We start from the raw sequence: 288,358 nt of genomic DNA, 5'->3' as shown, positions 1-288,358 counted from the left end.
TCACTCTGGCTCCCTGGTTCCTCAGTGTTTCTGTGTTGAGTCTAAAGACTCTCCTCCTGTCAGAGAAACTCTCTCTCTGTTGAACAGATGCATTACACTCAGCCACTTTATTAGGTACACCTTGATAGTACCGGGTTGGATCTGAGTGAAGTTGGCTCTTCTGCCTTGTGCTACGTTTTTGCGGCGAAAACGTTCAATTCTACCGCTATAATTTTAAAAATATTAAGAAGTGTTTCCAGAGGTCATGAAAGGTCACCGTCTTCAAATCAGACAAAATCGGTGCCAATCAACTCGACTACGTTTGTGCAGCAAGAATTTGTTTGTGCTGCTTTGGCTTTGAAGATTTTAATGGTTGGACCTTCTTTTGCCTATAGAAGTGCCTTAATCGTTTGTGGCTTAGATTCAGCAAGGTACTGTAAACGTTCCTCACCGAATCTGGTCCATATCGACATGATAGCATCACTCAGTTGTTGCAGATTTGTCGGCTGCACATCCATGATGCAAATTTCCCGTTCCACCACATCTCAAGCTTCACAAGCTAAAACCAAATGCCGTGTCGTCAGTTTTTATCCACAAACCCCACTGCTGCCGGATAGTGAGGGGAAAAATGCTGGGCTAAACATGAGAGACTAGCATCGCTGGAAGCTTTTTTTATATGCTAGTGAAGCTATTGTTACTGCCACCAGTACTCAATGTGAAACCACGGACCGACACCGGACCTTACACAGATCTATAGAAGTACTTATCAGTTTCATTTATGAAGCTGTAGGCAGCAGCAGCAAAACACCAGCAGCTCCTACGGCCAACTCTGTCCTCTTCCTCTGTTTGGTTCTCCTCATCTTCATCACCTCTTGTGAGTTCTACATTCCCATTGATTTCAACACACTCCGGTTCAATTTAAAAAGGCTAAAAAACGTTACTCATCACGGTTTTGGCTGGGGCCGAGCTTTTGGAGTCAGGCTAAGTAGCTTCATTTACCCAGAATGTGTTGCAGCGTGAACAACATACCAACGTTCGTGTGACAGTATTTTATTAAAATGTATAGAAACTAAACAGTCTATAGAATTATTACTGTATTGTTTTTTTATATCTAAAATAAATGTCTCAAATAAAGTCTATTGTTAGAACTGATCATGGATCCCTTTAACTACCAGATCTGAATGGCGAATTTAGAGCAGAACACTTGAAATCCAATCTTTTAATATTTTTTGTTTTTGATTAGAAAAACCTGTAAAACCTGTAACGTCATAGTAGTGGATCATATCGGTCAGGTCCCTCTGAAGGTACCATGCACAGCCAGCCACTAGTTTCTAGATAAATGTAGTTTCATCACATTAAAGGCTCTGAGGATTTGATTACGGAGAAAATTAATTTAAAAAAAAAGTAATTAAGAACATCCAACTTAAGTCTTTTGGTACAATATGCAGGGCTACGTTTACGGATAAAATTATGTAAGTGCTAAAAAGGAAAAATGGTGGAAATTCCACACAGTGGAATGTACACCAAAAAAACAAGAATAAGTGGGAAACGAGAAAAAAAAAAAAACACTTTAACATTATTCCATTTTCTAGAACTACTAACAGACATAAGGTTTTAGACTTAAAGTTGGGCTTTTGTTTTTAGCATATTTAATAAAATAGAGGGTGGTGGTCAAGTTGTTGCTGGTGGATTTTTGCTTTTTTAGAAGATCTTTGGAATTCTATGTTTTGTTCCTACTCGGTTTCTTTTGGTTGTGTCCACAAGATGGCGCCCTCATCCTGCCATGTAAAGTGGTCTGACGCACCTTTCCATTATCTCCAGCGTTAAATCAAACATGTTTATTTTTCAAGATGTTAAGACATTTCTGCAAAATACAATTTGCTATCCTGTCAAATGACACTTAGTGATTTGCCAAGACTCTTTAATTCGAGCTGGTAAAATGTTTGACCACTTTACAGTGTTTGACCAAGCTAAAGGAAACCAGCTTCTTATTTATCAGTGTTAAGAAAATCACCTTTTAATCCTTCTGGTTTATTGTAAGACCAGAGTCCATCATGAAACAATTAAAAGGTCATTCACACATGGAAAACAGCTAATAATATTTGATGTCTTACATATTTTATCATTTTATTATCATCCTTAAATGCTTCACAACACCAACCTACTTTTAACATCAGATAAGGATGACCTCCATAAATACAGGAAGCTGTTTTCAAACAATGATCTCATTTCATAAGGGAAAAAGGCAATAAAGACCATGAAATCTTTTAGACAGCTGGGTGCAGATTCAGCAGGCAAACCGAGGCTTGTTTACCTCCGAGTCTTTCAAAATAGAACTGAAAACATTCTTGTTCTTCAGATCTTATGACTGATTAAAAAAACAAAAAAGTTTTTATTACTTTTACATTTGTTAATGTTTTGTAGCACATTGAGATTTACATGTGAAATGTGTTGTAAATAAAATGTAATTGTTATTTTATTAAAGCTCTAAAACAAATTAAACAAGAAAACCTTTTACTGGGGTTTTCTTGTTTTTTAGTTTGGGTTCTTGCAGAGCAGGCCAACCATCTAAATGAACCTTCTGCTGCGTTTCCATTGACAACATGACATTCCGAAAATACATCAGCTTAATGAACGTGCGGCAATTTTGAAAAACCCTGTCATTTTTCTATAACCAGACGTTGCCACTGGAGCAAACCCCCAAAGAAGAAGACAGGAAGTAGTTGGAGGATGGTCGCGCGGTATGTTTCTTTTTTTTTTTAACGACTTATTGCGTGAACAAGCTTATTCGTGTTTTGCTATTCAATGGAAACACGGCATTTCCGAATTTGTGGTTTTCTGACATTTGCGGAACATTAAGGTTTTGCTCGCGTTTGAAATGGAAACGCGGGTTATGAAGGCCAATGTTTGGAGAATACTGCAGCAACACGCTTGTTCGGGCTCAATGCTAACTTCTCCAAAACAGGTCTTGTGCGCAATTCTGTTCCCCTGTGAAAATCTGCCCCCCTGTGTCGGGAGCGCGCATTACAGCCGGAGAGGCGGATCTGACCATTTATTAAACAAGATTTATTGTTGATGATAAGAGGAATAAACACAGTTAAAGACGTGTTGCTGAATTAATTTGTTCCCATGTTATTGAGGGGGAACAAATTATTTCAGGCAGCTGAAATATTCATTCTCTACTCTCCTCCCCCCATAACGTTTGGGAATAAAGAGCAACTGTTGCCAAATTCTCAAAAATTGTTATGTGTGATAGCCTGTAGTATACTAGAAATTTCCTTAATACATTGATCTGTCATATTTTACATTAGAACGGGATTTACCAGAAAGTCTACGCTCTCGTCTCTTCAGGAAGTCTTAATTTTTGTGCCATGCTTTCAGCCATCCTCTTATATCAGCAATGAAAAATTATAAATACACACAACGTGTTGGAAAACTGTGTTTTGGTGACTGACTTTTATTTCTGTCAGGCGGTAAGTGACAAAAGTTGGAAAAAGACCGATTCTCTTGGCGTTTAAAATAACACAAAACAGCGTAAAAAGACCAATTTTGTAAACAACAGCTGCCGATTAAACTAAATGTTACAAGCTTGACATGATTAACTGAGTTGTTTTTACCGAGTAAACAATCAGAAGCGCCGTGAAAATGGTCAGATCCGCCTCTCCGGCTGTAATGCGCGCTCCCGACACAGGGGGGCAGATTTTCGCAGGGGAACAGAATTGCGCACAAGACCTGTTTTTACGCAGTAAATTCTTGAGCTTATTGCAAACAGTGACGGGTTTCTGTCCTCAAATTAATAGACTGTGTTGTGTGATGTCAGTAGCTCCACCCTAAACGTTTGGTACCGTTGCCCTATGGACCTACAACTGAACGGGAAAAACAAAATATTTTTTTGTTTCAATTGTTAAAGCAGTGGTTAGGTGTTGATGCTACAGCTTCCCAAACCGGACCTACCAGAGGAAACGAGGCATTAGTGGCAGTTTTTGAAGAAGCAGGTCTTAGATTTAGGGTGATGCAAAGCTTCTGTTTAGGTCGCTCTGTTTCCCTTCAGTAAACGCCCCTCATTTGAAAACTACTGCGTATGTAGTCTGGTTATATTTGCTTTAACATAAGAATTGGTTAACAATGTGAAATATTTAGAGGTAAAAAAAGAAAAAAAACAAGAATCAAAAACTGCAAAGGGGCAAATGCTGATCTTTAGTTTTCCATTAAACTCCTTAATAACCTTGTTATGCTTTTTTTAAGTGACATGAAATAATAAACAGCAGCATATTTTCTCTCATGCACAGCTTGATATGAAGATCAAGTGGTAGAAGGAGCTCATGTCGCTGACAGATGTCTGACCCTTGGCGCTGACCCAGCAGCTTCCTATGTTCTCCTTTGGTAGTAATCACTCAGACAGCTGGACATCGTCCAGCAGAAATAGCTTCGCTGCCATCGCTCAGGCACACAGGACAGGAAGCCAGACCAATTTGGGAGAATATGACAATATCTGTTTGCTTCGTTATTTAATTTGATTTTTTTTCCCCATAGTCCTTAGGATTGTGCAGCAGTCAATGAAACAAATCAGACATAGCAACAATTTAAGATTCGAAAATGGCCAAAGGAATGTAAAGCTAACCAGAAATGGGGGGGAAATGAGAATCTCACCTCCTTCTATATTGTTCCTGTTTTTATCAGAGAGGTCAAAGGTTGCTCTGTTCACATGATGCTAAAGAGAAAATATGGATTTCAAGTGGATTCTAGTGAGGAGGATTCATATTTAAAGGCCTGCTGGTTTTGCTCTTTGTCTAACTGTCCCTGTTGATGACATAGAACAGAATACTGTTGTTACATTGGATACATAGATGATCAAACCCTTATTATCCTGTATCACTTTCTGTGGCACTTTAGTGGATGATTCTTCATCTACTAAAGTGGCTTATTTTGGCTTTCTGGCAAAGGTGAATTTAAAGTTTAAAATTAAATTTTCTGCTAAGTACTTGCTGAAAGAATCATGGAAAATGGGATTCAGGGTCTCTGTCAAAAAGATCCCCCGGTTATCTAAGGCCAGAAGAGAGATCCAGTCCCTCCAGCAAGTTGTGGGCCTGTCCCAGAGTCGTCCTGTACTTTGTCCTGAGATTACAAGTTCAGTGGACCCCTGGATAGTCATGGTTCTGTAGACGACAGTTCACCTATTCGTGGAAAGTGCAGCTTTGGAGGCTGAAATACCTCGACATGATGCTACCTCCTGTGCTATTGGCAGGTGTTTGGAAAGCAGCCAATCCAGTAACAACATTTTCCTTCACCCTGATTGGCTGTACACACAAGAGTGGAACTAAGGAAGACCGTGGATATTAGGTTCTGTGGTAGTGGAAACACCATAGCACTACTGTGCATATTACTGAACTTTAATATATGTTTGGTGTTTGATCTCTTAAAACAGGCAGCTCAGTGTTGGTCTCCCACACCAACCCATTCTCACTCCCAACTCGTCATATATTGACGCATGGGACTGTCCGTCCTCGTCACATGTTGACGCGCAGGGTACCCCTTTCGCGTCAATATGTGACGCATGGTCAGAAATTGTCCTAACTCGTCAATATATGACGAGTTGGGAGTGAGAATGTGTTGCCCACACACACAAACGTCATGGTAGGAGTATGCACTTAGCACGGCTAGCGCTTGTAAAGCAGGGATAGATTCATTCAGATTCTGTAAACATATTTGTTTTTATAAGCATTTACATAGTTGAATATAAACAGAAAGGGAATAATTACTACAAATGTTTCACAAACTTCTAAAAACTGCTAACAAAGTAACATTTATGGGGCCAATTTTACGGCCATGTTGAGGCAATGTACTTTCTCGGTATTTTGTTCTGCAAACAACTATTGATTATGGAAAAATTTGGACATAAGTCAAAGGGAGATTCTTCACATCTGTAAAGACATGTGGTGCCCAGGGGTGTGTATCCATGGCGATTCCTTGTGTGATCACTTTTTTAGCTGGAACAATCTCCGGTTAACCTTTGTCTGACACGCTAAAGGTGTTCTGTTAGGGTCAGCCATGACAGCCAATATCATTTTAGATCCATTGTCATACAGAAAGACAAATTAATGTTGCAAGCAATAAAGATGGAAAAATATGTAAAAAGGTTTTGGAAAGCTAAATGAGAAGACCTTCTCAGATGTGGATGGAAACCAGGTCTCCTGTGTTCATGGTATTGGAACAAACTAATGCGGTCCATTTTAGTCTATTCAATTTGTTCAAACTGTTTTCACATTTATGCCAATTAAATGTAATCTATTTATTCTACTCCAGAGAGAAATGAGGAGCAACCGTCAGCTTAGCATGAGAGGTCTTCATTAGCACTAGCTAGCTTGCCAGCTTGCTGTGCTCAATGTGATTTAACCAGGAGTTTGCGAAAGACCTCAGACTCCGAGTGCTGAAGACAGAGAGCTCTGTCCATGAAACGCTCAGATGTAAACAGAAGCATGTGACTGACTATGTATTGTAGAATCTTCCAAGTACTAAAATATGCTATTGATTTAAAAGTGGACGCCTGCTAGGGGTCAAGTTACAACCAACTGAAGTCAATCTTGCGTCGGCAGCATTTTAACCTACGATACTTCTTGGTGTTGCATGAGGATGTCTGTGTTGCTTTTCAGCATGGGAGAAGTGAGTCATTTATACAGAAAACTGCAAAGAAAACATTGAAATGACAATGCCAGGCGTAAGCATTCATAACTTTTTTCACATTACTACCGCAAAACCTGAGTGTTGAGTGTACCCTGTTGGGTCTTCAGGCGACAGATCAACACAAAGTAGCCCATGGTTGTGAAGTGGAAGCAACAATCAGTCGTACCTTTGGTCAAAGTTGATTGGAAGCTGTATGGAGGCTAAAAAAATAAGCCAATCCTTGAAGCTAACCTGTTTGAGGTTGTAAAATGCCGAACAGACTATGGCTGAGTTTAGCCTCCCACCTTTTCACAACCTTAAACATACAGATAGAGCTATCATAGAATGTTTCAGGGCCAGTATCCTACAACTTCTAGATGTGTCTCTACTTCAACCAACCTGAGTTGAACGTTGAGATCATTGGCAGGACTGGAGAGCTTGACCGCCTACTGAGGAGGTAACTGAGTCTTCTGTTGGACCGGGGACACGTGTAAACATCACAGGACACCGAGGCCCGGATATGAGAACCCACTGCTTCACAGTAAAACAAATCAAATTGATCATTTCATTTGTTTCTTAGAGTAACAGTAAAGTGCGCTGGATGTATGAAGTTGTAACACGACAAGTGGAAAAAGTTCAAGAAGGGACAGAGTTCTGCTGTGTTTCATTAAAGGTATCATTGTAATATTCTATGATACTGTCTCATATTTTTATCAATTAGTCAAAAAATTGATTATGGTATCCAGGAAATCCCCGCAGAACAAAGGGGTCTTTCTCTACTCTTCAAGTTTTCTTGCCTCTCAAAGGATCCTGCTGTAATATTTACTACACCTAGAGCATCTAGAGGCTCCTTTCATAGATAAAAGACTTATCTGTCAGCCGCTTCAACCACTATGCCTTCGTCTGTATTCCAGAGGACCTTTGAAATAAACAGGAGAAGCAGCATATTGTTGTCCAAAGCCACAACCTTGGTTATGTGACTCACTTCATCCGTTTCACAATTGTCTTAATGACTTGCCCGAAAGTCAAAGCACAAAGTTCTCCTAACCAGTTTGATCTGCCATTGTATTCCCAGTTGGCCCTGCGTCTTGTCCTCCAGCAGGTTCTTCCCAAGCAGATGATGAGCTGAGTTATGTAACGGATATATCTTCCAGCTCAAAGCTCGGCTGTAGTCTTTCTGTGAGTTTCCACAGTCCCTTTGTGATCTGTCATGATTCCTGCTGCTCCTCTGCCAGCTCCTACCTTAACCTGCTGGTTAGTTTGTTTCTCTCGCCTTGTCCCTCTGCTCCCAGTAACTTCACCCTCTTTTGGTTTCCGGCGTATAGAGCTCCCTCCTCCGTTTGGTCCTGTGGGTGAACTGAACTTAGAAACCTGATATGACTTTGAAAGACCGTCAGCGAAATGTGTTTACGTTTCTGCACTTTCATATTCTGGGACATTTGCCACAGTGTGATGAACCTCAGCTCATGAAGACCCTTAACTCAAAAAATATAGAATTTTGATGTCATTATCTTCTAGCTCTCGGTACGGTATGGGCAATATTTGTATTTCCAGACCTAATTCCTTATACATTATCTACATTTTTTATCCATCTATAACTCCTTAAATTTGCTTCTGGAAAACAGGGAGTCTTTCATTTCCCAAAAATGCTCTACTTGAAACGCCAGATTCCTTCAACATACATCAAGTTTGGTGGTTGCAGTTTGACAAAAGGTGAAAAACGCCAAGCGGTGTGAACGGGTTTACACCATGTCGGGAGAGACAGAGTCACATTTTCAGACATTTTGCAGGATGCTCATATTTTCTTTTCAAAACCTTACCAGGTTAACTTAACACCTTTCAATGCATGTGGGTAACTGAGTATAATCTATGCACGTTGACAGAGGAGCACTGGTAAATTCTCATCTCTGCTTCCAGATGGATTATTGTGAAATATCATGTTTATTGTTCCAACAACAGTCATATATTTCCTCCTTATTGCTGCCTGCTGTAGTTTTGCCCGAGTTTAAGCTCACTGAAAGCGTTGGTGTAGATTCGATTTGCTTTGCTGCTGCAAACGCTCAAAACCAGTCGACTTCTCTTCAGGTGACATTTTTATTTAATTGGCGCTCGGGGAATTCAATGAAAGATATTTCTTCTCTTATTTTTGTGTTGTTTTTTTTTTTGTTGCCAAGGTGATTTTATCCCACAAAAACATTCTTCAGCAGACAGCTGATGGAAAAAAAAAAAACACGCGCCACAAATGTTTCGGAGCACATGCTGTGGAAGCTGCTTTATGTCTGAACACACTGTGACCTTCAGGCGTCTCAGGACGCAAAAAATTACAAAGTTCAGATCAAAAAAAAAAAAAAAATCAAGACGTTTCTCTGAAATGTTCTTTGTAATATTGTTAGTTTATTCTAACATCTGCGATATAAACTGGCCGAATCAACGTCCATAACAGCCTGGACTGGGTTGACCCTGTTCTACAGACGGATCACATTGTCTGACCTGACTCAACAAAAGCACGAAACTCTTCTTGTCACAAATAATGTACTTGCCGCCAAACAGATTTCTGCTGGGGTTTTTTTTTTTGTATATATTTTTCTCAGTCTGGCACGTTTCACCTCAGCAATGAAAACTTAATATCAGTAAAGAAACAATCTAGTAAAAATAAAAAGCCGTTTTCAAATGACTCCATTTACTGAGGGGAAAAATCTACCCAAAGCAACCCGGCATTATGCGAAGGCGTTAGCTTCCCCTCAGCAGCTGGTTCTGTGACGTAGATGGAATAATGAGTCGTTTACGTTTGGGGCGACGTTTCAAACCCGGTTTTTATTTATTCTTATTTCACCAGAGTTTTAAGTTGTTTTTTCTTTTTTTAGTTTTTAGCCATATGTGTGTGGACTTGCTCGTGTTCTATGGATCAACTTTCTGCTAGAGATTACAACTGCAGCCTTGAGAGTTAAAGTTAAAGGTTACACAGTGATGGTGGCATATTGTTGATCGCAGTTTCGTTGGTAGAGAGCAGATGCTGTAGATGCTTCGATCATCTACAGCAAGCAGAAGAAGGAAAGTTCCCTTTGACGATCAAACCACTGATCCTTTGACCTACTTCATGTTGTCAAACAGGTGCTAGGTGAATGTTTTTAGCATTAAGGTGGAGAAGTTCTTAACCATACACTCGTGAATAATTATGACACACTGACTAACTAACTAGTGGATCACAGTCAAGTTACTTACAGAAATGGAAAGTTGTACGTCATCAGCGTAGACGTTTTGAAGAACTTCAACGAAGCGGATGATGAGTTACAACAACGTTTAAGTTCCCTTTGGGATTAAGAAAGTGTTTTTGAACTCCTGTTGTCAGGTTGGTTCTATTCAATGTATTTCTTGGTTCTGCGGGTTTAGGAGTTTTATGTATGCAACTGTATCTCCAACTTGGGCCTTATGGGTACAGATTGTTTTTCTTCCTCAATAAATATAAGAGATTTATCTCTTATATTTATATCTGAATAAATACAAGAGAGATTACTAACTGATATAAAAAATTATTGAAGGGAAACTTGTGAGACAAAAGAAGCAAAAATCTTTATACTTCTGTCCAGTTTTGTTGAAAAACACCTTGAACCTTTGACTTGGTTTTAGCAGGACTTGGTTACTGTTCTTGCTGTCTCTCTCTTAGCACGACAACATACTGACACACTTAGGCAATTATTTAAGCTCCGACTTTTAAATTGTAATTCTTTACGGGCAACATTAATAATGGAGGTGATAAATCGAGGGATCATAAAACTGTATCCCAATTTAATGTTCAACAAGCCGTTCCGTCTCAGTTTGATTATAGGTTGATTGGTTTGGTAAAATCATAAGACCCGTTTTAAGCGCGTACAATGAGTCTTAACAAGGCTGAACCTCCTCAGGGGATAATTAAGTTCACTTAAATCAGCCGTTTATATTTGTCTTCATGTAAATAAGTGGAGTCAGTCGACTATCTGATGACTGAAGGAGCAGTTTCTTTGAGGATGTAACATAAATGGGCTCGTAGTGTGACACAGCCTAAGGTCACGGCTTGCGGGCCGCGTGTTTATTGAAAAGCGGTCGTTATGCAACACCTCATTCTGTTGAGCTCAACCAACAGCCCTCCACAGGCGCCGGGATGATTTCACTAGTTCCGGCAGATGAAAACCCCCCCGCTGTGTTTTGAGAGCTGCGTGACGTTTTTATGAGCGGTGCTGACTGCTTTGCCACCTGCGGTCAAACCGGAGCGATCCTCACGAGGTCATGGTCGACAACAACCTGTTTGTGTGCCAGCAGCGCACTCATCAGCAGCTTCTATTTATCTCCGACCACTGATCGTTTTTTATTGTAGATTGACTTTTACGAGATAAGCAGAGCCTTGGCAAGGAATCCAGACACATTTTGTCGTGTTGCAGGAACCATGAGCCTCTACGTGTTTTAATGGGACAAGGTGGTGCGCGGTTGAGCAAGACGTCGCACCTGAATATGCTTTACCTTTACGTCGTGGCTGGAGGACGGCGTCGGGGAAGTCTTTTCTTCAGTAAGGAGTTGAGATGGGTCAGAGGAAATGGGAAGATGGACTATTGGGGCAAATGTTTCCATTTCATTAGGACACAAGGAAGTATGTAAAACTTTATTTATGCAGCACCTTTAAAGATAAAGATCGCAAGAACAAAAATAAATACACAAAAATTTAAAGCTGCAGTATGTAACTGTTATCCAAAAAATATTTCTTTACATATTTGATGAAACTGTCACCATGTCATGACAATACGGCATGAGACAGATAATCTGTGGAGATATTAGCTCCTCCTCCTTCTCTCAGTGCTAACTAGAAACAACCAATCAGAGCCAGGAGGCGGGTCTTAGCGCAGTCAATCATGCCCCGGTTCTCTCCCTATCAGCATAGCCTGTTGTGAAGCTAGGTAGCATGGCCACCGATGACTGCAGATAAACTGTATTCTGTAACAGTGAGTTGCTTGTCCTCCATTAGCAGATTTAGCGCTGCATTCACGAGACTGACTGACACCGCTAAGTCCCTCCTCCTGTTTCTGATTGGCTGGTTGTTTTTGGTCGGGAGCGGTGCGTTTCTTCACGAAGGAGGTCGATCTTTTCACAGATTTTCACAATATGGTGACAGCTTTAAAAAAAAAAAAGTAAAACACTTTTTAAAATTTTTATCAAAGTTACATACTGCAGCTTTAAGAGAGATAAGAATTCCACTCAATTCTTATTTATTTGTTTATTTTATGTCCGAAATAAAAAAAAGAAAAAAGAATTGAGTGGAATTGCATAGGACGGGCTGCAAAGTGGCGCAGTTGGTAGCTGCAAGAATTGTCCTGGGTTCGATTCCAGGCCCGGCGTCTTTCTGAACGAAGTTTGCATGTTCTCCCTGTGCATGCGTGGGTTTTCTCCGGGTTCTCCGGGTTCCTCCCACAGTCCAAAAACATGACTGCTAGGTTAATTGGTCTCTCTAAATGCTCCCTACGCGTGAGTGTGTGTGTGTGTGTGGTTGTGTGTCCTGTCTGTCTCTGTGATGCCCTGCGATAGACTGGTGACCTGTCCAGGGTGAGCCCCGCCTCTCACCCGGAACGTTAGCTGGAGATAGACACCAGCACCTCCTGACCCACTAGGGGCAAAGGTGTTAGAACATGGATGAATGGATGGATGGATGGATGGATATTGTATAGGAAGTCAGCGATAAGAATCGTATCATGATGACCGCTAGTGTAAATTCAGAGCTACAATTGAATGGTTTGGATCATCGCTTAGCCACGGTTTTAAAGGTCCAATCAAAGTCTAGAACTAAATCCAATGGACAATCTGTAGTAAGACTTAAAAATTGACTTCAACAGGCGCTCTCCATCCACTCTGACTGGGCTTCAGCAATTTTGGAAAGAAAGGTGGAGAGAGAGGGTTGAGTCTGCAGAAGAGACAAGCTGTTAGAGACGTAGGCTGGAAGAGTTGAAGATGAAACTGCACCGATCAACAAGATTTTTTTCTTTTACATTTTCAATTTGTACACTACCATGTGCAGGTCTAGCCCATAAAATCTCAGTGGGCCACATTGAAGGTTTATCTGCAACTTGTCCAAGTCACTACTGCCTAAAGCAGGGCACCAAAAGTTCAACTTTAAACAAGTTGTTTTGCTAGGATTTGCATAAATCCAGTTTGAATTATTCAGTCGTTTTGTCGAAGCCCTTATATCTGTTTGAACACACTCCAGCTGTTTTCTCTCTAAAGGTCAGTCTCCTTTAGCAAAGTGAAGCTCAGGCGGCAGGACGGCCAAACCACGGAATGAAGCCCTCTGAAACCATTTGAGAAATAAACGAGTCAAAGTTGATCTTAATTAGATTTAACGTGCCGAGGAATGTCGTAAAAACTTTCATTGGGTTTCACACTGCGCTTTTGCGTCAGAGCGTCGGCTTCCCTTAATGCACTAAATACATTATGATTGCAAAAATGTGTTTAAAATTTGACAGATTTTAAACAGTCAACCTGGAGCGTCTGCAGTGTGAATAACTAGGAACCTCTTCACTGGGATGGTGCACAGTTTGAAACTGGAGTGGGTGACATGTTGGCAGGAATCCACCTCTGTTCCTAACGCTGCGACTCTTTGTGTGATTACAGTTTCTTTTTGTTTAGCATCGTGTTTCACAGCTGCAGCTTTGACTGAGCCTCACATCCGCTCCGTTTCATCCTGATTGGGTGAATCGCAGCGCTGTGCTTTAAACGTGTCTATGAAAGAGATTCTCTATTAAAACTCCCGATTACATAACGGGCCAGAGGCTTTACAAATAAACTCTTTGGCTTCCTTTATGGCTCATATGTCACCACAATGAGACGTCTGCTATCAGAAACCTTAAGCAAATCCGATTCTAACACATAAGAACTCCTATGAAGTGATGCCGGTCGTTGTGCAGTTGGTCGAAGGATTTTTTTTCAGCCAGACAAGCTGGTTCTGTTTGGCGATTCTGAGGACTCAGTAAGTTGTTTGTTTGGTTCTGTCGCCTTGCTTTATATAGAACAGGAAGCAGAAAGGCCCTGTGAGGATGTGATAGAAAAGCCAGACTGTGAGTTTGAATCTGAACGAAGGTGGAGACCTTTACTCCTCACCGGAGAAGACCAGCTCACTCACTTTGATCATGACTGACAGATTTATTCTGTAGCTGTCATAAGTTCATTTAGTTCATGTTTATTTCTTAGGGTTTTAAACTAATAGATTATCATTCCTTTTAGCTATACAGTGATAGCTAATTAGCTAACTTTAGCTTATAAGCTAACTTGACAAGGGACTGCAGATGTGATTCACCATCAAATGGTGACATTTATGTTTGAGTTGTACTTTGCCCCTTTTAAATTAAATCTATTATTATTATTATTATTATTATTATTAAGGATGATTAAGAGCAGAATATACACCACCTTGCAATAATTCCCTCTATTCCTCCACATCCTACCTCTGGAGGAGGAGCGGTCAGGAGGAGCTGTTCAGCCAATCAGAGGTGGACTTGGAGTAACACCAGAGCCATGTCACATTATCTCCAGCCATTAATAAAATAGATCCTATTGTTTAAAAAAGATTTTATATTGAACCGGAGAATGAAAAGGAGCATCAGCAGTCGTTCATTTTCAATCAAATATTATCAAATGAATGTGCTTATTTTTTTTGCATGTCAGACATATTACCATTACACTGAATGACAAGAAAAAAAACCCTTTATTTAAGATTTAGATGCCAGGATCTTGGGTTGTTTTGTTTTTTCTGGGTTTGTAGAATATCTTAGTTATTCTTGTTTTGATTAGATCAGACTTATTTCTGTTTTTTACTTTATATCCCTGTTCTTAGTTATTTTAGTTCATGTTTATTCCTTATGTTTACTCTTTGTTCCAGTAGAATTTTGTTTTGCCTGTTTATTTGCTCCTCTTGTGCCGTCTCTCTGTCTCTCTCTCCCTCTCCCTCAGCCTGCCTTCTGCTCTGCCCTCACAGCTGCTCCCTGTCTCTCCATCAGTAGAGTCCATTGTTCCGGCAGTCCACCTCTACAACCTAACGTCTCCCAGACTCCAGTTTCTCCTCCTCGTCGTCGTAAGTCGCTTTGCGTTCTTTAAGCAACAGAAACTTTGACATGTTCTGACAGAAACTCAGAGAAATCTTGGATTTCTTTGAAAAATCAATTCATCAAATTTATTTGTAAAACACATTTCAGCAAGAAGGCAGCCCCAAGTGCTTTACCTCAAAAAAATACAAAGTCATAAAAGACGCCACACAGTCAACAGTTGAGAAAACTAGTAAACGTTTTACACTTTGTCAACTGCCGTCGTTACACCTCAGATATGCTGGTCAATGTTTCATTTATTGTGGCTCAAAAGCAATTCTGAAGACAGGGTTTTAGTCTGGATCTAAACGAATTTAGTGTTTTGCAGTTTTCTGGAAGTTGGCTCCAGATTTGTGGTGCACAGAAGCTGAGTGCTGCTTTCAGGTGACAAAATTTAAAAGCACTTATTAGAAGATATAAAAGGCTTGATGTAAAAAGTCCAGCAGAGACGTTTTTTCAGCAATCTGAAGAGTCTGCAGTCGGAGCCGGCAAAAAGTCAAATGGAGTGGATCACGCAGTGGATCTGGCTCGATTCTTTTCCCACAGAGAGACCAACGTTCTCACACTGACCGGGGACAGAGTCCCACGTGTCGTCCGTCAGCTGCTACTTCACCAGTCGTTTCTTTCCCACTAAGTAAAGGGAGACGAGCCTCACAGGGGACAAGATTTACTGTCTGATGACCATCTCATGCACATGGCTGACACGTACTGCATGTAACAGTGGAAGCAGCTTCCAAATGTTGATGATTACATGAAGTTGTTGGATGAATCATCAGGAAGCGTGAACGCCTCTGTCTCATTTATGATGGGTTTTTTTCTACAACATCAAAATATCCAATTTCCAAAATAAAACTCTTCGTAGACGTTTCTTTAGGTGCAAGGCAAAGTGTTTTTCTCTTCTTGGCGACGTTCCTGTTTTCATACATAATGTTTTAGTAAAACCAGCGAGCGCTGCCCAACCGTTGCTGCCAAACGTAAAAAAAATTAAAATACAATAAAATAAAATTCCAGAACACATCAGGACAACGTTCCTCACAAGCGTTTTGGAAAGTATTGACCTGTCATTTAATACAGCAGCTGCACAAGACCCTGTTTATATTTTGGATCAACAATGATGTACAGATTCCTTTTCTACAAGTTTTAGACTCTTTTACTTTATTAAAAATTTATTTTTAGTTTATTATCGAGGAGATTAAATATAACTAACTTACTGCCTGTCAGTTTAAAGTCTATAACCAGTTTATATATAAAAAAAAATGAACAAAACAACATTGCATCCTCACATAATGTTTCCTTCTAATTGTCATATTTTCAATTTCTTTGCTATTTTTGCATATGTTGTTAATATAATGTTTTATTATTTTTCCATTGTTATCACTACTTCACTTCCTAATAGTTTTTAGTTTTAGAGAAGCCCATCTCTGGGTAAGTGCTGCAGATTAGCTCGCGCTATCAGCACCGTGATGCAGCCTGGGACTGTTTGTCTGTAACCATCAAACCAACCTAATGAAAACACGTCTTAAGAAATCAATCTTTCAGGTTTTAAAAAAATAAAGTGTCCCTGAAGCTCTTTCAACAATTTTGTGTTAAAATGTTTGGACGGCATTGACTAAAATGTTCGACAACATTCCTATATATTGTACAGGTTGTTTGTAGTGATGCTATCTGAGTAATAAAGAGTTTCCAATAAGATGAATGTTATAAATATGTCTATATTTTTTTTACATGTTCAGTTTAGTTTAACAGCAGGTCTCTGTAGGACAGATCATGCTGAGTTTCCTCCTTATCATCTGTTTCTCATGTGTGTCCTTGGGAGAAATAATCCCTTCGGGTTTTACTTTGATTGCTGAAGGATTTTCAGCCATTATGTGTCGATGGCTTGATGTAAATATCCAGAAGGGATGCAGTATCTTTCCCACTCGCTCCCATTGTTCATGTGACATACGTGTCTGAATCAGAGGACACGATCCCCTGGCATCGGCGGAGCTACTTCACGTAGCCTCTCCATGTGGGAAAATATTTGGAAGCTATTTCCAGGCTTCTTCTTCCTCTTCCCAAATGTCAAGTTTTTTTTTGTTGTTTTTTTGATTGATCCACAACGTTCAACAGGTTAACCAGGGGGGCCGTGTCTAAATAAAAACGGAGAAAGGAGATTAATTCTAGGAAAAGCGATTGCTTTTTCATGTCACTTTAACTTTTTTGTGGATTCCAAGATGACTTTGTCAACAGCGAGAAGACAAAGTCCCAGGACTTATTTTTAAAGTCCCATATTTCTCTCCTGGGAAATAGCAGTTTGTCATTTTCCCCTGTAAACCAGTGGGCTGCTGTGTGGCACAAGTGATAGAAGGCTATCTGTGGTTATGAAAGTTTAGTCATGTGAAAAGATGCTCCCTTCTAAGGTTTTATGAATCATTACCTAGTAAAAAAAACAAACCCTGATTTTCCATAGTTTTTCTTTTTTCAGGGTTTGCCAATTTTCTCCCACAGTCCAAAAAATTGACTCTTAACCTTAATCTCTCAATTAGTCTTTATTTTGGGACGGCATTGTCTGTCATGTCTGTCCCTGTTTTTCTCTGGGATAGAATTCCAAACAGGAATTATTTGAAACCCAATGAATAAGGTCACTGTTGGTTTCCTTCCACAAGCTTCTCACAATAGTTTGCTAGAACTCTGGCCCATTCCTCCATTTTGTAGCTTTGCTCTCACACACGTTTTTTGACCGTTTTTCATACTTAGATCCAGATTTGTGATGGCTGCTCCGAAAGGCGTTCTTTAGATCCATGTTGTCTTGTCCGGCTCGCCCGTTTGCGAGGAAGAAGACAAAAACATTTATCTAAGTTTCACCTTTAGCGAAATAAAAAACAAATAAAACATCTCACCTGCTGCGGGAACTTCCTGCAGAGAGCTTTCAGGACCAGAAAGCCCCTCATTCAGGAAGCCTTGCTGACGTCTGATCACTGCTATTTGAGAAATGTTCCCTGATTTCAAAACTTTGACTGAAGTGGTGCTTGTGATTCCAGTGTAAAATGTGGCAGAAGAGCAAAAACTGCGTAAATTTTTGATTACACACAAATAATGTTTGATATTAATTAATTATCGCTGTGCGAGTTTTTAAATGCTTGACAATAAAATCTAGAATATCGGATTTATTCAAGGACTCGACTCGACGTCTGTGGTGCTGCTACAAGTTTAGCATTGAGATGCTATTTTAGGTTTATATAGGTTTGCTCACAGGCTAACTCTTAGTTAGCACAACCTGGACATAACAACAGTGGTTTCCAGCAGGCAGTTTGATCGAGTAGCTGAAGTGAATCTCCAGTGGTTAGAGAGAAGTGGCCTGGTTGTTCGTTGTTGTTGCGGATGTCGCCTGTGCGTCGGTTTTACTGGCGTACCAGAAACGTGAAAACAAAGGTTCCGGCTCAGAACTTTAGCACGTTTTTACGTGCGTGAAAATGTTTAACACGTTAAAGTCCAAATCTTAGTATTTACACATACATGTAGGACTACAAGCACAATTCATTGCAACTTTTGATTTTTGTCTTCTTTTTTTTTTTTTTTATGAAAATGAAACAAGAAGGCTGGTGACTGTGAAGGAGGTTTCTGTCTTTGTTGCCACATTAATGCTGAGGTTTTTCTCTTTTTTATTCATTTTATTGTTCTGATGGGGAGTAATAAATCCAACCAGGCGGTACGCCGTTCACTTCTGCAGCACACGGTGCTGATGTCATCGCTGGTAACTGTAACCACATCCACAGTAATGAACGGATTCAGTGAAAATGGCCAGAGTTTGAGCTGAGCGCCGCCTCTGCGTACTGCTGTTCCCTCCGTCTCCATTTATATAACACAATGTGCTATTATGACTCGATGCGAGTTAGGAGGAGATTGTGTTTTGGCTTAAAGTGCGCCCTTTCAAAAATCCTGCATGTTGAACAAATAAGCGAAAGAATTTGAGGCCAAGGGGTCGTGACAAAATCTCAGTGTCTGATGGATTGGGAAAGATGGAGATTGATGTTTAGTTTAAAAAGCTGTAGTGATTAAACTGCGGTCCGCAGAAACACAATGCCAACATTTTTTTTTTCTGGCATTCACCCAATAAAATACCCATAAAAGGCTACGTCTGCAGTCTGGTGGGCTTTACGTGGCAGAGTAAGAAAAACTACTGAAAGAACGACTGTAGGTTTAAAATGGCAATGTGTTTCTACATCACAGAAAACGTGTGGAGAGCCGTCCACCTCTAACACACTCCCGTCTGCACCACATTTCATGCCGTATCATGTTGCCCCGGATTTGAAATAAATGAGTTTGATATGTTTGAAAGTTTGATTTACTGGAGAAAAATTCCACTTTACAAAACAGGAGGCAACGGCCAGTTAATGATGCATGTATATGGAGTCGCTGACATTATAGTGTGAAGCACTCTGACTCTTTCCAGTGAGCTCAGCTTCTGAAAGCACTTACAGGTGGGCTGGTTGTCCTGCAGTGGCCCCTACCAGCTGGCTTCTGGATCCACAACTCGTTCTGATTCCTTAAAGGGACGGTTTTATTAAAAATCTGCTTATTTCTTTTGCTTTACATCATGTTATAATGTTCTTCTCTAATCAAAAACATACCTGGAGTGTTGCTTTGACTCATCCAGGCATGCTTCAGGAATCCTTGAATCTACCATGGCAACCATTTGGGAGGTGCCTCGTCGCCTGCTCAAACAATTTCCTCCAGTCTCGAGGCTTTTCGCTCCACATATGGGCGGGGGCGTGGTTACCGTAATGTTTTGGCTGACTTTTCTTTTCACCTGCTTTATTTATGGAAATAAGCAGGTAAAATGGTCCGACTCAATTAGCAGCTGCTAACGGCTATAATATGGAAGCATTTCAATATCATTCAGCAACAGAGTGAGACAGAAGTTTCCTGTTCAGAGGCAGAGGATGCTGCCCTGCGTCTGCTGCCTCGCCTCTCCACACAGAGCAGGATGGTGAAAATAATTCATGTTTTTTGTCGGTCCTTCTTGAGGGAGAAGAAGAGCCTGTCAAGATGTGGCCAACGCCTTTTACAGTCCTGCTCTCTCTCACTGAGGGCATGGTGTGTGTGTGTGTGTGTGGGGGGGTGTGTTGGTGTGTGTGAGTGCAGAATTCCCACTATCTTAGATCAGCGATGATTTCTGGAAAAGTCATTGCAGAAGTTTACGATAAGCGAAATGACGTCTTTTCTAAAGAACAGAAGAAGAACGCGTCCAACTCTGCCTGAAGAGTCGGAGGTTTTTCTGTGATTCTTCTGGAGTTGAGATGATTTTGCATCAAGTCGCTTTCATTTGATGCGATTTGATGGACAGATCCCGTCCGCTTACGGATGGCTGGACATTCACATGCTGTTGGTACTTAAATGTGGTTGTTCAAAACTAACGGCACTTTCCTGCGACGGCGTATTAGAGCCATCGTAGATGGTAACAAAAGGCGAGTACATTTTCACCAAAAAGCTCCAAACATTTTCTAGAAAAACAAACATGGAAACTTGAGTTTGAAACGTCACAAGTTTTCAACTTGTCAAACTCAGAAATGTGAAATAAATTTGAGTTTGAAAACGCTGACATTTTTTGAAATTTAAAACTTTTTTTCTTTTAGTTTTGAAATTCAGAAATGTTCTAGACAATTCATCATTTTAATTTTAAAATTTGAATTTTTTCTAGCAAATTTTCGACTTTTGAGATTCAGAAATTTACCAAGTTTTCTAGAAAACTTCTGAGATTAAGTTTTTATTAATTAATTTATTTTTCCCTCTACAACGGCCCAATGCACCGTCGTATAAAAAACAATGTTCATCAGAGCGATTGTGAACAACGTCTACATGGGCGTCGCCATGTTCAAATCCCAGCTTCCCCAACTACGTTAACTGGAACGCTGTGACCTCGGATGAGGCGTCAAACTCAGCTCCACGTTCCGGCTACCTGGAACGTTCATCCATCAGGAACTTGCATCACTTGTGATTTTTGTATTAAAGTTAAGGAATAAAAATCATCATTTTAACTGACCTAAGACAGAAAAAGTTGACTTTTAATAAAATCTACATACTAATTGAGCGTACATGCTTAAGATGTGATCTTTGCATGTGACAAATCGCTGCTGTCAGTTAAAACATGATGGAGAGGAAAGAAATGGGTCAAAATAACTGATTGGGAAATTAAAAAAGAACCACAGCAAAATAAATCATGTGTGTTCTCCTCCCTGACTCGGCTCCTGTCTGAAATGCTAATTCGGTAACCGATCCTGAAAGGTTGCGCCAGGGTTACCTTTTGCACTTGTGTCTGTGAGAGTGTGTGTGAGTGTGAGGTTACCGTCCCTCTTGTTCTGAATCAGGGATGTGAAAAAGGAGGAATGTTCTCCTCCTGGGAACAGACGGAAGAAGAGGAGGACAAGATTACGCACAGAGTAGAAAACAGTCATGTGATCAGCAGGACTTACTTTGAAGGTTGTATCAGTATTTATGTCGACAGTGAAGGGTTCATGTTTTCTTATCATTTAGCCCAATACGTTCTGAAGAAGGTTTTTGAAAGCTGTTTGAAACTTTTCACACCTGATAGTCCAGTAGATTCGGTTCAATTTGAGACCAGAATTGCAACAATTGTTTAGTTTTCACACGACTGTGTTAACTGGTTCCAACCCTTTGAAAAAAAAAAAAAACCTGTTCCCCTCCTCGCCTGTGGTGGCGCTGCACCAAGAGCCACTGAAGGAAACGGAATGAAAACCTCTGAAAAAGACGTCTCTGCAACTTCCCTCTTCACGAAATGTGACCAGAAATGGCGTGCTGTCAGATTTTAGAGGTTGAAGGATTTAACGAGACATTTTTAGCACTCGCACTAGACTTGCGTGTTTGTTTTGGTTGTATTTACCCAGAATTCCCTGGAAGTCCGCTTCCTGCTTATGGAGCGGTCTCCGGTCCACTTGCCGTTCACATATGCATTCAAACAGCACCAGAGTTCACTTCAAACCAAACGGAGGCCGAGGTTTTTAGACGGACCAGAGTTCGCTTCTTTGGATCCATTGCGCGTTCACACCTCCCCAACCTGAACCGGACTTTGTAGACAAACGAACTGGAGTTAAAGTGAACCAAACAGAGCTGGTGTGAACGCAACCTTAGTTTCCTTCTGGTTGTACTGTAAACAGCAGAAATGGATCAGTCTGCCACCATGCAGACGTTTCTTGTTGGAGAACTGTCTCGCTGCAGCTGTCAGACGTCTGTCCTACTTGATTTGAGCTCAATATTTTTCAGGTTTTGGGTAAATATGGAATCAGAAACAGTACTGAGTATTTCCAGACTTTAGTAATCATCGCACTGTCTGAACCTTGTGTCCTTCCTTTCCCTACACATTTCCTTCCTTTTCTCATTCATCCCTTGTTATTCCTTCCGTAGATTTTTCTTCTTTAATCCCTTTCTTCTTCACTCATGTCCTTATTTCATTTCATCCTTGAGTCTTTTCTTGTTTCTGTCCATCTATTCTTGTGACGTACCCTCGGTCGTTTTTGCTCAATAATCTCTTGGACTTGGTTTGTGTTTTTGGAGAAATTGCCTCAGCAACAGCTTGTCAACTGCAGGCATGTGACTCCATCGCTTTAGATCATCTATGGAGACAACATGTCTAGCTTATGGGGTTACTTCAGTTCTGCATGAAATGTAACGGAAGTCTCTAAAGAACATGTGCGCCAGGATTAATGTGGAAAACACATATGATGGACAAGAAGTGCAGATAAGATCTGACAGATAAGATCTATATTTTATTTTCTAGGTTCTTGGGTGCCACGCCCCTTTCTGATGCCACCCTGGGTAACTGCCCATACATACCATATCAAAAACTGACTCAGTATGGACATTTTCAAAAAATCTTTTAACATTTAAAATATTGATATTTTGAAATATCAGTATTTGTATGTTTTACAGTCTCAAACCAAGCATGCCTGAAGATTCCCAGTTTTCCTGTTTTTTATATTCAGGAACATTTGAACTTTAAAGGAAGCCACTTTGTTTTAAACGTTAAATTCGAAATGTCCGTCGCCATTCGTTGAGGCTGCAGAATGCTCGGACTGAGGCCACGTGTTTGGCTGTTGCGCTCGCTTTGTTATGTGCAGCGTTGGGGAATGCCTGGACATTCCAAACGGGAACACGAACCGAGGGTTTTACCGTCAACAGCCAGAGGCTCGGGAGGGGTCAGAGGTCAGGGTCGTAGTCGGGCTTTTGACAGAGCAAGAGAGGATTTATGGGCACCTGCAGGGCGGAAGCATCTGTCTTCCATCCACACCAGCATGGCGTTCTAACAGAATCCTCCCTGCTCCTGCCTCACACACGGCAGCCGGGCGTCGCGGTAACCGAGACAGCCGTCGCTCCCCATCAGCACAACCTAAATTAGACGAGTTTGTAATTCGGCTTTTGAAGAAGTGACCCTGAAAAATTGGTTTCTGTTGCCGCCCGACATCTGTGTGTGTGTGTGGGTGTGTGTGTGTGTGCGTGTGTGTGTGTGTGTTTGATCCAGAGACGGAGAGGAAAACAAACTCCTGACAGAAGTAATTGTGGAGGTCAGAGCTGAAAGTGAAAGCTAGAGTTTCATTTTCACACACATGCTGTAGGTCTGGCGACACACACGTGGATATTTCAAAAAATTCAGGGCCTCAATTTCATCCTAATTCCCTTATTAGAGAAAAGCCTTTAACAGACCTGAGCTTCCCATATCCTGCTTCTCTAAATTCAAGGCTTTGGGGGGAAAAAGCTCACACTGTAACTTGTATTTGTGATCTTAGTGATGTGATGTGAAAGAATGTTTATGCTCTTTATAGATTTCTTTTCTTTTTTTGTCTAATCTGAGATGAAAAAAAACCCCAAACTTTGTTTTTTTTGTCTGTCAGTCCCACTGCCTTCCTAAAATACAATTTAACTGTAGCTGCGTTTCTGTTGGTCGCATAAATATGCAAATTGTAATTATGTAAACAAATTTGTTTAATGGAAACACAGCAATTTTGAAACACATTTTTCCAAAAACAAACTATTGGATAAAACAGTTTTGCGCTAGGACGAGGGGATTTTTCAGCTGTATTGAAATTAATGTATTTTGCAAAACTTCAATGGAAACTTGATTTTTTTTTTTTCCATCACAAGTCACATGATCAACCAGCAGATCTGACTACGGGCAAAAACAAAGATGACAGGAGGATGATGGGTTTTTTTACCCCTCCAGGGGTCTTTTGTGGGCTCTAGTGTCCCTTATATGAAAGTGGGCTGACAGGGAAGGGGGAAGACATGCGGCAAATATCGCCGGGTCCGGGAGTCAAACACACGACGGCTGCGTCGAGGACTCAAGGTCTCCAAACATGGGTCGCGCTAACCGCTACGCCACCACGACACGCCCTAGGATGATGTTTTTAATGACTTATCACGTGAACAAACTGATTTGTGTGTGATTTTAATTATTTAACAAAGTACTTGCACATGCAAAATTGTGTTTTTTCGACGCTAGCGCAATATGGAGAAAGTTTTGTACATATTTGTAATGGAAACAGCTTGTGATAAAAATCCATTTTTAGCTGTCTGATTTTCAGACCTGTGAAGACACAGCCGCAGAAATCAATGCGACTAATAAACATGGATGAGTTTCTCTAGATCTTGCTGGGACATTAGTCCTCTAATTCTGGGAATGTTCTTCAGGTGATAGAAGGCCGACTTTGTCTCTATGTGGCTCTGAAGGTTCAGGTCTGAGTCCATCACTCCAAACCAGTCATATTTTTCTATTCATTTTCGGTGGTTTAAGACAAAGGCGGTTTCGGGACATTGCAAAATGGGGAAGGAGGGAGAAAATGGGAGAAGTAAATTCCTGCCAAAAAAAAAACCCCTCAAGAATGTTTTAGGAAAAAAAAAAACCCCATTTCTGAACAATTTTCTAGAAACAAAAAATCAGACATTTTGAGATCAATCTCAGAAAATTTTGTTGAGAAAATAAAAAAAAAATTCATGGAGTTTGAAAACTTGTTGGACAAAACCCGGCCTTGGAAACTCAGAAATGTACTTGCTGTTTCTAGAAAGAAGAAAAAAAACTTTCAGAGAATAATCTCACTTTCTATTGATAACCAATTAAAAAGTGGCAGTTGAATGACTCCACATCATTGATAACACTGAGTTGGTATCAGCATTGGGTTGATCCTGGCATGGTAGGTTTTAGATTCCTAGTTGAAGATTTGTTTTAGTTCTTCTTTTTGTTTTCAGCTCTACCTCAGTGATTTATGGGCCCTGTATTTACTTGGTATCGGCTTGATATCAAAATATGTGATATTACACGCCTCTTTTTGTTTCTAAAAACTTTCGACGGAAATTTCCTTTTTATTTCAATCTACATGGACTCTAATCCGCCGTCATAGTTTAGTCTTTGCAGCTTTCATTGGTCGTCTTTAATTCATGTTTCTGCCAATAAAACTTCTTCTGTTGTGTTCAAAATGTACTTCCACGCTTTTCCTAACTTGTCTGCAAGTTCTGAACACTTCGCAGCTCCTGTTCTAGTCTCCTCCGCTGTCTGGCCATTTATTCCACTTTAATTCCACTCTGCCACAGCTGGCATGGATTTAACCGACTATTATAAACCCAACTTTTCTTTAATAAGACTATAAAAAGAAAAAAAAAAACAATGATCAAATCAGTCATTCTAGCGTCTGAATGCTAAACTAAACACAAAGCCAGCTGCTTTTCAAGAGAGCAAACTGCTGAAAAGTAACACACAGTTGCCAACAGACACAAAGAACCATAAAATTGGACTTTAGACGCGGCAGCTTAAGGATTTTACTGCTTAGCTGCGGCTTTTGTTTGCAGTTAAACGCAGGAAAGGAACAAGTCTCCGACTGGCAACGTCGTGGCTACGCGGCTAACCGGTCAGGGTGCATTCCTGCGACGACGTTTAGAACTCAACCGATAGGATGAAGCCTGATGACAGATGACGGGCCTTCAGAGCAAATCCAGCTTCGGATAAGCTCGTTGAGTGTCAGCCGGCTTTACCTGGAACATTAACAGACTTCCTGCGGGCGTAGCTAATAATTATGAGCAGACCTTCTGTCAGTATTTCACAGATGTCGCCCGGCACAAGGACAAGAAAAGAAGCATTATGGGTAAATACAACCCAAACAAACATGCCTGCCCAGCAGTAGTAGGAGAAATAAGTCGTTGTCTTTTACCAAAGTCAAAAGCGAAATCCCACAACCACTAAATTTACATTTCATGAGGAAGGAAGTTGCGCTCAGTGTCTTCTTCAGAAGATTTTCTGTTGTTTCCTTCAGTGATGCTAGGTTCAGCGCCACCACAGGCAAGGGGTAGAACAGGTTTTTCAAAGGGTTTTATTCGTTTTGATGTAGTGCAGTGTGCAAACGAACAGCACCAGCTGAAATAATGGCCTCGTGCCATTTTTTGCCAAAAGTGACTGTTTTGCCTAAACCATCTTTTGGAAAAAGGAAGGTGGAGATTTTTTTTTTTTTTACAAAGAATCACTTGTGGCAAAAAATTAAATAAAAATAATTAAGTCATTATTTTAGGAAGGTGACTAAATGTTGTAATTTTGGTCCCAATCGAACCGAGTCTACCGGACTGTGTGAAAACAGCTGACATCATGTGTCCTACCTGAGTTACCGATGCTGACCACATCCATCCCTCTACCATCAGCGCTCATCTTCTGACGGCTGCTGCATCCTGCTCTGTTATCCATCGAGTTCAAGACTAAAACATATTTTCGATGGGAGACCCAGATTATGTGTAGCTGACAAATGTTTGACACCTTATTGAGTCTGTCACGCAAAAAAAAAAATAATTAAGGCAACCCTGAAGGTAAAATGGCTTCCAACTTAGTACCTAACAATTAAACGAGCCTTTTTGCTAAGCTAACTATTGCTGAAGTGAGAAAGTGGGAAACGACACATCATCAAAAACATACCTGGAAGCGTCCACAAGCGAGGAGGACTCTGACTTTCCGCCTCCTCAGCAGAGCAAACAAACCAGGAAGCTGCAGCAAAGGAATGAACTCCTGCTGCTGTCGGCTGGAGAAGGTTTAACTGAAACATATTGTACAGGAGTGTGTAGTGTGGCATGTCAACACCTATGGGAATTGATTTGTGGCTGTGTGTGTACTCCATAGTTTCTAGCAGCCACAGAGAAACTCCCTTGTCACTACCAGGGTGGTAAAAAAAAAAATAAAAATCCTGCACTAGACAGAATAGTTAGCGTGTTGACGAATTGGGAAGTATCCAACTGACTTGAGGCCTCAGCAGCAGCCTTGATTGCTCCCTGACATGTGCAAGCTAACCACACGTTTAAAACCAGAACAGCCAATTACCTCGTTTCCCAGATTTCTTTTACTGCCTACAGTCATTGGAAAACTGTGGTGGCCATAGTGTTGTGTCAGCTCTAGATTTATCTGGAAGTCATGTATAAACTGATAAGAAGGCAAATAAAATAGTAAAACAGTAGAAAATCTTATTTGAAAGCTAAATGCATGATAGCATTAGGAATGTTAATGCTTTGCTGATTACTAGTATTTTATATTTAACATCTTGTCTAACTCTATCAAATGCCGATTCCTAAAGTGTCATAGGGAATATTAAAACTTTTTAACAATGTGTTTCTAAAAGGTGGTGAACATGGTGCATTTAAAGCCCTACTTGTTCTCAGATTGACCCACATCAAGAGCAGTGCTTTATAAAACACTTTGCAAGACAACGATTAAAAAAGGTTTTTTTTTGGTTTTTTTTCTTTAATGTGGGCAAAACTTTGTCAATATTCCACTAATGGCGATAAACACAATTTTGCAATTGCTGCATTTCCATTAAATAAGAAACGCAATTAAAGTCACGTGTGGACATGTTTGTCTTCTTCTTCGCGGTTTCCGCCAGTGGCAACATCCGGTCATTGGTTGTTGTTGAAACCAGGGTTTCCATTACGGTTTTGGGAAATAAACCAATTTTGATATGGCCTAGAGGCAAAAAAACCCCAAAAAACTTTCTTCAAAAAAAATGTTTCTTTTAAATTGGCCTGTTTCCATTAAGCAGATTTATTTTTTTTAAATGTCAAATTGTGCAATTGTAACATTGTGAACATCTAGAGACATTTCTGGGAGTTGGAGGCTAAAAATGATGCATATGCACAGGTGTTGCTCTGCACCACCTGTGTGAAGCTGAAACCAAGGATAGACTTTAGGAAACACCCTGTGTGAGAAATAGGGTGTTGGTGGAAAACATTTACCTGAGCAAATAACTCTTGAAAAGATCTCTGTCAGTAAGACAAAGTGGTTTCTGCAGAAGTAAAGACTTACATGCACAATGTGAAGGCATTGCTGAGTCTTTTCAGTCGCACTGGCAGGAAAAAAACAAAAACTGTCAGTAAAATAGAGTGGGAGAGCCCTGCGCCGTTGAGAGTCGGCCCGAGGCGTCGAAAGCTGCAGGAACGGCGTAAGAAAAATAAACTGGGAAAATGCCCTAGAGATTATCGCTTGCAAAAACATGGCAGAAAATACAAAGTGTCAGATAAGAAGCTGCAAGAAAAACAACAAAAAAAAATACATTTTGTTTTGATGAAAGGTAATATTTGTTAGCTTAGTCACCAGGTGTAATTATGCGCCCGCATTCCTCACGCACAGTCGCAAGTCATGATTCGTCATCGGTATGGTAATGGCTGCCTCACACAGAGAGCAGAAAGCAGGTCACAGGCAGAGAGCTGGTATTAATGTACCACCCAAAACGAATCGATCCCTCTTCTCTGCTGGTTACTGACTCTTACTGGATGACGTTTTGCGATATTTGGTGTACAAGTCCTCAGTTTGAAGATCAAAACGTCGACTTTGTATGCAGAATTCATTCATGCAGGAGGACTGAGAATGCTCTGCAAAGACTTGTCCAGCTTATGCAGGTGTGTCGTTCGTTTGCCAACACGTTGAAAGTTTGCCTTTGTCCTTTAACTAAAGGAACATCTGATTAGTGGTTGTAGGTAACAATAAAAAGGAATAGAAAAAAATAGAAATGTAGGCATCTGTTTGCCGGGTGAAGTAACTGATGCTGCAGTCAGTGGGAACACTTCGTAACATCCATTCGTCAAGTAATTTGTAGGAATGTATTTACTAAGGTTTAAGCAAACCTTTATTTCTTGTTAACAGAAAAAGAGGAAATGCTTTGAAGATCTCAAATGGTGTCCCAGATAATCTGTAATAAAGGCAGACTACACCGGTCCAGGTTCAGTCCAGACTGAAAACCACTGACTAGTTTTTGATTAGAACCCTTTAGTGTATGTTATTGGTAGACTTAGGCAAATTCTGAAGAAATGACTTCAAGCAAATTTACCAAGTGCCTATTTGTGATGACTGGACGGTTTGGTCAAAGCACCTCCAAAACTGAAGGTCTTGAGGGATGTCTGCTCTGTCGCTGCTCCACAGGACTAGAGGCGAACATGCAAAATGGAAATGGACACATTGTAGCTGAAGGAAAGTGGCTCAGGTCGTGTACATCCAGAATCAAACCTATAGAGTCAAGCTACGATTGACTGTAGCTTAAGTTGGTCAAGAAGTTATATGATATGTGTAAATGTAAAATGTGTATTATTATTCCATCCATCCAGAAATCCCTAGAAGGGTCAGGAGGTGCTGGTGTCTCTGGCCAGCTAACGTTTCGGGCAAGAGGCGGGGTCGCCTGGACAGGTCACCAGTCTGTCGCCGGGCAACACAGAGACAGACAGGACAAACAACCATGCACACACACACACACAAACTCACACCTAGGGAGAATTTAGAGAGACCAATTAACGTGACAATCATGTTTTTGGACTGTGGGAGGAAGCCGGAGTACCCAGAGAGACCTTCCTGCTGCAAGGCAACAGTGCCACCAACTGTGCCACTGTGCAGCCCGTACAGTGGCACATAGGTGTTAATATTAACGCCTGATATAAACACCCAACATTTATGTAATCCCTCTATGAGGGCTCATTTTCGGAGAATACTGTTTTAAGGTAGGTGTCGAGTATAAATGCCACACGCTTACTCGGCTCACCCACGCTGGCCATGAACTTTCAAAAGCATCGCTAAAGTTGTTTTCCCAGTAGACTTCTTTCCATTGGGAACCAAAATTACAACATTTGTTCCATTTTCAGCTGCTGCGGTTCTCTTTCACACCGCCATGTGATAAACAAATCAAAACTCTTGGACAAACCTGTTCCCCTCCTCGCCTGTGGTGGCGCCGCACCAAGAGCTAATGAAGGAAACGACACAAAAACCTCTGAAGAAGACCCTGAGCGCAACTTCCTCTTTCACAAAATGTAAATGAAAATGGGGTGGATCTCTAGGATTTCTCTTTTGTCTTTAGAAAAAGACGGCGAGTCATTTTTCCCGCTGGTGCTAGACTTGCGCCTTTGTTCTGGTCCTATTGACCCAGAATGCCCTGTGATGTAATCACAGCATCCAGAGTTCACTTTAATCCAACTGAGACCGAGGTTCATAGGTGGCCCAGAGTTTGCTGTTTTGGTCCGCCGTTAGAGTTGGTTCTCACCTCACCATACGAACTGGACGCTCTTGGCAAACCAACTAGTTTGATTAAAGCGGACTGAAGAGGACTGGTGCAAGATAATAATCAGCAGGTGATCTCTTTAGTTTCACTTTCAGTTTCAACCATCCAGCCTTCTAATCCATCTGCACAGCTTAGCATTGAAATGAAGCTGGTATTGGGTCAGCCCTGCAGTATTTGACTCAAAGCTGCCTTGTTTCTTTAGCAGTGGTGTGTATGTAAAGCACGCTGGGCTCTCATGGGGCAACGTTGTTTTGCCATGTCCAAATAAATCCATGGCAGCCTGACTTGTATGGTGAAAACATCAATTTGAGAACTACTTAACTGTTTAAAAGGAAGTAGTTCTAAAATTAGAGTCTCAAACACAGATGTAAGGCGTGTAAAACGTGTGTTTATCTAATTGTATCTTAGAGTTGTGTCTCAAACAGCCTGGAACAGGATTCAGATTTCAACTGGACCAGAAATCTGGTGGCATTTTAATATCGTGATCATCGGTATTATTACACCCCCAGTAATTAGAGAATAAACTCTAAGACCCACTGACACGGTAACTCATTTAATAGCTCTATCAGAAAACCTCTGTAGCCTTTAGAGTAACTACCTTCAGCTGATTCTGGTTTTGGCCGTTCGCATGTCTGTCACTAATGCGTCACTCTCTGATTAAAGCTCCGGATCACATGTGGTAAATAGCGCAGAGTCTTTCTGCAGATCAAAGGTGTGACCACAAGGAGTGCATGAATCACACGTTGTGCAAAGCCAAATAAAACACTAACCCACTACTGAATCCTGTCAGTGCCAACTTCAATAAAGACAGCTGAGTAAAGCACCAGAAGCAGACTGAAGAGTTAAGCCCCGACACAAACTTTGCCATGCTTTGCTGAGAACTGTGAAGGCTACGGATCCATCCTGTCTCATCTGTCCATTAACATTTCTTCACAAACCCATCTGCAACTTCTGACACGTTGGTGAGGCCCAGTGCTTTGCGTACTGCAGAGTCTGTTTGGTGAACGGCCAGGCGTGGCGTTTCTGTCACCAGACGTGCATTTATGCTGACACCGGCCAGTTTCCCTCCTTCCCCCGCCGGGCCTCTTTTCTTACAGGTGCTCTTGATTTTTGCGTGCTAAAATCTCTAAACAGGTGCTGCTTTCCTTCAGCTGGCTTGTGCTTTGGTGGTTTTTTGGCAATGAGGGAAACGAGACTCGCAAAGTACTTTTCCCCGAGGCCGAGCAAAAACGGAACAAACCAAAGACAAAGAAGCAAATACTAAGATTTAATTAGACTATTTACAGTTTTCTAAGACAGGAAATAAAATGTTTGCATTTCTTTTATCGACGTTTGTCTGTATGTTTTAAAATTTGAAAGTTTTGCACACATAACCCACATGACAGTCACCAAGAACTGGCCAAATGCTGCCCGTTTGTTAATAATGAATAGCTGTATGCACTGTGCACACCTTGAGATTTTCCTTTAAGTAATTTTTATTATCTAACCCAGTGGTTCTCAAATTGGGGTACGCGTACCCCTGGGGGTACGTGGAGGTACTGCAGGGGGTACGTGAAGCTTTTCAAAATATCTTTAAAAAATCAGTAGGCTCCTCATAATAAGTCTTGGGAAAAATTATTTTGTAAAAAGTTCAATAAAATATAAATGTGTGTTCATGCACTGAATTTTATATTCAGTATTTACAGGGTATTTACAGCATTGTACCTCTTTTTTATTCCAAAAATGTTTTGCCCGTGTCAGGGGGTACTTGACTAAAAATATATTTTTAAGGGGGTACATCACTGAAAAAAGTATGAGAACCACTGATCTAACCCTCTGTATTATTAACAAAATTGTGGAGAAAAAAAGATCTTTCATGTCAAAACTTCTTGCACCTGTGTGTGTGAGTTTCTGTGGGGGTTGGAACACCAAAGCCTAAATATTATTGGCCACTTTACTTTTGTTTATTTGGTGGCTAGGCGCTTTTCCTGTCAGCTAAAAACAAATAAGCGGAGTTTAAGACAGTTCTATGAGCGGTCGTTTGGACCCTGCCCGAGCCTTTTACTGTGTGCGCAGTTCTGGTGGGGTCGCCAGTTTAACAGCTATTTTTGTGTTTTCACAAACTGAAGAGCTGACGAGTCGCCTGGTTGGCCGACCGTCTGCTGTGCTCTTCCTGGGCGTCTAAAACTGCGGGAGAGTTAAACGGTTAAATCCAGTCGACACGTTCGCCAAAAGAGTGGAGATGAAGCAAACGTTGATTTAGTTTTGACATGTTTCCAAGTTGAGTCGTTCACTTTTTAGAAAGTTTTACCATGGCACTTTGGATTAACTTCACAGGGGACTGAACTCAGTAACTCCAGGGGGAATTTTCTTTTAAGGCATGAGGTATCTCTAATTTATACATGTGATTTTCATAAAATAAATAAATAAATAACAGAGTCATGCCCAGAGACGCAAATCAGAAGATGTACAGGCAGATTTACTGATGTGGGTCAACTTGGTTCCATTCTCATGACTTTCAACTAATTTTATCCCAGTTCACTTTTTCTAAACCAAGACAGACGGCACACATACACAAGGAACAGTTGTTACAGCTGCACATGGAAAACACTGACAATGATCATTTATCAGTTTTTCTTTTCATTACAAAAGTTTATTTTGTCCAAAACTCTTTGATTTGCATAAAAAGCTAAAACGTTAAAGGCCATATTACCTCTTAACAAAATGACATTTGTTCTCCTAAAAGACCATGACTTTGCTTTAGGTTTTAAATTGCAAAACATAATCGCAATTTAATTGCCAAGGAGCTAAGAGGCACAACATTTACTGGAAACAAAAATTAATCAGTTCAAAAATTATTCTTTCCAGTTTTTTACACTGTAAAATTTTTCCTTAAATTATATATACATATATATATATATATATATACACATATATATATATATAAATTTTCTTTAGAATTTTCAAAATGCAAATGACTAAATTAAAAACATATTTAATGTGTTTTAAATATGTTATTAAAACATAATTGCAATTTAATTGCATTTATGCAATGTACTCGCATAAATGCAATTTAATTGCCGAACTATTGAATTGCCAATAGTTTGGCAATTTAATAAAGAAATCTTATGTGATGTTATGACCTACACAATCATGAGGTAGACCGTTGACTTGGCAGCCAATCACATGGAGAGTAAGAGTGCTGAGCATATTAAAGGAAAGTTACGTGGAAGGAAGAATGGTTGTAGAAAATAGTACTCCAGGATCAGGTATTCACAACCTGAAAACTAATTGTTGAAAAGAACAGGAATAAATGTTTGACATACAGTACAGACCAAAAGTTTGGACACACCTTTTAATTCAATGAGTTTCCTTTATTTTCATGACTATTGACATTGTAGATTCACACTGAAGGCATCAAAACTATGAATAACACATGTGGAAATATGCACTAAACAAAAAAAGTGTAAAACAACAGAAAATACCCCTTATATTCTAGTTTCTTCAAAGTAGCAACCTTTTGCTGTGATTACTGCTTTGCACACACTCTGCATTTTCTTGATGAGCTTCAAGAGGTCGTCACCTGAAATGGTTTTCACTTCATAGGTCAACCTGCCCTGTCAGGTTAATAAGTGGGATTTCTTGCCTTATAAATAGTCATGAAAACAAAAAATAAAAACATTTTAATTAGAAGGTGTGTCCAAACTTTTGGTCTGTACTGTACATCACTGCGTTTATAGTGAATTAAACTGCAATGACTGATGAGCTCACGTTTTGAAATCATTTTCTTAAATAAATTATTTTTGCCATGATTTATTGAGAACCACCCACACATTTACGACAGAACCTGGAGCACAAATCTCTACCTTCGTACTTCTCTGCTATTTATTAACTATAAATAGTTAATAAACCATTAACATTTATAGAATGTGAACTTCTATAAATCTCACATTCCCTCAAAAACTAACTAAAGCAGCAGAATTTTGTTCTACCAAACGTTCTCTCAAACATTTTTTGCGCTATACAGTGTTTATCTCACTAGCGTGTCTAATTAGTTTATGGTAGAAGTGAGGTTGTGATGATGGTTTTCTAAAAGGAAACCCCCTTTTTTTTCTCCTGTTATGAGCCTGAGCAAAGAAGCAGTAAAAACCAGTGAATGACTGAAGCCTCATGTAGAAATAAAGCGGCTGGTTGAATAGGTGATAAATCCCTCCCTGTGAGTCCCAGAGGACTCAGCATTTGTCCTCGTTTATTACACCCTTCCTGCCTGCATTTACCTCCACTGTTGATTACCAACTGTTTTGTCACTCTAAATTCCCATTTAATTCTCTGCAGGCAACACCCTTTTCCTCTCTATTGTATGCTTCCCCCGTTCTCACCAAGCCCTCCATGCCCTGCCTCTTAATTAGAACAGTTAGTGTTTATATGGAAGCAAACTCATCTCCCCCTCCTGACATGATGTAGTTCATGTCTGCATTGAACAGAAGGACCAATTTATGGTTTAGTGCTCAGCTTTCTTAGATGTATGACACATGTTGAACTCTATGCTTCTAATTTTGGCTCAACCACATTAAAACTTTCCTTTTTAAGCAATAATATTAGGGACTGAGCTACACAATGGACCAGTTTAAAGGAAACTGAAAGCTTGAAGGTGTAAATCAGTATCGTTACTTTTAGAGTCTCCCACAGTGCTGAATTTTTAAAATCGGGTTTTGTGGGGTTAGCATTAGCTTACAAAACACTTTAACCTATCTTACAGCTAGCCTGGAGATAGCGAGGCAACCTTACAGCTAGCTTAAAGTTAGCGTGCTCTTCTCCTTCCTACGCAATTTAGATTTTCATCGTGTGCTCCGTCTGGGATTTCTTCTGTTAAAGTGAACAGAAGGATAGTTGTTAACGATGACGTCAATTGTTTTATAACTGTAGTCCACCTATACAGCCCTGTAGTTTGGCAATGAAGTGAACGAAGCTATTCTGCTCGTGCTAGCCACGCTTCAAAAATATTGAGAGATTCGGAACAAGAGGAATGATTCAAACATTTTATTTCTGGCAAAGACGTCGCTCGGCTCTGGACTTCTCTCTTCACAGTGGAGGACCTGATTTCCGCTGAGGTTCATAGGAAAGCTTCCTTCGTGATGGAGCTGGCGTACTACACACGTCACGGCCAAACGTCAGCTATTGGGAAAAATCAGATTCAATCGTTTCAAACTTCAGAAGGGGCCGCGCCTCCAGCAGGCCGAGGGCCCAGACCCTCTGAACGAAGCAAAGCGTATACTGGTTTTTACCAAGCTAGTGTTAGGACAACTTCAGGTGTAAAGGTTGAAGAAGTCATGGTTGAGTAGCCTACTCTACGTTTTCAAACGGGTTCCTTTTAAGTGATTTCTTGATTATATTATGTTTTATTACGGAGGTTGTTAGTTTTTACAAAGTAGACAGTTTTTTATGGATTTTTTCTGGAAAATTTAAAGCTGCAATATGAAACTTTTACAGAAGAAGCTATTTACATATTTGTTAAATGTTTGTCAGCGTGTTGCGACAGTCTAATATGAGACAATCTGTGAGGAGGACAGTCTCCTCCACCTCCTTCTTCTGCTGCTATAGCGAAGAAATGCACCGATCCAGACCAAACACAACCAGTCAGAACCAGAACATTGTGAATGCGCTGCTAAATATGCTAATAACAGAGAGAAAACTTACCGTTACAGGAGAAAGCATTTATCCGCCATCATCAGTGGCTATGTAACTAGCCTTAGCGTTCAACTTACATACTGCAGCTTTAAGTGTGATAGAAAACGTGTTCAGTCGTGTGATTTTAAACAGGATGCATCTGTACAGTGTGTTTAGTCGTCTCTCTATCTTAGCTGAATGGACTCAGGAAATCCTAAAAATGTGCTTTATAGCAGCTTCCTAATACATATGTAGTTATATCCATGCCATTAAAAAGTGGATTTTATTGTTTCAACTGGGAGGAAAATATTTACTCATGAATTCACCAGTGAAGCTATGAAACAGAGATTTCCAGGGACTTCCTGGAAGTGAGGATTGTGGGAATCTGTAACGATTCTCTTGGAAAGAGTCCGACTCTCCAGCTGAACTTGGTCTCGGCAAGTTCAGAAGAAACGAAACCAAATTTCTTTGATAACTTGTGACATCCCAAACCGCAAATTTCTCACTTCAATGCATGTTGCCTCTTTGATGACCGACTCCCTGAAACCAGAAGGCCTTTCCCAGCTTTATAAACGTTTCAATTGTCTTCCCAGTCCCACTACCCCTTTCTAGAAGAGAGGCCTTTATTTACTCCACCAGGACCACTTATTCTAATGTTACCTGTTACCGTCCTGCTCCCATATGGGAACTGCCAGGTTATCTCTCTGGGCAATCTAACCCAACAACTCTCCAGCGCTCTTGAACGCTCACACAAATGCGGATTACATATAAAAAAAACCACATCTCCTTTCCTCCTATCTGGCTGAGTGATCTAATGCAGCGGCTCTCCTGCCGTCTGGCTGCCACGGCTGGTAAACTAAAGCTGAGGCTTTGAATTACTCACCGTCCTTTTTACGTCCCTCTGCGTCTCCCTGCCTTCCCCTGCTTCTCCTGCCCCTTTCTGTTCTCCTACACAATCTCACGCTTCAGGGAAGTGATCCATGCTATTGCTCTTGCCCTTACAACAGAAGCTATATGGTGTGTAGTTTCCCCCGTGTATATGTAAATATGTTAGAGCTGACAGGTAAAGAGTGCACCGCAAGGCCAAAAAGGTACGTCTTGTGGAGGTCTACTGTTGGTAGCTGGTTGGTCGATGTTCTGCGTCCTACTGGAGGCAGAGGAGCAGCAGGAGGCTGCGCTGGCTTTAGCTGCAATCAGGAATCCATTCAATAAGCTTTGTTTATTATGTTCCAAAAGCACAGTTGTGATCGGTGTAATAATTTGGGCAGCAATCGAAAACGAGCTCACACCCGAACATCCTTTCCTTGCCGTTGTTCGAGAAAATAAAATAAAAGTCAAACTCAACTTATCGGACCACCTCTCTGCTCCGCCGCTGATAAAGAAGTCTCTGATGATGTTTTGTTGTGTGTTCATATATTTCTGCATAATTCACCATGTCAATGTTTGCATGAATATGTAAAGCCTGCTGCTGTTAAGCATTGTCGCTGACGTGCCTATCACGTCCCCGTGGCAACTTTATATTGACTGTTATCATGTTGATGTCAACTTTGAAACAACATGAACTCATATAACCCCTATTCTCAACCTTATCAGCCTGGTGTCACATCAAAACCAGTTCGATGTGAACACTGTTTCCACCAGGTAGTTTAATGTGAGACACCAAGTACGCGGTCAAAAAAATCTATCCTTGCGCGGACAATGTCCGGCGGACGTCCACTTTGAGTCCACGTGGACTGAAGTGAGCCCGAGTATGTTGGTGACCTACATAATGTGTGGGAGAGAAAGAACCACAACCATAAATGCCCCAAATTCTGGACGTAGTGTCTGATAAACTATGCTGTGTGAGTGATGTCCAAGAGCATGGACATCTTGGACATTGGAGTTAAGTTATGGGATTGTCGCTGTTTGCAGGATCTGACGTTGGTAACTCACAGCGCTGAGATTGTCTCCAGTAATGACAGCAGAGTCCTGCATATGCAGAGATAATTAAAAGCAGAAGCCATCGTCACGTTATCCCTTTGCACGAAACCACAAGAAGAATGAAGCCGTTTTTTTATGTGTGTTTTTCCACATCTCACTCACTTCATCCTGTCTCTGTTTTACTGTAAATGGCTAAATTAAGCTGACAACATTAATTATTGAGAAGACGAGCTAAACCTCGTCAGGGAAAACACAAAACGTTTGTGGTTCTGGAAGAATCTTTAGCCTCCCCAACCTTAATGTTGAAACTATGTCGTTTTTTTTTAATGCAGATTTTATTCTTTTATATTCTCTAGCCTAAAACATGTGTCTAATTGAAACAATATTTTAATACAAAGCAAATTAGAAAAGTTATTTATTTATATTTGCATTGCACATTACTCTGTAAATCATAAAACCTGGAACGTGTGAGGGGATCCTCAGTGATGTGTTCTCGGTACATTTTAACTACGTGAATTAAATTTAGCTTTTCTTTATTGATTTGTGATTGTCTACCCCAAATCCTTTATGGACATGAAAACAAAAGCTTATGAAGTTATTGTCAGATCTCTGAAGTAGTTGATTGAATGTGATTGTACAGCTAATGAAGTAGCTTAGATAAAAGCGTGGTGGGCGTTAGACGTGCGTTGGAGAAATGTAGAGGTGAGGAATTGCAAGGCCACAAGGGAAGTACTGTTCCCACAGCTGCTTGTTTTTCAAATTTGGTTTTAATTACCAGTTTTTGTTCCTTTAATTGTTCATTGTGTGTGCGTGTCTTTTTTTCTTCTTTTTTTTTTACAACCACCAAACTATTTTCAAGTCTTCATCATTGGTTTCCTTTCTACAAATTCATGTTCACAGCCAGCACTCCCATGTTTCTAGTCATTCTTAGGGAGGAAATTTTCTTTTTTTTTTTGGTTGTATTTTTATGGATGTGAGGGAGAGAGCGACATAAAACAAAGAACTTTTAAAAAGTGGGTGGAAATCTGATCCAGATAACCGTAAAATCTGTCCTGCTGCTCCTTCCTCTGTCTTTGCCTCACCCGTTTCTCCGTTCCTCTGCTTGTTCTCGGCAATCCATCATCGCGTATTTTTCCCTTCCCTCTGTCCCTTTTGTCCGTGTATTGTATGTAACCCCTCATCAAACAAACTCACTAGCGTCTTCGTGCCTTTCTCTGTTTTCTTCTGCTTTACATTACTCCCCTCCCCGCCCCTTCCCCTCTGCTCTCCGTTCTCACTCAGCTTCGGGCCAAGGATCCCAGCCACACACATTTACTCAATAACCTGTTACAAGCGATGAGGTAAGAAGAGAAGACGCCTCGTGGTAATTCATTCAAAAGTAGTAAAAGATATGACACAGTAATGTGGAAACCGTAAATTTAATTATGCTTTTTTATTACAAAGTGATATCTATACTCTAGAAAATGTCATTCGAAGCAAATCACTTCACTTTGGACGATGGATGCTTGCATTGTTTTATTAGATAGATCTAGTGGCTACCGTCCTGTTTGTACCTTGGCATATGCTTGCTAAGGTGGAGCACTCCACTGGGTTTGGGCTCAAGTTTTTGCCTCAAGAGATTGAGAGTCTTGATCACAGGTTTTGTTTGGCGTGTCCATCTATCAAACCGAACCATCTTAGTTTATCCACAGTAACGACTGGTCTAGTTTGGTGAAGGAGGTCGAGACCTGTTGTGGTCCTCTCATCTTCCAAACAATCAGTGATCTGATCATGAACAAAAGAACAAGATTGAGTTACAAGTATCTGGGATTATCTTCCCCCATTAGGTGGATGGGCTCGGCACTAGAGACAGGGTGAGGAGCTTCGTTATCCATCGGGAGCTTAAGGTATAATCAGCTGAAGTGGTTCGGGTGTCTGATTACGATTCTTTCCTGGAGTTTGAACTTGATACAAGTATTGTTTTTCTTTTCGGATGCCCCTTGAAGAACCACGCAGCCTCTCCGGGGGGGATAATTGTGGGAAAATGTCATCCTTTGATATTTACAAACCCAACCTGGGCTGAACATCAAACTGAATAAACTGCTCTTCAGTTAGGACAGTGGTTCCCAAAGATCTTCTGGCCCCCCTATGGATTACAAAAAATAATAAATAAATCAACTGGGCACACACATCGTTCAACCAGACATAAACCTATACACATATTTTGTTTTCAAACTCCACTGAAGTGTATTTCACACTTCAGGTTGCAACAAAACAGACTACAAACCATTTCAATCTGGAGAGACTCAGACGGAAAAAAACAGCGATTAAAAAGGTTTATTGACATGCATGAATTTAAAGTTCTTTGGCGCTCGGGCCCCGGCTGAGGACATTGAGCTGTGAATTGCGATCAGCTCGGATGAGCATTCCCGATGTAGGTTAGGAATGTAATCCCCCGGGACCCGACACGGTGGTGGAGGTCGGTGAAGGATGGGAGCCTGAAGAGTGGAGGTGGAGAAGGGGTGGAGGAGGGTTGAGCGCAGCTGGAAAGCGGAAGATGCCATGAATGGAGGTCCTTATCAACTGGGCCTTGGTCGGTGATTGGACGTGACGTGGCTTGGTCCAGCGTTGATAGGTCGGCGGTGATGAGCGGGACGCGCCGATTGGATGATGCGGGTGGGGCTAAAGAGTCTTCCAGTTTGTATTTGCGCCTAGGCTTCATCCATAAAGCCCCCCAGGGAGCGTGCCCCACCCTTGGGGTACCACTGAGTTAGGAGAAAGAACTACACAAAGATAACGGTCTGTTCCAACTTTAGGTTATGGGGGTTTACCATCTGCTACCAGACTCATCTTGATAACAGCAGTCAGGGATTCTAGTAGCTGTTATTAATATTCACATTAATAACACTTTGCCTTGCCATCATTTAAGATTCTCAACTTTCTAAACGTTCTCTGCATCCTAAAACTATTTTCTGGTTTGAACCGTCCCAGAGTAGCCAGATAAAAACCAGCGCCTTGTTCCCATGGTTGTTTTCTCATGTCAGTGTTGTATTCTCCTGTAAGCCTAGTTCCTTCAGTTGTTCTGTACTTGCTGTTTTATCAATAAAGTTTCTCGGGGAAGGGAAGGCATAATGAGAGGAAACAGGACTGCTGGGTAAGCAGTCTCCACCCATTTCAAAATAAGAGCATGAACAACAGTGAAGTAAACTGACACTTTAGAACGTATCTGGAAAAATGAACTCAAGTTGTGCTAATGTTCTCAAAGTTAGCAAAAACGCTAACTTTTCGCTAAACAAAATATTAGCTCCTTTATTAGCACGTTAGCAGGAGGTGTTCCCACCACTGCTTACCGCCCCTGTCAAATATGGTGGCAGTAGCATTCTGCTAGCCTGTTGCTAATACTAAAGATGTTGTCTGGGTGAATAAAATCTTGAAGTCAGTTTTGACATAAAAACCTTCAGTTTTCTTTAAGATTTTTCTAAGGTTAGGGTTTTTTTTTTGTTTTTTTTTTTCAGCTTAAGCCCAAGTAGCAGATTAAGAGAAGCGTGTCTTCTCCAGAAGAAAAATCCAGTTTTGGAAAGTTGAATACAGGGTTTAGTACCAAAATAGAATAAACATGCGTGCTCACATAAACAAGGTAAGAGGAGTTGTTACAATCTGATTTTTAAAGAAGATTTCTGAATCAGATAGTAAGGGGCATGTTACGTAACAAGACTCCTTACAGGAAGATGCCGACATTAAATCAGAAGCTGACTGAATGGTGGGAAAAGAAGCTATGAATTAAAAAAGGGTTCGTGTGTCAGTAATATCCTGCAGCTCTTTTTCTTCTTAGAAAACAACCTGATCGCCTCATGTTTAATATCAATAAACATTAGTAAATACCACTGCCAGCTGAACATTCTTTCATATTCGAATGCTGGGAGTAAATAAGCGGCAGGTTCTGCTGCCAGAAAAACTGTGTGGGAATGAAAAACATGATGAACTCGGATCAACCGCAGAAAAAAAAAACCCAACAACTTTGTGCTGGTAGATTTTTCATCCTAATTAATTCCTCTGATAACAATTTTATGGCTTTCCAAAAAAAAAAAAGCCAGTGTGTTTGCTTTAGATGTACACAACTGGCTCTTTTTTTTGTTTTGTTTGCAGTTTAAATGCCATCATTATGTTGAGTGTGTTTGTTCTCTGGCCCGTCTGGGTCTCGCTGTCGCGTAGGTGCTGTGGAAAATATTAGTGTTTACTGAGATATGGTAGATGTTGCAGGCGGATCGGCATCTGCGGCCTATTAGCCGAGTTAAAGCAAACCCATTTTGATGGATAGATAGGATGGCCGATGGACAAGAGCCACAACAAGAGGAAGACGGGATGAAGAGCTTAGGAAAGGAAAGCTGCTGCGCGGCGCTCTGCTCGCCAATAACACACACTCCTCCCCCCAAACCTTTTCACTGAGGCTTGATTACATTTCGCAACTAAATGTACTTGGCTAAAGTCAGGAAAGAACTGTTGCTGTGATTGAGAGAAAGCAGGAGATTGGATATAAGGAGTAGCTGCCATGGAAACCTGGAGGCTTGGCTAGCCCTTAAACTACGTCATACTAAATACTAACTGGCAAACTACACAAATACATGTTTGTAATCTGTATAAGACATATAACTTTTTTTTTTATAAAGGCGATATGTTCTCTGTACTAAATTCATTTAAAGGGCCAGTATTATGTAAAATTGACTTTGAGGTTTCCGTCGTATTCTAATTTTGTTCCCTCATCAAAAACAGACGTGGAGTGTTGCTTTGATTCTTTCATGCATGTTTCAGAAATCCTTTAATCTCCATGGCAACCAGTCAGCTGTGCAACGTTCCTGCCTTCGAGACGCAGCTCCTCCTCTGAGCTCTGAGTTTCCAAGCTTCTGCCTCACAGAGCAGCTCCTCCCCCACTCGGCTCCTTCAGACTAGCCAGCAGCAGTTAGCAGACACCTGGTGGAAACAGAGCATCTGCTGAGTTTACCACAAGAGCTTCTTCTCAGTGAAATGCTGGTTAAAGCGTTTTTAAGGGGTCAATAGAAGAGTGATGTTGTGATGACTTCCTGAAGGCGGAGCTTCAGAAAGAGCAGGCGTTTTTTTAAAGAGACAGAGGCCCAATATCAAGACGTTAAATTACTACGTAAAATTTCTTTTAAGTCATGTTTAATATTTATATTTCATTTTTATAGCAAACTTATGAAACATTACAGAAGTCTTGAAACTGTCCAATTAGCAAAACAGGTTCACACAAGGTCTTAAAAGCAGGAGCGTCAACAAGTGTGTTCTACATGTATTTGTGTGTTTTTACTTTTGTGGAAACATAAATTGTAAGCTCATTAGCAAGGACCTTATGGCTGACTGTTATTCTTCACTCCTTCATACAAACACCACGAAAGGAAAAATAATTGCACCCACCCACTGTCAGAGGAAGCCCGACGGTCCTCATGCCACTTCCTGAAGACCAGTGGTCCATTATGAGCTCGTGTCAACACAAACACATCCCCTCAATGGGAGATCTGTGTTTGCTCTGAACTGTTAAACACGTTCCTCTCTGTCAGAGCCATAGGTAGTGTGTTCACCCCTACACACACACACACACACACACACACAGACCACACTGCTCCCTACTTCCGCTGTATATTTGTCTACATGTCTGGGAGGCAGCCGAGCTGAGAGAAAAGCTCCTCTTCGACCTGGTTTCAGCCACCGGCAGCAAATCCAAACTTCACCTCATTAATTATGTAACGTATATAAATCATATTTGGGGACGGGGAGATTTAACATGGATTAAATCTCCATGTTAAGAAAATATGAATCTAAAACAAAGAGTGGGCAAGGTAAAGGGAAAATCAGTAGGGGTGAAAGGTCATACTTTATAAAAAAAAAAAAGTCCCCCCATTTACCACTAGTACCTCAGACTTCAATGTAAGAGTTTGGGTCCAGCTATTGATTACATGTTACTTTTAATTACAGTAATCTTGATAGTACTTTACTCCTTATGTCACTACCTGTAAATGTGTGAAAAACCTTGTCACTATTCCTTTAATATAAAAACTGGATGTTACTACTGGTTTCCGCCAGTAGTAACATCCAGTTGTTGGTCATATGACTCGTGTGATATAGAGATAAATCTTTATTGTCATTGTCACAAGGACAACGAAACTCAAAGGGTGCCATCAGTCGGTGCACATGCCCAAAAACAAAAAATAACTGTCTCACAATTCACACACAACGCAAGAATCAACAAACAACTGGCAAAAAATAAATAAATAAGAACAGCCACATTTATGATCATCATTTATGATGATTAATGGTTGTTTTTGATTGCATTTAGTTTTGTTATTGCTATCGGGTAGAAACTGTCTCTGAGACGGTTGGTTCTGGTTCTGGTTGCTCTGTATCTTCTGCCTGAAGGCAGCAGTGTGAACAGAGAATGATGGGGGAAATGAATCCGTTTTGATATCCCTCACCTGCCAAAAAAAAACAAAATTCATCCAAGCTTCAAAAGATTTATTCTAAAAATTTGTTCTTTTCAAAATTGGTAATGTTTCTATTAAGCGAATGCGTTTTCAAAACGTCAAATTGTGCAGTTATGTGGTGAATGGAAACAGCCACAGATTATTATAGGTGCAGCCTGAACCCTAACACCGTCTCAAACTCCAACCACGGCTAATTACAACACTCACTCGGCATATTGACAACAACCATCGGAATTATTGGATCGTAACTTCATTAGTTGTAAATCAACAGAAAAGATTTGCTTTACATCAGCCAGAGCAGCACATATAAAGAGTTCAAAATGTTGAAACACTACTGATGGCCAGCTGTCTTAACCAGGTAAAGACCTTAAAGCGACATCAACCATCAACGTGGAAATGTGAAACCGTCATAAAGCCATTGAGTCCCCATCAGATGCTCACTGCGTTGTTGGCATTGATTGGTTTAGACCTGGTTTCTCCACAGACTCTGGTACGTTGATGGTACCAGAGTTTGATGCAGGTCTGTCTCCTGAACTCTCTTTGCTTTTGATGGATGAACATCACATTGTATGCATTCGATGTATCCCAAACTCTTGTCTCCTGAAGTTAGCAGTTTAATTTCTAACAGAATTATGAGCGCTATTAATATATTAATCTTCCCTTTTCAGCATGTTCTTTCATCTCCTGTTCATTTTTTAGATATTCATCTCCTTTCCAAGCTCCGTCCCACTAAAACTTCCCCTCCTCTTCCATATTTAATGACTTCCCATTCGGTTCGGGGCAGTAACGCGGTTCTCATGTCTTCAGGTCCTCCAGGACCTGCTAGCTAAAAATGTTAGCATTGTAATGATAAAACATTTACAGTGCTACATTAAGGGACGCCTTGTGATGTATGACTAATGCTTAGTCATACGCAGGGAAAAGAAATAGAGTGGCAATAATTCTTGGGGAAAAAAAAGTGTGTCAAGTAAAAGTGTCTGAGTGTAAGCAGATGTACAGCTTATAGTTAAAGTTTAAAACCCTCATTTAAAGGGGCAGTATTATATATAATAGAGTCTTTTTTGTTTTTTTTACATTATATTATTCCCTCATTGTGTAAAACGCCTGGTTGAACCTAGCCCCGCCTTCGAGACGCAGCTCCTCTTCGGAGCTGCAGTTTTCAACCTTCCGCCTCACAACCCACTCCTCCGTCACTCGGCTCCTTCAGACTAGCCAGCAGCAATTAGCAAACACCTGGTGGCGCTGCTCATCTGCTGAGATCATTGTGTGAGCTACTTCTCAGAGCAAAGCTGGTAAAAACGTTGGCAAAGGGTTGACAGAGGAGCCATGTTGTGACGACTTCCTCAAGGCGGAGTTTCGGCAAGAGTGGGAGCTTCTTAAAGAGACAGCGGCCCAAGGCATTAAATTACAAAATTACAAAGTCAAATTTCATTAGTCATATTTGTTACTTGTAGCATTTTTACAGTAACTGAGGTCAACAAAATTACTTGATTGTTCCATAAAATTGCACTATTTGCCTGGAAAACATAATACTGTCCCTTTAAAAGCTTGATGTATTTGACACAGTGACATCTGGTGGCAGAAGCAGAAATCTGCAACTAACTGAATATTTTCTACTGATTCCAAAGTTACCAGAGGAGTTAAAGATCTATTTGTGTCGTTCTGCTTTTGTTATTTTTCTGAAAGGGTTTAAAAAGAGAAAACGTTATCAGGTATCCCCATCACAAGCAACACATCCTAACATCCTGCATCGTGAATTAGGAATACCGTACGCATTGTGCATCTACAGAGGACTTTCAAAGGCATTACAGTATATTTACAAAAAAGAAACCCTTTGTTAACCAGGTAGGAGGCTGGAAATGTATTTCTCAGATGAGACGGAAAAAGGAACACTAGATGTTCTCTACGTTCAGAAACAATACAATACAATACAATCTGTGTGACAATAAATAAACAAACACGTCCATCATGAATCCATAAAGCAGCAAGAAAAGCAAAGAGTCCTGCAGATACATGTGGTAGATCGGTTCTGATCAGGAAGAGCCCAACTTTGTGTTATGAGCCAACACAAAGTGGTGCAAAATGTTATTTTGCATGTGTGTGTGTGTACTGCACTACTTTTTTGTAAGTCTCTGTTGGTGGCCTCCCATAAGTCACAGCTCGGGGCCTCCAACGATCTCTGATCGCCCCTGCAGCCAGTCGCTCTGGAAAAGCTCGTCAGCCGTAAGGTGTGTGTTGTGTTTTTGTTGTTGTTTCTCGAAACTTTGAACTTTTCACCTTTTGCGATACAAAAATAATAAATAAATAAAAGGTCACGTGCGTGCGTGACTTTTGGTTTCATCCCATACGCACGCCCTCACTCCAAACACACGTTTCTAATTCGGTGTCCTAATTCATGTCAGCAGGCTCTCCAGTGACACAACGGCCAGAGCTGCATGCAAGCAAGACTCTCCTGCGCCAACAGCCATCTGTCCTTTAAGAGAGAGAGAGAGAGAGAGAGAGAGAGAGAGAGTTGCGCACACCCAGAGCCTCTCCTCTCCCGCACAGATCCAGTGTGGCGCACTGATAGGCGGCAGTCCTCGGAAAGTGGGAAGTTTTCGCCAAAAGCTTCTGTGTGAGAATTAATCAGCTTCATGTCGACTCTGTTGGATACTAACCCGCCGATGCTATGGTTACCTTTATTACGGTAGGAGCACTTTTTCTCTCCATCCCCTCCGACCCTCAATTGTGGTGCTTTTTACTGTGCACAAAGTTCTTCTTCTTCTTTTTTTCCTACTTTCAAGACAGAAATTTGATCCAGTAGAAACAGAGAAAATGAACCGAATCCTTCCATCAGCTCCGTTTCCAAAGTTTCCAAAGACGCGCTCTTTGCGTTTTAGGCAGATTTGGAGCTTCTGTTTTTTTCCTTTTAGGCTGAAAAAGTTTCAGAGACTGTATATTTCGCTCTAAAGTCACATTTTACATTTTAGTCCTTTCAGAAACGGGCAGAGCCGCCCATTTCTGCAGGTCACAGTTGAGTTCCAGTAGGAAAACGGAGCAGAACGTGAGACGCGCGCCGTGCGCTTCCCTGAAGGCAGCGCAGCGTGGACGCACTCATTGTACTCGCCTCTCTGACTGTGCGCAGGTAGACAAAAGGGATGGGTATTTCCAAACACACACGCACACACACCGACACATGCACATGAATGTCAGCAACAGTTCTTAAAAGTCTTAAGCAGTCGGAAGGCAGGTGCTGCAGGGAGCGCGCACCAAAGCGGTTCAACTTGCGCCTTTCGGGCTCCCCACGCGCTAATTGCGGGGGGCCCCCGTGCGCCTGTTTGTAGGTGTGAAAGCTGAGCTGTAACAGATGAGACCCAAAACAAAGGCGGGCTATGTCTTCAATTGGGGGGGCTATTTGTCCCCCTCCTCAGCCGCGCCGCCTCCTACAGCATGTGTGCATAATTGTTTGGCGAATGCAGAAGAGTCCCGCTCAGAAATGATCCGACTGAACGTTCTCTGGGGGAGTTCAGCGATGTGGAGCAAGTGGGACATGACCGGAACAATAAAAACGGTCTAAAATAAGTGAAAGTTGGAACAGTTTTTGTTTTTTTTTTGTCCCCCCCTCAGTTTCATCCCCAATCTGCAGTATGTGCGGCTGAGTGGGCGCTGTGGGGCCCTTTGTCGGGAGCCTTCCTGCTGCTGCAGATGCCTCGAATGGAGTTGACTTGGAAGAAAAACAATAATGTAACTTTATGAACACTTGAATCCGGTAATGGCTTCGGTCTGGCGCAGAGAGAGAGAGAGAGAGAGAGGGAGGCACTGTGTACCTGAAGCACCGTGAGAGTCACTTAGATAAACAGATTGAAGGAAAACAAAATGGGGAGTCAATACGACGAGGGTGGAGCTAATGGGAGGTGTTTGAAGCGCAACGCGGACATTAGTGTTGTATTGTTGACATTTTATGTAATAGAGGAACATGGAGCTGCGTTTCTGTTACAAATGGTGGCTAAACTTCGTCAGTATTCCGCAATGTAACAACAACAACAACAAAAAAAGTTTCGCATAAGTAATGTGTTTACATAAGTGGCGTTTACATTAATAAGTTTGTTCAGGCTACAAGTAATAAAAAAGATAAACGCCCCTGTGATGACGTCCGGTTGTTGGTCATGTGACTCAAGCGTTTCCGTTGCAGTTTTAAATCAATTTCCATACAGCAAAAAGAAAAAGAAAGAAAAAAAAACCCACCTCACCCCAGAACCCAAACTTTTTCTTGAATAAAGTTTTTTTTTTTAATTGCCTTGTTTTTTATTAAGCAAATTTATTTTCAAAATGTCAAATTACTAAACAGCCAGTGGGAACATGCTCACATTTTTAACAAATGGGAACCTGAAAAACTGCAGCATGTGCTGGCATTCAGCCTCCTCTGGATAAGAACCTGTGTTTGATGATGGGTGATAGAAACACACGCGGCGGTGGCTGCATCATCCTGTGGGCTTGTGCTTCTTCAGCAGGAAAAGTCAAGTCAGGCTTGTATGCATGTCACCTTTCAGCAACAAAGCAGCTCAAAGTGCTTCACATCATCAAAACGTCACCAATTATGAAACAAGTAATGAACACCAGAGTTTGTCAGATATAATTAAAAACATCCAGCGAACATACATGAAATATTGATTAATGGCTCACTTACTATTAATACCAATCTAATTCGAGGAAATGATTCCCGCAGCATGATGCAGCCACTCCTGAGTGTCATCAAGAAGATTGACTATTTCACCAATCAATCCTCTTCTGTCTGATTTAAACATCAGAGTTAAGGGGGCTGAATACAAAAGCATGCCGCACTTTTAAAGTTTTCTTTAAATAACAACAATAATAAAAAAATAAAAACTATCATTTTCTTTCCGCTTCACAATTACTCAGTCTGAATCAAATGTGCCGGCGTTTGTGGCTTTAGGGTGTGAATACTTTAGCAAGGCACTATGAGGCTGTAAATCCTTCAGTCTGAAAAAAGAGAGAGAGAAAAAAAGAAGGTGTAACTTTTCAAACTGATTGTGCCAGGAAGTCAAAGGTCAAAGATCAAGAGCAGTGCAAACTCGTTCTCAGAAGAGCCGATGTCAGACTCTGAACTTTACAGTAATGGACGTATTTGTTATCGTGTGGTTGGGCTTTGAAGCTTTGTCTTTGTCTAAGGTGCTGTGGAAATGTTTGCGTGTGACGGAAGCCCGCTCCACGTCCGGCCGGGTCAGCGTGCGGCGCGTTTACTTGCACGAGGTCACGACCCCCGCGTCCAGACATTTGCGAGGAAAACGTCTGAAGACGAGGCGAAGCGGTTTGAGCTGATCGCTGATCATGACAGGAAAATCGGATCTCTTTCAAAGATTTTTGACCTCATTCGGTGGGGAAGTCCCCTTTAAGTAGCGGTTTAAGGAGCCAATTGGGGCGAGCGCTCTGAAGTCCCAGATTCAAACAGGGTTAGCCTGATGGACATGATACAAGGGAGTAATGGTCAGTGAGGTCTGGGATATAGCTGGAGGTCAGGTCCGGTTCACTCTGGTCAGAACAGACAGACAGACGAAGGAAGGAGTTTAGAACGACTGAATGAAATGAGAATTCATCAGTCCATCTATTTTTTTCTAATACACCACGACTTCAATACAGGGTTATAAATGTACAGGTATGAAAATGAAGGAACGTGTTGGAAGAAGATGGATGCATGAACTGTTGAGGTGAAGCCAAGTGTGGGCTGTGAAATCGGAAAAGTCACTAATTTTGTGCCGCTACTCTTTGCTATATTTCTTCCTTCATTAAACCCCTTCCAAATATCTACACAAAGAAAAAAGATGAGGAGAAACGTTACAATCAGACAGACTGGACAAACATTTTTATTTTTATATTTTAAAGAGCTTAAATGTCTCTCTTCATATTGATTGATCAGATTAGATATTTGGAAAATGGGAATGTTGTAAATGGGAGTGGTAAATATTTCCACTGCAACAGATAACTCTCTTCCTTAGTTGATTAGCATTCATGCTAACACCTAGTCAAATAAGTCGGAAACCAAAGATGTTTATTAGAAAATGTCAGTTTAACTTTCATAGTGGCTCACATGTAAGCCGTATTTATAAACCCTTACACAGCTGCCGCTTTTAGATGAAATTATTATCACTTCCACAGAAGTATATGAGTGTTACTATGACAATCGCTGTCAGTTGTATGACCTTCTCATTTAAAACAATGCAAAAAATGTTAATATTTTTTTGCCAAAATCACATTTGGCAGAAAAATGACAAAGTCTAAGTCTAACCTTCCTGCTGCTCTGCAGGGCTTCAGCCATCTCTCCTCTGAAAGCACTCAGCCCTGTTTCTTGTCAGCTGCCTTTGCTTTTCAGAACGCCAGCGGCTCTTAATAATAAAGTCAAGTGGGACTCGAGTATTTTAAAACAATACAAAGATTTGTGTTGATGCGACGTAAGGTCAAGAGCCTAAATTATGACGGAGCTTCAAGGCTTTCTGACCCGATCTTTTGCGCTTTCCTAAGTGTTGCGGAAGTCGGAGGTGAAATTCCCGGCATGTTCTCGACACTTCCCCTACTGCTCGCTCTTTCCTCCTATACTGTATGCTTTGCAGTCTGACGGTCCCGGCTGCTGTGGGATGGTTTACACATTTAGCGGAGTGTTTATGCGCTGCACATTCTTATGACTAGTTAGAACAAAACATAGTGCGAGGATGTGGATGAGTGGAAGTGTGATCAGACGCAGCTCTGTGCAGCCAGTCTGGGATCATCAGCACTGCAACGACCAAAAGTCTCTCTGTTTGTCTTTTTCTCACACTTTCCCAGTGACACAACAGACAGGGAACATGTGATCCCTTAAACCCGCCATCCGGACCTTTACCTTCCCTGGTTTTCCGACTCCGTTTACATCCAACCTCTCTCTGTTGTACTCTTGACCTCTGCATAAAGTAATTGACCCTGAAACAGCCAATTCCTGGCCTGAATTCCAACATAACCCAATTTATCACGCCATGCAAATGCAGGTTACGAGGATATATAGAGTCTTGTTGAGAATTAGACTTGTTATGGGATGAATCCCTACTGAAAAAACTCAATTGCTCATGTTTAGGCAGTTGGAGAATGTGGCTTTGTTGTCCTCTTGCAATCGGAAGGTTGTAGGTTCATTTCCAGATTTCTCCTGTTGGTGTGCCCTTGGGCAAGGCAGTTGACCCCATATTACGTATGTGGTGTGTGAAGCACGGCACTGTAAAGCGCTTTGAGTGGTCAGTCTGTATGACTGGAAAGGAACTGTAGAAATTCAGTCTATTGACCATAAAGCAATCACAACTACGACTTTTAATCTGCAGATGGTACAAAAAACAAAAAAAAATCTAAACCAACTGACATGTACGGTGGCCCTGATGTTCAAACTACATCAACAAGTCACTGCACACAGCTATAAAATTGAAAAACACAACCATATGTTCAAAAACACAACAGCAGTAGCAAAATGTACATTTTCCCAGTGGGAAATCAAAGAGATTGCTGATTGGACAACATCATTTTTGACGATGCGCCAACAGACTGTGATTTTTTTAATTCGTAGTTGTTCATAAACATCAACTACAATTTAACTTAATTTGTAGATGAGCAACGGCTACAAATTAAGGATGTTGTGTTTCCCTAATTTGTAGTAGTTTCCACCTAATTTTGTTGTGTTTTCTTAACTTGTTTTTGATCTTAGCCAATGTTGTGTTTTTCAATTTTTACTTGTGTTGAGTGATTTGTTGATGTGGTTTGCACTTCAGGGCCGCCGTAGATATGCTATGTTTTTTTAGCCCATCTAATACCAACCCAATAAGAAAGGTGCCATTTGTGGCCAGAAGTTTCCTGTTTTGCCCTTTCGCTCCTCCAACCTGCTGGCTTCCTGCTGATGTTTCACCCAGCTGACCCCTCACCGCGGCAACACCTGACATTCTATATCTAAGGTATTTCAGTTTCCTTTGAGTTAAAGCACCGTGCTAACAGACTGCAGACGGACTCACATGCGGCCCAGGAAGTCCCACCTCATTATCTCCTCAGAAGGAGACACCTCGGCGTGACACATGCGTTAGACTGATGGACCCACCTTTGATAATTGAGCCGGCAGATGTTCAGATGACCCGGAGGCGAAACCTGCTGCTTTTAGACGCGTTCTGAAGCTCACCCCACACAAATCCAACCCGCCACACTTGTCCGCACATTTGGTTTGACCTTAACGCTAACATAATACTAATCCTGGCTTGAATCTGCACCTGGAGGGAAACAGAACAGAAAACTGGTGTGGTGGGTTGCCCGGCTGATTTTAGTTTTTGTAGTGAGACGTCTTGGTCTTTACAACGGCATGTTTAGGTTGTTGTAAATAGAAAAAGAGGAGCAAATTTCTGCCAAGAAACACTGACATTTTTTAGGTTAATCTCACAAATTTCCTAGAAAACACTTAGAAATGTCATCGTTTGGGTATGCCGAGGTAGCATAGCGGTTAGCGCGACACATGTTTGGAGGTCTTGAGTCCTCGATGCGGCCGTTGCGGGTTCGACTCCCGGACCCGGCGACATTTGCAGCATGTCTTCCCCTCTCTCCTTCCCCCTTTCCTGTCAGCCTACTTTCAAAAAATAAGGGACACTAGAGTCCACAAAAAAGACCCCTGGCGGGGTACAAAAAATAAAGAAAAAAGAAATGTCATTGTTTGAAAAGTCACAAATTTGTGCAAAATAACTCTGAAATTTTGAGATTCATTTCAGAAATTCTTTAGAAAAAACTTTGAATTTGGAAAATGTTTGCGGTAATACACCGTTGTAGGTTTTGATCACCATGACGATGTCACTCGCCATTTAACATTAAATTAGATAAAGTTATGTCAATAAGTATTTACCTCTGTTTTCTTTTTTTTGTTGTTTGTTTGTTTGCTTGTCTCACTTAAATGTTTCTGCGAGACAAATGTTAATGTCAAGGATGGACTGTAATTTCCAAGCTGTGATTTTATTAATTAAGTGAAAAATGTCATCCAAACTAACGGATCTCTATGTAAAATAAAAAGTAATCACTCCCTTAACCCGATGCTGATGTGTTACAGCTTCTTTATGGGTCAGTCAAGATACTGAAGTAACTGACTGAAGTGGTTTTAAAATTAGTTTGATAATCAAAAAAGCAAAACAAAACAAAAACAGGAAGAATCTTTAAGGGTTAGGGCTCATTTAATTTCTTTACCATAATCGGTTTAGGTTTTGGTGAATTGGGACAAAACTCAACTGTTTCTCTACACTATCAACAGTTCAGTACAGTGGGATTCAAGTGAATGTCTTAACATTTGTTTTACAAAAACATCCGAGACAAAAAGAACCCCGGGCGCTTAGAGTCACGGAGAGCGACTCTGAAATGGGTTTCGTGTCAAGATTTAACATCATTCTGACGATGGAGCAAGAAAAGGGAGTGAGATTTATGGGATGCAGTCCATCCCACAGGAAGCCTTTTATCTAATGTATGTAACAGTGTGACTAGTTAAATCCGTAACACTGAAGGAATGTATATACCCGCAGGTCCATCGTTGGTTTCAACCAATATTTTACAAATTTTCCAGCAATAACTCTTTTTTTGTTTTTTTTACTCCAAACAAAAGTTTGGGGAAGCCATTACAGCTACATGTTGTGTTTGTTGCCGCCAAAAGAAAAACATAACAGCATCATTTTGAGAAGATTACGACAACAAGTCAAGTTAAAAATGTCTTCACTCTCTGAATTTTACTTCGTTTCCTCTGAAAAGCAGAAATTTGACGGCATTAATCAATGTGACTCGGTCGAACGTTGGAAACGATGGGACTTCCTGCAGTGGAAGTAAACTAAATTGAATTGGAAGTGTAGCACGTAGCTCTCATTTAATTTACGCATTCTACGCCGTTTTAATGTCGAGATCAATCATAAATCTCACCTATCTGTGAAAATCTCTGGCTAATATGAAACATTTAGCCTCGGAAAACATGTAGGACTTTTAAATGTGTTAGTTGTGTCATTTTTAGCTTTCCTTTTTGAAATGCTGGCGCTGCTGATTGACTTAATGTCCTTCAGATCTGTTGATTGATCACTATAGACCAATAAACCACAAACCAAATCAATGCTGACATATTCAGGGAATTACAACAGAGTGACTTAAATTTGAAAATTAGGTTTTGATTTGATGTGGAAATGCTATAGAGGCGTATTAAAATATGAAGAAGAAAAAAACACCCAGCTGAAGCCACATTTCGATTTCTTTCTGCTTATGTACAAACTAGCACCGCAGCGCAGATAGCTCGTGAAAGAAGTTAGAAAAGTTTAATGACAAATTAAACAAATTGGTTTTTCAAGAAGTTGTTTATGATCTGTAAACGTGGCATATTCAGCAGTTTTTAATGAATCTATGACACAGTGACGACGCTTGAATTCAACTAATGATGTTTCAACGCAATAAAGGTTTTTTTTCTTTGCCTAATACTTATTAAGACAACTTAAAATGTTTTTTAATCACAAGTCAGTTGTGGCCGTAGCCATTGTCTAGCAGTAACTTGAACTGAAAATTTAGAATTTTTTTTGGTCCCCCAAAGAAAACCAACTAATTTATTCTCACTGTTTAACTGCACAGATGAATAACCAGCTAAAAGTCAAGTTCAAAACACAAACCTTAATATTGCTTTTACCATAAATGGTCCTTCTCAGGATTTTTTTAACATTTCTTTAACCCGAGGCGTTTTCCTTCCAGGTGCCTTGTTTTCTTTGCAGTCTAAACGTTTTGCTGAGGTTTCAGTAAGAGCAACACTGGAAATCCAGGCAAAGCATCAACTATTAACGAACTGACAAAGCATTTAGTCATTTGTGTTTATTTTGTAAGAAATGCACAGGAAAGGCAATTAAACATCCTTTCTTCACCAGTTTATTCTCTATATGGCTCAAACAAATCCTTTCCCATCTTCTTCCTGTACGTGTGTAAGCTTAAACTCAGGCATGAAAATCTTGCAACTTAGTTGGTAAGAAGAGCTTACAGCAGCTGAGGTTCCATTACAAATGTGCGCAAAACTTTGCCGATAATTCCCTAATGTCAGAAAAAAGCACAATTATGAAATGGCAGTGTTTCCAGTAAATAAGAAACGCAGTTAAAATCACATGTGAATAAGTGTGACATGCGATACGTCATTAAAAAACACGCAGCAGCACCATCATCCTCCAACTACTTCCTGTTGTCTTCTTCGACGTTTCCGCCAGTAGTAACATCTGGTTGTTGATCGCCTGACTCATGTAATGTGATAGAAGTGTTTCCACTGCAGTTTTTCAAGATGCACCAATTAGAGAACGACCTCATTCTAAACTTTTTCATTTTTTACTGTATTGAGTTTTTTCAAAATTGACGTGTCTCCATTAAGAAAACATTTTATTTTTGGAATTCCAATTTGCACATCTTTTATGATCAACGGAAAGGCAGCTTGTGTCCCGAAACTCGCTGGTTTTTACACCTTCGATGACCTGAGATAATAACTGCGTTGCAGCTCAAACATTTTCATGCAGCTCAATCTAATCATAAATCCTCAAATCAGACTCTTGTCAGACGAGTAGAGTCTTGTTTTTGGGAGTTCTTTACACTTCATAGCTTAGCGGGGAATACTTGCTGTCTAATTGCTTCATCCTGTATAAAAACGCACTAATGGAAGAAGCTTGCACACCAATTTTTTTTTAAATTCCTGAATCTCTTAGTTCAGTTATTGGATTTAGTTTCTCTGCTTTGAGTTATTCGGGGAACTAGAAAGCAAAGCCGGTCATTTTTTCGACTTTCTTGTTTGTACTTCGTTTGACAAAGACCAAATGAGGAGCTACGTCTCCGGCCATGTGATGTGGATTAGTGTTGGTAATGTGTTTGTTTCACTGGAACCTTTTAGGGTGGAGCAACGCACAGTCGCATGTAGTCTTCTTGTCCTTCAACGCCGTCTTGGATTATATTTCACTGTAACGTTTGAACTTATTGTGCAGACTGGTGCGGCGAGCCCTGTTCTCCAGGGATTCAGTAATTGCTAAAAGCTGAAAGGAATGCCCATTGGGGGGTTTTCTACTACTGTACAATACAAGCTCTGCTGTTGTAATTTTCCACAGTGGTGCTAATTATTTTTTTTTCTCCCGATTTGCCTCTCCAGCTCCACCAAGTACACTCGGCTTAGGTGGGCCTCCTTGTTGAATGTCACACAAGTGACAGCAGAACGGTGTGAGTGAGGAGTGATGAAGATCCACAACTGAATCATGTTCAACTTTGGCATTTTGTCGTATGGACAGGGAGAGGCTAATAAGAAAAAAGATTAGAACGTTTGGGTTTGTTGTAAATTGAATAAGGGATCATGTGGATGCAGCATGATCTCAATGTCAGCTTTCATACATGCAAGCAAATCGCAGCAATTAAGAGAGGAGATTACTGTGTTTGTGCAAATTCAAACATGGATGTTTTAATGTTGACTGTAAAAAACCTGGGATTTGATCATCAGTATTGTTTTCGTTCTGATACTCAGCTTGTGTTTAACATGAAATTAAATCTGACTCGGCACATGCGACAATGTGTTCACAAGGAGTAGTATTTTTAAGTGCTAGGCTAATGCTGGTATGGCTTCTTTGCATTTTGATAGGACTTGTTGATAATTCAGTTAACATGAGATGAACTCTGGAAGCAGCTCTGTCTGACGCCGCCAGCTGTTCCAGCGCAGCGTGCAAATCAGGTCCCATGAGATCATGTGATTTTGATTTTGATTTTATTTTTTGTGTATTGTTTGTATCGTGGTAAACTTTTGTGCTCTATGCCTTTTTAGTCTTTTTAAATTTGTAACTTGATATGTTCTTTTTACATAAAAAATGCTTTTTATTTATCATTATTTCTATTTTCTTATTTTGTAAGAATGTAAATTTATCTTTAAATTGATTGTACCTTGAGGGACGGCAGATGAAAGCCTTCATGGCTAACTCTGGCATATTATGTCTCATTTATTGCCCCTTACTGAAAGGGCAAAGCCAATTTTATTCAGGAAAACAAAGATTTGATAGATAAACAAATTCATATGAATTACCTAGACTAGTTTTACAAGCACAGAATGCAAAGCTAGACCATAATTTTATTATATTTTGCACATTCTTTATAGCTCCATGAATTACGGACAAATTCACAGACAGGCTTCAATAATGTCTTGTATAAAAATGTCAGTGTATTGTCAATCTAGGTTGTTGTCTTGTGTGAGGAAATGTGGTGCATCCTTTGCTTGAGGGAGGATTGTAAACAGTGTGCCGTCTATACTGCATTGACACGTCATGCGATTGACTCATTTGCTCTTGAACAAAATTTAACAGTAATATTCCAAACAGGTGCATCTTCGGATTTGCATTTAGTGTCTACGTAACGTTCTGTTTGATTTTATGGCTCTTGCCCAACTTGCTTGTTTGCCCCGGGGGCGGTGGAGGAGGTGGGTGCAGTAACCCGCTCTGCCTCCATTAACCCCTATTGCAAGTTGGCACGAGAGACAGCAGGATTTTCTAGAGATTAGCAAGATCACAATCACAAGAGAATACAGATTGAGTTGTGCGTAAGACCACAATCCTCCTTAGTCGGTGGTGGAGTGTGGCCTCGTCCCAGATCTGCTATGTGAATTAGTCAGGACCATCAGCGGCCACAGACCCTGCTGGGTCTCCCAACGTCAGACCACCTACCAAACACCAGAGCAGATGCTGGTGGACTCTTTGTTTCTCTCTGCAGAAATCGATCTGGCAACGCGGCGAACCAGAAGATGTCACTCCGTCAGATCGTGTTGTTGGGGAAAGTGTTGCTTAGTTCAGAAAGATAAACAGGAAGAAACTCTGCGTAACATGCAAATTTAGGGCGTGTTGCTGGCATTGCCTTGATTCTTGAGCAGTTATTCACTGAACAGGCAGCCACAGAGCTCCTTCGTGACTGAACCAGTCATGGACATGGACATGTGTTCAACAAACCAAATGACATGAGATGGATGACAGACGAAGTTCCACACATTCCACATTTCTGATTGTCATCTTGGTGTAGAAAAACTTTCAATATCAATGATTAAAGTAGACCTATTGTTCTGACAGACGAGACGTTTCCTGTTTATGACAATGAGCCATAGAGAAACTTCTTTAGTTAAGAGTCAATATCCACGGCTTGTAACAATGCAAAATAATCCTAATGAAATCTTAGTTTTCTCAAGAAGTAGCAATATATATCAATCAATAACTCCAGCTTACCATCATTCAAGTAAAACATAATGGTGTTTTTTGGTTTTACAGCCATTTGTGAGTTTTGTGAGTGGTGTGTGTGCGTCCTGGATGGTGGGACGCTCCACACACACATACAAGCCAAAGCCTCTGCTGAGCCCTGCAGTCTATTCCTGCTTCAGTGATTGTATTAGGCTTGATGCTGGATTAGCTCCCCTGATCTCTTTGTCTGATTTTGTTTGGTAAACTATTACTGCTCTGTCCCTCTTCTACCTCGCACAACCTTTGCTGGCAATCCATTTACCCCATCTTACCGAGTTTGCAGATAGGACATTCCCCGATCGTCAAACTTGCTCCTGAGCTCCGTGTTTGTTTGCGCTCCCACCAGGAGGCTCGGCTGGAAAGGGGCGCAATGGGTGGGGATGGAGTTGGGAGGGGGGATTGTGGGGCGTAATCTAAGATTTGTCTAGATGCGACTGCAAATCAAAGGGGTTGAGAAACATCAAAAGAAGCAGAAGATCCATTTCAAAAAGAGGCCAGCCAGAAGGGGAGACCCTTACCACTGATCAGCGTAGGTGTGTGGGGTGTCAGTCATGCTGCTCTCTGTCAGATGTAGAGTACAAAGAGAACCACATCAAGGTAACACAGGCCTCCTCTCCTTTGTACCTAAAGAAATCCAGGCGGAAACGTTACCCCAACCAGCCATACTGCGTCTGTCCGGCCTGTTTGGAGAAGAAAAACGTGGATTAAGGGCCTTCGCTTTTCTGTTACTTCCTCTCTTTCACCCAAGGACTAAACCAATAACCACTGTGTTTGCTTATCCAATAGACCAAACTGTGGCAATCACTCTCAGCTTGAGTGCGAACAGACTCCCAGCTCGCATCGCCACACAAACAATCCCGCAGCTGCTTTCACTTCTGAGATCGCCATCTCTGTTTGAAGTGCGACAGCAGAAATATGTTTTCTCCCGCGCTGTGCTATGTTATGATGATCTCTTTCACGCTGTCGAGGGGTAGTAACCTATTCCTGATTCTCTCTGTAGCACATGTAAACTGTGTGCTTGGGGAAAAAAAAAAAACTCCTTAAGAAACAAGGATCTGTGTCCAACTTGGCAGCGCTGACAAAGTGGGAATTCGAGATCCAGAGCTGCAGAAGAGGCATTTGGAAAGTGACAGTCGAGGATCCGGATGCTGCACAGAAAGTAATTGCAAAACTATTCAAACCCCTGAAGTTTTTTTTTTTGGGGGGGGGGGGGGGGGGCTCGCATTTTGCCCAGGAACTTTTTATCTACGTCAAGTAATCCTCTGAGCTTTTACTGAAATTTCAGCAGCAGTTCTGTTTGTGTTGCTACCAGCTTTGCAAATCTAGATCCTGATTTTTCCCCCCCAGCTCTCTGTGCAGAATAGCTCAAGTTCAGACAACATCACCAGGAATGTTTGAGGTTGTTTTGCGGCTGGAAGGTGAATATCTGCCCCAGGCTCAGTTCTTCTTCGACCTCTAACAGGTTTTCTGTCTGTCTTCCCTGTTTTTAGTTCCATCCATCCTCCGATCATCTCTGACCGGCTCTGAATTTTCCTGACATATCTAACAAAAAAAAAAAAGTGACTAAACTCTCTTGGGCTATTAGCTAACCAGCATGTCTGGTTCTGTGACAGATGGATTTTGTATTCACAGTTTTGCTTCACTTGGCCACTTAAAAGCAACTGTCACTGCTAATGAACACAAACCTGAAGCTGGGAGTGTTTCTTCCCAGAATGACAGTCTTAATCCATGGAGAATAAAGGACCAGAAAATGATTTAACTTGTACGGAGGATGATGCGGCGTTCTGTTCAATGACGACATTATCTAACCTGAATGACTGACTGAGGTTCGAGGTTTCGGACCGACTCAATTTGTAGATGGGAACACACGACACCTGCGTTTCTACACAGATGTGGTACCAAAATTTTCCCAAAACTGATTGACTGATTGAGAATTGACTTTTACAAGAAAGAGCGTTTCTGTGTTTTAATATGAATAGAGACGACCTTAACCACGTATCATTACATCACAATATTGCTTTTCAGATTATAGCTTTGCTATTTGCTGATCACCTGTTGCATAAAAAAACAGTGCAGTGTTAACGTCATTTAATACTGAAGTTTTCAGGTGATTTTCAAAGCATGTAGGATACATCACAGATTGACAACATGATGTGACTCCTACTGGCCAGTTTGGGTACTACAGTGACTACAACACCCATTCCTCTACAATTGGCATTACTGTAAAGCAGCAGATTGCAGGCCAGCTACCCTAACAGATAATCTGACAAATTAACCAGTGTAATATAATCTGAGTGTTGGTAAAATACAACGTTGTGCACAATAGTTGACATCCAGTGTCTTACTCAAAATCCAAATGACAGAACAGGTTATAAATAGTTATTATTTCTGTTATCAATGGTAATTGAGTCATTTCATCAGCAGCAATTTCAGATTTTTGTTCAAAGTAAAGATAGTAAAGGTTCACAAAGCTATGGATGAACCGATATGAACATTTGGGTCAATGTCGATATCCGATATTTTCCTATCCTCGCAACACAGTGGGGAAAAAAACCAACCTTTTTTTTTTTCACTGTCCAACACTAAATCAGAATAAACGTTTCCTGGTTTGGATTCTTATTACTTGTTAATTACCAGAATAATGAAAGAGTAATACAGAAACTTTTGAGAATTTTCTTTAAGTTTCCTTAAACTCAGAAGTTTACACACGTCTGTATATTTGTCAGAATTGCCTTTAAAACGTATCATCCAGCTCAGGCGTTTTGCGTTTCCTTTCCTTGCGGGTTTTTTCTTCTTCTTTGGTTTCTGTAGTTTGCTGGAATTTTGTCTCATTCCTCCAGACAGAGCTGCTTTAACTGAGTCAGTTTCTCGCCCTGACATCAGGGACTCCCAGAAACATTGACTTTGTTGTCCTAAAACCTTTTTGTCGCTCATTAATCTGTATGTTTTAGGGGTAGAAGACCCATTTGCACCAAAGCTTTACATTCTAGATGTTTTTTGAGATGCTACTTCATTATTTCGATATGTCTTAGTTTTCTTTTTTTTATTTGTCATGACTCCTACTACTTTGTGAAATGTAGTAGGAGTCATGATAGACTAGGAGTCATGATAGACTCCTACTACATTGTGAAATTCCTACAGAAAAACACCCACACAGCATGATACCCCCCCCCCCCCCCTCCCACACACACACACACACACCCGTTCGCCACAGAACTGTTTTATAATAACCCAGTCTAATTCTTATTGTTGAATCAGGAACACAAACTTTTACCTCCTGTCTGAGTCGTTGATGCAATCTTGGAATAATTCTGGTAGGCTGAAAACTTCTTTTTCTTTATGGCTGTCAGACTTTAAAGAAAGAATTATCTTTTTAAAATTTCTATTATTATTATTATTATTATTGTGGTATTTACCAAATAGAAGGACTTTTTGTAAAACTAAGACAGACATAAGACATAAAATGTTCAATGTCAGAGAAATAAAAAAAAAAGTTTCTTATACTGCATTAAAAATGACTTCAACTGAATATGGTGGACTTTTGTAAACGTTATGCGTAAAGCAGTGTGGTTTTTTTTTAATGGTGTCACTTTATGTTTCTTATTAGGAAATTGTTCTTGAGTTTTCTTTTAATCCTGAAAGGTGAAATCGTTCAACTCCACTGGCAGTTTCAGACTTTCCCAAAGTAAAAATGTGATTTATAAGGTCAAATTATGAATCACTAGTAGAGAAAAAAGCAGTCTGACATCCATTAGTCTTGTCTGAAATATTTACAGTATGAATATGTGCTTATTTATGCTAACTTAGCATTGGTTTCTGCTAATGGGTGAACCTGCTGACGGACAGAAAGCAGCTATAAAGTCCAAACTCTGTCCAAGACACAGACGTTCCCATAAACTCACTGTTACACAATCTAATGTTTGAAAGCGACGGAATATGAGTTGATGCAATTCTCCATTAAATTGTCACTTTTTGTATCTTCGGTGCCATGTTTGTCATCATCTCTGGTTAAAAATGACACTGTAACTGAATCCGTATGAGTCTCATTACGGTTTGCAGCGTTTAGAGTCAACAGGAAATTGGTCTTCTGCCGCCTTTTTAAAGTCAGACCACTCTTACTCCAAGGTGTGAGTTTTGACATAGGTGAAGGAAATGTACCTGTAGGTGTGTGTGTGGACGGATGAACATTCCGTCCTCACGCGTTACACTTTGACCTGAACCTTCTCAGAAACGTCCCTTTGCATAAGCTGTGGATTCACTTTCTCCCCTCCGTCTCTGAGGCGCACAAAAACCGAAACGAAGCCACTTTCTTTCTGCGTCAACACATGCACAAACCCGTTTTTTTAATTTTATTTTATTTTTTTTCTGAGGAGATAATCAGCCATGAATGCCAATGAGTCACCTGGCTCAGGGCTGCGAAACATTCACAGGGTAATTCACTGTTATGACTGGAATTCTGCCCTTCCCTGCACTCACCCTGACACCCTGTGGGGTTCAAAGACGGGCTGGTGAGAGGTGGAGGTGGCAGGGTGAGCTACGCGCCTTAGCAGGCTCATCCATGTACACTTAGGGGTGTCGGATTCGCTCGGATGAAATGTATTGTCAATTACAGATCAAGTTTTGCCAACAAAATACTGCAATTTTTATTGAGGCTTTGATGGGAAAACGTACATTTCAAATCTCATTATGGTCTCATGTGTATGAAAAATCGATTCATACAGATGGCTGATGTTTTGGACACCCTGTGAAATCATTTCTCTCATCTGAAACAAAAATATCCACTTACCTTTAGTTGAGCCTTTACTTAGAAAATGGATTTTGAATAGTAAAATAAATCCATTGAATGAATTTCTAATATTCTAACCAAGATCACCACTGTGGCAACTCTGGCAGTGCTTATATATATATATATACAATACAGACCAAATGTTTGGACACACCTGTCTAATTCAATGGGTTTTCTTTATTTTCATGACTATTTATAAGGCAATAAATCCCACTTATTAACCTGACAGGGCAGGTTGACCTATGAAGTGAAAACCATTTCAGGTGACGACCTCTTGAAGCTCATCAAGAAAATGCAGAGTGTGTGCAAAGCAGTAATCACAGCAAAAGGTTGCTACTTTGAAGAAACTAGAATATAAGGGGTATTTTCAGTTGTTTTACACTTTTTTGTTTAGTGCATATTTCCACATGTGTTATTCATAGTTTTGATGCCTTCAGTGTGAATCTACAATGTCAATAGTCATGAAAATAAAGGAAACTCATTGAATTAAAAGGTGTGTCCAAACTTTTGGTCTGTACTGTATATATATATATATATATAAATTCAAAAACACACGAACTGTGATCAGAATAGAACTGAATAGAATAGAATAAAGTGGGAGGCACATGCCTGCTAATGTGCTAATAAGCAGAACTCATTTTTTGTTTAGTTCTAACACTTTTGCTATCTTTGAAAATATTTACTGCCCTTAGTTTCCTCTGGTTACATTTTTCTGAAGTGCTTATTTACTTGGCTGTTTTGTAAACTATCAGTTGAATAAAGTTTGACATCGACTTCTCAAAATCCTTCAAGTAGCAAGCGCATATTCAAGCTGTTATTTGGAAGTAAAAGAAGGCCGTTTACGCAGCAGTTCTGTTTCCTCTCACGTTCTCTCTTCTTTTTTTTTTTACCCTCCATTACTTGAAGAAATAACATTCAATAATTTAATAATATGAATACAATATCTAGGGGCATGATAGAACATGTACATTATCTCAAAATTCATTTTTACTTGAGATTTGTAGTTTTTCAAAGGCAAATATAACTTTTATTCACGTTAGCCCTCCAGCATTAGCTTCTGCTTCATGCTGTGTTGGTGTAGCGCATTAGCAGTCGCAGAGTCAATGTTTATGATTGGTGCTTTAGGGTTAGCACAACTAGCATTTTAGTTACGGTAAATGTGCCCTGACAGATTTATAGAAACATTCAGATTCTTATAAAAGTAAAAAAATAAAATAAAATAATAAAAATAGGAAGCAATAGACTGTACAGCAAGGGGAAATTTACAGCATAGGACAAAAATAATGTAGAGTTACAACATAGAATGTCTTTACTGGTAGACCCTCTGTGGGTCTTATATACATAGACGTACTGTATACTCCTAACTACGCTGACCATATGGACAAAAGAAGGCATGTGCCAGTTACGGGTATCAAGACGCATCAATGTTTAAAAAAGTTGACATTTCAAAAATGTATCTCAGTCTTTTTTTTAAGACATACTGGGGAATGTAACAGAATTTTGGGGGTTTTCGTTAAGCTCTATGTAGCACAGTGGAGAGCTATGCTTCCCCTCCATAGCTCAGATGACAGATGATTAGGGTTATCACTTCTGACTCATACAGTGTTTCACAGGGTTTTTATTCTTTTTTTAATATTCTGTCTTTGTTGGAAGAATTAGTATTTGTGGGGGCATATGCTTGGCTGGAGATCACGCTGCAGACTGACCTGGATGTGGCTTATATGTGCAGAAACATCTGGAGTCAATCGGACAGCAGGGATCGGGCTCAGACATGGCAGGGTGAAAATCCCTCTGGAGGATTTGCCGGGTTTGGCACGCTGCTTCACAGCGCTAAGCCTGCAAACGACCACGACTGGGGGTGGGCGGGTGGACGGGCAGGTGGGAGTTGTAACCGGGTTCTCCGTGGCAACGCCATCATCCCTCTCACGGCCTCGGAATGGTACAGCTGTGGTTCTCCTGATGCAACAACTTCCAGTGGAGACCCCCCAAGGAAAGTTAAACTCCAACAAGAGGGTCAAAGCTGTGTGTCTGTATAATGTTATTGTTTGATGATAATTAATATTGACTAGGGCCGTACAGAACACACATGGGTTTCATTACTGGTCTAATATCTATTTTGGGTTCAAAAGTTTGAAATGTGACACTTTTACAATATTGCCTCAGTTGGATAAGACCAGCCATTCCTACCATCGGCTCTTTATGTGTGCTATGATGGCTACTAACTTATTTCTCGTCAGCAATGCTTTGTAACATATAATTGACTAAAAATCGAAGTGTATGTGACTTTGACCACCAATCCAGCCTCATCAAGAGAGATTTATCCCCAACAGAAGTAACCGTAGGGATTCTGGTTGACAAACCTTCAGCTTCCTACCAAGGTTTTCTAATAGGCAGCCAAACTCGTGTATAAAAGTTGCCATCAGTCATTCACCTTTTATTTTTAAGTTTATAAGTCTGTCGTTTCTATTGAAATCACAGATCAACTATATTTAGCATTTAGAAATACGTAAATAAAGATAAAACAGATTTGAGTAACTGTTGTAACTAAAATATGTAGATTCGTAGATTCAAAAATATTTAACTGAATTACTCATTTAAATAATTCAAATCACATTTTGAAACTCAATCTGATTTACCTTAGTAACATTTATTTCAGTTCAGTACAGTTAGACTCGGTTCAGGTTTGCTCAGTCTATTACATAAATCTAATCCGTTGTAATACAGAAAGATTTCCAACAGCTGCAGATTAGGAATGTCTGGAAATAATTATTTTTTTGTTCCTAATACTGATCTAAGTCACTTAATACTCTTGTGAGTTTAGTCCTTCCTATAAAGCTTAACTAAGGAAGTTAAGCTAAACTTAAGCCTAAGAAAGCTGAACAATGTGTTATCTTAACTTATCTACCTTAGATGTTCTAAGAATACTTCATCGAAAACATGCATAGCTTTAAAATTTGTCCTCAAAGATGCATCAGACTTGATTCGTACAGGTTACAGTATTCTTTAAATAAACGTCTCACTCCTGGTGATTTTGTTGGTTGTTGTTGGAATGTCAAGCCTCTGTTTTGATAGAACTCCTTGACGACGCTGAAAATCTGGGTCCTCGCAACAATTAAGATGTTATTGAAATCTATTTAGTTTTTGTTTATTTTATTTTGTCTAAAGCTTTATCCTCCTAATGCAGCTAGGACTCTCAGTAGATACAACTTTTGCTTACTTACAATGATGTTTCACAGTAGTTTCCTGAAGTTGAAGACTAGCATTAGCATGTTCACGTTCTGATTTCGATAGGAATCGTTAATAATTCAGAACTTATCCTATTTCTATTACTTTCAAACAAAACTTCTTCCAAAGGTTGATCTGCTTCATCTTAATGGTTGTGAGAATCCAGACTTTCAGATCTGTACAATAATCTGCCTCAATACTGTTGAGACCATGAATTTAAGTGAATTTTGGGGTTTCTAAATAAAATAAAAGAAGGGTATTACATATTGACTCCATAGGCATCAAGAGTAAACTTGTGACATCAGTAGCATTTGGAAATGTGGCTACCATGTTTCCTGTAAGAAGTGACATGCAGTTGGAGATGTAACATTTTGAATTTAAATTCCATTGATTTGCCTTTTTCTTTTTTAGCACTGAGTGGTGATGAATCAATCTTAATAAAATATAGTTCCTTGGTAGGATCGCTGGTTTAGACTTGCTTCTGCTCTGAACGCAGTCATCCATCGCTAATTTGTTTGGGGCGACTGCCTTCACATGCTTAGGATGAACAACCAAAAGCTAAGATTCATAGTTAAGTCAAGCTTGAACATGACAAAAGTAAGTCAAATAATGGATGGTAAAATCCAACAGAAACATAGATTTGTTCCGGAAAAAACCCCAACTGCAAGTCAATCAATCTATGACTAGAGGAAAAGGTAAAGTTTTGTCTTAATATTCACCACTGCTGAATATTTACTGAGTTTAATAAACAGCTGGTTCTTAATTTAAAGCTGCATCTGGAGAAGTTAAGCAAGCTGGCCGCCTTTAGTTCAGAGGTTAAACAGTGATGTGTTGGTCACAAACCCAACATCTCTAAATCCTTTGAGATTTTGGGTTAGTAAGAACCGTCCTCCACACTTCCTTCAGGAAACATTCAAATTATTCTTTAATGCCATTATCAGGGGATTGCCAATTATTCCTCTATTTATCTTAACACATTGAAGCTTGTTTTATTGTGATAAGTGCATCTACTTCAGGTGAGGTTAGGTGTAATCAAAGGAACCAGGAACTAATCTTTGAGTTTCAAATATACAACCTGTAAAAACACTGAAACACACTTGGCCTAATTGTTGTCTTTAACTAGGACCTTAGGATTCCTGGTTGATTGGTTATCTGATGGTTGGTTGACTAGTTGCTCAGTTATTGGTTCTTTGACTTCTTGGCTGGGTGGTGGGCTGATTAGTTGGTTAAGCGTTTTATTGGTTGTCCAGTTTGTTCGGTTAGTTTTGTGACTCGTTGGTTAGCTTGCTGGACCTTTGACTAGTTGGATGGTTTAATTGATGGATGATACGGTTTTGAACTGAACATTTCAGCAAATAACCCAGAAAAATCACCTGGATGCTGAAAATTCTGTTATTCTTTTTGCTCCAAGTTGGAAACTTTATATGAACGTTGTAATTAAACCGTCCTGTCAGCACTTCACTGCCAAAAGACATATAACCTAACAGTCTAGACCACAACTTTCTGAGGGCTGTTAGGGCCTACATGTTCATACTTCACACAGAGAAGGTAACCTACAAGCAAACCTTCTTCAAGCATTATGATTCAACAGTAAGAACAAGCAAGCATTGTTTTTTGAAGACTGATTCTTTGTGTTGCCAAAGAAAATCCTTTGATTAGGAATGTCCCGAGGCGTGGTTTACAGTATCTTTACAGCGATTCTGGTATATTCCTCCAGCAGCCTGTGGTGAAGTAACTACTCCAATTAGCACTGATAGTGTTGCCTCTTTGCCAGATTTATGCCTGTCTGCTGTGATCCACCACCGTGTTAACTAGACCGATGTGTGCCAACTTGCTCCCGTTACTGCCAATAAACTGATTTCTTTTATGATAATATCCACATTTTACCGGGGCAATCAAAAGTAAGAAGGATTTTTTTTTTTTTTGAATCGGCTATAGTTTGTGACTTTATTTGAATGTCAGAAAATCCGATATTTTTACGAGTGTTTGGTTATGCTTCCACAGTAGCTGTTCTAACATGGTGCGCAATGTTCTTGATAGACGGTTGTCTGTGTTTCGTGAACCAATAATAATGGTAATGATCTATTTGGTAATGACATCTTCTTCACGGGACGAGACGATGCATGTTTTATTGGGTTCAAGAGATTGAGAAACGATTTTACCCAAATTTATGAGAACATTTTATTTTAACGAATAGAAGGTTTTATATTACAAACTGCTTGGAAGACAATATGAGTGTTTCAGGTTTTCAGGATTGATTCACCCAGAGACTGAGGTTGTTCTGCGTATTTCATATGAAATTCATGCAGAGAACTTAGTGCTGCTTCCAAAAGCTAATTATAAAGCTTTATAAATCTCCAACTGTGTTTAAAAGAATAAGCATTAATTTGTCACAGTAAATATTTTAGATTAACTAGAGAAAACAGAAAAAGCTCTTCTGTTTTCTTAGAAGCTAATGTTAGCTGCTACCAATGCAAATTCTTGGCTAATTCTAATTAGCCAAGAATTAGCATTTTTAGCTGAAGCTTAGCTAATTCTAAGCTGAGAATGCTAAGACTTTGTATTCTTAACTAAGAAGGAGCTATTTTTGCTTGTAGGAATTTTTAGTAGCTAACGGTTAGCCAATCAGGTTCTATCTTGTCCATTTCTCTGACTTTTCCTTCTTTGCCTTTACAGAACTCAAATAGATTCTACATACAGTAATAAGTAATAAAGTAAAAATTTCAATGAAAACTTCTTCAGATTGCTTTTAACCAGATTTTAGATTAGCGGTCAATCCTTTTGAGCCATCACCAACATCATCATGGCATCAGAAGAACTTATTCTTAGAACATGTGATACGTTGGCATGTTTTTTACAGAGCAGATACAGATTACACACATTTGAAGATATCAACTTTTGCCTCTTTTACAGGATAATGTCATACCAGTCCCTTCAACTCTTAATAATTGGGCAGATGACCAGATGGAAGTGACTGATTGTGTTTACTGGCTTATTTATCTGGCTTGTCAACGAGTCCAACTACAAAACTTGTTTCTCAGAACCAGGTGATTCTTCTGGTCAGTCGCAGCCTAACGTATGGGTCAAGGATTTCCATCCTCCCAGAGCTTTAGCGGATCACACCTTCTGGGCTTTCAGTGGTTGCTTCACGTTTACATTCTTCAGCTGTATTTCGCTTCATTCCAATTCCAACGTAAATCAGCAGAAGCGAATTCTGAGAACAGAAGTAATCCATCTTTAGCCAGGAACAGCTGAAGCGTCGGGTTGGGCTTCGTCTGATTAAAGGCGTAGAGCCGCAGAAAGTAGGCATGTTCAGACATGTTCAAACTTTGAAAGGACGTTCAACTTTTTAAGTGAGTTTTTATTTTATTTTATTGGCACTAGTGGCCTTTATTTGATAGTTAATTGACAGGAAAGTGGGTAATGAGAGAAGGGGGAAGACATGCTGCAAAGGTCGCCAGGCCGGGAATTGAACCTGTGACAGTCGCGTCGAGGACTAAGGCCTCCTTATGTGGGTTGTGCTTAATCCCTGCACCACCACAGCACATCCTAGGACGTTCAACTTTAGCTAAATTGTAGCACAAACATAAATTTTGAAGAAAAAAAAAGAAGCACCTGTTCAACAGTCACAATAAGCTTTAACTTTTCCAAAAAGAAAATGTTGTAATGATGGGGTCAATTTTGGTGAACCGTTATGTATCCCAGCACATATTGTGTTGAGATATCATTTTGTTTGGTCAGTTTGGACATTGTCATCGGTGTTTGTCATGTTAGACTCTCATAGGGTTGATAACCGTCTGCCATGGATCTCCTGGGCGAATCAGTGAAAACAGGGAGGAACACCTGTTACAGGAAACGGTGAACTAACCAGGAGAGGTTTCATTTTTTATTTCCTCCATTCAGGAGGTTAATGCTCTGATCCGGCTTTGACTAGATGTTTTTTGTTAATAAATGCAGCACATTGGCTCACTTGTAGAGCCTGCATGCGTTACAGGCCTTGGTGTGCTCAGTTCTTGCATTGCAGCTGATGCTCCATAGATCACGCCGTGAAACATCATGTTGAACGTATGTGTTTCCATTAACACTAAAATTGCACATGTAGAAATTACGAAAATAAATTTGCGTAGTGAAACTTTTAAAAAAAAATCCTCACGTTTTCCGATAAAAAAGTGTTGCACTAGACTAGGAGGACGTTTTTCAACCGTGTCAAAATGGAACATACTTGGTCACACGCCTGCTTTTTTAACCTTGTACTAAACTGTTTTGCTAATTGGACAGTATCAATTGGAACATACAGAGGCTAGCTGCGTTTCCATTCAATATAGAAGTGTGCAAATTGAAGTTCTAAAAATACATTTGCTTAATGGAAACACAGCAGTTTGGGAAAAAATTTAAATTGAAAAAAAAATGTGGTAAAACTGCAGTGGAAACCCTTTTGTCGCATCAGAGGAGTCACGTGATCAACAGGCGGATGTCACTACTGGCAGAAACAGCGAAGAAAATGGCAGGAAGTGGCATTAGGATGATGGTTTGTTTTTGTTTTTGTCAGGTCGTGTGCAGCTGGCTCCACCAGAGACCTCACAGCGTCACAGTTCAGAAAAAGCTGTGTGTCATTCCAACATGTTGAATCTATAACTGTAAAATGTCCGACTAAAATTTGCCCAAAACACCAAATATGAAGCCGCTCCAAAGGAGGCGGGGCTTGTTCTTCCAAGACATCAACGTTTCCTCTGATTGGTTGATAGACAATGAGACGTCATGACTGAATTATTAATATATTTCAACCAACTGTTTTCATTCATGATTTTTAATGACTTATCGCACGAGCAAACTTATTCACTTGTGATTTAAATTTGATTTCTTATTGGAAATAAGGTGGAAACGCTGCAGTTGCAAAATTGAGTTTTTCTGACATTAGGAGAACATAGGCAAAGATTTGAGCACTTTTATAATGGAAACACATCTATTGCGTAGACAGACAGAGACAATCACAGGAGAGGATCCTTCCCTTTGCTCACTTTTACTTGTGCTGGCCTTGAAGTGAGGAAAAAAACAAAAGTAGATTATGTTGCAAGAAAAAAAGACATGAATTTTTTGCTGCACTAGTGCAAACAAGAAAAAAAAATGTTGCGCTCACCAGACTGGCACCTGCATTCTGCTGCAAGGAGGAAGCATGCGAAAGGTACACTGGCTTCACTGGAGGAGTGGTGATTCATTCTGTAGGATTCAGCAAACATTTAAGAGCTACACACAAGCATCCCGGAATCACACACGCGGATTGATGACATGATGCGACTTGTGTTGCTACCGGCGCTGCAGAATTCGGTAAATTTCGTATCTACGACGGCAACCGTAGGGATTTGCTAATTATTTCTCAGTGTGTTAATAATTTACTTGGAAAGAAAAACCTCAACGTTTGCTGAATGAAACCGCAAGGCTGGACATTTAGAGTTTAACTGGTGTAAGTGAACTGGCTGCAGAAGTAAAAGTTGTGTGACCTGCTTCAGGTTGCTCAGTTGATGGATTCTTCCACCTGAATTGTTAGTCTCTGCAGCTCCTCCAGAGTTACCCTGGAGATCTTGGTTGTTACCCTGATTAATGCTCTGCCAGCCTATGTTGGTAAGGTTGTAGTTTACTCTCGTCCCATTTTGAGCAAACGGACTGAACAGTGTTATGTGAGAAGTTTAAAACTTTGCAAATATACATTAACAACATTTTACCAAGTAACCGAAAATGCCAAACAACAGTAAAGGTATGCTGTGAAGGAGCACTATTATGTAAAATCGACCTTTTCTTAGCTATTTGTCATGTTACTATGTTATTCCCTCATCAAAAGGGTTAATAGAGGAGCCATGTTGTAATAACTTCCTGAAGGCGTAGTTTCAAAAAGAGCAGGAGCTTCTTAAAGAGACAAAGGCCCGATTTCAAGGCAAAGTAAAATTTCTTTTAAGTCGTATTTGATACATGCAGCACTTTTATAACAACTGAAGTTGGCATAGTTACTTTGATTGATTATGCTATAAAATGGCAGTATGTGCCTGGAAAACACTTAATGCTGCCCCTTTAAAGCGCAACAGGACAGTGAATACATGTGACCAGCATGCTTTGAAGATACAGAAGAGATTTGAACCAGTAGTGTAAATTTAATCTACACTATTTTATGCTTGAACTGAAACACTGAAAACAGCTCAAGCATAAAATAACGTCACTCTCATGATGCGTTGCACGCGAACACGCCGCTAGCTAAGAATGTGCTGTAAGAATGTGTTTACCTACACATCTTAAAACGAGATGAATAATAACTAAAACAAGCTTTCTTTGGTTTTGCAAAGTGCTTCAGTATGTTTCTTCAATTCCCTTCCACACTTACAAAAGTGACTCTTCCTAACAACGAACCAATACAACTCGGAGAGCTTGACTTGCCAATTTTCAACGACTTTTGTAGCTTGGAAACGAAAAATTGAGCCACAAATTGTACAGCCTTTTTTTAAACAACTAGATTTTAGAGAAACCGCTAAGAAGATTCAGATCAAGACGAGCAAAACTGTAATGTAATGTAACTTGTGATCCACATCGACCCAACAATGCTTCAAGGTAATTGCGTGTTTATTTTATGGCACGTTCCACTGGCGTTCTCCACAGAACGTGTTGGCACATGCTAAACACCACACCATGTTTGATTTACATAAACCCAGGAGCCCAAGTTATGTCACCTCTCATTAGCCAAGGCAGCGCGGCGACGAGGCCGGTGCAACAACTCAGGAAACCTGAGTGTTCCTGCTAACACGTTGCCACCTTAAGGGTGATTATCTGCTTCAATCCCATCAATTAGGTGTTAAAAGCTCACATGGTGTGAAGCTACAACATTAGCCTCTAACCTATTACATGCCTGAGACAATGTTGCTACAGCACTACATGCTCTTCTCTCTTAGAAACCTGCCCCTCCTCTCACAGGTGTGTGTGTGTGGGCGTGCAGCCTCGGTGTGTGTAGGGGTTAGTCGAGGCCTTACCGTTAAATGACCATAGCAAAGCTTTGAATGCAGTTAGAAATCCTGGCGTCAGCGTTAAGTCTCACCTCTATTTAGAGAACTAACTACAAGTGGAACAGTTCTGAGAGTTGCTAGGGGAAACCAGTGAGGCATGTTGGAAGTGTGAGGGGAGGGAAATCTAATTTGTTCAGATTAAAGACTAAAGATCTGCTAATCAATGGCCTTCTGCTTTAAGTTTGTGTTTCCCATCCTGTGAGTGCCACAAAATTGACGTCAAAGTTATTATAACTAAAACTAATGAAAACTGAAATCTTCGTTAATAAGCTGTAATTAGTTTGGAGGAACCATACTAACTTTAACTATATTGTGCGTTGATTAAAAAAAAAATTAAAACATACTGAAGGTATAGATATAATATTCTTTGTTTTGGTGTTTATGGTATTTATTAGCCTTTCGAACTGATGCGAAATTGATAAGCGGTCTACGTCAGCTCCTGCAGTACGCCTCCTGGCAGTAATTATGCTAATCTGTAAAAGCTGGGAGAAAACTCCAGAGTCAGTTGATTGCTCAACAATAATTGAATACATTTTTTGAAAATGTATACTTCTGAGTATTCATTACTATTATCACAATGCAATACTTTGACATTTTTGGAATTCTGCACCTAAAAATGAACCAAAGTATGCTAAAAACCAATTAAAACTAGCTGAATTTGACAAAAAGTCACTATAATGAAAACCCCAAAACTATTATAACCCTGGTTAACATTTTACCGTTTTATAATACCAGCCCTCTTAGAGGTGACAACAAAAGTCCTCTAACAGAGGAACTGATCCGAAACGGTTCAGTGTTGACCTTAGATGTGTGTTTTTGTTGTCGGTCTTGTGATGGAGGGTTGGGTGTGTTTTCTGCGTCGTCTTCCAGGGTCAGTGGTAATTCCTCTACATGCTGACATGATTACACAAATCGAATAATGACCAGTTGCAGTATCAGCCCTGAGTGACATTTAAAACATTTAAATCACTCCAGCTGTCAGAGAAAAAAATATATATATTGGCATTTTTCATGTTTGGAAACTACAGACGGAGTTTTTGTAATCCCAAATAAATAAAGTATAATTTCATTTTTTTCCCAACGGGACTTTTTTTTTTATATAAAGAAAAATAAAGAACTTTGAAGTTCTCCAATAATATGTCATTTTCATTTACTAATTCATTATGTCGCCATCTTTGTTGCCAAAATGAGATTAGTTAGAGATAATAAATAAATCATCAAATAGTGCACATATAATTCAGTCCTTTGTAATTTCAGTGCAGCTTTACTTAAACTCATGTTACTGACGTTGATTAACTCGCCTCAGCATTTTTATTCTATGCAAGGAACCATTTTCTTCTTAATTCAGTTAGTAGCTCTCTAAACAGTTAAGTTTAGAGAGTTTTTTTAAGAAAACTGAACTTTATGTCCAGATATAGAGTGGAATAGAAAAGAAAAAATTATGACTGTGTGTATCCCTCAGAATACTAGACTTAATGGCTAGCTGGTTCCTGGTGAAGTGAAGTGTTCTTCTTCTTCTTCTTTAAATCTGTGTACATACAGATACACCGACATATGTATCAATCAATCAAAATTTTCCAGTCAACTAAATTGATGCGTTTTCTATGGTAGGTACTTCCATACGGTCAGTATCGTACTACAGCAAACGGCGGTCAAATGTTTGGTACTTTCTCATTGCAGTTTTGCTCGTCTTGATCTGAATCTTCTTAGCGGTTTCTCTAAAATCTAGTTGTTTAAAAAAAGGCTGTACAATTTGTGGCTCAATTTTTCGTTTCCAAGCTACAAAAGTCGTTGAAAATTGGCAAGTCAAGCTCTCCGAGTTGTATTGGTTCGTTGTTAGGAAGAGTCACTTTTGTAAGTGTGGAAGGGAATTGAAGAAACATACTGAAGCACTTTGCAAAACCAAAGAAAGCTTGTTTTAGTTATTATTCATCTCGTTTTAAGATGTGTAGGTAAACTGTCCTGACCTGTTCATTTTCACATATTTTCCTGTAAGTCAGATAACGTTGTATGATTAGCAGCACATCCCAGAATGCTAATCTGGAGGTGGATCCTTATCTCCTCTTAAAATCCAGTTTGTGTGCTGTACATGTACCGGATCTGCTACGATACATTAGCAAACGTTGGAGAACTTTCATTGCAAATGAAGGTTTCTCGTCTGTAACATCGCTGACAGTAAGAGATGGTAAGTCTATTCAGATTTGCTAAGTGTCATGCTCTGCGATGAGGCGAACTGTTATTACCAAAACAAGCCAGTAATGATGTGGTTTCTATGCAATTACAAAATTAACAACACGGTAAAAAAAAAACAAAAAAAAAACACACACACGGTGTTTCCAGATACACACTGTGTTGGTCTGTGGGAGCCACTGAACACCTCTTATATTAACCGGTAGAGTGTGTTTCAGCGATGTTGCTGTTGTAAGTGATATGTTGTTTTTCTCTGGGGATTTTTTTTTTCTCTCTTTCTGCAGGTGTAGAAGCAGACTGGTAGAATGTTTTCTTGTGTTCTCCATTATTCTCTCCTCTAGTCCTTCTTTCCCTTTAAAACTTCCCCCCCCTATTCCGTTCCATCTCCATGTTGATCATTTGAAATAAACCCAAATCAATTTCTAGTTTTTTCTATATTTATACATATACATGCATTTATACATGTCAAGTGGAGTCAAGCTGTAACACTGCAGTTATGAAAGTCAGTCTGTCAGACCAGAACCAAAAGAGCAAATAAGCACTTTATTAATGTGACTTCCGTTATCTTTTATATGTCCAGTCGCCATATTGGATTTTGATATTGGAGTTGATTCTAAACCTCTACCTTCTTATGTTAGAATGCCAAATTCAAAGGCGAATTCTAGTTGAGTTTTCAGACTTATTGCATTTGTCCTATACATTGTTCTCACTGTGCATGTTGCTTTTAGCAGAGAAATATGTAACAAAAATCCAGCGTTTGAATTTTCAGACATGAATTTTTCACCACATTTCCTTTAGACGCGAACATCCAGCCATTTATCCGAACGCAGCGTAATGTCAAACAAATAAGTGAAAGATTTCAGAGTCATAATTAAACTTAAAGTTCTTTGCAGATGCTTGAATCTTTTTATATTTCAGCACTATATAACTACAAACGTTATCATGTTTCATGAGACGTTTATGACTGACTTAACACTAGGTGGCGCTTCACTTTGAGGTGTGAGGGGAAAAAAATGCATTCAAAGGTTTCTACATGTTGACATCAATCTAAACAGACTTTCTTCCAGGTTTTTTTCCTGTATTTTCTCAGCCTCGCTGCTGTTTCCGTCATTAATGTTCTTTTTCCTGGTCTGTCAATCCACCTGTTGGGCTGGATTGCATTTAGGGGTCTCAGACTAAGGAGGGAGTACAGTTTTTCTCAGTTATGTGCTACTTTGTGAGGATCTCGCATAAATTAAAAGAAAGCTGTAAATTCTGTCCTCAATTTTTTTGTCGCGGTAACCAGTGTGGTGGCGAAGAGAGTTGACGTCAGACAAGGTGTTTCGTGTCTCCTTGTTTTATTGTTGGATTCCTTTATCTGCTACTTTTAAAAAAAAGGCAAAGGTCAAAGGTCCTACTCAGACAATCTTATGTAGAAAAGAGCTTTGAGTCATTTCCACCTGAGCAGCTGGTCCTGTGCCTCTCATTGTCGTGAACAAGCCGGGTCCTTCCTGCTTTGTCTCTGCTGCCAGGACCTTTCTAAGCTGCTTCTGTCAGAAGACAAATGGTGTTTAAACAGGCTGCTAAGCAGATGGCTGAATGCTTTTGGTTGCTGCATGTCCTCCTTCCTTGTGGATCAAGCTAACGGCACTGATGATTTATTCCAGTTGGATTCTATTTTATGTATTGTTTTGTTAAGCATTGTGTCAAAGGAATGATTGGCGAGAGGAAAGTAAACCTGAAAATCCAGCATTCAGTGACGGAGCTGCAGCCTCTGCTCACCCTGCAGAAAACTGTCCACACTGTGAAACGATTTAACAAGATTAAATATATTTCATAGGGATTTTGATGCGATAGGCCAACATTTAGTTCTGTTTAGGTGTATTTAGTTATTTCTCCCCAAAGGGGGATTCGTAGAGTTGTTTCTTATTTGTTTTTGAATTGTCTTTGCTAATGAAAAGTGTGATGTGGGTTTGAGCTCTACGGTGGCCTAGGAAGGTCACCGTAGAGCCTCAGCGCAACAACAAAAGCTACGACAGCACTGCTGAAACAGAATTGATACTTTATCATCATTTTTTCTTTAGGAGCTCTTCCATTTTAAATTCTATTTAATATGACATATTTTCGCAAATATCTTTAACATAAAATCTGTTTTAGCAGAACCTGAGATCCTTCTTAGCATGAAATCCATTTTAGCACACCTTCTGTTTTAGCATAGCTTTCATTTTAGTACAGGCTCCCCTTTGGTATAACTTTAGTTTTTGTATAAATTCTAATTTGACCAAAAATCTGTCTCGGCATACCATAAATTTAATTTTAGCATAACTTCATTGTGGCTTTTTACCATGGTGGTGTGGCTTTTGAATTTTGCTGACCCTTCTGGGCCACCATAATGTTTCATTACCCTTTGCCAAGAGTCAACTTAAGAAACTCAAGTGCCTTCAGAATGCTCAGATTCTAAACTGTGTCATGTGGTAACTCTGATGGAGCTGCAGAGATCCGTAACTCAGGCAGGTTAAGCTGTCAAACTGGAAAACTATTGATTAGTGGAAAAAAGTATGCTATTTTTCACGGTGACAAACTTCTGACCTTTTTGGGGCGTTCTATGGCTTGACTAGAAAGAGAATTCAGATAAAAACGTTTCTTTTTCAGCTGTGGCACATTGAACGCAGGATGTAGCTTTTGCTCTATGTACTTTTCATCAAGGCGGCGCTTTAGCTAGAGAGCCGCCATGGAATAATCTTGAATAAGGTCTGTGCTTCCTTACAAATCAAATTAGCATCACGGTTCACAGTAAATTAATCCAAGTCATTTGTAGTTAGGCCGGTTGATGGGATTTATTTCAAAGGCCTGTTTTCCGGTTTCACCCAGTTCTGGGACTATTTTCAGGTCTTGGCACCATCTGAATATCACATGAAAAATACATTTTCCCCAGAACAATTATCCAGTTAAGTGTGGCGTACACGGCTGTTATCTTGTAAACAAGGCTTTCTGAAATCACTTGACGGTGAAATGTGAGGGACCTCCTGACAGCTGGGCCTTTAAGTGATTCGTCTTGTTCCTGTTTGCCTCTTATGATTATATAAATCATGTCTTTGCCACATTTTCTCATGAAGAAACACTGGAACAAGGCAACATTTTGGCTATCTCTGCAATTACCATGCCTTTTTCTATTGCAACCCATTGAAAGAAAGAATTTGATTTCAATACTTTTAGACACCAGTTAGTGTTAAGTCTATGTGCACGTTGAAATTGTTGAGTAACATCCCATCCGTGGCTACAGAAGCTTCAACTCTTCTAGGAACAATTTCTGGGGGAAAGACTGACGTTTGACAAGAAGGACTGGCCTGCAGTGTCCGCTCTGATCCATTCCAAACATGATTTTTTTGGTTTGACGTCAGAATTCTTTGAAGGCCAGTCGGTTCTTCAACAGCATACATGCTCATCCGTGTCTTCGGGGGTCATGCTTTGTGCTCTGGCGCAGAGACACGTTGGAGCAGGAAGGAGCTTTTCCCTAAATCCGTCCCCAAAGAGTTCAAAGTACAAAACTGTCTAATCTACCAATGTTTTGCTACAATGCCGCATTAAGAGTTTCAGACCAAAATTAGATTGAAAAATGTTTAAATTCCATGGTGGATGTCTGTTGACCGTTTTGGAAACCAGGGTTCCTGAAGACCTGGTGTATTGCAGGTGTTAGTCTTTCCAACACACCTAAATCAAATGAATGGTTCAATATTAAGGAATTAATTTAGTCAATACATAAGCTGTGTTTATGGGACACATCTAAAACAAGTGAATATTCATGTTTTAGTCCTGAGGAACATCAGCGTTTGAGGACTAGAAGTGGACACCTACACAAATGTTCCCAGAGTTCTTGGTGGAGCTATGCCAAGTCAAATGCTACTTTGATTTTAGACTGCATCCATATCTTCAGATCAGGACTATATATTGGGAAGGATAATTGACCAAATATTAATTCTTAACTTGTTTCTGTTCTCATCAGACTTTGATAAAATATTACTAGATGGTCACAAGTTGCAAATGAATCAATTCCATTTGCAGCCACTGGACTCAAATAAACAGGAAAAACCACCATTTTATAATGCTTAAAGAAAATTAAAAGCTTTGGGTCTCTGCAGGGTCCTACTAAGCAATTTATGGCTCAAAATCCATTTAAAGCATCTAGCATCTATTTTAATGTAATTGGCAATTATTTAACATCCAAATTTGGTTTAAAGTAATTTATTGGAAGTCTAAATGTAGTGATTGATGAGCAGGAGAAAATATTCTATGACATTATTTTTGTTACACAGGCGATGCTGTTTTGAGTTTCAGTTAATCATTCCTATCATTTATGCTTGATTTATAGTTTATATTTTAGATAATGAATTATTAGTTTTAAATTAAGTTTAGACCACTTAATGATCAGAATCACTTATAAGCTTAACATTGACTCATTCCTAACTCACCTAAACACAAATTAGATCTACTGCTTAGTGGACATTAAGCATCAATATTGATAGCATGGAGATGGTAGTTATTAAGATGGCAGGAGGGAATTTATGTATCGTTTATATTTTAAGATGTACATTTTGCAAGTTAAATTGACATTTAAATATTTTACCTACCTTGGTTTTGAAGCCGTGGATGAGTATTGTCACTTTGTGTTTCACTTTGATTGCTTTTTGAAAGCAAATATGGTCATATTTGAAAACCTACATTACAATGCATGGACGCTAAAATCACGCAATTGTTTTCAAAAGCATCACTGCTCAAAATGAGAACTGACGAATAACTTTTGAAAAAGAATATTTCCTTTGTGGCGTCCTACAAGCCCCAAGTATTAACTGTTAGCTTTGTTTCTGCACTTTTTGAAAGTTCTAAATACTGAGCACCTAAAATATTTACTTCCTTTCTTTTTGTGATGCTTTTGAAGTGAATGCAGTGATTCTACAGTGGTTCCCTCATTGTACGAGGATTCAGAGTTTAAATCTAAGCTGGGCCTTTCTGTGAAGAAGTTTCCCCTACCTGCTCCGGTGTTCTCGCGTACTCCCCTAACTCTTCCCACAGGTTAAAAAGATTTGGTTTGGCATAAATTTGGTTTGTATACTTGGTGGAATAAAGGTTGACGTGGAATAAAAACATTACAGCGCAAGATACAGACTAATTACAATTCTTTTAAATTGTCTACAGAACATAGTGTTAATCTTTCGTTAAATAGGTTTTTAATTAGCGGATGTTTTTCTAAAAACCCGGGCAGAACCATTTCTTAACCGCGGCCAAATAAAACAGTGAGGAATGTCTTTTCTTTCTTTTTTTCTAGAGATGAAAGACTCTTCGTGTTTTTAATCTTACAATATTTACAGATGCCTGTTTTTTAAAAAGTGGTTTACTTAGCTTGTTTTTTTTTTTTGTTTTATGTGTTTACATTTCTGGCCCTCGAGGCAGAAAGCTTGGACGCCACTCGTTTTAGCTTTTTGCCAGTCTTAATGGAGATGAATGACTTCAAAGCTCATGATTCCAGATGCTAATACAGTTCTGTTTCGTTAAATTGTTTTTAATTTTTTGAACAAGGGTCAATAGTGGTTGTGAAATTTTATTTATTTATTATGTCAGATATGTTTTTTCCAACACCTTTCCTAGAATTCAGAAATGTAAAATTCATTTTTTTCTCAGAACCAGAACGCATGTAAACAACCTTTCAGCTGGTGAGATTAAGTAAAAAAAAAAAAAAAACAATTACCTGACGACATCGCTTAAGATAATTGAGATTTAACTGACTACAAAAAGCAGGTCAAACTTTAACTTATAGGAGTTAAAATACCAAACAAACATAAACTCGAGTTGAAGTTGTATTCTGATCATATTGTTCTGGTTCTGCTCGTTGTGAACAATGTGCTGAATTGAAAGCATTGTTTTGTGGGAAACAACAGCGACAGACGAGGTTACTTAAACCGGTTAAGATGCTGGAACAGACAATGTCAACAACCTCGTTTAGAGAGCTAGCGGGCAAAAGGTTTTTCAGTTGAGGATGTTTCATGGAAGTGAGGTATGTCGCACAAGTTGCCACATGTCAATTCCCAAGCATGTATGCTTAAGTCGAAGGCACGTCCTCGTGCCGCGAGTCTTTTGGATTTGTGTTAAAAATCAGCCGTTTTAAATGCTCTTGAAGCTGAAATCACCTCTGATCTTGAGAGTTATAAAGCCATGCGAATCTTTCGTTTCATGCGATTCTCTTGCTTTGAAAATGAAAATGCACAAAGTCGGTTTGATGACGTAGAAGGTGTTCTGAGCCCCATTTTTCACGACCTAGATTTAATACGACTTATTGGAAAACAGTCAAATAAGGAAATCAGACCCATTGCTAAATAAATGGTGTTTTCTTCAAAAGGTCCGTCTTACAAAAGTAACTATACCCTCCATGTTTTTTCATAGTATTTAAAAGATGAACACAAAATAGTGTGAATTTCTGAACTGGAAAGAAAGGTTCTCACTTTTATTACACACAATGATGTGATAATTCAACCAACAAGGGAAAAATGTTTTGTTTTAAGTGAAATAATTTGCCTGTGGAACTAGTTCTTTTTCATGAATATGAAGTAATTATTGACTGAAAACAAGCTCCTAGTTCTTGGTGAAAAGTTACTTGTAAATTAGTTTTGTGTTGTTTAAAGTGTACTAAGACATTTGCACTAGAAACTAGACCAATAACTAGATTCTGTTCAACAATTGGCTAGGTAGAAATTCTACCAGGTGAATCCAAGTGAATGGGAGAAAGCCCATTGACTTGGGCTTTCTCCCAAGTGTGATTTTAATCAAGTGCAATAGCACAGGAAGGCAATAGCCAGGCTAGTTGTAAAGCTATAAAATGATACAAACACTCCTGCAAGGCACTGTACTTCTGTAAATGAAAGAAAATCCCAGTTGGACATATTAAGGGTACAAACCTTATATCTCTTCCCTTTTTATGTCTTCACAGATTTTGCAGGTGAATCTAGTGATGTCCATCCTGCTGTATGTGATGGCCCTTGTGTACCTGTATGGTATTCAAGCATCTAGCATGAACAGCAGCCACAAGGGACAGCAGCAGCACCCGCCGAGCCCCGACCCGTTGAACTCCCTCATAATCCAGCTGCTGCAGGCCGACCTGACGAGGGAGCGGACCCCGGGGAGCCACCGGCAGCAGGGGAGAGGCAGGGACGCCAAGCACCACGATCCCATCCTCCCTGTTTCGGGGCCAAGCTCACCGTTCAAGGACCAGGAGGACGGCGAGCCGTGGGGCGCGGGCGGCCGCAGCGGCGGGAGCAGCGAAGGCGCCGTGGAGCAGCAGGTGACGCTGGTGAACTCTGACCTTCTGCGGAACCACAAGAGATACATTTCTCCGCGGGTGGTGCTGAGCGACCGGCCGCCGCTCCAGCCGCCTCCCCTGTACCTGGCCGACGACTTCGTGAGCGGCGGGCCGGAGGGAGCGGCGGCGGGAAACAAAACGCGGAAGAAGCGGCAGGCCGAACACCGGAGTTACCGCGGGGAGTATTCCGTCTGCGACAGCGAGAGCAAGTGGGTGATGGACAAAACCAGCGCCATGGACCTACGGGGAATCAACGTGACGGTCATGGCCAAAGTTAAAACCTTCGACAAGCGGGAGGTCAAGCAGTTTTTCTACGAGACGAACTGTCGAGGCGAAGAGGAGCCGTCCAGAGCCAAAGAAAGGCAGTGCCGGGGAATCGACGAAAAAAACTGGAGCTCTCAGTGCAAGACGACGCAGACGTTTGTTCGCGCGCTGACGCAGGACCACAGCGGCATGGTGGGCTGGAGGTGGATACGCATAAACACTTCCTGCGTCTGCGCGTTGTCGAGGAGGAAACGCAAGACGTAAAATTCAAGTCTCTCTGAACCAGAACCAGTGGAGGTCCACTTTTCTTTTTCTGGGATTTTATTTCCACAGCGAACCGCACCACAGGATTAGGTGCGGCGGTAAAGGACCACGACGTTCTGCTCCAAACTATCCATCTGAAGAAGTCTCGGGTCCTTTTGAATACGATTTCAAACTAATGTGCTGCAAGCTGTAACGAAAGAACTCTCGCGAGAGGGCGAGGACTGCACAACGGAGAACTGTACATATAAATTATTTAAATTATATGAAATTGCATGTAGTGAATACATGGTTATCTATCTTTATATGATGTATGAATATATTTGTTATTTATTGACAGAAGATTCCTTAAAATGAAAATGAGAAAAAAGAAGCGAGGTGTAAACCTGACTTTTAAGACGATAATGCGAAGCTAGGGGCTGCAAAGGTGCTTCACAGCGAGACTTCGTAAGTGCCTTCACTGAAGTGTGAGTAGCAGGACATGGCAGCAATGGTTGCCGTAAACGTTTTGGCAACGGGTCCGTAGTAAGGCGACCCATCAGCAGGGACCTGTCCCGTCCCGCCGACCCGACACGAAGCCCGCACGAGACCGGCGACACAATCAGAGGTCGCGAGACAACCAAGATGTGTAACAAGAAACTTTTTCAGTGTCTTCGCCGTGATGTCGACCAGCGGTCAAGTTTTGCTTCTTGTGGTCTCATTTGTTTCATCCTTTGAATAAAAAGCCCATATATCCCAAAGTTGGAAATTTAATATTTAAAAAATATATATATATTAAGACCCATTTCAAATTGTTACAGTGCCAAAGATTAGATAACACATGTAAGAGGATAATAAATGTCTTTATTCTTCTTTTCACGGCTTACCTTCCGAATCTGTTTTGATTTCACAGTTTTCATGGTTGGTCGAAGTGACTCGTGTTTGGTTTGGTTTTACCCAAATGCGACTTCGGCATGTTTGTCCATTTTGAACAACGTTCAAAAGTGAGCCCGTTTAACACCTGATAATTTTATATGAGTAACTTTTTTTTTTTAAAGTTAGGGTTAAGGATAAATAAATGTAGCTACTTGAACATAAAACAGAAACTGAATGGAAAATTTACCTGTGTTAGCTAACAGGCTAACAGTTACCCAACAGGGAGAAATAGTTGATTTTGGTCATTTAAAGCAACTCAGACTGAAAACACGGTATCAGCAGGTAGCAATGAGCTAAACATTTACCCTGTTACTATGCCTGAAGATGATTCTGCCATTTTGGATGCCAGTGTAAATTCTGAAGAAAACATGGCCGTTGTTTGGTTGAGAAAAACTGAAAAATTTAATAGTTTTCTATCTCCTGGATATAAAAATTTTTTTTTAGTTAATATTAATTTGTCAAAAATTAGCTAATTGTGCCGTCTGACTAGCTGTCTCATCGTGACACCATTTAACAGTTGAAAATTTTTAGTGGGATTGAGATTTTTTTTTTAAAGTAAAGGTTAGGTACTATCCTGAAATATACTTAGTCTAATGAACATAAAACGAAAACTGAAAGGAGTCTGCATAACGACTAGAAAGATCACTGGGATTTTTTATCTTTTGCATGTTGTAAGTGCTTCTCTAACCTCTCAAATATATTCTAAAAAAAGTCACATTTGCCAAAAAAAAAAAGAAAAAGTTTTTCGTGCTGAAATGCTGTGTTGATGTCAGCTTCTGGATTTCACATAATGGCACACAGGACCTTTAGCACCTGCCTGCGTAAAAGTTCATTTCAAACGTTACTTTTAATCTGACAAATGAGACTCATCAGGACGGATACTTATTATTTTATCCAACATAACTGCATTTGGAGTTATGATTTTCAACGTTAAAATATTTATTTCTTTGTTTGGAAGGTTTGATTCAAGCCCGCCTGGAAGTAACACGTGAGGGTTTATTTAAAGAACTTGTGAGAATAAAAATAGTATGAATCATCCATTGTGATGTTCTCAGCCACCAGCTCAATCCACAGTGAATTCAAACCCACAAAGTTACACAGAGTTCTGCAGCACAGAAGACACGCGCTGAGGGGATTCCCTTTGGAAGCACGCTGAAAGATTCATTTCTCACCTTGTTTACATTGTTAGGATTAAATCCCACATCTTAAGAGTTCACAGACCAAAAGAGTTTATGTGGTTACTTACCTCCAGGTAATTTCATACCAAACACAGGCATGTGTACAATCCTGAGTGTTAAATTGTAACACAGAAGCACAATCGGGTCATTTAAGAACAAATTAAAGACTACCATGACCAACAGCTCAGCCAGTGAGACTCTTCGTTTTGCTGTCAAAGATTATGGCGTATGAAAGCCATTGTAGATAGAAAAAAAAAAAGGAAAAGTACATTTTTACCAAAAAACTGAGATTGATCTAAGAGATTTTCTAGCGTAAGGACATTTATGAGCTTTAAAAGTCAAAAATGTTTGGTATTACTGGTAGACTTGGTCTCAATGTCATCGATATTTTTGTATTGATCCGCCCACCTCTGTTAGTGGAAGCTGGCGTTACTCATACGAAACCATGCATTATTTTCCCTTCCAGTTCACAATTATGTGTTAATGTGTTCTATTAAATCTCAACAAAATACGTTAATGCTGATTAATAAGGCCCTATTAAATGTAACATCATTTTTCAAGCAGGGGCAAAGTTGATTTGTCAAACTGGGTAATACTACAATTAATCATGTTGACAACTATGTGATGATGCTTTTACTTCAAAAAATCTTACCAAGTGTTTTTGGTTTAGTTTCTAGTACAAACATTGATGGTGACCACCTTATGCCAAATGCTACAAGTGCAGATGAGCAGTTGATGGATTTTTAGTACTTTTAAATTAATCCATAACAAAAGTTTGTTTAAAATTTATCTGTACTGCCATTGATGCAATAAGATACAAAAGGTTGCAACGCAACAGAAAGTACTCGTTCCATTGGCAGATTTTGCACTATTATTTCTTACACTTATTCTGAAAAAGTGTAAAAAAAATCTGCTAGTGGAACTTGAACTTCCTTTTTTATCAATATTAAGCGTTTTTTTTCCACTTAAAACAAGCTCTGAAATCTTGGTAAAAGTTACTTATTAGTTAGTTTTGTCTTATTTGAAGTGTATGAAGATATTTGCACTAGAAACTAGACCAAAATTACTTCATACATTTTGTATTTTTGCAGTGCAGGGTTTACGACTACCTCAGCTTCTTTGATTCACATTGGAGAGTATGGCTCTAATTAGATGCAATGTTTGCAGAAATTACTGGAAGTTGGTCCCTGAGCGTGCAACCCGAGCGCAGCATTGATTTAACAACTCAATGATAGTTATCGCTGAATTTTCTCTTACGGACAGTCATTAACACAATAAGGAACATTGGAATGTTGGAATTTGGGTCAATTCAAAGGTACAATAAATGAGCCACAATGTTTTTAGTAAGGGTTTGTAGCTAGAAACAAGACAAAGTATTGAAAATACATTGTTTCCGTAAGTTCAATAATGACCAGACCAAATATGGCAGGAAAAACATAATCAAAACGTCTCATGTCTGCAGTGAAAATGGCTCAAGAGCAGGGAGAAAAGCACAAGGTCTCAGTTTCAGTTATGCAGCCGAAGCAACAAGATTGACAACGATATGAATCAGTCATTATCAAATTCCACGGAGATCTGCGTAATGAAGCATGTTTGTTTCTTCACCCTGTGGTTTCTAAGAGGCAAAGCAATATTTCACAGTTCTGACAACTGACTTTCACTGCGTTTCTTTGAAACCAGCCTGGTATGTCTGAAAGGATTTAGGACTTTTTAGACATTGTTTGAACGAAGGTTTCTGTTATTGAGGAGTTTGACATTGACAGATAAAAACTGTCTTCTAAGGAAAAGCTTTTCTTTTTCTTTAATCCATCCAGTACTGGTTAAGGAGCGTGTCCAGAGAAACCCATTTGTTCAGTGTGAGTACGATTAAGCACAATGTTTTTACTGGTCCTGTATTTAGACGAACATTTTTTAACGCTTTCTAAACATGTTGTTATCTTATTATTGTGAGCTTTTATTTTTCTCCTCACAAAACTGGCCAAATATATAATGTTTCCAAGACCTTGTCGGCAATTGTGTCGTTAATGGTGGTTGGTTCAGACGTTTAAAATCTGAGCACTGGCGAGAATTTAACGCGTTGCCTAGTGAGACAATGGCAGAAACAACGCAACCTTCTACATCTTATTGTAACAATGCCAGTACAAATAAGCTTGAAATAAATCATTGTTATGGATATTAAAAGTGCTATAAATCCATCAACACCTCATCTCCGCTTGTGACATTTGCAATAAGGTTGTCACTAAACACCCGAGTCAGTAATGTTCACTTTAACAACTTCCTTGGCAACAAGTTAGCACATGACACAAACTCTATCCACGTTTCCATGGTAAACATAAGGACAGTTACAGAATAATATGTACTGTGAGAATGTGGACAATTACAAAATGGCGCACGCACATTTTAAGGGTAGTGAACTGTAGACGCCTCGTTTGATTCACACACTGCATGTGGTGTTGAACTGTGTTAGTTCGAAGGGGTGGTTTCCTCGGTGACGGGGTCAGAATCAGCCAAATTCAGGGCCCTAAGCAGCCGGTTTCCTCTCACAGTTCAAAGAAAATTAGCCTCACTCGTCCATTCCTGCTCCAAGTAATCTTTATATATATTCGTGTACTTTGAGGGTCATGATTCCCAGTCAACATTTTTTTGACATTTTGTGGTTTTACACATTCAAACTCACTCTGAGCAACAGTTGAACCTCGTCGTCTGCCCATAGACATACTTTACTCACTGCCATTTTGACCTTTGGTTTTCAGGTAGAAAGTTTTGAGTTTCAAAAAATATAGCACCAGCTAGTGGCGTGGCGAGGGAATTACACCATTTCCACGTTTACCGTTGCTGTGTTGTTTACATAGTAACGATTGTACTTGGAACATTGTCGTGTAAACGAGTTAATATAAATTTTCATTGGATTGTTGCGCAAACAGGGCTTTACGCCTTACGCTAACCAATGTAGACTTGTGGTTTTCATTTTGGTCTTACTTTTCAATTCAGTACAGAATCTATGGCATTTGAACTTTTACCTAGTGTTTTTATGGCTAAAATAGATTTTTTTTCTTAAGTAATAGCAATGTAAAAGCTGAACTTAATTTAAAAACAAATGGTTATATCAAAATAGAAGAAAAACATATAATCTTTAAGGAAAGCCATTGATGCTGCTTAATTATAGCTTGGTGACACAGTGCTTATTCATCTCTGAGGCTGTGTTACGTTTTTATATTTAATCCAAAAACATCAGGTGTCTTTCATGAGGTGTTAAATTTGTCATTGTGCCTTTTGTTTGGTGTTTCTGGGAACCCCGTTTGGCAGAAAAGGTGCCAATGGGGCAAAGGTTCAACTTTCAGCCAATCAGCAACCTTAAACAATGCTTTTACATCATGATTCAAGTCTTACAAAATTCTTGAAACCCAAGTCGTATTGAAAATGTGTAGCAAGACATAAAAGCTGATGTTCAGACGCCCTGTAGTAAATCTGACTGAGCTTGAATCGTTTTACACGGGAGCGCGAGCAAGAACACAACATGGTGTAAAGACTAGCAACTACAGTTTGCTAGTCTCCAAAATATTCAATCAGAGGACCTGAATATAAACGCGTGCCACGCAAGATTTGTATTTCTATCAAAAGCTGAAAACCATGCATAATTTTCCTTCCATATCACATTTATGCACCAATTTTATGTTGGTCTGTCACATAAAATCCCAACAGCATGCTGCAGCTGAACACTTTACTTCTTACTTTTGTCATTAAGAGTTTTATGTGGGAGGGGAAAACGAGTTTTCATTCCTCCACCAAATGTTCAAAGCTTGACTAACTCAACCTAATTTCTTAAATAGATTATCGCTCAAATAAATCAAATCATGCGAAATAACCAAAACAATGAATGTGAGGACGATTTTACAGCAGACTGTGAATAGCGAATGCTAAAATGTTTTGCCACATGTCCAGGATCTGTAAAAGTCTGTGCCTTAACATAAAGTGTTTGCACAAGCTCTTACTGAAGTTTTATTAGTGCATAAGGGGGTGAGTGGGTGTAAGCGTTTCATCAGGGCCTTCTGCTATTATGACACTGAACTGTGTGAACTAGAAACACGTGTTTCCTGCAGGCAGTTTTGATCTAAACTCAAGCACCGGATTAGTCACTCTTCAGCACTGGTGATCTCTGTTTACCAGAAGACAAAATATGCTTGGAGCTTTGAACGGAAATGTGACTGTCTTCGTTTGGTTTCACCGGGTCCCTCAATAGGCTAGATATGATCTGCTCTCCATCAGTCCAATGCTGAATCCATACTGATCCTGCTTGTATCACGAGACTAAGGTCACACCATGAGTACATGTAAAGGATAGTAGGTATTTCTCCAAAGAATCGTAAAGTGTATTTCAAGAAAACGTATTTCAAGAAAACGTACTTTTGAAATGTTCAGTTTCGTGCCTTGCTAGAGGCACAAAACTCTACCAGTGGACAGGGGCGTCCATCTCCCTTTTTGGGCATCAATTCTTTATTAAGAAAGGAGGAAATAAAAAAAAAACCCACCTCAATTGAGAGTAAAAAACCTTTTAGCAAAGTTGAAGAAGTAATTTTGAATTTTGCCATTTCCATCAACAGCTTCTAATGCGATACTTCAAACTGCACATAAAAATACGTTAATGGAAACATGGATAGTGCAATTGCAGTCAGAACTGTACATCAAGGTAGGGCTAGCGTAATTAATAATGTTGGCTTCTCGGTGATGCATTTACACAATTCTATATTTGAGTGTGATTCCTGTACATCAAAGAACTTCAGTGAACTGAAAAATCAAGAACTGGGTGCAGAAGCTTTTCAGGAGCAAATATATTTGGATAAATGCTTCAGTCCAATCACACGGTTTTTGTAGTCATCACGTCTTCTGATCAAAAATGTTGGAGCTCATTTCTTTGGAAAGAACTTTGGAAAACTTTAATGCAGTTAGGTGTGCCGAACAATGGCCATAAGAATCCTTTACTGTCAAGCAGCGTAAAGGAAGGGTTTACTGCTTTACTGCGGAAGATTGTAACATATTGATGAAGTAAGGACAAAGGAGGACAAGGTCCAAATCCTTCAGCTTTACCTTGAATCACTTCAATCTTGGGGAAAACCTGCTGCTCTGTCCGAGCAGGGATTCCCAACACTCATCAAAACTGGCTTTTGAAATTGATCATGTAGGCTAACCTTAATCTTCTGGAATGGCTCCAAACTTGACCCTATTAAAATCTGATGGAAGTTCAGTAACAAGCCAGGCCCAAGGCAGGAAACAAACCATTTAAATGAGTTTTATTATTACTTCCCAGACAAAAGGTCAAGCTTTCAATGGGAATTTTGCCTGGACCTCGTCATCCACTACAAGAAGAGTGTGGTTTGTCCCGTAAACGGTTAAGAAACATCAAAGCAAATATAAATCCTGTAAGATTCAAACTGAGGGACTGTTTGCGAGTGTTGTGCTACAAACAAGCAGCGGTCTATTTGTGGAGGTGTCTGACCTGGTAATAACGTGAAACGGCGGAGTGAATCGGTTGGGACGGAGCAGCAGAGTGCGTTACTCCTAATGACCCAGGAATTTTGCAGAAGGGTAAAGCTGTCTTAAGGAGAGGCGCACACAGGCAGAGCTGGGATTTGTGGCTGTAATCTCCACTCTAAGAGGATCTTAACACTTTGTCAGGCTACAGAGGAGAACATATCAGCAACACCTCCACCGGGTTGGCTTCCTGTGCGCTCAACCGCAAAGGCAGCTCTCTCCACAAACACGTACAGAATGGTACGAAAAAGTACCAACGCTTTTCTTGATGATTTCCTACAAGCGTCGTAATTCGGTGTCACAGTGGCAACTAAATTTGCCAACAACGCCAACTTGTCTAATCTCCGTGACAACTTGGAGATCCAATCAGCATTATCTGGGAATCCCAGTAAAAGGTCATTGCGGAAGTAGCCAAGAATGTTTTTTTTATTTATATATATATATTTGCAAGAGTTTATAGAAAAGATGAGCAATGTTTTTCTTGTTACTCCTCTCTACCTTCACAAATCCTTAGTTTTTATTAGCCTGCTGGTTGTGAACTCCCTGCTGACATAAAACATAAACGCTCCAAGCAAATTTTATGGCTTTTTTTTTAACTTACTCCGCTGGATGTGGTAGTAAAGCTGCTTGACCTGGGTCTTAGGCTCTTAACTCGCATCCCTGTTGCATGTTTGACAAATAAGAAAGGACAATGGATTAAAGCGGGAAATAGGATTCTTTCCAGCATTTGGCAACACGGCTTGGCAGACGTGGGTGTAAAGAGGACTAGCTGGACTTCAAGCGGTTATTCCTCTCATTCCTTCATTAACACCTGTTTAGGTGCTTGTTTTTTTAATACACATGGGCAAATCAACTTATATAGTGGCAATTACGCAAGTTTAGTAAAGAAAAATTAAGCTTTAGGGTTAAAAAAAGGAGGTAACGCCGTCCGTGTGAGTGGTTTTAGGGTTAGGGCAATGTGTTTTTTTGATAACTCTCTATTTGAAGGGGCATATGTAAGACTGACATAATACATTCATGAACATGACATAATACCTGTTATGAACATGAAGGAGTCTTTGTGAATGTCTATGACTGTTGTCATGATGTGCCATTCTGTAAATAATGACACTTTTAATGCAAAGTTGACACTTTTAATGCAACTTTTGGTACAATTTTGCATTAAAAGTGTCATTATTTACCAAATGGCACTTAATGACACGTGTTATATCGTGTTTATGACAGTGTCATGTCAGTCTTATGAACATCCCTCTAAATAAATTGTTACTGTTTTTTTATTTTATTTTATTTTTTTAGCATTAGGGAGCGGTGAAAAAAAAAAAGAACTTCCACAATGCCAGAAAAACGAGGCTTTGTGGTTCCAGACCATTTCTGCTGAATGCTCCCAGAGATTCTCAGCTTTCACTAAGACACTAAAATCTATCTAAGGATTTTCAGATAATTCTGCAGTCTGTTGATCAGCTTCAGGTTGCGGGTCAGAGGTCAAAGGTGTTTGGATTGCAACAAGGACACGCCTTTAAGAGATTTATCGACGTTTGATGAATTAGACGTCGGTCTAGCTAGAGTAGAGCTCGACTGTTAGATTCGAAATGCCTGACAAAAGCAAAGTTCTGTTCCTCTTATAATGATCTGTTTGTACTGAAGATATCTCCAACTGTTCAAAGATAATTTGGTAGGAATTTATGGCCTGTGGCTCGGAGATCAGACGATTAAATATGATGGGTGATTTCCAAAATCCTTTTCCTTTCCCTTTTAGCTGTAATTGTTGTGCTTGTCTTGCTGTTTCAAATGCATCGACTGTTTGGTCGTTCTTATCATTCAGTCTGAAACTTACCAACATGACCGATGTTTTCCTAGGACTGTTGTGTAATCCTGCGTCCTGTTGTACTGTATTGGTCCCCATCTCTTGGCTTTCCTCTGTTTGTGATGACTAGAACTGTGAATGCATTCGGACCCACTCATCTTGTAGGTAGTTTTTGTGTTGAATTTTCTGTGTTGCTTTTTCAATGTCAACCAAGGCAGTGGAAGTAACCCAGAATTGAGCATTTATGTTTTTTTATTTTTAAATAGTGAAATTGATCTTGGTATAATTTGAAAGATCTTTCAAACAATGTGTTGTGATGTACAACAGTTCCAATAATAGCAGCTAATATCTTAACTGCAGCAGCTAACACCCATTGGTAATGGAGGCTCAGGCCAAAACAAGTTTGAACAATCTTAAAACAACTTGAGTCTAAAAAGGTTGAATAATTTAAAGAGAAACATTGTTTTCTGAACTTTCTATGAAATGTCGCATTTGCATTGGATTGATATTTACTCAATCCCATGCATTTCATGATCGTTTATTGTAATTTATGTCAAATTATTATATAATTGCATAATTTGACATTTCAAAAATACATTTGTTTAACAGAAATGCGCCAATTTGGGAGAAAACTCTTGCTTTTGCACTAGAACGAGGTGGGTTTTTTTTTTTTTTTTTTGGCCGTACCGAAATTGGTTGAAGTTGCAAAACTGTGATGGAAACACTTTTTTTTCCACGTCACACGAGTCACATGATTAACAACCGGATGCGACTGCTGGCACCAACCACGAAGAAGACGACGACAGGAAGCAGTAGGAGGACGGCGGCGCGGCGCAGCGCTCATCCGCCTGTGGTGTTTAATTGCGTTTCTTATTGAATGAAAAACACCGCAAATGCTAAACTGTTTTATTAACAAGGTTGTTTTTTTTACGTTTGTAATGGAAACGCAGCGAGTGAGTGAGCTCCACATTAAAGTCAGTGACAGCAGAAAGACTTGGGTCACAGAAAAGAGGAAACGAAATGTTCCTGTGTGCTGAGCTGTTCAGTCGCTGCCCTGCAGTCTGAACATGTGACATTGAACGCAGCGCTGCCCTCCCCCCCAACTCGGTCCCTGCAGCGACAGCGACATGCCAGTTCATCCTTAACAAGCAGCGAATTCATTCTAATATATCTGAGCAAAGTTCACAGCTTCATCTTGAATTCGTTTTGTCTCATCTGTCATAATATGTCTGAGATGAAGTTCAGTTCCAGGTCCTTCAGAGTGTGACATCATTAACGCTGGGTGGGGCCCACAACCATGGAAACAAAAATCACTAATACAAGTTCAGTTTTACTTTATTTAGACATTATGCAAACTCTTATCTCACGTTGTAACCAATGTAACGGAAAACTCTAGATTGTTTTCATTTCAATTTTTCGTAAGAGTACAAATCCGAAAACTGGGCCACAGACTGAAATGATCGGCCATTCTTCTTTACGAAAAAGCTCAAAATGAACTACATTTTGAACATATATATTTTTTTATGTTGCCACAGTTTCTTAAGTGGATTTTGGTGTGGACTTTAGCTGGGCCATTCCAAACAAAAGTCCTCCTAACAAACCCATACATGTTGATATTTTTTTTTAATCTATCTATCTATCTACAGTATCTATCTATAGTGTGTAAGGAGTTTACTTTAAAAGGTCTGCACAGGCCAAGCTAGGCTTCATGATGATTCATTGAGACATTTTTTAAAAAGACAAGCTGAAGACTTCTCAACCTGGCCAAATATGGATGTAGTTCTCTCCTGCTGGAAGCCATTGCTTTTAAAGACAATCCTCAAATCCTGTTCAATCCTAATACCCAGATGATGTCTGGATTTGTGGCTCTGCCGAACGAAATGAACAGGATGGATGTTGGCACTAAGACTCTTGTTGTTATGGCGGCTGACTTATAGGAATTCCAGCGGATGCTAAAGCGGACTTAGTTTTTTTGCTCTGCTGCAGCCGCGCGTGTGTGTGTGTGTGTGTGTGTGTGTGTGTGTGTGTCCGCAGGTCTTTCCCACTGAATGTTTCTGACTTGTTTTCACTTTCACAACACTGAAAGTGCTCCGAAGTTCCCCGGAGGCTAAAACAGCATCAGCTTTCGTTTTCCACGCCGGCATGTCAACCTTTAGCTTACCAGGTTACACACAAGCGACAAGCAAAAGGACAATAATCTAAAACAAAAAAAGGTCAAAGCTTGATATGGCCCTAAAAGAACAATACAGGACAAACTCTGTAAAAAAATTTAATGTAAGTGATTAGAGGGTTTTCAGGCGTGTTGCGTGATACTGTTTACTTACGGACATTTTGTGCGTGAGCAGAACGCTGGGGGGCAAAAAGCCGCGGTAGAACAACTACGTAAAGAATGCAGAGCGCCACAGCAATAACGCAGAAAAAAAACGTATTCTTATTTTTCTTAGCTTTCTGTGCCGTCTACGCTACACTCAGACTCATTGCCATAGCGACTGACTTACAACAGCTACCCTAATATATCAGGAGGACTCAGCACCAAAAAACATTTCTCAAACAAAGAGCAGATCGTCTGAACAAGCTGTGATTGATTAGCTCACTTAAACACCTGCTCTACTGATGATGTCAGAGACTGATGCGTTCAACATGGTAAGCACACAGAGATGTTTCAATGTTACAAAAAGTGAGAAAAGGCCTACAAATGTAATTATTAAATAAGAAACAATGACAAAAACCTGCATCGTGCAGCACAAACGCAGGCACTCCAATAAATCCGATTCCACAACAGCTGCTACTTTACAGTGTGCTGGGAATTCCTTCATGCATTTAGACTGACTAGCTCCCAGAGCGCTGATTTATGTAGCATCTCCAATGCCCCTGAAAACCTACTTTTCATGCTGCAAATTGTTTCTACAGGGATATTTCCCTCCATTCTCTTGAACTGTGTTGTATGATTTAACCTCTGGACGCTGGGACTTTCTGTGTTTGTTTTCAAAGAAAATTTGCAGAGAACTCATTGAAATCTAAGAATCGTTTGGATTATTTTTCTACGTGCCAACTCCGACAGGACTGGTCACGCCGCCGCTGCGCAGTCACGGTCGCGGCGCAGGACAGCGGGACATGTCAGAGCCCTCGGCCTCGGCGAGGAGAGATCTTCTCAACTGAACCCGCGCTCCCACAAGTATTTGACTAAATGTTATTTTAGTCGCTGCTCAAGCAGAACCTTGACCTGGGAGCCAGAAATAGTCCATCGTTGGCTCTCGCTGCTCGGACGCCCCAGTTTGGTCATAAAACTCGATGTTTATCTTTTCTTCCCTATTGTCAACTTTATCTTTCCCTCAAAAAGACAACACTGGCCTCACGCTCGTCTCACCAAAAGAGATGTCGTTAACTATGTTTTACTTCATGCAAAGGCACATTGTTATTTTTCCTCCAGGTTTGGTTTCCAGTTCTACTTTTAAAGTTTAAATATTATATTCGGCTCTTTACTAAACATTTGATATTTGTAGATGGATCTACAGTTGAAACCAGATCTTCACATCCAAGACGAACATCTTTCTCACTGTTTCACATTAAATTACACTAAACCTTTTTCTACATCATACCTACAGCAAATTTCACCTTTTTTTCCAGCCACAAAGTGGCATTTTAGAGCACAATCAAGAAACATGTTAACTTCAGTTATTATAAAAATGCTACACATATCAAGTATGGCGTGAAAGAAATTTGACTGTAACTTAACGCCTTGTCTCTTTAAAACTCCAACCGTTTCTTAAACTCCGCCTTCAGGAAGTCATCACAACATGGCTCCTCCTTTAGCAACGTTTTCAACCAGCGTTGAACTGAGAAGTGTCTCCGGAGAGGGGGAGCTGTGGGACGGAAGCTTGGAAACTGAGGAGGAGCTCCGTCTCGAAGGCGGGGCTACGTCCACCCGGGCGTTTACCACAGCTGAATGGTTGCCATGGGAGATTAAAGGCTTTCTCAAACATCCAGGTATATTTTAGATGAAGAGGGAGTAACACATGATGGTCACATGATGTAAAGCGAAATAAAAATCGATTTTACATACTACTGCCCCTTTAAAAAAATCTGGTTTATCAACAATCACAGAGCGCCCCAAACAGTCACATCATTACATCATTTTATTGGTTCTATTCTCATTTGTAATTTTATATTTTGTATTTTTTTTTTACTGTTTCACTTTTGGTAGTTTATTAATTTCCATTATTTTATTTTTTTTGCTTTAGCTAGTAGATTTGTTGAGAGTTACTAGTTCAGTGACTTTGTAGATCAAAGTATTTTACCTGGAAGGTTGAATTCTTTTTTTGTCAATAAAATTCTTTTATTTTGGGGAGAACATTTTTGTGTTTATTTCATACATTTGTTGTGTCTTGCTGTCTCAAAACGCCTAATCTATTGTTATTTCAGTACCGAAGATACGTTTTTAGAAGCAAAACCTGAAACTGAACTGTCTGGTTATTATTCTCTTGAGGAAATGGGCCAAAATTACAGCAAGCTATTGTGAGAAGCTTGTCGAAAGAAATTCAACAAGCTGGTTTTACGACCCTTTTTTAGATTCAAAAGACTAAACCAAACAGTAAAACGTTGTGTTTTTTTTTTTTTTTTGCATAGTCACATCTCATCTGGAGATAAATGCAGGAATTTTTGCAGGCATGTACATGAATCTATGTGTTTCTCATGAAAGGTTCATCAGATAAACTTTGCAGGTTCTCTATATTCCTCCATAGCTGTACAGAGTGAGATTTCAGATGATTTTTTTTTTTTTTTACTATAATAAGTCTATAAATTTGCACTGTTGAGTACAAGTGTATCATAATAACAAGATGGTTGAGGTATTTGTAAGAGTGTTAAAAGTGACTACAAAGTGAAATTTATGGTTGTATAAAAGGTATTGCTGATCAATTTCTATGAATAATCGTAGTGGTTCTAACATTTTTTATCCTTTTTCTCAACTAAATGTTTGCAAGATTTTTAATTTGTTCCCAATCTGTTACATGGCAGGTCCTGGACACCTGCTATGTAACATGTTAGTTACAGATTTCAGCACAAAGACATGATACAAAATGCATAAAAAAATAGTTTTTACTGAATAAGGGTATTTTCAGTTCTGTCTGCATAACTTAAACTGGCTTTTTTATGTAAGTTTTTGATTTTAAAAACTTTCTCAAACGGTAACTCCTGCCATAGAGCCTCTTTAGTTTTTTTTTTGTTTCTGTTGTCGGCTGATTTCATTTCATTAAAGAAACGAATCATTTAGCATTTCTTAGTCTTTCTGTTGGGCCAAACTTCAAGGTAAGAGGCTTTATAAAAGTCTCCTTAGTAAAACCTTAACCAATCACCTCAATCCAAAGAACACAAGGCTAACAGCTAGCTAATGTTGCATTAGCTGGAATGTAGCGAATTATTCCCTTTTTTAGATCACTCATTCTAACAACTTCCTCTCTTTTTCATAGAGTTAAACTCTTGTGTAATTTTAAAACAATGAAAAGAAACAAAATTATTGTAATTATTAGAACATTTACAGGACAGCTTTGGGTCTTATATTTCCCAAAAGAAAACATACTGAGATTGTTAGCATACTGTTAGCCTCTACACACAATGAAAATATTTTCTGGTCTGCTTCTTTGCTGGTTGTACTGCTTACATTAATTATATCATGCTTCAGGTATTTGACTACATTTAATTTAGTTTGCTACTTTAAGGTTTTCACAGTGAGGCATGTTCATCGGTAAAACTACCCAACATGCTAAACATGCCTGAAGCTAATCTTAACTCAGTTTGAGGAGTACATTACAGCATTGGATATCTGAATGTTGTTAGTTTTACAAAAACTAAGCAACAGATTAACTCCAAATCCTAATGTAAAAATGTAACGTCACCTTGAGGATCGTGGAACAATCAACCCAGACGTACGCAGGCTAACAACAGCTAGGTTGAAAACAATGTCTAGCCACGGCTCCTGCACTTTGCTAACAAATCACACACACACACACGCCCACACACCCCGCCAGGCCAAGGAGAGATTGAGGTCAGAGAACTGTCCATGCAGTCATGCCAACAAAGTATTAAAGTTATGACCCTGCTCCGTCTTTAACTTTAACCGGATCAGATTCAGCTACCACGGCTGGATGTGACCTACCAAATGAACAGGGCCCAAACACCAGTAAGCCTCTTTCGCACTCCTTAGCTAAAAGCAATAAGGGAGTAATATCCAGCATGTTTTGAGTTCTCATGACATAAGCTAACTCCACTCATCTAATCATCTACTCATGCTATCCTGTGTTAGCTGGGCAGACTCCTCTGATTGACCCAACTGCAGTGTTATCTGAATATAGACCATCTACAAAAATGTAACTCTTTTTTTATTGTTGCTCATCTTAAGATGTGCAGCTTTTTCGCCCTTTATGATTTTATCCCCTCCAGATTTGTTCTTGAAGAACTTCTTTGAGTGTACTGAATGTAGCAGAAACTTTTCATCTGAACTGACGCCCAGAATAGTAGAAGGGAAGAGCTTCAGGTAAGTAGACTGAGCATCTCCTCTAAGTAGGGAGGACACTTCCTTGGTAACCAGAATGTTACAGAGGACAATTCAAAACGTTCTCAAGACAGCCACAAAACCATTTCATCGTTATTTTAAAGAAATTCTACACATAAACAATTCTCAAGCTGTCACCATTGTAACAGTTCTTTATCACTTTGAGTCTGTTTGGCCGGATGCTCCCCGTTAGCAACCTGCTGTAAATCCTGTTACCTCCGTTAAGGCGTGATGAGTGAAGAGATACCTGTGATTTCATTTACCAAGACATGTGAATCTGATCAATACCTGATCATTATTTTCCCCAATTCGCTGCAACTTTTATTATTCGTATCCACTTTTATAAAAAACAATCTAAAAAAATTACTAAAAAGACCACATCAAACTAAATCTTAGATTTTTTTTAGTAATATAGGTCACAAAAAAAAGGAGTGCCTTCTTATTAGCCTTCAGGCATAGCTAGCATATTGCTACATGCCACCATAATGACCCCATACTCTCTTATAGCCGCTTGAGTTTTTATTAGTGAACAAGTGTCACTTTTGCCACTGTGCTGAGGAAATGACTGGAGTGGCAGCAGTGTGCTGTCATTGGTCAGAAACCTTCATAAGGTCGATGAGATGCATCCACAACAGCCCAACATCAGAGAGGAAGCCCTGAGGTCGTCACTTTGTCTGGCCAAACAGGTGAGCGGATGATTTTTTTTTTCTTGGGCTCAGGATTTGCTCGAATTAATTCTACAACTTAAAATAGATTAAAAATCACAACTGTCTGTGTAACAGGGAGCTGTATGGCCATCTGCTGCAACGATGACTCACGTGAAACGATTCCAAAGTATCCCCATGTCTAAGGTGTGTAAAGTTCAACTTTAACTCATATGAATTTTGCTTTAATCCTGTAATGACTGTGCAGCAGTGTGTTTGCCTCTTACTATGGAGGATGCACAATAATCAGAGAGGTTGCTCTCCTATTATTTTTAATTGAAGGTGTTGCTTATTTTGTTCGTATGTAGCTTTATAAATAAAATGTGAAAAATTGCGATTAACTACTGATGCTGCAATTAACTTGATTAAAAACTCTAATCAAGTTCCAAATAAAAATCCATTATTAAATAAACAACAAGTTATGATGTGAAGGCTGGCCTACTTCTGGGTTTTTAACTTTGTGCGGCATTTCAATTTTTTTATTTATTTATTTTATAATCTTAAAAATTATAACCGCACAGACAAATTTTGCTGCAGTACAAACGCAGCACAGTTGACTGGCTCCGCATTTTGTTTGATTTTTTTTGTAAATGAGGACTGGCTGGTTGACCTTTGATGACCTCTGGACACATTTACTAATTTCTTTTGGGGTTTTTTATGATAGGAGCTCAAACAACTATTTGTGTTGCACAAACGCAACACAAATGTTTGTCACCAAATACCTTTCATTTGAGCAAGGTCAGGGGTCCAACATATAGAAGACATTTTACTTTACTTATTTTGGCTGATGCCAGGTCTGGCATTGGCATCATTGAAGTTACACTTTGAGATATTTGGTTGGTTCTGAAGCAAGTTGTCCGCCTGGTTCTAGTCAATGAGGTTTTTGTGTAAAGAGGAGGACTACGCATTTCTGGGAGCATCAGGAAGTTCGACCAAAGGTTCCCCAGAGGACTGGGGAGCTTTGGAGGAAAACTGGAAAGGCACAAAGGAGGTGAGGGTAAGAGAAACGACAGCCACCAATCAGGACATGAAATGTCACCATGTCGACATTTCTGATCATCCATGTTTGCGTGCATCAGGCCTGCCGGCGCTTGGGATGGGAGCAGCAGGAAAAAGAACGACTCAGAGCAATAGAAGACAGCAAGAAGGTTATCAAACACACACACACACACACACACGCACGCACACACACACACACACACAAAACAAGTCTGTACATCTGTAAAAGCAAACAGTATTTATTTCCAAACTTCGGCTCAACCTGGCGGCTTCAGTTATGAAGTGGAATGAGCTAAATCTTGACTGCTTGTTTGTCATCACCGGCAGGATAAGAGACCACATACTGTGCCAAGACTCGCAGACAGGTTGCATGCAGCAGCCAAGCAGTAGTAAATGAAGCTGATGGGTGTAATGACAGATCACTCTGGCCGTCGGCGCAGTTAGCAGTTTGCCGGGTTCTCAGGCAGAGCACTCAGGAGTTTGGATCGAAGCCCTTAACAGTTTCATCAGAAGCTTCCTGTTAATAACTGGTTTGTAAGGAGCTCATTGTCGCCGTCAGGACCAAGAGTGGAAGCAATTTAAATTTTAGCCAAGTGGCTTGAATGAACTGGATCAGTTCGTGACTCTAACTAACCCAAATTCACAACAGGAAATGGGTTTATTAACACAAGGTTAGTGAGGATTGATCCAGTTACTGCCTCACCAGGCATCATTTAATAGTTAGGACTACAGATTGTAAAATAGTCCAGATGCTCATTTGGGGTGTTTTCGCCAACTGGGGACCAATTGGGCACCAAAACTCCCAACATTTGCTGCATTTCCAGCTGGTACAGTTCCCTTTCACACTGCACTGGGTTAAACAAACCAAGCCATTTGAAAAACCTGTACCCTCCTCGCCTGTGGGGGCGCTGCACCAAGACCTAATGAAGGAAACAACACGAAAACCTCTGAAAAAGACATTGAGCACAACTTCCTTTTTCGCGAAATGTGAATGAAAATGAAGTGGCATCAGATTTTAGTGGTCGTCTTCTGTCGTTGGCTAAAGACTGCAAGCCTTTTCTCCCGCTAGCGTGAAAACTTGATCGTTTGTTTTGGTTGTATTTACTCAGAATGCCTTGTGCTATGGTCCACTTCCTGCCTTTGGAGGAAGTCACTTGGCATTCATGCCAGAGTTCACGTCAACTGAAACAAGACTTAGGTTTTTAGGTGGACCAGAGTTTTTATTTTTGACCCTCATCAGAGTTTACACCTCATCAACAAACCAAATGTACTAGACACATTAGGTAAAGTTTGGATAAGCACCACCAAAGCACTAACGATGATTTCTAGGTATTTACACTGTAAAAAACATTGGACGCTCACATTCTATTGATTGATGTAAGGAAGAAGGAGAAAGCACCATCACCCCTAACAGAGTGGTTATGCTTTCTGGGCAAAAGCCTTACATTTAAGCTGCTGAAACTTGCAGAAGTCTGCACTGTTTTAAAACTTCAACTAGAAAACTGCCAGGAGGTTGTCAGGCTTTTTAAAGTGATTTATTGTCAGACGTTTCTGAGGATGTGAGGCCAGCCCAGGCGATACCTGGGTGATTTAACCAGGCAGCAAGAAGGAGCAGGCTGAACAATCCTGCAGCGGAGTGAACTCGCATCGAAGAGTGTTAGTTTCCCATCCAGGTTCACTTCATAGCTGCCGGTTAAATCAGATTCACTCCCATGGAAAGATAACTCTGGCCCACAGTCTGGTCTTATCAGTCTTATCAGTAGTTCATGCCTGCATAGACGAACACACACGAAGCAGCGGCAGGAACACAGTTGGCACGTTAGTGGAAAAAAAAGAATTTGGCGTGTGGATTCAAACAAAATAACATACACAGTTGCCAAAACAGATGGTCACCCTCACGGATGTGGAATGTACACATACAAAAACCAGCTGTGAAGGCCTCGTTTCTGACAGGAGTGTGTTAAACCGGCGAGGGACCTGGCCTGCTGTTGCCATCAATGTTTCTGCTAGGGCCTCAAATGAAATAAAAAGACATTTACCCTCATAACGAGGTCAGTGTACTTTCTGTTAAACCCCCACCTAAACCTTTAGACTTTACACTCTTTCTAATTGCAACAAATCTAAGCCAGATTTGAACAGCCGCAAACTATTGGAACTTCAGGGTTTTGGCAAACCCTCAAACTCCCAAATGTAGACCTAATGTAGCTAGAAATGCACTTTTAAGGTTAGTTAGAGGAATAGTCTGTTTCAGAAATGAGAGAAGAAAATTCTACCAGCCCTCCGGGGACAGACAAAATGAGTAAATTGAGCATATTCCTAAAACCTTTTATTATGCCACAAAGCAAAGTAGGTAGTTAAGTAAATAGGTAGGTAGGTTGGGTGGTAGGCAGGTGGAAGGTAGGCTGATAGATAGGTAGGTAGGATAGGTTGGTTGAGCATTCATAAGACAATTCAGAGTACTTCTTTTGCTCCACAACACAGTTTTAATTGCCTTTGCTATTATAGATAATTGCTATAATTACGACACTGGATAACTAATCCAGTGTCTTAATCCTGACACTGGATTAAGACATTATAACACTGACATTATAAATCAGTCAGCAAGCTCAGTTAGGGTGAGCTACTTCAGTTTACATCAAGATTTTGCATAATGCAAAGGAATCTGTGATGCTGCAGTATGAGAGGGTCCTGGCTGTGGTTGTGAGGGTCGGGTTTCATTGAGCAACGCACAATAAACAGGATTAGTCACCAACTGACCTAATGTCAAATCTACTACCTTACCAAGTTTGGTTGACAGCGACACAGGCAACCAATTGGAATGCTCCTATTCCCATTCTCCATGGGCGTGGCTTTAGCTGGTTCTACTGCAGTTCGTCTTGGCCGATATCAGATCCTGTCATGCCAAGTGGTTTGACTGACTGTGTTCCTTGATTGGCCCAGGATTTATGTCGTTGCATGAGCAAAGGTCGGGCCTTGCAAACTCCAAACAAGAACATTTCAGTAACTGCAGTGAAGTGGCGGACATGGCTCCAGGACCACATGCGTCAACCTTTGGTTTTCGTAACCCGTCTTTAGGAGGAAGAGAGAACAGCTGTGGGCAGCGTTCTGTCGGAGTTACAGTTTTACGCTGGCCGGTGTAAGTTTTTCTTTTCAATAAGGCTCATATGTGGATATTGGTGTACATCTATTGATTGCATGACCTAAATCCTAAAAGTTAGATTTGTTTGAGAAATCCTCTAATCTCCCATGGCAACCATTCAGCTGTGCAAAACTCCTGGGTGGACCGATTGACGCCTTCAAGTAAATTCAATGAATGCCCCAGTTGGAACCCAGCAAAAAGGTTTAATGTGTTATGCAGATGATACTTTGAATTTATTTATTAATCCGCAGCCGTTGTAAGTTTTCCCTTTTCAGTTCTGAAGCTAAATCAACGTCACACACATGAACAGATTAGACAAGTTTGCATTATTACACATGGAGAACAAGTTCTACTGGCAAATGTAGCTCTCAAGTAAGTGCTTGAGGATGTGGAGGTTGGCCTGATTTCACCTCCTCCACATGTATGTCAGCTAGCCTTCCGCCTTAAAGTGACAGACATTGAACTAAATGTCTCCCTTGCTCACATCAACTTCCTCCACCCTCTGCAGCTGTTGAAATACCCGCGCACATACACACAAGTACGCAGCATGACAGAAATGTTAATCGATGGCAGGCCAAGGTCATTTGGAGCAATCGCAACTGGCCATTTCACATGTATCCATGTCAAGTCCTTCTATACAGAAGGAGAACATATTTCCAGTCCTCTCCGTCTTTTACTAATTTTCCTGAAAAGCACACAAACAGAAGGGAACCGGATCCATGAGAGACCAATGTGAGGTCAGGGGTAAACCGCCAGCAGCCCCGGTCACTTCTCACTACACATCAGTTTGGGAGCCTGGGGCGAAGCAGAACGTGTTTGCTGATTGTTGGACCGAGGAGACTGGCATCTTCTACAAGCATCACTCAGAGTTTTAAAGTGTTGAAGGATTGAGTTTGGTTGCTGTACATCAGCAACCAAACTGTACGATAAAAGAAAACTGATTTGGATGAATGGGTGAATGTTGGGTACAACCAGGTGATAGAGCAGGACAATGTAACCAAACTCTTCTGCAGTTTGGTTCTTTTGCCAAGAACCAAACTGCAAGGTGTAAAGCACCTTGGTGTAAATAAAACCTCAGGTTTTATTTAGGTGTAAATAAGACCTCAGCCTTTTTCAAAGTGTGTGAAATACCATATGCACCAATAAATTGACCCAGATTTCCTTAATTTTGGGAGATCGCTGATCAGCCAATACATGCAAAGCTAACCGATCTTATCTAGCTTGTCAAAGATCTAAAGATGAACCTCTGTCCACTTTTGGTCTGACTGTCCGGCCCAACAGGTCATGTCTGCATGTTTACCATAGTCACTGCACTGTTGCCAAGTCAACAATTTTTTGCTATATTTAGCGACATTCCAAAATGTCGGCCAAAATGGCCAATCGGTGGGTCAGACTTTTTACAGAAAGCTACAATCGGTCCAACTTAAACGCCAAGAAAGTGCCAGGAAACCAATGAATATAAAGTCATTATATATGCACTATAGTGCCAACTTAAAACACATTTTGTACAAAGAAAAGTCATTTTGTTTCGTCACACAAACATTCCAACTGATCCTAGATATCAAACGGTTCATTAAGTTGAGTTTATTATTCAAAGTGGTTTAAAACGTTTAAGGAAACCAGCGTTCTGACAAAGTGGTCACATGTTCACAAAGAATCACACAAGTGCAGCAGTGAAAGGTCATCGATGGTCCAGGTCAAATATGGAATCGTTTTGATTTTTCGCATTCATTTTGTAATCCTCGGGGCAGTGAGGCGCACAAAGTCTTTCCTTCTGTCTTTTTAACAGTATATTTAGTAATTCATCACTGTTGACTGGTTGAACTGGTGCCTGCGTGAAACTCTGGCGTTTCAGGAAAGAGAGCAGCAGTGGAGGAGGCACGTAGCAGAAGTGACGTCCAGCCAGGAGACGACTCTGCAGGACAGACGGACGAGACTCCACAGCTTCAGGGTGAGAGACGAGTGGAAGAAACAAAATAAAACAAACAGAAAAGTCTGATTTATTTAGTGAGATGAGATGACAGGCTGGCTGGCAAGAAGGAAATGATGAAGTTTAGTTCTGGACAAGAAACAAGCATATTGAAAATTGTAACCGTTTCTTTGATGGTGGATAAAACAAGAATAAAATCAGATCAATGAGCCGTTGGATAATAGAAGGAAGAGTTTTTTTTTTTGTTTCTTCACATTTTAATCTGCCTCTTGTCCCTGCTTTTTTCTCATTTTCTTGTTTCCCTTTTATTAAAAGAGTTTTCCACCCAAAAAATTGAAAAACGCAAAAAAAAAAAAAAAATCAGAATTTCTGAGGTTTGTCTCAGAAATGTTTGAGAATATCATTTCTGACAGGAACATTTCTGAGTGTGAAAAGTCAAAACTTTGCTAGAGAAAAACAATTCAGAAAACTTTAGATTTAATCTTTTCCATTTTTTTTGAGAAAGTATTTTTGGAAATTTCTGAGAGTAATCTCAAAAAAAAAAAAAATTGTCTAACAATTATTTTCCTTTTTGTTTTTTCTAGAATTGTTTGGGTGGATATTCACTCCTCCTCAGACTCTTTTGCTCAGCCAGGTCCAAACAATAATAAACAGTAATTAAAATCTGTGACAAAACCTGAAAATTGATGCTACTAGAATAAGTTTGATCTATTTTAGCAAAGAGAATTGGAGAATTTCTTGTCCATCCGTTTTGGAATTGTTTTCTACCTTGTGTTGGTTTGTTACATAAAATGTCCATAACAAAAACTGAAGTTTGTGATCTGTGTTCTCTGGTTATCTTTGCTATTCTGCTTAGAGCTAAACATCCTTTAAAATAAAATCCCTTAACTTCTCAGCTCTCCCGTTTCGTCCTTTAGGAATTCCAGAGGAAGGTGTTGGCGGAGGAGGAGGGGATGGAGGGCGCCGCCGTCCACCAGCTTGTTACCAGGATGTAGACGCATCCCAGGTCACCGGGGCGAAGGCGTGAAGAGTTTCTTTAAGAGTCATAGCTATAACTGTATGATGTAAGCATAAGGTTAGAAATTACAAGTTTCCGTACAGCGTTCCATTGGAGCCATTTTATTCACATTATACTGAAAAATAAAGATGTGGCAACAGATTGAGTTCACGAGGTTGTTGAGCTTTCAAAATACAGCAAACGAAACGCTTTATATCTTTATGTGTTTTCCAGGCACATAATTCCATTTTATAGCATAATAAACTAACTATGTTACCTTCAGCTGTTACAAAAATACAGTGTATATCAAACACAACTTAAAAGAAATTTGACTTCATAATTTAACTTCTTGAAATTGGGCCTCTGTCTCTTTAAGAAGCTCCTGCTCTTTCAGAAACTCCGCCTTCAGGAAGTCATCACATTATGGCTCCTCTATTATCCCCTTAGCAACGTTTTTCACTTCTCAGCGTTGCACTGAGAAGTAGCTCCTATAATGAGCTCAGCGGATGACTTTGCTAATTGCTGCTGGCTAGTCTGAAGGAGCTGAGTGGAGGAGTCGCTGGGAGGGCAGAAGCTTGGAAACTGCAGATCAGAGGAGGAGCTTCGTACTCGAAGGCGGAGCTAGGTCCAACCAGGCGTTTTGCACAGCCGAATGGTTGCCATGGAGATTAAAAGGATTTCTTAAACATGCGTGAAAGAGTCAAAGCGACACTCCAGATATGTTTTTGATGAGGGAATAACAATATAACATGATGGAAAGCGTAAAAAATGTCATTCTTTACAACTGGATTGACCCAGTCCATACAACAGCTGTTCAACAGCCACTTCCTTTCTCACTTCAGAATAAAAGTCTCAGAAATAGATAGAGGACGTCTATTGCTTTTTTGTGTCCATCTTGTCTTCCATGTGTCTGTACGTCCTTTCCTTTCTTCCTTAAATACTTCCTTCCATCCTTACTTGTGTCCTCTGTCCCTGATAAAACAGATAGTCTTTCTTTCCTTCCTTGTATCCTTCCTCCCTTCATTACTTGAGCCCTTCCTCCTTGCCTGTGTTAGTTCCAGTTCTCACATAAAAAAACCAAAACAATAATGGCAGCAATATCTACCCTATATGTTTATCTATATTTTGTGTGTCATTGTTTATTTCAAAAGGAGAGTAAAGAAGTCAGGATGAGTTTGGAAAAGAGGAACGTTTAAATGAATCGTGGGTCCAAACCCTCGGCTTGTCCCACAGCGTGATTAAAGTGTCAGCAGTTCATGTTTCTTAACCTCAATTTAATGTCAAAATCAAAGATGAGATAAAAAGTGTCAGTGAATTAGAAGAGGAGTTCTGATCAGGCTGGTTTATCAGATTGAAAGTGGCTTTTGAAAATAAAATACTACCATTTATAGGGCCACACTAAGAACACTAACCACACTAAAAGAAAATTCAAGAACAAACTCATAGCCGGGAATAAAGTCATAATGGTCCTTTACTCATGTATCAATTTGTCTTTATCCACGTAATTTCATGGCTTTATGCTCCTTATTTTGACTTTATTCTTCTACAATGATGCTAGTTTTTTTTTTTAGCATTGATCACCACAAACAAATTCCTTGTAGTTTACGGAGATGCCATAAACTCTAACGAGGTTTTCAGGGCCTTTTACGGCGTAACACAGCCTGACGTGTTCTTCACCGTGATCAACTGTGGAAACATGCAGTAATTCCCAACATATTCATGCTTCGTCTCACAACAAAGCAACCAAAATATTCATTTTATCAGTAGAAAACTCAACCCCAGTCTGAACGACCACGAAATCTAAAAATAATAATAATAAAAAAAACCATTTCAGGGTTATCTGTCTTTGTTTTATTTCAGTTTCTAGTGTTCAAAGATGAGCCTAAACCTAAGTTTAGAAAGAAAATCATTTTTGGAAGAGTTCTAGAAAGACTGAGTAACCCACGCGCCCTGGTTTCATACTTCAAAAGTTAATGTATTTGCACAGATGGATGGACAGCCGGGTGTGTCCCAGCTGGGCTCCCTATACTGCGGAGCGTGGGTGTTGAAGTTCCTGCTTTGTCCTCACTTCCTTTTATTTGTAGAAAACGTGCAAACACACATCTAGAGCACTTTTCACCTGTACATCTGTGTGAATGTTTTATGCGCGGAGCGTAGCTGTGTGCGTTTAAGGTGTGACCTGGTCATGAATCCGACTGACATGTGAAAGAACTCGTATCGGTGCGGCAGAAAACGTTAAGTGGTGTACAGCAAGGTCAAGTGTGCCGAGAGAAGTTACAGGAATATTGGACCAAATACATAAAAGTGCAAAACTATAAAGTGACTTGGAGAAGACTTGTACACATTTTGTAGAGATTAAAAATCCGGTTTTTAAGTGATTGGTCAGCTCCAGAGTAAACCCACTTATGAACACAAGTAAATCATGGGGAGCCGTTTGTAAAGTTACACACACAGGCTAAAAACATTTAGCTAGCACAGAGCTAAATATTTAGGCTAGAATTAAATCTTTATCTTGTTTGCTTAATATTTAACTTCAAACTAAATTTTTAGTTAAGCTAAATATTTAGCTATCTCAGGGCTAAATAATACTTTAGGTTAAAGCTACATATGCTGTTTGTATGCTTGATATTTTGTCAACCAAACAATTAGCTTGCTAGCTAAATATTTAGCTTCATATTAAATGCCCAGTTAGCAAGATAAATAATCAAATAGATTATGCAAAATATTAATGTCACAGCTTGGAACTAGCCAAATATTTAGCAAGCTCACAGTTAAATATTTAGGTTAGAATTAAATAGACTGTAAACTAGATACTGAGCTTTTTTATTAAATATTTAGCTAGTAAGTTGAATCTTTAGTTAAGCTAAATACTTAGCTAGCTCAGAGCTAAATATTTAAGTGAGAGTTAAATGTGCTGTTTACATAGATATTTTTGTCAAACAATTAGCTTCCTAGCTAAATATTTAGCTTCAAATTAACTGCCTGGTTAGCAAAATATTTTTTCACTAAATATTTAGCTAGTAAGCAAAATTTTTAGTTAAGCTTAAAAATTCTGCTAAATATTTAGGATAGATCTAAATATTTTGATTGTAAACTAGATATGAAGCCTTTTCATTAAATATTGAGCTATCAAGCTAAATGTATTCATTCTGCTAACTATATATTTCATTTGGAGCTAAATAAACCTCTGCTGGGCCGTTTTAGGACCCGGTTGGATTTGATTGTAAAGAATGTAGGTTGGAGTTTAGGTTTTCCGGCTCCATCACATGGTTATAGTAGCTCTATGTTTTTGCCACTCATTCTCTGAAATATCAGCTTCACTTACTGGATCCCATTCATGTTGTGTTTCTCTGTTGTACTAAGTAGGGATGCCGGATGGAACGCTGCAATTAAAAAAAGAGCTTAACCTGCGTTCTCTTGTTTCTACACGTCTGAGTGCCTGCTGTGTAAAAGGGGGAAAGAATGCAAAGGGCTAATAAAACACACGTGTTGGTGAACATGTACAAGCTCTTCTTGAGTCGTTGTGACGTGAATATTAACGTGAATATTAACGTGAATATTAATGCGTGATCTATGCTGAGCTGAAAGCTGCGCTACGCCGCCAGTCACAGAGTTAAAGGACGATTAAAAAAATATCTAAACCAGTCATTGTAGATGTGGGGTTTCATATAGGATTCTGTTTTTCATGTTCAGGTTGATTCTTTTATTTCAGCAGGAAGCAGTCTGGGTGAACCTGTTTGGTTTTCCAGAGTTAAAGAGGAGTTTGGATGAAACGGATCTGGGCAGGCCAGGAATTAGCCGGAGGCAGGAAACAATGCAACACCAACACAAAGGCAGGGAAACAGTACAGATGGATGACGTTTCACTTTCTGACGCTCATCTTTCTAATTAGGCTCATTTAGGAGCAGGCTTCTGTTCCCAAACAGATACAAAATACAATCATTTCAATTTAAAAAGCCATGTAGAGTTTAATAAACCTATTCTACAGAATGCTTTAAATATTCTGCAAGGGTCTGGAATTGTGTGTTTTTTTTTTAATTAACAAATAAACACTAACAGCCACTTTTCTACAGTCCAACAGAAGCCAATGTGAACACTGTGCTGTGTTAACATATACAGTAAGTCGACCAGCAGCAGCAGGTCCTTCCACCACGTCAGCTTGTAATGAAAAGCTGTTAGCTTTACCCTTTAGCCTCGTCTGTCTGCAGAATATTTTTCCCAAAATGTTTGCAGGTCAGGATGTTTGTTTGGAATTGGGCTTTGTTTTGCTTGGCGGTGGTTTTGGTGCTGGATGCGGTTATCGTCCACTGTGTTAAATCATGAACACTGACCATAACGGAGGCGAGCTTCAGATGTTGCTCTGGATTCTTCCGTTCTTGGGTGATTCACTCAATGTTCCCTTTGAGTAATTTTGATTGGCTGACCACTCCTGGGAAAAGTTCCCCACTGTTCCACTATTTCTCCCTTAGTGGATATTTGTGGTGGAAACAGCTTTGCATTTCCTTCCAGACTGACGGCTGTCAGGGACTTTAGTTTCTCATGTATTTTAGAATTTCCTCCTATTGAGACACAATAACTGCGTTTCCACTGAGCATATATTTGCACAAATTGGAATTACGAAAATATATTCACTTAGTGGGAACATGTTAATTAAAAAAAATATCTTTTTATTTTTGATACGTTTCTGTGCTAGGATGCGGTGGCTTTTCGGCCATATTGAATTTTGTGGATTTTGCAAAACTGCAATGGAAACACTTTGTCTTTTGAGAGGAAAAGAGGAAGTGGCTGGAGGACGATGCTGCTGCATGCTTTTCAACGACGCATCACTTGAACAAAGTTATTCACATGCGACTTTAATTGCTTCTTCTTTTAAACACGTCAGTTGCTAAATTGTGTTTATTTTCTTTGATTTTAGCGACAGAGTTTTACGCACATCGGTAAATGGAAACACAGCCACTGACTCACCGGTGAACACAAATCGGGGAACTTAAGTTTTGTTCTTTTAAAAGATAAAAACCAATTGGTTGGAAACGTGAATTTGGAAAGCAGGGAAAATATTTTCTCGTGTTTTGCTGTTTATTAAAGATTACCTCTCGCTCCTGCTTCCACTTCCCGTATCTCTACTCCCAAGTAATCCCGTTTTCTCCGAATTGTGTTTTCAAACAGGACAGATCAGGATCACTTATCAGCTTAAAGTCTGTCGGTGTCTCATGTAACACGATAAATATTAACATGCCCTCAGTCACTGACTGGGTGGACTAAACGTTCGTCAGCCCAGGTGACTCTTTCAAATCTTCGAATAGCTGATGGATATCAGAACGGAAAAGAAAACTGCTGTACATCCAGATGTAGTTTACAAGGACATACCAGCAGTTCCTGGGACATGACATCTCCTTCATTAGTGCATGGCAGTGTTCCTCCTACAGAGCAGTAAATGTCAGGAATGTGAGTCCCAGAATGCCACTTTCAGGATGTCGGTTTGCTCAACCGCCGCGGCAGCTGGTGGCGGTTAAAAGCGTCCCGCTGTAAAAGCAAGTAGCTCGCGATGCTGTAGCTGCGGAGTTCCGCATGTCGCGTTCACATCTGGAACCGAATCGCACACGGAGGCCGCGGCGTGAATTTATGATGGTTTCACTCTCGTTTTCAGACGAGGAAGCAGAAACCTCGAAGACTCAGAGAGAAATGAAACGTTGTCCTTTTATCAGGGGGGGAAAAAAAACATCATGTTCAGAAGTTTATTTGACGGTTGAAAAAAAAAAATGCAACAAATCTTTCCATATTGTTGGAAAGATTGATCAAATTGTGGTTTTGAGTTTACCCGATAATTTGAGCTATTAAGAGGTAACATTATAAATATTAAATTATCCAATAAATGTTTGTATTTTTCAACATCTCCATAAAAAAAGGAACATAAAAGAAGGGGAAAAAATGCACTTGAATCCATTTAACAAATCTGTATTTAGAAATTTGTACACCAGCTTAGGTAAGGATCAACAACAGAAACTTATATAACAAATACACCTTTTATCACAATTTCCTAAAGTAAGATTTCAATACATGGAAAGATAACAGTCTGTGACTGAGTCCTGTCTGGACAGACGCATGTTGTCTTCAGTTGGAAATAAGGAACAGTTACCAGGGCGCGAGGGACAGAATTGAAGGTTTTACAGCATTTCGGCAGTTTGTGGAGTTAAGGACGACCCGCAATCACTTCCTCATCCACACTCCAACTACGTTTCCATTCTTTCATTTGCCCGTACCTCCCTTTTAAACTCCAGTGAGGACATTTTGAGCTGGTACACTGTGGTGGTAAAAACGTCTCTCTTCTTTGTTTGTCTGTCTTCAGCTTCACTTTGAACCCCGATGAAACAAGCTGTCGCTCGGTGTTTGAGATGTCCCCATGTTGGTTTGAGTCATTGTGAAAGCTGACATGAAGTCTAATTTACAAGTATATGTATGTTGGAGTAATCTTTAAGACTCAACAACCATAAACTAAATGGAATGAATGGAAGCCGGTCCTTGTTTGGAAAAAGTCAACATTATCACAGCACCAGCAGTTCTAGCATAAAATCATCCAATGAACTAAAGAGTTTGACCCCCCCCCAAAAAAATCACTTTTATGGAGAAATGACCTAGACCATTGTTTTAGGAAGGTGATAATATTTGAGACTTTTATTTTTTTTTAGAAACCCCATCTGTTTTTTTCTCTAATAGACTAAAAACATGCAGCTTAGGTTTATAGGTGATCTTAGTTACAGTCTTACCTTGTGCTTTGAACAACAACGAATGCCCTTAAACTTACATTCTGCTGTGTCTCATTGATCGGGGACGTCTCAACACTCACTGACAAAAGTCTTGAGCACTTGGAAGGACTGGTCTGAGTCGGACACAATTTTCAAGAGAGATTAAAGTCTCCCACAAACTCGGGGATACAGTGCGTACGCTGTGAGCCGTGCAGACTATGCTTTTGCTATTCTTCTCACCTGAAATGAATTGCATGACTTGTGTCACACCAAATATATGGGCTGTCTCAAGGCCAAAAGGGGTGCTGAACCCAGACATAATGGGCTTGATGCATCAGAGGGGATGTCGTTTCCTCTCTATTCATTTCCTAAGGAACCTGCGCGATAAGGCGTCAACCACTTGCTCTCCTTCAGCCAAGTGACAAACGAAGTCCGTGCATGTTAAATTTCACGCTCATACACGTAGAAGAGCAAATGCGGGCTAGCATCGCGACACGAGGAAGTTGGGAAAATGTTGGCGCCGCTTATGTTGCTATCTCATCCATTTGGTCCAAGATCCTAGGTATTGTAATACTCCTCTACAGGATCCAATTCAATGTATTTCCGGACCTTCATCTGGGCGTTCACGCTTGGTTGTTGATGAGCATGTTCTCCATAATAATGATCCTTTTAGATAGCAGTAGTAGTGGAAAGTTCAGCTTTGTTTAAATATTGGTTATAGAGCTAATCACCTGGTCGTAAAACGAGCCTACTTCAACATAACATCGGACAATTAGCTTTAACATTACTCCATGGACAAAGAGTACGGTAGGTTTCTCACGAATACTGAATACAGCAGAACGTTTCACAGACTTTACAAAACTTAATAGAAATTGTTCAGAAAACGTCTGCTCTGTCGCAGCTTGTAGAATACCTAATCATAAAGCTTAGCAATAAAAACACTCTTGCAACGGCTCCAAAAGGCCTCGTGGACTGAACGCTGACGAGCGTCGCTGCTGTTCCGAAAAGCTTTCCCTTCACAATAGCTGCGGTATCTCTAGAGCTTACAGCTAAACTACGGCTTAGATTTCAGTTCCACTTTAACATACAACAACTATATTGTGTCATGTTATTCTTCTCAAAACCACTGCTGTAAAAATGTTAGTTTATGGTTTGCTAGAGAACTCTTACTAAAAGCAACAGATGTACAGTGCCTTGCTAGTCTTTAAATGCCTTATGCTGTTCTACACTTGACATGTTAGAACCACCACCTTCAGAGTGCTTTAATGTGGTTTTATATGATAGACCAACACAGCGTAAGGTCATTTATGAAGTGAAAGAAATATAATATTTAAGTATAAAAAGAAAAATCACTCTCTAGATGTTGAGACACACCTTACAAGCCTTGCAGATAGATGGCTCTTTGGATAGTTTGTTGGAGACAAACTATCTATTGTTTGAGGGGGTCATCTTCAGCGGTCATTGGGGCAGAAGATGGAGTACCCCCCAAATCAGTCTGGTCATTGCTTTCCAAAGCAATTCCACTCAATTCTCATCTCCCTTCAGTGTTTCTCCGATTGAGCTCGAATTATACAGATGAATTTCACTCGGGCCAATCAGCGAACAGAAGGACTTGTGGACAAAGTTGATTTTAGAACTACAGTCTGCTTCTATAGGGCTTGAAGCTTGGCAAATGAGGAAGTGGCAGCGGAGGAAGTGAACGACGCATCGAGCAATTAAAGTCGGAGCGAGACGAATGTTTAAGACATTTTATTGCTGGCAAAGATGTCTTGGCATTACTCCCCACGGAGTTGTTTACAGCGCACACAATTTCCGGTAAGCTTGATCAAGCTAGAGCATTACATATATGTCACAGCCAAATGATAGCGACTGGGTAAAATGAGATCCAGTTGCTTAAAAGTCCACTCCTCCAGCAAAGCGATTGTTTCCCAACAGTCGAGAGCCCAGACTCTCTGGACAAAGCGAAGTCCAGAACTAGGGGCTGGCATTTACCAGGCGAGTTCCCAGTACATCTCAGCGCAACACAAATGCACAGAACAAGGGAACCATGGACGCCCACACTCATACCTAAGGACAATTTAGATAAACCGATAAATTGAAGAGTTATGTTTCTGGACTGTGTGAGGAAGTAGGAGTACCCGGAGAGAATCTATGCTTGAACTGCGAGAGCATGCAAACTCAATGCAGAAAAACATCTTCTTGCTCCAAGGAAACACAACAATGTGTCCTTTTCTTTCTTCCACTTCACGATCATGAACTGCTTTGTGTTGTTCTATCACATAAGATCCTAATAGACATTCAAATTTGTGGATGCAATGTAACAAAATATGAAAAAAGACTCGAGGGGTGCGAATTCTCGGAAGAACCTGTGAAGCGTCTCTGATTCTGAAGAATCGAAGACTTTGAAGTTCACCAACGCAACATAAAGGTCATCGGTCAGAACCCTGATCCCAGGAGAACTCCACTGCTTCATTATAAAGGAATGTGGATGTAGTTTTTCTTTAATTTAGCATAAACACAGTGAGTATAGTTCAGCTCTGTCTCATTCACAGGTGGCCATCCCCGTGCATTATTGTCATGGTGAGTACAGCAAAGGTTCCTTATGGCTCAGAAGAGATTTTCAGCCTCACAGATCATGGAGTTCTGATACTACAGCTTGGAAGGAGGTGAACGGCACCACAGTGTGCCGTATTGGCATTTTCCCATTCCATCGGTACCTAGAGCGGGGCGGAAAGAACCAACCAGCAGCCGTCATCACTGGTCACGATCGGTTGGGTAAACCGCTTTTAAAGTTATTTCTAATTTATAAAGAGAATTAAAAACAGTCCAGAAAAGGTGGAATGTCGTGAGAGCTACAAAATCTGTAAACAAAAATACACAAAGTAGGAAAATCACAGATCAGACAGCCCTAAAGTTTAAGCCACGATGTTCGTCAGTCTGTTGGTGGGTTAGTGTTTCCTATCGAAGCAGTCCGTCAGTTTGCAGTTCTTCCAGGGTCCTGATCACTTATTCGACCTAATATAGTAATTATTGCTTCTCTACGCTATGAAGCTCATGTGCCTCACTAAATAGTTTGTACGGAAAAAAATGACAACACTTTGTCAGGTGAACAGTCGTGCGAGTCGAAACAGCACACTCACACAGCCGTTCGTTCAGGGCTGACCGTTAAAGATCCACACAATGAGGCCAGCAAGGACCAGTTTATACTTCTGCAGGAGACCTGTGATGACTTCACCACCGCACTACGGTGTCACACACACCAGGACACAAACGATACAAGTAACACACAGGAAAAGGGCCGAGTTCGTTGGCTTACAGGCCCCGTTTAAGCTTAATCCACCCCACCCTGATCGGGACGGAACGCGTCACACCGCCGTGTGCTTTGAGTTTGCGTTTTCTTTCCTGGGCAACGAAGACATCTTGTCGCTGAACTGACTGAAGCTGGCGGCCCTGCACCTCGCCCTCGGCCCCCCTCCGTCTCCGGCCGTGGGGCCCGAGGGCAGGGTGCTGTATTTGCCCAGAACGGGGAAGGCCTGGCCAGCCGTGGGCGACTGGCTGTTGGGCTTGACGAAGAGGCTCTGGATGAGCTGGAATTTCTCCTTCTCCTCCTGCAGAAACAGATCCACCAGGAGCTTCTTTTCCCGTTTGAGCTGCTCCACGATGGTCTTGGGGACGTCTGGGATCACCCAGGCAACCATGAGGCTGAGGAACATCACCAAGTTCTGGGAGGGAGAGGGAAGCATGGGTTAACGTACAGTTGAAATGAGGTATTTACATAAACTGAACCTTTTTTCCTCAATAGCTGCATTTCCATTGCAAATGTGCGCAAGACTTTGTCAATATTCCGCTAGTGTCGAAAGACCACAATTTGCAATTGTTGTGTCACTGTTACATAAGAAACACAATTAAAATCAAAGCTGAATAAGTTTGTTCGCATGACAAGAAATGAAAAGCTGGCCGCGGCCTCATTCTCCAACCACTTCCTGTCGTTGTCTTCTTCGTGGTTTCTGCCAGCAGTAGCGTCCGGTTGTTGATTATGTGACTCGTTTGATGCAAAAACAGTGTTTCCATTTCAGTTTTGCAAAGTAATCCAATTTCTATAGAGAACCCACCTTATCCTTGTGTCGAAACCTTTTAGTGAAAAATGTGAGTTCTCTTTAAAGGAAACATTGGCATGCTGGGTAAGGTCGCTCTGTTTTATTCTTAGAAGTTTTCTCTTATGGAAATTGTGTGATTTGGAATCAACAGCGGCCTTTTTATAAAACCCAGAATTGATGAAAGGATCTACAATTTCCATAGAAATTTCGCACACAGACGGTTGTTTACAGTAGGTAAGCTAATGGTGCACATCATGCTAACCGCTAACATAAGACACTAAAGACAGTTTTATTCAACTCAATTCAATTAAAAAATACTTCATTGATCCTGAGGGAAAATTAAATGTTGTTGCATCTCAAATTAATTCAAAATTCTTCAGAGTTATTATAGATCCGTAGACATATTTACACCCTGGTGACTTGGCTCTCATACACACAGTGTGACGTCGCCTCTGCAGATGGAAAGCCAGAAAAACAATGAGTCTTAAAGTGAAATTGGGACTGTATCTCCATCTTAAAGTCCTGTAATAGTTTGGCAGAAAAAAACTAAGCAGCCAAATACAGTATGTGCGAAAAGCATTCTAGAGTAATAATTCCACAACATTTAGCCTAACATTTGGTCGCCACATGTTTGCATACCAAACAACAAAAGTTGTTTACTGTCTGTCTGAGATCATTTAGTGCATAAGAGCACATTGTGAGCACATTAGCTATGCGTGTTCTCTGAATTATTGCTGCGTGAATGGCAGGCATTAGGGGAACACAACAAACCCATACCTGGAACAAAATGACAAAGGCCAGTCTTGCAGACAGGACGGACCAGTACTGCTTGGAGAACTGGTACGCATCAGAAGACCAGGGGGGCTCCCTGTAGTCCTTGTACCTAAAACAAGAAACACAAACAAGTAGTACTAGTACCTTTGTGTTTTTAAAACCCAGAGGGAAAGTAAAGTATTAAATAAAATGAATAGAGCAGGAAACCCCAAACAGGCCACCGTCCCGTAAGACGTCTGGGCTCTAAACGCAGCCAACTTTATTTGCATTCTTCTCTTTCGTTTTCCTTGTTGTAAAATCATCTTCACGGTGCAGGCGAAAATAAACAGTAGACGACCTGAAACGCATGCCGAGAAAGAGTCAACGCGCTCACAGTGAAGAGGGGGGGGGGGGGAGAAAGGGTGGAAAGGAAAAGAAGACGTCTGAGGCCGACAGAGAGAGAGAAGAAAGAAATTCAAAGTAAAATGCTGCTTATCCACTTTAAGAAGATAAGAATAGTCAAAACTTTAAATCTAGAGATTACTATCTCTATCTCTAGATTTAAAGAGATAGTAATCTCTTTAAATCTCTAGTAATCTCTAGATTACTAATATAGAGATACTACCTCTAGATTTCTCAATGGAATGCTTTCACTTTGAACACAAACATTTATGAGTTTTATGTCACTTATCCAAACACTTATCATGAAGTATTTACATTTCATGCAATGAAAAATGATTAAACAGGAACAAAAGACAAAACAGAGTAGTCAAGTGAAAACTGTATTTATAGCTCCAACAGGCTGTTCATCAGCTGACCAAAAGTTTAAGCTCCAGTCGGTTCATCTCTGCTGAGGACACAGCAGTTCAATGAAGAGAACCTTATCAATGGCAAAGTGAAATTTAACGTTGTAACTTCAACTAGGTGAACTTATTCAAGCTATACGATAACTGGAGTGTAGTCGGCTGGTGGGTTAGACTCATGAGAGGAAATCTGAGGGACAAATACAGACTGGGCGGAAACAGAAAACCTGTTAGTTAGGTAAGCTAACAGAGGACTGCTAAAACCACATGCTGCAAGCTAGCACGTTACATCTGAAAACAGACATATTTGTGGAAAAAAATAAGCCTGTTATTGGATCAGATTGGACTAGGACAGCTATAAACTAAAGGTAACGTCCTGAACACCTTCAGGACATTTGGAGCTAACGCCAAAGCTAGAGGTTTTTGAAATCTGAAATGCCGACTCATCTACTGCAAAAACACTAAATCTTACCAAGTATTTTTTTAGTCTAGTTTCTAGTGCAAATATCTTTGGGAACTTCTTTTTCTTTTTTATTAATATTCAGGAATTATTTACTTAAAACAAGCTCCTATATCTTGCTAAAAACTTACTTCTAAGTTAGTGTTGTTGCATTTCAAGTGCACTAAGATATTTGTAGTAGAAACTCGACACGAATGGTTGGTAAGATTTTGTGTTTTTGCAATGTACCAATATTTTAATAGGAGCAGCACCAAATCAGTCCCTCAGCATGATGCTACCACCACCATGTTAGATAGTTGGTACAGCATTCTTGGTTTTTACCTCAAACTGCTTGAACTAGTGACCTTGGAATTAACAGCGTTTTAGAAACAGGCACCAATAATGTTCACTAACTGATGCAAACATATAATTCTATGTGTTGACTTGATTTTCTCATTGTTTTGAGAGTCGCTTATTAAAATATTTAGGTAAATGTATGTATGTGGTTAAGCCTGTTAGCTTAATTTTGAGCCTATGTGATTGTCAAAAAAACAAACAAACAATAAATTCAAACTTGTGCAGCCAGTTCTTGTTTGTTTTTTTTAAATCGCCGCACTGTTATGTTTACACATTAAAATATAAAACTGTCCAAATAAGTTGAACCAGTAATAAATCAATGTGCATAACTGACCTGAAATATGTACAAGAGCTTTCGTTAGTGAAGACGAGGGTAAAAACAATCGCAATCATAAAAACATTAAGAAAGTAAGTTTATGTATGTATGAATGATGGCTGGAGAAGTAGAAACAAAACGTCTAGATTGTGTTTGAACAAATATGTCTAAAGGTATCTGTCCTTCCCCGTGACATGTGGAATAAAAGATGCATTTTTCCTTCCAAGGCCAACCTTGGCACGGCTCGGCTCATTGTGAACCATAAGAGAATCTTTGAGCAACGAATCGTCTTGGAGTAATCAATACACAGAGGTTTCAGTGGTTATGAAACAAAGGCTGGCATTGTAAACCCATTGCTTTCTACACAGCAAACCGTTCAGCCAGCATTAAGTTAAATTACTGCATTTGGGATACAAAGAGAGGCAACAAAGGAAGCAGTTAAGACCAAGAAAATCAATCACAGAGAACAAATCCAAACTGTCTCAAAATCAGCCAAAAATCACTTGGAAGGATAAAAATGAAAAGCATGAAAATGCAACAGTTGATATATTGTTTGTTTACAGACAGTCAGCCAAGAGAATCAGTGAAAAATAGAATTAGAGTATTACGTGTGATTAATCCTTTTTAGGCATTTTTTCTCTGAATAGACATGGATTTAAGTGTAGCAGGTGGTGTGTGTCTGTGTAATGATGGAGGGGTGTGGCCTAAAGGCCCCAACATACTCGGGCTCACTTCAGTTCCCGTGGACTCAAAGTGGACGTCCGCCGGACATTGTCCGCACAAGGATAGATTTTTATGTACTTGGTGTCTCACATTAAACTACCTGGTGGAAACAGTGTTCACATCGAACTGGTTTTCATGTGACACCAGGCTTATAAGGTTGAGAATAGGGGTTATATGAGTTCATGTTGTTTCAAAGTTGACATCAACATGATAACAGTCAATGTAAAGTTGCCACGGGGACGTGATAGGCACGTCAGCGAAAAATGCTTAACAGCAACAGGCTTTATATATTCACACAAATATTGACATGGTGAATTATGCAGAATTATAAGAACACTTGAGTGAAATAAAGGAATTTGCACGAGAGAATTTTAGGTAATCAGTACGCTCGAGTATGAAGACCTAACCGTCCGCGGACAGTAGGCCTGAGTATGTGGGGGCCTTAAGGAGGTCAACACTCTATATTAAGGTGTGTGTAATTATTAGGCAGCTTCTTTTCTTCAGGCAAAACAAGCCAAAAGAAAGATTTAGTTGAGACTTAAGAGTCAAAAACAATCAAAAGTTTCTCTGAGGGATGTAGAACTCTTTAAATCGCTGAGTTAATTTTGGAAACTTATCGAGAGAAAAAAAAAAAGACACAAACAAACTGCCAAGGATTTGAGAAGAATCAAGTGTGAAGCTACCAGAAGCCATTAAGATTCTAGTTCTGTCAAATTCCAGAGCTGCCAACTACCTGGAATACAAGATGTTCAGAGCTCAGAGACATGACCAAGGTAAGAAGGGCTGAAACCCAACCACCACCGAACAAGACAAAAAGTATCTATAGACAGATTTGATGTCTTTTTTTTATGATTTATTGGATGATACAATGAAAGTGACTCCTGACGGACCAGAAGAAGCAACTAAAGCCCCTTCTCTATTGTCAAGGGCCACAGTAGGTGGTTAACATCCGATTCAGTCCTAACCAAGTTGGGTGTGTCTCCATTGGCAATGTGTCCGTTACCATGAGGACGTGAATATGGGCGGGGATGTGGGCTGGACCATGAGAGAGCAGGAGCATTGGTTGGTGGCATTTTACGTGTACCATTGGTCGACCAATTTGACGCTGGATGCGTTCTTCCACCATAATTGTTAACAAGGTCTGGATCTCCAGGAGTTATCGATTTTCAGCGCATCATCTTGTCAACTACTGCAGGCTCGTTGTGGAATCCACACGCCAATCAGTGAACGCAGTCTGCACCAATCACGCAAAAGTCTTGCGCATGTCTCCAAGACTTTTATCACGTCTTGGAGAGGTTCCTAAAAACGTAGAAGAGCCACTCAATGTTCGGAAATGTAGATGAATCTGACTGGGACTGACAGAGGAAGAGACAGTTAGAGCCACATCTGTGGAGAAGGGCTTTAGATGTACACACACTCGTTTACTACGAGACTGATTCATCACCGGTCTGTTGCGACATGGCCGCAACGGACTGTTTCATACTCTCACGCTGTTCTTCTCAATAAACTTGTATAATCTATTTTTGTAACTCACTGTTTTACACTGGCATTCGCACAGGATTTGAATTAAATGTTAAAATATAAAATTATGTTTCCAATCATTTTTATTGCTACTCAACTTTCCTGTCAAGCCAAGTCAGGAAAAAAAAAAGGACTACTTTCCCTTTTAAGGATTAATGACTGTCAAACATTTCAGCTTACATCACAGAGCTCCTGCATTTCTTCTGTCATCCATCAGTCACGTTTCTCAAATGTATTAAATCAAGAGCATATTCTCTCCAAAACAAACCCCCCATAAAAGGTTGTGCGGCCCGACATGAAGCGCCATCAGGTTTAGACAAAGTCGCTCACGACGCAAACAATTAAAAGACTCTTTAGGCGAGAGTCGGCTGTGGTGACAGGAACACAGGAAGCGGCTGACCTCCCCAGTTAACCACGTCACATTAATGTGAGCGCTCGGATCACGGTGCAGCGTAGAGCGTCGCTCACATGTACACACCCTGCCATGCAAAAATTCCTCTGAAGATGAAACACTCTGAGTGAGGCGTCTCACTGAGGCCGACATGAAGGGGACGCAGCTAACAGAGAGGAGGATGAACAATAAGCGTGTGTGTGAGAGGGTGTGTGTGTGTGTGTGTGTGTGTGTCGTAGCAGGGTCTTATGATGGCTGACTCCTTCTCCTTATACAGTCATAAATGAGGAATGTTTCTTGAGAGACTGAGCTCCTCTCCCCTCTTTTTCTCCTTTAATCTATTCATCTTTCACTGGACAATATTTTACAGTGTTTTACTCGAAGGTCGGCTTCTAATGTGACCTGGACTTCACTTCCTGTCGTTCTCCTAGCATTTCAAGCTAAACTATCTCAACTGAATTAAAGAGGAAATGCATATGTTTCTGTTATTAAAAAAATGATAGGACTATCTGTGTGTTTTTCGCAATCACAGAGGTTTTCCACAGCAACTGGGGCATCTCACTGTGTATTGTTTCATAAGACGAATCAGTGAGACGTTGGGTTTTGTAGTTATCTCTTTTGAACATGCTTGTTTAAAAGTTGTTTATTTTAAACAAGCATTTTAGTTTCTGTGGACTAAAAAGCTAGTTATGCTAATCCTGACGCACTAATCATAAATATTAGCTCCGCTAACAGTAAAGAAATACACCAACACGGCATTTGGTGTGTGCTAAAGCTAAAGCGCAAACTTCAATTTAAATTCCATCTGCCCTAAAAGACTACAATCAATTTAAGTTTGACGTAATTTACAAGTTCTAAAATGTCCTTAGATGTTGTATTTATGTCTATACTTTGTTCTCTGGCGCCCGTGTTTCATTTTGGACCTGCATCTTTTTTTTCGTTTGAAATTCAATTGGGGGAACGAATGTGAATGTGAACGAATTGCCTAACTGAGGAATTCTTGAGGAGTCAAAAAGTATCTGATGTCTTATTTTTATGATTTATTGGCTGATACAATGAAAGTGACCAGAAAAAGCAACTAAAGCCCCTCCTCAACACGCCTCAACACAGACGTTGACCTTTATTCAACTAAAAGTTCACAAAAAAACGCCAGATGCTAAACAAAATTATTAGCTGTGCTATTAGCGTTTTAGCCTATTAGCGGAAGTGTCCCCGCTACCTGTGGAATGTAATGTCATTTCATAAACTACAGTGATGTGAAGAATTAGGACGCCCCACAACAGCTTAAATTATGCATCATCTGTTATATTATTTCAATCTTTCTATCTGAGATTTGTGATTTGAACATTGCATAGCTAAGATCTGCAGCTCGGTTGTTGGAGTTCATCTCTTAGCTAAGTATTCAATCTGTTTCCATTGTAATGAATATTGTAAAAAAAGAACAAAATGTGTGTCTGCTTTATGTTATTTTACAGTTCTCTCTTAGTATATGAGTTGACATACAAATTATAGAAACATTTCTTAGAATGTAAAGAATTCTTCATAAGATAAAGAAAATTACAGACAATCCTGACCATCCCTTTGTATGAAATTATCATATAATAATAAGTGTCTTCAGTCAGAGGCCTCTTCAGAACTGCTGTAGTACAGACTTCAATAGCAGATCCTTCCTGCCCACAGCCATCAGCGTCTGCAACAACTCTTTCAAGATAATTGTATAATAAGAGTAACAACATTTACTTTCCCTCTGGGATTAATAAAGTACTTTTTTGATTTGAACTGAATTGAAATGTGATTATGGTTTTTTATAATTCATGGATTAAAGGTCAAATGTGTGAATCTCATGTGTGTGTGCGGGTGTGTGTGTTCATGAGTTACTGCTTCCAACATCGTGCCTCCTGGGATCCCAGAATGTATTTACAGACAAACAAGGGTCAAAGCATTCCCATCCCAGAAGCGCACGCACGCACACACACACACACACACACACCCTATCAGATTGCCTGGCTTCTGTCAGGGTTGATTCCGTCTCCTGATGGATGAGCATGGAGTTTTCATTTGGTATGACAGATCTGCCGTCCGCTCTCATGTCTTATTTAGAGATTTTCCAAGCAAAAAAAGAAAAGAGCAGAATTAGGACAGGAGGAAAAAAAAACACAGGTAATGCTCCATACTGCTTTATGGTCCCATAGTTTTTAAGATCATTTTTTTTATGGATCTATTGCCATAGTTACGTAGATGGAGGAAAGAAAGATAATCCCGAGCTACTTAGTAATGCTGGGAACGGTCTACATTAATAGACCAGTTTTATTTTATTCAAGTTGGTTTCTGTGACCAGTGGTGGATTTTAATGTGGGCCATAAGGGCAGTCGCCCAGGATAGCAGAAAGGGGAGGGACAACCAACAACTAGAAAATAAAATATTTGCTAAGACCTGTATGGATTATTGTCGCCTTCCTAAAATAACAGACTAAGTCATTTTTGCCAAAAGTGATTTTGGAGGGGAAAAAAAATCACCACCTATTTACTTTCAAAAGATATTTTAGGCAAAACAAACAAAAAAAAAAAGTTGGTTACTTGCTTCCCACAAATTATTATTATTATTATTATTATTATTATTATTATTATTATTTGATAATTGCATTTTAATCAGTTTGGGGGCCTCATGAAAACTTGGTTGTTGTTTTTTCTGTTTATTTAGCAAATTTTCAAACTCAGACATTTACAAATTTCTTTCTTGAAAAAAAACAACATTTTTTTGAGATGAACCTAAAAGCTTATGAGTTTTGTTCTAGCAATTTTCCACTTTTCAAACTCAGACGTTTCTAAGTTTTTCTTAGAAAATTTGAGAGATTCTTTTGACAGAAATGCACTCCTCTTGTTTTTCTAACTACAATACGCTGTCGTAGTTTCTGGTGCTTCTTCTGCTTCGTTTGTGTCACCTTACTTGATGCCCCATGGCGCCTATACTGAGATCCAGGTTTTGAGCCCTTGTTAATGTAACCCTAGTTCTCTAGTGATGATCTTCAACAATATCGTGCTTCCTCTCTCATCTCAGCAGTGATTTGTACAACATAAATGTAACTCTAAGTGAACACAAGGTTCAAATTGAAGGAAGTTGCATGCGAGTTTGCAGATTAATTCCAAAAGCCTTCTTACAAGTGTTTTTGTGGATAATGAAAAAGGCAGACATCCATTTTCTGCCAGTCTCAGATAAAGCAAATCAGCAACAACAACAACAACAAAGCATGTGGTTTTAAAAAGAGGAAAACAGGTTAACATCTGACTGCTTGGGTTTTTGAACGTGAAAAAGGGTAAATAACTCACGTCAAAATGTCACATACATTTAGCAAGTCGAGCAAAATCCAAAATCTGCGGTATGATGCCTACTGGATTCCCTCTTATTAGTTCTGCGGTAATAATTTTCTGAGCAGAGCTTATCTCTGCAGCTCATGAGATGAAGAGTAAATATTTTCGCCTGATGCACAAAGAACAGATGTCCAATAATAAACCTCCCAATAATCCTTCACAGAGCTGCTTGGCCCTCGGTTGACTTCAGGGCGATAAGAACATAAACACAGGCAGCCTGATGTCAGAGCAGCGAACTTTACACAATGATTTATAAACGTCGACGAAGCCAGAAGAAGAAACTTCATGAAGGACTTTGTATTGTGTCTGTCACCCTGTATCTTCTGGAGAAGCTTTTGTTGAAAACAGGAAGCAGTTCATAAGTTGCTATACAGCTCTATCTCAGTTGCTTGCCAAAAACACGCAGTCATTTGCAAACATTTTCTAATAGGACCCACCATGCTTTAAACCAGTGGTCCCCAACCCGTGGGCCGCGGACCAGTACCGGTCCATGGACCAATTGGTACCGGGCCGCGCAAGAAGTAATTAAATATTTCCGTTTTATGTATTATTTGAGTCTGGAGAATCTTTTATTTTGAAAATCCTTTAGCCGGATTCTCTCGGTTACGTCTTGCGCCAACATTGAGCCACAAGCAGCAACATGAGTAAGAAACAGATCAGATGTATTTGGAAAGTTTCTTTGTGAAGAAAAAGGCCCGCCCAGAGAAGAGACAGGAGGATGGATTCATCCCGGCAGGTGATTCCCACATTCCAAGCTCTGCATGATATGGTGACCGGCTCGTTAATGAAGCTGCTTCTCCACTAGAGACCAGGCGTCCTGTGCATAAGCATCACTTTGGGTGTCATTGTCTCATCACTCCCAGATGGAACCGTCTCGTTGCAGAGAAACAAGCTCAGGGCTCCATTAGTCTTTATCATGAGTTAAAATTTTCATGAAAGTAAAATGTTCATTTTTGTGGAGCATCTGTATCTTATTTTGAGGGGATGTGTAAATGTTACAATAGCGACCAGAGTCAGAGAGCGTTAGGGCACTGGTCGAGACGAGATGAGAGGAGTAGAGCTTGTGAGTTTTAGGTCTGGTTCACACGGCAGGATTTAAGGATTGTCGGCCAATTTTCCAAACCTCTGTGACCACAGAGCCGATAAAAGTCCAACAGGTTCGATCGGTTCGTGTGTCCAGCCACACGGCTGGAGCAACACACCACAGAACCGATTCCACTCACGAACATCCTGGTTCCTGAAGACAATCCAGTAAAAACCCCAACATACCATAGGCAAATTTAGAGTAAACAAACACGGATGACGATGTAGAAGCAGCAGTGATAGTTTGTGGATTCATTTTAAGCAAAAAAAAGACGTAACAAAAAGAAAAGGCTTTTGGTAAAAGACGGCGGGAGCAGCCGCTCTATTTGCTTCACTATGATTTGGAGGAGAGTTATGTTGTTTCGTAGTTAACATTTTAACTGACTAAACATAACCACTTGAATATGTCTGACTTTGAATCGGGCAAATTCAACACACCACCAAAAAACACACCACACACTGCAGGACGCTGTAAGATTGTCGTAAAGGGAAAATCGGGGCAGCAAAAAAAAAAAAAAAAGGCTTTAGCGGGAACACCAACATGCAGAAGCATTATCTGACGGTATCCTCCCCCTCCACCCTGGGCCGCAGAGAAATTGTGAAGTCTTGACCGGTCCGCGGTAATAAGATGGTTGGGGACCACTGCTTTAAACTATTTGTGTAGCAGTATTTTTGATACTTGACAAAACAAAACAAAAAAAGGGCAAAAATGCCTGTTCGTAATCCACCAAACAGAGAAATGTATTCTTTCGTTAGAGGCGGTGGGAAGCAGAACAACGTTCTTTCTGGTCAGGACGTTTCACACTTTATGAGAACTCCAGTATAAAACTCTTGGGAAGCCTTCAAACGTCCTACTTCCTAAATCCCAGAAGATCTGTCAGACACGATGCGCGAGAAAAAACAGAAATGTATGTCTCAAGTAACAAGCTGAAAGAACTCCTAAACACAGCTACAAGACCAAAACGATGTTTTTCTGTTTTGTGTTGGTTTTTACAGCATCTGAATGCTGTAAAATCATCGCAAAAATACTGAGGCTTGCTAACTGTTAGCCACTAGTGACATTAACTCTTAAGAGATGTCTTTTTCTAGACATTTTGCGCACTTTGGGTCTTTATTTTCTTGGTTGGGTCTACTGTTTTCAGTGTTTCTGAGATGTAGTTTTTAAGCTTAGCCTCTAATACTAGCAAAGTTTCCAGATAATATTAGAACAGAAGGTGGAGGAATATTAAAATCCTTAGCTTCTTGTAAATGGAGAAGATGGGCGATGCTATCTCGGTATGCTATTGCTAAGCTAGCTCACTTGAAGATACTTGAGTACAAACTGAGCACAAAACCTTCTAAAACACAAACCACAGGGCAAATGTTTGTTACGATTGTAAATTGGCTCAAAGACAGTGTTGATAGATGAGCTTAACTAAGTCTGTACCATACACAGACGCACTAACAGTTTGTCAGTAATTTAGAAAGTAGCTCTAAGCTAATCAGGATGAACGTCACCTACAGATTCATTACCACCAACTAAAACTTGTAGTGAAGAATTACAAGCACAGAGTTCTCTTTAAGCTGAGCCCACACAAACACACACGGAGCGGTTAATTGGGTCTAAAATGTACACGTGCACATTTGTAATCTATTTTAACTAACTCAAATTAAGTAACTGGCTGTTTGAGTGACGCCCACGGCTTATGGAGCACACCATGCTTAGCTCCGTGATTCAGATGACGACTTTAAGTATTCTTTTTCCAAGAAGACCTACTTCTAGTTAGGCTTCTCGTATTCACCATAATTCACATTTCTACTCCTTTATTCTTACAACATTTTTCCCCATCTTTTGTGGGAGTGCTGCAAAGGACAGTATAATTGTGAAGTTAAAGGAAAAATGATAAACAGTCTCAACGTTCTTAACGTTATTTAGAAAAACCTTCGGCACTGAATTCAAGCCACGAGAAGCTTCTTTCTACTTTGTGCCAACCGTCACGTAAAATCACGTAAAATGTCACGTAAAATCCCAGAATAATACAAAACGTTGGAGCTCTGACGACAACATTACTGAAGAGATGTGCGGTCCACTGATGCGGAAATGATTATTTAGTCTGTCATACTGCTGCTTTTAAATCTGATTAAAAATTGAAACGGTTCTGTCACACCGGCTATCTTTTTAAAACCACCCTCCTCTGCTCTCTGCCACGCCGGTATCTTTCCATCGTACTTAATCTCTCCCTCGTTATAACAGAAGCCTAGTTTCTTTGCCTTCTTATCTGATCATTTCATCAATGCTGTCAGCCCCCTCGCCCTTCCTTTCTACTCAGCTTGACACTACCATGCATCCATTCATTCGCCTGTCCTGTGACATATATTCATCCATACAACCACAATCACAACATCAACGTGGGACGACAAAAGGGGTATAAAAAGACATTAACTCCATGGAGTTTTTGACATCAAGAGCTGGATGACTGGCTCTTGAACCAAGAAACAGCTGCTGTACACAGAGATGAACATGTTGGACACAAAAAAAACCCTTCTTGGGACATTTGCTACCAATTTCACGCCTAATAACCGTTACAGGCGTAAAGCATCTCGTCATACTTTTGGCGTGACGCATCACGGCGCTCCAGCACAAAGATGGTATTCTTGCTTCGCCGACTTATGTAACTGCAGGTCGGCCTTGGCTGTCTGTGGCCGCTATCATCCGTGACCTTTCCCACTACAGTGCTTAATTTTAACATTCTAAAGGAGATTCTTGCCATTGGCACCAGCAAAAATGTGTGGAATATACAATGGTGGTCTGTATTTGGCAGTTATTGACATTATTGAATTCAAAAAGCTGTACTGTTGGCAGTAAGGTGTTTTCAACCTTAAACCTTTTCTGTTTCATATGTAGAAGGTTCTTGTTACATCTGCAGTTGATGTAAAGTTGTCGGTAGCTGAAAAGAAAACCGAGGAATCAGTGGAAAGTTGCTAGAAGTCACTTTTTAAGTCGAAGAAGCAACTATGGCGAAACCCCCCCGATAAACCCGGTGTGTATTTTCCGTAAAAGGGTCTAGACCATATTTAGATGCCAAGGCTAAACTCCATGTTTTTTGGAACTACCTGTGGTGCTGGCCAGGAATTGTGCGCAAGAGATTCGATTGGCAGCAGACTGCGTCCCTTGATTGGCTCATGGATTTACATGATTGGATGATCTAAGGCGGCACTTATAGCTCGTTGCAACTGGACGGAGCAACTCGCAACGAAATATTATAGCGAGAGATTTTTCAGAAACTGGCCGCCCAAAGTTACAGACGCAAAATGACATCTTCAAGAGTCTCGACCACAGATCCTGTGTGCTCACTGTATTCACACCCACATAGTGAGGGACACGCTGCCAGTGGAGAGGCACCCAACGTGGCTGGAACTGAACCATAAATGAGACTTAACAATGGAGAGGGGGCTTCAGCAAATTAAATTAGTAGACATTCCGGTTGAGTTTTAGAAGTTTAGGTTCCAACACTTACAGGATTATAACTGTAACTGCAGCTTTAGAAATAGTGAAGTACAGTTTCTATATAAAACACAATACACATCACATTCCAAAAATATGCCGTTGTTATTTTCTCCCAAGCAGCTCACACAGGCAGCATCGGGTCTGTGGCCAACACTAAGACTATTGAGAAAAGTTATGGTGGTTAAAAAAACAAAACAAAAGTGTCATAATCTTGTTTTTATGGAATCGTACATTCTAATTTCCTGGAGTTCTGTTACCACAGACATTTTTAAGTCGTTTTGATAACATTTCCATCCCCCACCTGTTGCTGCGCACTGCTTGTCGGCTGCCTGAATGAAGGGTTGATGTTGTTCCCTCACTTTTCAGAAACCTCAATAAAACTCAAACTGATATGAGCTAAAGGAGGACAAACCACTTTCATTAAAGTGACACCGATTTAAAACTCCAGTAAACAAACTACAAAGGCTACAAAGTCATGTAAGCAGTGGTTTGCATCTAGCTGGCAGAGAAGCTAACAATGCTAATTACCAAGCTAATAGCTTGTTGTACTTATTTTACATTCCAAAGAGCAGAATTGCAAATAAATAAATAAAAAGTATATTTAATGCAATAAACATTTGAAAACTAAATAAATGCATGTTTATTTTATTGATTGCATCTGTAACTCAAAATTAAAGTACAATGAATAGGTGCTTTAGATAATATTTGAATTCCAGTTAAACCAACTAGACAACTCAGCATCTGTACAAAGCTGTTCTGGACTGCAGATTATGACGATTGCCCTTTAAATACACCAGAATACACATAAATTTGCAAGATTTCCCTTGCTTTTAGTATGACTTTTAGGTTTTCTTCACAGAATGACTTGGAGGTTCCTTGTGACACATAACTGTCTCTCTGAATAAAGTCGCTTCCAAATACTAAGAAAAGGTTCCTCCCTCGACCGAAACAAGATAATTACATTTTCAACATGTCATCACATTCATTCATCCATCCATTATCTACTCCTCATTATTTGAGAATGGCTAATAATCATGTTATGAACTGACCTATTTCTAATATTTATTTTTGTTGAAGGTACAATACAAGTAAAGATCTTTGTCATACATGTAAAGAGTGTTTTGTTCCTGAACGGCAAACATTGTAACGACTGGGAGTATTTGATAAGACACAAGAGGCCTGAGTGTTATTTGTGTGGTGGGATTCGTACCGGCAGACAGTGATGTCTCCTTGGTCCGAGCTGTGTGGCGCGGTGCCAGGCTTGAAATTGGAAACGTTGAAGAAGGAGAGCGTGTGGTCGATGAATCCGTGCATGGTGCCCGTCTGGCTGTACATGTACTGGTAGACGAGCCGAGGGACGAAGTCTGACGTGAAGGAGATCACAAAGGCCTAACCAGAGAAAAAAATTGAGTCAGACTATTTCATTTTTTATGGGATTATTCCTTTAAAATCTTAAATCAATCTTGAAGTTGGCACCGGCACCCTACTGGACCCAAACATACCAAACTACCTGTAGTGATTCCTTTGCTAGTAGCTCCATTTTAACAAAATTTGTATGAAAAAAAATATAATGGAGGATGGAGGTTCTTCGTTTTGTCTGGATTGAATTTGATCTGTGGCTGGTTTTGTGCGTCAGTCATGGAAAAGGTCGAGAACTTTTAAAGTTACGATACGGACAAAGCTATCCACAACAGAGCCAATGTGAAAGTATGATAGAGACTAAAACATGTTGGTGTCCAGAAGATGTCCAAAAAGTCTTCCAGTTGAAAACATTGACTAGACATCATCTTATCTAGACCAGCTGGGTTTCCATAACAGATCTGTGCAAAATGTTGTCAATATTCTGCTAATGTAAAAAAAACCCCTCACTTTTGCAATGGCTGTGTTTCTGTTAAAAAAGAAACGCAATTAAAAATCACACATGAATAAGTTTGTTCACGTGACAAGTCATTAAAGAACATGCCGTGTCGTCATCCTCTAGCCACTTCTGGTCGTCGTCTTTACGTTTTGCACCAGTGGCGACGTTCGGTTGTTGATCACATGACTCCTGCGATGCAGTTTTGCCAAATAAACCAAAAGAAATCCACCTCATCCTAACGGAAAACTTTTTATTGGAAAAATTAGAGGGGCTTTTTTTTTCAAAGTTGTCGTGTTTCTATTAAATTTATTTTTAATGTCAAATCACGCAATTCTATGGTCAATGGAAGCGCAGCCACTGTCTTGTTTGAACTGGGCCACTTCAAGTCAAGGCCAGTCAACTTCTTGATGGTGGGCAATTTCTCTTTGCCAGTCCAAAAGAGGTGTTCTTGCAGCCCTCTCTAATTTAAGCAATGCTCAAAGCAACAGGAAACTTAACACACTTATTGAAGATTTATGAAGGAGAATAGTACATTTACACAACCTGGAAAAGTCTTCTGCACAAATTAGCTGCCGACAATAAAAAAGGAAACGGGCTCCAAAACTAAAACTTTCACACTTAAATGAAATTTGCTGAAGCCTAAATGGACTTTGAATGTAGACGGATGACCTGCGATCCCTTTTCACTGCATTCCATCTCCTTGTTTTTACAGCGCTATGAAGGAGTGCAGTCCTTTCGTCCATCTCTCCACCTTATTCAAACTCCTGTCCTTTGATTTGGAACCCTTCAGAAATCTCTTCAGTATTAAAGTAAACAGAAAAGGATTTGGTTGGTTGGACAATCCCCAGCCCAAAGCTGACCTCACCAGTTTTACATTTCTGAACGCTTCAGCAGGAGAGCATCGTATATTAAATGGTGACTAGCTGACTCACACTTTCAGAAGTTAGCTATTGTATGATCCCACTTGTGAATTCCAAGGCAAATGCATTTTACTCCAATCTGAGCTCAATATTTGGCCACAAAGTTGGTTTTTTGATGTTTTTATAATCCGTAAAAATCACCATCAACTAACAAATCCAAAGTCCTTTTATTAGTGGACTTTGGATTTGGTTCTTCAGGATATTTTGCGTTTCGATCATTAAGCTTCTTAATATCATCATCTTTTTTTATTAAAAAGGGGGGGGGGAGACTCATTGGCTGAAGAAGCGATGACTAAGAATATTTACCAGCAGGTCATGTGGGAAAACAGAGAGATTCCTCCCAAGTTCTTATTATTTAATTACATCGCATAATTGTGTTTGAAAATAATTTGTTTAACCTGGAGACTGGATGAACTGGAAAGGAATGCAAGCTGAATGCTAATAGCATTAAGCTAAAGTATGATTATGTGATAGAGATGTTGCTTCCGGAGCTTTAATAAACTAACTGTTAATAAAAATACTGCAGTTATGTTCATACTTACATTTATTATTACTGACAGTTTGCCCATTCCGCTCAAAATGTTGTACCATATGCCTGGAGAAGAGAGAGAGAGAAGCAGCAGAAGAACAGTGACGTTAGCTTTACAGCAGCGTGATCATCGTTTAGAGTATTTTCATTCAGGTGAAATCATTTCTAAGTTGTTTGCGAGAATGTTCTTGGTTTCTCTGAGTGTGTGCCTGCTAAACTTTGAGAGATATTTCTGCTAAAGTGGGGTTGTGTGAAGTATTAATGAGTAGTAAGTAGGTCAGCCGCGCTCGGAGGAGGCTCTCACGCGCAGGCGGAGGTTTAGTCTCGGTTACGTGGAACTGGGCCAAATGTTAGAGATGTTATGAAAATGTTGAAATAATACAAACTAAAACCGATACGAAAAACTGACGCAACGAAAAACTCACGAGGTTCATTTTGCTTACAAGCCAAAACATATCTCTCTTTGGAGGCTACAAAGAGTGTGTGTGAACAGTAGCTTTCAAGTATCGCCACAGACTGGAATTGGATTTAGGACTGGCCTTTGACTAGGATGTTCTATGACAAAAATATACTTTAAGCTGAATTATTCCCATCAGATCGTCAGTTCCCGAAACTGACGGTCTGATGGGAGTTTATGCTTGACTCCAACTTTTTTTTCTTACACGTTGGTACCAGTCTGTTGGTAAGTTGGATGAGCTTACCGATGTCTTTAGCCCGTGCAGTGACTGGCCTGCGTAACTCTGTGACGAACTTCCTGGCATCCAGCCTGATCTCAATGACGTTGTTCAACAGGGCAAAAAGCGGGGCCAGGGGGAACGACGCCACGAACAGAGACACAAAACCAAACTGGATAACTGTGGAGAGACGCAGAACAAAACAAAACAATAATTATTTGCGTCTGTTAAAACAGTTTAAAACTAATTCACTGTGTTATGGGAAAGACAGTTGTAGATCCATGAAACTTTTATTCCACTGGAGAAAACACGCAACGAAAGAATTTAAAATGAAAACACTGAAACAAGATGGGAGGATTCATTTTCTAAAACATGCTGCTTCATCATATTTTTCAGAAGTCCAACATTATGGATTTTCTGCAGTCTATGGTCCTGAAATTCTTTTAAGCTGTCCTTAGAAACACTGAAATAGCTCTTTAGAGATTAGCACCAAATTAGAATTATGAACTTCATTCAGATACAATTCACACACACACACACCCACGCCTACACACACACACACACACCCTCATGAACATGTTTAGGATGCCACTCATCGTCATATTCAATAAATCAGAATGTGTCCTGATGAGGCTCATAACCTTTTGAAAATTGACAACATTTAAGCCGGTATTAAAAATATTTTTTATTAAAACAAATAATTATAATTTTTGTATTAAAAATATTACTTTTATTAGTCTGAAGTAACATTTCAACTTTAAATGAATTGTGATTTTTAAATTATAATAATTAACAGGCATAAAGGCATTTCAACATTCATCTGTGTGCAATGAATCTATATAATGTGTGAAAATGTTCCTGAAATAAATTAACTTTTTAATAAAGTACTAATTTATTGAACAGAAAAAGTAAAAGCTTCATTTCTATTTTTACATGATTTCTTTCTAGACGTGAACGATTCCGTTTTTGTTTTATTTTTTTAAGGAAAAACATTCAGCTGTAAATTAAAATAACTCTGCGTTGGATCTGTGATTCTTTTCTGCTACAAAGTGAAACAAGTGAATGTTTTGTTTCCTCCGAATTCTCCCTCAAAGAGCAAAAAAAGATTGGATCTTTCTTGCCAGTGATTGGAGAATATTGCTGGTAAATATCAGGTGCTAGATTTCACCATGATAAACGTGAATATTTAGCATCTGCTGCCAACGGGGGAAGAATGTCTGGTCAATGAGAACGTTGTGTCTCTCTCGGCTGATTAACGATCGGTTCGCCTCCGTCTTAAGAATGCCCAGAAGGAAACCCGAGACAGACGCAGCAGTCGGACAGCCGGGGCCCCCCCGACGCGTTGCTGCGACCGGAGCGCTGGAACCTAAGCAGTGTGGGAACGGGGATTTCCAGCGAGCCGGAGACTGACGGCTTCACCTCGGGACACCACGCCGAGACAAAGAGCGGCCGGGAAGAGAATACGGCAGTGGCGCAGCGAGCGCTACGGGGCAGGCTCAGAGTAACCTCGCCGTCTACCTGAGCCGAGGTCGCCGGGTCCGGCCCAGCCACACAAAGGCGGCGCAGGAACAGACAGGCCCCACGTAGAAAAACGACTGTTGCAAACGGCAACAGTCCGCTCATAGTCATGACTGTCAGAGAGAGAAGGCGTGTGTGTGTGTTTTCCATGCGGAGCGCAGACATTTCTGACATTCTGCGATGCGCCCCGAGGCGGATTTCCTCCCACCCTGCTGTGTCAAACAAAATCTCCCTTTTCAACACATAAAATTGACTTTTCAAGCTGTAAAATGTTTAATGCAATTAAAAGACCCGAAACGTTTGCCTCATACCTCCACGTTCCCATGTTACAAAACGCCTCGCCACGTGGGTTTGTAGGTTTTTGCACGTTGTAGTTCGGAGAATAAAAACAAAACAGCAACAACACCATTTACATTTAGATGTTTCTCCTGTCCTGTTGCTGAACTTTGACCCCCACAAATACTTGAGATACCCTCAAAAAACACCTATAACCACGACAGGATAGTCAGGGGTCATTGTACAAAAAAAAAGAAGTAAATTTTACCCAAAAAAACCTCAGAAATATTAGGATTAACCTAGAAAAAATGTTCTAGAAAAAAAAAAAAAACAAGAACATTTCTGAATTTGAAAAGTCAAAAACAAAAACAATTTGCTCAGAAATTTTTAGATTAATCTCAGAAATTGTCGAGGATAAAACTTGGAAATTTCTGAGTTTCAAAACGTGACATTTTTCAATTTTGGAAACAGAAATGTCCGAGTTTGTTCTAGTTTACCTGACTATCAGGTAAGAAGACTCCCTAATTTGGCCTTCGTTCTTACGTACTTCATTGCTGGTGTTTTGGGGTTCATTTAACTGCAACTCCGTCACAGTTGTCTAGTTTTCAAATGAACCCAGTACGAGGTGCATCATTTTTCAAAAATCCGTTTATTTACTCTAACAGCATAGGTGGAATTTTATTTACAGCATTCTTTACGAACAATATGAAAACTCATAACATTACAGCAATCAAGCTGGGCAGCATTTTTAAACGTCTCCTCTGGTATTTCTGACATTTCATCTTTGATGAAATGAGGCGTTCTCATGGTAACCCTTCCAAACAAGTTATACTCCTCTAGGCTATTTCTGAGGAAACAGCAGCTGCAGGTATAGAAACAGTAAAGCTTTGTCCAAACTGAGTCACATAGCAGAACAACAGAATAGCAGATTCTCTACAAAAAAAGTCTTAAAAAATAAATAAAAAAAATCATGTGAAAGTGTGATCGTAAGAATAAAATTGTCCGAAATCTATAACCTTCAACCTCAATAAACTGAAGCAATGTTGGCTGAAACTCCTTCACAAACAGAGACTGATAAGTTCCCAGAGAAGACAAATACTTCTTCTGATCCTCCTAAAGTCTTTGGTTGCATGTTGTTACTTGTAATGCTGTTAACCTATGAGATTTGGATACTTGTTGACAGATCGCAATAGTTTCTTGGCTTCTGTTCAAAACACAGACACATAAAAAGTGTTTACCCTTTGATGGATTTCCTGTTTTTTTTTGGGGGGGGGGGGCTTTTGTTTAGCTCTTAAGTGTTTCAGATTAAAAATGTTTTAATATCAGACAAAAACATCCAGACCAAATACGGAATAAGGTTTAAAATGATGCCTTCATCTTGGAAAGTGAAAACTTTCACTGCATTAACTGTAATTACCAACATCGTTAAATCAACAATGAGATAGGAAAGCTGAGCTAATCTTTATTAGCCTCTAACGACACCTGTTCATTCCAGAAATTACTTAAATAGAACCTGTCTGACGACATGAAGCAGGATCAAAGATCTCATCTCATGGAACACCATTTAAAAGAAATTAATTTCTAATCAATTCTAAAAGATTTGGACTTCAGTGAAACCACAATGAAAATAAATTTGCTTAATGGAGCAGAATGATATAAAATGGACTTTTTTTTAGCTTTACCGTCATGTTATGATGTCATTTTCTCATCAGAAACATACCTGGAGTATTGCCTTCATTCTTTCATACATGTTTGAGAAATCCTTAATCTCCCGTGGCAACCATTCATCTGTGCAAAAACGCCTGGGAGGACATAGCCCCGCCTTCGAGACAAAGCTCCTCCTCTGATCTCCTTCAGACTAGTCAGCAGCAATTAGCAAACACCTGGTGGAACTGCACATCTGCTGAACATTTCACATATCAGTGAAACGCTGGTAAAAATGTTAAAGGGTTAATAGAGGAGCCATGTTGTGATGACTTGTGATGTGATGTGAGGCGGAGTTTCAGAAAGATCAGCAGCTTCTTAAAGAGACAGAAGCCCAATTGTAAGGTCTTTATAAATGGAATCATGAGATGGAAACTGCTTTGTTCTGTTTGTTGTTTGCACTTTATATATTGTTAGTTTATTTGTCTTTGCCCACTATCCATGTGCTGCTGCCTTTCTCAACCAGGTCACCTTTGTGGAAGAAAATTTTAATCTCCATTACTTTCTTTTTTTTTTATCTGCTTATATAAAGGTGTAGTAACAATAAACTGTTAAAATTAAACATTCGTTTGGTCATTATTTGAGTGTGGCAAACGATCAAAAATAGAAAGTGTCAAAACACTTTTCACCGAAACTATTTTTAGGTCTGTCCTGAACAAAAAGTTGAGATTCTTTTCAAATGACAGCAAAAAACACATTTTTACTATTTAACAACAAGACCATGAGGGTGAAAACTAACATTAGAGAGAAGTTAAGTCATTTGTCTCAATGAACATGTATCCATCGGGGAAAGGAAAGCTTTTATCTGCCTGTGTTTATGCGCTGCGGTTTCTGGCTGACATGGACACACTGTGGTTCGGTGTAAACACCGAGCCTCTCTGCTCACTTAGAGCTTCCAGAAAGCAGCACATATACGTGGTTGAGTATCTATTACCGTTTTCTCTCTTTCTTTTTGAAGATTTCACCATTTGCTTAGTGAAATGAGATCCAAACAACTTCCATCAGTTTCAAAGAGCGGTTCCCATCCAAACAATTCCAGTACATCCTGGATCCATAAGTTCTTCGGTCCGACGGCGTGTGTTTACGAGCGGGGGGGGGGGGGGGGGGGTGCGCGTGTGTGTGTGTGTGAAGGAGGTCGGATTATGTAAGAGTTCTCTGTGATCTTCAGGGAAACTCAATTAAAATGATTGTTGGTTTCTCATTGTCCCGGAGGCCGTTTCCTCTCTCTCTCTGTGTGTGTGAGTGTGTGTGTGAATGCAGACTCACTCATCTCCATGTACTCTGGTGTGAGGCCTTCAAACGGAGCCAGTGCGTAGTCCAGGTTCCACTGCTTGGGAGGCCGCTCCTCGTCCTTCTCCTTCTGAGTCGTCTCCTTCTCCTTCAGCGCGTGGATCAGCTTCTTCAACTTCCTGCTCAGATTGAGCCAACGACATAGAGAACTGTTCAACACAAGTGTTAAAACTATGCCGTTTTGCAGGGATTCTGTGTTTCCCTGTGAGGTTTAAGTATTTCTGACTGTTTGTGGACCACACAGTTAGATGGAAATTCTCATAAAAGACTCAAGCTAGCATCATCTTGGATCTTAAAGATGTTGCCATCTTGAAAAAGAAAAGTTCAATGACAAAAAGTCTGGTACTTGTAAAGCGAATGTTATGTAAAGTGTTTTATGAGAAGTGATGTTTGCACGAAATATAGTAGCTTAGGACGTTTCCTGCGGCAACCAAAGGAGTCAAGCAGTTCAGTTTCTCTTAAAACGGGTTTTTGCTTCGTGAAATGTGGCCTGAATGAAGCTGCAGTGTCTCTTTGTATTCCAATGGTGTCTGAAGATACAGCTCTGGAAAAAATTAATAGACCACTTAAAATGATCGGTTTCTCTGATTTTACTTTTTATAAGTTTATGTTTGAGTAAAATGAACATTGTTCTGTTATCCTATGAACTGCTGACAACACGTCTCCCAAATTCCAAGCAAAAATTTCGTATTTATTTGCAGAAAATGAGAAATGGTCAAAATAACGGAGAAGATGCAGCGCTTTCAGACCTCAACTAATGCAAAGAAAACACGCTAATATTCATTTGGAAACAACAATACTAATGTTTGAATGCAGGAAGAGTTCAGAAATCAATATTTGGTGGAAAAACCAGGAGGTTTTCAATGTGGTTCACTGCAGTGGGTTCTTAGTAGTTTTTTTTCCAGAGCTATATGTGGCATGTAGGATGTGCAATCTAATCTTTGTTTAAGCCAGGCTGCCGCAAAATGTTTGAATGTATCGGAAAAGTCCTGTGTAATGAGAACGGCAGCTTTGTGGCATAATATATGTTGCAGTTATAGCTAATGACATCACCAGATCTCATGCGAGACTATGCAGAAGCTCTAACTGCACTGACACTGATTGATTGATTACATTATCTTGAAACTTTGCAGTGGTCAAATATTTCATTAAGGTCTGAACTTAACAAACGTTTACACTCTTTTCAAGTGACTGTAAAAACGTATCTTTACATTTTGTCAAGGAGAAGCTGAGAGTGAAAGCGATTAAAAGTTAGTTATGCAACTATGAAGTTAGTTGTGCTAACCCTGAAGCACTAAGCATGAACAGAATGTTCCGCTAACATTACAGCGCTACACGGAAGCTAATGCTAGTGCGCTAATCCTATAAAATCGCCGCGTTAGTGAGAATTGCCTCACACTGATTTACCTTTACAATTTGACAATGAGAAGCTACGAGTGAAAATGAAATAAAATGAGAGTAATTTAGTTGTGCATACCACTAACTCAAACGTTAGCTCTGTTAACCCTTAAAGCCCTACACAAACACAGATTTAACGGAGGCTAATGCTAACACGCAAAATCGGTAAAATCAACCATATTAGTCAGGATTACCTCACATTGATCCACCTCTACCATTTCAACCAACTGGTAACAATCCCAAGCTGTAAATGGCAAATTGAACTTTAAGTCCAAAATGGTCAAGCCATTTTTAATTTCTGAAAATGAACAGGTATGTCCCTGCAAATATTAATTCAGTCTCTACATCCGACAAAAATGTTACCTTTCCTAGTCACGACACACAATCAATATGCTAAAGCTCATAGACACGACAGGGCTTGAGGGTACTTCCTTTCTTCACATTTTGACACAATGTTTTAGTAATAAAAAGCCGTGATGGTTTGTTTTCCCTGATACTTTCAGCAGCCATGGCATTACGCGTTTTAACAGAATGAAAATAAGGCACAAAACTCATAAGGTCAGAAAACATTCAGTGCTGTTGTAAGATTCTGACATGTTCCTAGTGGATTGAACCTATCCTGCAAGATACTAAGAAAAATTTGTATTCAAATTCATGAACATTAATTGACTCAAAAAGCAGAGACGTAACAGGAAAACATGTAATGTGTGTTTTTGCTCAAGTCAACATTGTCAACATGCTGCATTAACTGTATAACGACATTATTTTAAGTGAATCATAGCAGGTCTGCAGCACTCCGTCATGAGCTAAGTCTAAATGTTTACAGCGCCTCAGAAGCAAACATCTCAGTGGAATCCCATCGCTCTAACAACCAGAGGCTGACTGCTTCTAAAGGCAAGTTACGGCAGGAAGACTGGCTCATATCAGACATGCAAACCTGAATCAGTGCAAAAGAAATTAGCAGAGGAAACGGAGACAGGGGGTTTCATTACGTCTGATTCTCCCGATTTGAACAGCGCAAACAGTAGAGACGTGTTCTCTCTGAGTGTGAAGACATATCAATAATCCCTGTGCAAAGTCACACAAGTCTGACATTGTGTGCAGGCTGTATGGTGGGTGTGTGGTTGGGTGTTTGTATCAATTTGAAACTTGTAAAACCTGTAGTGAAAGTGGAAAAATGTGTGGTTGTTCTTTTTACAGTGCCTACATAAACGATCAATCTATATCCCTCACAGAGGAGAAGGAGAAACTGAGGCTCTGTGAGGATCATTTCATCTGTTTTCTCATTCATCAGACTGTGGCGGTTTTAAGTTAGTCAATCTCAGAGCCATGTTGGGTCTCAGAAGGACGTCACTGTGAATATTCCACAGAAATGTATCCCCTGGGAGGATACGTAGGCCTGGCCTAGCAACCATATGTTGCCTTGAGAATACACTCTCCCTTATTTGTGTTCTGTGAAGGGAATCTGTTGCTAGAAGCTGTCAAACCAAGACGTTCATTCTGCGGTGGAGTTAAAGGATTTCAACTCGCAAAGTAATTTGTGTTGCTTAAAAACTTTGTATTTCTGGCTTTTATGTTGACTGCATTGTTTAACTTTATAGATTATTAAGATGCAGATTTTTACTTACATTTGGACATCTAAAACTGACATTGTACCTCCAAGGAAACATGCATTCATAGTGTTATAATGTTTTTGCCAAATGCCTCATCTCAACGTCCCAGCCGAAAGCTAGACTCACTGACGAAGGAAACATTTTTTCAGTCTTCCAGACTTAGACAATCTGTTCCAAGGTGTGTATTTCAAGTGTTGATGTAAGAGAAACATTCTTTCATAATTGTTCAATTTAGCAACAGGACGCTCAAGCTCAAAATTCTGCCCTCGAGCTAAAATAGACCCGGTTTGCATCCTTCTCCTCTAGCTCACTCTTTGCCATCAGTTTGGCATTATCTTGGAGAAGGTTGGGTAATAGTCTTGATTGTTGGAAGGCCTGACCTTGGTGACCTTAGATAGGGTCTCGGTCTTGGAAGGTCTGGTCTCAGTCCTAGAAAGTTCAGTCTTGGTCTTAGAAGGTCTGCTCTTGTTTTTGGGAAGTTTGGTCTTAGTCTTTATCTTGGAAGGTCAGGTATTGGTCTTGATTTATCAAAGGTCCAGTGTCTTGGTGTTGGTAGATCCGGTCTTGGTCTTAGAAGGTCCGTTCTTGATCCTGGAAGGTCCGGTCTTGGACTTGGTCTGGAAGGTCAGATCTTGGAAGATCCGGTCTTGATCTTGGAAGGTCTGGTTGTGATCTTGATCTTGGAATGTCGAGTATTGGGTCTTGGAAGGTCTGGTTTTTGAAGGTTTGGTTTTGCTCTGAGCCTTGGAGGGTGCCGTCTTAGTTTTGGTCTCAGAAAAACTGGCCTTGACTTCGTGACTGTTTAGCAGGTCAACTAACTCTAAACATCATCCAAAACACACAATCCTTTTGTTGAAACACAATAGTACTAGCATCATCTTGTGGAGCTTTCATCAGTGGCTCAAATATTAGAGCATTTGAATTTTGGATCTTTGGCTTCCCAAACCCTAAGTGCTTATACGTTACAACATGTCAGTCCTAAAAATTCAAGTGGACAAGACACCGTGTTCAAGTCCGAGCTCTAATCAGACAAGAAGTGACCACCATTAATTAGAATTTGGTGGAGATGATATAAACCACATCAGAGTAAAAATCAAAGTTCTGAACAAGATCCCAGTAAATACTCTAGAATAAATCAAAAGATTTTGAACATTTTATAGCCAGAGGACACATTTTTCAGCCTCAAAACATTTGGCCATGACTTCACAGGCTTGCTGAGTAGCTTAACTGTAACCCCTGAATTCCTCTTAAACCAGAACTCTGATGTTGAGTTCCTCAGTAAACCACTGGATGCCTACCAGGCGTCAACACTTTGAAGCATATGAATGTGACACAGACCACTTGACGGAACGTAGTAAGTCGTGTTGCGTGTGTCACGACTCGTTGACCACGCGTACTAGAACTTTTGATGAGGCCAATCAAACAGGTCACAGGGTCATAGCAACAGTAACAACGCTGCCTCAGGCCAGGTGCTGTTATAAACAAAGCTGACCTCTGACCCTTTGGATCTGCTTGTAAAAACAGAACTATAATTAGACAAAATGGTGCACCTCCGTTCTGACCCAGAGGAAATGTTATTAGAAGGAATCTTGTGCAATACTGTGATCGAGCATGGGTGAGTGAGTGGGAGCTTCATGGTATAGTGCACAGAAACAACAGAGACATTGTTGTGTTACAGTCAGAAACACAATTTTACTCTGAATACCACAAAATAAAACAAAGTGCCTTCAGGAGAGCAGCCAAGAGGCCAAAGGTACAGAGCTGTTCCATCTTCTCCTATTGTAGAACAAGTATTAGAATTTAATGTTCGCAGAGGAACTGAGTTGTTCTGTCTCACTGGGAAAACAGTCGGAAGGTTTTGAGTTCAAGTCCAGATTGTTGGCAAAACACTGAACCCCAAGTCGTCCACTGGAATACGTTTTGGTGTATGGGGACTTACCTTCTGGGACAAAAGGTCAACATGACTACGCTATTGAAATGCAGATGATTTACTGTAAAGAGCGGCCAGAAGAAAGCCATCATTGAAAGAAAACCATATGAAGTCTTGTTTGCAGAAAAATAGCTGGAAATGCACAGCACCCTCAACATGCAACAATGATAATAGCATGACGTGGGTGGCAGGATGCTTTTCGTCTGCAGCCACAGAAGATGTTTAGCTCTAATGGGAAAATGTATGAAGCTGCATACAGTGGAATCCTGCACTTAGATAGAAAAATCCCTTCAAGCAGGACAAACAACAGGATCCTAAACACACACCGCTTCAGTTTAGTGCTTGAAGTCAAAGTATCTTCATGTGTTAGAATGGTTGCAGTCAAAGTACCGACCTAAATCCAACTGAGAATATGTGGAAGGACTTGGAAACTGTTGTTCACACACTGTCTTCATTAAAGCTCACAAAGTTTGAGCCACTTTGCAAATGTAAACTGCAAAAAAGCAGATGGATGGCTGGATCATTTTCCTTACATTTAAAAGTTATCCACTACTTCGCAATGAAACGCATTAAAGTTTGTAGTTGTAAAGTGACAAAATGTGAAAACGGTCCGTTGGTGTGAATACTTCTGCATAGGTTTTGTCTCACAGCTACCCTCTTGGCTGGTTTAGACCGTCAGACTTCTAAGTCTCGGATCCAATGATGCCGCAGAAAGCAAAAAGAAAGCGGTCGACTCACGGGATCCCGATTTCGAAGATGTTGTTCTGGATCAGCTGCTTGCCCAGCATGATGATGCTGAGCTGAATGCACAACTCGATGAGGCAGCCTCCTGGTGCGCACTACGGGAAACACAGAGGGTCGGTTCCAGAACCGTGCAGGATCCTCGTATACTTGACCTTCTTAGCTAAGGTTTTACAGGAACAAACCTCCTCCATGCGATAATCATTGAAGACGTACACATAACTTCCAGGTCGACCCGCAAACCTACAGCAGCAAACAAAAGATAACATTCATGGAGTAAAGTTTTTGTTGTTTAACCAAAATTAATGAATCATTTCTTTTATTTGCAGATGTTTAAGAAATAAGACATATTTCTTGTTTAAGAAAAGACTCTTCTTGGCATGACATAAATATTTAAAAATCAAAGACGCGCCTTTTTTTTTTTTCTTTATTAATAATTTATGTTTTTGCATGAATACACGGTTCCCACAGCTCAACATCATGTCACACTACACACAGGAACGTGCGCATGAGGACTCGTGTCTTACCGTCCCTTGAAGAAAGCCACATAAAATATGGGAGCGTATGCGTTCATAAACTTGAGCAGGAAGGCCTTAAGGATGAGGCGCTCTTCGAAGTTGGTTTCCGTTTTAGGAATCTCTGAAAACAAAAAGTTAATATTACTGTTTGTGTAAAGTTTTAGGAGGACAGTACTTTAGTATGCACATTGACTTTTGAAGATAAAACTTGACCCCAAATCCTATTTTTATTTTATTTGTGAATAAAGCTTTTTAGCCCCATCTGCCTCACTCGTCTTTGGAGAACAGTTTTAATTCACCGACATTAGGGAGGTTTTTAAGCTGGAGCTGCTGGTTTAGGGTCACTCTTAACCTTTCAGAGGTGAACTTGGATGCAGCACACACATCAGTGGAAGTAGGTTAGCGTACTGGCACTTCTCTTTTTGATTCCACACACACACACACACACACGCGCGCGCGCGCGCGAGCGCACCCCCTCTTTACACGCCTGAATTCTGCCTCTATTTCTGGGGTTGGGAATATCGATGTGAATGTCGTAGAAACCTCTGGGGACGACTGGTGAGAGAGCTGGAGCATGAAAACATCAAAGTTTTATCACACTGTCCAAGAAGAAGAAGACGGGAGAAAAAACTACATTTCTCTCAAATATGCAGACACATGCTCACTGTGTAAAACAAATGTTTAAAAACATATTTTGCAGTGAGCGTGTGTGTGTTAAGATTTTTTTTAAACTAGTCCCTCTGGGGCTCAAGTTCACTTGGCCACCCCTTCAAACTTACATTTTTTACTCTTAAAAAATGTCAGAGTTTATTAGTCTCTGTAGATAAGTCATTTCAAGAATTACTGCAATCAGCAGCAAGAAAACCGACCCACTCCCAAGCATAAGTTAAGTAAATTGTGTGTTATTTCCTGAAAATCTTGTATAGCGTCCTAATATTTATTTTGATCCTGATTCCCACTTGTGCCAATTATGCCTCCTACTCAAGTAAAAATAACTAAAAATACGCAATATATTGGATATATTGTCACCAACATCGGTATTGGCTGATATTAGTCATTTTTTAACATATTGGTATCAGCCCGATAAATAAAACTCAGTTTAAGTCAGCAGTGTGGTCCATTCTTAAGGCGTCAAAAGGTAAATCATATTGTTATATGATATTGGTAAATACTGGTTATCGGCCATAACAGCAATATTAAAATCGGAAGCATGTAGAAGCAGACTTATACAGTGTTTTCTTGTTTTCTCCTCTACTCTCATCTCCTTCATTCCCTTGAAACCTTTTTCTCCACCTTTCTCAATTTTTTCCCCCCGTTTTTTTCTGTGTCTGTGCCCATTATGTTCAAAATAAACTCAAAGGAATTTTTTATGTTCAGGTTTTATATATATCAAGTACGGTATATGGGTATATGGAAAGCTGTAATGCTCCACCTAGACAGCCATATTTGTGTGATTCTTCTGAGTTGCCCTGATTTTAAACATGTAGGATTTTTGTGTCCTGCATAACTGAGAATTTACACCAATGAAAACGGCTTTAGATGTGAGGTCAGCGGCTCTTTCCGTACCTAGCTCAGTCAGCCACAGTGCCACGGCGCCGTAGATTTCATCCAGGATCAGGATGACCACGAGGTTGATGATGACAGCGGTGGCCGTCACGGTCACCCGGACATTGGACTTGGTCTCGGGGTCCGGGCTCATCGCCATCAAGGCCGAGATTGTGATGCGGTAGACGATTACGCCGAAAACTGCTGAAAACGTCAGTCCAAACTGACAGCAAAGCGAGAAGTAAATGCTTTGACATTAATTAGTTAACGTACGGTGAATACCAAGGAAGTGTATTGTAGACAGCACAGCACAGCACTTGCACTCGACTTGCCATGAAAAGGATAGAGGAAATGTTCATGAAGTATCCAGGGAGACGGTCTTTCCACGTCAACTTCTCGGCGACCGTCTGAGTGAAAAGATGAGAGGGAGACAGAGGAGAGAAAAGAGTGAGAGAGTTCCCAGTTTGGCAAGCAATGGGTCAAGGTTGTTCAACTTCACTGGAAGATCAGGAGTGAAGAAAACAAAAAACAGCTCAAATGCAGAAGAATCAGACCAACAAGCGCAGACCTCTATTTGCTGAATCGGCGCTAGATAAGTGGAAGGTAAAGGAAGGATGGAAGAAAGGTCAAGGGGTGTAAATAAAATGTACTTACTGGAGTTATGGTAAATATAGAACTAAATAAAGACGTAGTTCTAATAAAAAGTAACTTCAAAAGAGATAATGAGGAAAAAAATGACAGAAACAGGAGAGAAAAGTCTCAACTGAGCCTCTATTGCCATTACTTTAATACAGAATGTTCTCATATTTGCAGGATTTGGGGATAATTTCTTTAAAACAAACAAAAAAGTCATAATTTGTTTCAAGTCAACTCAACTTATGTGACCTGATTCACATCATGGAGCAATTTCACATATTTAATAATATATATAATAATAAGAAGGAATAGCAAGCAAGTGGGGATCACTCCTAATGCAACGCCGCCATCTAGTGAACATAAAGGGACAGTACAACCCGCACTTGAAGCTGCCTGGATGTCGCTCAGAAGAGAGCATCCTCACACGGACGTAAACAGCTATATTGAATTTGAATGGAAACTGGAAGTTCAAGCTTTTGCTTTTTTTTAAATCCTCAAGCCACAACCAAGAGAAACTGGCACAAGAGGACAAAGTCAAAAAAGAGGAAAGACAAATTTATAGTCTGAGTGTGTGTGGAGCATGTGTGTGTGGTGGGGACAGCCATCAGCGGGGGAGGTAATAAATTAGGTCAGGTGTTATATTTGGCTTGTGGAGTCCACTGAGGAGAGCCCGACAAAGCTCTCATGCCAGGAGACCAAGGGACAGCTTTTTATTTTCTCTGTTATTAGCTGTCTTTCTGACTAGCCTGCTCCTGTGCTGCCTTTTATGCAAAACAGGAAGTCAAAATAAACATTTCCTTCATCATGTAAACACTAAACAATTGCTTTATTTCATCCTGAGACCTAACAGAAATCTGCTAATCTTCATTGGGGATTTGGGGGAGTTTTTGGTGGGCAGATTTGTTTCATCTACCACTCCGGCATGTCAAATTTTGAACCAACAGTTGCTCTCACAAGCGCACAAACGCATATCAAAATGCTTGGTTTTTGAGAGCATAACATTTTTTTTATGCATAATTTTGAAAGTCTAAAAAGAAAATCTAGAGAGTTTAAGTTATGAATCAAACTGATGTGGAACAAAAAAAGCGAACTCTACACCTACAAACCTCGTTCTCGGCTCGGTTGAAGTGAACTCCGCTGCGGTTTGAATGCATATGTGAACGCCGAGAAGACCAGAGACTGCTCCGAAAGCAGGAAGTGAACTACAACACAGGGAATTCTGGGCAAATACAACCAAAAACAAACAAGTCTAGCACTAGCGGGAGAAATGACTGGAGGTGTTTCACCAAAGACAAAAGAGAAATCCTACAAGCGCTAAAATCTGACGCCACTCCATTTTGTTTGCATTTCCTGAAGTAGAAAGTTGTGCTCAGTGTCTTCTCCAGAGGTTTTTGTGTCGTTTCCTTCAGTAGTTCTTTGTGCAGCGCCACCACAGATGGGGGGATGAAAATGTTTTTCAAGTAGTTTGGCTCATTTCACTCATTGAAGTGTGGAAGTAAAACGTACCAGTATTAACAAGTATTACAATTTTGCTCATAAATCAAACCAAGTCCACCAGACTCTCAGGTCTGAAAACACCCTGTACATCTAGAATGGTGAACTTTAATCTCTTCTGCTCACTAAAATGAGCAAAAGTGAATTGGAATGAAAAAATTGCCCCACTGTCTTAAACATAATATTGTCTTTAGATGAATTGGACTGACCCCAAAAATAGGCTTTATTTGTACTGAGTGCTGAAAATGTTCTGCACTGATTCCACAAAGCGGTGAAACATGCAGCTCTGTCTGACTTTTGAAAGCTAATTTGGTTTGAACCTATAACACAATTTTTGTGTCTCAGGTAATAAAGCCAAGGGCTGCTAAGTGTGCGTGAGAGGGAGAGTTGTGTGTCGCCATAGTGACGGTCACTAATCTTACCCCTGGCTTCCTGCCCAGCATGCATCACTCCCACTCAGGCGCTCTCCCTCTGTTTTTCTTCCTACCTCCACTTCCCCAAGCCTCTCAGTCTCTTGTGCTTTGTGTTTCTTTGTCTTGTATCTCTCTCTGTTTTTTTGTTTTGTTTTATTTTGTACACAAATAAGCATTGACTGACAAGCTGTAAGGTGATATACTGTATGTTCACAAAGTGGCAAGTTGAATAACCTTTGAAAAAAGCTTGAGTCCCAATTACAGCATTCAGAAAAATTATATTTAACCTTCTTGCCATTAATTAATTTATATTAGCACTTGATTTTATGTTTACTTTTAACCTTTGTTTAATTTTATTGTCTTAATTTAATCGCTTTAAATTGAAATTAGTTAACAGCTAGCTTGTTGTATTAGCAATTAGCTCAATTAGCATGGTTAGCACTGCTACCAATAAACATGAGTCTTGTGGTTTAGCTATTCCCAGGTAATAGAGACCTTCATACTAATAGAATCTCTATCAGAACTCTGACAACATTTTCTAGTTCAGAACATACCATAAAAACACAGACTGAATAAACAAAAGCATAAAATATAGACAGGTTCGCTGTAAAGTATTTTGCTAACGGCAGAACTATGTCAATTCACCTCTTTTGACTTATGCTTCCCTGAATATCACTCAAGTGGGTCCAAACTAATGAGGTTAATGGCTGTTTTTGTGTGAGGAAAAAACGACTAAACTTTAGCTACTTTGAAAAGGCAAAGAAGCTGAACGATTAGCATCTGCTGAAGCTAAGCTCTCTAGTGCAGTGGTTCCGAACCCCCGGGCCGCGGACCGGTACCGCGTAATAAACATTACTAGTAGTAAGTAATAGTAATAAACATTTCCACATATCACTTCCAATGTCCACCGAACTCTCAGTTGCATTGTCAACTGTTTGAGGTTCCTCTCCGTTCTTACGTCACCGCGCTTTCTGATTGGCTACCTGTCATGTTCAACAGGCTGCGATAAAAGGGCCAAGACAATGTTGAATATGGCCGATTTTAGATCGGGCATATTCAACACACCACCACGTAACACGCCACACACTGCAGGACTTTGTAAGATTGTCGTAAAGGGAAAATTGGGGCAATTTTCATACAATATGATTAATGCCCACCCCTACTTTCAATCTCAGTTGGGATTTTTGTCCAGTTTTGACTTGCAAATTCAGATTTTTTTTTTCTTATTTCTGATTACAGAATTGATATTTTAAACTGTCTTCGGCCTCTTAAGTGAGCAAGTTGCCTGTGGGCAGTTATCAAAGTGTGGGTAGCTTCAATAACAACTGACAACATCAGGCTACATGTGTGCTGCCTTATGTGTTGCATGAAAATAAAAAGAACTAAGTTTGAAAACTCAAAAGGATAAATAGGAAATTTAGGACCATCAGCAGGATGGGTTAACCAAATAATGAATGAAAAAAACCCAAAAGGAAACAGATACCTGAGCAGATGAAACCACAGCAGCCAGAGGATGGGACAGGAAGAGAAGAACAGAGAGACAGCAGCCTGCTGGAAAGGAAACGAAGGGAGAGGAAAATGGGGAAAAGGAGGGAAAAGAAGGAAGGCATGCTAAGGAGAAAAGAGGAGAGAGGGAGGGTTACCGGTACTCCTGCAGCCATGGCAGACAGCAGTTTTTGTCTCCATCTGTCCTTCCCTGTCACTGTCCCGTCCTCCTGCTTCTCTGGCTACGAGACAGAGGGACAAGTCACAAACACACAAATATGGCTTCGCATCAGCCACTGGGGCCAGGTTTGAGCCGCAGGGCATCCCCTATTCATGCTAACCCTAACCCACACCCATAAACTACAGAAGTGCGCAAGTCAAAATTATGAAAATAAATTTGATTAATGGAAACGCGACAACTTCAAAAACAAAACTCTGGTTTTTCGCTTGAAGGTTCTTGCACTGGGATGTGGTGGTTTTTCAAATGTGTCAAACTCGATGTATGTTGCAAAACGGCCATACAGTAGAAACCCATTTTTTCGCATCACACGAGTTACGTGATCAACAGCCGGATGTTACTGCTGCCGGAAACGACAAAGAAGACAACAGGGAGTGGTAGGAGGATGATGGTTTGTTTTTGTTTTTTCCAGGCAATGTGCAGCTGGCTCCACCAGAGACCTCACAGCGTCACACCGTTCAGAAAAAGCTGTGTGTCATTCCAACGTGTTGAATCCATAGTTCTTATGTAAAATGTCTGACTACAATTTGCCCAAAACACCAAATACTTAGCCGCTCCAAAGTAGGCGGGGCTTGTTGCTCCAACTTGAATAAGACACCGACGTCTCTACTGATTGGCTGATAGATGATGAGCCCTAATTATGGCTTCTTGGCCTCTTTAACACTCGAGTTACTGTAGGTTTCCTTTAAAGGGATTGTTAAGGAAACCAAATAGCAAGCAGACAAGTTGGAGTGTATTTGTGAAGGGGAAAGAAAATTCCATTAAAGCATATTCTTGTGTTAGAAATGGTTTAGTCAAACCCCAGACCTGAAAGACCTGCAGCTCTATTTGCGTCAAAATGGCGATTTTTATAAAGTATTGAATGAGAAGTGGCATAATAAAACACCAGCGTGGTCGTTTTCTGAAAGCAACTGGTTGGACTTTTATTTAGTGGTGTGAGAGTAAAGGGGACTCGTGCAAAGGAAAGCGGAACTTCAGAGCTGCTAGAAATCACAGAGGATTTTCCTTTCACTTTGCAATTATGTGCTGGTTTTTGTCTATCATAAAGTACTTGAAAAAATGGGGCTGTAACGAGAAAAAAAAAATTTATTCTTTTTCCGATCATGTTTTAAAGTTCCTACCTCGTTCTTTTTCTTCTTCTTTTTCTTCTTCTGCTGCCGCTTCCTCTGTCGCTTCTCCAGGAGGATAGTCTCATACTTTGGCCGGGGATGTTCCTGACAACAAAACGGGAGCTGGTTTACGGAACAACATTCCCATGATGCATCTGTGCAGCTGATTTAGTGCTTAGCAAAAAGTCACACACATGACACCCTGTTCTCATCAATTATCCCTGTAGATCTGAGCTGATCTGTATGTGAAACGTCTACGTCTGAGTTTCTAGATGGTTTGGTGTTTTCTTTGTTTGTTTTTTTACCTCGTCCTCCTCGATTCCCGTCAGATCCCAGCTGAAACTCAGGCTGATCTGTCGCCGTTTCCACTGCTCCAGGAACAACACGGCTGCACACACACACACACACACACACACGCACAGAGAAATTCAGTCAATCATTCTATCAAAAACTCTGCTGCCTACAAACTAAAAAACAGGATTTTACTGCTAAAAAAAAAGAAAAATATGGGGAAAAAAAACTCAACTTTTTATTAAGCCCAAAAGTTTTCATACCCCTAGCAAATTTAGATTTAATTTTATTATGACTGAAGCAAAAAGTTTGTTTCCAGACCACTCAAAAGATATTGAAACATTGCTAAAGTTTGGTCTTTTATTTAGGTTCTAAAATGGCAGATACATTTTTTTTACATCATTTTCAATACTAAACGGAGAGATATTTATTATTTCTTACAGATGTTGACCAACTTTCTGTAGCTTTTCCAGTCACTCTGGCTAAATAGAAAATAACTTATCCAATATGTGCTTTCCATTGGATCTGCAGAGTAAATAAAATCTGCCTCAGTTCCATAACAACCATGCCGGTTGTTATGGAACTGAACACATCTGTTTGGCAAAACCAAAACATCGCCCACTTTCATTTTAGTTCCATCAGAACACTATATGTATCACCAAAAATGTAAGTTCTTCTCCCTGAGTCTGTCTGCAAACAGTAACCTGAGTTTTTATGTCATGGCTTCTTCCTTTCTGAGTGGCATTTCAGCCCCTGTGGGTGCAGAGAGTTTTTCCTGGAGGATAACGACATCCACACAGCAATCTTAGCTTATGTAAACCTCTGATTTTTTTTTTTTAAAAAGGTGTATTTTCAAACAGTAAATGTAAATATCTGAGTTCAACTGTACATTTTTATTGTGTGCGTTTTTTTTTTTACTCCTGAAACTTTACTCCCGTGCCGATTTAGCTTGTCGCCACAGGCGTCCGCCGCCGCTTGAGGCGAGAGAGGACGTAAGATATTTATGAGCACCTTCACGTTCACCCAACCTGTCCTCCTTCGTCTCCCTCTCACTCACACTCCCACACAAACCCAAAACCTCACCCCACAGAGACATGAAGATGGCGAAGAAGACGGTGGCGGGGTTATCGAAGAGGTGCGAAGCCCTGGCCGTGCCGCAGGCCGTGCTGAGGTGCCAGTAGTCGCAGGCGCCGTCGCACAGCGGACACATGGTGAAGTTGAGACGCTCGTCGCACATCTCCAAACTGCAAAGAGGGAGGAAAGGAAGGGCGTAAACTTCAACCCGCCGATAGGCGTCCCAACGCTTATTGTGCGCAGCATGAAAATGAAACCGTGATTACAATCCCCGCAAAAAAAAAGACTTTAAGAGATGCTCGTGTCTGTTACATGTGCGTACAAGAAATGAATGGGACTTTTAACTCCTGACTACCACACAAGCTTTTGTACTTTGACCCTGTTCATAGTCGGTGTGGGCTGAATCCATGACACTCGCGCACACACTGCCAGCCGTACCTTCTGTGTGCCTCCCACACAGCCGTGACTAAAGCCAGATACAGCAGGTATCTGGGCAATCCCTGTCTAGTGGAGTGTGTGAGTGTGGCTCGTGAACATGAGCGCTCGCTGAAAAGAGATCCCTCATTTTCAGACTCTTCCTGTGTTTTACAGAAGAGTTTTACACGTTCGACTAAAATCTGCGAGAGAACGACTCGAGGTTTTCGCGGTGTACCTGGGGATGTTGGTGTCCACCGTCGCCACGCCGTATCCAAACACGATGATTCCCACAATGGAGGCCGGGATGAGCAGCTGGGTGTAAACACCGAGCCAGGCAAAATACAGGCCGATCTTCTCCCCAAAGTACTTCCTGCGGAAAAACAGGATAGGCTCACGTGAGACGGGGATGAGTTTGCAAACCTCTGCATTCCTATAAATGTACTATTTGTCTAAATGGAAGGAAAATTAACTTCTCCTTTTGTTACCCTTCATCCAAAAGGCTTCCTCAGTTCATGGGTGAAAATTATGCCTCTACCTGAGCGTTTTGTTTTCGGTTTAGAACTGTTCACCAAGGAGTCAGCTTATTGAGACAAGGCTCAACGCTTCATCTATATCTCAAAGACAGGAAACACTCTTTGGAAGAGAACGACATTCGCATTTTGGACAGGGAAGACCGGTGGTTTGGAAGAGCGAAAGAAAAAAAATCTACATGGAGCAAAAAAACAAGAGTAAAACGAGGAGGTGGTCTACGGTTTCATCTTTCTACAGTGCAGGACAAATCAAGAATAAATCATGCTCTGTTAATATTTCTGTTTTTCTTCTACATGGAGGAATGTTGTTTGAATTTGCTGGTCGGATCTTTGTCTGTCAGTGTTTATAGTGATAAAAGTGCACCTGCGAGCAACACTGCTGGTCAAAACCAGAGCAGGAAGTAAATATACCAAAAAGATTTCAGGTTTTGTATCAAAATGTTTGTAACAATAAGCTAGATTAGCAACAGAGCACTTTTAAATCCTAGGGTAGGGTGTCTATTTGTTGGGTTTCCAAGCTGCTGCTTAATGCATAGACAGTCAGTAGCTGTGATTCCATTACAAATATTCATCAAAACCTTATCAATAATCCACTAATGTCAAAAGAACACAATTTTGCAATTAAATAAAAAACAGACTTAAAGTTTGTTTGCATTTTTGATAAGTCGTTAAAAAAACACGTCACGCCATCATCCTCCCTACCACTTCCTGTCGTCTTCTTCTTCATGGTTTGCACAAAGCTTTTTTCATGTGATGTAAAAAAAAGTGCTTCCATTTCAATTTTGCCAAATGAGCCACTTTCAATATGGGCAAAAAAAAAAACACACACACACACACACACAAAAAAAACACCTCATCCAAGAGCCATAGCCTTTGATCATAAAACAAGTGTTTTTGAAATTAGCGCGTTTCCATCAAGTGGATTTATTTTCAAAATGTCGAATTGCGCAATTACACGGTCGACGGAAACACAGCTAAAGAAATGTTTGACTTATAAACTCGCATTTGAACTAAAAAGACTGTTACGTCTGAGTTTCCCATGAAAAATAGACATTTCCATTAGCTGCTTTTTTTTGTGTTGTTTTTTTTTACGCATCTCCAGATTGTAACTTTAAAAATAAATAGAATAAGTCACAAACCTGAACTCAGTTGGAAAAAAAAGTCAAAATGTATGAGGAATAGCCAGTTAGCTAGTTGTTGAGAAAACATTAATTATGCATTTCTGAGTATGATTAAATATCAACTGACTGACTGAAGTACTTTCTATAACCATAGAAACGGTGGTAGTTAGACAGTCCACCTCCTAGTTGGTAGGATGAGCTGAAACCTGTTCAGAGGTGTAGCAGGCTCTTCTGTTTTGCAACATTACCTGACCAGATCAATGGGCTGGTACTTGTAGAAGGCCGAGTATTTTGCCCACTCTTCGAAGAGAACCTGACAGCACGCACACACACCCACACACACAGAGAGAGAGAGAGAGTGAGAGAGAGAGAAACATTCAAAGTCAAGTCAATGTGGGTGTATGTTGTCAAAAAACATTTTTTTTTTTTTTTTCGGAGGCACAGCTGATACGGAGGCAGGCGCCTCCTGATTGGCCGAGCTGGGCCTCGGAGGAGCTGCGGTGTAAGTAACTCCATCCTGAAGACGAGTGAAACCCGGTACGGTGGGAGGAAGACGGCCCGACAGAAACACGGTGTCGGGTTCGACTGCATCCACCGCATGCGGAGCGCCAGAAACGCTTTGTGTTGACGCCCAGAAACGCAGAGAGAGAAGTGAAGCTACTGTCACTCTGGCTTTGTGATTACTTCTCCGTTCCTCCAAGCAGACATTGCAAGTGTTTCAAAATATTCCAGGTTTTTCCATTTAGTAATGTTATTCCTTATTGCAGCATCTAGGAGAAGCATTCTGGCTTTAACCATTGCAAACCTTGAACTGATCAAACCATTTTGCCATTTTTCTCATAGCCACAAAGTTCAACGTATTTGACGAGTTTTCGCTTTTCACTGACATTTCTGATAAAGCTCAGTAGGATTCAGGTCTGGGATTTGATTAGGCCATTTGATCTGAGACATTTGTTTGGAGTTGTGGTTGCGTGGCCTCCAAACCAGTAAAGACCAGAGTTAGCCGTCTTCTCTACCTAGGCTAAAAACATCGATAAAGTAGATCATAACTTTTCTTTTGTGCTGTATCTATCGGATATTTTTTTAAATATACAAAGTATGTAAAATATCTCTGTTCTCTGGGCTATCCTTCATTTTTATTTTTTCATTAGTTTTATTTCACCAGGTCAGTTGATTGAGAACAAATTCAACACCGATATGTTCAGAAAACATTAGAACAGGACATCAGAAAACAGAGAAAAAACTGAATTAGTATCATATTAATACTGACTAAACATGCTATAATACATCTTATGAGTCATGAGTTTAAAAGCAGGTACATTAATCATTGGTTTTTCTTTACAATCAGCTTCATAGCACAAAAAACAATATGGTGGTTAAGTTGTTAAATAAATGTTAAATTCTGAAACCGAGGCAGAAATCTAAGACATAACGCCGGCTGGGTTGAAATGAAAGCCCTTGTAGCAACTCAAAAAGGTTTTGTTTATCCTAATTTACATTCCCATCCCTGCTTGTTCTGTTATGTTGTGGTTTACTTTGGACAGATTTATTTACCGCGGGTTTATTTCCAGTCTGGACTTTCAACAGTCAACAGACCGTCTCTCTCTCTCTCCGCCTCGGAGGAACGTTTGCTCGCCTTAAACTCCAATCTGTGCCGGTGTTAGGCAGATGGGACGACGTACGAATGCGAACGAAAGGAGAACAGAACCGCCGTTGTTCGGAAACGCCCGTGTGTTCTGTCGACCGAGGCTTAAATATCCGGCGGGGCCGGGATTCGAGCTGCGAGCGGCCGACCGCGGGCCCCAGCCGGGGTCGCGTTCGACGTCGAAGTTTAGCGTTTCTTTTACGGGCAGATGAAACAGGGGAGGAGGAGGGAAACGGAGGGTTAAGCCAAACTGAACGAAAAGGCAGAGCTGTGAAAGCAGAGCGGCAGCACCTGTCTGTCGGTGCGTTCCTCCAGGGGTCCAGTGACCTTAAAGTCGCCCTGCGGAGCAAAAGGACAAGCATGAGGAAACACCAGAACACCGTAAATAGAACAAATCACATTTAAAAGCTCAAATGATTGTTAATGGAAAAAAAAATCTATATGAATAAACATCAACATGAAGGAAGGAAATCTGCCAAATGCAAATACAAAAAATGTAAACTGATAGTTTATTTTACAAGACATGCAATCAGGAGAAATGATCAAATTTTTACAAGAAAAAACTGGAATATATGTTGACTTTTATAATAATATTCCTTTTAGATACTTGTTGAAAATGTCACAACATAGTGAGAGTTTAATATGAGACAGATAATCTGTGAAAAAAAAAAAAGTATCTCCTCTGCCTTCACGGCAAAATCACAAAATCCCACCCGGCAGTTTCTGCTGCCAATCTCAGCACGCTTGAAATGAGAGAAAACTGAATTACATGTGGTTTTTCAGCAAGATATAGAAAATTGTTTTTGAAGTCAGTACTTCATGGCTCACACTTACGTCATGAAGAGGGAAGGCGGCGTCATATACGCCTTTGGCTATCAAAGTGCTGATGCCTGGAAAAGACAGGAGGGGCGTCGGTGAGGTCAGGTCACATCACGTCTCACGTTTTGTTTTAAATGGAGCAGGTTTTAAATCAGAAACTCAGACCACTGGTCAGAGTGAAAGAACAGATAGTAAAGCAGTTCTGTTAACTGAGCTTTTCAGACGCGGTCCGATGAATGACCCGGTCCATAAATGTAAATGTCAACCTTTGTCGACAAGTTCGACACGTCTTTATATTTTGAATTTTGCAACTTTTTATTCCAATCTCTGAAGAGCTTACAAAGAAGACTTGTTGTATTTTATTGGGTTTTGTGAGCTGATGCATGTAGAAATGATTGTGTCAGAAGGGCATTTGTTACCGCATCACATCTATCGGAGATTTGTGAATTGAGCTGAACTGAAGTCACACTGTGACATACCTTGTGATATCTGCAAACACTGTAATGTTATCTAAACAACACAATTTAATGTTGCATAATAGTGATTGAGACCGCTAGTCTAAGAGTTTATATTTCCACTTTAGTAACACATATTTCGGTGTATTTGGTTGGAATTTTATGTGATAAACATCCACAAGGCAGTACAAATTACAGTTCTGCTAATGTTAAAGTGCTAAACCAACACTGTATTTAGCGGAAGCTAATGCTAAAGTGCTAACTTCAATTCAGGTCATTTCTGCCCTTGAAAGACTGCAACTGTCAATCACCAATTTAATTTTAACATCATAATTTATATGTTCTACATCGCTTTAAGATATTATTTCTGTGTGTCGTTTGTTTGAAATAAAGTTATTAGGGGGAATGGGGGGAGATTACATGAGGTGAGGAAACAGAACTGAAGCACCCACTTCAAAATAAGAGCCTGAATGTACAACTAAATACATGCAGATAACCTAAATTTTGACACAGACTTTGAACTTTATCAAACTGAGAGTGTACAAAAACAGTCAGGTAAGATAGAACTTCAGAATTTATTTGGACAACTTAATTTAGGGGAAGCTCAGCGCGCTAAACGTTTTCAAAGTTGGCAAAAGAGCTAACACGCTTAACAAAAAATTAGCTCTGCTATTAGCACATTACCGGGTTAGCAGGAATGTTCCCACCTCTGACTACTTGTTACTAAAATGATAGATATGTTTTTTTGGGATAATGTTTGATTTTTTTTTGTCGTTTTCTTCTGTGCAAAATATTTCAAACTCGGCAGATTAGGTGAGAACATATATTTTCACGTTTTACTGCATATTATTTATAAGATTTAGACGGTCTGGGTGTTGACAAAGATGTTCTATTACATGAATATGTGTTGATCGAAATATTCCATTATAGGTCAGGCTAAATCCAAAGCAAAATCAATACAGTCCAAAGACACTTTAAGTTTTATTAGTCCATGGTAGGGGATTCGTTATCAAGCAGAGAACACCTGTGTGGTTAACAAACACCACACCCAGGAAACACCCATCCTCACGCATGAGCACACACTCAGCCAGCCAGAAACAACCGCATCTCCCAGGGGCCCCTGCTTCCAATCTTTAGCTGACCTAGGAAGTGTGACCCACTTGTGGAGGAGATGGTTCAGAGCAACAGAGTGTGTGTGTGTTGCTGCGCCGAGGAAGGAAGGGAATAGAGGAAAAGCAAGGTCAGAGAGAGAGAGATGAAGCTCTGTTTTCTCTACCGTTCCTCCCCTGCAGCTCTGTGAGAACCTGCTGGCTGAGGCCGTCTGCTGCCATGGGCCAGCCAACCAGACATATGGGGGACACTGGACATGAAAAGGGTGTCAGCTCATCTCCACAGAGGAACCACGGCTCGCACAAAGTACGTCAACGCCAAGTACAGTACATGTCATACATGCAGCTAACCCGCCTCCTAGCACGGCTGCTTGGGAGAGCTGGTGCTTTTTCCTGCTTTGCTAGCAATAGCCAACATTAACGGCAAGGTAATATTATTATATTTATAATCATCACAGTCCTGATATTGGTGGAACATCTAAGGAGCTGCTGTGTTTCTGTGGAGGGTCAAACAAAACTGAGGTGTTGGTACCGAGCAACTGTTTGCGTAGAAATATTCAGGGAGAAATATTCCCAGCTAACCTAGCCTAGCCTAGCTCTAGATGCAGCTAAATGGAATAAATACTGAGGTATTTCATTAGGGTATTAAGTGACAGACCAACAGAAAGTAGGGGATGCATTTTAGGTAAAGGGAAAATGAGAAAGTTGACTTTAGGAAAATGGTGGTGGCAGCATCATGCTGAGGGAATGCTTTTGTTTCAGATTGAATGCACTGAATCTGGATGGATGGAGGTGAAAAGTAAAATAAAAATCAGAATCTAAATAGTGTGTGGTACATTTTTTGTAGTATTTACTTTAGAAAAATGGTGGTGGCAGCATCATGATGTGGGGATGCAGGAGCAGGGAAGCTGGTCGTGTTGGTCTGTCACACTAAACACCCAGTTTGTGGTTGTGATGCAACGACATCACAAGACAGTTTGTCTGCTTTGGGTTCATTTGGTTTTACTCAAATATCAACTTTATCTTTCTTCACAAAGGTTTTTTTTTTTTTTTAATTCTGCTTTGTGGCAGAAAACTACTCGAAATTCTAGCAAAGCGGTGGAGTTCTCATTAAGCATTTTGCTACCAAAGGAAAGTAACATCATCTGTCAGTCCAGCTTCCTCACCTACAGTTTGACATGTTCGTACACACACCGTCCGCCTCAGGATCTCATAGACCTGGAAAAGATTTCAAGTTTGGAAATAAATGAAGAGCTAGTCATTGTGGATAATCGAAAAAACAGAACGTGGCAACAGAGGAGTACATTTCTGACAAAAGCTCTACAATTTCTAGACTAATTTAATGCATTTCAGGGGAAAAACTTGAATATTTTCCAACGTGAGAAGAAAAAGATTACAATTTTCCATGACTGAAGGCATACATTTACAAACTACGTTTTAAATATTTTAAAATCAGAAATTGAAAAAAAAAAAAAAAAAACACCTTAAAAATAAACAAATTTGCACGAATTCCCATAAAACACTTTTCATGTAAATTTTTGATTTTACATCACAGAACATTTTAGTCAGAATATCGCAAGTTGATGCCTTCAATCATGGAAAACTGCTTCTTTTTCATGCAAATGCACAACTTTTCAAATTTTCAAATTAGGGTATATGTTTATAAAAATCTAAATATGTGAAATGAATCTAGAAATTTCTACATTTTTTGTGGAACATTTACTCCTCTGTTCTCCACAGATTTTTTTTCCTTCGCTTCACCCTTTATACTCCATCACAGGTTAATAAATGATTACAACACATGGTGAACTCATTAAAGTCACACTTACTATTCTGCCTCTTGTGGCGTTGTCAAAGAACGTGTCCTTAGATGTGATGTTGTACCTGAAGTAAACACAGCCGGTAGATAAAAGCCATCAGGTTATTGTGGATGAGTGTCTTTGTACTGAAATCACCTGAATCAAGTGATGAGAGTTTATGTAGGAGGAGTGAATGTACTGTGCCAATCTGAGGGGAACCATTTTCATTTCACAACTAAGGAACAATAAAAAGAAAAGAAAACAAAAAAGCTGTCAAACGGTTAAAGCTCATTTAAAAACATTCATAGCATTTCTCCGTGCCTTTTAATCCCGTTTTGACAAGCCCAAATTAGAAGTCAGAAAGAAAGAAAAAAAGATAAGGTGCCATTACCTTCATCTGAAACTGTATTTAGTCAATCAAGAGCAGAGCTAGCTGTGTTTGAAAAACTTACAGATCCGTAAAAACACCACACCAGAACCTGTAGAGTCTGAAGTGATTTATTTAAATCATTCTCTGTCCACAAATCTGGAAAAGAGCCTCCAGGATAGGCAGGAGTACTCCATCTTTAAATTAGCAACTTCTACTTCCTGTTTATTAAAGTCATTCGTAGCGTCAACATCAGACAAAATTGCACTTTGTGTAGCCTGGTTGATTCAACCCAAACCAGTAGATGGAAACAGGCCTAATTTGTACTTACTTTTTTGCGACATTTTAAAAGTTCAAATGACAATTGGATGGAAACAGGGCCAGTGAGATTGTAACATTGTCCTCCTTACAGAGGCGTTAGGGTTAGGGTAAAAGTGTCCTAATTAACTCGTTTTCATCTGAGACCAAATGACTTCAATTTGGACCTACCTAGATGCTCCAAAATTATTCTGAAACATGCAAGAAAGTTGGTTTTAGAAATGGATAAGGGAAGTTAACATTCTCCCAAATGCCTCCTCTCAGCCTCATTGAAAACGTGGACTATGCTTAAAAACTCATAAAAGTTCTCCTGAAAACCTGAGAAATGAACTGACCTCAACCTATTTTTGTCAAGAGCAGCAGTGAAATATTTACGGTGGCCCTGAGGTGCAAACCACTACAACATTAACAAAAACGGAAAGGGTATGTCCCAGTTGGAGACTTGAGAAATCGCTGACTGGACAATAGCTATGAATACGTATACGCTGAGTCCTACTTACGTCACCGCCATCTTGAAAGTGGCAGTGGAGAAAACCTGCTGTGTGGACTAGCTTCAACGGTTTTACGGTACAAAGTGGACCCACTGCCTTTACGTTACGTTTTTTAATTCATATCTTGAAATAGCAAATGCACATTGAATTATGGAACTGTGTTAATATGTTCATGAATACATCACTGTAAAGGTATGTGTATGTGTCCATCAATAAAAACGATTTATCAGAATCAGCAGTGTCAAATGTCATTGTTCTGCCCCAAAACAATGAAATAATAACATCAAAACGTTTGAAACGTTGTCCTTGGTTTTTTGTTTAATCCATATATAATAATGTGTGAGAGATTGTGTCAGTGGCATTCATTAACTTGAAATATTTTGCAGAACGGCACTTTACGAAGTGCAGTCCATTTACTTGTATTAGCTTGCTGGTAGATAAGCCACTTTCAATATGGCGGACGCTACAACGTATCGCAACAACGGGCAACCTGCTTAAGCGATAACTTCCGGTTCAAAAGCGCTGTTGTCCAATCAGCAATCTCTCAGGTCTCCAACTGGGACATACCCTTTCCATTTTCGTTAATGTTGCAGTGGTTTGCACCTCAGGGCCACCTTAAATATCCAATCAGATATAAAATACATCCACAGCAAACTCAAACCTGTGCAGAGACGGAGGAAACGCAGAGAGGAGTTGATTTACCAAAAGGACGACCTGAAACAAAGCTTGTCCTGAATACTTTATTGGAACAAGTGTCCAGGTTGATGCTCAGGTTGCTTGTTCACTCAGTAACCTCAACCCTTGACCTCTGGCTGCTCAAGCTTCCTCACAGCAGTCACTAGATACAACTATCAGAAACGGTCGGAGTAGATGTTTTGTCACTTCTGCTGATTCCATTGGATTTAGGGGAGGAAGTAGCAACCAGGTGTTGCTAAGGAGACGAAGAGATGAATCCAAACGTGGCGATGTTTGGTTATAAGCGGAGGTGGGTAGAGTAGCGAAAAATTATACTCAAGTAAAAGTGAAACTACTTCAACATGTTTTCACTCAAGTAAAAGTAAAAAGTAGCCGATCGAGACATGACTCAACTGAGTAACTGATCAAATTTATCAATCATTTAATATTTAAAAATTACATCATTAAACGGACCAAAATATAAAGTTAAGTGGAAATTTTGGTATTTTAAGGACCAAAATTACAATAATTCATATAAGTAAGAAAAAAATAACAGAATCAGGCAAAACCAGTCAAGAAAACCAGTTTCTTGACTGGTTTGGAGAGTCAAGACAGTCATAGTTTCCTATGTTTTTTGGGGGGGTTTTCAATAAAAAAAACATAGAAAACTTTAGTAAAAGCTGCCTGTGTGTCTCTGTATCTGGTGAATGTTTGGTTAAAACATGTTTGTGTTTCATTCAGTGGGTAGAGAATCCAGACATGCTGCTCAAGTAAGAGTAGAAATACTTCATAACGAAATTACTCGAGGAAAAAAGTAAAAAGTAAAACGTAGTAAAAATACTCCTAAAAGTTACTCAAGTAAATGTAGCTCAGTAAATGTAACTAATACTATGCAACTGTGGTTATATGGCAAACAAAACATAGCAGATGGATGGATGGACGGTTGGATGGATGGACGGACGGACAGTTGGACAGAGACTTACATGTGCAGTTTGTCTCTGGAGAAGCAGTGGGACAGGAACTTGGTGCTGCCGTGGTCCTGGTGTGGTACTTTGGGCTCAAAGGGCTGGTTCAGTTTCCTCCACACTGAGCTCATACTGGACCCAAAACCACTTTCCTCTTTGAGTTCGTAACTCTGAGAAAAACCAAGACGACAGACACGCTGGTCACTCAGCGTTGGACACTAGAAGTACTTGAGCGGAATCGTCCTTTATCAGACAGTTTCTTTCTAGTTTCTTTGGGGGTTTTTATGGATCGGATTCTAAAATTGCTCTCACATTTTCTGCCATAAAACATAACTGCAGCTCAATTATCTTTAAGCATAAGAATGCTTTTAACAACACGTCACCTACATCGACAGCACTTCGCAAAAGTATTTAAACGCAAGTTACAATCGAAATGTTGGATGTATTTTAATGGGATTTTATGTGACAAACTAACACAAATCAGCACATTTAAGTAATGTTTTTTCAATCCAGTTTATTTATAAGGCTCCATTCCACAACAAAGGTCGACTTGAGGAACTTTAGAAAAAAATAATCTAAATTTGATCATATACATAATCCTAGTCACCAATCAGTGCGTTAAGTTTAGTTCATTATTCAAATTAGAAAGTTTACTGCAGTCATTGCCTCATGGTGAAGCTCTCAAGTCTTTCGCAGCTCCTAAACATTGTGTTCCCAAAACAAGGCGTTATTTATTAATGATGTACTGCAGAAAGGGATCCTCTCAGAATAATGCTGCCACCGCCATGTTTCACTATAGAGACGGTGTGTTAAGGGTGACGTGCAACATTTGTTCACGTTTGGTATTTTCTTCAACACGTTTGAAGTCTCTTCTATGTGACTTGTGGCTAACTATAAATAGATAGGAATATTACATATAAAATAATATAATCTAAAATATAAATACAATATATCCCAACATAAATCAGAACTTGGCTGTGTTAGTTAGATGCCTGCTGTGTTCCTGGATGCTCTTGTCGATGCTAATGGATTCTATTTAGTTCAACTTTTTTAACTTTACATAATTACATTTATTTTAAATGAAAGATCTCAACTGAACTTAGTCATGTATCATTTTCCAGTTATGCACTTCTTTCTCTGTCAGTCGCATAAATTCCAGTTGAAATATGTGAAGGTTTGTGCCTGAAATGTGACAAAATGTGAAAATCATGACTGTACGACACTTCATGTGAAGTCTGGAAGTTCATTTCGTGTTCGTCGGTTTCGCGCTTTTAGAATCCGGTCTGCGTCAAGAGGTGTACCTGAGTCTCACCTGCTTGGTGGGAACTTTAATCTTGAGAAACTCGGCCTCTCTACACAACACGGGCCACGGCGCGTGGATCCGAGTGAAGCTGGGCCCGTGGGTCTTCGTCTGCCAAGTCAACAGGGAACAAAGAAAAGAGAAGAAGACGTTTCACGTTTGAATTGAGCTGAAAAAGAAACTGGACAGGAACAAAAGAAGAAAAAAAAAATGTCCCCAGACACGTTAGAGCTGAAACTCCCCCCCACAAAAGACAGTTGATTCCTCACAAATATTTGTGTGCATGTACTTTTCTGTTCTGTGAAATATAATACCAGCCTGCTTGGCTGAAACCAACTGCTGCTCAGAAATGGCTTAACGGACCATCTGTCAATGCTGCTTCGCCTTCCAAAATAGCAGACTTTGTTTTAGCAAGAGGCCTAAATACAAAACGCAATGCACTTCAAGTTCCTGCTGCTCCAAGTTCATGTCTGACCACTGAAGCTTCGGCTGAGAGGGATTCTTCAGGAGGTGGAAGCAGGTAATATCTTACCTGCAGGACAAAACTCTCTGGGCAACTTTATTTAGATCAGCTGGTGCTGAAAGCTGAAGCATGAACAGCAACTCCACGAAGATACTGGGATGAGATCAGTTATGACAATATTTCATTGTCCTATACATAACGTATGCTTTAACTGAACTGAACAGAACTAAATTGAACTGAGCTGAATTAAACTGAACTAAACTGAATTGACTGGAACTGAACTGATCTGAAGTTCAGTATTGAATTGAATGGAATTGATCTGAACTGAACTCGACTGAATCGAACTGAATTGATATGAAATGAATTAAATTGAACTGAACTGAATTAAATTAAACTGAATTAAACTGAATTAAATTGAACTGGACTGAATTAAATTGAACTAAACTGAATTAAATTGAACTGGATTGAATTAAACTGAATTAAATTGAACTTAATTAAATTGAACTGAATTAAATTGAACTAAACTGAATTAAACTGAATTAAATTGAACTTAATTAAATTGAACTGGACTGAATTAAATTGAACTAAACTGAATTAAACTGAATTAAATTGAACTTAATTAAATTGAACTGAACTGAATTAAAATGAATTAAATTGAACTTAATTAAATTGAACTAAACTGAATTAAATTGAACTTAATTAAATTGAACTGAACTGAATTAAAATGAATTAAATTGAACTTAATTAAATTGAACTGAACTGAATTAAAATGAATTAAATTGAACTTAATTAAATTGAACTGAATTAAACTGAATTAAATTGAACTGGACTGAATTAAATTGAACTAAACTGAATTAAACTGAATTAAATTGAACTGGATTGAATTGCCGTCTTTGCTCTGACCCACTCCAACTCTTTGGCAGACCAAACTTGCCCAGCAATTGTTCCTCTAGTATTTATGACTGACAGCTGTGGCCAAGCCGCCTGAGGCTGTTGTCTGTTGCAGTCCGCTCCTCACACATTTTTATTTAGCTTCTTCTTCTGCTAATGAATAACTGTCTGTCCCACACAGTCATTATAATAAGACGCATTAACAAAAGGTGACAATTATTTGCCTAAAATAGGACCACAGAGGTGCATGATTGAATAGCGGCGCTCCGCCGTGGGGTATAGATATATAATGAGAGAGTGTGGTGTGCATTCGCTGCATTCAGTGCTGAAAGTTTATCCTGTAAAATCTACGCCGCTGCTTTAATGGTCTTGGTTGTGAGCCTAAGCAGAAATGAAAGTCAGCAGGGGCAGTGGGGGACGGCGGCCAGGTAACCTTAGCCTTCTCAGACCCCCTCCAGCTTCTGTAGAAGGGGCCGAGTGATAGGAGAGGAGAAAGGTGGCATGGCCCACAATGGAAATCTGAGCCGGGTTCTTTTCTCCTCTCAGGACTCCTTCTCTGCTGAGATCTTTCACCTCCCCAAACTCTGCTTTCTGCTGCTTTCATGACTGACTGACTGCTTGTCTCTCTCCCTCTGACCTTCCCTTAACATCTCTCTCACTTACACCCATGTTCTCTTTTGTCCCACATGGGGAGCCTGCTCACTTTGCTCTCCCTTCATATAAAATCACCTCTATGGATCATTTCAGTACAAGGAATCTCTAAAAGCACAGAAACCCTGATCTATGGCGGATGGAGACCACAGATCAAACTAAAAACTGTTATTTTCTGAATGCTTGGAGTCTGCTATTTGCGTTGATGCCTGCACTTTGCTATTTTGAGAAGTGTGTTATTGTGCTCTAACCAATCTGTAACCAGTAGCAACCAATTTCTGCCTCCTGCCAAAGCTAGAACTGAAAGAAAGGTACATTTTGTGCATGTGCCTGTTCTTCACCACCACACAAAACACAACTGAGACGAATGTTGTGAAAGTTGGACAAGAATTTGAGAATGACCAAAGGGAAGAAACTTCTGGAATGAAGTTGATTTTTGGAATAAAGTCTGATTTGACACTTTTTTCCCCCTTGGATTGAGTCAAACATTTTGACTAAAAACAAAATGTCACAAACATTTTTAATATCAATATAATTTAATATCTAATATTTCTTGTATTACAACCGTCCGACCACTCTCTCAAAAGCTCCCCACAATTCAAAACACAGTCCTGCCTTATTTCTACGGTGGCCCAGACAGGTCATCAACATGCTAAAGCATCAGCACAATAGCAAAATCCAAACAAAAATAGAATTTATGGAAAGTATAAAAAGCCTTGCAAGCATAACCTGAGTATGCTATCCTAACTTCCACTTTAGCATAGCATAACCTCTGTTTTAGCATAGCTTTTGTTGTACCATAGCTTCTATCTTAGCATAACTTCTGTTTTAGTGCTACTTCCATACTAGCATAACTTTCATATTAGCATTCCATCCACTTCAGCGTGATCTCTGTTTTAGCATAACTTCCATCTTAGTACAACAAACCCTTTAGAGTAGCTTCCAGTGTGGCTTTTGCTGTTGTGGCTTTTTAATTTATTTATTTTTTGTCCTTTTGGGCTGCCGTATATTTCACTGCATTTAGGCTGCCAGTTATCTGGGTTATGTCTCTACCTGTTTGGCACATCCAGAGCCTGAGATCTTTGTCCTTTCTTTATTGCAAAGTTTCTCAATCTCAGTCAGACTGGAAGGAGAGTATCTGTTAAGGTCCATGCTTGTTAGCAAAACATCTTTAATTAGAGTTAATGGTTTTCACAATAAATCCCAATTGTCAACAGAACCAACTACTTAAACTATTGATCTGGACCCAATTCTAGAGTTGCATGTGAATTACATACAACTCATGCACGTGAATTCACAAAGGTTATAGAGAACGTATGTGAATGTGGTCAAGTTTAAAAGCTCTTTAGTCAGTCACCACAAATCAATATATAAATTAAATTCTTTTGCTCCTCACAAAAAGACTTGCAGCTTCAATTTAACCCACTGGTACCACTGTACATTTATAGAGTCCGAACCTCTAGTCGGGAGCGGACTCATTTGCTCGTCCCTCTTTTAAATCTGAAAATTAGGCAGCGGGAAATGAATTATTGATGTTCCTTAACTTGGTTCCTTCTTCCCATCATTTCTTACCACCTGCCTAATAAGCTTTCATCTCGCCCGGCTCGGCTCGGCCGTTCACCCTCGTTTTCCTTTTTCTTGGTCGCTCCGTCAAAAAGGGGAGGATATAAATACCCTTACCCTGGAGAAGGTTAATTAGCGTCATGATTTCCAATTATCTCTTCATCTCTGTGGAGGGAGCCAGGCCGTAACTAGGCCGCAGCCAGGGATGTGGAAGTGTTTTTTTTATCGAGTATGACAAGGTGATCAGCTTCTGTGTGTGTGTGTATGTGTGTGTGTGTGTGTGTGTGTGTGTGTGTGTGTGTGTGTGTGTGTGGAGACTGGGTTGGATGTTGTACGATGTGGAAGTTGTTGTTAAACAGCATTTCTTGCAACTGCCCTGCATTAGCGGTGTACAGTGTTGGGTCATTTGTAAGGGAACATTTTCCAGTGCTGGAGCCAATGGCTACCTGTGGAGTTACTGTTTTGATTCACTGTGGGATGCTTTGGTGACTGCCTGATGTACTATGGCTTTAATATTAATGCTGAAACTTGTGGACCCTTGTGCAAACTGGCATTGGGTCAGTAAGCAACGTGGTCTGATGTTGGATCCAAAAGGTTCATGAGGAGAACCCTGCAAAACATAACTCTTAAAGGGGTGGTATTATTAAAAAAAATACATTTTTTAAGCTTAATATCATGTTATGATTGTATTTCCTCATCAAAATCATACCTGTAGTGTTGCCTTGAATGTTTCATGTATGTTTGAGAAATCATTGAATCTCCCGTGGCAACCATTCAGGAGAGCCTGAACACTTACTCAAGCAATGTGCCACATATTTATTCCTCCAGACTAGCGGCAGCAGCAGTTAGCAAACACCTAGTGGAATTGCGTGTCTTCTGAGCTGCTAAACAGCATCATGGAGAAGCGTTGTTGGCAATGACATGATGATGGGAGTGTCGGAAAGGGTTGAAGCTTCTTAAAAAGTCAGACAAATTTCAAGGTGTTAAATATCATTTAATTGTTCACTGAATGTAACAAACAGTTCTTAAAAACATATGACATTAAAGCTGCAATATGCAACTTTCATTTAAAAATATATGTATATTTTGTACATATTATTTTGTTAAAATTATCATTATGTTGCGACAGTACAATTAAAGACAAATGATTGGTGAAAAAAAGAGCTCCTCTGCCTTCTCCCAGTACTAACTGCAGAAATACACCAATCACAGCCAGGAGGAGGATCTTAGCGTTGCCAATCACTCTTATGCTCAACCCTTCCCTTTTGCTCTCTGCTAAGCTATCGCTGGTTCACCACAACATAGTTTTCCACCAATGCTAAGGCCAGTTAGCAAGGCCACTGATACAGTTCTCCAGTAATGGTAAGTTGTTGCTTTGCCATTAGCACATTCCACATTGTACAGGAGGTTGATTGACAATACTAAGCCCCTCCTCCTGGCTCTGATTGGTTGTCTTTGGTCAGGAACACTGCATTTCTTCAAACAGCAATAGCAGCTCAGGGAGAAGGTGGACAAGATAGATTTTTTCACAGATTATCTGTCTCATACTAAACTGTCGTCACATATTGACAGTTTGAATATGAAAAAAAACATATTTATGTAAAAAGTTACATACTGCAGCTTTAACGTTAGCCTGGAGACAGTCCAGACAGCCCGGGGTTAATCAGGCGTTCATGTTTGGCTGCTTTACTGTTCCACCCTGGGTCAGTTAAGGCCAACCACGGCATCAGTACTGTCCTTAAATATCCAGACTGAAGATTAGTGAGCTGAGCTCCTAGTTCAGGTGTTACATAACGCCATTTTCTGAATAAATTTGCACCCTTGCATTGTGGTTAAAAAGGACCATGTTGTTCTGTAAAGCAGTAGTTTTGTGACTAAAGCATCATATCATGATTACGTCTATTTCAATCATCTCTTTGCACTTTCACTGAATTCTCTTGTTCATATTAAATAAAAACAAAGAATCAGCATGCCGAGGTGACGGACTCTACCTGCCTGCATCAACAACAACAGCTGTGCTACTGAGGAAATGTTTGATTTTACGTTTAGTGCCTGATAATTGGTCTCTATAAGCAAAATGGAGGAAGTGCATACACATACGATGTTAGTAGGAAAGTATTGTGTACTGTGTAGGATTCACTCCCCTGACTAGCATATGCTGTACTAGCATGTACTTCCTACGATTAAATATAAAAATGTTTTTCTTTTGATTTGTGTTGATCTACTAAGGGAAAGATTAGCACCTGGTTGATCAGTTTATTAATTTCACTTCTAAATTTTGCTCCCTCCCTCATCACTCTCTCAATAGAGGAGCCATGTTGTGATAGCTTCTTCAAAGTAGAGTTTCAGAAAGAGCAGGAGCTTCTTAAAGAGACACAGGCCCAATTTCAAGGTGTTCAATTACAAAGTCACAATTCTTTTGTCATATTGCATATATAGAATTTTTATAACAATTGAAGCTAACTGATTGTGCTATAAAATGGCACTATGTCCCTGGAAAATACATAATACTGCCCCTTTAAGACTAATGAATTTTAGACTTTTCCCTCAAACTTTACACATTAAAGCGCTTCACGCATTTATCATTTCCACTGGAAAAGATGTATAAAAAGCATTGAAAATAAACCTAGATTATATTGCAATAACATATTCTCATACTGAAATATATAGAAACATCTGACCTTAAATAATAGGAAAATGTACACTTATGGCACCAAGAACCGGCTGAAAATCCAATATAAGTTTTTGTTTGCTATAAAATACATTATTTATTTTTATCCTTTTAATCACAAAAACAGTCACAGTTTTTAAGGGTAATCAAATCACTTTCTTTACAGAAACAAAAGTATCTAAGATTAGACATCATTTATTAGCTATTATTAATTATATACAGTCCTACTTGACTAGTTGAACATTTTATGAACAACGGGTCCCAGCAAACATTTCCTCTTTACTTGTTCTGTTTCTAGTCCCAACAGGTTGGACTTATTAACCTCAATTTGAGCCACAAGCATTCAATTAAAGTCCAAGCTCCACTTCTTAATTATTTAATTAACTTTCATCTGTAGGAGGACGCTCCTGGGAGAGCAGAGGTCATCGTGTTAATCCACAGGTTCTGTCAACAAGTGGTGCCAGCTGGTTTTTCAGTATCCGTATTAATCCGGAGTGAAACACACTACACAACCGAAAAGCCGACTTGTTTCATTTAAGCAAACAATAATGCAGGCAAGTAAACAAACATTGAGGTTACTTGGTCAGCTTTTTTTCTCTGATGTTATGTCATCATTAATAATCTGAGAAATTCACCTTATTCTGTTTTTCCGTCATTTACTCACTTCCTGGAGATATGACCAAATGAATAAAAAGTTGACAACTTACTACTGTAGGTTTATCTTTTACAAACTCACACGTTTAAGTTCAACATCCATTCTTTTTGTGAGCATTCTTTGACGTAAAGTAGAAGTTAGTAGACGCGACTAAAGGCAGCTCAAATGTTTTACAGCGTGTTACTAAGCTAACGGTTTTTAAGTTCATAAGCCAGTTTAAACTTACAGCGTGTTACTAAGCTAGCAGTTTTTGAGTTAATTATCAAAACAAATGTTTTGTTTTGTGAGGAATGAGACAATCCTTACCCACCAGCCAGTAGCTGCTAAAGGCGTTAGCCACCAGCTTCAGGATGGCTAACACCTTTGGGTTATATCAGGATTAAGAAAGTTTCTTTTAGGTGATTTAACTGGTAACATTTTAGTTACCAGGTAGGTAGAAAAAAAAAACAGTATGCCAGATAAAATGCTATTATTTTTTTTAGGAATGAGACAATCCTGAACTGCTAACCACTAGCTGCTAATCCCGTTAAAGTTAGCATTACCCTTGGAGCTTCCTGTTTAATTTTTAAGTCGATCTACATTACTCATTAATAATAATGTGTGTTTTTCTGCCTTGGGATGTGTCTTTACACCTCTGCTACAAAGAAAGACTTGTTTCTTTTGTAATAGTTCTAATTTATTAACCTCAATTTGAGGCATAGACATTCAATTAAACTGCAGTTGATATTTCAAATTCCTTGTTTTTGTGTTAATCCGATTTTAGAATCATTAAACCACACAGTTGTGACCCAGCTCTATGATTAACCTTAATCCCTCGGAACTAAAATGGTTATTAAAATGCATCTAATCCAAACATAAGCTAAGCGGACAGCAGCTAATGCTCTGTGTGATGTAAATATATTTACTATTGGTTTGTTGGTTTCCACTAATTATCTTTGAGTGGACAGGAGAAAGATATATTAATGCAATAATAGTGATGCACCCTCCACATTTATTGACACACTCCCTAATAAAGATACCTAAAAAGCCTTTACTTAAAATTAGAATTAATATCAGTAGGAATACCAAAACTTAAGAAGAATACAAACTTTAATTTAATAGAGTAGGGAGGGTTCTTTAAAAAGTAGACGCTTGCAAAAGTCCAGTAAAATAAATGGAACTGAAATGATTTTTTAAAATCACTTCTTGTTTCCCCGGAGGACAAATATGACGCGACACATTTATTTTAAGATTTCTCAAAAATAGGGAAGACAAGATTGCCTAGCATTGCTAATCACCTCAATTTGCTCATATTTCCAGTCATAGCAAGACTTCAAATATGGCTGGGTGAGGACACAACTATTCCTGTTTATAAAAACAGTAAGTAGGCAGACAAGGGATGTGAAAAGGCAAATCAAAAGCAGAGAGAAGCAAGTGAAACTACAGCAGTTAGCTCCATCAGCTATCCTAGTCATTGGCGTTCTATGCAAATTCACTTGATTCTCATCTCCTTTCGATAGGATTTCTCCCACTGAGCTGGATTTCTCCGGCTGAACCTCAACCGAGCCAGTCAGCAAGCAGAAAGAGAAATCGTGACCGATGACATTGATTTTCTACCTTGTTTTTATAATTCTCTTCCTCTCTAAGGTTGTAGTTTGGCAATGTCAGCGGAGAAAGTTAACAAAGCCATTCAGTCTGTGTTGGCTCTAATACTGAGTAATTAAAATCAGAGAAAGAGCAACGTTTAAGACATTTTATCGCTGGCATCGTCGTCGCAGCCCGACTCCTCACAAGGTTGTTTACAGAGCATCCGATAAGTATAAACAGCAGAAACACCGATAAATAAACATGAAACTAAATTTGCAATGCTACCTTTCCCATATGCAAATGAAAGACATATTAGAATGAAAGTATTCCTTTACTGTGAATGACAGACCTAATCTAAACCTCAATCCATGAGATGAGATAAGGAGCCATTAGTCAGTCAGCTTATCTTCTACTGGCTTTGGTTCCATAGCAGCCATGTCAACAGTCTGATTAATACAACCCTGGGGAGTACACACACTCCCAACTGGCTGCTGGCCAACACCGGCATACTTCTAGACATGCACACACTTATATTTGTTTAGCAGCACAGGTATGAAATGCTAATGCTAAGGGAGTTACTCTTAATTTTTCTACATGACTCACTTTTGAGTGCAGAGGTGGTCCATTTACACTCAACCTTCACAAGAAGTGTGTTTGTGTTATTTACCGTTTGTTCCAAGTTAGGGCATAGAGACACACAAAATGGACCACAGAGAAGGCGATCTTGTCAAAATAAGATTATCCGTTTCAGGCCTGAGTAAGTTAATCGACAGTACGAGGTCCGAACAGCAGCTGTGTTGGCTGAAATTACAATCTGCCCCGTATCATCACTGTCAGCCCAGATTTCATCGCATTAAAAGCTATTTACACTCATGTGAAAAATGTTAGAGCACCCAAGTGAGAGTGAACACCATTAATGAGATCCAAAGAGCTCAAGTGGAGGACATTCAAAACAACTACCAACATGCTCAGGTCCATCTATCCAAGCAACTTCACCGTGAAACCAGACTGCAAAATGGTAAAGGAAGTCATTAGCACTCTAAATTGTCATTACGGAACCCACAGCAGTCTCTGGAAAGCTTCTATGATCAGACACAGACTGCCCAGGTTGATCTTCAATAGAGCTTCCATAAGGTGACAAAAAACCGACTGCAGATGCAAAAAACCCTTCAAACATATCCCAGCTCAGAGCGATTAGCAAGAGAGACATTTATCAGACCGACATCATGTATGGTCAGGATACACCTTTACCTGTATTTGGTTGAAACCTTTGACCTATAAAAACCAGAACTGCTCTGGTAGACAAAAAACCTCTAAACTTGACCCAAAAACAATGTCTTAAGCACATTTTGTAATCAGCATAATCTGACTAAATGTTGCAAATGGATGAACGTGACGCAGAAAAACCAAACACCTGGTTTCAGGCTTCAAGAACTGATGTGGCAAAAAGACTGTTGCTCTAACCACATGAGAGGATTGGTTGGTGAGGTTCTATAAAGTTTTCATTGGCAACAGTTGCCGACAAGACCTGGAAAGCACAGGACCATGCCATGCATGATGTTGCACATCAAGGATGGTACAGTCCGCTGGTCCCTAATCCAGGGGTTAATCCATTACTATTGTAAGTAGAGGGAGGCTGATGTTGATGCTGATGTTAGTTCACCCAATGTTGAATCATCCAATAGTTTTGGAAAACACATTCTGAAGGAATAAGTTTAGGTTACGTCAAATAGAACACAATTTGGTTGCCACTCTAGGATCAGTTTCAGATGCAAGACAGGAGTGTCAACACAACAATAACACAGGAAGCGACAGAAGAGCAAGAATCTTTCCAAGAGATTCTCAAAAACCAAAACCGGACATTAGCAGGACACCCACCTCTCCGTCTCTCTCCACTTCTAGACCAGCCTCCAGAAGGCTGGCCTCAAACTCTTGTCTGATCAGGTGCATCTCGTGGTCGGCGGCCTCCATCGGCTCGGTGCCCCTCGCCATGCCGAGCTCCATGAACACCTCCCCGACGCTCGCCGCCTCCTCCCTGCGGAGGCCGGCTCCTCGTCCGGCCGCTGCGCCGGAGGAGCCCGACGGCGGAGGGAAGTTGCCGTTTGACACGATGGACAGCTGGTCCTGCGAAACCGAGGCAGTGCCGGTGCATCGCAGGGAGCCGTGCCGCCGGGGATGAAAAACCAGAACGTAGTCCACTTTCCGCAGGCCATCGCAGAAGTACAGACCTTCGCTGCTGGCTTGAGGGCTTGAAGGTGCGTCTACAACCTGTGAAAAGACGCGTCGGAGCCTCAGTAAAGCCAGTCCCAAGCTATCACTCCGTCAGGATGTAGTTGTAATGAGGCGTGCAAGTCAAACACAAATTGTTCAAAAATAGAAAAACCAAACCTTTAGGCTTCGGGGGAGTTATGTAATAACTGAACAAACTTAAACATTTGATGCTGTGTCAGCACAGGCAGACACAAGTGGCTTTTGGCAGATCCTCAAAAACAATGAAGTGAGAACCTTCAGCAGCAGAGTGGGCAGTTAGCTCACCTTTGCCTGTTTTAGTCTTTATTTAGACAGGGGGAAGTATAGAGGGAGACTAAACGTGGAAGCAGCAAGAGGTATAAATTTACACACCAGCCTGATGTAAGGATTTTTACTTAGTCACAAGGTTGTAGAGGAATATATCCCTGGATTGTTGGACTATGGAATGATTAATGAAGGAAAATTTAAAAACTACCTTATTGGTTGAAATTATTACTATTGTTCCAACTGGGCTATATAGACATTGAATTTAATACGTTCTTGCAAGTCTAGTTGCATTTTTTTAGTTTGCCTATTGGGTCTCCAGGGGTGAGGTTAAGTTTCCTGAGCTCCCTAATTTTATTTGACAAAAAAAATGTAATAAAATGAAATTGATGATTTTTGTTTCTTTTTAGGTGTGGAGTTCTGAAAGAATGTTGTGAGCAACCAAAATTGTATCTACACTGATGTTAGCTTTTGTGTGTGCGTTAAAGTCTACACACTTTTACACACACAAAAATAAATGTGGGAAGATGTGAAACGGTGTGTGAGCGTCCTGTGGATTACAAACTCCTAATTCAAACTTGTTCATGTAAACAGTTGAGGTTGCTGATAGAAAGAAAATGTAAGTGACTTTATTTGTTATAGAAAGTTCAATAGAACTATCTAAAAGAAAGTCAATTCTTAATATTTCCAAGTAACTGGAAATATGATTTTAATGTCAAGCTGATTTAGCTATAAGTTAAAGAAACTAGATTTGCAGAACAAATGTAAGAATTAAAGATGGTTCCTGCACAGTTTTGGTCTGGATAAAAATAAATGTCACCCACATACATTTGAATCTAACGTTGGGCATTCCTCTTGGCAGCCAAGAAGTTAAAATTTCAAATTTAAATGCAATGCATTTAAAAAACAAACAAACATATATGTATGTTAATGAGCTCTGCCCACTGAGCCGAAAACTGCCATCTCTGCAGGATGCATGCTGCCACCATAATTGAGCTCCTGAAATTTTCCCTGAGGCCTTATGTTTGTTTGACGCTTCTGTTCCCTCTTTCTGGAAATATGTAAAGCAGACTTCTGAGAAGAGTCCCACTAGGACTGATCTAGCCGTTACCAAGAACGCTTATGAGGCACAGATGTTTGTCTTAGCCAAAGCTTAAGGAGCTCTCAGGGGAATTTGGAGACGGGTCCCCCGGGGCTCCCCAAAGGCCCCCATAATGATCCACAGCAGGACTTTGTTTTATTACGTCATAAATGGTCTGTAGTAACCATGGGTTTGTTGGTTAGTATTCTCATGAATATAAAACCGGAACAAAGGAAAGTGAGGAAAGTAAGAAGTATCCCCATCCGTATCAGCGCTTAGCATGAAACTGACATCATTCTTGCGTCAGATCACGGTAATACAGGTTTAATAAAAGTTATTTTATTTATTTTTAGCTTTAGCCTCTCATCTGCCGTGTAGCACAAAGAATTTGGGAAAGTTTGGAGCCTTTTGGAAGACTTTGACCCAATGTAGGAATGTGTACAGTCTAGAAAATACAGAGAAATCTACAACTTCAACAAAACAATTTAATCAACTCCAGAGCAACAAGTGGCTCCTTGGCTCTATTAAAAATAAACGATGAAATGTTACCCCTTTTTTTGTTTTGTTCTTTTGTAATGTGAAAAAACCCCCCCAAAAAAAACATTGCCCCCCCCTCGACCCCGGCCTCCTGGTGAATTTGGTCTAGAACCACCTCTGGTTCTGCTGCGAATATAAATGCAACAGCAATTGGAGCAACATAATAGATCATAAAAATATCGTCACCTATGTAGAATAGTGGCTCAAGTCTTATATTGCCAGAAGTGATTAGAACAAATCTCCACCTTTCTTTCGAAAAGATGTTTTAGAGGGAAAAAAATTACTTTTGGTAAAAAATGACGAGGTGTCAATGCATAAACATAAATAAATACATCTGCGAAATATCGACGTAAAGACGTTCTACATAGAAAATTTGCATTATCAGCAGAAATTTCTATTTGTACAGTTGGGGGTTTTTTTGTTGTTTTTTTTTTACCGGAACCCAAAAATCCTGGATCAGAGCATGTTTTTATGCTTACTGTTAGTTCCAGTCAATGTTCCTATTTATTTCGGTATTTAATTTACACCCACGTTAATAAATACATTAATGGGCTTTTTGCTAGTTATTTAGGATTTACGAGACTATTTAGTATTTTGTTTGGAGGCGGAGGGGACCGTTTCACAGCGCTGAAACCACAACTACGAACTACAATGTGAAAAGGACTTTTTAAAGGGAAACTATCAGAAGGCGACCAGGAGTGAAAACAGATAGATTAAAAGTACAGCTGCTGGTGTTTATTTTTATTTCTTTTTTTTTAACTCCAATAAAAGCAGCTCAAACAGGAAGCGGAGGAGTGGGTCGCTGGATGGGGGAGAACCCCGCTGCTTACCGGGATCTTGTCCTCGCTCGGGGAGACCTGCATGCTGTTGCGCTTCTTCAAATACACACAGAGTGGGAGAAAGAGGACAAGAAGAAGAAGAAGAAGAAGAAGAAGTAGTAGTAGTAGTAGTAGCAGACCGGGATTGGAAGTTGCCGGGTTTTGCAGTAAAACGCAGCAGAATTCATCACCCTCGCCGGTTTCCCCATCGCCCCCCGCCCCGTTAAACACCGGAGCTCGGCCCGGTTCGTCCCCCGTCCAGCAGCAGGAGCCCCGGCCCCTGCGCTCCGGCTCTCATCGCTTTGTGCTTTAAGCGGGATGCGTCAGGCGCTGTGAGCCTGGTCTCGTGCTGCTCCGCGCTCTTCTACGCAACTGGGTGATGTGGAGGCTGCCTCGCGCACAGACGGCGCTCTACACGCTGCAAAAAAAAAAAAAAAAAAACACCAACTCTTCTCAAACGATCGGGTCGCTTTAGCGTTGGTGAAAAAAAAAAAAAAAAGAAAACTAATCCAAACGCAATTAGATTTTTGTTTTTATAGTAAAAGAAAAAAAAAACACAACTAGAAGGAGAAACTTTCATCTTACTACCACTTTCTCCTGCCTAGTTTAAATAAAAGAAGAGGTGGATTGTTTTTTGCAGTGTGCAGAAATGCCTCCTTTCGCCGCTCTGTGATGTAATTAGCTGATACTCGTGTTTTCCCAGTAAAATTCGCTAAAGCTGAAAAATGTCGACTTTAAATGCGTTTAAACGATATAAATCCCCAATTATAGTCATTCCAATCATTCGTTAAGTGAAACAGTGATTCGCAGAAGTATTCAATGCTTTTCCAGCAAGTTTATGGAGGTTTTAACTGCGACCTTTGTTCTTTTCTAATCTTTTGTAGCAGATAGGTCTGCTAGCTTGTATAGCATTCGCGCCGGAACCTAAATATTGCAAATACAGGTTCAGTTGTGTTTTTTTATTTTATGTCAGGGTTTCACTAAAGTACCGAAATGAAATACAAAAATATAAAACTATGTTGTAGAACTAGCCATCGAGATTTTTTACTGCTATTTCTTTTTCTAATCCTCTGCAGCAGCTGGCTGTTTTATAGCGCTAATGCTAGCTTGTTTAGAGACGGCAAAAACAAGCAAAAATTCAGGTTCAGTTGCATTGTTTTTATGTCAGCCCTTTACTACTAGAATATTACCAACATAAAACAAAATATACATAACTATCTTGTAAAACTAGCTTTTCCAGCAAGGAGTCATTTAGGTTTAAAATTGATATTCTTCTGTAGCAGCTGGCTGTGTTGTAGTGCTAGTGCTATCTTGTATAGAAACAACAAAAGCCAGCAGAAATTCAGGTTCAGTTGTGTTCTTTTTTTTTATTTCAGGGTATTTCTAGTAGATAAATTAAAAAAAAAAAAAACTAGCTAGAAACAAGAGTTCATTGAGGTTAAAACTACTTCTGTTCTAACTTCTTGTAGAAGCTTGCAACGTTTCAGTGTCAATGAAATTATTCGTGTTTTTATCTTGCCGCACTTAAATATTTCAGATAACCAAAAACTTTTTTTTTTTTTTAATCAGGCATAGATAATCCATTTATATAAAAGAAGTTTTCAAATAATGATTTAATTTATGAAGTAATATAACCTCCCGCACTAATGAATATTCAAAACAGAAATAACCACTTCCCTGTGTACTGCAGATTTAATTTGTACTGCAGAAACAGAGTAGGCTCATTAAATGAAATTCATTCCCAACATTCTAAAAAAAATCCCTGTAAGGTCCCATTAATATCAGCCTTCACCATAAACTAGCTTAAATCTCGCATCAACTTCCTTCTGTTTCATATAAGACCTGCTTTACTATCAAATAGACTTGTTTACATAGATCCAGAGCATCAGCACCAAAAACGTATGCCTCCATCATTATCACAGTCATATCTCCATTGTTTCTAATGAGACATCTCTTGCCATCTCATTAAATGCTGCAATGAAATGAAATGCATTGCAAACACAGGAAATATTTCATCATTAGCTCAGTTTAAGAGGGTCCTCATATTTCTGCATTACTGTCTCACCCGAACAGTGGCTGCGTTTTCCATTACAAATTTGCACAAAACGTTTGTCAGCGGTTCGCTAATATGGGGGGAAAAAATATAATTTTGCAATTGTGGTGTTCCCATGAAATAAGACACGCAATTAAAATCACACATCAACAAGTTTGCTTGGCGCCCCGGGCGAAACGCCATGAAGTTGTTGACCCCGTAGGTGCGGGAGAGGGTTGTTGATCATGTGACTCATAATGCGAAAAATGTTTCAATTGCAGTTTTGTGAAATAAACCAATTTTGATAGGACGGGGGGGGGGGGGGGGGGGGGGGGGGGGGGGGAACACCTCATCCTAGCAGGAAAAAGTTTTATTGAAAAGCAAGGTTTTTTATTTTATTTTTTAAATTAGCATGTTTCCATTAAGCGAATTTACTTTCGAAATGTCAAATTGCGCAACCACATGGTGAAAGTATAAACTCAGCTGGTGTAAACAGTGACAGCTTAAGCTCCAGGCTGCCGTTACCTGCAGTAAACTCTGAGACTCCTCGGCTGTGGCCTCCTCCCGGTGACCCTGAGGCTCCAGGACGCTGCAGGGCATGGGCCTCAGCCCGGCGCCGGGGAAGTCCCGGGTCAGGAGGCACGGGGCGTCGCTGTGGATGGACGAGGACTCGCTGAGCGCAGTGGACACCCGGCTGAACCCCGCACCGTTGGGCCACGGCTCTGGAAGACATTTTCTTCAGAAAGTGAGTCGTTGTACATAACTGTACGGTTCTGGTGAGAATCTGGGACATTATAGCCAGAACATTGAAGTCAGTAGCAAATATATACAATATAAACATAAATATGGTGATATTTGCATTATTGAATCAATTAGATTTATATGTATATATATATTAAACATAAAAGGAAAAAAGATTTATTTATTTTTCAACAAGAATACATTTTGACATAGTTTACCTTAACATTCACACAAACACAGAATCAAAAGCTAACTTTCCATCAGCCTGCAGAACACTGAAGCACCACAAAGAGAAAAACTCAGTCAAGTTATTCAGGAAAAGCAACGGTGGAAGTCGCTTACATTCAAGAAGAATGTGAAAAGTAGTTTCTAAGAAAGAGAGAAGAATTTAAGGGGGGAAAAAAGACAAAGAAATGTTCAGAGGGCGAGTTTTTCACATCCAAGTATAGGCTGCAAACCGCTCAACTGGTGACAGAAAAAAAACCCCATAAAAATCTACCGAATGATTAAGAAAAACGCATAAATATCAAACTAAGACTTTAAGTGACTGAAGTGTATAAACATATAGCCCTAAAAAGGCAAACCAGCATCTGTGATCAGCAGGAGGATGGCCTGTGTTAGTGCGGAGCTTTGCCGCGGTGTCGGCCCTCGTGATTCCCCGGCTTCATTTCCAGCTGATGCTAAGTGTTGCTCGGTGCTACAGATATGCTAAGTGGCTGGATGAAAGCTCCGCTTCCCACTGAGCAAATTGTTACGTGTGTCAGTCAGTGACAAAGCCAGTCTGAAAGCACAATGAAAAGGAAAAGCCCACTTCTCCGTTTTTCCTCGAATAACTAGAGAGAGAGAAAAAACCATGACATACACAGCAAGTATTTTCACCTTTTGGACCGATAAAGCAGAGCGCCATTCAGTCCAGCGTCAATTACTGAAAATAGTTCCTGCGTTTTCATTGCATATGTGCGCAAAACCTTTTTCGATATTCCGCTAATGTCGGAAAAAATACAATTTCGCACTTACGGTGTTTCTTAAGCAACGCAATGCAAATCACATGTGAACACGTTTGTTAACGCGATAAGTCATTTTAAAAACATGCAGCGCCAACATTCTCCTACTACTTTCTTCTTCGTGGTTTGTGCCAGCGGCCGTCCGGTTGTTGGTCATGTGACTCGTGTGACGTGGAAAAAAAGTGTTTCCGTTGCAGTTTTGTGAAATAAATCAATATCGATACGGCCGGGAAAAAAAACCTCATCCAATACTTTTTATTGAAAAATTATGGGTTTTTCTTGTTGTTTTTAAATTATCGCGTTTCTATTAAGCAAATTTATTTTCTAAATTTCAAATTTCACAATTATGTGGGCGACGGAAACGCAGCTACCTGCCAAACATGACCGTGTAGCTAAACTGTAAGACAAGCAGTGTGGGGTAAGATAATGCTTCGTGCTAACTCTGCCGACGTCGTCATCTCGCGCGGACGGAATCTATTGCCATAGAAACACCAAAACGGCCTTGTTTACAATTAGCCCCAAACCACGTAGGGAGCACGTGTAGCGCAGAACAAAACTCCAAAAAGTATTAGGTGAGGAGAAAAACTAACTCTGCACATCCACGCGATGAGACACAGTAAATAAATACTTGGACGTTTTTAGTTCTGGCGTGACGAAACGTGGAATATTTCAACGCTTCCTTCCACGAACTTCCTGGTTGAGGTTTTACTGTATGTACAGTAGAGGCGAACATCAATAGAAGACTTTTGTTGCTGTGTGTTTACAGACGCCTCCTCTCCTCCTGCTGCGTCCCTGAACGATTCTAAGCAACAAAACAGATATTCCTCCATCTTTGTCTGATTGCCATGCTGTCAGAAACAGATTGCTATTTTTCCTCTCTCTTTTTGTAATAAGGTTACCGCATTTATGTGTGTGCGTGTGCGTGTGTGTGTAGTTATTTTAGGGCTACAGACAGCTGTCGCCATAGTAACGCACCAGGCCACGAGCGGCGCTCTCATTTCAGCACCACGGACAGCTCTCTTCATGTATTCTGTATTTTTTTTTTTTCCTTCTTTTTTTTGAAAATGATTCGAATCCATTTGTTGCTCGCTTGCGACAACGAAGCCGGCCTTGAGGTCAAGGGTCGTACTTGTGTTTCTAAAACATTCAAAGGCAACAGACTGACATGCGCGCGGTCACTCGGTTACTGGGAGGTCGCCAAGTTGCCTCTGGTGGGAAGAGGGGGGCTTGGTGGCTGATTGAGGTAATCCCAAAAGTATAAATATAAAAGAGGACACCCGTAAAACTGGAGTTCCCATTGAAACCAGTTTCCTTTAAAGAGGCAGCATTATGAAACGCTGGTAAAAAAATGTTGTTAAAGGGTTTATAGAGGAGCCATGCTGTGATGAAATCTTGAAGGCAGAGTTTCATAAAGAGCAGGGACTTCTTAAAGAGACAGAGGCCCGATTTCAACACGTTGTATTATGAAGTCAAATTTCTTTAAAGTCATATTCAGTACATCACCACCTTACTAAAATAAGTAATTTCTTTTGCCAAAAGTGATTTTTTATTTTTTTTATTTTTTTTTGGACAAAATCATCCTTTGGCAATAAAGACATGGTGATTTTTTTTTTCTGTAAAAATCGGTTTTGGGGAAAAGAAAAAAGACACAAAAAAAAAGATGTAGGCCTTTAATTTAGTAAGGTGATGGTATATTGCACTTGTATAACAACTGAAGTTAACAGTTACTTGATTGTGCTATATGTGCTATAATACGGTGCTATATATGTAGCACATATATAGCACATAATGCTTTCCATTATTTAATGGAAAGCACATTAAATAAAAGCTAATAATAACATTAGGTTCTGGAATTGCAAAGGTAACAAATTTCTCTTAAGTGTGCCTCATTTGGCTTTCCATCCGACTCTGAGAAAAGAAAAAAATCTCTCTCTCTATTTTCACACTTGATTGTAATGGCAGAGACAAAGGCCACCTTCCAGGGAGCAGATAATGTGCAGCGGCAGCAGCGTGGCACAAAGCCTCCATGCTGACGCTTTTATCACATGCTGTCTCACTTGATTGTATGGAAACTTCAGCCAGAGGCCTGTTTGTCTTTGGTTTTCGTGTTATTAACTGCTGAGCAGAGAGAACACTAATGCGCTACAGCTGCACGCATCTTCATGTGACCACAGGTTTCGAGGCTGTAGTCATGCAGCGTCGAGATGTGGAGGCATTTATGAGTGTTTGCTTGAACATAGCTGTGAATTTAGAGCCTGCATGTGTTCATTTTTGACTGGTTCTGGGATCCAGATATTGTCTGAAATTAAGATTTTTTTTGGCTTTTTACAAATTCAGAGGTACATTTTCTCAGTCTTCAAATTGTACAAATAAGGTCAAAGGTTCAGAATATTGATTAACCGATGCCTTAAAATAAATTGCTAGAATTTTGGTCCGACTGAGTCAGATTTCAAGGCCAACTTGCTTGCACGCCCTTTCAGTTCGGCTCACATGGAAATAATGTTGGAAATATGATGGTTTTGTTTGTTTCATAATTTTTCTTGAAGAATTTTTTTTTGGGTTAGAGTCATTGTGGTTTTTGGGGGGTTGTTTGTATACGAGCTACGTCTCAGTGCAGCGCAGGTAAAAACGTGTTAAAGGGTTAATGGAGGTGCCATGTTGTGATGACTTCCTGAAGGCGGAGTTTCAGAAAGAGCAGGAGCTTCTTAAAGTGACAGAGGCCCAAAACACAAAGTCAATTTTTTTTAAGTCATATTTGATATATATAATTTTTATAACTTGGCAGTTAGTTGATTCTGCTATAAAACGGCACTATGTGCCTGCAAAACACATAATACTGCCCATTCAAAAAAAAAACTAATGAGTTATATGTTCTGTTTAACCAATTAAAATAAACATTTCAGAAATCTAAGGTTGCTCGCCTGGTTTCCAGTTGAGCATGGATCACTGGGCTACCGGAGTGAACTGATTTGTTCTCAAATGAACCAACAAGGCATGCTGGTACGTCAAAGTCTGAAGGAAACTAAACAGCTCTACACCTTAGCTGCTGATGCCTGCCCCAAAGCCCCATAGGGTCTGCTGACACCCAGCGGTATTCATCTTTTGTTGTGTGGAGGTGCAGGAAGAGACAGACGGGACAGGCCACACAAAAGAGAGAGAAGAACGTTTCCTATTGGTTACTCACCTGCACAGGTGGATGATGGTGACCGGCGGAGAGCCATGTCACGTCGACTCCGACTGACTTCCTGTTTCCTGTGATGGACCGGTCAGTCGGCCATGCTGCCTGCCTGCGAGGAGCAGCAACAGCAACAACAACAACAATCCTCAGCTCAGTGGAAGCTTAGCTCTTCCAGGATAAGAGTCTTTCCCAAACGGCCGGTGGGAATCGCACAATCTCTGCACCTCTCTGCTTATTGTGCACACTTACTTAAAGCCACTGCACCGCGGACTCATGGCTGGGAGAGCGGGGCGGCTGATTGGGCGCTTGGCTGAGGAATTACAGGAGCCAAGCAGAGATTATTGGGCCTTCTAACGTTCATTAATTATTGGACCGTCTGTTTAGGCTTAGCCGCAAACCTGCGAGGTCTTAAAGGTCGGCTTTATGGAGCTTAAGACAAGGAAAGAGTCATCACGGCACAGATTACAACCAAGGAGTATTTCTCCCAAAAATAGGAGATGAGGTGAAGCAAATTTGTAAATATGAGGCCAAAGTGTCGAGGTTTTGAAAGAGATGACAAGAAACGAGCAATTTAGCTCCTTTACATTTGGAAATCTTCAGCTAATTGATTCCGGTATTACTTAAAAGAATATCAGGAGGAAAATGTAACGTCTAACCCAAAACAATAACAAAAAAAGTATTTTAGGGGACATATCTGAAGGTGTGGTGGTGGCAGCATCATGGTCTGGGCTCAAAGTTGATGGGATTTGTGGATGTACAACACAATAAACATGCAGGAGCCTTACAACACCAAAAATGATTCTTACACAACTTAATTTTCATCTTTCACTTGAAGTTGGTATCTAGTTGGTCGATCTAAATAGGTTCTGCATGTTGAACAACTCTACCTGGAATATCATTAACTTCCACTAGGGGGCGCAATAGCTTATGCCAGAACACGATATTTCTCTGGTTAAGGTTCCAGGAAGAGGCACAGGTCCAGTTTGGGATACGGGAATAATCAATAGTCTTTCCTCATTGATTATGAAAGCATTCATTCAGAAAGATCACACAAAGAGAACACAGGGCACTGGCCTTGGCAAAAAATATCCTCTCCAATTAGTAATCCTTTAGGATGACGGTTACAACCGTAGTCTCATGCCAATCCAAGCTCCACAAATAGCGCCGCCTACTCTGCAACTTCTCAGGCTAAACACAAAGTAGGGTTTAAATAGTCAGAGTGATGTCAGGTTGGTGGTTTTGCATATCCAGAATTACATTCGATGTCTAGTTGGTCGTTCTAGTTGGAGCTTCTTTGTGTTATATTTCACTGGATGATTTTTCCACGTTCCTGTTTTGGGTCAATCATGTAATTCGCAGGCCCTCATTTTAAATATATACCAATAGTAATGTTAGCTATTTAAATCAGACTGTTAACTCCGGCCAAACCTCTACAACTGTCAATTAAATTGTCCCAACAACACGCTGTACATTTCTACCTCTAATGAGGTAATTAATGAAATAAATTCAACACAGTCTGATGTGTTTGTGCACTCTGTTTCCCACCAATCTAATTGCCTGGCAACCTTCCTGGGTGACTAATTGTCCTACCCAATGGTAACTGATGCTAAATACAGATAGAGTGTGAGAGCCAGCGTCAGGTTACACACACACACACCCGCGCGCACACACCCGCACACAAATATACACCCGTGAGCCTTCGCTTCCTGTCAGTAAAGATATCTAATGTGGCACACACACACCTTCACCCTTTGTCTTCGGTTACTGTGGGTACAGTCGTGTTGAGGGTGTTAAATATTAAATGGTTGTAATGAAAACGCCTAGGTGTTGTAATCGGGGAAACTGCTAAGAGGTCAAGTTCAGACTGAAGGCTGCCCACTGGTCATGTTGTCCATTTTGTTCTGCACGCTGGCTTTTTGTGGTTGCTGCTTCTCAAGTTCTTCACAGGCAGGAGACACCTTGAAACTTTATCAGACTAAAACCACAAGACAACGTTGGATTTCATTGGGATTTTGTGTAATAAAGACCAACGTAGAGAGGTACATAGTGGAAGACATAAGATTGAACAAATAACCTTGTTTCAGTCATAAAGACTCCTGGCTAGCTCGCCATCTTTAAAGATGGCAAGTTAGCCAGGAGTCACTGTAGCAAAGCAATCTCAAATCATGACACTTCTACCTCTGTGCTTCATTGTTAGTATATGTTGCCTTGGTTCAACAAACTGCCCTGGTGTTCAGATAACTCGATTTCAGACTCATCTGTCCAAGAAACATTATTCAAATTGTAGAAAAAAACCTGGAAACCTGACTTTTGAAACTCAAGAAATTTCCAAGTTTTTTTTCTCTAAAATGTCTGAGTTCAATCTCAATATTTCTAGAGTCTTTTTCTAGCAAATGTTTGACTTTGAGTTAAAAAATTTCCTGTTTTTCTGAGATTTTCTTTGACGGAAATTTGCTCAAAGTTTTATATCTACAATGGTCCTAATATGCTATTGTACATTTCTGACAAAGTTTTAGAATAATAATAAAAATAAAACTGTTAGTAGCAACATGGAGGCAACTGTGAGCGTGGTGTTCCTTACGGACGGAATCATGAAAATGTCCGTCTTCTCTGCAAACCTCCACCATGGGACGCTCTAGCTCGTCCACCACATCTTTCCGCAGGGAACCTTTTGTGTAGTAGATACTTCAATGAAAATTTCAGAGGTACAGAGTGCAGAACGTTCCGTCCTCGCAGGAGTCAGTTACTGAAATGATGTAATTTGACCTTGCGGACGCCTCAGTGATAGTTTGTTTTTTATGCCCAAATATATGTGCACATCATACACATTTTTCTTTTTTTTTTTTAAATTATCCTACTGGGTTGCATAGTTGTTTTGTCCTTAGTGTGTAATTTTTAATATCTGTAGGCCTACTGTATTATTTTTCTTTTGTTGTAAAATTAACTGTTTTGCCTCTTATTCCTATTTTTATATGGCTAACTTTTGTGTGAATGTGCATGTTTCCACTTCTCTTTAACCTCGTGCTGGTGTAGCTAAATTCACCCACTGTGGGACACTAAAAGACATTTTGTTCAACATCAGCAGTAGCTAACTTCTTCTAATGTTTTTCAGAGTAAACCTATGTGGAAAGAATGGATATTGTTTTGAATGACTGCTTTCTGTACAGCGAAATGTGTGATTTGAAATGTCTTTATGCTATTCTGAATCTTTTTTTTGTATTAAATCCTTAAAATTGAAGTAAGATGCACTTTGTTGTCCCCCTTTCCAATGTAATGTTGAGAAAAAGAGCATTAAATGTGTATTTACGCTATTTGGGCCACTTAAGACACCCACCATAAACAGAGTGAATCCCACCCACACATATAACAGCCTTTATGTTCTACAAACCATATACATTCAGGCACCTTGCTGCCTTTCAAGGACAATAACCCCTGGCCTGGATTCACTAATTACGCCCTCTAACCTCTTAGTAACCCTTCAGAGAAGCGAGGTCAGGACAAATGGCCTCTGCTGGAAAAAGTAGCTGGAAAATCCCACCCACACACCCACTAACGCAGGGCCGAGTGATTTCCCTCGTCGTCTGATCTGGTTCAAGCCTTCCTAAAGGGGAACAAAATGGAACAGAGAAACAGAGTGAATCGATCGCGGATGCTCCAGTTCCCTCCAGTTTCTTCCAGCTGCCTCCCACACCAACCTCACAGGCCCGTGACAGCGCAGGGAGTTCTCCTGTGGAAAGCTACGGCGCATGTCTGCTGGGGGAGAAGAGAAAATACAAGAGGATTCCTGAAAATCTACTGGACGTCACGTTAAGGCCATATTATAGATGCGTTTTTTTTTGTTTGTTTTTCAAAGCGTCTAAGGTGAAAACGCCACAGATTCTGAGCGAGCCATCAGGTCATTTGGTGAAAAGGCACTTAAAGCTGTCTAATCCACTTACACCCTCGCTGCATGCTGCCGGATTGATAGAAAACATCTATTGTTCTCAGCGCGGGGCCCTCACACACACCCACTCTCTGTTGAGAACTCAGAGGAAGAAAACACAAGCAGCAAAATCTGGAGAAACGCAAAGAAAAGTAAGAAAGAAAAAAAGTGACTACATGGAGTCGGGCTTTTGGTGAGTCGAGGTGAGCTGGTTGCAGGGCTCCATCTGGTGGATAAAGCTCATAATGACACTCTGAGATGCACTCTTGATTTTTCATCTTTATTTGCTAAACATGTTCAAGCTTTTTCCAAGAAGCAACCCGACTTTTTCCATTGTGTTTTAAAGAAAACTCACAACACAAATACTGGTTTTAAAGAGGCAGTGTTATGTAAAATCAACTTTTAAGATTTACATTATGTCATAATCAAAACATACAGGGAGTATTGCTTTGATTCTTTCATGCATGTTTGAGAAACCCTTTTGTCTCCGGTGGCAATGATTTGGGGTAAACGCTTGGTCTCACCAAGTGCTGCCTTTTCCACTAAGCCCCTTTCAGCTCCTCAGACTAGCCAGCAACAATTAGCAAACATCTGGTAGAACTGTGCATCTGTTGAGCTCATTGTACAAACTACTTCTCAGTGAAACATTCAGAATGGCTGTAAACGACTTAATGGAGAAACGTTGTGATGACTTCCGGAAGGCGGAGTTTAGGAAAGAGCAGGAGCTTCTTAAAGAGACAGAGGTCCGATTTCAAGGCGTTAAAATTCCAAAGTCAAATTTATTTTAAGTTTTGTTTGATGTATACAAATGAAGGCAAGATAAACTGCATTTTCATTCATCATATATCATATCACTTGATCAAGTTTTGGCGCTAGGATGCGTTGCAGTTTTTTGGTTTTAGAAAACTGCAACGAAAACACTTTTTCCCCATCACAGGAGTCACATGATCAACAACTGGATGTTGAATCTGGTGCAAACAAAGAAGAAGAACACGACAGGAAGTAGCTGGAGGATAGCTCGGTTGTGTTTCTTTAATGACTTGAACAAATTTATTCACTTGGGATTTTGATTGCGTTTCTTATTTAATGGTAGAACTGCAATTGCGAAATTGTGTTATTTTGACAAAGTTTTGAGCACTTCTGCAATGGAAACGCGGCTACAGTTACTTGATTGTGCTATAAAATGGCACTATGTGCCTTGTAAAATACATAACACCGCCCCTTTAAGACAGATATTTACTCTGCATCTCAGATCTTAAAGAAGCTCATGCTTCTGAGAGTTGAGAGCCAAAAAGTTTATGCATTTTGGAGAGACGGGGAATGTTTCTCATAAGAACAAAAAAAAATACAATACAATAAAATGTACAATTTTACTCATTTGAAAGCTGCACCGATTATTGATCTCATGTGGAAACTGGTTTAAAAAAAGCTCTAGGAAAGTTTGTTTATGCGTATGTGGTCTCGACTTGGTCTTTAAAGTGCGATATAAGCGGTCTCTCTTTGGCTTTTTGCTTTAATATCGATCAAAAATAGTATCTACCTTGTTAATTCAACGAAAAATATATATATATGTATATAAAAAAGGGAAAAGCTCTGAAACAATAAGGAAGGGTAGCTGTAGCCGTCTGAGGAGAAAGTGCCGTCTACGTGGAGCGTTTCTCCACGCCCTGCTTGATTCCCAGCACCAGGTGGACGAACCAGTTGATCTGAACCATCCAGCCTTTCTCCCGGCAGATCTCGATCTGGTCCAGCAGGTGGCGCTGCGCCTCGTCCTCGCTGCGGCCGACCGTCAGCGCCTCACGGATGTACTCTATGTCCTCCTTGCTGGTCAGCTGCGGCATCCCTGAATGTCAAAGAAACGACTTCGATTTGAGTCTTGAAAAACGTTTGGAAAAAAAGAAAACGATGGCGCATTTGTTGTTTGGATGTTCAAAAGTATTCACGCATTTTCAACTTTTTCGCTTTTTTGTTCCAGTCACAAATTTCAATGTGTTTCTTTTTGGAACTCTATATGACAGGTACTGCATAACTGTAGACACTTTTATTCTGATTCGACAAATAAATCACAGACCTTGCCACACTTTTCAGATTTTCATTTAAAGTGTAGAAGTCTGTGTTTGGATTTGTCACTTAAAGCTCCTGTACTGTAAAACTCAATCATTTTTCATGCATTTTCAAAACGTTTTCCAACCTTTCCGGCACCACTATGGAGATAAAAACAATATAAATATTTTTTTTAATTCCCTGCATTATATAATTTATTATTGCTAATAATGATTTTTGTTGTGGTAGTATTTCACATGCTGCGATGAGGTAACCTAAAAAGAAAATAGCAAAATTTTATATTTTTAAATGTCAAAATTAACAAGAACAAAAAAACAACAAAAATTCCAATAACTTCAATGTGTAAAATGTAAGACAATCAATAAGTCATTGAGCAATGAGCATTAATAAATATTAAATATAATAAATCCTGTAAAGGTAAATGACCCTCCTGCTCAAATTAAATGCTAACACACAATACACAAAGAAAGTAAAAAAATATATATATAAAATAAAATTGTCCTTGCTGAGTTTTCTGGCACTTAGCGAATAGAAATAATTTGGGTCATTCTAATCAACCAAAAACAAGCTAACTTTAGTCTGATTTAAGTTCAGACAGTGAGAAAAACATATGAATTTTATTAGGTGTATGAAAATATCTGGTTTCAATTGTAGGTAAGGTTTTCTAAATTTAGGCCTTTAATGAAGCGTTAGCTTGCACTTTGTGACAAACCTGTGGCGTGAAAAGGTTTGCTGCTTACCGGTCATCAGCATCATGGAGAACAGGATGATGAGCAGGTTGGTGTGATGGCGGAGAGCGAGGTAAGCCTTCACACACACATCCTGCAACGGCGTGGGAAAATGAAGAGCGGTCATTTTGTTTCTGACTGGATCCGCAATAAAAAAACAACAAAAACAAACAATAACAAAAAATGTCTCGCACCTGGAACTTCTGGAAGTGGGGGCTGCTCTTCTTCCCCGACGTTCCCATGACGTACAGGAAGTCCGGCGTGAGCACGAAGGGAACCCACTCCTTGCTGATTCCCATGAAGCTCTTGTAGTTCCCCAGGATGTGACCGAAGTCGATGTGGAACAGGTTCCCTGCAACCGTCGGCGCGTCCTTTCAGCTGCCCGCATTTTGACCATTTTTGTAAATGTATTGTTATGTTTAAACAGACAGACTACCCGACTCTGTGATCATGATGTTGTCATTGTGGCGATCTCCAATTCCAAGGACGTAGGTGGCCACGCAGTACCCGCCACAGGAATACAGGAACCTCTCCACAGCCTGCTGGAACTACACACACACACACACACACACACACACACACACACACACACACACACACACACACACACACACACACACACACACACACACACACACACAAAGCTTGAAAACATGCAGTCACATGCTGATGTTGCATGTTATGCCAGCTGTGTGTGTCGTGTCCTTACTTCCTTCCTGTCAGGAACTAAAGGTACTTCCTACTTCCTGCTATTTGGTAAACAAACTTGCAGCAGCAAACAAAGCAACGTTCTGATTACATAACGCTACTGGTCAGTCCCTCCAGGATGTTGCCATGTTTTTTTGTGATCGTTGTTCCCTGAAATGACTGATTTTGCGCCATTTTTTTCAAAATGTTGTGTTAAAGTCACAGTAATTTTTAAGCTTTTTGTTGGATTGCAAACACAAAACTGATTCTTGGGGGCAAAACAGCATACTGCATAAATAGTAAATGCAAGAAAAAATTTATACTCTCTTTAAAATAATAATTTACTTTTTGATTTTTATTTCAAAGCACATTTTCAGCAGTTGGAGAACTAGAACAGTTTAGTATTTGACTCTTGTTTACTTCTATGATGGAAGGTATTCATTTACTTATATTTGCTCAGTAGTGTCCCTGCTGGTGGTTTTGTGTTGTGCAGAAACGTCCAGTCTGTGTTTGTGAAGGGCACCTTTTCCTCGCTGACACACTTCTCCCGCAGCCACTGGTAGAGGATTTCATCCTTGAAGGCACCGGTGCTTCCGACGACGCTCTGCTGGATGGTAGCGATCGTGGTGGCGTCTTTAACGATCTCAATCATTCCTACAGGGACGATAGAGGCAGAACGGACAGTCATGGCAACAGACGACCAGCTGCAGGCTAACCCTACACAGAGGATTCTGCTCTATTGGAGGGAATCTGGACGTCACTTTGTGGCCATCAGTTCAAATTCGCTTGTGTTCTGCAATATGAAAATGATCTGAAAAAGGAAAATCTAAAAAAGTCTCTGAAACTACAAGTGGCTCTGTGGACATTCCATAATGGCTCAACATGACTTTGACTACAATTTACAAGTTTTTAAATGTTTTTCAGTTTTCTTCCTGCAACATTTGCACTAAATTCCCACAAGGAATGACACTAAAGTAGCAGCAATATGTGTTTAGATCTGTTTACCTGGAATCTAAGTGATTAAAAAGAAAAAAATCTGTCTTCTTTTTTGTTTACCTTTATTTTAAGTACTACATATAGAGATAAAATGTCTAAAGTAGATATTTATCTAAAATGTTTTTTGTTTTCAAACGCTCATGTGACATTTGCGGTTCTAAACGAGTTTCAATTGGCTGTCTTGAGACGCTGTAAAGGCTGCAAACCCCTGGTCTAGTCAAAGTCAAGACTTAAATCCGACTGAGATGAAGCAGAAGGTTAAAAAACTCTCCAATGTGTCTGGATTAAAGGGATTCTGCAAAGAGGAGAGGGACAACATTCCTCATCTGATAGCAGACATTAGATAGATTTATCCAGTTTATTGTTGTGTGGCAATAAAGTTTGAAAAAAAAGGCGAGGGGGTGTTTTGTAGCGTAGATAAAGCATATAAGAGTGTAGCGGACCGATCTTGTTGCCAGTGGAGATGCAGCCGTACGGCAGGAGGCACAGATCCAGAGACTCCGTCTCCCAGATGGACTCCATGATGAGCAGAATCTGACAGGAGGAGCAGAGACGTGAGCGGACTTCCTGGAACCTCTGGTTGTGTGAACTTGTACGTCTGGCTGCCTACCCACCTGCAGGATGAGCATGTCCTGTCGCAGGTCATCCCCGTCCTTGAAGATGATGCCCACGGGGTCTTTGGACAGCGTGGTGGGGTCGGCGCGTTTGAACTGCAGCCACAGCGGCTTCTTCTTGGACGCCATCACCTTGCACTGCTCAATCTGTGCGTGCACACCAAAACGCAGCTGATTCGACATTGGTCCTTATGGGTGCAGATGTGTGTGCGCGTGTGTGTGTGTGTGTCTCACCAGCAGAGTCCCAGCTCTCAGTCCGGGATCGTAAGGGACTCGGAAACTCTCCGGAAGGCCCGACAACTGCAAGGTCTCCAGTTTCTGACGCAGCTGGATCACAACTGACAATCACACAGCACACACACGCTTAGCTTCACAGGAAGTCTCACACTTGAAGTGACATTTTATGTGACAGAGCAACACAACATAGAGCGTATAGAGACGTTTCAACATGACGTCACATGTGCAAGATCCCACCCCCAGCTCCCTACTGGGGCAAAAAAACTGTTCGCTGACAATGGCTAGCTTTGGTTTTAGCTGTTATCAATGTAATGCGCAAAATCTTAAATGTAAACTTGATATATAAAATAATATTTGGTACTAATTGTCAACACTCCGAGAACTAGGTAAAAAGGTCAGGAAAAAGTTTTAATTTGAAACAAAAGTAGCAAAGGAAAAGGAAGAAGGTCATGCTAGCTTGACTTTGACAATCTTAACATGTAGATGAGCTGCAGAATTCAGTGTGTTTAGAATTCAGTTAAAACAAATAAAAAAATTAAAAAGGCAGCCCACACACCAACTCTCTCACAGATCATCAGAGGTTTAAATTTGCTCATCAACACAGCGATCACTTATTAATAATCACAAAATAAACATCAAGACTGAAAACAAACCTGTAACAGACTTAATGTTCTGTTCAATGTGTGAGAAATGTTTGCCTATTGCTGTTGAATCCTGATACACAAGTGGAGCTGTTGTCAGTTAGTTGCTATGGAAACAGGTCTGTGTGTAGCGTAGCCGACACAGAGAGCAAGAAAAAAGGTAGATTAGAACGGTGGATAAGATTGATTTCTCATGCAAGTATCGGCCAATCGCCAATCTCCCAAATTTAACGGAATTTTAACAGATTTTTGTGTTGTTGTTTTATCAATTAAAGATTCAGCAAAATACATTAAAGTTTATTGTGTTGCTGGCAAAACTTTACTGGAACTTTAAGGAAGATTTAGTAAAAAAATCTCGCTTCTAAATTTGTGAGAAGTGATTTCAGAGCCACATGACTGAAGCCAGTCTCCTCCTCACCTTGCTGTGTGATGTCATATTTGTCGGCAGACATGGCTTTCATCTCACGCGTGACTTTCTGAAGGGCCTCTGTCATCTCCACCTGGAGAGAGTCAAGTTTGTTAAAAACTATACTCTGTATCCAAAGGGTTAAAAAAAAAACAACTAAAAACTGCAACAGGTGGCTCTACCAGAAAAGGATGAGAAACAAGAAGCTTTCAGAAACGGAACAAATACTCCAAATGACTTTTTTTTAAAAAAATCATAACACTCTGCTGACTGAGGATCGATTGTGATTATTTTCTGTAGAGGGGGAGACTCTTCACCTGCTTCCTGAAGTCCTGCAGCATGTTCTCCCCGCAGCCTCTGAGGTAGGCCTCCAGCAGCACGGCGTACCTCTGCTGGTAGTGCATGGACTGGGCAATCTCACTCCGCAGGAACCAGAACAGAAAATGGCCGATGCGCTTACTCTGTGGAGAGGAAGAAATGATTAGAAATGTCTGAAAAAAAACAAAACAGAGGAAATACAAGTTTATTCAAGGCTAGGTGTTGATTTTACACTGGAAATATCATAGGGGTTTTTTATATCCCATGTACATTTTCACTTCCTTGTAACTCTCTACAACCAAAGTACATGGGTCCTAAAGTCCGGTGGTTCACTTAGATGCAGCTTTGATAACATACTTTTTTTCTTTTTCTCCTTAATATGTTATAACAGGGATGCACTAATTGCAGTTTTCTAGCCAATCATCAATCTTTAAAAAGTCTGACTTGCTGATTCTGATTTTTATTTATTTTTTTGTCTGGAAAAACGAGACAGTGGCTGATTTTCAGACCTTTGCAGAGGAAGATAAGATCAGAGAAGAAGATCAGTCTCACATGTGTCGGCCGATTTACGTCTCCCAAAATGAAGGAGATTGTGGCCGATTTATCCAGTTCTAATACTATCCAGCTATAGAAATGTAAACACAGGAGCACTCTTGTTGTTGAACTTACCCTCAATGCTCTCTTCAGCAGGAACCTGACCAGGGCGCTGTCATGGTACGGCTCAAACTTCACCGCCTGCAGGAGAAGACAGACACACAAACATGTCTGCCTGTCACAATGCACTGGTTTTCTTTTATTCACATATATATGCTCAGTAATTACCATATTATGGGCAACTGTAACCATAGAAACTATGCCAAAACACCCAACATAGAAAGCTTTAAACCAGCTAAGACTAAATTGAGACAGATTATTTTTAGGTTTTGATCATCCAAATAAACTGCTGTTCCCTTTAAAGGCAGACGACAGAAACCAGAAACTTAATTCACAGTTGGAAAAAAAAAGTTGATTATATCGGTAAAAAGGTTTCTAAACTGCCAAGAGTTATACTGTTTGCAGATGACACACATGTATTTTGTGGTAAAAAGAATTTAAATCAACAACTACACAACAACGGAAGAAGAGACTGATGAAAGTTAAAGAACTAGTTTGACATAATTAATAGGCCTGAAAACCTAAAGAGCTGTTTTAGGCCCTCAAAGGTTGTAACAGATTATGGTTTTTGTTAGAAAATTAACAAGGCTTTAAAAACAATTGAAATCATCCGTCAATAACAGCCTTCAGCAGAGGAAAGTTAAATCAAGAGACTTAACCAGTATATCCTGAAAACAAATCTCTCCAAGAAAAGCATAAACAAGCTTTTAGCTTGTCAGAAGGAACGGATACAGAAATGCATTTCTGCATTATTTGGACACCAGAGCAGAGGATGTGCTTGGCAGTCCGGGAAAATAACCTTATACCTGCTGTGAAGCACAGAAGTGGAAGTATCATGGTTTGGGGACGCTTGATGAAACACAAGCTGCTGTTGTGTTCTGGGTTTTTTTCCTGTTTTGGCGTTCAGCTGTAATAAAGCCACTTTCTGTTGTCTAAAAATAAATTTTAAAAAAAGATGACGAGAGCTGAATATGTAAACATTGCTCTTGAACAAAATGAATATTTCCTAGCATTTCTATAACTTTCCACATTAGTAAGAGCAAAACAAGTGAAACAAAGTTCATATCCATCTAACCCTCCTGTGCTCTGACATATAGAGCAAACATAAAAGTGTTCTTATCAGTGATAAACAACCGCAGCTCATAAAGAGGCTGGATTATTATGTCATAAAAGTCATCCTGTTGACTTTCAACCAGGAAGTGGCATCATTTCCACACAGGTCCACAACCTGCACCCAGTCAGTGTTAAGTATCGTCTTTGTTGAGCTGTTAGCAAGTCATGATAGCTTTTAGTCAGAAGATTCTTTTGTTTTTTTTTTGTTTTTTTTGCGAGACTGACTGCTACTACTTTATTCAGGACAAATAAAGTATTTCTGAACTGAAACAAATTTGACTGAAGCAATGAAGGAAGTGAAAACACAGAGCCTATTGTGCTCACCTGGGGGAATCTGTAGGGTGAGCTATGGATGCAAGGTCAAATATAAGGAGCAGTTTGAGCTGAAATTCCACCTCTTGAACGGCTTCCTTACGAAACTTGTAGTAATGGGGAAGATAAATGCTTTCCTTCACTGTAAAACATACTTACTGTATTTTCACATTCCAACGTCTGTGTTTTCACTCCCGTTCTGTTATTCAGCGGTTAATCTAAGATTAGACTTTGCGGCATTCGAAAACAGATCAGACGGAATGACGCGAACGCTGCCTGCTGAGTCACTCCCACACATTTACAGAGCGCTTCATCCCTCAATATTAGTATTTATATAAACATTCAGTACTAATCCTCCACCGGCGATTAAAATGCACAGCATGCAGAGATGAAGTCTCATTTTCCTATCCAAGCAAAGGGCCCTTTGTTGGCCTCAGCTGACGCTTGTTGCTCATGCAAAGCTGAGCGCAGAGTCAACTATGGAAACACACCAAGGAGAAGCGTGAGGCGTGAGTCAGCTGTTTCCATTGGCTGGTGAGCTGGAACCGAGACATGAGGAGCCTTCAGTGAAATGAGCAGCAGCTCAGTTAGTCCAATTATTAACTCTGACCAGAACCGGATTCTGAATTCATATTTCAGACACACCGGTCTGTGAAACACCAGCACTAACAGTAACCCGGTATGAACAGTAGCTGCTGCTTTCACCTAATTGGTTTAATGATTATGGATTGATTATTATTAGTGCAAATGGCTACCTATGTGGTGTTGTACCCAGAATAGGGCCCAAACATGTTGAAACTCTAGAACTTTTAAAAGGTAAAATGTAAAACTGAGGCAAAAAGAGAGAATGAGGGAATAAAAGGTAGACAGAATGAAAGAATAAATATAAGAAAGAAAAGAGGCGGAAAGGGAAGAAGGACAATAAGAAAGGAAATAAAAGACGAAGGAGGAGAGCGAGGAAGGAAACCAGGGTGGAAGGAAGGAAGAAAGGAAGGAAGGAAAGAAGTAAGGAAGAAAATAAGGAAGGAGTGAAGAAAAGAAAGAAGGAAGTGAGGAAGAAAACATGTATCAAAGAAAGGAAAGGAGGGAGGAAAAAGGCATCAAAGATCACACCTTTGATCCCAATAGACTTGCTCTATGTAGAACACTGACAGATGAACAGAAACTAATTTCCTCTGAAAAAGTGACGGGACCTAAAGTACCACAAAGCTCCTTCATTTCCTAAAGTTTAGACACTAACGGGTTTTCAAACATCACATATTTCAAACTGTCCACCTGCAGCCTCAGGTTAGCTGTAACGCCTGTTAGCAGATAAACACGAGATATGACCCACCTGGACGAGCTGGAGGAGATACCGGAGGACGTCATCGTCCTCCAGCGTCTCCAGCTTCCGCACTGCCATGGATCGGACCTGGGCATCCGAGTAGTGGCAGTCTAGCAACTGCATCGCCAGACCAACATCCAGACCACTGAGGAGCAGCAACGTGCCAGCAGGTCAACACAACATCGTCACTACAAACAGAAATGTGTACCGCGGCGTCGGCTTTACCTGGTGTCCCAGGCATTGCTGCGATCCAACAGGCAGTGAGTAGCCAGGACGTCTTCCTGTTTCCCCCATTTGACTGAGCCCAGCAACTTCGGGTAAGCCCTAAGCAAGATTAATGATTAAATTAAGCAAAAAAGTAATATATAGTATAATGTGATTGGGAAGTAAAACAAATACCTCGGATCACGCATGCACTCATGCCTGAAGTGCCACAGCAGCTCTTTGTCCTCTGGACTCAGGGGATGTAAGGGATCGGTGGACACAATCGCCTCAAACTGCTTCTTCAGGTGGTTGGGCATTTCTCTCTGTCCTCTCTCTCCTCCGTCGCCCTCCTCACCGCCGGCCCCACAGTCCCTGCCCACTTCCCTGCTCTTGGGCAGCACCACCGGGTAGCAGTACTTGTCCAACAAGATGGCGATGGCCATGGAGGAGGCCTTGTCCGGGTTGGTGGCTGACGTGAGCTTGTCCGCGTTGATGCTGCTGCTGCTCTCCTCGCTCTTTTCGGGCATCTTCCACATGTGGAGGGTGAACTCGCCTTGGCGGAGGAGGGAGCGGTGGTCGATCAGGAGCAGGTTGACGTAGTACAGGAGGCGGTTCTTGGTCTTTCCTGAAAGACAGACAAAGAGGCACGATGATAGAGGGTTCTCTTGTTGATGGCGGCAAATGGCACTGATCGCAAATGATGAAATGGCGACACCTGAAGAGCGTGTAATGCTGGAAGATGAGGACGTCCTGGGACTTTTGTTTCAATATTCTTTGCTAATGAAGTACAGTGTGAAACAACTTAAGCAAAGGAAGAAAGACACAGGATGCTTTTTCTGGCTACAGACTGTGGTAGCTAGGACAAGCTAGCACCAAGCTATCTGGGCCTACCTTGCCAAGTAACCGCTCGGCAATCAGTTTGGTAAAAATACTGATTTGTCGGGCGTGCCGTGGTGGCGTAGGGGTTAGCGCAACCCGTATTTGGAGTCCTTCAGTCCTCGACGCGGCCATCGTGGGTTCAACTCCCGGACCCGACGACATTTGCCGCATGTCTTCCCCCCTCTCCTTCCCTGTTTCCTGTCAGCCTACTGTCATATAAGGGACACTAGAGCCCACAAAAAGACCCCCTGGAGGGGTAAAAAAAAAAAAAAAAATACTGATTTGTCAATGCGTGATAGTTCTTTGTCCAATTCGGAAAAGTCTGTGAATGGATTAAATCTCCTGTTGAGCCATGGTGAGAAACACTGCCAGGAGCAGCTCGTACAGTCAGCTCTGTGTCATCTAAAAGAGTTCTTCATCTTGAGTTTATTTGCTGTTGGCAAATAACTATCGGTAGGCATTAAATTGTACATCTTTATAACATAAATCAGCTGATCACAAACAAAATCAGCTGTTCAGACACATAGATGTTTCCCCAAAAACACATCTTGTTTGTCCGAGACTAAAATGGCCATAGTGCGCTGTTCTAAATTTAATAGCTTCACTCATTTGCGATCAGTGCTGTTGTAACTGGATATTACCTTCGAGGGTGGAGGTTCCTGCTGTGTTGTCGTGGTAGGAGCTTTTGGAGTTGGGGGTTTGGGGTTGCTTCCCGCAGATCACCTGGATTTAGTTAGAGTGTTTCAGAGCTAGCCAAGCGACCCTATTTTCACCAAACACGACAAAATCTACAAAACAGTAGTGAAGGTAACCAGATGTACCTGCAGGTTGAGGCGTGCCCCTTTAGGTAGGTCCTTGATCTTTATGTTAAACTCCAGCCAGCAGTTCCACAGCACTTCTTCATTAAACGTCTTGGAAGTTGTTCTTTCCTAAAAGAGTTCATTGATGTCATTTAGGGTTTTAACGCGGTCACTGCTCATAACTTCAAAAAATCCCCCGGAATGGTCCCTTTAAGAGTCAGCCGCCTTACATTCAGGATTCAAATGACGTTCACAGGAATCGGAGGACAATGTTGGCCTGTATTCATGCTGTCAGCCGTAGCGTTTATTGTCTTCACACCGCATCCGAAATGAATAAGCTGATCATGCAAATTCAGGATAGTTTAACAGGATTGTTGGTGGCTTATGGTTTCCAGGGAAAACGCAGCAGGAAACTGTGTGTGTACTTGACTTTTGTCACAGCAGCAGGTTGTTGGTATATGGAGAATGCCTGTGTATTCATAACATATTATAGCCAATGTATTTTGTGGTGATTTTGTGTGATGATTCTGGTCACTAGCCATACACTAGCCATTCGATTCTCATCTCCTTTCAGTGCTCTGTCTAGAATTTCTCCCACTGACCTGGATTCCTCCAATAGAATTTAAATCGGGCCAATCAGCAAATCAGAAGTTCTGAATGACGACATTGATTTCCTGCTCTGTTTTGGAATAAAAATTTCTCGTATTTATACCGTTGAACGTAAATCACAGTCAAATGTTAGCGATTGGGTAAAAATTTAAACTTCGACACAGGGTCCAGACCCTCTGGATGAAGCAAAGTGTAGAACAAAAAGCTGTTTACATTTTTTTTTTAAACCAGGCTAGTGATGAACAAACACAATCTAGTAGGTAATTTTCTTTGTAAAAACATCCTTCCACCTTTGTGTTGGCCACATGAATTCCTAGTGAAATACTTTGAGTTGTTATGTGGTAAAATGTGAAAACGTCTCTCTAGTGTGTATGGAAGTCTCATCGTTCAATGTGTCCAACCTGAGCCAGAAGCTGCTGCCCATGGAAGATGCTGGCCTCAATGAAGACCGTAAGCTCTGGGACTTTGGGGAGCGTCGGGATGTCGATTCCAAGCACTTTGACTCTGAACTTCCTGTTGCAGTCCCACATGGAGATGGTGAACACTCGCTCATGGTCTTTCTCAGCAATGGTCAGCTGTTCGTGGGTGCCTGTGATAAACCTCTAGAGTTTAATTCGGCTCATATTTGAGTAGAAATAAACAAACCGCGGCGTTTAAAAATTGCAACCTGCGACTCCTGTGCAGTCATCCACTTGGGCCCAGTCCTCCCGCTGGACCAGATCCAGCTCCGGATCAGGCGGAGTCTCCAGAACCAGGTGGATCTCCTCGCCGTTCTTGAGGGACTGACGGATCCAGTTGAAGCTCTGCAGGGCTTTCTCTCCATACAAATACTCCTCTCTTAGTGTGAGGCAGAAACAACAATAACCAACTCCAGCCTGACCACACCGACCCCAACGGGAAGTTTCCCAGGGAGTTTCCACACACTGCATACCTGCCACACACACGCAACACAAAGTCCTCGTCGCTCAAGTGTTCAGGGATTCCCAACAAAACCCTTTTATTGGCCGTTTTTGCAAAGAAGCTCGCCAATACCTAAAACACAGGGGAAAGATAGAAACGCTACAGGAAATGGTATTTTTACCAAACAGGAAGAGGTGCATGGTTCATGTGCTATATTTATCAACCTGTGAAGGCGTATCATCAATGGAGACTTTGATAGTCTGGCTGGAGGTGCTGACATGGATCACAACCAGGATGTAACCATTATTAACCTGGAGATTAAGGCACCATTTTGTTTGTCAGTAGTTCAGGAGGAAATGTGAAGAAAATCATTGATATTAGATATGACATGTTGTTCCTAAATCACCAAGAATCATTGATTCTGAAGGAAAACGCATTCTGACTGCCTGAAAAGCATTCACGCAGGGTGCAGAACGAGCGACGCACATTACAAACTAGTTCACAGCAGCACCACTCGAAGCTGGAGGCTGCCCACATGAAACAGGAGAATGAGATCGAGTCGTGCTGCAGCAGCGCTGCTTTAAAGGTGTCACCACAAATCGCAGCGCAGGTCATGAGTGAGCCTTCCTCCTTCATAGTGGGCAAGGAGTGGGAAGTGAGCACTTCTTAGCTGACGGAGGTGGTTGGTTGGTCGGTTGGAAAATATTATTACATTTGCAGTTGAAGAATCCAAAACAAATTTTATCTGTAGTGTTCTAAACTCTTTTTTTCCTCTCAATAATCACAGGTGGTCAGTCGGGTGAAGAAGGGGTTCTGGAAGAGAACGCACCTTGGAGAGGAGGTGTTCGGGCAGCGGCTTCCGGGTGACCCAGGGGTCCATGGAGTAAAGGTTGGCGTCCCGGTCCGACAGCTCGATGCGTCGCGGCGTCAGCAGCTTCCTGCGGGTGAACTCCAGCTCGTCGTCGTGGACGTTGCTAACGTCAGTCACGTCGTAGCCAATCAGGTAGTTGAGGTAGCGCTGGTACTGCTGGGACTCGTCTGTGGGCTGCGGGCGCGGCGCCAGCTGGATTCGACCCACGTCTCTCTTTAGAGCTATTGATACGCAAAAAACAAAACACCTGAAGTTCCTGCCGGCACAGTTTGGCTGTCATACAGTAGGATTTTTTGTAGTAGTTCAAAGAAGCTACATATGCTAAGCTAAAGCCAACAATGTCCCAAACAGATCACAATTGGTATCAAAACCCTTACAAAATCTTTTTTTTTTTTTTTACCTGCTACAAAAATGTTCACACAGTCAAGGATGGCCTCTATTGGACTTTGTGGTCTTAAATAGACAGTTACTCATGTTTGGATGTTTGAGGAGAGAAACCAGTCCTTCAGTTTTTATGATAATGCAACTTTTGTCTTTAAGTTTTGCTGACACACAATTTCTACAGAGTTGTACCGATATGTCTACAAGCTGTGTTAAAAATGAAAGAGGGAGAAAACGAAGAGAGAGAGCCCTTGTGTTGACTGAAAATATATGGCAGAATGTAGCTCTTCTTTTGTTCCTATTCTGGGAACGAAATGCAGTTCCATTTTAGAAGAGCCCCTTTATTGTGCAAAGAAAGGGGAAAAAATATGTTTAAAACATGTTTTTATTCTGTGGCTTTTAACACACGTTGAAAGTTTTGCTCTTATTTCTGCTAATGTTTTATTGTTTCTATTGGGGGTTTTTTTGTCCTTTGCATATCTTGAATGTTTATTGCTTTTGTCTGTACAGCAATTTATTGCAGCTATTGCTGCTTTAAAGAATTTATAAGTAAAATAGTAAACAATAGTTAGTTTGTTTTTCCCAGGAGAATCTTTCCATTGTCCTCCAACATGGCTGCTGGCTACTGCAGGTGGGATATTGTACTCCATACAGTAAGAATACATGTTAAGAACAAATCCCCGTTTTTTCCCCCCACTAACAGTTATGATAGAAATAGCTTCTGGCTCCAAGAGGCAACCAGTACCTCTCCAGTAGCGAATGCAGTCCAGCGTTTGGAAGACCTGGTGCTTGTCGTAGATCTCGCACACAGTGCCTTTCTTCTGATAGAGGAGGATGCAGTGATCAGGACAGAAGCGCTGGTAGAAGTCGGGACAGAGGTTCAAAGACACCGCCTTCATCCAAACTTGGGCTTTCACCTGGAAAAACGACAAACGGGCAAAACATGTTTCATCCGTTCGCTGGGGTTAAAGTGGAAGAAAAAAAAGAAACAAAGAAATCCCTGAGCATCCCCAACCTGTTCCACAGTCCAGTTCCCGGCCACCTCCAGCAGCAGAGAGTCGGGGCTGCTCCCGCCCCGCGCTGCTGTGGGCAGCACAAACTCAACGCTGATCTGATCCATGGAGGCGGAGGAGGCAGAGGTGATGGCTTTCTTCCTCCTCCTCCTGCGGCTGTCTTCCCGTGCCACTTCGCGCTCTTCGTCGCTCACCTGGATCTGCTGCCTGTCCATTGCCTAGCTTGGACACAACGCACGCTGTTAATCATTACCAATGACTTTATTTTTGACAGAAATAATCAATTCGCTTAGTGGAGCCCTGAATGACTCGTCCCAAAACTGCTCAAGCTACAACAAACGCGAAGAAGTCGGTGGAGTTTCCCTTCTGCTTCTTTCTGCATCAGCAGAGGAAGCTTTGAAAAGCAGGAAGCAAAAGTCAAACAGCGTGGATGGACTAGAACAGCTCTCTGTCAGCTGTTTTGGGTCCGACGCACTTTTAAGTGCGGACTGGAGAACGACAGCAGCTAAGAGTAACAGCGCAGAGAGGTAAAAAATAAGGGATAAAACAAAGAGAGGGAGAGAAAAAACGCAGCCACCATAAGAGTGAGATACAGCAACAGGTTGTGGTGTAACGGTACAGCAGGAAGCAGAGAGGCGCGTGTGGCTTTACGCACACAAACATAAAGCTTTTAATAAGGACTCACCGAGGAACGCAGAAGGCGACCAACCCCGGAGCTGTCGACGAAGAATTCGGCATTTATGCTAAATGACGAGCTCCGGAAACAGTGAATAAAATCAGGGTTTTCTGGAGTTTGTGCTCAGGAACTGCTGGGGGGGGGGGGAAATGCTGCGCCTCCACAAGTCCACCAGAACTTGTCAAAAACTCGCCCGCTACGTTTTCTCTAAACTGAACAGCAACCCGCAACTTCCGCTTTGTCTTCAAACTAAAACACCGCTGTACAGGAAGTGAATCGCACTGCGCGTGCACGTTTGAAGAAGCTGGGACTATAACTTCATTCTTCAAGTGATTAAACTAACTAATTACATTAATTTAAAAAATAAATAAATTATACTGACGGTAAATATATTTTATCACTTTACAACAATGCACCTTTTAAAGCAATAACAATAATACTATAACTGCTAATAATAATAATAATAATAATAATACATTTTCTAAATATTAATAATTAGGTATTAACCTGGCATTATCTTGTCTTGTACTGCTTGATAATATTCGTGATGCTGAGTACTTTAGATGGGAGTTTACCTCCCTCTTGTGGCCGCGTAAAGTATAGCTGAAACAATTTGGAGATTTTTTTCCTCCGCCTTACAACATATTGTATTATATCTGTATATATTAAATATATTTCTATTTTTCATTTTTGTTTTTGGATTGGTGTTTATTTTCGGTGCATCACTGACAAGTTTGGGAATAAATAAGATGCATGGTGTAAATGTTGCACACTGCCACTGAATAGTGCCAAACTACGACCAGTAGAGGGCAGTAAAAACTCGCCTCCCTCCAGGACAAGACTGAACTGTATTCTTGACACGAACATTGGAGTTTTTGTGGCCTGGTCTCTACGGCAACGTATTAAAGCCAATGGGTGCACCGAATATGACCAAATAGCATATATAAAAGAGCGAAGTGTTTAGTCATTCTTACTTTAACCATCTTTTATCAAAACCAACCCAACCCATATGTTTTAGAGAGCGCAAGCTCACACGTGGCTGGCCAATGAGAAACGCCAACACCAAAGATTGACACCATGAAGGACCAATTGGATAACTAGAACATTATGTTTACAACGACCCCCCCTTCTCCCTACAAGGCGACTGTTTTGGTGAGTTGAGAAAAGTTCATTGAAGTCTTTGACGGCTTTTAAATCGCTGAATTTGAGAAGACGCAACAGAGTCGAACATATATATGTCTAAACTCGGAACGGGAGTAAGAACACGAAGCTGTCAGCGCTCGTTTTTTGCTGTAAATGCGGTTTCGCAGCTCGCTCCCGTAAAGCTTTCATTGTTGACGTTGTTTTGTTGTACTGCGTTTTACGCAATAGGACGTCTTAGCCATTTCACTCGGCCTAGTCATTTTTTTTTTCACCTTCCGAAAATCCCTGTCGACCTGAGTTAGTCTGTCTGCCTCGGTTCCGAATGTAACGCCTTTGTTCTTGTTCTTTTATCGACGTTTCACTGTACTTTCCTTTGAAGTTGTACAAAACGTAAAGACGTCGACATTTGTGGCGTTTTTTTGTTTGTTTTTTTGTGACAACGGGCAGAATTCCGCCATTCTGCTCGTCTAAATACCTTTATCCGAGTTTATTACATTGGTTTCCACTTGTTATTTAAAGTGTATGTTCTCCGTCCTTCTCTGTACTGAATGAATGGACTTTAAATGCGCATGCGCGCTGGACCTGAACGTTTATAAACAAGGCATCGTCACAGGACAATAGTGATATAATAGGTAAAAGTGAAACAAGTTCGATTTTGTTCTGAAAGTGAACAATCAGTGCACATTGAGGTGATTTATATTGTTGTAAATGTATATTGATGTGGCTCTAATGTCACTTAAACCGCAAATAAACACTAAGACTGATGCCATTATAGTTTTATGTGGTTGATTAAAGCAAATCCTTTATAAACATGTTATAACCTCTGTGTTTCAGTTACATCATGGTTTGGGAGGTGAAAAATCCACCTCTTCCATCAAGCGACTCCCATGATTGCAACATGCAACAGGCTGACCATCAGACTCAGTACACAGGTAGCTAACCAATTAGCAGTTTATTGCATTTTGAGTCAGTGTCAAAAACACAGTATTTATTCTTCCAGAAATGTACTTTATTTCAAACAATGAACATTTTAAAAAAAAAGATTTCGAACACAACACAATAAGTAATAGCAGATTATATTAAATAAAAAAATAATAATTTAATGTCAAAGAAATATTCCTGCATATTGGTCAAGCTTTATTTTGAAGAAGCTGGTTAAATAACACAACTGGGCAAATTAAATTTTGGGGGCGTGCCGTTGTGGCGTAGGGGACAGCGCGACCCATGCTTGGAGGCCTTGAGTCCCCGACGTGGCCGTCGCAGGTTCGACTCCCGGACCGAAGATATTTGCCACATGTCTTCCCCCCTCTCCTTTCCCCTTTCCTGTCAGCCTACTTTTTTTTTTTTTACCCCCCCAGGGGTCTTTTTGTGGGCTCTAGTGTCCCTTTTTACAAATGTAGGCTGACAGGAATGGGGAAGGAGAGGAGGGAAGACATGCGGCAAATATCGTCGGGTCTGGGAGTCGAACCCACGACGGCCACGTCGGGGACTCAAGGCCTCCAAATACGGGTCGCGCTAACCGCTACGCCACCACGGCACGCCCAAGCCTACTTTCTTATATGACAGTAAAGCCCACAAAAGACCCCCTGGAGGGGTACAAAAAAAATGTTAAAAAGGAAAATTTGGGGGAAAATTTGTCAAATTTAAAGGTGATATGAATAAAAATTCTAGAACTAGAATGAAGACAATTCTAGACTAACACTATCAATTAAAAAAATGAAGAATAAACAGTTATTGGGTTTTTTTTATACGATGAAATCTAAAGTAAAGTAAAGTAAAAGGTGACTTGGATACAGTTACTAAATTTCAAGTAAAAACCAGGCTGGAAGTATCCGTTTTTAATCTGCTTTTAAAAACATCAACGCTGAAGACCATCTGGAAGGAAACCAGTGAAAAAGAGACTCATTAATACTCAGTTCCATGAGTCGCTCTAATCCTCAGCTTTCTTTTCACTGTTCCCTTCAGGAAGAATGAGCGCTGACGGGGACCAGGCTCATGATCCGCTACGCTGTGACGAACACTTCCTCTCCTCCCCCGGAATCCCCACCAGCGACAGCTTCATGGAATATGGTAGCTAACATATAAACAGCAACATAGCTGCTTCTTTTTTGTTGTTGTTCTTGTTGGGGTTTTTTTTGTGTGTGTAATTCAAATGCGTGGCTTGCTCTCCCAGACGACCTGCCAGACCTCCAGGAGGTTCGGGAGGAACTAACGGCGGCGCCCGTTTACCAGGTGGAGCTTGGTGTGTCGCACCAGGAGCGGCCTCAGCCTCCAGAGACGCTCTGGCTCACACAGCTGGCTCACATCGCCACGGGGCCCCAGAGCCCGCTTCTACAGGACCTGCCTCACAGCAGGTCGGCGCTCAGCTCCACACCAGAAATAGGAACTTATTCCACGAGTAGCAACACACCTGAACCACAACGGGAGCACTAATAGAGCTTATGATCATTAATTCTTCAGGCAGTCAACCACTATCACGACAGCCAGTTGCATTGTGCACTGCTTTCATCAAGTACGACAAGCCTTTCTTGCCAAATGGTGGAACTTTTCCAATCTGTGTGGTAAATCAATGATGTGAAAATAGGCATTTGATAAGTTATCCACACTTAATCAATGGCACTTTCTGAGTGTCAAAACGTTTTATGATATGCAGCTGAACAGTGAGCAGCAATTTATACACGCCGTAAAAAAGTGAATAGAGTAGTTTTTGGCACTCTTAATGAGGCATTTCAAACTCAAGCTGGTATGGTGTTCTGGCAAAAGCAGGGTCTTTGCAGGTTTCACCAACGCAAATATAAGACTTCTATCATTAATGAAATTTAAGACCTGTATCATGAGAAAAATCTTCAAAAAAAGTCACATTTTACATAGTAGTAGAACTATGTAAAATGTTTTACCTAGTTTGCCAACCCGTACTTTACATAGTATGGGTTGGAAAGAGAAGTGAGCCTATGGTACCGACATTTGTCGTCAAGTCAACTGGCAATAATTTACGCTTACCAATGATAAATGCAACAAAAAGCTAACTAGCTAGCTGGCAAGGGTTTATTAGCAGCTTGTTAGCGGTAGCCTCAACTGCCTTGAGTTAAAGAACACAATGAAGAGGTTGTCACGCAACAAACTGTTGACGGAGAGAAAGTCTAATAACAAAAATAAACTATATGGAATATGAGATGAAATAGTCTCACCATGACAAAATTTAAGACCTGCGATTAATATATTTAAGGCCAACTTCCATCCATCCATCCAGGCCAACTTACTTTAAAAAATATATTTTTTTATTTAAGACATTTTAAGACCTTAATTTTAGAGACATTAATTTAAGACTTTTTAAGGGTGCACGTAAACCCTGAAAAGGTTTTAGCCTACTTTAACAGTGTGACAACTGAATCTGCTAGATTTATATAATTTCTTAGGAAAAATTTAAGTGTTTGCTACTGATGTCTTACCGTAACCACAGATAATATATTTTTCAGTCACCTCTTGGCAGGAAAATTAAAATTCAGCAGGTCTAATAACGGATTGGCTCTATGACATGATCTTCTTGCGTGTTGCCTGATCCTGAACTGTGCAACATATTTCATGACCCAGTTTGTGGGTGTAAGCAGTGAGACTGTTTTGGGAAAGTTCTGCAGACATATTGAGTGTCTTAAAGATCACATTGAGAAACTGACCTTCTGATTTTTGTTATTCTATTGTTGAACGTTTTTTGTTTTTTTTAAAGCTCAATCCACCTCAAGTAGATGAAACATCCTCCAATGTACAGTATGGTGGCACTTTAGATTTAGTAGATTCTTTGGAGAATATCTTTTAAAACACAATAACTACATCATGTGAATCAAAGCACTGTTGTTCTTAGACTGTGTGGTTGGACATTTTTAGCTCCTCTGCGGTCTGCATCCCCAGCACCAGCAGTGATCTACACACCTACGCCCGTCCTCCACCTACTCTCCCGATCAGCTCGTCGCCCTCTAGAGTTCACAGCAGGGAGCGACATCGCAGCAGGGTAAAGCCAAGCTTTACTTATGTTTTATAATAGAAATCCTTATTCTTTGTTGTGACAGGTGCTAATTGTGCCTGATGGCGGTTTTGTATTTGCAGACGAGCAGCGAGTGTGGCTCTGCCGTGTCAACCAGGTCCTCCCTGTCTGATGATGAGGACATGGGCTGGAGTTTCTCCTGTCCACCCACAGTCTGGCACTGCTTTCTGAAAGGTAGATCTGTGAACAGAACAATCCTGGGGGGAAGGGCGTGATCTTCAAAAGGATTTAAAGTTTAACCCAAGGAAGTTGGGACTGAAAATGTCTGGAGTTAGGAAAAAGTAATTAGGTATTCTACATTTGATTTCCCCTTTTCCTTCCTGCGATTGTGTCAGTGACTGTGATGTTCCTGTATGTGCACAGTTGTAGTGCAAGTGAGCACACAAACAAACTTGCGTTTCCCTGAACTAAAGTGACACAAGTTGAACGTTTTTGCTCCTCTCCAATCAGGAACTCGCCTGCGTTTTCACAGAGGCTCATGTATGGACTGGCAGGACGTTGAGGACATGGGGTCTGGTGACGAACACCGTGCCGATGAGGAGCGCTCGAGATTCCTGAAGGTACAACAGCTGCCATAGGCACCTCTCTGAACTGTTACTAACTCCATTATCTTCAGGTTTTTCTGCCAGTACATCGAATTAGATGCAGAGAGAAGTTCGGACAATTAAGCCATTATTTAGTACCTCGTTTCCACTGAGAGATATGGAATGCCATTTTATAGTCCAGCATATTCAGGATGAAATCTCCATGCCTGACATTGTGTCATACTACAAACATCGGTAAAAGCACTTCTATGTCTAGTTCTCGTATCAGCACTTTTTAGTCCCCCAATCATGTGTGATGGCAGTAGCTCCACCCTAGCTGTACCTAGTCCTATGGATTTACAACTGAAGTGGACCCAGCTGTGGTATGGTTTGGTTGTATGAGCCACTTTTACAATGCAAACAAACTAGTGTACCAAACCTTTTCACTCACGCCGTACCTGTCAGTAGAAACGAGGCACAAAATGCATGGAACATCTTGTCTTGTACAGAGTTATGGCTCTGAGGGCCTGCAGCTGGTTGAGCACGAAGAAACTGTGTCCTGTGGTCAGGCCGTCTTGCAGCTAACCTTTGACCCCGGCGTATTCGGACATACGCCAATCACGGCCCGGTGCCAACTGGATCACCCTTTCTACGTCAAAAACAAAGGTACCAGCGCGGGTGACGAACAGTACCAGTGGTGTCTACCAAGGACATCATTATTCAAGCTCTTTCCCTTCTCTCAGGATGGTCCTCGTTTTACCCAAGCTTGACTGTGGTGCATTATGGGATACCATGCTACGAAATGGAAGTGGGCGACATGTGCCTGCCTCCTGGACACCGGGATGCTAAGCATACGGATGATTCGCTAGTGTTTGACACATTTAGAAGGTAAAGCAGACTTTTATATTTTGGGATATTGCAGTCTACTTTTGGGGTGAACGTCTTCTGTGAGTTTAAAGGGGCTTTGGAAGGAGTAGTAAAACAACATTCTGCTACCTAGCATTAGCGTTGACTTTCTTCTGAAAGTGTGCTTCTTTTGCAGTTATGACTTCACTCCTCTGGACTCCTCCGCTGTTTACCTGCTGAGCAGCATGGCCAGACGCCGACATGCCTCACAGTCCAGCGGGGGCGCCGTTTCTCCCGACAGAGACACAATGCGAGGTCTTGTAATTCTTAATGTTTTCAGATTAGGCCCAGCTCTTAACTCAGACAGGCTAATATAATGATTTCTGTCACACAATGTAATGAGAAACTGCTTACTCTACTCTGACACACTCCAGAGAGCCACAGTCCCAGCCATTCCCTCTCCAAACATCCAAAGCCAGCTAAAGCTAAAGCGCAAGCTAGCAGCAGTGCCTCGCCCAGTAAGTGCAAGCGGCCAATGAATGCCTTCATGCTGTTCGCCAAGAAGTTCAGAGTGGAGTACACGCAGATGTATCCCGGCAAGGATAACAGGTGGGCAGAGCCACATGACTTTATTTTAACATTGAGACTCACAAAAATTCTTATGCCTGCAGACTTCACCCTCAGCTTGGTATTTTCTGGGTTTCTTTGCATTTCCTTGAGGGGTATCAGAACAAAAGGGCGAGGGGTGATTGCGGTGGTCTGTCACTACACTTTTCAGATTTTTATTTGGAAAAACAAATAAAATAAATTCCCTTCTACGTTCTACTCTGTGCCGGTCCTAATAAAATACATTCAAGTTTGTGGCGGCAACATGCGAAAGCTCCAAGTTAAGAGATGCTCTGAATAGGCGCCGCATGTTGGTCATGCGTGTGCGTCTGTGCCGCAGGGCGATCAGCGTCCTCCTGGGCGAGCAGTGGAAGAAAATGCGAAGCGAGGAACGCCGCATGTTCACCCAGCAGGCCAAGGCGCTCGCCGACGAGCAGAAGAGGCTCAACCCCGATTGCTGGAAGCGCAAAAGAACCAACTCTGTAAGGCCACTCCCATGCTCACAGCGCCACCTACTGCTTGGCTTGACCTGCGTCTGATTCACCTCTTGTGGTTTTATTTGTATTTTTTTCCCCCCCAACAGGGCTGTCAAGGAAATCAAAGCTGAACTGACGAAGCATGTGGGAGTACACACGCAGTCGGAGAAAAAAAAAGGATTCAGTACCGCATCCTGCGTTGAGCTTACGTGTTTATGAGATTTCCACCGATCTCAGAACAAAGTAAACACTCACAGCTGCTCTTGCCTCGAAGCCTGTTTTAAAAAAAATAAGTTATCGTTCCTACCGATGGGTGTGGTGTCTCCCCGAGCCGCAGGTTTGAACTCTGAGTGGCGTTCGTCAATTCACAAAATGTGACCTTATGAAAACAGAGAGACTGCGGGTATTCTCAGCGTCTCTCTTTATGCTTGAACCAGGTGGAGGTTGTGGTGCTGTAGCATTTTAGCCAAAGCAGTGTAGCCAATTTCTCTCAAATCTACGCCATAAAATAGGATATATGCAATTTATTTTCTTGCCTGTACTATTTGTATTTAAACTATGTTTCATTGCACACAATTATATGATATGTATTTAGTGTTAGCTTATTTTAGCCTTGGTTTAGTGCAGCGTTAGTGCATAATGTTCATCTACTAAACAAATTTACATCAAATGTAGCATCAATTCATTAACACTTAAAGGGACAGCTCAGGATTTTTAGTCCAAGATTCTGCTGGAGAGTTGGAAGCAGTTAATATCTTACCCACAACAGATAACAAACTTCATTTAGTGTGAGACAACATTAGCTGATCTCAGAGGCTAATGCTAATGTCTAGTCTAAGAGGGGCCAAAACGAAGGCCTAGAAGAACTCCAATCTCAAAAAGGCCTTGAACATGTAATCTGTCTTTCCACTGACTGGCTGTTTAAAGAACCCGGTTATTATTATTTACACTGATACTTGGTCTTGGATGCGGTGCGCCACTTATTATCGTCCTACACGAAACACAGCAATTTGGCTGACAGTGAACATGTGATATAAAACGGAAGAAACAGTAAAAATATTACAGTTTTTTTTTTTAAATGGAAAGCTATTGTATTGTAGTGTTCATTTTTGAAAGTCCATTTTAAATTAGCTTTAGCCATAGCATTTTGACTAAAAAGTGGTGAATTTTAGTCATATTCAGGCCGTTTTAGTTTGACTGTAGCATTAGTCAACTAAATCTTACCATAAATGTCATGAATGAAGTCATAGAGGAATGCGTTATTAAGGACCTCTGACGTATTTGGGAGCATCAATTCTTTACCCCGAGGTGAAATATTTAATCTGGATTGAATTCACTTGGTGAACTTTGCCGTACACAGACGGCCCTCCTCTCCTCCAGCTGTTAGCTTTAGCCTCCAGTACCAAGAAATTCAACTTTCAACTAACGAAGGACACCAAGAGGTAAGACAGTAACTGCTCATAACGCTTCAACAGAACCTCACATCAACAACCCTGAGCTGTCTCCTCTAGGTTCTCGTATAAAAAGCAACGTGTGTAGTTTTTTTTTTTAATGTAAATGAGCAACAGTTCTGTTTGAACTCGACAAACATTACGAAGCACATCTTTGAGAACACATAGAGTTCATTTCTCTTTTCACCAAACATCTGCAGAGCCAGACTTTAAAGCCGCACCTCAAACACAAAAGTGCAGAAAATGGCACCAAATCCTGCAGGGGACCTTCAAAAGAAACGCTTTACTTGTCTCTGGCTTTTATTTTGATAGAGGGAACAGAAGGTTGAATTTCCTAAAGGAAGTGAAACCAAAAATTCATTTGACTTGATCGCCTCAGTGGTTAACTGAATATGGTCGCAAAATGTGCCTTTGGTTTTAATCCACAGGGCCAGATTTGTGTTTAATTAAAGGTCATTTGTGTAAAATAGAAGCCAGACCAACTTAAGCAGTTCTTCATTAGGATTTGTGTCACTCCGCTCTGGTTGGGGTATTTTGCCCCTCCACAGATAGTGTTTAATCTTTTATTTTGAAATGTTCCAACCAAAATCACAGTGACGCCACCCATTTACATCAAGTCCATCTTCACCTTTTAGCTCTATTCTGTTTGAATTCCTGTGAGTGATTTTTGTGTTTTGTATATTTCTAGTCACTGTCAGGAAATTACAGTGAAAACTTTGCATAAGGCATAAAAAGCAACAACTGGATTTACATGCCCTCTTTAAAGAATCTCTTTTACAGAAATTGGTTGTTCCAGTGAAACCAGAGGCTGGTTCCTATTTACATTAGCTTTGCCTGAATTTGCAATTTAAAGAAAATGAATCTAAATAAAGGAATAAACATAAAATCAACTAACATATTCACCCGTTAGCCCAGCTGGGCTTAACTCATGATAGAATTAAATATATTTTTTTAAATCTTAAGAAATTTGATCTAATTTGGAAAAAAAAAAAAAAAAATCTTTAGAATGTAGCTTTTTTATACTTTGAAAACCTAGTTATGCAATGGTAGGGAAGTGAAAAGCTAGCGTTAGCATGCTTTCTACTTTATTCACAGTACAAACCCAGGTGTATATTTTAATCGAAACAGACTTATTGTTTAAAACTAAGAGTATATATATATATATATATATATATATTTTACTTTACCTCTTACCTTTTAGAAGACATTTTAAAGTTGGGTTAACTTCAGCAACATTTGTCATTTCAAATAAGCTTAGTTTTTCTTGGCAGCTAAAGCTAACAGCTAATCAGACTGGGCCAAGACGGAAGCAGATTTTCACTCTTCAGTCAAACAGCGCGTCCTCCACAGAATCTTATAAATCTTTTAAGATGACATTTTTTTATATAAGCATGATAAGCGAATGCCGTTTTACTTTTTTTTTTTATTTGAGTGCTACGTGAACGTCTGGCGCACTTATTTATTGTAGCCGAGACAAAACTCATTTTAATTGACTGGTTTTATCGTCACTGTCTCTTGCTTTCGGCTGTAAGCTGGTTGAGCTGCGTTTGTGCCGCATAATAGGCGGCCTGTCAGTCGATGCCTCCACCTGCGCTCCATCTTTCATCTTCTCCATTTCTCCGTCACTAAGTGGCTTTTTTCTCTCATTTTCCGCTTTAATCACATTCACGTTCTCAATAGCTGTCTCTGTCCAGGATGCCATTCTGTTTATATTTGTAAAAATATATATATATTATACATCCATCCATCCATCCATTTTCTGTTCACCCTTGTCCCTAATGGGGTCGGGAGGGTTGCTGGTGCCTATCTCCAGCCACGTTCCGGGCGAGAGGCGGGGTACACCCTGGACAGGTCGCCAGTCTGTCGCAGGGCAATATATTATACATATATAAGAATAATTTAGAAAATAGAATAATTGTGGACAAGTTCTAAAAATAAGACATTTGCTTTAGAATACATTTCGTCCTTTACCTTTTATTTTTGTATAATGACAAAAACTTCTTTCTAGAGCACTTTTTATACACATAGGCAATTCAGACTCTCTTAAAAACCTGCATCAAAAATAGCATTTATTAAACCATAAGTCTTCAAATATTTTTGACTTGATTGGAACTCCTTTAGAGGGTGTATGTAAATCCACTGCCCACGCAGAGGGTCACGGCATTCATCCTCTCGCCGCACAGTAAGGGTCATTTCTTAATGCACTTTATCTTCCGAGACTGCTACAGTATGTATCATGGCAAATATTAAGATTGTTATATTAAAAAAAAACAACTATATTTTTGTGGTTTGAATTCATCTTTAGCTTCTTGTGTTGGATTATCTCACGTTTTGTTCACGTCACGTACAGCTCAATCAGGGGGAGATGACGTCATGTAATTCATGAGTAAAAATAAAAAAGCATGATAAACCTACCGTTTGTGGCTGTGTTTTTTGTGTGTGTGTGTGTGTGTGTGTTTAAGACGATGAGCTCCAGAAACTTTGTATTTTAAATCAGCTGAACAGCATTTCACACCTTTGATTGCGATGGAAAATTTTAAGTACAACACAACCGTTGTTTATCTAAAAAAAACTATTACTGATTAGTCGACTTCCAATCAGCTCCAAATCAGCTTTTATTCATTAAAGTTGCCAAAATATAGCATTTTGAAAGAAAATAATCCGGTTCTTATAACCGAGAATCGGTATTTGTTGCTTAAAAATGCGCTACTACTAATTTATACTGTAGTGACGCCAAACAGGCTTTATTAGAAATAAGCACGAGCTGCTATTCGTGAGGCTGCAGCTCACGCCTCTAACAAACTGGCACACTCTACTGTTAGCTTCACTGCTAACTTCCCTCTGCACCCTCCACACTTCCGGTCCTCACAATGCAACTTATAACAAATACAAATAACAATATGGACCCCCAACAGAACTAAAACACAGAATCGTTACAATACTTAAAAAAAAACAACAACAGTGGAAAGACCAATTTAAAAAAATGTCAATATTCGTTAAAAAGTTGTGGCGCTAGGATGAGGGTGGAGGGGCTTGGTCGTATTTAGCTTGGTTTGTTTCGCAGAAGCTCAAAGGAACCATTTTTTCCCCCCCGCATCACACAGTCACATGATGAACAGCCGGATGCTGCCACTGGCTCAATCCACGAAGAAGACGACGACAGGAAGTAAAAATTGAGGACCATGGCACGGTATGTTTAATAAGTTTATTCATATGTATTTTAATTGGATTCCTTATTTATTGGAAACACCACAATTACAAAATCGTTTGTTCGACGTCAGCGGAATATTGACAAAATTTTGCTCACATTTGCACTGGAAACGCAGCTGGTGTAGATTAAGACCCTGTTTACACGACAATGATACAACGAAAGTTGTATCGTTGTAAAAATTAAACATTTTGTTCCATTTCTTTTAACACATTTACATGAAGGCATTCTAATTACAATCTTTGTTTACAGCAACGGTACACATCGAAAAGGTGTAATGCCCTCGCCACGCCACTAGTAGGTGCTAGGTTTTTTTTTTTAAACTAAGTGCGCGGTATTTAAAAAAAAAAAAAAGCTCTACTTGAAAGCACGTCGATTCGCGTTTCCCCATCAGATACCATTTCCCCAGATATTGGGGGGAAACACGCCATGATATTGGAAAAAAGTGGGATAACTTTGCTGAAACACGTCGTTTGAGCTTTCACGTTCATAGGAACCTTTGTGTTGTAATGTGTTTGGGGGCGGAGCAGAATAAAAGAGTACTTGCTAAGATGGAGACGTCTCACGCGTGCTTCCGTGTAGCCTCAAGATTTTATTAAATATACATATCGCAGAACAGTTATGATCGCTGAACAAGCACACGTGTATTTTGCCACCTGGGCGGTGAAGAGACGCTGAGGGAGCCGCATCTGATGGGGAAACACGAATTGTAGTAACACCAGCATCGTCAGTAGTTTCTTCTTCTGTGGATTGTAGGAAGCTGCTATGTTTTGCGCCATACCATTCATGAGCTGGGGATTCCCTGACAGAAAAGATCCATTTATTCTGTTTACAAGACAACGGTTCTTTTTAGAACCATTGTACTCTGGAACCCGTTCTCAAACTGTGCCGTTGTCAGTGAAAACATTCGGTGGTTTCGTGTAAATGTGCAGAACAAACGCAACAAAACTCTTCCATTTTCACCAGAAATGGTCGTAAACTGACAATAAACTGAGTAAACTGACAATATGTAAGACAGAAATAAATCAGAGTCAAAACTTTTGAAAGAAATCTTTTTAATTTCATGGTTTTGACATAAACACATCCCCAGTTTTTCGCTGGAGGTCAAAGGTAAAAGACACAAAGCTGCTACAATAATCGAGAGGGATAAAAACAAACTCCAGAACATTCAATTAAAACTATAGTCATAATCAATATTTCCAGGCTAAGTTCATCAAATAGAATCCACAAGTCTGCTCTTGGAAATGGCTAGAAAAATCAGCTTGTATAGTAAAATAGAAAACTATATAAAGGTACAGTATAAACATACAGTAATTTGGCCTTGAAAGGGGTATTTACATGCAGAAGGTGAGACGGATCAGGATCACAGTCTGTTGAGCTCGAAGTAACATCAGTGACTTTCCTGCATCTTTGCAAAACTGCAACAGTCGTAGCAGGTTACCGAGGGAACGGCTGGAATTAGTTTTTTATTTTATTTTATTTGTTGCTTATGTTGAAGAGAAAATATAAAAATTGGTCTCAGGTTCTCGCTGCTACTTGTGCTGCTTGGATTTCTTTCTGAGCGTTCGGCAGGTGGAGTCGCAGCAGAGTGCGTGTTGAAACGAGCCACAAGAGGTTTAATGTACAGTAATGTGATTTACAGAAGGCACTGGCAAGGAGACAAAGTAAGCAAAAAACAAAGTGCAGCTGATTTCATATCCGCCGCGTCACGATTTCTGCTCTTATCTGCATCTCATTTCTACAGCATCAGTCTGCTAACCCTACAGAGAAAAACAGATTAGCAAAAGAACAAAATAAATAAATTCCCCCAATCAAATCATTTCAAAATCTTTTCCACCTTTCATATAATATAAAGACATTGTGTGTGTAAAAACTGAAGGACACGCCATGAAAGGCTTTTTGCTTCTCTAACTCTTAACTAAATCAACAAAACTGAAGAAACTGCACTAGTTTAAGTTTTTCTAAGAAAATCACAAAAACCTGGATGTCTATAATAATGTTCTCCATGTAAAGTTGAATCATTTTAATACCACCTGGTTTGGGGAATTTCAAAGATTTTTTTTAAACAACTAAAACATTTTTCTTTATTTTTTCAAAGATTAGAAAAACACATTGGACATAAGTTTGGTTACCGACTTGTGTAAGTGTTCAAACCCTTAACACAGCAGGTGGCAGGAGCACGTTTTGATTTAGTCCAGCATTCGGTCAAATATGGGAAAACTGTGATGGGAGAAATTATGAAAAGTTTTACATTTCTGTCAGTTTTGAACCTAATTTTCTGTATCACTTCAGAAAACAAAAAAAATATGTATAACAAAAGAATGACTTCATAGGGGGAAAAAATGCTTTGGACCAAGCAAGAGCATAGAACTATATCTGACAGAAACCATTTGTGTTGCCATGGGTTGCCAAGTCAACATTTGATTGATAGACATCAAATTAAAATGTGCTTCAGGACAGGAAAGGTGGAAAAAGTTTTGAGTTTGTTTCTCATCATCTCATTTAAAAACAAATTATAACCAGGATTTTTAACAGGGGGGATCTATTCTCTGTATATCCACTTTAGATAGAACAGGTAAGGTACTAAAGCTGTTCTTGGTTACCAATCTGTGACTAACCTCTTTATCAAACAATAATGAATCACCATTTAAAAAGAAACCATCCCGTTTAGATGTAAATTCTGCGGCTGTTAAGAGTTAGCAACGCATTTGCATTCTGCAGTTTTTAACCACAATTCAAAGGTCAGGTCAGACAATACAATTCTCATTTAGACTCTTCTCACATTGTAACTCCTGATCTCATATGTTTTTACGAGAGCTTTAAATGACGCCACAGTGGGACCTGAAATAACTGAAACGCCTTTGAATTCTTCAGATGTTGGTTAAACGTCACGGCTTCACTTTGATTCGTCCGTTTCATGATCCTCAGGAGATGGCATAAGGAGAACCAAAGAAAAAAAGCTATTCTTAAATGAGGAACCAAAAGTTTAAGAATATTATATATCCGTGTGGAACTTCAATAAGTACTGTATGTGTCTTATATCAGTAGCGTCTGAAGAGACATGGCTTTAGCAGCTTTTGGTTCTCTAGCAAACTTCATGGAACACCTCAGATGTTTTTAGACATTGATAAATTCTGTGTCCTGAACATTGTTACTGAGACACCATACATATACCCCATACATTTGCATCATTGCTATAGAATTTGCATCAACAGGATTACCTAATCTCATGCTCCACAATGCAGGCGCTCTGTCTACACTGACGAATAGTCATTCACCACAGCATCCTGAATGTCTGAAATGGTTCCAACAGCAGGGCAGCCTGGCCCCCTTTATCTTGATGATTCAGACTAAGTTTGGTCAGGCGACCATTAAATGTGGGGGGTGGGACAGAGACTGACATGGAGGCAAAACGTTACTCACTTCAGCCCCTTCTCCATTTGCGTGGCTTACCCGGTTCTTTGCCAGTCAGACCTAGCCAGATTCATCTACATTTGCAGATCCTGCGGCATTTGTTTTTTGGAACCACTTCCGAAATGGTATAGTGCAGGGGTGTCAAACTCCAGGCCTCAAGGGCCGATATACTACAACTTTTAGATGTGCCTCTGCTGCACCACACCTCAATAGAATAATTAGGTCATTAAGGCTCTGGAGAACTGATCTACACAAGGAGGAGGTAATTAAGCCATTTCATTCCAGTGTTTTGTACCTGTGGCACATCTAAAAACGGAAGGATACCAGCCCTTGAGGACTGGAGTTTGACACCTGTGGTATAGCAGGTCCTAGTTTGGTATTCTGTGCGAATGACTTGATTGACAACAGGTTTCATCTGTTGACTGGCCAGTGGATTTACGTCAGCAAACCCTTCTCAACCACCATTTTGAATCAGACTAATGGTCCTTGTCTCATCAACAAGGATGAGACCATAGTTGTTGGCCAGATGGTCAGACCTTGAGGTCCAAATGTTTTTAGCAATTTTGACGGAAGAGAACACAGCGTCAACTGTTCAGTTGATCCTGCAAGAAATATATCTGGAGATTTTGGAGAAACTGGACGTTCAAGGGTATAAATGACATCGCAGGAGTGTCGACCACAACTACTGTACGCTCACGGCCCACCTACTTTCCCACCTACGTAATGAGGAACACGATGCCAATGGAGAAGGACACAACTTTGGTTAGAACATAACCAGATATTAACCAGCTAGTGAGATTTGACAATGCAGAAGGGGCTTTTGTCTTTCCGCAGTAGCACATCGACGATTTTACACCCTTTATCCCAATACAGACGGGCTATACACAACAGCACTGATGCTTCAGTTCTTCATGTTTAGACCAACGTAAAGCCCTTTTTTTTTAGCAATGCAAAAACACTCAGCAGCATAAAAAACAGCAGCCTTAACATTTAGAGAATTCAAACAGCATGGCTTCCTTTTAGATACTTTCATATCTCACTCCAACAAAGTAAGGTGTAAATACACCCAGAGGGAATGCTAACAGATTGTTTGGTTAATCCTGTGAGCAAAATAAAGTTTAACTGTAGGTGCGTTCACAGAGCATGATGTCACTGCAGACCTTTTTATGACAGTTTTTTAAAACGTGTATATTAGGCCTCTGTTAATTCGAGTTTGACTGAAACTATAGTTGATGTTTTGGCTAATTGCCACTAAACATTACAACTCTGTCATAATCTTTGACCTACATTGTATCTTCGAAACATGTTAATGCTATAATCAGAACCTTTGGGAATACTTTTGTATTTTATCTGCCACATGGGATGACTTTTTTTTCTGTTGCTTTCAAGGCATAAGCATAACCAAAATATAAACATTTAAACCTATCAATTTATTATCCATGATTATTAAAAGAAACTTTAGGGTTAAAGTCAACAACAAAATCAGTAAAGTCATCACTTCCCATTGGTGCTTGGGAAAACGTGGGATGCTCATCAGATGATGAACTGCAGTGTTCCGACAATATTTCAGATGATGAAATATGTAAAAATAAAAGATTTTAATAAATGAGCACTTTAAATAGCAAACAGCTTTGTAGGTGTTGCTGTATTTCAATCTCCCTGTGATGAGCTTTACTGCTTTCGAAAGACAGCTGAAGAATATTACAATAAATTGTTAAATTTGACCAAGTGGACATTAAAGCGTTATGTTGCTCACTTTCCACAGTCATGAACGGCCCAGGCATAACATCCCAGCATGTGGGAGTTTGGGCGGGGCTACATGAGCGACTCCAGGCTCTCTGTGGCGTTGGACTGGCCCAGCGGTACCGACCCGTTTGTCTCCGGGCTCTGCAGGGCTCTCTGGTCCTCCTGGCTGCTCACCAGGCTCAGCATGGCTCGGTACAGATACTGGTACTGCTCCTGTGAGTTGAGTCGGGAAGAATCACAGCTTCGTATGTACAATGTACTACATTAATTTTTAGATTTATTTATTTTGGATGCAAACATGTAAATTCCATAAGTTGTTTATGTTCTGGTATCAGTAAAGTTTAGGATAGCTCTATGGTCTATATCAGTCTTTCTCAAACTGTGGTCCCCAGTCCACTGATGGTCCGCGGGTGCCCCCTAGTGGTCCACAATGTACTGCATGTAAATGACAGTTTATTTACTGTGACGTTAGCTCAAAGTGCGACGCTACAGTTAGCTTACAAAAGGATTGTCTTTAAAAATAATAATGGATAATTGGCTTAAAGCAGATACGGAAAACCACGAATGCAACAATTCAGTCATATAAAAATCTATTGTCTCTTTATGTTAAATTAAAAAAAATTACTTATTATTTAAATACCCAATGCTCACTGACAGGGGGGAGGCACTCTTGATATTATATCGAAATTTCGAGATAGTGTCTTGAAATTTAAATAGTATCTCGAAAAATGAATAATTTACGATTTTTTTTTTTTTTTTTACCAGAGTGCCGGAAACAGGCTTCCATAATAATCAACTTGACTTTAAGAGAAAAAGAAGAAAAAAAAATCACAAACTGATACTAGGTTATTCTCAGCTTAACTGTAATTTGTAATTTTTTTTGTTGTTGTTTTTAGAAAGTTCAATTTTAAATTTTTTGAAACTTTAATATAGGAATGAGTTGCTCAAGTGAAATTCAACGCTCTTCCACAACTCATCGCCGATCCAGTACTTACAATGTCATTGAAAACCCCAGGTCTCATGAGGTTGGTCATCCGTGCCACCATGTAGACATCCACGGCTCCCTCCTCCTCCAGCTGGCTGAACAGGGTGCTGAGGGCACAGAACAGCCCCGACGTAGCTCCTCCCAACCTGCACACAAACACACATTTAGTTCCTTAAAGGAATCCGACCATTTAGGAATCCTCTCCGTGTTTTACTCACGGATCGTGAACGACTACGGGTTCCTGTGAGTGTCTGCTGCGCTCTCTGACGATGCTGATGAGGTCGAAGCTGTTTCTGATGGGACTGTCTGGGTTAGGCCAGCAGGGGGTGCTGTACTGACGTACATGTAAGATGCAATCGTTCTACGGGGAGGCATGGACACTGCATCAGGAATCATTCTGTTGGAGGATTTGATAGTAATGTGTGTGAGAGTCTATCACCTGAGACGACTGCATTGTAAAATCCTGCACAAAAACCCTCTCATCATTGGTCAGATGTACAAGCTCCTCCCCCGTGTGAGACACAGTGAATGTATCAAATCTCAGTGGCAGGTCTTTACTAGGCCAGTGGACACAGCAGTCCCTCTTTTCATTCTAGAAAATAAAAAATGAATGCAGCTGCATTAATGGAACTCATATAGTCCAAAAGGCAGAGTGTGAGCAGGTCGTACCTGATTGTTTGTGTCCGGCAGACAGATAACTGTGTGTGTGTTGTGCTCCCAGATCATTCTCCAGAAATCCTCCACAGTGCTGCTGAGAGGAGTCTGACTCACTATGAAATCTTTACAGCAGTGGTGTCCCTGTAAAAACAGGAGTTGTAACACTGAAGAACTCCGGAGGGTTTTAAAAACAGCAACCAACAGAGAGACATTTAGAGAAACACGAGGGCTTTACTGACATTTAGAGGTCAAAATGCAGATGCCTACGGTGCAGTATTATGGCCAAAATTAAAACTAATGCACACTCAGCGGTGGCTACTCCCTTGTCATAGGCAGCTATATCTTTTCTGAAGCTAGCTACTGATCTGATTTGTGATCGGCCAACACTGGTAACTGAGTGACCGGCGCTGGCAGATCAGAAAGAGAGGACTCATTTGCGTTAGCATTGGAGAGCCTAATGATTAGCATACTGAGGCTAGTCACCCACTGGATTGCCTACTTCCTGTGTTCGTTAGCATTGGATAGGCTGGTGTTAGCATAGGCTCAGTTACCACTGAGATGGAGAAATGCCAGATGTTAAGTTTGTAATATTATAGAATGTAAATATTAGTACAATCCTGTTTTACACCAACTGATCCGCAGTAGGATGATGTCACCTCTACTCCTAGTACCAAAGCAGAACTACCATTGCTACTCATACTGCAACTCTTCAGAATAATCCTCCTAAATATTACACATGACAGTGTTAAAGTAACAGTAAAAAGTCACTTACCGTTACATAGGAGGCATTGATGTAGCCAGTGGAGTTGGATTCTGAGGCCCCCAGAGAGACTCTTGATCTCTCCACTAGACAATAAGAGAAACATAAGTTCACAAGAAACCAAAACGTTGTTTTGCTTAATTGATCTTTTACATTATTTTGACATGTATCCACTTTGAACACCATCATAGCTGCCAACTCTCACTGTTCTGCGGTGAGACTGAAACTTGTCCTTCAGGTTTCACTCTGCCCAGATCAATCTCACTCTACATAAGCAAACTGTCAATCATGCAAAACATGGATTTTACACTGCTGTTTGGTCTCACAGATCCCACCTGGGCTTCTGTTCTTTTCCCAATGGTACATCATAAATATCACCATATTACATCCAACTATGGTTACTGGAAAACGACGGTACACATGGGTTCTTTTAAGTCTAGTTTACCAGGCATCAGCGCTCTTGCTCTGTTCCTCTCAGCATTGCCATCCTTCAGGGCAGTGCTGTAGTCTGCGTACTTTGCCTGGCGCTGACTTATCAGCTGAAAGGTCGAGAGGAACGGTGAGCTTCAAAACAATCGCTTAGAACCGATGGAAGAGGAATCAAATGAAGGCCCAACCTTGAACTGTTTATCCATGCGCGTTCTTCCTGTGGCACTTGGGATCAGGAGGTCAGAGACGTAATTGTGGAGAAGGTCAGAGGTGACTGACGTGTCCCGACTTAGGATGGCCTCCACCAGAGTGTCATGGATGAACACGTACTGCTCCTGGAAAATATGGAGGAACAATGAAACTGAAGGTTTAGAACTTTGTTGTAATGGGTAGCTTGGGTTAAAACCTTAACACTAAGTTTTAAATTGCAGACATTTATCCCAACAAAGGATGACCTTTGGGTAATCTGACATTCTCAGACTAAGTCCCCCCCGTCACACTATTGCCCGTCACCCAAGTGTGTGTTTACACCTGACAGATTTGGTCTGAGCAGATTATTTCCCCTATTGGTCCGGTGCAGGCGTTAATACACTCAAGCATATCCTGGTGTGGATCAAACAACCAAAATCATCTGAAAAAGTGGGTCAAGGTCCATTGCACACAAACTCTGCGGTTGGCTTCTGTTGTGCAGACAGACCTGCATCAGTACGAACCAACTCCATGAAACATGGACTGCCGTTACTAGGGATCATGCATTAGCCATTCAGTGTTGCTAACACTACTACTGCATGGATTGCCCTGAACAAACAAGCGGACCAAAGCTGGATTCCCTAACCCTCTAGTGTAAATACACCATTAATCTCACTCTAAGCTATGCTGTGTGCACTGATGAAGGCCCACTCACCTCGGCATTATGGACGTTTGAAACTGAAAGTGAAACTGACGGTTTTCATTCATAGGTAGGAAAGAGCATGACAGATGCTTAATGTTAAGGGATTATCTAGTGGAGTTTGACTGATTTTACCTCCGTCTGAACCAGGAAGTTCCTCTGTGTCCGGACGTGTTTTAGGAAGCCCAGTACGTTTACCATTCCCTGATCTTGGATCTGCTGCAGCATGCTGTCTATCACTATGTAGGTTCCTGTTCTTCCTACGCCAGCGCTGAAACAGAAAGATGAAAATAAGATGCCAGATTTGCTGTAATGTTGTTGATAACATAAGAAATGGTGTTTAGCTCTACCTGCAGTGAACCAGGACGGGTCCCATCTCTTGCGTCCGGGCCCGAGACGACGCCCTGATGAAGGACAGCAGAGGCAGAGTGTACTCTGGGACGCCCATGTCCGGCCACTGGGTGTAGTGGTAATGCAGGACCGTGTGCTCCACTCTCTTCTGTGGCACCTGGATGAACAAATGATATCACTATTTAATACTAAAACATTGCAAAGCTTCAGGCTCTCTGTGTGGTAAACAGAGATAAGAAATGTGTATATGAAGTACCTTATTAGCTGTATCCCTGACTGTGAATGTCCGGAGTGTGTAGTACGCTAGAGTCTTGGTGCTTCTCAGAGCCACCTGGTAAGCGCCGTACTCCTCCTGGTTCTCTTCCGGCCAGTACTGGTCACATTTTGTCTGCAGAGGAAGGAGGAGGCATGAAATCCTGACCCGGCGCTGATCTTGGTGGAGACCTTCAGTGTTTGTGTCGGGTCTTACGCGTCCTTTCTCCTTCAGATTGGTGATCATGACAATAACTCCAACGTTCTGCTGCCAGATCATCCTCCAGAAGTCCTCCCGGCTGGCTTTCAGTGGCCCCTGAGCCGCGATGTAGGCCCTCGTTCGCTCATAACCCTGCAAACGCAGCAGCAGTCTGACCGTTTAGCTAGTGGTAGCGTCAGCTGTGACCCTAACCCCAACCCAAGGACCCCCCTGTTCTCTGCAGACTTTCTGGCTTTCAGATTGACAGTAAGGGTTCCTACACCTTTTTTTTTAAATAGAAAATACAGACTTTTTCAAAACTCAACTTTCCTTAAATTTTACTGTCATTAAGAAATAAAATACTGAACTTAACCATGAAATTATGAGATATTCTTATACAATGGCCAGTCTTGAAATATGGGCACCTGGATAAACAAAAACAGAAAGGAAAAAAACAAGAAAGAAAAGAACATGCAAGGATGTAAGGAAGGGAAGAAGGGCATAAATCAGGGGTGGCCAACTGCAGGCCTCCAGGGCCTTTTAGATGCGTCTCTACTTCAACACACCTGAGTCAAATAATGAGGTCATTAGCAAGACTCTGGAGAACTTGACTGCACTTAGGAGGTGATTCAGTGGTCGGATTCAAGTGTGTTGGACCAGGGAGACATCTAAGAGTTGCAGGACACTGGCCCTCGAGGACCAGGATTGCCCACCCCTGGCATAAATAAAGAGAAAGTTAAGAAGGGACACAAGGAAGAAAAGAAAACTATTAAGGGTTTGATGAAGTGTCTTCCTCTTCTTGTTAAAGAAGAAAAAGAAAAAAGGATGGAAGGGCACAATGGAGGAGAAATTACAGAGGTCAGGAAAGAAAGACAGGACAGCAAGAAGAAAGGTAGAACAAAGAAATACAAAAAGAAAGGACAGGAGAAATCCAGAAAAAAAAATGATTTCAGATTTGAAAATCACAGTGAATATAAAAAAAGTAAAATTCATGTGGTACACACTTTTTTTTACAAAAAGCCACAGGTATTCATGTGGATTTGGAACGTTTCATGTGTTGTTATTCTGCACGACACAATAGAAACTGGTAAAAGCTACAAAAAAAAACAAAACGGCTTTTCTAAACCTTGAAGCAGAACCAAATAACAGTCTTTATGTCCGCATAAGTCAGTGGTGCCCAAAGTGGGTCCTCTTTGGCCGGCATCCTGCATGTTTTAGTTCTCTCCTTGGTTTAACATACCTGGATCAAATGATGGCTCGTTAGAAGGCCTAAGAAGAACACTGACATGCTGAAAAGGTTGTTGGTACCACCAGAGAGAGAACTAAAACACGCAGGATGCCGGCCCTCGAGGACCCACTTTGGGCACCCCTGGTATAAATTCTTATTAGAAAATCACTCACATCGACAAAGTTAGCGTTGATGTAGTCCCCACACTTCCCATTTCTGTCCAAACTGTTGGAGAGCTTTACTCTGCTGTGGTCATCTGGGAAAGGAGAAACAGGCGGTTAGCTGATGCTCTGCCTAAATGCTGACTGATTGCACTAAGCAGACACATACAGGCCAGGATGTTAATGTAGCGGTTCTTGTTTTTGTTGTCGGGGTGATTTGAGCTGTCGGCGGTGATGCCCATGTCGACTGTACACGCCTGCACCTCCTGAAGCACAACACAACCAACGAGAAACGGGCTCAGCTGAGCAGAGTAAAAGTCAATGTAGACACAAACAGAGTGAGCCTGCTCTCGGCTAGCTGAAGAAGAACGGATGTAAAACTCCGTTGACTCAGGGAGTCAAATCCGGGATGCTAAAGTAAGCTGATACTTTGCCTTTCTTTCCCAGAATGACAAAGAAAAGCCCTTCTGCAGCAGAGGGATGGAGGGGGGTCTTACCTCATACGACTCTTTCACAATCTAATGGAGGGTGTTGAGGATGCGGAAAGCACGATGATGGTGGTGGAGATGGTGAAAGGAGAGTGGGGCAGAGGGACAAGACGACAGACAAGGAGTCAGTGCAGGTCCTGAAATGTAGGTTTCAGATCCACACAGAGCGGAGGCGCCGAGTGGGAGTGGGGGGCACACCATCCCACCTGAGCCGCCGCCTGCAAGCTAGCAGCTATGTTAGCGACGATGTAACATTATTCTATGGGGCGGGTGAAACGAGGCCTGGGCCTCCTAATAATTGAAGGGGTAGACTATTTGGAAGACAGAAACAGTAACACAATGGGAGGGAGACACGGGGCACCAATCAGTGCCTTGCAAATGCATTCATTCAACCTGGAGGTTTCTCACCGAGCTACAACCACAAACTTCAATGTGTTGGCATGTTATTCGGAGATGAAAGGGAAATGTTTTGACATAGAAATGTACAGGGTTTATACTCCAATGATCTTTCCCAGGACTGATGAAAAATAATATAAAATGAACCAAAACCTTTGAAAAACCTGTTCCACCACCTTTGCCTGTGGTGGCGCTGCACCAAGAACTATAAAGAAACGACACAAAAAACTTCTGAAGAAGAGAGAGAGCACAAATTACTTCGTCACAAAATGTCAACCAATGGAGTGGCATCAGATTTTAGCAGTTGTAAGATTTAGCTTCTTTCTTTGGAAAAGATTACAAGGTATTTTTTCCACTAGCGATAGACATGCGCGTTTGCTTTGGTTGTATTTACCCACAATACCCCCCACTTCCTGTTTGTAGAGTGCTCTCTAGTCAGCTTGGCATCCACATTTGCATTTGAAACAAACAAGAGTTCACTTCAACCAAACCAAGACTTTGGTTTGCTTTTTTGGTTTGCATCAGAGTTTGATTGCGATTTCACACCTCCGCAAACGAACTGGAGTTTGATTAAAGTGGACTAAACTGGAGCTGAGTCCGCTTTAATGATGGAAACTTTATTTGGTTTCACCAGATTTAGGTGTAACAGAGTTAAGGGGGTTCAACATACATTTATAAAAACTGCTTTGAATTCACAATTATGCCCTACTTTCTATAACATAAAATAACAATAACAGACAGACGTTTGTGGTTGGAACATGAGAAAAATTAGAAATTTAGGGTAATAATAGTTTTGCAAGGCACTGAACACTTCAAAGAATCAAATCTGCATGTGTGTGAGCGGATCATGTGTGGAGATGTATCATTGATTCATACTGAAAACCACAATCAGGGAGTTTTCTCAACGCAAAATATTATCAGGCTGCCAAAACAAAAAAGAACTTCCCTGTGAGTTAAAGCATATCTTTCTGCACACAAAGTCAAATTAAATTCTAAAAGCTCATGATGTTAAAAAGAAACAATGATGCGCATTAGGGAGCTGTGACAAATCATTCCACCCATTTTTCTTTCATGTGGATTTAATGTGACACACCTCAAACTCCCTGGAGAAGGTATTGGTGCTGTGGAGCTCCAGGACATGCTTCACAAACTGCTTCACCGTCAGCGGCTCGTGGCAATCTGCAACACGAGACTCTCAGTTTGTCTCAGTGCTTAACGAGGTGAAGAGCGGGAAAAAGCCCTCTGAGTGGCCTACCTGTGGAAAGCAGCAGGGGCGTGGAGGGAGCAGACAGGACTTTAGGTGATGCGGGGTCATCCGGGTAGAAATTGGCTGCCTGGAAACAGTTTCTGGAACCAGAGACGCCAAATTGCTCATGAAAAGGTGATCAGGCACGATGTAGAATGGGCAGGTTGTGTGTTTGTACCTCCAGTAGATGAGTATACCCACTAGCACCAGCAGACAGAGAGTGGTAAGAGTGGAGACGACAGCCAGAGGAACGACTGTCCTCTTGTCCTTCTCCACGCCTTCAACCAGCCCCACCCGAGACTCATGGCTGCTGTTGCTGCCCTCTGAAACAGAGAAGGAAGTCCTACATACTCATGTTGCACATCAGAAGGGTTTAGTACTGCTACCAAGAAGACGAGAATGCAGCATTTTGAAGACTCATGAGTTTTAAGAGTGTTAGCTTCTTAAAGAAGCTTCTTAAAGAAACTAACACTCTAAAAAAAGAATTTTCAAGCTACATTTCTTTTAAATTTGAAACCTCATAGATACAATCAGCCTTCAATCCAAAAGTACCACAAAGAAACAAGTTAAAGAGCAGAAGGAACTCATCGTCCAAAATGGGTCAAATCAAACAACTCCCAAACACAAACTGGTGACATATTTTATTACTTTAGACCTTGAACTTCTATGTAAAGGTCATAAAGCTTAATAAAGGATGTAGGAAGAATTTTGTGAGGATTTAGAAAAAGAAAATGGTGCTGCAACAAAAATCTGACCATGGTGACACTAAGGTCCAATATATGTTTTAGTGTGAATTGCAATTACAATGACCGTCACTTTGAATATGAAGCACTAAGAAATGTGAGTTAATCTATGACAATATGTAACATTACAGCTTCTTCCTTTTTATTTCAGACTACACAGCACTAGCATTTTGCCTTTCTTCTGCCTCACTCTGAATAAATATTTCAACTGAAAATATATGTTTTTACTGTTTTAAGTCTTTTTATTCTTAGCTGTTATCACGCTCATTAATTTGTTATTCATTTTGTGTGATTCTTACCAGAGACAGACTAATGGTGCACTCCGTTTGTAATCAGCAGTCTGAGTTTAAAGTCTACAAAAAAGTCTGGGAAAGACCTCTGAGGCTGGAATCCTGGCTTTCTCGCCAACTCAGATCTCTAGGGAGAGTCTGAATCTCTGATTCGCTCATTGAAGTCAAGAAATTCAATGCAAAAGACAGAGATAGTAACAGTAACTACATTTCTCCTTCAGACCTAATTAAGTCTGATGGGTGAAATACTCTCATCTTCTAAACTTAAAATGCTTTGTAGTAAAGTTTTGCATTTACTACTACACTTTTCTAAACCTTTCTCTAAAGAGACAAATTCAAACATTGTGTCTGTTACCTCCCTTTTGTTCCAGTTTTCCTTCTTGAGTGTCAGTGAACCTGAGCAGAGGGAAAAGATCCTTCAACACGGAACTTCCTGCGGTCTGAAACGACCCAGTCACATTTGAGAAATGCTCCAAAGAGTCTTTAGCAGCACTTCCATGACCAGCTCCTTCTGCAAGTTCTTCCTTTTCAGTATATCCCTCTGTTGTATCAACACTAGACCTCAGTCCAAACCCTGGGCTTTCCAGAGTTGTGTTGTGATCCTCTTTGTCATTCCCAACATAAAGGTTCTGGTCATTAGTCACAAACCATGCTTGGCCTGGTGTCGATGCGTCTTCCCTTGATGTCAGCTGATGACTGACTGCTCTTTCAGATCCTAATATTTCATTTCTGATGTGTGTTCTGTTTCCCCTGGACGCGAATCTGTTTTTGCGTACAGCTTTGAAACGTTCCTGATCACCATCGTCTTGCTTTGGCTTTACATGATCACTGGCAGTCGCCTGTTCTCCAGAACCACTACCATCCTCAGCCCCACTGCCACTCCCACTACACACCCTCCCTCTGTGTTCAGGGTTCTCTTTGCCTTCAACACTTCCACTGTTTCCCTCTTCAATTCCCTCTCCGCTCATCTCATTTTCCTTCTCACTGCCCAGTTTCCTACTTACCCCGCTTTTAACTCTTGCTGCAAATATTTTACTTTGAGGCACTAAGCTGTTTTCTCGAGTATAATTCACATTGACGCTAACAGGAGAACTTGAGAATGTTGAAAATTTAGGTTGAGCTTCGGCAACTTCATCCGTTTCTCCACTCAACATGTTGCTGTCATGACCAGAGCCCGATCCACTCTCCTCTGTTGAACCCAAACCTCCAGAATCAAGTAAAGACATACTTAAATTAGCATAAAGCTCATCCTCATTTGTATCTGCACTGGATCCCTCTTCATTGTTGTGAATCAGCTCTGACAATTCAACAATGTCTTGACTCCTGACGCCAGTCAGAGAATTGTTCTGACTGATTTCTTCGTGTTGGGTTGTCTTTGCTAGCTGGGCGATGGCTGATCCATAATTAGACAGCAAAAAGAGAGAGTTAGTGGTGTTTACCAGATCTTGGGAACTCAAAATAGTAGAGATTGGTAGCTGGTCTAAATTTGGCTGTGAAGAGTTCAACAAGTATTCCAGGAGGGCAAGAGAGAGATGGGAACTGTTGGTGAATTTGGTGAGAGGTGTGAGAGGTAAAGGTGTAGAGAGTTTCCCATCAGAGACAGACGGTGTAGGGTTTATGTTCATCTCTGTCAGGGAGTTGAATGACTCTATGAAGCCAGAAAACTGGTCAACTGTTGAATCTTCAGTCCTGGATATTGATGCATTTGCTGCAAGAAAAGCCAAAACAGAGGAATCCTTTTTCAAATGTTACCTTTTTGAAATACGAAATGTATTTGAAGAATGGGTTTTACCAGTGCACATTAGGCAAGCCAAGGAATTTCTGCTTGAAAGTGAAGAAATGCCAGAAATCCTTAAGAGTTGAGACAAAGCAAGGTAGCAAAAAAAGAACCCACTAGAGAGCGCTGCTGAGCTACAGAAAAGAACACAGATGTAGAACAAGCCCCCAGCAGTAGATGTCAATCACCAAGCTTCAGTGAGTTCAAGTAGATTATTATGAGGCAGAAAACGTGGACCTCTTCGAGAAACGTGCGGCGCGATTTATCAAAGAGTCAAGCAGATTTTATTCAGAGCCACTTAGGAAAACGAGAAGCCCCTAATTATCACCCCAATCACAATCAACATCTTATTCCTCATGGCTGCCACTGGAATCCTCCCCATCATGTCCCTCTGATCACAGGGCACAGCACTGATTAGATGCACAGTTGTGGGTCATTAAAGGCAGAAATAAAAGCACCCATTGCAATCTCATCCCGCTGTTTGCCCATCGATACATTTGCTGTTGAGTAAAATCCCTCAAAATGAAGATTAATAGCCATTTATAAAAGGAATAGGATAGCTTAATGGGATGTGGGACTTTCCCAGAGAAAGTGTTATGTCTTACCATTGAACAGGGGCTGAGTGGTGTGCATCAGCCCTCTGAGCAAAGAGGAGGTGGTGAAGGATTTATAGAAGGAGTCGGACAGAGTGTTGCCCCCTGTTGCCGTGTTTTCTGTTATCCACTCTGAGGTTGGGCTGGCTGAATCTGAGGTAAAGGATGTTTGCAGAGGTTCGCTTACAGCGGCTCCACTCTCTTCGGGGTTCATCGTCGAGTCTTCGTGCACTTTGTTACCTGTGGACAGAAAGTGCATGAAAATGATGTAATGCAATGTTACAAGATGGGACACCAATAAGGCATTAGAAAATAAAATTAGCTGGGCAACCCAAAGAATACCAACCATCTTTGCAGGATCTGATTATTACATACACCCTGAGATCTTGCTCATCAACACCACACACAGATTTGGAGACAAGGAGCAGCAGCGGTTCTGATGGAGTCAAACTCTCATTGAAACACGCTCAAGTCACTCCGTCCATCCTTACAATCACAATCTTACACTTTACTCTGAATCCCTCCAGGATGAATGAACTTCTCACTCTGTCTTTAAGGGACAGTCCAGACACCCTGCGGAAGAAACTTATTTCGGCTGCTTGTATCAAGCATGTACCAAAAGCTTGGTCACCACATGCTTGTGGTGACCAAGCTTTTGGTCACCACCCAAAGCTTGTGACCTCAAATAAGGAGCCTTAAGTGTCGAGTGTCTACACCTAGGTGTCTAATACCTAGCTTTAAGTGTTCAGCCTCTATCTCTAACCCTAAACGAAGTATGAAACACACTTTTGAGTGATCACAAAGATGGAAACCAAAATTAAATCTCACCTGGAACCACAGAAGGCGATCCTGTTGGAGGGTAGGTGATGACTCCTAGTGGAGAGCCGGTGACCGTGTCTTCATAGAAGACATCTGTGACCTTAATGTCCTCCTCTGGGTGGGTGAACAGCTCAGACTTAGTGGGGGGATTTTCACTAGCCTGTTCTGGTAGATCAGGATCCAATGGCTGTAACATGAAGACATGGTGGACATGAACCCACAGTTAGAGAAAATGTCTAGATTGAGAGACAAAATAGTGAAATCTTTTATCATCTCAGACCTGTTTTAGAACTCAGAGCATTTGATGATTGGTAACAAAGTACATCCTGACCTGAGGTGACAGGATTGACAACGACGCCTCTTCTGTGATTTGCCGACGAATTGCAGGTGGCACCGTTGTCCGAGCAACTGGAAACAAAAGGCCTGGCTCCTCAGTTATCCGGTTAACCCAAATAGCACTGGTGCTGTCAAAACTTGGACTTGTGAAAGGTGAGTTCGCTGGGATCAGCTGATCGTCCTCTATCCAGTTCTGGTTGCTACCATGAGGGATCAACCTGTTTGAGCTTGCTTTCCCTCTCATGTTCTCGTCCGGCAGAGCTTCTTGTAGGTTGACGGACTCGGACGGCGTCTTTGGTGTTAACTGTCTGCTGGTCTGGACCGGAGTGTGTTGGTTTATTTGGGTTTGATCTGTGGGTTTTTTCTGATGGTCGGTAGGTTGGTTCTGGTAGACTCTTGTCTGGTCAGCGGGGACCTCCTCCACTGGACTGTGGTCTTCTGAAGCCACGTCCAGGTGATTCTGGTTGTCTGGCCTCTTCGGTCCAGTTACAGTTGATCCCTACAGGGACAGAACTTTGTTTGCTTCAACATCCTTTAGAATGGCCTTCAGATGCTCCATTATTAGCTACTGCCAACTCAGTGACACTCATTTGCATAATAATTTGTGGACGTGACTAATTACACTGCAGATGAGAACAAAGCAGATACAGAAATTCAGCCCAGTTGTAGCAAAGCTAACAGACTGTCCTACCTCCCTGTGGCTGTCAGCCTCCTTTGTCACCGTGTCGGGGCTGGAATCACTTTCTGGAAGGACAGGGATAGAATAAACACTCCTGACCGTAGTGAGAGCGACAGGTAAAAAGAGCTCCTGTGTCGGTTCGTACCGGGTTCTTCTAACGGCATGTCGACTATAATCTGATCACTCCAGCGTCCTTTGAGCCCGTTGTTGCAAATAGCCACCACCTGAACCACGTAGCTGCTATTAGCTAGCAGGCTGGAGATAATGGCACCCTGAAAAAAAAGAAAGAAAAGAAAATCACACAATTTGGTCAATATTAATCATTGTTAAAGCTCTTCTGCAAGACACAAAACAAGCTTTTTCTTTACTTATGCCACACATTTCCACTTGAATTGAAGTTAGTGCTTTGTGCAGGTAAGTCAATAAAGTTCACTATGTTCTCCTGCAGGTAGTTGGGTTCCTCACCAGGAGAGCCATATGTTTTAGGTCACGACTTCTTCCATCTTAAAAAGATTCCCAGTGGAGGGTGGCCAGTGGAGGCCGTGTACTTTGGATTATAAGCAATGTCTCTGTCGTCACAGAGCTCTAGTTTCACCTCATCTGATCAAAAGACATGCTTCCATTTTGCAGGGTTTTTAAAGCTGTCCCTTTGATGGTTTTGTTTCAATTGGTCCGCAGTTCCTTCTTGTGAAGAGCTCCAGTCACTGTCTAATATCAGTCAATTTCAGATGATAATTCCTAACTTGAGTTATTAGCCCATTTCACCAAACACTTCATGGAAATGACTTATAAGACAAAGGTAACAAGGTATTGAAGCTATTTTCATCAATTTTCCGTTGACGTGTCAGATATAGCGGTGAGGTCGGCAGATAATGGAGTAAAAACATCAGCTGTAATTACAGTTACTACTTTTAACACTATTTTCCCCACCCACCATAGAAAGCTCCCTCCTACCACATCTTGGTCTCCGTCGGTCCTGTACTCCTGTTTGTTCTGATCCCTGCCCTGAAGCCTCTGGTAGGTGATGGTGTACCAGTCGATGGTGGTGTCGAACACCGCGCGGGGGCGCTCCCACGTCACCACGATGGTGGTGTCGTTCTGAGCGTCGGCCTGGACGTTTTGTGGCTCCGAGCTGCATGCTGGAAACAGCAGAAATGAATACGTTCTCTTAAAACCTTGAATAATTGCGTGAATCTTCAAAATGTGGAAATAAATAGCTGACACCACCATTAATAAAACATCCTTATACCAACAATGTTTTCAGAGGTAATATGAGGTTAAGTGACTTGATAAAAAAAAATACGGAACTTCGTTTTAAAAAGCCCAGTTTCAGAGTATGCGTCACATTCAGTATGTGCTGCAGGTGTGTGTGTATGCGCGTGTGTGTGTGGATTCATGAATTTCCTACAAGTAAAATGAGCCTTTTATGAATATCTGAATATGTTATTTCAATTTCTAAAAGAGCTGCAAAATAAATTGCTTATCCACTCATTGGAGCAGTAACAGTGTGCTACAAAGTGGCAACGCTAAAGATCCACTTTGCTTCTGGGTCGACTTTATGAAGGTGGAGAGTGTCGAGGACTTTTTATGATCCAAAAAGCAGCTGACCTTAATGGACACAGAGCTAAACACAGAGAATTCTGAAAATTTATCCCCAAAATGTTCAGAATTCAAAGTGGTGAAAAGCTCCAACTTATTTTTATGCTACAAAATGATGATATGCTGCTTCTACTGGGAGTTTGAAGTGCTGTTGGTTTCCCAGTTTTGGTGCTGAACTTTCATAGATCTGAAAATCAACCAATCACTGAACAGGAAAGTATACTATGCTGTGACTTTTTTAAAATCTAGTATAAAGCAATTAGAAATATTATGAAGTGACAAAAAATATTAAATTAGTGCTGTTTGTGCGAGGTAAATTGGAAAACTTTGAAATTAGGTGATGACATACTGGGTGTGGGTACATCCTCCACTCCGGTGTAGGAGGCAAACACCTGGCCCATAAACTGCTGCTGCTGCTCCCTGAAGTTGTTCTGCAGGTAATCCGTGAGCATCACAAACCCGGCCTGCTCCATGGTCATCACCTCGCAAAACACCTCCAGCTGATGGGAGAGAAATTTAAGTAATTTATCAAAGTTTCCTTTTTTTTTTTCATCAACCACCAGGTTTTTTAAGAATGTTACGTAAACTTTGAAGTCACTAATTATTACAATAAATATCATAAAAATATTCTAACTCCACATAATTTCATTATGGTATTTAAAAAAGTCCCATTTACATTTATTGTTAGTTCTGGTGGCTGTTATTTTTATGATCCCTTAATAAATCCGAATAACTCTGAGACCTCCTGATGTTAAATATTATTGGCTGCACTCTATTATTTTTACAGTTTACTAAACAGATTATGAAAAAATCTTTCACCCTATGACTCAACAAAGTCGCACTAAAGTTAGCAAACTCTTGGTGTCAACTTGTCACGTCAATGCAATAAAAAAATGCAACAAGTGTAAGAAAACACTTCTCATCCCACTTTAAAAAATGTCAGATATTTGATTATTACATACATTATTTATGTCTGTCCTTCCTAAAACTACAAAAAAACATTTTGAGAGTGACTGACCTGTGGTTCTGATATGTGCGTCGTGTGTTTAAAGACGATCCATTCTACAGATTCAGAGCAGGGAGGAGTGGTCAGCGAGCCGTTGTAGATGTAGTACTTATCGGTGACGTTGGGCAGGAGGGAGCTCAAGGTGATAGCGTCCACTGACCCACTCTTACCTGGGGAAATTAATCACTGGAGTCAAACCTCAAGTCTTCCCATTCTGCTGTCTAGTCTGTTTATAACACAGAATTTCTGTAGGTGATTCATTCAAATCATTATTCTTATCAGAAGAGTCAATGCTACATTAAAAAAAATATTAACTAGTGATGCACGATATGTCGGCACTGACATTGATAACAGCCGAAATTATTTTATTTTTTTTAACATATTGGTATCGGTCCGATAAATAACATTTGGGCGATGTCAATATCAACAGTAGAACAACAAAGGCAGTCAACAAATAAAATTGATTAAAAAAACAAATACCACTAGAATTACCAGATACATTTGGATTATCTACACATAAAAAGTCTCCTACGTTACTCATATACTGTTTGAGTAAAAGGGCAGATAAATATTTTACTCAAAAGATCATCCATAGAGCTAGATGATAGCTCTGTGGATGATAGCATCCATAGAGCCTGGATAACATCCAGGCTCTAAAGCAGCAAGTACAGATTAAAAGGAAGTGGACACAAGATAAAGCTATAAGCTGTATGTGTTTTATTGTAAAATATTTGCCATCTTCATCTTTTGTAACAAGCTCAGACTTTTCATGTAGTGACCTACCATATCTGCTCACACCACTGACTGCTTCCACTATAGGACTGAAGTTTCCATTGTCCTCCAGGCTCACCTGGAAATGAAAGAAAGATCGTATTGTTGCTTTATTTGAGGCGAGGTACAGAAACAGGTAGGGGGTTCCACAGTCAGGTCGCCTCACCTCAAAGAGAACGGCCAAGGCGGCCACCCTTCCTCCATTCTCCATCGCGTCGTCTAAACTTTGAAATTCATTGGGATTGTAACAGTAAATCTGCACCTGTGACACAGTCAAAGTCAACGTTAACGTCAACGTCAGAGAAGAAAATGTGGCGTGCTGCTGACACTTACCTCCAGAGGGTATTTCATCCCGTTCAGGCTGTGTTCAGACCCATCTGACGTTGCATTGCAGCGCCCCCAATGGAAGCTGAGTCTGGATACACGAAACCTGGAACTCAGCCCTCCTCCACTTACAAAGAAGTCCCCTCCCAGGTTGATGACCACTAAAATGTTCATAAAAACAAACGCTTAAGCAGAACAAAACTTCATCTTAATGAAAATAAATTTACTTTGGCTCCTTAATGGTTCATGAAACAAACCAGCAAGCCCCAATCAAACCGAGTCTACTGGATTACCAAGTGTGAAAACACCCTGAGATTCCCAAAGTACCTTCCTCTACACATGTACACCCTGAAATCCAAATAAAGACCACTGCAGAGTCTGAATTGCAGCAGAAATGACCGTAACAGTGTGAGCAGTTGAGCTGGTGTGTAGATTTTTCACGTCATAAGCCAAGATATATTTTCACACCACTAGAAGTTCACTTGTGCTGAAACTTTTAAACGTTCAGTGATGCTTAATCAACATCCTGACAGATTTTTATTCCACTAACACCCCAACAGAGCCGTTACATAAAATGTAGTCTTTGTGTGTCTCTCATGAGAGATATTTAGCTCTGGGAGCTATATCTGGGAGTCAGAGCGAAGAGAAGTTGCCTTTATGCGTGTTGTTCATGCAGCCGACTGCACTCATGGTGTTGAAGCAGCATTAAATGTGCCACTCTGGGACTATTTGCTGGGAGAAGATCTTCTTTTCCCACCGAAGCAATCGTTATAGGCTAGCATGCCCATGACGGTGTGAATAAATCGATGAACTAAGCTAATAGCAAGTAGTTCTCACAAGCTTCTATCATTAAAAGCTCTCAGATGTTAAGAAATCAATATGAAAGTAATTGACACACACGCAAAAATATGTCGCATGAGCTCCTAATTTTGCAGATGCCATTTATGCAACACATGCGCCACTTCTACACAACTTCTCAGATATTGAAGCAACAGCCAATTGATAACAGTACTTAACGTCATGTTGTTTTGACTGATGAAGATTTACTCACATCAGCATACAGAATGCTTGAAACTGAAGGCGTGTACTTTCTGATTAATTTGAATTTATTTTAAATTTGAAGTTTCGTTTTCAGACAATGAGATTTGACGTCATTGCAAAAGTAATATAGCCGTTCTTGAATGCAACACTGAAATCCACACCCTTGATCCCAAAGGATACACTAATTAGAACAACTGCAAGGACCTTTTTATATATTTTTACAGTTTATTTTACCAGATAAGTTGGTTGCCAACTGTTCAGAAAGCATCAAAATGAAAAAACTCATTCACCAAAATCCCCTTCATAACACTTGCCTTTCAATACACCAGCATGTATAACAAGATATGAAGCGGTGTAACAGCAGTTTATAGGCTGAGTCGGTATTTCAAAAGCAAATCTTTTTACAATTACACACCAGTTGAGTCTAAAACTATTCCCTCAAGTCAAATATTAAGATTCTAAAACCTACTTTGCTTTTATGAAGGGTGTCCTAACGTTTTATGAACACTTTAGTTTATATGGATATAGAATTATGACCAGTTTATCATACAAGCTGTGTGTGATTTCTGCCATTTCCACTTTCATACCACTAACGTACAACGCTCACACAGAGGCACAACACGGCTTGCAGCTCAGGCAGTATTGCAGAGATGGAGAGGATAGAGTAGCTCAGACAGCTTTCATCTGTTTATCACTTCAGACATCACTTCACGTCTCTTCACATCGTCCATGCTCCCCCACTCGCTTTCCTCCCTCCTGCTCTTTTCTAGCGACTCCTCTCTTCATCGCTGCCTCTCAGCACCGATCTTTTCTCTTTTCATTACATGATCCCTCGGTCGTTGCCGTCTCTCTCATTGCTCTTCTTGCAATTACATAGTCTCTTTCGCTTCTTGTTTCTTTCCCAACAGCTCACTGTGTCATTAATCTTGGAGCTGTGGATCGTTTTTTATGTTTTTTCTTTTTTTTGAGGGGGCTTATAAAAACTTAATCCTTCCACCGCTCAGGATTACCAAGTCTTGCTTTACACAATCATTATATCAAAAATATTCCCACATATTTCCGCGGTGTTAAAGCTGCAGTATGTAATTTGTATTAAAAAATGTGTTTTTAACATATTTGTTAAAACTGTCACTATGTTGTGACAGTATAGACAAATAATCTGTGAAGAGATCGACCTCCTTCTTGCAGAGCTATTATTGCCATTTGAAGAAATGCACCGCTCCCAACCAAAAACAACCAATCAGAGCCAGGAGAAGGGGCTTAGCGCTGTCAATCAATCTTATGTATTCGCTGCTAAATGTGATAAAGGTGGAGAACAGAATAGAATACCTTCAACAGTCCCCCCTGGAGGGAAATAGACAAATCAGTACAGCAAGTCCGAAAGAACAAAAATAAAAACATAAGACATGGGTAGATAGGTGCCTGAGGCTGCAGCCATGGGAGGCTCTACCCTTTCGTGACAACTTAACGCTACAGAAAAACTATTAATTCTACATAATTGGTGGCAATGATAATTAGCCTCAGCATTTGTAACAGGATCTCCTAGCTGCAGCGTGTCATAGAGCATAGAGAGGAGGTGATTGGCAGCACTAAGACCCTCCTTCTGGCTCTGACTGGTTTATTTGTAGTTAGTTCACAGATTATGTCTCATACCGTACTGCCACGACATAGAAATAATTTCAAGAAATATTTAAAAAACTAGTTTTTATTAAAGTTACACACTGCACCTTTAAGTACGGTGCTTGTACAGAAAAAAAATGAAGTTGTAGAGACACTGGCTTCACTAGGATACACAAGTTTGAGGATTTGCTTAAAAATTTTTTCGTTTTGGTATTTTATGCTTATGAAAGAAGGCGGTTTTAAACATACCAGTTTTCCCATTGTTTTGGATGGTGGTGGACTCCGATGTGGGTATGTGCCAGCCCTCTAGCTGCAGGTTCTGGAACTGCATCCTGACCTGGGTAAACATCTCGTCGATGTCCACGGGAGACTGCCGGGCGCCATTACAGGATGGGTAACTCTTCCCCCAGTTCTGCTGGTTCAGGCTACCTATAGGTAGGTATGAAAACTAGCTTAGTACTGCTAAAAGAAAAAGAAAAAAATTTATAAAAGCAGTGCACTCACATTTGAGTTCAAAATTATTCATACCTCCGGTAGATTTTAGGTTTAAAGTAATCTTTTTCATTTTATCAACATGCTTCCTTTGACAAGAAAATGTGTTATGATACTGGCAGAATCTGAGCTAAAGATTAGGATGATGTCATCCTTAAGCCTCAAGTAGTCTAACAACACATCATGACCTGATCTAAAGAAAATCAATAACATCAATCAGTCTGAAAAGGGTTACAAAGCTATTTATTTTTGTTGTGTCAGAATTATTGTCTGAGTGCCAACAATTCCTGAGAGATGTACTTTCACAAGTGAAGCATTAAGACTTGTATACATTAAAAAATATATATTAGAAATTTCTTTGTGTGTATTTCAAATGTAATGGACACAGATACAGAAAAGAAATGGAGAAAAGAAAGGTAGAAAGCTGTGGAAAAGATTTAAAGGGACAGTAGATAAGAGGAGAGAAAGAAGCATAGAGAGACTACAAGTCAATACCCTAAAAGTCTGAGAGAAAAAACCATTTAAGATATATTTAGTGGCAGCCGCAGCTCAATATGGACTGAGTACAAAACCATTTAGGAACAGAGACTTTGGGATTCCAGAGAACCACAGTGGGAATCATTATCCACAGATGAAGACATGGAAAAGTGGGGAACTTTTTAGTGTCCAGCCTAAAATTACTCCAAGAAAGCAGTGATTATTCATCCATTAGGTCCCGAAAAAAACCAGCTCAACATGAGAAGCACTGCCAGCATCAGATAAGTGTTCATGATTCAACAATAAGAAAAGATACTGGGCAAAAACAGCATTGAGGGTGAAAAACAACCAAAAATAACACAAAGATCTGTTTAAAGAGTTCCCCAGATGATTTGACGTTTGGAAAAATATTATGTGGACTGACGAAACAAAACTAGATCTTTTTGGAAGATTGTAGAAAGATTTTTGAGTTTTTACTGCAGAGGAATAGTTTTCATTGTGATTATATGATTTGGTACAACATTAAAAAGTACAAAGCTGTAGTGAAAACGCCTAATGCTTTCCATTGCTTGAATTAGGGAAAAAAAGGGTCTTATCAGTAGTTTGAGTATGTGCCCACTCACACGCACCAGCTATGCTCACAGCAAAGTTGTACAGAAAAGAATCCGAGGCCGATGAGCCGCTCAGTGAAGTGGCAGGGGGATAGTCTCTGAATATTTTTTTTTTATGTTTATGACTAAATGAGCTATTGGCTGAATAATCTTCTACATGTATGTCTTTGTTTTATTTTTTCAAAACGGTGCAGCGTGGATTGTGCTGGAAGTCACTGATGCGGTGTTGGTGTGTGTGTTTTTCTGTTTTATAAGGATGCTTTTCACATGAATTATGTAAGAGAGGATGAACACACGAAAACATGGAGACAAACAAAACTCAAAGCCAAACCAGCAGCAGCACAACATTCAGTCAGAGGGCCGTAACATGAAAGACAAAGCCAGAGCGCTTCTTCATATGTTAAAGCTTCATTAAAAATGAACCTTATGTGAAATGCAACAACAACAACAAAAAGCAGCAACTTGTAAATAAAATATGAGCACATGTCAATATTGTAGGCTCTTGGCTGAAATTCCAGACAGCGATTGTGTGTGTTTGTGTGAATTTATTCATGATAGCGCGCCTGATCTGAACCTGCATTCAGTCACATGATCACAGCTGTCTGCTGGATGCGTATGGTTTCGTTTATTATGTCTACACATTCGTGTTTGTAGGATTGACACTTTGAGATGTTTGACGCATATCTTGCACGGTAAGGCATGTTTCAGTTCACCTCAGCACAATCAGGAAATGGGCATTGACTAGGCCTTTACAGTGTATTGACTCTCAGACTCTCAGTTCTTTGTTGAATTTACTGGTACATTTTGGGTCTTTGTCTTACTGCAAGATCCAGTTCTACTAAAGGTTCAGTATGGTCCATTGTACAAGTGACCCTTACAATCGGCTTGTACGACACCATTCCTGGTCCCCCTTCAATTGTAGGTCTATAGGACAATGGTATGGTGCGGTTAGGGTGGAGCTACTGCTACACAACACAGTCCATTGATTGTGGGACAGAAAAACACCATTGCTTGACTCACGAGACGTACTAGTGCATCACTTTCGTCGTCGCACTAGTATGACGCAACGTTAGATGTGTGGGTTTAACCTCAACTGGTGGTGGAAACACTCTCCTGAATTTAACAGAATCCTAACCTCCTACAATCTTCTCTTTGAAGGCAGATCTGACCATGATGTTCACATTCACTTCAACAGTGAAGAGCAACAAAACTAGAGCTTGACAATTTCTGGTTTCTCCTGAAAATTACAATAATCTTTTCTGCCTGGCTCATGTTCAAGACAAGATTATTATTTGGATGCCATGCCACAAGCAATCCAGCAGTTCTCAGTACTCAGCTCATTAACTACAGAGTAATCAGAGTATTTCTGTGGTAGAGAGGACTTTGACTTGCGCTAGAAGTCTGATTCTTTTACTCTCAGTTTGTCAGGTACTCATTGATTCAGGTTCCACCAGGTGTTAACTAATTGCTGATGCCACAAGTCTGGGGGAGCAGAGTGGGGGTGGGGGGGCTGCTTTATGAATCTGGGCATCCTGCAGTTCTAAGGAGGAACTTCATGGAAAAGGTGAAGTGAGAACAAGCATTTAGGCACCTGTGGGAGATTAAAGGATTTCTCAAACAGACATGAAACACTCCAGGTGTGTTTTTGCTGAGGGAATAACATTATAACATGATACTAGAAAATTCCTGAAGAAATTTAACTGGGGCCTGCCAAAGTGTGCCCGTCGGTTTGGACCCAGCGTTCTGATGCTAGAAATTAGCATCAATGCTACAGAAAGCTGCAATCATATGAGGACAATGACAAGAATGTTGACTAACATGGACTTGCACCGTTCAGTATGATAAAGTAAGTGTATCAGCTAAAATTAGCAAAAATGCTAATGTTAGCATCATTGCTGTCACTAGCATGTGGGACATCACTAGGATGTTCTCTATAATGGACTTACTCCATTCAGTATACTAAACATGGCTAATAAGTCAAATAAATAGCTAATAGCTTATTTAAGCTAAAATGCTAATGCTAATGAACTGCCTTGCTGCGCAAGGCAGTTCCCTAACCTGGGAGAAAAAGATAATGCAGAATAATATTATTGCACCGCCTGCGGCGGTGCACTAACCTCAGGGGCATGTTGAGGCTTTTATATTGCAATTTGCATCAAGCTTCATATTAAAGGCCCACTCTCTTCCATTGTGTAACAGTGCTTTGGATAAACCAGTCACATAAAGCCCAAAAGAGCAATTACATGATGTAAAAATTGTCAAGGCTTTTATTTTGAAATTTTTGTTAAGCTTCATTTCAAAGGACCAACTAATCCCATGTATAATAGTCATTGGGTTAAATCAGTTATATAATGCTCAAAACACAAGTAGTTGATGTAAAAATATTCAAGGCTTTTATTTTGAAATTTTCTGTATGCTTCATTTCAAAAGGCCAAACTAATCCCATGTCTAATAGTCATTGGGTTAAATCAGTTATATAATGCTCAAAAGAGCTATTATCTGATATAAAAATTGTCAAGGCTGACTTGTCAAAGCTCTAAACGATGGAAACTTCCTTCAAAATGATGAGCAAAGATGAAACAGTCATGTGCGCCTGATGACTTTGTCAGTATTGGCAAAAATGATATCTATATGTCCAAATATGTCCAAAAAATACTAAATTATGAGTGCCCTATTTATTTTTTTCAAAAGACTGATGATAAAGATGGGTGTTTAAATGAAAAATGAACTCCTCCTGCCTTCATCATCAAGAGAAGGCATCCTGATCACAAATTTATTGTAAGAACTGACATGGGTGAATAATACAATTACACAGCTAAATCCCTGTAATTCATGAAGCCTATGTTTGTGTTGGGTACTGTGCTACAGTGTACAGTAAAGACAATGGGCATAATGAGGTCAGAGCAGATGGTTCAACTGTCACCGGCTTTACATTCCTGGATGTGGACGTTTGTGTGGACGATGGAGACATGGGCAAAACAAGCTTCATCTTGGATGCGCTGCAGCTTTTCTAGGTAGTTGTATTTGATGTAGATCTAGAAATCACATAGCTAAAAACATTTTACACGTGTACTACATTTCAGAATGATGCCCATGTAACTTTAAGTTGTTTTTGTTGCATCACAAGGGGAAAATCATTCAGATTTAGGTTCAACAGGTGCAACGACTGCTGTTTTCTGGATAATTGCCGATCCTTAAACAGCCAGACCTGCTGGTTCTGATTTTGATCAATACCAATTTTTTTTTGTCTGAAATGTTGGAAAATATAGCAAGAAAATGGTTGAGTTGACAACAGAGGGGTAACTATTGTTAACTGTGAATGTGCAGAGATGACTATATGGGTGGTCATTTCATAAAGAGGACAGTGGTTGATTTTTAAACCTTTGCATAAGATCAATGGACAATATTGGCTTCACATGAAAGTATCGGCACGTGCATCCCTATTAGGTTCTTATAAAAATGCGTTTTAGGAACAAAAATCCAAACTAAAACAAAAGCGGCTCAGAAGTGTCCAAATACAACAGTTTGACAGATACATCAGACATGATGCAATCCTTCATTTTTCTTCAGCTCCAGCTGCAGAACGCTGGCTCCTTCAGCTCCTAATAGCTGTCAGTATGTTGAAAATAAAGAGAAAGAGCACAAATGTAGAGTGGGAACAACATCAGCCTATAAAGCAGCTGAGCCAACATCTCTTTCACCCTCCTCTTTACTGGACAGGCTCAAATTAAGCACTGCTTATAATAAAAGCAACAACCTCAACCTTTTCTCTGCCTAAACTCGCATTTCTCGCAATATTTATTCAGGTTTTCTGTTAGGGAACAAAGCCGTCCAGAATTCCAGCTGCAATAAAAGACTTCCACGTGTCCGTGTCCACTTGTGCTCTGCGTAAAATAAACACGCGAGCCACGCGCGCACATGCTGCGGCGCGTGAGGGGGAAAATGTCAGGAGGGTGTCAGCGGTCAATAAGCTACATCTCACCCCAACAGCTGTATCTGTTAGCATCACCTCAGGCACACACACACACACACACACACACACATACACGCGCGGGCACCGAAACATCCGCACACACCGAGAGACTCCGCTGACATAACGCTGCCATGACAACAAGTAGCTGACAGTTTGAAGACAAGAATAAAAAGGAAAAGAAAAAAAACCCTAAAGCCCGACTTGGATGTCACTGAAGACTGCTGTGCTCGTTTAAAAGCCTTGTCTCGCGCGAGCTCGAGCGCGCGCTGGGAGAAAAAATGGGGATGATTCAGAGAGGAAATTACTTTTCAGGTCTCTTAAGTTCCGTGTGCTATTCAAGCGCGGTCAGACAAAGAAGTATGTAGATGTGTCTCCAGCGCTTCTCCAAATCAGATCTTTTTTTTTTTTTTTATCTTACATTCAGAACATTAGAATATTATGAGCCCTCCTTTTTATTCTTCAGGCCTTTGTTCTATATGAATGTTAAAAGCAGGTCAGATGTGGCTACAAATGATCTAATTTTAAACCACAATAATCTGCAATTTACTAAATCTTTGGTATTATTATTGTTGGACTTAATTTAGAAGATCTCCAACGTTAATAATTGCACATATTGATTCATGTAAATATCCGCAGGGATTACCTAAGATGCTAAAGGTTCTTAAAGAGAGTAGGTCTGGGCTTTGACTAGGCAAAACCAAAAAGGAAATGTTTTTGTTTATGAATGCAACAAGAAATTGTCATTTTAGGTGTTTTTCCTGTATTTTTTTTAATGCAAAATCTGCTTTTAATATTTATGACAGACTTTTAAAAGTAGTCTCAAACTATGCTACCCATTCTTCATTTTTCCATCTATACTTCAACCTCATTCAAAAAAATCATTATTTTTCCTTTTGACATAGAAGATTCATTTTGTTCTAAAATCTGAAAGTAGAAAGAAGTTTTTGTTTAGTTTTAATAGCATAACTTTTTATGTACATGTTTAGAAAATTATTCGTTGCTGCTCTATAGGTGAGTTTTGTTTTAAAGCGTGATAGCTCTGACTCTGTGTTTAGGATTATTGTCAAGTTGGAAGGTGAACAAGCCTCTGACAAGTTTTCCCTCAATTATCTCCCAATTTTTGGTTCTTGTTTTAAAAAAAAAAAAAAAACCAAAAAACTCCTGTCCTCTCCCCCATGGCATGATCCTGCCACTATTAGTTGCGCTCCGATAAATCAAACCCCATTTCCTTACTTTTGAAATTGGGATCAGCTCAGGCTTTTTAAAAATCGGTGATCGGCCAGAAAACTGCAATCGGTGCACCCAAAGCCACTACCGTGTTTCACAATCAGAATGGTGGAGTTTTATAAAGATCAAAAAGAAAATGAATTTTTCTGTCTTTTAACAATGATCATGCATTAAAATGAGGAAAATATTTTCTTCTCATGTGACCGCGACTGCTGTTTTTATCCTCGACACCCTTATCCTTTCAGGCCTGGGTGGAGGGGGGGGGGGGGGGGGGGTCAGAGGCAACAAAAGAGAATGAGGGGAGTGAGGAGGACAAAGAGGGCGAGACAAGGTGATGAAGGAAAATATTACAAAAAAACCTCCAGAGGAAGGAACGTAGTGTAGGAAATGTCACATGTGCTCCAGAGCTGCAAGCAATGCAAATACACACACACACACACACACACACACACACACACACACACGACCCATGTGTGTTTTCTACCACTTAGAGCTGACGTCACCCTCTGCTTCTCCGCTCTGCTGAGTGAGCTAACTGCTCAGAAAACAGGGGAGATTGTTCGATTGAATAATGCAGGGCTCGGAGGGTTTTTTGGGGTCCTGTCGGCTCCTGTTTGCTTCACAGTTGGCAAAAAATAGCTGAATATGTATTAAATATTCAAATGAGAGGCTGCTGGTGTTGTCTTAATGGCGCTTTCTGAATCTGCAATATTGCCGCTGCATTCGCAGGAGATCATTATTTTTCATATTCCATTCAGCCTTATTCTTCAGTTAACTCATGGCTTCTTTTCACAGTGAGAGAAAAGAAGAAGAAAAAAATCTAACAAAAATAATTTTAAAACATGAGCTGGAAGCAAGATGGAAAATCATTTACATTATTATTTATTTTGTACTTTATGACTTGCAGTTTCCCCAGATAGAACTACATTTTCCAGGAAGAAATCGACCCTTATCATTTAGGTTTTCCTTCACACACACCCGACTGCCACAGTGTGACATGGTGACACAAAGGAGAGAGTTAGAGAGAATCCAAGATAAGAAATGAATCTATTATGGATAATAGAGAGGCTTCACACGCAGAGAAACAGGCACATGATTCATTCAGAAGATCTAATACAGAGACAAGCTGTCACACACAACAGCAGCCACCTCATCTATCAATCAAACGCTCTGATTTTTAGAGGGAAAGAGAGGCCCCGTGTGTTTGTCAGGAGATCTTAGGGGCCCTGAAACATCTAATCAGAACTAAGATCCATCAGAGTCAGCTTTATTTGCTAAGTTTGTGCTGTTTTATGTGACTATAAATAGATATAAGAAGAGAAAGTTGAGTTAGTGCACACATGCTAAAGTCGAAATAGTTTATGTCCAGGATGTGTGGGATCTGCCTGTATTTATAATGGCTGAATTTCACACGATGGAAGACTGTGTCTGGATTTTTAAGGCTTATTATTTTTTGTTCTTTAAGCTGTTGTTTAATTAGCAAATAAAAAAACTGGAAGTGTTGTTTAAATGGAAGCTTAGAAGCACAGCGGTAGTGAAAAATAGTAAAAAACTGAAAGTCAAAGTTGTTTTAGACAAAAGCAGTCACTCATTGCACATTTTATTTTATCGGTCTACATATAAAAAGTAGGGCTGGGCGATATGGATTTGGAATTTTATCACAATATTTTGTAGTACTATTCCAATAATAATAAAAATGATGTTAAAAAGACTATTTATTTCTTCTTTTTTTGCATACCATAGTGGAATAAACATAAATACTGCTCTTGAAAAACATCAAGATTTAAAATAACCACATACATGAAGAAGTGTGGTTTAAGTCACTAAGATGCAAAAAAGAGTCTTCATTTAATCATACTGTCGAATTTATTGATATTTTTGATGCTCTCGTGAAGAAAAATGGGAGAAATAGTAAAAATAAGTTTTTAGTCAATTTTTTTTAACATTACCTAAAATTTATTGTGTTAATAATGAATCAAAAATGATTATCACAATGATTATCACAGCCCTCTTATCATTTTTCACAAAAAATAATAAATGATTCATTAAATGCCCACCTCCACTATAAATTCAAAATAAGTAAATGTTATTTATGTATTGTTTGTCATAAGGGAGTCAACCCATAACCAAAGCTCAATTCCGTTTAAGTATATTAGCCAAGTTTACAGTGAGGGGAAATAAATAGGCCTAGTTACCAAAAGAAGTCCTTATAAAGCTGAACTGTGCGTACACACTCCAGCACACAGCAGTCACTAAGTGTCCACCTTTTGGAGGAAATGCTGCAACTCTTTCACCGTTACATATCCAATGTTTGAGGCGTGCTGTGGTGGCGTAGGGGGCTAGCGCGCCCTGCGTTTGGAGGCCTTGGTCCTCGACGTGGACGTCGCAGGTTGGACTCCTGGTCCCGGCGACCTTTGCCGCATGTCCTTGCCCTCTTTCCTGTCTGCCTACTGTCGCAAAAAATCCGAGCCACTAGCGCCGCAAAAACTCTTCGGAGAGAAAAAAAAAAAAATATCCAATGTTTGCTCCTGAAAAATACAGTGTAAACCTTTCAATCACGGCCCAAAACAGAGCGCAGTTGATTTGCATTAAATATTTACCCTCCAGTAGTGTGAAAACATGGTGTTTTTGTTCAAAGTCACCACGTCTTTGGAGTCCAAGGTAGTCGGTGCACATTGCAAACCTTTCTGCTAGGCACTTGAGATGTGAAAAAATGAGCTCTCCTATAACGTTTAACCGCTAATGTCCTCACAGTCCACACCATCTCATGTGGCGGCCATAGTCATTAGCTCTGCAACACGCTGATGAAGACTGGACAAGAAGCAGGGAGCACATAGCCTCTATTTGTGGATGAAGAAAGACACCTCTGCGTAATTACCTCTCGACTCCCCAAAGGCCTCCAGAGGCGGCTGCACAGACTGAGCAGCAACTGGAGCAGAAGAGCAGCCAGAACGGAGTATTTGGTGACTAAGACAGCAGTTGAGAACATTGTGGGTGGTGTACTGAAGGATAAAGAGAGATGAAACGCACAGGAGGCTGGATGAGAGGAGCCTACTTATATAGAGCAAGCGACTCCTTCTCCTCATCTTGTTCTGGAAACACCACAGCAAGAGATTTTTAGCTCTCAGATTTTAAAATAACACTGAAAGACGACATAAAGGTGGTGATGCGGTCCACCTGCTTCTGGCCAAATGCATGTAAAGCCATGAAGTGGTGATGGTGGTGATTGCATGGGAAAACAGCATCCAATTTGATACTTGTTCAGTTGGGTTCTGAAGAGTAATGTGGCGTTATAGTCCTGGTGTAAAGCAGTTAGCAAACTTTCTCAACGAGAGAAAAGAAAGGTCCTAAATAAGAATGGAAGAGAACCATTGTAAAGTAAAGTGACCCGCTTCCTATTTGACAAGAGGAAATTGTAAACGTTTTGTTTGTAGGATTAGCAGTTGATGCTTGTTCACGATGCCAGCGGTCCGAAGGCGGACCATAAAGTCAGAACCTGTATGTCAAGTAAAATCGGATCGGAGCAAAGAGTCAAACACAAGAGATGTTTTTGTGAAATGCCAAATTATGTAATTCCTAAATGTGAAGGGAAAGTGTATTCCTTCCAGCCAGCTGAATGATAAAGTCTGAAGATGTTCCATAAGAACTGAGAAATTTGGCCACAACAAGAACGCTGTTTGCTGTGGCCACAACATTTCATCCTTCAGGAGAAGTTCAAGAACAGAACTCCTTGTACAAAGTGGCAGGAGAAATGGTGATGAAATGCACTTCCATCTTCGACCACGACATTTATAAACTTCAGACAGATCAAAACAGAGGTCTGGCTAGATGATGTGTTGAGAACAATGAGGATTTGGTTTAAAATCTTCTACAGGCTATTGGTTTCAAACTAACTCCTAGGTGTGTAACTCTCAAGTCCTATCGAGTACAAAATGCTTCCAAATGGTTTTTGGATCTATGTCAGGTCACCAATGTATTTCCTGCTTTGAAGATTGTCGACTTAAAAAGAAAAAAAAGAAAAAAAAACCGCAACTCGCATGAATCACTTCCACGTCTGCCAGAGCCCACCTCTTTCCAATCACATCGCTTCAGATGTGAAGGAATACGTAGCGCAAGCAAAGCACACGGGGGTGGGAGTTATGCATAATTAAAACCTGAAGGTGTGTGGGTGGGTGTGTGTTCCTTAGACAAAGCACAACTGAAGCCCGCATGTCCCCCGGCTACGGTTTGGTGGGTAGAAGAGGAGAAACAGATGACAGGAGGAAAAAGAAACAAAAACAGGTAGACAGATGACAAAACATGTGGCAATTATCTAGTAATAAATTCAACATTTGGATTCAGAATGCTCGTATTTGGCTCAGACTGCTCAGAATGTTCTGAAGTGGCATAATCTGACATGCTGCATAATCTTCCTTTGGTTCATGATACATTTATGAAAACTGTAGCGGGGGGAAAAAATTAATAATGAAAAACACAACAATTTATCAGAAATAAGAAAAAACAACATACATACAAATTCTTTTGATTAATCACAGTGTGAGAACTCTGGAATATTCCTTTGGGAACTTCCCAGTAAATTTGCCTGGCAGAGGAAACTCTGGGTTAACGGGATTCACAACAACACGCGCACCAACAGATTGGGCCCTAAGGGGTACCTTCCAGGCACAAGGATCCCAGGGACTCCCTGGAGACAAGGCACAGAGTAATAATGATGGAAACACAGAACATTAAAAAAAACTTCCTGTCTTGCTATACAAAAATAGCAATGCTATAAAAGAAAAATCAAATGGGAGTGTAGCTCGTCAAAGGACGTTTTTAATGTCCTGCGTGTTAGATTTATAAAAACTTTTACTTTATTTTTCCACCGTAACAAGCTTCGTCTGGATTACCAGAAGATTATTATTTCATGTTGAACCAAATAAAAACGTAAAAGCATTAATAATTTAAAATGAATCCACTTGGGGAAACATGGAAGTAGGATTTTTTTTTTCTCAAAAGCGAGAGATGTCCCAGAAGAGCTGGTATGGAAGAAAAGGTATGTTTGGGTTTCTTTTCTTTTCTGAAGCTTAAAGCATGAATGATATTTTGAGATTCTTACGGACTTTCATGTTTTCGTTTAGGTTTTAGGTTGGATTTATGTTGATAATTTTGCATTTAAATTTAGAATTTGTTTTGTTAAATGAATCTTATCTATATTTTTAACTTAACTGTTTTTTTCACTCAATATGGTAGAAATGTAATTTAGCTTCTGTCCAAAGACAAGGCTAAACTTTTCCTGTTTTAAGTCAATTGGGATCAACAAAAGAATTTCTATTTGAAACATGCCAAAACAATCGGGTAAAACATCTTTTGTTTGTTTTTCTTTGTTCAAATCTTTTCAAATTTAAAAATTCACATACATTTCATTGGTTTTTGGCGATTAAAATTGCCTTTTAAACACGTTTTGTATCAAATATTTTGAGATTCCTTCTACAATCATCTCCCAACAGTTTGCTGGGACTTTGGCCCATTTGTTGTAACAGAACTGAATTTGGGGATTGGGTTTTTAGACTGCCTTGCTCGAGCACACACACCTTTTTAGCTTAATCTTAATGTTAGTGTGCGTTCACACCAGCCCAGTTTAGTATGCTTTAATCAAACTCCAGTTTGTTTGTCTAGTAGGTCCAGTTCGTTTGGGAAGGTGCGAATGCGTAATCAAACTTTGATAGGAACCAGAAACGCGAACTCTAGCACAGTTTGAATACATATGTGAATGCCAAGTGAACCGTAGAACCGTAGACCTCTCCAAAAAGCAAGAAGCAGAATACAGTGCAGGGCATTCTGGGTAAATACAACTAAAACAAACATAAGAGTCTAGTGCTAGCGGCAGAAATGTCTCGAGGTCTTTTGCCAAAGACAGAAGAGAAATCCTTCAATGATAGAAATCTCACACCACTCCATTTATGCTTACATTTCATGAAGATAGAAGTTGCGTTCACTTCTTCTTCAGAGGTTTTTATGTCATTTCCTTTATTGGTTCTCGGTGCAGCGCCACCACAGGTGAGGAGGAGAACAGCTGGCAGAGTGAAAGTGAACCACATCAGCTGAAACTCTAACAGCTGGTGTGGGCAATTTTGGTGCCCAATCGAACACAGTTTAACCGCTCTGAAAACAATTTTAGTGTGCATATGCTTCTAAATTTAAAGGTAAAAACTTCTGTGAGAAATTCCCTTAATGTCAAACAAAACAAATCTGCCTTTCTTACATGGCAGGTTGATAAGTAGTTGTGTAAGCACATTTAATGAGAGGTATGTAGTCATTTAAACCTGTTGCAGTAAATCTAAGCGAACAGCCATGGTTTGTTGGAGGCGAGTTCATTGTAAAGGCCTATAGGGATTTGGATGTATCCTGTCTTGAAAGTTCTCAGACTCTCACTCTCTCTCGTTCTGCTGGCCGTCTCTCTTTCATTCGCTTCCCCCCGGTCCCCCCTTTACTTCTGATACTTCTGACCTAACTAAAAACGCGGTGCGCTGTGCCTCACAATGAAGTGTGGTCCTTTCAAATGTTAATGCTTTTACTCTCGGCTCAGAGCACCGCACAAGGCGAGAAACAGAGCTGGACACAAAAACAAGCTTGTGTACACATGCACGCTTTTGCACACACACACAGTGGTAGCTACAGTTACAGTGAATCTCAATGAACTACCAGAGGAACTCATTTGTGTTGATGAACTTCCATATCCAACACAGAGAAAAGGAAAATGTGTATCCACTTCACTTCTGCTGCTGACAGGTTGTTCATTATTCATGTCAGTGTATCACACACCAAAAAAAAAGCCATTACAATATGACAAACAAGGTGAAGGTGGCAGACAAATTGATTGCAAAGCTCTGACAAGACGACAGAGCAATCTGAAAGATGAAATGCAGGTGCACCTATTGAGATTCAGTCTTTGTCACGTATAACAGCAGTAATGGGTACAAAATGGATTAAAGCATTGGCTTTGTATTCATCCAAGGTTGGAAGTAAGGGGGTAGGTCAATAATTGAGCATAAACCCCATTGAATTTTGCTCAAATGAACATGTAGAAATAGGTTTTGTTCTGTTGTAATTTGGCTTGGTGTCTAATGGCTCCTACGTATTTCAGAATTCTCGTATTGATTATCATCATTTGGAGGTAATGCACTGAAAATACTGTGCTACATCATTTGACAAACAGCAGCTCTTCCCATTAATATTCACAGTGAAATCTGCTGAGAGGGAGCTTTAGAAAAGGTTTTCACTTTGCTGTCACTCTAAGTGATCAAACTGATGATGTAATTGTAACTAATCAACTAAACGAAACGGTTTGCTTTTATAATTCCAGGTGAGATCTATTAGCAGCAGTGGAAATCATCGTACATCTTAGCATTTTACAGCTAATGTGATCCGTGGAGGTGAAGGTTAATAACCCTAATAGCTCTTATTTTACCCTGCTGATGGCCGGCGGGTCTCTCCTGAGCAGTAAAACTCTAATCGCTCCCTGAGGGGTCCTTACTGCCTGTCTGCGTCCACTCTTTGTTTCTGTCTGATCGTAGCTTAACTCTGCAGGGGCTCCGTGCTGAGTTAGCTCAAGTCACCGAACCATATGGTCCGAGGCAGATCAACCTTTTCCTGCGGGAGAGGTTAATGGATAATATCTGCAATTCATCAGATATTCATACTGCTGTGGCGTTTGCGTCTAATACGGGCTCTGCAGCTGCAGAATAAGTGATAAGTGATTATTTCTGGGAAAACTGATTAAGTTTTATGACACCAGAATTTTAAAAAAGTAGTTTGTTTAAGATAAGCTGGCTCTAGAAGCAATAAACTGGAAAACAAAATTCCACTTGCAGCCACTAAACAAGTAAAACATCAAAAGAAGGGCCTGTTGTGGTGGCGTAGTGGTTAGGGCGACCCACGTTTGGAGGCCTTGAGTCCTCGACGCGGCCGTCACAGGTTCGCTCCCGGACCCGCCGATATTTGCCGCATGTCTTCTCCCCTCCTTCCCCCTTTCCTGTCAGCCTACTTTCATATAAGGGACACTGGACCCCACAAAAGACCCCCTGGAGGGGAGAAAAATACCAAAACATCAAAGGAATCAAACAGACCTGAGTAGGACCAGTTCATTTCTTCTGGAAGTTTCTCCAGGCCTTGGGCCGGCGGCTCCACCGCCAGAACTATCAAAAACAAGACAGAAATGTTATTGTAGCAGATATGTTTAACAAACAAGTATTGGTTTGTATTATACTCAACTATGGAGTTTTCCAAAAACTTGCACAGAACAAATAAAAATCAATCACCCACTGCTTTCCAATATTCACATTTTCTCTCATTTGACGTCCAAGTTTGTTACAGCAGATTTGCATGAATAAACTTAAGAAAGAAATAGAATCTATATCAAATTTAAATAAAAAAAAAACAAGAACACTTTTTTTTTTACACTGGTGATTCAACTGTGGCACAGTAGGAAGTGTAGTCAACTCATAGTTTTAAAGTTTTAAAGTTGTGGGTTCAATTCCAGCTCCCTACCTACCATCTCAACGTGCCCCAAGTTGCCGACCGATCTTTGAGTCAGAGTGTTTTTTAGTGACAAAAGTATTCACACCCCTTGAACTTTCACATATTTTGTCACATTATAGCCACATACATTAATGTATTTGATTAGAATTTATTGTGAAAGACCAACACAAAGTGGAATACAAATGTGAAGTTGAAAGAAAACTTTATTTTTACTAATAAAAACCTGAAAATGAATCCTTTTGTAAGTCACTGTTGTTATTGATTTTTTTAAACTAAATGATTAAAATCTATTGTGTAGCAATTAATAGCTTATAGTCAATAGAATATATTAGGCATAACATGTAATAAGTGGGGAGAATTGAACTAGAAGTTGCCTTGCTGTGTTATGGTAAGCTTATTTATATGTATAGAGTTGAGCATAAAAAAAATAATCAGTTGGCAACATTTTAAATGGAACTGCAAAAAAGCAACACACACACACACACAAAGGAGAAATACCAAAATGATACATTTTCTCTTTCTTTGATCTTTCAAAGCGTAACTCTGAAAAAGAAAGAAAGAAAAAAAAACAGAATAGATGAAAGCGTCAGAGTCAGAGTTAGGTCGCAGTAACATCCCAACAACAACATGTGGCACAGACACACTGTGAATAATCCTATGGTTACAGTATTTGTGTAAACATCATAAATTATGCCCCACTGCATTTACTTTCACAGTTCAGTCACGAGTCCTCTATCACGTCACTGAGGTTACTATGGAACGGCTTGTAAAGTATTATTGGCCTTTGTGTGCAGATTTCTCATATTCAGCTTCAGCCCCGCCTCTATTTTCTGAGTAGCCATTTTTGTGTTTAAGCTACTTAACTCTGATCCATGAAGCACCAGCAGAAAAAAACAGAGATAAAAAACACCCGTAGCTTGACAGATTGGGCAATTTTCACAGTCTAACATAAGGACAAAATCTGCTCCATTCCTACAGTAAAAAAAAATATATATATATATATATAAATATCCTGAAATATTAACTTTTAACACCAGATGTTGTGTAGGTAGCACTAATATTGTTAGGCTCTTTGCTATAGAAACTCTACCCAAACAAAGAATGATCATTCTCTTCTTTCCATTTTTACTAAAAGCTGACTTTCATTTTGTTTCCATTTGGTAACAATAGGAAGTGTTTTTGTAAAGATTTGTCGCGTGAACAAACTTGTTCCAGTTATTTCAATTGTGAAATTGTGGGCGGGGGGGTTTGCATTAGCAGAATACTGACACATTTTTGTGCACATCTGTAATGGAAAAGCAGCTACAGATACAGTTTTTGCTAAAACATTTTGTGGGCAAAAAACCAAACCATCTACTCAGAGGAAGAGGAGAAGAAGGGAAGAACTGAAAAGAAAGGTTATCTTTCACTTTCACAAATAATTAAAAAAAAGCATTCTAAGATGAAAGCAGAAATTTTAACACAGTTTTTTATCTAGCGCAGAAAAAAAGACATCAAAACTGCTCCGTTTTGATGGACACTGGGTCATTCAGGTACGTTTACATTTTAAGCGGTGACAAGCTGGTATTAGGGGTTTAAGACGCTCATACAGCAGCCATCAGTCATATAAAAGGCAAAAAAAAAGAGAAGCCGTGCGGGGCTCTGTGTTTTAAAGCGAGCAGAGGAAAGTGAAGGGCCTTTATTGCTGCAGGTTGACCATGCATGAAGCCCAACGCTGAATCACTTCATGATTTCACCCATCTACACAGCACCTGCTTTGCAACACTTTTCAGGGCTTGATATCAAAAGGTTTACAAGACAGAATTTTCTGTAGAAAACCACCATTAGGAAAAAAGTCAAAATCTTCAGTTTTCCAAAATCGCTCTTCCTATGAACTTGATGTATAGCTCCAATTCCATTACAAAAGTGAGCAATTTATTTTCTAAATATCAAATTGTGCACTGATACAGTCAATGAAAACACAGCTTATGTTGTATTGTAATGTATTGCAGGTAAACATAACAAATGCTAATATGTCCCTTCAGAATTCCATAGACACAGTCCAGGAGGTTGAACTATATCAGTCCAGGATGGCTGATGTTTGCTCCTTTTGCTTACAAATGTGTACAGATGGAGATTTTACTTACGCAATTTTTAAAATGCACTGTACAAAGATCACCGTTTGCAACAGATTGTTGCATATGCAGTCCTTCCTATTAATCTTAGCTTAGCAGGATGTTTTTCGGTAATGGAAAGATTACGACATTACTGAAGTTGAAGCAGGACAGTTTATTCAAGGTCAAAAGTAAAAATGAGTCTAGGATTAGCCATCCAATCACTGAGGCAGAATGCTAGTAGGTTTAAGATTTTAGGAAGAGCTCTATCAAACACTCCAAATATTCCATTCATGCTTGAAGGCTAGAGTTCAAACCCAGGAAGAAAAATACCTGTGCCAACCATATTGTTTTTCTTCTTCTTTTGCAAAACTAAAAAAAAATTCTCCAAGATTCCCAAGATGTTGATGAGTCCTTACTGGGAGTTCTGGGTGTTCCCTCTGATGTCCTCCTGAGATGTGCCTAGAAAGGAAGGCCCTCATCAGGCACCTCAACGGACTGCTGTTTAAGCAAGGTTTATGTTTTCTATTAACCCAACGCAGAAAAACATAATTATTTGATTCTTTCTTGCAAGTTATGTAGGTTTTGCAAATCATCCAGCCTATTGCACCCCCACCAGAAACCCTATAGAGGAAGCTCTTCATATCCAGGATCCTGTTCTTTGTGACATGATCTACATTTATTGACCATAGAGGAAAGCTGGAATTAAAGACCATATATTACATGGAGATTCCCTCTTTAATTCAGCTGTTTTTTCATCACAACAGACCACAGTTTCACCAGCCTTACCCTTGGCAACATCCATCTCTTGCTCCATCCTACCCACAATCACTCATGAACAGGAAGAGGTATTAAATTCCTAAGGCAATGACTGACCCCAACCAGCAGGAGGCAATCTATGTTTGTCTGCTGTCCTCAGACTTAGAAAATCTGATTCTCATTCCAGCAACAATAAAAAATGCAGAATTTAAAAGAAGAGATCTAAAGAAAATAAATAAATCTGTGCAAGCGGAAGCATTGAAACTCAAGCAAGAACACAGAGAAACCATTTGCTTGCTTCAAAGTTAACCTCAAACAAGCCTTTTCATAAATCTTACCCAGTCCAGGCATGGTTCTGATTACAGACGAGGGTAGTAAAACCATTGAATTCTGACACTGGACAGAGGAGGATCATAATTTAGTCCAGATTCCAGACCAGAATAATAAATGTCTCTGTTCCAAAGATCATCTTTCTGACCAGAAATTAGAGTTAGCATGGAAGTCAAAATGGTCACTTTGAGAATTGCCTCAATGGAAAAAGGTCTCTTTGAGATGCCAGAGAAAGTATCAGTGACTGAAGTTTTGTCCAGCTGTATAGTCAACAGAAGTCGAAATAACTTTCTCAATTTTGCCACGAAGTTTTTGCGCTAGCTTCAGGTGGTTTTTGGCTTTACTAAAAAAGAAGATTTAGTGTGCAAAAGGGGTGATGGAAACACATTTGCCAAAAAAGTTCTGACATAGCACACTTTCTTGTCCACTGCTGTGTCTACACCTTACCAGAAGCACAAAACTCAGACAACTTCAAAGTCCAAAGTCCAAACTTCCAGCATGGAGGGGAGAACTGTAGTCTCAAGTGGCAGGCGAGAGGCACTCCAGGCTGGGATGAGAGTGATGTACAGATGAAATATGTGATCCATGCTAGTTAGCAACCTCTACTTCCTGTTTATTACAGCCATGACAAAATCACGCTTTGCGTAGCCTGGTTGATTCACTCCGAATCAGTAGAAGGAAACGTGCCTTGTTTTCCTTTTGTTTTTTCTTTTTTGTGACATTTCAAAAGTTCATGTAGAATTTGTGTGACAGTTGGATGGATAGCTAAATCATAGCTATTGTAGCGCACCACTGTCCTTCCTCACCCTGTTACTGCGCACTTCCAGTCAACAGACTGATTAACGTCTGCTCCATTTTTACCATGCTAACACCAAACACAGTTTTTTCTACTGCCGAGTCACCTAAGCAAATGTCCCTAGTAAACTAGTAAACCAGCCAGTATTAGCTTGTTGTACTCTGAAATGCTACATAATAGCATAGCATAAAAGAGATAAAACTCCTTGCAATCTAAATGTTTTCTTGAAAGATATTTAATTTTTTTATATAAATTAGATAATGGTATAGATCGTTGTGTTGTTAGCATGAAGCTGCTCATCATACACTCCTCTCACATTGACCAATGCTAAGTAAAGAAGCACTATTTTTGTCTAAAGAACTTTCGCCTGGAAGCCAAATTGAACCATCAAAACCTCTCGCCGCTTCCCGATCTTCAAAAACATGGCATCAATCTAACCAACTGTCATCACATAATAAGTAGCACTTTCTTAGTTTTTTTTAGGTCACAACTTATAAAAATAACTACACTGAAATCTCTTGAGTGAAAGTAACCCTACACAGCAGCTGCAGTCAGTGACAAACGCACAACATCCGCCTCACATAAAACGTGACACCTGTTGGCCGCCAAACCACCAACACACACTCCCGCAGGCGCAGGCCTTCAGAGGCCAGACGATAACTTATATAGCCTTCAGCTGTGTGTGGAGTGTCAGCCGGGTAAATTACCACACTTGACCTCTCTCACACTTAGCGTTTCTCTGGATTTATCCCACTGCGTCTGCTTAAGCAGAGAACGTTCTGACTGTGCTGTTGACACGATGAGCTTCAGGCGCTTATTTCTGTTCATTTTAATGATTATGGCAAACAGTTAGACCAACAACTCAGTGTTCCAGAAAATAATGTTGCATGAGATTGATATATAAAACCATATACTGAAATATTTATGCTATGGCCTATCCAATCAAGGGGAATACTGCTAACTTAACAGTTTTCCAGCAGAGTCACTTCAGCCTCTGCAGGCAGGGGGTTTTAAAGCGAGCAACGTGTGAGAAGCCTAAAAAAAACGTAACTGCTGACGAAGCAGGTTGAATAGTTAAATACAGAGGGCTGTATCTAAGTATAAGACTGGAAAGTTGAGTGGAAGGAAAAAGTGTGACAAAAAACGCACACAAGCAACAGGGATGATCACAGTCTAAATAGGATTGTGAAGGAAAGAAAACATTCAAGAGATAAAATTGGACTAGATTCAGTATTTTCTTTATACAATTCATTTTTGGCTGGTGCTAGTGGACTTTTACCTTTTTCCTGACTGTAAGTAGACAGGAAAGGGTGCAGGTAGAAAGTACCGAGGTCAGGAGTCAAACCCAGGACAACCACAATGAGGATTATCGACTCTACTTACCGAAACAAGCAACTAATGATTATTTGATCATTAATTATTCTAAAGATTAATCAATTAACTGCATAAATAAATGGCACATTCTGCAATTTTTTTATTCAGCAATTAAAGCTTTTTTATACAATATTAGAAATACGTCAAAAGATGCAAATAATCAAATAGTCAAATTCCTTTTCAAATACAAAAACAAACATTTTATTGCCAAAAATACATAAACCTAAGATTCGTTTTGTGTAGCAAAAAGATGCATCTGCAGCTAAAACATACTTCCAACATCAACGTGTGAGAAGCTCAGCCATTGTGTTTAACACCCATACAGTGGAGTAAATGGTGCTTAATATGAGATTTTTTTATTTATTTATTTTTTTTACTGAATTTAAACCAGGTTAAGCTAAAACTGGCACTTGAGTTCTGGGTTAAACAGATCAACAGACAAAGATGATTGTTTATCTTAAACCCAAAATGTAGATATTTTTTGTACAGTTGTTTTTTTTTTGGTAAACTTGTCTGACCGTTGTGTTCTTTCAGCAGACGGCCTTTTTTAAGAGTCTATATACTCCAGTCAGCAATCAATCAATAACTAATTTAGTTAATAATTATTAATCATGATTAATCGATTGATGCTCCCTGGATTCAGTGTTTGAAACATGTCACAGAATATAGTCGGCCAGAGACAATCGAAGTCAGTCTATCTATAAGCTTTGTGAAGGAACGTTTTAAGCTTAGTCTAGAACGCAGCAGTATTCAGCTTCTATGCACCTCTGATCTGGAACAAACTTGAAGAAAACTGCAAATCAGCCAAAACACTGAGCTCCTTTAAATCAATTCTGTGTAGAGTTGATTTTGAACCATAATAAATGGAACACTGATGATATTTTTGATGATTTTAATGATGGCACTAAACAAAATAATGTCTGCTATTCGTTTTCACAGCTGTTGACTACGTTATGTGTTCATTTTTTTTTTTATGTTTTCATGATGTAAAGCACTTTGAATTGCTGTGCTACAACCATACAGTTACCAAAAAAAGTATTAATAAATAGTTCTTATTGTCTCATTATCACAGTAGTACGACATCCTGCTGCATCTCAGATGATGGAGGGATGAAGAAAAGCTGAGAGCGACAGAGTTTCCCCGTCACTGAGATTAGGCTCCATGTTAACTAGGAGGATTGTGTTTCTGGGTGCAGGACAAACCGAGCTTTGTGTCGGCGGCATTAACGCTGCAACAGAAACTTTTATCAGGTCAGACTTTAACTGGAAGCAGTGACTGTGTCAGGTGAGTGCGTGTGTGGGGGCGTGTGTGTGTGTGTGTCTATATTAGTGCGTGTGAAGCATCTTGTTCTCCAGTAGTTTTAAAAAGCGGCAAGGGAAGACTTGTGAGAAAGTTTTATTGTGAGTTTGACCAAGACAATACGGGGACTTGTGTTGGAGGTGGTAATGTGGATGAACAGCTGACACACACGCATGCACACGCCCTCACAGTGTCAAGTAACCCTCTATATATCCAACCAGAAGCTAATACCTAATCACAAATTCCTCTACAGTTATTTGGCTCCACTAAATTCACATAAAACTCTTTTAAAGCAAATGTATTTCCCAAATGTCAAATTGTGCAGTTAGAAACACAGCTGCAGATCTTACCCACCAATCTTATCTACTTCCACAAAGGTCTGAAAGGTCGCTGAACTTGCTAAGTTGGCCACAGTGGGTGACTCCTATTAAACTCACATATGCAGGTGTGACCTGGTTTGCGTGTCTGTCAGTCAAAAGGAGAGAATACCAACACCAGAAATTGGTGACAGACAAAAAATTACAATCAGCAGGTCAGGCTTTTTAAAGATTGGTGATCTGCTGGAAAACTCCAATCGGTGCACAGCTGAAATTAATAATACAGGCACAGAATCCACCCCCCCATTGTGATAGGGATATTTTTACAGATTGTGGGAACACTTCCTGCTGTCAATATGATGTCACAGTGGTAGCACTGTGAGAGGACAGACAAGACAACAGCATGGATACAAAGAGTTTAGTATCCTGAATGGGGCCGATGTTCAGCTTCAGACCTATTTGTGGAACTAAATGTGTCAGAGGCCTCTTTTTGTTCACTGTAAATGTTTCAGCAAAGCTCTGCTGTTTCCCCCACAACTGCACTTCAGAAATCTCAAATCTAGGTGAAAGCCCGGAGTTGCAGAGAGGTTTTCGCCACATTTTAGCCTGAAGCTTGCATGTCTCCAATGAGCTGTGAGTAGTACAGACCCTGCGGGGGGCTGACCTCAAATTTCTGCTTCTAGTTAAAGCTCGGGCGAATAGAGGGCTGGGGGGAGTTGCTGTAAAATGAAGCTATGAATAACTGCTGAACGGATACACACGTTCAGAATCACACTGAGGGACTCGCAGCGAGACGAGCGGGCGAGTTTGTGTCCGTTTGATGTGTGCAGTTAATGTTTCAGCCCCGCTCCCGCTTTCTGATTGGTGGCGAGTCGTCGGTGGGCGGACGCGCCGCAGATAGGTTTATCCGCAGAGAATTTGTCATGGCACACGTCCAGCCAAGTTGTGTGCGCGTGTGTATGTGTGAGAGGCTCACTAATCTGCAAGCCTAGTTAGGGCAGTAAGATGCTACATTTCCATCTGCTTGGCACAAATTGAGAAAATACTATGTGTGTGTGCGATTAGTAATCCGCTAGCCGTTCAGTGGAGCAGGGATGCAAGCTAATACCTAAGCTCCTGGTTTAAAAAGAAAGAAAAAAAAAAGATCTTTTTGAAGATTTCCTCGGATTTAAATGGAAAGGTCCATCTTTAACCAGGAGATATTAAGGTCAGCTGTAGAAGAAGAAAAAACAGGATGTGAAAAGAACATCCACTGCTCTTTATAAAAAAGATGCACAGTTCAGTCACAAAGTGACTCACAGATTTGCGGTTTTGGTTTCTACCCAAAGTGTTTCAGATCAACAAAGACGTTATTTTGTGGTCTTGTAATCTACTTCATGCTGTCAGAGAGATTATATTTCAATGGTTTCTTGAGTTTACAGGTTTATAAACCATCATTTAAAAAACAAGGGCTGGAACAATTAATCATTATTGAAATAATAGTCAGCTAATTTAGGAATTGATTGTTACATGTATACAAATGCAAAAAAAAGGCCATTAGCTGAAAAGAACATAATCAGAGAAGTAATTACGCCTAAACTGTACAATATATACGTTTATATACATTTTGGAATCAAGATAAAAACCTTAATTACTTTTGTTTGTATCGTTTTACCCAAAACTCCTCAAGTAGCATAGTTTTAGCTTCACCTGTTTCCAATCCACTGAAGGAATGCTTTGTTATTGCATTCTAGGTACCAAAATATTTATTTGGTGTCTAGATGCAAATAAACCATTTATTTATTTGCATCTTTTCATGTATTTTTTAATGTTGTATGTAAAAAGCTAAATCGGTTAGATTAAAAGTGTAGAATGTTAAAAATGTTTATCCAATTAACTGCCAGAATAATTTATTACTAAACTAATCATTAGTTGCTGCCCTAAAAACAACACATCATATTTACTCTGATTGTGTTTGATATGAAAATTTGACAAAGTATGAAAAGTATAAACAGGAAATCCATGAGAGGGCTCTTCCACAGCATCAGCTTAACATGCTGTCCATCAGCTGTGTTTCCATGACAACTTGCAGCTCCCCCTCCAATCCCCCCCTCCCCCCACAATGGCGTGTAGAAGCCTCAGACTTCCTGTCAGCTTCTTACTCCAACTCTTTCCATCACCATGGATACAGAACCATCCCGTCGCTTTTTTCCACCTCGGGTCATGCCCTTTGTTTCTCACTATTGTGGACGCACACAGACACGCACACCCTGGAACAATAAGACAAAGACACATGTATGCACTCACAGGCCTGAGTCTGAGTCTGAAGGAGGCGGGGTTAGCTTCAGAGGGGGGGTGGATCAAGATTCTGACCACTCTCTGGTCACACTCGCAGCCCGTTAATGAACTTTCCCAGAAGGAGAAGAAGCTTTATGCTGACTTCTGCTCTGTTCCCTCCGTGACCAGGACGAAGAAAAACTTCCTCCATCAAACCAAACTGGTTCTGCCTGCTGCTAAATCTCAATGTTGCTGTAAATGATTATTTTGGGGTTGTTTTTCTCTCTTTCTGCAGGTGTAGAAGCAGACTTCCAGGGTGCTGACTCATATTTCCTTGTATTTCTATGTTTTTTTCTCTCTACTCTTAAACCTTTCTCACTTTTTTCTTTTCCCTTATTTCTTTTTCGCCACCTTTTCCATTATATTTGCAGTAAAACCCAATGCAGTTTCTACTAAAGTTTTATACAACTGGAGGATCATGAGGCGTAACGCTTCACTCGTAAAAATTAATTTGTTGGGCCTCACTTTGACACTCCGACAACAATTCTGAATGTCACACTGCTGGAGAAGACATCTTTAAAAATGTTGAAAAAATAGGACAACTGTGAAATATCCTAGAGCAATCACCATAAGTCCAACTTATTCATTTCATAAGGCCTGTGTGCAATAAATTCTGTCGTTTATTCCCTTCAGCCAAAGTCCACAGCCGGTCAGGACGGCCATCTGTGAGAAGTACAAAAATTGGAAGCTGGGGGGACTGTGCTTACTGCAAGTGTGCCAAATGCTCATGCACCTGGATTAACCTTTGAGTCAAACAGCTGTGCCAAAAATAAACCCCACAAAACCAAGAATGTGCAGAAGGGAAACAATACAGACAGTTGCTTCGGGGTCAAACTCTGTGAGAAGAACAGATACCCTGAACGCAGTTGAGAGACCAAAATGACAAAAGTGTGGCACCATGAATCTCTTAAGTCTGAATGAATGGACATGAGATGTTACTTACGTAATTGTAAGCATCAATTATAAATCGTCATAGATTATAAATGTAGGAAAGATGCCTTTATGTTGACTATAGAATTGGTATACAGAGAAGTTCATGGCAAAACAACCCAAATCTTCAGCCAAAGCATCAGCTTATCACCACCATGCTGGACATTATGAGATGTGCGTGCTGCATTTGGTTTTCAGAAAACATGCCACTGTGCATCATGGGCAAATATCTTTTCTTTGGTTTCCTCTGTCCAAAGAACATGGTTCCAGAAATCTTGTGGCTCCTTCAAACAAAACTTTGATAATCTAACTGGTGCTGCCATTTTGTTTTTAAAGAACAAAAAGGCAAACAAGCCACACTTATCCGGATGTTTATTTATTATACTATACGTACTAACTAGTGTCTGCAGAGTGTGGGAGACTTAGTTTCTTTGTGAAAGTGCCTATGATCACCGGAAGGTCTGATATTTGGCAAATATAATGGAGGACTCACTTTTGTAGTTATAGATGTTTAAAGTTTTTTTCTCTTTCTCACCGTACAGTAAAGGAAATTAAATTATTAGATCGCCTTATAAACTTTCCTACATTGAGTTGGAACAATTGCTTTTACTGATGACTTTCCCTATATACAAGTCTAGTCTGAATCTAGTTTAGAAAGAAAAAACTTAAAAAATTAAGAAATTGTAAGATTCTTTTAAGAATGGCATCATTAGGAGCTACTGTTAGTCTTAGAGTTCTTTAAGAATGCCAGTCGAGATCATTTACCAATCTGCCCTCATGTGTATAATCCTACAAGTACAGCTGGCTGCCCACTCTTACAATGATTCACCAGGAAAGAGGAAAGGGACTGAGTCTACAAGAGTGAAGAGAAAGTGAAAAGTCTCATGGATTTTGTCGTTGATGACAAAAACATAAAAAAGAAAATTCAACATCTGAATTCGACACCTAAATCATCAATGTTGGCAAAACCAGAAAATCCACGTTTATCTACAGAAGTGACAGCACATTTCTGTTGCTAGGCGAAGGATTGGCATGTCAGTTGGCCACATCATTACCATGCCACAGAAGGAGCCTGGGAACCTCTCCCAACACTCAGCAACCATGAGGTGGGTAAACCCTGAACAGGTTGCCAACAAGCACACACACGAGACGGGCAACCATTCACACACACTCTTACCTGAATGCAGTACAACCAACCTAGCATGCAGGATTAGGGGCTGTGGCACAAATCCAGAGCAGCAAACAGAAAAGCAACAGCTGAGATTTTAAACTAGCAGAACTGCAGCTGTGATTCAGCACTGATACCTAAAATTCAATTGTGCAACTTTGAATCTGTCCAACATATAGCCAGAGCTACAACGAACAGCACACTCACGTATCAGGATCACGACTTGACATTTTTAGTAGAGATGCGCCGATACGATATAAATAACTGTATCGGTTCTGATATTGTAAATAATTCTAGATCGGGTATCGTTGACAATGTGCCAGATCCATAAGGGCAGATCTATTCAGTTTAATTCTATGCTTTGTGCTCTGAACAACATCATGATGTATTATTGACTTTACATTATATTTAGAATTCCTAATTTCTGAAGCATTTGAAAGAAGGCTTGTTGCAATTTATTTTTACATGTTCGACCAAGGTAGTTGTTTTTGTCAGTTTTACCAAGCTTGTGAAGCTGTTGGTGTACTTAAGTGTGCTGTACTGGTGCAGAGTTATCAAATAAATATCTGTATGTCAGTACATTTATGTCTGTGTTTGAAAAAAGAAACGTATTAAGTCAATTCAGCCAATTTTGGTATAAGATCAGCTGATACTAAACTTCAAATATCAGTTTCTGTATCAGAAGTGAAAAAGTGGATCGATGCATCCCTAACTTTTAGCAATATAATATTTTGTAAAGCTTATATGTGCCTTCTACTTTACAATTATGTCCTACTTTGTGTTTTTCTGTCACAAAATGTTGATAACACACAAAGTGGAAAAGTTCAGTCTGGCCCAACAATTAAACTGCAGTGTTAAGTTCAAAGTTCACTAACAGTAGTAGAGCTGTTGATGGAGTCTTTGAACATTAGAGGACAATGATGGTATTCTTTAGAAATCCTGGATTTTGACATATGCACTGAAGTCTCCACTGACCATCATCTGGGTAGATTAAAAGGTAGTGAAGTTGTCTCAATCCTTGGTGCCAAAGGGAAGAAAAAAAACAACAGTAGCTTTTTTATGTGAGCCCAGTCAGACACAGACAGCCATTGTCAGCTAATGGAACTTCAGACAGGCTTCCTCATCTGGAGAGAGCGCTGGCATTTGATGATTGAACATCGGAGCGCTGGTCTTAGCGACTTAGTTTCACTCTTCTGCTCCTTTTCACCTTTTGTTCTCTGGTATCCTGCCATCATTCTTTTCTACTGAAAACTTTCTGCTCCCCATGCCTAGCTGCTTCCTTTATGTAAATGTTAAATGTATTTGGTTTCTTCGTTAATCCCTCGTCTCAGTGCACAACCGAGTAGTTTCACTAGTTATTCAAACTAAATGAAATTCTTACAGGAATTGCCACAAAATTGATACTATTTGATTATAAAAACTTTATTATAGTTGCTATAAGTAGAGGTGTAGTCAGTGGAGGGTTTTTATGTTGACCATATGGGCAGTTGCCCAGGGTAGCTATAGAAGGGGGGACAAATAAAGAGCAAATAAAAAAAATATCTGATAAAGTGATGAGTTGGCAACCTGGATGCTGGTGAGAATTAGGATACCAAAAGTTAGTTAGACCCAACTGTAAATGAAAATTGATTTCACTATCTTTTCATTGGGCGGGGTTGCCCGTCGCATTATTCATACAAGAAGCACCACGTCCATCAGCTGTGACAATATTAAGCACACAAAATCTTTTTCAAAAAAATGTTGGCAATATTCTTGGGAAATGTAATTTAATTTGAAATTAGAGATAATCAAAAGCAGTCTAGATTCAAACAAAACAAATCTGTACACTAGTGCTTTAAGTCCTGAAGGAAATGCTAATGTTAGCAAGCAGTTTGTCTGTAGCATTCTTACAGTGCTGGCATTGCTTTGTTTTGCATCAAGCAGTGGCAGTTGTTGCATCAGTTGAGCCCAGAGTGTGGATCCGTTCTTCTGTAGCAATTATAGATATTTTATATTTCATAGGTAGAGTAAAGATTTCTCAAACCAGTAGTACATCACCAATATTCCAGTCGCACTTGGCATGCAGACTGTTTTTACAAACATTTGAGAAATAATGTATACAGTATAAAATGTTGTTTTTTTTAATCAGATTTTTTATTATCACAATATTACCCAAAAAAGAAAAAGCGAGATAAAATTCTAAGTCCTTATCGCCATTTTGAGGCATATTGGGAAAATGCAATAGTGTCACTATAAAGAAACAAACATGTTTTCTATGTATCTTTAAAAGCCAGTAGTTTGCATAAAACTGGTATTCAGATCCCTGTATACATTAACCCAAATTTTCTGGGTGAATAAGTGGGTCCTGGCAATGTTTCAGTTACTCACAACAACCACTCAGTTGCCTGAAGCAACGCATTATTTATACGTTAGGTTTACCTGATGAAAACCTGCAGATAAAAAGCAACAATATGGCTTGATGCAATGAAGGAAATGGTGCATACAATGTGAGTCGTTATCCACTGTTGACTCCATGCTGGTTAAAAGGGTTGATTTATAGTGGAGGTTAATGCAGGATTAACCTTTCAGCAGATTAAAAGCTGAAAATATGACCCTGATTTAATATTTTAAAATGAAAACTGTGTTAGAATGATTGAATTCTGAGATGCGTTTCCTAAAAGTTTATCTATGCCTGACAACATTCATATGTTTAGATCTTATATTCATCGTGAGGACAGACAAAATGTTCGGCTTTGATTCTGGGCAGCTCTTTTTACTGGTTCATATTGTATAAGAAGCTAAAAAAAATCTGTAAATATGGTGTTCAGAGTTCTGGTCGACTTGATAATCACATGTGAAATTAGCCTTTTAAAAAGAATATTGTGATTTTTTTAACTATGCTGAGAAACTTAATGTAAAAGAGAGATCAATTTAATAATTACCATAAAGTAATTTTTTTAACCAGGTGTTTACTTTTCAGGCACTTTGTAAAGAGAAATTTAGTTTTATTTAATTTAGTTTTATTCCCAACATTTACCTTTAAACAGAACCTCTGGTGATTGAGTCATGATTATCTGTTTGAGTATTTTTTAAAAATCCAAACATCTAATTTACATTTTTCTATTGGTATTTGACATTTGATCAAAAAATGTGATCTAAGAAACAAAGCAATTGCGAAAAACTCACATTTTTTGGTAAAACGTTTTTGCATTAGGATGAGGTTGTTTTTCAGCCACATCAAGATTTCTTTTTTGCAAAACTGCAAAGGAAATACTTTATTCGCATCACAAAAGTCACGCTAGTTTGCATGTAGCAGCAACGCAACACAAGGAGTCTCGCAGCATCATACAGTTAGCCAAATGTTTCATGCAAGTGTTTACATACATTGCCGCCATGATTTTTAATGAACTAGTCCTTGTACTTTTTTAACCCAACCGCAGTCTTAGCACGACGCTTACAGGACGAGCGCGGCGGATGTCACGGTCAGACAATATGAAAGCAAAAGGGTTGTCCTGTCAGACTGTCAGTTCCCGAAACCCGAATAAAAAAAACTTATAAAAGCGCACAGGGTAAAAAGCTCCCAATACACCCTGCCTATAAAACTGTGGGAGGATTGAACTGTGGGACCTACCCAGGACATATGAAAAGAACCTTTATTGCCATTTAAACAACTATTTTTCTCCTTTGCCACACTTTTCTGACGTTGCTAAAACACTAGCATTACCAGAGAAGGGTCATTTAACATTTCTACCTTTGGAGCCCAGAGACGGGTCGACTGACCTGAAGGATTTTAGCTAGCATCCTATAAGCAGGTGTGAACAGGCGCTTTTGTTCTGTAAATAAGGCCATTACTGGCGCACCAAAGGAAGGGGGAAAGCTTAACTCCCAACTAACTGTCTAGTTAGTTCTATTCAGTATATTGTATTTTATAATATAAAGATTATATATATTATATTTAGCTTAATTTTATTTTAGCAAAAAAGCACAATGAGTTAATTTTAATATTTTAAATGGAGAATTAGAAATTTTACAGCCAGGTACAGCTGTGAGCAATGACCAGAAGTATTTGTGTCTAAGTCAAGAGGACTGAAATTCCAGCATGAGAAATATACAAAAGAACAACTGTTATTTGTTTAAATGCTTTTTATTTTTGTCATTAAAAACGATACAAAAAATACAAGAAATAAAACAATTCCACACATATTTACACTAGGCACAGTGGGGGGCTGCATATGTGTGTGTGTGAGTGGCATGTCCTTGTTAGGCTGGCATTTCAGCACTCACTCAGCAGTCTGTCTGCACTGTCGGAACATACCTGGCACTGCCAGGGTATGATCCTGGTGCATTTGCCACATGTGTATTTGTAGCAATCAACGCATCTCAATGGAGATATGTCCCCACTTGTTCTTCGTGCCACACTGTGCCATCTTTCGCGGTCTCTGACGGCTCACTCCCCAAACGAGCTGTCTTTTTTGGTAGAGGGAGAGTCTCCTCATCTGCAAGATAAACAATTTCAAATTAACTTTTTGTTTGGTTCTAAATAAAAAATAGTCAGGAAAATAAAATAGGTCGGTTGAGAAATCTAACCTGAAGACAGCTCAGAGTCCGAATCCGGTTGAAGATCTATGTCTTCTCCATCTGAATCACAAGGGCTGGCACTGCTCTGAATCAGTTCCAATGCCTTCTGAGTGGTGAACCTCTTCTGCATTTTGTTTCTTGTGAACTAAATAGGTGAAGCAGTCACCTATTTATCCTCCACAGCACAAAAGGCTGCATGCAAATTTGCATGTGCAAAGTCTCCCAGATTTTTTTGCTTACACTTTTTGCATGATTTTTTTGAGGTGGATCAACACAATTAATTTGGTTAATTTATTTCTAAACTGTCATTTTAAACCCACTTAGCTTTATTTAAAAGAAAAACATTACTAATTTATTTTAGAAAAACCTTTGCATATTTCTTGAAACAGATTGTATGTTTTGCAAACTCTATGTACATTTGGCAAAATGACCTGGATAATGCAGCACAACATCATGGATCAGCTGCAAAAGGTCACATCTCTCCAAAAACACTTCATGTATGCTTCAAAACTAAACTGAAGAGCATTACCTACAGGAGAGTCTACTGTAGAGCTGCCTCCATCATAGATACCCACCCCCAACATGGACTATTCACACTCCTACCTTCTGGCCTGACGGTCAACGGCTACATTTACAATAGAAGAAGGGATGCTAATTTGAGCCATCAGAGTCGTCAGTTTAGACTCAGGGTCTTTTGACCCTCTTTCGGGACTTCAGGGGGGAGGTCGAAAACCCTGGTAATGCTAGTAAAAGAATCTACCGTCAGAGTAGCGAGATCGGGGTTTCACTGTCCAGGTGCCTCAGCATCAAGAAGATCAAGACATCCTCATGGCACAGAACAGCTTTAAAATAGCCGTGACCGTATGCCGCTAAAGTTAGACCAGACCACAGCTAAGTGGATTAAAGAATGAGAGCATTTATGAATATAACCCTTTAGATGGAGAGGTCAGATGAAAAAGTGACAGTGAGAAAAGCGAGAAAGTGGTGGGAAAAGAAGATAAAGTATCAAAGAAGAAAGCAGGTAATCAATTATTCAGTGTAACATCTGTGTTTTTTAGCAATGCTAACTCTGTGGTAACCATCCCACTGGATTCACTGTTCGTCTTCAATGTATGTAATGGAGTGCAGTTTGAACACAGACGTTTCTATGTAGTTCAAATCGCTAAATCTTTCTGACACTCAGAAGAGTTTCAATGTAGCCAAGTTTAGAATAAAACTTTCTGCATTCTTGCGTCTTCCTCTTCAAAGTCAACATTAAGGCGGCTTTAGGAAAACTATCTGAATCAATCATGTTGGGATGATTTGTTATCGCTTTGATGTTAGGTAGGTTGTGTAAAAGAAGCTCCAAACCTGAGTTTTATTCCCCAGCAGGAGACATTCCTCCTCAGTAGAAAGCATTTCAACAAATAGCAAATATCCTCAGGTGGCACCAGGGTGGAGTATTCACTCAGGATAGGATGTGAGAAGCGATACAAATGCAGAGTTTTGCAACTACACACTGGGAATGACAGTCAAGAATGGGGAGCGATGATATAGATCATACAAAATGGAACAATTTGTCTCAGCACACATTCATTTGCTGGAAGATCACCTACTGTATTCATTTCCTTCTAACATATTGTGAAGATTCTATGCCTTTCTTAGGCCTAGTCCACGTGTAGCGCAATATCTTGGTTTTATGAGTTTCTGCCTTTTATCCACTCAAAAGCTCAGTTTAGTAACGCTTATTTATAAAAACTCAGACCGAAGTGGATATTTGAGAAAAAGTGTACATGAGAAATTACAGTCTGTGTCCAATATGTGTCAATATCCATGTACTTACTCTGACAAGACTCCCAATCGACATCATCCACATTAAGTCCCATTACAACAAATTCAGGTTTGTGGATCTGATATGACAAAATGCATTAGAATAGCTCATGAGGGCATTTAAGAAGAGCTGTAGAAGTAAACACCGACAGACATCCTAACCACTCAGACCAGTGAAATGCCATTTCATTCAAGTATAATTATAAAGTGGTTGTAAGGCAGCCTTCCAGCTGGATGTGAACTCCCATGCCCTGGTGATTTGTATCTGACTGCAAGTTATGTCATCGCTCTTCCACTAAATTCATGGATGTACTCCCTCTGCTTTGCTATGGGGCCCCAGAAGCATGTGTCACTATTTTGTAGCCAATTAATTTTGTACCATCCGGCATCCCGTTATGTCGACCGGACGAGACCCCTCTGGATCGAGTGCTCAGCCAGATGGCATCCCATCAGCAGAACATATGATTGCTGATGTCACATTGAACCTGACATAATGTTTGGTGGCACTTTGCCCAGATTTCCCTCAGTGAAACGAAGAGGGCATCTTTTATCTTGTAAGAACTGTCACTGGACAGCTATTTATGAGTGTCTACTTTACAAAAACTACGTCCACCAACAGCATATACAGTGTACTTGCAAGTTGCCAATGTGGTACTTGTCCAACAAGCTAATATCCAGTGTCCAATGTTGGCCCAAACACTAAAGCTAAACTAATCAGAATATCTCTACACCTACAGTAGCTGCTGACTTTTATGGGCTTAGTATTTTAAGAAGAAACATGATGCCTTTTATTCACAACATAACAAAATTCAAAGGTTTTTAAGACGACTGTGGTGCTCTTTAGTCTGAACATAATAAGGTTAGAATAACACACAACACCAAAGACCAAGGCTGTCTGTAAGGTTACTTTCTCTACTGATTTGATAACTTGTGTGGACACTCAATATCACTGAACCACCCTTAAAGAGAATCCACAATACCAATTCTTACAACAGAATGAATTTTCTGGGCTTTTCTGGAACCACACTAATAACTTACATGGGTTGAATTATCAGCAGCCATGTCAACATTTTTAAGTATCGCATTTGAAAAGGTTAATGGAACGACAAAATTCTAAATCATTTTCCCAATTTTGCAAAAATGTGTTTACAATCGCTTGAGGTGGTTTTTGACTTTTCAGAAAAAAATTTAAGGCACTAAAGGGGAGATGGGAACATATTTGTCAAATAAGTTCTGACGTAGCAACTGGCTTCTGTGGCAGAGTGTAACTGAGCTACCCGCGGTGTGGCATGCTAAACTGTGGAAATCTGTACAACATCTTTTCATCAAAGAATAAGTAAGACAATAAAAGTTTTTTAAAACATTTCTAGATCTACCCAAAGCTGCTGCCTCAGTAAGCTATGCCAAAGTCTGTTCCCGAAATTCTAATTTTCTCCTCTAAAAAATATCTTGAAGACCATAAACTGTGGATTATTTGTTGACAATTTGCACTGACAAATATAAGTTCTGACATGGCAAACATTTACCTTTAGTCCATCTAACTATGAACTTTATATATGTTTTTGGTCCTTTTTGTTCTCTTTTTTTAAGAACTCAATCTATAAAAGCCTACATGTCCAAGTACAAATATTTTGGCAATGTTATAAAGTACAGAATTTTGAAAAGATGTTTTTTTTAAATGCAATAGGTAAAAGACACTGTCATGGCAACACCTTTCAGGAGCGAGCACTTTCCTGCATCAGCAAGCAGAAGCAGTTATCAATGGAAGCCATTGATAACTGCTTCTGCTTGCTGACGTTTATTTCTAATCAACTAAAGTAATATGAGATTGAGACTTTGTATCCACAACTCACAAATCCAAAACCTAGTCAATCAATATTGCAGCATTTGGTCTTAAATGAACTCATTTGTACTTTGATAGGTTTTGGGCTATGGAAAGAAGCCCTAACTCTCCTGATAGTCCTTTTCTGCCTTTTGCCTTTTATTTAGAGGCTTCCACTTAGTATTCACACATATCTCAACTGGTGGGATTTAACACACGCAATTATAAGTAGAAAGCATCAAATGCAATCATGTTGTGCAGGCTAAGTGGGATAAATGGTGTCTGCTCTTAACATTAGAGGAAAGTACCGCATAGAGAAAAAACATGCTGAGCTCAAGAAGATTAGCTTCAAATCTGAACGCAGTTGGATTCAAAGAACTCAAAACGCTGTTGTTGTTTTTTTTCGGGGGGGGGGGTTAATACTGAATGTTAAAAGTAAAATTTTGCAGAAAAACAGGAAAGCATGTCATGATCTCGCTCCCCTGCTGAACTGCAGATACCATCAGATTGACGGGCATCGTCTGCTAGAGCTACAGAGATCCGTGGAGTGTAGATGGAACCATGCTGAAGAGCATATGTCTCGGTGAGAGAGGCACATGCTGATTGGTGGAAACAAGGCCAGAGATGGCAGCCATAACATCACAGCAATTTATATGTATGTAGCAGAGTGTGAGAAGGTAGGGCATGAAAATGTGTTCCTTTTGAGTCCAGGCTTACTGGAAGACAGGCGGCGTTTTCAGAAGTACTTATCGGGTTCACTTCGTTTCAATAGAGAGAGCAAATAACAAGACATAGAGGAAAAGGGTTAAAAGACAGTGAATTGAGGATGCGTGTGGTTGTAGTGATGCATCTTTTAACTCATTCCATCTCTGACCGTTGGTATATTTCTACCGTATATTACAGTTCTTTTGGGTTTTGTTTCTATTGGTTTCCTCTGAGTAAAACATGATCACAGAAGAATCATGTCAAGGCAAGTTGAGGACATGGAAAAAGCCTAATCTGGGCTTCCGAGGCAGAACGTCATAGTCTTCATCTTCTGGCGCTCCTTAAAAGAAATGCCAAATTAAATCAAATAACCTTGTTAGGAGGGAGTGGTACGTATGTTAGCGTCCTCATGTTGATTTCTCCCAGTTCTAATCAAACTATCAAAGCTTTTCGGAAAAAAACTTGAGAGTGAGGCGTTTCCAAACTGATTTTAAATTCTGTGGGAAAAAATTATAGAAAGGTAATTATAGTTGAAGCAACAAACCAATCAGTGGTTAACCAGAATCACTCAGCTTTTCACTTGAAGAGTGACTGGACTATCAAATGTTAAAAACAGCGTAAAGTGAGTCTAGGTTTGCTATGATGCGTTGCACAAATTGGGATTATGAAAATAAATCCACTTGATGGAAAGATACCAATTGCAGAAAAAAAACCTCAGGTTTTTTTTTTTTTTAATAAAAAGCCTTTGTCACAAAACTACAAAGGAATCACTTTTTTGCATCACATGAGTGACATGATCAACAGCCGGATGCTACTACCGATGGAAAAGACAAAGACGGCAGGAAGTGGTAGGAAGACGAGGGCGTGGCATGATTTTTAATGACTTATCACATGTACAAACTTATTCACATGTGATTTTAATTGAGTTTCTTCTTTAGTGAAAACGCCACAATTGTGAAATTTAGTTTTTTCGACATTGGTGAAATTGCCTTGCAAATACAGTATATTGCAATTAAAAACCACAAGCGTTGGATTGTTCATTGACAATTTGCAGTGTCAATATTTTTCGGTCATATGTAAAAAGTGCACTGATTGGTCATTGAGCATCTTGTTTGGTCTAACCACCGGAAGACGCTTTAGGGACGCTATTTGGGTAATTCAAACACAACTTCTTAATATTTTTGAATATTTTCAGATGTTTTCTTATGCTTTCCGGCGTCTCGTGATAATCCTTAATAACTGTACGATAACCCTTAATCTTTTCTAATAATTTCAGTTCAATTCTGCCGGTTTTCAGAGCAGACTCACTGTCCAAACCAAAATCTTTTGCATTTTGGAAAAAGAAAAAAAAAATCACATTGATTATTGATTATTTCAGCAGGTTGTTGTAGCAATACTGACGGATAAAGACACAAGTGTGACTTCAAACCACTTTCATTACAAATTAATCACCATCATCATCAAAATTATTACCGTCAGGCATATTATTGCCATCTTCAGAAGCTTTAACCGAAACAGCAGCGGTGTAAAATATGTTAATGTCAGCAGTCACAACAATATCCACTATTATATGAACAAATCTACTGCAGATGAGTACATTGTCCATATTTCAAAAATGTCCTGGCCTAGGCCCTCCACTCAAAAGTTCTCACAGGCATTTAACTTGAGGTAATTTGTCCATTTTCTATCTGAGTAGAAATTAGACTACTAGAAATTAACCCCCACCTTGTCACCTGTTACCAAATCCAGTCCTCTCTTCAGACTTAACCAGTAACAGTTCATACAGACAAAAAGTATCCAGGTGGAACAAAAAGAGCAATTTGTTAGAAAGATGCACATTTGTTCTTATTTATTTTTGGATTTCTTTTTTTCTTTTCCATACATAATATTTGAGGCAACTAAGATTGCAGTGAGCATCTCAAGTCCTGCACATGGTCCCTCTGCAGAACATCAGCTGCGTTTTTGTTTTGGTCATTCACAGTGTTTGTTCAAAAATACTGACCCCAGAGACTTTCATTTGCATGACGGACTGCAGAGGAAAATATTCTTTCAGCAGGGAATTAAAAAGAAAAAAAATTATATATATACATATATATATATATATCCCTGCATAAAAACAGCCCCGTTGCTCATTCTAATGAGGCTGAACTAAAATCCACAAAGCGACTCTTAACCAACGATTGCATAATCTGAAAAGTGCGTTGGGTGTCCGTGGGAATTCATTAGACGCGCGCAGCTCAAAATGAAGCGCGTTCATATCGTCACATGTCAGTCAGAAGACATTTAAACCCTTCTTTCTATCCCCTCTTTTCTCTACCGCAACAGTTCGTTCTCTTACCTATGTGGCTGATTAGAAGCAGCTGGCAGATGCCAACATCGGTTCTCGGAGCCGTAGAGTACATGGTGTCGACGAGCTCAACGTAAAAAGCCGGGAGGAAAAGAAAAAAAATGTTTTCCGTTTGTTTAAAAAAAAAAATTAAAAATGAAAATTATCGGATGCGCTAAGAGGTCATCGTTGAGCCCGTCCTCTTGTGTGCGGGACGGACTCGATACAGACTGGCTCAGCTCGGCTTGGTTCTGCTGGGTTGGTTTAAGGAGAGCGGGCTCGCGCGCCGCCTGGTTGGTTGGTTGGTTGGTTGGTTGGCTGGACTGTTGCGGACTCGCGCACTCTTCACGTATATCGCATTAAGGAGACGGACAGCGCGCGCGCCGCCCACTGCCTTGAACGGAAATCAGTGAATCGCTCCTATCACGTGCGTCTGATCTTCCTGGAGGGACCCATTTATCTGCAGCGGCTGGGACTCGCTGGCTGCCTGACGCTCACACAGCCTGTCATAAATACAGTTGATATTATATCATACAGGTTGATCGTTGCACTTCTTGTTTTTTTCTTCTTCTTTTTTTTTTTTTTTTTAGCATTTTAACCCATGGCAATATGTTAACATTTCTGGAGTATTATTTGCGAGAACATAAAAAGAACCCTAACAATGATGTATGTAGGTTAAAAATGACAGCATTTAAAATCTCAAAATTGCATTTCTCACCATTTATAATGAAAGGCTGTGACCTAAAAAATTTGAACTCTTTATATATATATATATATATATATATATATATATATATATATATATACATACATATATACAGTATATGAATTAAGCTTTCAGAAAATGTTATTTAATAAATGCTTACATTTTTTCCGACAATAAGATAAATATTAATCATCTGGTTGACTACCAATAATCCTTTATACTGCCAAAAAAAGTCTATTCTGCACTATAGAAACATGTATAGATTAGCTGTAACAGCAGTAATAAAAAGGACAATGTTGAATAAAGCCAAACGGTACTCTAGTTGAGCATTAAGAAACGAACAAACTTGGAATAAAATTCTGAAATACAAATTGAACTTTCAGAATGTTTCCTGAAATGTGCATCATTTTGGTGATGTTATGTTTGTTTAGTTGTTGACTGTATGGTGTTTTCCTTATAACGTTGTAAGTTAGTGTTTTTATGACATAAAGGACTTTGAACTGCTGTACTGCTGAAATGTGCTATACAAATAAACTTGACTTGATTGATAGAAATTTCAGTTCCCCTTTATTTTAACTACATTAACATAAAACGTGACACAAAAAAGTGTGCACCCCTTTTCTTTTAACATTTTCGTCATGCGTTTTTGCTCCAAAAGGATGGGGCTCATGTTTCAATCAATTAATCAGTCAAGTTTATTTGTATAGCACATTTCAGCAACAAGGCAGTTCAAAGTCCTTTACATCATAAAAACACAAAAATCTAAAATAAAAATGGAAGAAAACACATACAATTGAAAAACCAGTAACAAACATTACATTTTGTGTGCCATGATCAAAATCCTCAATTCACATCAGATCCGTTGGACAATGTTCCAACTCAAAATAAATAGGTGGGTTTTCAGCCTTGATTTAAAGGATCAGAAGCGCCTGCTAATAGTCTACTAGTGGAGGAAGAACCGGTTAAAGCCAGGCCTGTGGAGAAGGAGCTTTTGACAACTAAGATTGGCTGATGTTTCCTTCCAGGACAGCCGTGAATTGAGCTCCATCCGTCTCACATCAACTCCAACAAGTTTTCACCGCCATGTGGAGGTGAAAGGTTCACGGTTACAAGTAGTGTCAGTCTTCAGCACGCCTAATGTTCTGCACGAAGGTCAAAAGGTTTCATTTCGTGTCTCCCCTGACCAGAGCACGTTCTTCCACAAGTCTGCTGCTTCTGCTGCCTGGCTTGTGGGAAATCGAGAAACGTAAAAGTAAGAAACCTTCTTGATCCATCTTTTATTTAGAAAGCGCAGCATTGTAATTTTCCACAGAACCAAACAAAGATGGCATCAGTGCTCCCGGGTATTACTTCAGGCAAGTAGAAGAGCCATGGAGGAATGGTAATACGACTTCAAAGATACCTTCAAACTGTGAACCGTCTGAAAAACTGAAACAGTACCACATAATGATGCAGGAATGTGAGCCAAGAGGACCTGAATCAGTGTGGGCTTTTTGTGATGAGAGTGAGATTTGGCAGCGGCTGGACTTCAGGATTCCCATGAAGTACACAGTTGTGGGTTGCCGGGTGTTTGAATGTGCATTTGTGTGTCTTGTGAGCGAGAGAGAGAGAGAGCGCGTTTCCACAAGCAATCAACAGGTTTCACTGGTGCAACAGGGCCACAGCTGATGGGAGCTTGGAAGTGTGTGCGTGTTTGTGTGTGTGGGCGGGGGTGGGCGTGTGGGGGTGTGTGTGTGGGGCAAGCCTCGGTCGCACAATGACACAAGGCTCCCATTACTCTGTGTGCATCAATTAGCATACATTAAAAGAGATAATCCCCTTGAATTCACGCAGGAGCCTCGTCTCATTTGTTGGACCAACATTTTTTTTCAGACGCCTGTCTGACAATATCCTCTCTGGTTCTCTGCTTCCGGGTGTAAGGCGGCGGCCCCCGAATGCACGCTTGTGGCTCATGAAAGGGATTGTGGCTTGTACAGTAACATGTTGATGGCAGCGATGGAGTGTGTACGGACGTGAACCGATGAGAAAACTCTTTGAAAGTCTGCAACGCCTTGCTTGTCTAACATTTCATAATGTTAGACAAGAAAACCTTGTCTAACATGACAAGGTTATACAAGGTTTATGGAATCTTATGTGATATGCCAATTAAAGTGGTTTATAATCCCAAAGAATGGCATGCATTGTCTGTTTCTCATTGCTGATACCTCAACTTCCCTTCCCTGCAATCGGTGACTTGCTCCCTCCTTCTTGATGTGCTTGGTTTTTGATCACCAGTGGCAAGCCTTTTTGACAATTTGGGCAAAACATAAAAAAGTTCAAGACGTATGAGAAGGCTTTTTGTTAAATGAAAGACCCGATGAAAGCTTATGACGGTTAGAGTGGACGCTGAGTTGGGATGAAGGAACATATCATGTTGCCGTCTCCGAGTTGCCTTTACCTCCCGTTGCGGCAGAAATCTGATTGTCTTTATTCTGAGCTCTCAGGCTGCCATAGATTATGGATGTTGTGTTGCCGCTGTCTGTTCTCTCTCTGATTGTGCAATCAAACCACAACTGGAACATGGTCAATAACTCGATGGTTCTCATTTGAGCTACCTGCAGTGAGCTTTCGAATAAGTCGGGTCTGGATTGTCAGTATTTAGTGTCTTAAGATATCTCTTACTTTTCAAGGTGGTCAAGAATATAGAAATAGTGCAAAATTCTCTTTGCATCTGTGTGATCCTATGCATATTTGTATATGTTGAACCCCTGGTGAAAGGACAATACAGTGGTATTGACCTCCAACGGTGCCAATCGGAGGTCGGTATCCTGGACACCACTGGGCTGACAAACACTGGTCGATGTGTGTGTGTGTTTATTGGTTAGAGTGGTGCTGTTGGCAGGTCAATGGCTGCTGTGGAGCAACACCTCTCATTAGTCCAGAACATATGTGGCATTCAGATCAATACTGCAGCTAATTATTGCATACAGTGTGTACGCTTGAACGGTGGCAAACATAACGTGGCCAATATTCCAGAATTTTAAATGGGCAGTATTATGTAATATATATATTTATTTAGCTTTAAATCATGTTATAATGTTATTCCCTCATCAAAAACATACCTGGAGTGTTGCTTTAACTCTTTCATCCTTCAATCTCCATGGCAACCACTCAGCTCTGGTGGACCTAGCTCCACCTTCGAGACACAGCTCCTACCATGGATCTGGAGTTTCCAGTCTTCTGAGCTTCTGCCTTACAAAGCAGTGACTCCCCACTCAGCTCCTTCAGACTAGCCATCGGCAATTAGCAAACACCTGGTGGCATCCATTGAGCTCATTGTGGAAGTGTAACTCTGGTAAAAATGTTAAAGTGTTACTAGAGGAGCCATGTTGTGATGACTTCCTGAAGGTGGAGTGTCAGAAAGAGCAAGAGTTCGTAAAGAGACATAGGCCCAATTTCAAGATGCTAAATCACAAAGTGAAACTTCTAGTAAGTCAAATTTGATACATACAGTATTTTTATAACAACCAAAGGCAACACAGTTACTTGATTGTGCTATAAAATGGCACTATGTATCTGGAAAACACATAATACTGCCCCTTTAATGTAGACAGAACTGAGGTTTGTGTAAGACATTGCTGAAAAGTTTGCATTTCTAGCCATATTAGGACTTTACATGGACTTCCATTCATTTTATTAATTCCACTTGTACCTGACAAAAACACTTTTCTTAATCCCAACCATCCAAATTGGGGTCTGCCATATTAGGAACAGACTCATGATTAGGCCCCCAGAGCCTACCGGTTTTCAGTAACTCAGTAAAAATGCCAGAAAAGGTCCAAAAAAGGCAACATAGATCAGTCCACATGCACACACACATAAATTCACATCCCTAAGTGTGTGTTGGATCTGTAGTTTCAGTGGTGGGTCTCCTTTGACTTCTCAAGATTATACTAATTACAAATCCAAAAGCTTTGGGCGAGGGAGCTGGTCCCTAAATGTCAGGCTCAGTCATAGGGGCCCCTTTGAGGAATAGAAGCTGGAGCACAAACACCCTGACCTCACCAGGCAGCCACTATTGCCACATGGCCCCCATCTTTCCTCCTGAGAACATTAGGTGGTTTTGTGTTTCAGAGATTATTCATCCTCTGGGTTTGTCTCGTTGGGGTCTTTAACCCCTGGTAAAGATGGGACTGCTAAGCAGACCCCACCGTAAGCACAGCTAAGTCATCTGAGTTGGGGATTTGTCCTACAGACGTCCCACACCTCAGTCTCAAAGGATCTGCTCAAAGAACGGGAAATTAAGGGTCTGCTTGTAACATCTTGACCTGTAGCTCACACTTTCCTCAGGCATGGCTCCTACATTTTCATGAATACATCATGTGCTTATGCTCCATTACTATATCAACAGATTATGAATATGAGATTATATGGCATTTGCGTTGTTGGAGGAAATGCATGGAAGGTGACGGCATTTGGATGAAAATGTTTAATGGTGGATCAACCATGACGTCTGTGTTAATCACTTCTCTTCAGCCAACAGTCTGTGTCTATGTAAAATGTCAAATGAAAGACTTAAAACAGCTAGCATTGTTGTGCAAGAATATTGTGCGACAGAGCAGAGAGTGATACAGGACTTGTGCAAGGACAGTTGGACAGTGGTGAGGTGTGCAGTGGGAGCAACGCAACATCCCAAAGGAGGAGTAGGAGTACGTCACAGATGATCATTGACCTCTTTCTTCTTCTTTGCAACTCGGATTTCAGTTAAAAAGATTTAACTTGAAGGGAAGATAAAGAAGTAGTTTTGGATTCAAAATATTAGGTCTTAAATTTCTGCATGTGTACAACTAATCTGTAGGGAGGTCAGCAGAGGCATAAATAGAAAATGAGGTCTGCTCCTGAAGAAACCAGAGGAACTCTGTCAAATCTTTCATACACACACAGACCCACCCCTACATGAGGCAAAACACACTCTTCTGAGAAGTGGGTGAGCGCCTCATCCCTGCATTTGTGTGTGTGCGCGCGCATGTGTGGGTTTTTCTATTCCCTTCTGACAGTGGAAGCCCACAGACAGAGATGGATTGCTGCTAGGCTCCATGGCAACCAGTGGGGCTATTCTCAATCACTGCAGATGAAGGAGGGACCAAAGGAGTTAATCAGCAACGCACATTTTCACTCTGCC

The 288,358-nt window shown here is 40.3% G+C and overlaps 5 protein-coding genes and 1 long non-coding RNA gene across 15 annotated transcripts; 2 read left to right on the top strand and 4 right to left on the bottom strand.

Annotated features, from left to right (window-relative positions):
* Positions 1-46,798: 46,798 nt before the first annotated feature.
* ntf3 (neurotrophin 3) lies at positions 46,799-87,788 on the top strand. Its single transcript, XM_028044117.1, has 2 exons — positions 46,799-47,011; positions 82,801-87,788. The coding sequence occupies exons 1-2, from the start codon at positions 46,994-46,996 to the stop codon at positions 83,695-83,697; spliced, it is 915 nt and encodes a 304-aa protein (XP_027899918.1). The 5' UTR covers positions 46,799-46,993; the 3' UTR covers positions 83,698-87,788.
* Positions 71,053-72,416, bottom strand: LOC114161073 (uncharacterized). Its single transcript, XR_003598931.1, has 2 exons — positions 71,747-72,416; positions 71,053-71,643 (listed from the first exon to the last, which is right to left on the bottom strand). It is a non-coding gene; the product is annotated as an uncharacterized LOC114161073 (long non-coding RNA).
* A 25,589-nt stretch (positions 87,789-113,377) lies between the features above and the next one.
* On the bottom strand, positions 113,378-183,994 carry ano2b (anoctamin 2b). 5 transcript variants are annotated; one of them, XM_028044053.1, is made up of 27 exons: positions 183,847-183,994; positions 182,752-182,948; positions 177,123-177,512; positions 166,797-166,895; positions 165,503-165,654; positions 162,699-162,753; positions 162,036-162,087; positions 161,037-161,120; positions 159,321-159,376; positions 158,778-158,825; positions 157,090-157,154; positions 155,426-155,560; positions 154,783-154,943; positions 153,714-153,796; positions 153,421-153,513; positions 152,220-152,303; positions 148,366-148,440; positions 148,055-148,256; positions 146,498-146,609; positions 146,156-146,213; positions 145,968-146,068; positions 140,265-140,407; positions 135,528-135,680; positions 134,840-134,892; positions 132,730-132,908; positions 119,056-119,161; positions 113,378-117,903 (listed from the first exon to the last, which is right to left on the bottom strand). In XM_028044053.1, the coding sequence occupies exons 1-27, from the start codon at positions 183,872-183,874 to the stop codon at positions 117,547-117,549; spliced, it is 3,321 nt and encodes a 1,106-aa protein (XP_027899854.1). In that variant the 5' UTR covers positions 183,875-183,994; the 3' UTR covers positions 113,378-117,546. The 5 variants fall into 5 exon arrangements, with proteins under 5 accessions (XP_027899854.1, XP_027899856.1, XP_027899857.1 ...); XM_028044055.1 differs by lacking the exon at positions 152,220-152,303 and having other exon boundaries at positions 183,847-183,993; XM_028044056.1 differs by lacking the exons at positions 182,752-182,948; positions 183,847-183,994 and adding an exon at positions 180,207-180,562.
* Positions 183,995-191,335: 7,341 nt separating this feature from the next.
* On the bottom strand, positions 191,336-207,728 carry pik3cg (phosphatidylinositol-4,5-bisphosphate 3-kinase, catalytic subunit gamma). Of its 2 annotated transcripts, none has more exons than XM_028044046.1 (24): positions 207,508-207,728; positions 206,825-207,044; positions 206,555-206,726; positions 205,387-205,649; positions 204,782-204,868; positions 204,589-204,689; positions 204,325-204,494; positions 204,059-204,246; positions 203,070-203,177; positions 202,890-202,971; positions 201,565-201,994; positions 201,391-201,489; positions 201,175-201,310; positions 198,432-198,497; positions 197,762-197,905; positions 197,457-197,538; positions 196,395-196,498; positions 196,161-196,307; positions 195,990-196,080; positions 195,074-195,204; positions 194,300-194,411; positions 194,058-194,215; positions 193,876-193,957; positions 191,336-192,914 (listed from the first exon to the last, which is right to left on the bottom strand). In XM_028044046.1, exons 2-24 carry the CDS (start codon positions 207,035-207,037, stop codon positions 192,715-192,717), a joined length of 3,366 nt encoding a protein of 1,121 aa, XP_027899847.1. In that variant the 5' UTR covers positions 207,038-207,044; positions 207,508-207,728; the 3' UTR covers positions 191,336-192,714. The 2 variants fall into 2 exon arrangements, with proteins under 2 accessions (XP_027899847.1, XP_027899846.1); XM_028044045.1 differs by having other exon boundaries at positions 206,825-207,040.
* A 695-nt stretch (positions 207,729-208,423) lies between these two features.
* Positions 208,424-218,305, top strand: LOC114161047 (HMG box-containing protein 1-like). 4 transcript variants are annotated; one of them, XM_028044092.1, is made up of 13 exons: positions 208,424-208,650; positions 209,476-209,573; positions 210,607-210,711; positions 210,815-210,995; positions 212,548-212,647; positions 212,743-212,854; positions 213,131-213,240; positions 213,714-213,870; positions 213,948-214,092; positions 214,247-214,365; positions 214,485-214,659; positions 214,997-215,138; positions 215,240-218,305. In XM_028044092.1, exons 2-13 carry the CDS (start codon positions 209,483-209,485, stop codon positions 215,261-215,263), a joined length of 1,461 nt encoding a protein of 486 aa, XP_027899893.1. In that variant the 5' UTR covers positions 208,424-208,650; positions 209,476-209,482; the 3' UTR covers positions 215,264-218,305. The 4 variants fall into 4 exon arrangements, with proteins under 4 accessions (XP_027899893.1, XP_027899891.1, XP_027899894.1 ...); XM_028044090.1 differs by having other exon boundaries at positions 208,426-208,650; positions 212,524-212,647; XM_028044093.1 differs by lacking the exon at positions 208,424-208,650 and adding an exon at positions 208,697-208,754 and having other exon boundaries at positions 212,524-212,647.
* A 2,524-nt stretch (positions 218,306-220,829) lies between these two features.
* ptprz1b (protein tyrosine phosphatase receptor type Z1b) lies at positions 220,830-282,895 on the bottom strand. Of its 2 annotated transcripts, XM_028044042.1 has the most exons (32): positions 282,504-282,895; positions 259,479-259,547; positions 244,840-245,019; positions 241,939-242,090; positions 241,772-241,867; positions 241,618-241,684; positions 240,847-241,004; positions 240,178-240,328; positions 239,184-239,368; positions 238,375-238,501; positions 238,242-238,294; positions 237,546-238,049; positions 237,224-237,401; positions 236,408-236,635; positions 233,171-233,315; positions 233,002-233,093; positions 232,840-232,925; positions 231,360-231,380; positions 231,032-231,128; positions 230,875-230,957; positions 229,492-229,626; positions 229,279-229,410; positions 229,022-229,179; positions 228,807-228,942; positions 227,971-228,117; positions 227,799-227,892; positions 227,366-227,439; positions 226,606-226,734; positions 226,376-226,528; positions 226,155-226,297; positions 225,947-226,082; positions 220,830-225,164 (listed from the first exon to the last, which is right to left on the bottom strand). In XM_028044042.1, exons 1-32 carry the CDS (start codon positions 282,565-282,567, stop codon positions 225,021-225,023), a joined length of 4,317 nt encoding a protein of 1,438 aa, XP_027899843.1. In that variant the 5' UTR covers positions 282,568-282,895; the 3' UTR covers positions 220,830-225,020. The 2 variants fall into 2 exon arrangements, with proteins under 2 accessions (XP_027899843.1, XP_027899844.1); XM_028044043.1 differs by lacking the exon at positions 231,360-231,380 and having other exon boundaries at positions 282,504-282,894.
* Positions 282,896-288,358: the final 5,463 nt, after the last annotated feature.

The sequence above is a fragment of the Xiphophorus couchianus genome, chromosome 17 (genome assembly GCF_001444195.1).
Source record: "Xiphophorus couchianus chromosome 17, X_couchianus-1.0, whole genome shotgun sequence".
Classification (NCBI taxonomy): Eukaryota; Metazoa; Chordata; class Actinopteri; order Cyprinodontiformes; family Poeciliidae; genus Xiphophorus; species Xiphophorus couchianus.
Note: the sequence above shows the minus strand (reverse complement) of the source record. Positions and strands in the feature narration are given on the sequence as shown.

Bases quoted from the DNA above. Each gene is read 5' to 3' on its own strand.
- ano2b (XM_028044053.1), bottom strand. From the start codon at position 183,874: ATGGCGCTCTGCTTTATCGGTCCAAAAG. The intron at 162,754-165,502 runs GTAAGTCTCTGT...TGTTTACTTCAG, and splicing joins TCCAGAGACAAACTGCACAT to GTACAACATCACATCTAAGG. The intron at 162,088-162,698 runs GTAAGTGTGACT...AATCTTTTCCAG, and splicing joins ACGCCACAAGAGGCAGAATA to GTCTATGAGATCCTGAGGCG.
- LOC114161047 (XM_028044090.1), top strand. From the start codon at position 209,483: ATGGTTTGGGAGGTGAAAAATCCACCTCTTCCATCAAGCGACTCCCAT. The intron at 209,574-210,606 runs GTAGCTAACCAA...TGTTCCCTTCAG, and splicing joins CCATCAGACTCAGTACACAG to GAAGAATGAGCGCTGACGGG. The intron at 213,241-213,713 runs GTACAACAGCTG...TGTCTTGTACAG, and splicing joins AGCGCTCGAGATTCCTGAAG to AGTTATGGCTCTGAGGGCCT.
- ptprz1b (XM_028044042.1), bottom strand. From the start codon at position 282,567: ATGTACTCTACGGCTCCGAGAACCGATGTTGGCATCTGCCAGCTGCTT. The intron at 242,091-244,839 runs GTATGTTTAAAA...TGAACATTTTAG, and splicing joins CCAAAACAATGGGAAAACTG to TGGTCATCAACCTGGGAGGG. The intron at 238,295-238,374 runs GTACGAACCGAC...CTGTCCTTCCAG, and splicing joins CATGCCGTTAGAAGAACCCG to AAAGTGATTCCAGCCCCGAC.
- pik3cg (XM_028044046.1), bottom strand. From the start codon at position 207,037: ATGGACAGGCAGCAGATCCAGGTGAGCGACGAAGAGCGCGAAGTGGCA. The intron at 204,495-204,588 runs GTATGCAGTGTG...CCTCACACTAAG, and splicing joins GTGTTGCGTGTGTGTGGCAG to AGAGGAGTATTTGTATGGAG. The intron at 202,972-203,069 runs GTACATCTGGTT...AACTAAATCCAG, and splicing joins GGGCACGCCTCAACCTGCAG to GTGATCTGCGGGAAGCAACC.